The sequence below is a fragment of the Lathamus discolor genome, chromosome 4 (genome assembly GCF_037157495.1).
Source record: "Lathamus discolor isolate bLatDis1 chromosome 4, bLatDis1.hap1, whole genome shotgun sequence".
In the NCBI taxonomy this organism is placed as follows: Eukaryota; Metazoa; Chordata; class Aves; order Psittaciformes; family Psittacidae; genus Lathamus; species Lathamus discolor.
This window is the reverse complement of record NC_088887.1, coordinates 126,625,635-126,903,577: the sequence shown is the minus strand read 5'-3', so window position 1 is coordinate 126,903,577 and position 277,943 is coordinate 126,625,635. Positions and strand designations below refer to the sequence as shown.

Sequence of the window (277,943 nt, the reverse complement as noted above, 5' to 3'; positions counted from 1 at the left end):
GGACAAGACATGCGGCACAAAGGGTTCCCTTGTGCCTGGTTTGGAGGTGGTGGAGGTGTGATGCTGGCCTTGCACCCAGCAACATGGAAAAGGGCAGGGTCAGGACTGTGGGCTGCCCAGCTCTGAAATGTCACCAGGAGTCAACCCTTGGAGCCAAGGAGTCGCTTCTTCCTTGCTGGAGCTGCCGATACAAACAGGCACTGGCTGCTGTGTGACTGGAGACCCTTGAGCCCAGCGGGGAGAGGAGGCAGCATCTCCTGATGCAAAGGCACACAAAGAGAGCTTTGGGCCATCTGACTGTGGGTAAGGGTCACGTCTGGCTCTTGGTTACCTCTGGCTCTCCTCTGTCCGTGTTCCTCAGCTGCTTTAACCTCAACTTCCCAACAAGGAGCAGTGCCCAAGGTTTCCAGTCCCAAGTCTTTTGCCCTTGCAAAGACACTGGAGATGCTTCAGAGGAAGAGGACAAGAGTCTTTCCTCGGTGGTCTGAGGTCTCAGCCTGAGAGCCCATTCCCATACAGGATTCCTCTGTAAACCAGGGCCCTGTGATGCTACCTAGAGCCGCTCATTCCTTTTGGCTATGGCCAAGGGCGAGTGGCTTTCTTTGAGCTGTGCAACGGGGCTGTGCTGGGAGCAAGAACGTGAGGTTTAAGATTCAAACGTCACGTACAACACCTCTGTTTAACTGCAGGGGCTCCTCTTCCGTGGACTTCTCCTGTGAGCCATCTGCAAGGGAAAACATTGTCCTGTGAAACGCTGCGCGGCCGGGTGAGGATCTGCCCTCCTTGCCTGCCCGCAGCTCTCTTCACGGTGCTGTGAGTGCAGAGGAGCTTTGAATTCCCAACACCCAAAGCAAACGGGAACCAGACCCCCAAAACTCTTTTATCCCCACTGTTGACAACAGCTCAGCTCCAAGAAGGACGTGGCCTTGTGGCTTCTGAAGGAGGTGGCATGAAAACACCCCGGAGTTAAAGTATGAGGTGATGGAGATGGCATCACAGGATCCCAGACTGGTTTGGGTTGGAAAGGACCTCCAAGAACCACGCTGGGAGAGGTCTACCCACAACGGAGGCCATGGCCAGAGCAACTCATCAGTGCTCCTATAATCCTAGAATTGCCATTAAAATGGTATTTGGGGCCAAGAGGGGCCCTGTGTACCCCCTGACATGCAATTAATTGCACAATCAATGGCATTCCCAATGCTTTCCTTGGAAGCCACTTGGCTCTTTGTGCAGGACTTTGCAACCACCTATGGTAGGGCAAGATCATAGAATCATGGAACTGGGTTGGGATGAAGGGAGCTTAAAGCCCATCCAGCTCCAACCCCTGCCCCGAGCAGGGACCCCTTCCACTGGAGCAGCTTGCTCCAAGCCCCTGTGTCCAACCTGGCCTTGAGCACTGCCAGGGATGGGGCAGCCACAGCTTCTCTGGGCACCCTGTGCCAGCGCCTCAGCACCTTCACAGGGAAGAGCTTCTGCCTTATCTCCAACCTGAACTTCCCCGGTTTCAGTCTGAACCCATCACCCCTTGTCCTGTCACTACAGTCCCTGATGAAGAGCCCCTCTCCAGCATCCTTGTAGCCCCCCTCAGACACTGGGAGCTGCCCTGAGGTCTCTGATTAAAAAGAAAAGAAATCCAAACACATTTCCCACCAAGTCAAGGACAGGTCCCAGCTGCGCCAAAAACTAAGAGGTAGGAACGCAAACTGCACAGGAGGAGAGTTTGGAAGGAGCTCGTTCTATGTCCATGGCCAGGAGACCACCACGGCCTTCCAGCTTCGTAGTAAAGACTCCTTTTGTGCTGTGAGCTCGTTGCCAGCAAGGAGTGAACCTGCTCATTCGCTCCTGAGTCTGTCTAATTGAGACATGGAGCTTGATACCCTCCTCACTCCCCAGTGTCTGGGCTGCAGGGAGGCAGGACACAAGCAGATGCGGAGGGGAAGCCCTCATCTTCGGTTTCATGGTGCGACCAAGGCAGAGGAACTGCTCTGATTTACAGCACAGGCTTCCCAAATCCTGCCAAAGTGGCTTCAAATGGCTCCTGCCAGCTGGTGGCAACCACCTGGGGTCTCCCAGCCCTCACATAGGAGCAGCTCCTGCGCCCTTCATTACCTTTGCAGACCTGGCAGCAGGAATCTGGCACGGTGAGGGGAGAGGAACACAAGAGCTCCGGGCAGGTCACCAAGCCACAGTAGATCTGGCCTTCCTAGGAGAGCAGGAGGAACAAAAGCATCATCAGCATCATGAAGAGATGGACAGGGCTGTATGTGCCGTGTGTTGGGTGTCCGATCTGTCCTAAATCAAAAGCCACCCTGTAAGCCACCCTCAACTACCATCAATCACCTATCAGCTGATGAAAGATGAAGATCTGTCCGTGCAAGCTCCATCCTGTGGGGTGGAACATGGTCTGTGGTGTCCTCTCCTGGCATGCTCCTGGCCAAGAGCAAGAATGGGGGGTTATTCCCCAAGGAGGAGGCAGCGCCTTCCTCTCAAGCATCATCAGTGCTGCCACATGGAAATGGCCACCACACACTTGCAGAGGCTGCACAACAGCCACCAGCTCGAAGAGGGACAAGAGCCTTTCCTGTGCCATCTCCCAGGACAAGGACCTGGAGGAGGCAAGTGGAAAGGGGGAGAGTGATGGTGCTGAAGCCAGACCCAGCTCCACAGCTCTGCCCTTCCTCTTGGGTTATTCAATAGCTCCAGAGCCAAGCACACAAAGACATTGGATCAAGAGCTATGGATGGAGGTGCAGATGTAGACCTTCCATTGGCTTGCTGGGTAGTTCAGGAAACATCACTCCTGTAGTGATTCAAGCTGAAAACCACAGGTAAAAGCCAATCTTGACCTTAGTGCATCCCAAGCCCACCTCAGTCAGTGGATTTGCACTTGTTTGCCACAGGGACGACGTTTTGCTCCTTTACAGGAGGGTAAAAAAGGATGTTCAACAGTGCAGCAGCAGCCAGGCCCCAACAGCAAGGTCCTCTTCTCCATGAACCAGGTATCCACAAGCTCTCAGTCAACCAAAGCCAAGAGGTTAACCAATGATATCCATAGAAAACCAAGCCACAGCAGCTGCTTCTCCCACCAGGAAGCCAAACTGCTGTGAAAGGGATGTGAAGAGGAAGAAGGTTTGGTCAATGAGAGGATGTGGTGGAGGATGGAGCAACCCAAACCGTGCTTCTTCTTCAGGGCCCTCCGAGGGATCCAGACCTGCAGGGAGCAGGGTTTGGCCACGCGGCCTCTTCCTTCCTTCTGCTCCGGAGCAGCAGCTCATGGCAAAGACCTGCTCCAGGCGCAAAAGAGCAAGTGGGATAAAAAGCAGGATTTATCCCAGCGGATCTGGTCTCTGGGAGGTCTCGGGGAGGTTTAGACCAGCTGTTCCTGCAGCTGTTCCAGCAGCTGAGCGCATCAGACACAGCCTCTGCAACACTCCATCCCTGTATTTTCCTCTTCGTATCCAAGGCATTATCCTGCTGGATAAACAGAGCCTGAGGGAGGGCCAGTGCCTCTGACAAGGACACAGAGCTCCTGGGGACAGTGGTGAATGGGATGGGATGGGATGGGCGGGATGGGATGGGATGGGATGGGATGGGTGGGATGGGATGGGATGGGTGGGATGGGATGGGGTTGGGTGGGATGGGATGGGAAAGCAGGGCCAGGCCTGCGCATAGAGTTGGATTCAAGGGCTCCCTCCCCGTGTTTGTCCCTAGGTGATGGGCTGGCATCCAGCTGGGGTCCATATGAGAGGATGCAGCCTCAGAAGCTGTGTGATTCCTACACCTAAGCTATGCCTTTCGCCACCTTGCTCCAAGGTGTGCACAAGCACCAAGGGCTCAGACCAGCTTTACACGTACTTTGCTATCAAGTGATGGCAACCACAGCGTGCGTGCTCTTGGCATGAGAGAAGGAGGTGATTTGGGCTTTCTCACTCTTCTCTCTTTCCTGGCCAAGATTAGGCCAATTACTTGCTGGAAGCAAAGCGCAGACCCGTGGAGCCTGGTCCCATGCAAAGGCTCTGTATGACGGGTGGTGAAAGCCATGTCTGCAGCCCTCTGTTATGGCAGAGGCTTGCAGCCAGCATGAGCAGTTCCTCCCAGCATCCAAGCCCAGCATCGGCACTTCCAATCCCCCTTCCTTGCTCCCTCTCCAGGAGGAGGAGCTGCTCCATTCATCTGCTGACACTCAGCTCCTGGCAGCACTGCCCCGCGCTCCACACACCTTCCTCAGAGCTGCTGCCAGCTCCCAAGGCAGCCCTGTCAGGACTTGGTTTTGATGGGGTTTCACAGGATCCCAGCCTCTGGAAGAGCTCTGGGCAGAGCGCAGCCAGCTCCGGTCTCACGGCATTGCTGGAGGCTCATGGAGAAGGAGCATCCCTCCACCGCTGGCAACGGGCACTCCATGCGCGCTGAGGAGCACTCAGCATCCTGGCCACCGTCACAGCCCTCAGGCAGGGCAATCAGGACCATCGAGGACATGCAACGGTCCTGCAAAGTCACTGCAGTTGGGTGTAAAAGGCAGATGCTCCCTGTAGATGCCTTGTGTAGGCAGCCTGGAAAGCACATGCATGGCCCTTCTGCAGGGCATGGCTCTGCACACAATGGCCCAGAGGCTGGGGATGACGATGCTGCAGGGGATTCCAGAGGAGCCCAGCTCCTGATGCTCAAGCTCTTCTCAGCTCTGCGTTCAGCCTCCACTCAAATCCAAGCAAACAGGATGAAGATCAAGGCATGGCGAGCTCCATCCATGCAGGGCAGGAGCTGGCTGCTGGTGCCACCATGAGATCCAGGCACCCAGCAGTGGTTTGGAGCCACCAGGTCCTTTCTGGAGCTCACTCAATCTCGCCAGCTCCACATCCCAGGAACTTCCGAAGCCCAAGAGCTGGTACCTCCTGTTGGTGTTGCGTTCCAAGCACGCTGAGCTCTCCCAGCTACAAACTCCATCTATTCTGCAGCTAGAACACACGTGGAAAGGCTCCTGGGTGTCCTCTCTGCTGTCCATCTGCCATAGGATGCCTCAGTGGGGCAGGTGGGATAGCTGGATGCTGCATGGAGAGCCCCAGAGCCCTGGTCCTCACAGCAGGCAAAGAACCCCATTGTGCTCAGTGGGGACAGGGCTGTCCCCTGCCCACCCCAAGGACCCCCAGAACTGGCCTGTGGGATCTCTAGTGAATAACCCACTGTTGGAGCAGCTTGTCCATGCTGTTCCCATTGGGAAGGAGATGCAGTAGAGTGCTTTGTGCTCCAAACTCAGGGCCAAATGGACCCTGCTTGGGATCAAAGAGAGGGAAGCACCCATCTCTGTAGTGGTCCTTAGCCCCTGGGCAGGGAGAACCCAGCACCATTCCAGATGAAGCTCGACCTCCTGCACTGACAGCCCCATCCTGAGGACAAGCCATCCCACCAGGGATGCACCCAATGGTCCTCAATGAGGCTTGTGCCCTGGTGGGACACTGTTGGGGTGCAGGAGCAGACCCCGAGCCCCCCTCCTGCCTCCCCTGGGCTCGCTGGTCGCTTACGGAGCAGCTGCACTGCACACACTGGTTCGGCTGGCGGCTGGGGAACAGCTCGCTGGTGGTGAACATCTCCCCTTGCTGGTAGCTTGTCCCGTTGTACTGGCAGGACTTGAGGGGGGCCCGCAGGCCGGAGGGGGAATGTGGCTCTGCAAAAGATGAGGAAGCAACAGGATGAGAGCCAGGCGCCGGTGTCGCACGGATGCTCAGCAGCTTCCCCACCAACCCAAGCCACAAGGGTGAGGAGCTGTTGACACCCCATGAAGAAGTGGCCAGGGCATCGCATGGACATAAAGCTTTGGGAGAATGAGGTTGCCCTGAGCCCGCTGAGCTCAGCACAGAGGTGAAACCTGGAAGGGTTTGACAGGCTGAGAACATTGGGGCTGTTGAGCCTGGAGAAGAGAAGCTGCGTGGAGACCTCAGAGCAGCTTCCAGTGTCTGAAGGGGGCTGCAAGGATGCTGGAGAGGGGCTCTTCATCAGGGACTGGAGTGATAGGACAGGGGGTGATGGGTTCAACTGAAACAGGGGAGATTTAGGCTGGAGATAAGGCAGAAGTGCTGGTACAGGGTCCCCAGTGATTGCAGGACCATGGCCACCTTGTCACCCTCTCCCCATGGGATGTCCACCTACCAAGGCACCGTGGGCAGCACTGCTGGGGGTCCGTGACGGAGCTGGCACACTGCAGAGCCGGGCACTGGATCCGGTAGCACCTGATGTTGGCGTTCTGGGGAGAGACAGAGACAGAGAAGGTTCATTCTGCTCCATGTTCACCCCTGCAAGAGGGAGATGTTGGATGATGGCCATGTTATCACAACTGATTGTGCTGGTGTAGCTCGCCCAGCCACAGACGTCTCCATCCTCAGGTCAACCCAGCCAAGGAGGTCTCCATCCTCAGGTCAACCCAGCCAAGGAGGTCTCCATCCCCAGGTCAACCCAGCCAAGGAGGTCTCCATCCCCAGGTCAACCCAGCCAAGGAGGTCTCCATCCCCAGGTCAACCCAGCCAAGGAGGTCTCCATCCTCAGGTCAACCCAGCCAAGGAGGTCTCCATCCCCAGGTCAACCCAGCCAAGGAGGTCTCCATCCTCAGGTCAACCCAGCCAAGGAGGTCTCCATCCCCAGGTCAACCCAGCCAAGGAGGTCTCCATCCCCAGGTCAACCCAGCCAAGGAGGTCTCCATCCTCAGGTCAACCCATCCAAGGAGCTCTCCATCCCCAGGTCAACCCAGCCAAGGAGGTCTCCATCCCCAGGTCAACCCAGCCAAGGAGGTCTCCATCCCCAGGTCAAACCCTACCAGCTCATGGTCTCATCATCAAATACCACCCATGGTCCCATCACAGCCCTGACCCTGCAGCCCACCAGCACTACTGAGATAACTCCCTCATAAGGTGAATCCACCACCCTATGGTGACAAGGGGGTATTTTCAAAAGGAAAGAGATGAATCCAATGTCCATATGGGACTGGAAAGGGCTTTTCTGGTCAAATTAGACCTGCTTTAAACCTGATCTACTTTAAAGCTGCCAAGTCAGTGCCCATTGCAGCAGCATCCCCACCACCGCGCGTGGCACCTCGGCGGGACCTGCCTCGGAGCAGCTGCAGCGGATGCAGTACATCAGCCCCTGCGGCTCCAGGTAGGGGTGCCAGCTCTCACCCGGGCTGTACTTCTTGCCATTGAAGTCACAGAACACGTCCGGCCCTGAAAGACAACCAGAAGCTATGTAAGAGAATGGGACGGTCCTTGTGGGAGCTCTCCTCTGGGATGAGAAGAGCTGGGACAGTGTCTGAAAGGGGCTACAAGGATGCTGAGGGGGACTCTTCATCAGGGACTGCAGTGATAATCCCTTACAATGAGGGTGGTAAAACACTGGCACAGGTTGCCCAGGGAGGTGGTGGATGCCTCATCCTTGGAGATACGTGAGACCAGGCTGGATGTGGTTCTGGGCAACCTGATCTAGATGAAGATGTCCCTGCTCATTGCAGGATGAGCTTTGATGACTGGATGAGCTTTGGGGTCACTTCCGACCCAAACTATTCTATGGTTCTACAACTCTTTGGCAGGAGGAGGCCAGCCCGCAGCAGCACCTGTGGGACAAAACCATGCCCAAATCATGCCCATACTCCCCACAGGAAGCCCAACTCAGCCATGCCTAACGCTCACATCAAAAAGCATCACTGGTCCTGCAGGACCAAGCTCTGACCCCAGCGGAACGGGCAGGAACCCAGAGCCCACAACACCCACCACAGCCCAGCTCCTGCTCTCTTGTGATGTGTCCCCAGGCCCCGAGCAGCCAGGGGGGACATTCCAGGGCTTAAGCTCCTCCATGAATGTGTTATTGGTGCCGTCAGTGCCCAAAGCCCCACTAAAAGCTGGAGGTGATTTAAGGGTTATGTCATCGGGGGGATTTGAGGTAGTTTGGGCGATGACGTTGCTCAAGGTAGTGGAGATATTTACGCTCCCTGAAGCATTTATGGGTCTTTTAAAACCTTGTGGTGCCCTGGGGATGTGGGGAGAGGGGAAAGGGCTGGTTTTGAAGGCAAGGGCCCCAGCTCCTGCTGCCCACCCTGTGAATACAGGCAAGCTGGTGGGTGCTGAGCCTGCACTGCTGTGCTGCTGGAAGGACTCCTCAAAGGTGCCTAAAACGAGCTCAGTGGCCTTCACCACCCCAGTGATGCTAAAACCATCACAGGACCATTAGGGCTGGAAGGGACCTCTGGAGATCAACCCCATGCCAAGGCAGGGCCGCCCAGAGCAGGTTACACAGGAAGGTGTCCATGGTGGGGTTTGAATGCCTCCAGAGATGGAGACTCCACAACCCCCCCGGGCAGCCCCTGCCAGGGCTCTGATACCCCTCAACGTAAAGGAGTTGTTCCTCCTGTTGGGGTGAAACTTGTTCTGTTTCAGTTTATGGCCATCCCGTGCTCTGCTCTGGCACCAGGGGCGAAGCAGTGATTTAGAGAGCCTGGCCAGTGCTGTCCCACCTTGCCAAAGCTGCAGGTGCCACCTGCTTAAAGCATTTCTCCTACCACCGAGGCAAAACCCATAGCAAAAGGCTGCAGTGGGCAGACATCCCTCCTTCAGCTCCTGACCGTAGGATCCCAGAGTGGTTTGGGTTGGAAGGGACCTTAAAGCTCCTCCAGCTCCAACCCCTGCCCCGGGCAGGGACCCCTTCCACTGGAGCAGCTTGCTCCAAGCCCCTGTGTCCAACCTGGCCTTGAGCACTGCCAGGGATGGGGCAGCCACAGCTTCTCTGGGCACCCTGGGCCAGCGCCTCAGCACCCTCACAGGGAAGAGCTTCTGCCTAAGAGCTCAGCTCAGTCTCCCCTCGGGCAGGTTCAAGCCATTCCCCTTGGCCTGGCCCTACAGGCCCTTGTCCCAAGCCCCTCTCCAGGTTCCCTGCAGCCCCTTTAGGCACTGGAGCTGCTCTCAGGTCTCCCCTTCAGGAGCCTTCTCTTCTCCAAGCTGAACCAGCCCAACTCAGGATAGACCCAAGCAATGCTCTACCATGGCCAGACCCTGTGACCATAGGGAAAGGGCAGCCTTATGGGTCTATGATGCTCTTTATAAGTCCCTTCCAACTCAATCCCTATGAGCCTGCCTGCAGCCCTGAGCTCCTCATTGAGCTGATGGCTTCAAGCACTTGATTCTCCAAGTTATCCCTTCAGAGGAGGTGGCCATCACTCCCCACACCACCTAGCCCAAGCACAGCACTATGGGGCCACGTCGCATCTGCAGAGGTGGAGATGAGTTAGTTTTGGGGCGGATGCCACCAGAGGCACAGGCAGAAGCATTTTCTCTCCTTTCCCCTACATAGAAACACAGACTCATTAGGGTTGGAAGTGACCTCTGGATATTGCCTAGTCCATCCCCTCTGCCAAGGCAGGGCCATCGGGCCTTTACATTGACCCCATAGCTTGCTCCAAGCCTCTTCACAACTCAGCAAACCCATATTTCCAGCCATGCAGGACGTGTGCTTACAGCAAACCACACAAGAACGGGCACAGTGAGGCTGGGAACTGCAGAAACCCAGAAGAAAAAGAAATAAAACTCCACAAAACTCAAAAAAAAAAAAAAGAAGAAGCCATCATTTCTCATAGCCAAAGGGTGAGAAAACGACTTCATTCTTCCCTGCTTGCAGCATCCTCATGAATTACGCTGCGGGTGAAGAGATGAAGTTGCCTCCGTGCGCCACGGCCCTGCTCGGCTTGCAGGCTCCCGTGCCAGTTGGCTGCTTCCTCCAAGCATTTAATCACAAGCGGAGCCCTGGTTTGGGTCCAGCCCTCGCAAGCAGCTTGGTTCATGTGTGCAGAGGGCTGATGGTCACATGAAGGCTGCCTGGCAGCCACGGGCAGCAGTAGACACTTGTCCGTGTCTCAGTAGCATGACGCCGGGGCTTGGGCACGAGGCAGCAGCGTGTTTGGGGAGGGAGGGAGGGAGGGAGGGAGGGATGGATGGATGGATGGAGGGATGGATGGGTGGATGGATGGATGGAGGGATGGATGAAGGGAAGGATGGATGGAGGGATGGATGGAGGGAAGGATGGATGGATGGATGGAGGGATGGATGGGTGGATGGATGGGTGGATGGATGGATGGATGGATGGATGGATGGATGGATGGATGGATGGATGGATGGATGGATGGAGGGATGGATGAAGGGAAGGATGGATGGAGGGATGGATGGAGGGAAGGATGGATGGATGGATGAATGGAAGGACGGATGGATGGAGGGAGGGATGGAGGGATGGATGGATGGATGGATGGATGGATGGATGGATGGATGGATGGTTGGATGGATGGATGGATGGAGGGATGGATAGATGGAGGGAGGGATGGATGGACGGATGGAGGGAGGGATGGATGGATGGAGGGATGGATGGATGGATGGACGATGGATGGGTGGATGGATGGATGATGGATGGGTGGATGGATGGATGATGGATGGATGGATGGATGGATGGATGATGGATGGATGGATGGATGGATGGATGGATGGATGGATGGATGATGGATGGGTGGATGGATGGATGATGGATGGGTGGATGGATGGATGATGGATGGATGGATGGATGGATGGATGGATGGATGGATGGATGGATGGAGGGATGGATGGATGGAGGGAGGGGTGGGTGGGTGGATGCAGGAGGTTTGAAAGTTTGGATCTTTTTGTCCCGTGCCAGGTTTAATAATTTCAGTCTCTGAGGTCAAACCTTGGAGATCTTCCCCCTCCACCCGGAGTCCAAAGCCGTTTGTGGCAGTCAGTTGCTCCCGTGCCGCTCAGTCACCTTGTTTATTGCATCTTCAGCAGCCGCAGGCTCACAAAAGTCACCTTGTTCCACTTCTGCTTTGCCAGAGAGGGCTCTTGAGCTGCAGCAGGTTTGCAAAGCCGCAGGACCAAACAAGCCAGGTGAAGCCATCACCTTGATTTCCTTCCCTAGGTAAGGAGATGACAATGGGCCGGCCTGGTCCATGCCACCGTGGAGACACAACTTGAGCTTGCTGATTGCTCTGCTCTTGGAGGTGGCCCTAAGGGACCTGGAAGCAGGAGTAGAGGTGGAAAGGGGGGGGTTTCCCACTGTAAATGCCTCCAAGAACAGGTCCCATCTTCTCAAATACAAGAATCATAGAATCATGGGGACATAGAACCATAGAAGCACAGGATGCCTTGGGTTGAAGGGACCTTAAAGCTTCTCCAGCTCCAACCCCTGCCACGGGCAGGGACCCCTTCCACTGGAGCAGCTTGCTCCAAGACCCCTGGACATGCTACAGGACACACAAGAGTCCACAGAAGTGAGTCCCTACTGCAGGTAAAGCCTTGACCTGTGTCTAGAGAGGGACTAATGCACCTGCAAGACCCCAAAGCACAGAACATGAAGGCACAAACCGCTCCCAGTTTGCTCACCTACAGCAGGAAGCTTCCACCAGCCCCATGCCTCAGTTTCCCTGGCAGGGACTTTCACTCCAGGTACCAAAGTGCCTCCAACAAGGATGCTACTGCAATGCCCCACAAGTGTCACCCTGTTTCTTCCCTGTTTCATCGCTGGTGTAGGGAGGTGATCCTGCCCCTGTGCTCTGCTCTGGTGAGACCTCACCTGGAGCATTGTGTGCAGTTCTGGTGTCCTCAACATCAGAAGGACATGGAGCTGTTGGAGCAAGTCCAGAGGAGGCCGTGAGGATGAGCAGGGGCTGGAGCAGCTCCTGTATGGAGCCAGGCTGAGAACATTGGGGCTGTTGAGCCTGGAGCAGAGAAGCTGCGTGGAGACCTCAGAGCAGCTTCCAGTGTCTGAAGGGGGCTGCAAGGATGCTGGAGAGGGGCTCTTCATTAGGGACTGGAGCAATAGGACAAGGGGTGATGGGTTCAAACTGGAACAGGGCAAGTTCAGGCTGGAGATAAGGCAGAAGCTCTTCCCTGTGAGGGTGCTGAGGCGCTGGCCCAGGGTGCCCAGAGAAGCTGTGGCTGCCCCATCCCTGGCAGTGCTCAAGGCCAGGTTGGACACAGGGGCTTGGAGCAAGCTGCTCCAGTGGAAGGGGTCCCTGCCCGTGGCAGGGGTTGGAGCTGGATGGGCTTTAAGGTCCCTTGAACCCAAACCTTTCCATGTCTCTGCATCCCAGGCAGTCTCCCCACAGCTCTCCATGGAGTTGGACACTGTTGGAGCTGTGCTCATGGCCCCAGGAGCCTTTGTGGAGGTCCCACACCTGCCTGGCAGCCCCACGCCAGGCTCAGGGGCTGTGTTTATAGAATCATGGAATGGGTTGGGTTGCAAAGGACCTTAAGATCATCCAGTTCTGACCCCCCTGCCACGGGCAGGGACACCCCACACTAAACCATGGCACCCAAACTCCTCATTCTTTATCATTATATACATAATAAATAAATGCACATAAATAAAGCACAAACATTTTATGCTTTAGTTTATGCAACGCAGTCTGTAGGTTTTAAAAGCAGCCATAGCTAAGGTGTAAGAAGCAGTGTCTGGAACAGACAGTCCAGGCTCTCCCGTGACAGCCCTGTGTTTATGGAGGGCTTAAAGCGCAACCTCAGCTCAGAGGGGACTGCTTAAAACGCACCCAGCTCTTGGCATGTGGCATCCCAATGGCTCTGCTCACATCCAGATCACTTCCCACATCCTCGCCTCCCTCCGTCCTGGGCTGGCAATTCCTTCTTGGCACTGTGGGAGCCTGGAAAACTGCAGCTGAGCCGCATGAAGCATCCCTGAGCTCCCCAGGGTGGAGGAACCAAGTCCTGCATCCAGAGCATCCTCATGGCCTCTGTGAGCAGCAGGCAGGGTTCTGTTCCCCCTGCTCCTTCCCAAGGGGATTCTTGGGTGTCTAAAGTGGGATGTGCAGCCGTCACCTCTCCCTTACCCTGTCCACAGGTAGGGTTTGCTTTTCATCCCACTCCTTCCCCTCTTGGACCATCCACTCCCCCATCGCACCGGATCCAAACCCGTAGAACAGACCCCATGAACCCCCTTTTCTCCAGGAACCACATTAGAACTGACACCACTGCCCTGTGCTCTCCAGAGATGCTGGCTTTAAACGCCTCCAGCCACACCATCACTGCACTCAGAGGTTGCTGCTGCGTTGCTCACCCCCTGCGCATCCAGCCCAATAACCTGTGCCCCTGACAGCCTCTTAGCCCAGTGTAAATCCCCTAAAATAGCCTGTTTCTGTGGGCAAATTCCTCCTTTCTGACTTGCCTTCGAGCCCGAGTGTTTCTGCTCCTCACCTATTTTTAGCCGCGACACTGGAGGTCTCTTGGCTGATGAGGCTGCTCGGAGCTAATTTGCTCTTGTCCTCATCCTCCCTGAGTGCTCAGCGCGGAGATAAATGTGAGGCAATGAGTGGTAGAGGTGGATGGAGGAGGATGAGGGTCTCCTCACCAAGACCCCTTTACCTTCAGTCATGGGGCTCCTGCAGCCCCCAGCACCGGGGGATGTACCCTCAGCACGGCCAAAGTGATGCAGAGAGGTGATCCCGGACTTCTCTGCCCCTGTCCTGCAGTCTCCAGCCCTTTATCACCATTGTAAGTGATGCAAAAGGACCCCAACACTTCCTCCCGAAGCAGACAACCCCCCATTGCCCCCATTCATCACGGTTTATGCGCAATGTAGGGGCTCTCCTTCCATCAGCAAAGCAAAGACCTCACCTAGCACCTATTTCAACCTCCTGGTGTTGTCTCCATCCTCCTCCTAGCCTGGGTACCACAGATAATACAGCCCTGGCAGAGGCACGGAGTCAGCCCAAAATCCCTTGCACGAGGAATGATGCTGTGGGCTGAGCCCAGGGAAGGGGAAGTAGCCAAACTCACCCTAATTTTGCTCTCCAGGGCTCTGCAAAGCCCCATTCATCCTCCTGCCTTTCCCCCCCTGGACACTTCACTGCCGGGACAAGCAAATCCAGTGCTCACAGTTAGGGTCAGTGCTCCAGGAGGATGGTCATTTGCCGAGTGCCTAATGCACTGCTGGCAGCAGGCAGGTCATCAATCACCTTAATGCAGCCACCGACAGGCTCCGCTGGGATTAGAGAGGAGAACACATGGAGGGACCCAGCGGGCGCTGCTTTGGTTTGCTCAGGTGGCTTTGTGATGTTGTAGGGGTGCCCAGTAGGTCCCAGTCCCTTACCCAAGTCAAACCCAGCTCCCGGCTCCAGTTAACACCTCCAGCATCCTCCAAGCTGCTGAGCAGCCCTGGCCAAGTCCTTCAAGGCTTTTTGAACAAGGAAGCGCTGCACAAATCCCTTTCCCATCCCAAATCCTACCTGTCCCAGTTGCCTGCTGGGAGCAGGAGCAGGTGAGAGCAAGGGATGGGCAAGAGATGGACATGGAGATGGACAAGGGATGGACACGAAGAAAAGCCCCAAGCTTTGGTTTGGGGGGATCCTTTCCCCAAGTTGCCCATGTCCCTGCCCACCCTCAGCGGGGAGATGTGCTCTTGCTGAGTGGGAGCTACGCAGGGGAAGATCTGCATCTCAACCCCCTGCCCTGCACCATTTCTAGCCCATGGCAAGGTCCCAGACCTTCATCACATCCCTGTCAGCCCCTCCAGCCCCCAGCACCCTCACCAGCACCCAGCAGTGTGCTCAGGTAGTGGAGGACACCACTGTGTCCCCAGCGCTGCAGGCTGGGGGACCTGGCTTGCTGGGACATCCTGGCCATGGAGGACCAGCACCTGCACCCCCGTACCCGGGGCCATGCCCGCAAAGCATAGTCCCACCCTCATAGTCCCGGGGACCCCGGCGATGGGGAAACTGAGGCACGGAGGGACCGGTGGAGGGGAGCCGGGGGGGACTTACGAGCCCGGGCGCGGATTTCGGAGCCGAGGAGGAGCAGCAGGCACCGGAGGAGGAAGGCGAGGGGTCCTGCCCCGGGCAGCATCGCGGCGATCGGCGCCCGGCGGCTTCGTCCCGGTGCCCAGGAGCTTCTGTCCCGGGTGCCCGTGGGTGCCGCTGCCCGATGTCCCGGTGCTGGTCCCGGTGCGGTGCCCGGTGATGTCTCGGTCTCGGTGCCGGGGGACTTCGCTCCCGCTGTCGCTGCCCGGCAGTGCCGCGGTCTCGGTCCCGGTGTGGGGTGCCTGGTGCCGGTGGTGCCGGTGCCGAGGTGCCGGCGGTGCAGAGATGCCGGTTCGCAGGGGCGCCGGTGCCGGGGATGCTGTGCCCGGGGGTGCCGGTGCCCGGGGATGCAGAGATGCCGGTGCCGAGGTGCCGGGTCCCGGGGGTGCCGCGGTGCCGATGCCGGTGCCCGACGGGTCTCGTCTCGCTCCGATCAAAGGCGCCTCCTTTAGGGAGAGCCGAGGAGTTTGTTTGTTGGTATTAAAGGCGGAGATGGGGGTGGGGGCTGGGGGGGGGGGGAGGGGGGGGTGTTGGGTTTGGGGTTTTTTATTATTATTATTATTATTTTCCCACTTTTTTTTGGGTGTTTTAGGAAATTCCTCGCCGCCGGGAGGCGGGGGGAGGGCGGGCGCGGAGCCGGTGCGGGAGCCGCAGCTTTAACCCCGTCCTCCCTGTGGCCCGGCCGGGGAGGGGGGACCTGCGGTGCTGGACACGTCCTGGGGGGCTGCGAGCCGGAGGGGGCTCTAATGGGATAAATCAGCCCCCCCCCAAGGCCCGGCTGTGCCCCTTCTGCCTCTTAAACATCACCTGGAGCCGGCTCGGAGATGCTTGAACCCCCCCCCCCGGGAGAGGTTTAAACCCCCATGCCCATGCAGAGGCACTTACCGCATCCCTTGGCCTGGCCCAGCCCCGAGCATCCCCAGCTCCAAAGGGGGCAAAGCACAAATCAGGGCTTTAGCCTCCTCCAGGAGGGCTCTGCTCCACAGCTGAGGTCCCCCAGTGCCCTGACTCCCTGGCCAGTAAAGCCCAGTTGCCTTCCCATTGCCATGGCTGGGATCCTGCCCTCCCAGGGCAGTGGGGTGCAGCGAGCTGTCCCGTACGCACAGGGGTTCCAGTGGGACAAAGCAGTTGAATCCACTCTCCCCACCAGGTGCTTTACATCCCTCCAGCTGCACAAAGCCACCTTAGATGACCAGCGAAGTCCTTGCCTGCAGGACATCCAAGCCATGATCCCAAATCCTCCTCGAGCAGAGTGAAGAGCAGCACTCACACCTTGGCCATCCTTCATCTCCACAGCATGGAGCTGATGGGCATGAAGCGCCGTCAGCTGGAAAATCACCCCTGACGAAGTCACCTCCATGCTGCTCCCGTTCCTGCTGCTCCCCAGATCCTGCTGGAAGGGCTCCAGCTCTGGCTGCCAGCCCTGCTCTGCCTGTCCATGGGGCTCAGCTCTCCACCCTCCATGGAGAAGCTGGGCACCACTGGATCCTCGCTGAGCTGCCGTGTCCACTGCACAGCGCTGCTTCCCATGGCCAGGATAAGCCAGAGTCACCAGTTCATCATGGAGACGGGTTCCTGCAGCTTCCTTAGACCCCCAAAGCCAGTTTTAGGGTGGTTTTCGCCCGTCCCTCCTGCTCCACCTTCACAACTCACACTTCCAAGGGTACAAAGAACAAGACACTTCATCAGCAGAAGGCATGCGGGCTTTAACGCAGTGTTGGAACACCTTCATGCCCATGTTCCCACTTCAAACAGGCTTGGATGGAGGTTCCAGACCTTGCAGGCTTCTCCTTTGCAAATGGCTTAATCTCTGCACCACTGGGTCTCTCTTTTGTCCTCATCTCCTTCAGCTTCCTCACACCACGGGCTGTGGAGAAGCCGTCATCACTGCAATCCCTTTGGCACCAGATGACCAAGATCTCCCCCATCAGCCAAGGTATTTCTTTTCCTCCATTAGATCAAGCTTGGGATTGGGTTTTCCAGGGTTCGAGATCTTTATGCCTGATGCCAACCCACTTGGAGCGGCACCAAGCCCCCAGCCTGCCGACAGCTCCAAGGTGTCCCCAAGCCCCTAACCCTGGCCACAGCAGCCAAGTGCCCCATTTGGCTCAGAGAGGAAAGCATCCAAGGGGAAATTCTGCAGCAGAACCTCTTCCATCCATGAATCCCTTCTCTCTGCCCGTCTCTAGCCCTGCCCCAGGAGCCAAATGCATCCCCTCTACCAAACCACGTCTGCGAGTACCCATTCCTGGAGCTGGAAATGATGGAAACCTCTTCGATTCCTTGAAACCTGCCTGAATACCACTTTAAATCATCGGCTCTGCTGTTTTCTCTTGAAGCTGCTGAGCACGAGAAGCCAAGATGTGTTCCTGCACTCATCATTCGGGAAGAAGATGCCCACCGCCAAACCGCAGCCAGCAAACGGAGACAAGACCTCCTCCCACCTCGACTCTCCAAGAGGCAGCTCTGTGGTCCTCAAAGAGCACATCCCTACGTGCAGAGCAGGCGATGGAGCTGGGCTCGTCACAGCGCTGCTGTTTCTAAGCTCTAAAATGACTGCGCCACTCGGTGCCTCCGATGCAGACTGGGAGCATGGTTCTGCTGCGGGACAGGGCAACGGAGGAGAACGTAACCCGGAGCTGCTCCGCACAGCGTCTGCCACCGCCTGCCTGCAGCGAGCACAAGCAGTGCCCTCGCTGCTGCATGTCGGGGCTGACCAGAGCGGCCCTGAAGTGACCGCACAGCTGCAAAACACTCCGGAGAGGGGTGTGGAGACAGCAACAAACCCCCCCCCACCACCCCCCGGGTGCTGGGTGCACCCCCAGAGCGTGAGCAGCAGCTCAGGGCAAGGGGATCCTGCCCCTCTGCTGTGCTCTGGGGAGACCTGAGAGCAGCTCCAGTGCCTAAAGGGGCTGCAGGGAACCTGGAGAGGGGCTTGGGACAAGGGCCTGTAGGGACAGGACAGGGGGAATGGCTTGAACCTGCCCGAGGGGAGACTGAGCTGAGCTCTTAGGCAGAAGCTCTTCTCTGTGAGGGTGCTGAGGCGCTGGCACAGGGTGCCCAGAGAAGCTGTGGCTGCCCCATCCCTGGCAGTGCTCAAGGCCAGGTTGGACACAGGGGCTTGGAGCAAGCTGCTCCAGTGGAAGGGGTCCCTGCCCGTGGCAGGGGTTGGAGCTGGATCAGCTCTAAGCTCCCTTCAACCCAAACCATTCCATGATTCTGTGGTCAAACATCAGGGATGCTCAGCTACAGACTTCCAGGGAAAGGTATGGAAAGCAGCTCCTCCAGCTACACCGTGGCCAGGTCACGATCCTGCCACCAGGCCCTCATGGTGAGGGATGTTTTTGGAGCCCACGCTGTTTATTCAGGAGTTTGTTTGAGAATCTCAGTTTTCACCTGAAAAAAAAAAAAAAAAAAAAGCCCCAAACAACCCAAAAGGCATCGTCTTGTGCTCTCGATTGCCCAGCAAACACGAAGGGGTTTGACCCAAAGGCTCAGGAACCAGAAGGCAAATAAAAAGCACCCAAGTTTCCTTATTTCCAAGCCAATCCCATGGTTTTTTGGAGCCCGACGCATGGTGGCAGATGGATTGATGCTGGCGGTATGGAACTGTCAGACGGATTCCTTCGCAGATGAAGATAAAGAGCCCTGGTTTTGCCAAAGGGTGAATGTATTCTTTATGAGACCCACTAGAGATGTAACACAGCACCTTGCTCCTGACAAGACCGGTCTTTAACTCCTGGGTCTGCACTTAGCCCATGGCTGGGCTTTCCTATCAGTTTTAGCCCTGACGCGGGGCCAGGAGCTACAGTCCTGACTTCAGCTGATGCTGTTAGAGCAGGGACACAAAATACCCCCATTGACTGGGCTCCGTGGCCCCGGTTTTCCCAGCACTTGCATAACCTGCCCGCAGAGCTACGCTACAAATGGGCTTTTCAAGGCAGGGAAGAGCTGGGAGAGGAGGTGCCGGCTGCTCCCGGTGGGAGCTGTTTACTCAGCCCCCTTCCGTACCCTTATCGAGGCAGGAGGAGAAAACAGAGAGCACGGCTGGTAAAGGTGCAGGGAGCTGGGAGCGAGCGGAGCAGGGAGGCGAGGGAGGCTGGGTTACATGGGAGAAGCTGGGATCCAGCCTGGTTTGGGTTGAAGGGACCCTAAAGCTCCTCCAGCTCCAACCCCTGCTACGGGCAGGGACCCCTTCCACTGGAGCAGCTTGCTCCAAGCTCATTCTTATCCCTAAGAGGCCCTTGTCCCAAGCCCCTCTCCAGGTTCCCTGCAGCCCCTTCAGGCACTGGAGCTGCTCTCAGGTCTCCCCTTCAGGAGCCTTCTCTTGTCCAGGCTGCCCCAGCCCAGCTCTCTCAGCCTGGCTCCAGAGCAGAGCTGCTCCAGCCCTCGCAGCAGCTCCATGGCCTCCTCTGGCCTCGCTCCAACAGCTCCACGTCCCTCTCGTGCTGTTGCTGGATGCACCATTCCTCGTGGGGTTGGTCTTCTCCACCTCTCAAAGCCTTGAGCCCACACAAGCATTGGGCAGCAGCCTAAGGCTCCTGCTCCCAGCCCATCCCTCTCAGCATCCCTCCTCCCTGTAGGCACAGAAGCCACCAGGAGGTACAGAGGGACATTTGGGCAGTCAGGGCTGATGTCCTGCATGGCTCTGGTCCCTGCTGGTCCCGCAGGACACCATGCAGAGATGAGAGCTGGATGGGGAAGCAGAACACCCCTCTGAGATGCAGATTCAGTCTTCTTGCATGATGCCCCTGAGCTCCTCTCACCACTGGCCCTACAGCTCTGCTCAAGGAGGAAGAAGATAGATAGCAAGGATCCTTCAGGCTCAGCGCTGGCCCGGTTTTATGCTGTTCCTTCTCCTGCATTAACCAAGCATTGGAGTTACTGTAATTCACAGCAGCAGAACCATGGAAGAGGGGCTACCTCCCTCCCATGACTCATGGTGTAACCTTGAGCTCCTCACTGGGCACATTGGAGCCACGTCTGCACCCAGACTCCTGTCCCACTCCTATGCAGGGCCTGACTTTGGTTCAGCCATGGCAGGAGATGGGTCTCCAAGCTAGAAGTGAGCAGTGAACACCTCCTGGAGCTGCAAGGAGACCCCTTACCTGCAAGCATCAGCACCTCCTCATGGTGCAGCAGCTCAGGGAGCTGCCTCTGGCTGCAGTTCTAGCACAGACACCACTGTACCCAGCATCCCTGCTCCCATCCTGATGGGTGATTCAAGCCAAGGAGAGCTCCTCCTGAAGGCACTTGTGTTTGGGGGACGTCCAAGCAGAGAATTCACCATGGAGCAGGCCCGGAGGTTGCTCTGCCCAATGGAGCACGTAAAATTCAGCCTCACTCAGGAGTTTTACTGCATCTCACACCTTGAGGTACGGAGGCTGCCTGCAGAGGACATCACCCAACCTCTCCTGGGGACATCACCCAACCTCTCCTGAGGACACCATCCAAACTCTCCTGGGGACATCACACTACATCTCCTGAGGACATCACTCTGCATCTCCTGAGGACATCACTCTGCATCTCCTGAGGACATCACTCTGCATCTCCTGAGGACATCACTCTGCATCTCCTGGGGACATCACCCAACCTCTCCTGACTCCTGCTCCAGGAAAAGGAGGAGCAGCCTTTACACCCATCACCCTACAGCAGGACCTGGGGGGCAACACAATTTACTACAGCACCTTGAATGCAAAGGGTGCTCCCAAGGGCTTTGTGGAGCTACAATAAGATCCCTGTGGGAGCAAGTGTCAGCGTCTGAGGTCTGATCCCCATCCAGCCCTAACCCCTGCAGGCAGTGGTTGGGTTTGCATGAATCTGGGTGCCGGAGGACTTTCAAGAGCTCTAAAGCTGCATCTTTGGGGATTGAAGGCAGACAATGGCTGATAAAGCTTAAAAAGATCATTTACCAATGGAACCACGCAGCCCAGCCTGGGATGGGCAAACGGTGCTTTTAACATCTGAGGGTGATGCCAAGCACAAGAGCTGCCCCAGGGCAGGTTTAGATGGAGCTGAGGGACAATTCCTGCCCCAGATGGTGCTCAGGCATTGGAACAGGCTGCCCAGGGCAGGGCTGCAGGCATCGGCCCTGCGAGGGTTCACAGCCCGTGGAGACGAGGCCTCAGTGCCATGGGGCAGGGGTGGCCTTGGCAGTGCTGGGAACGGTTGGCCTGGATGAGCTTGAAGGGCTTTTCCAACCTGGCTGATTCTGTGATTCTAAGAGCAACAACGTGGTTAATGTATGTTATCTATTGCCTTTAATCAGGGCAAACCAGCAACAGAGAATAGCGAGGAAGAGATCCCCCTCCAGGGATGGAGATCAGCAACCAGATAAGAGATAGGGGTGAAGAGAGGCTGGGCAAAGGAAAGGGGGAGGCCAGAGAGGAGAACGGGGGAGCACAGCACCATTCCCTGTCCGTATCTCCTGTCTCCTCTGCAGCCCATCCCCACCTGCATCCATGCAAGTGTCTGGTACCAGAGCTCGTCCCATCGCTGGCAGGACCACAGAGAGAAACGCTGCTGCCAGAACCCTGCCGGCTCCTCGGGGGAGGTGAGGAGCAGGGGCACGATCCCTGCAGGCTGCGCAAGGCAGAGCATCCGGCCTGGGGCGGAGGGATGCGAGGCTGGAGCCTTGCGCAGGCTTAGGGTACCCTCTGCAGGCCGGCGCTGGGCTCCGCACGTCCTGAACTGTGGAATCGTGGAATGGATTTGGGCTGAAGGGACCTTAAAGCTCCTCCAGCCCCAACCCCTGCCCCGGGCAGGGACCCCTTCCACTGGAGCAGCTTGCTCCAAGCCCCTGTGTCCAACCTGGCCTTGAGCACTGCCAGGGATGGGGCAGCCACAGCTTCTCTGGGCACCCTGTGCCAGCGCCTCAGCACCCTCACAGGGAAGAGCTTCTGCCTAAGAGCTCATCTCAGTCTCCCCTCGGGCAGGTTCAAGCCGTTCCCCTTGGCCTGGCCCTACAGGCCCTTGCAGGGCTTTGGGCCAGAAGACGAACTGGAGCCACAGAAACCAAGTTCTGTCCAGGGGGGCTGGATGCTCAGGAGCTATTTGGGACAATATCTGCCAGAGATCCCTTTCTAAACCCCCTGTGGCAAGGACCCCTGCAGAGAGCTGAAGCTCTGCACCGTGTCTTGTCCCACGAGTGGTTCTGGTGGGCAACTGTCCCCTCTTCCCATGTTCTCTGCCCCACCCGGAGGGCTCTCCAGGCCCCATCTCCCAGGTCAGGCTGATCCCAGGGAGCAGGCAGTTTGGGGGTGCCAGGGTGTCCATAGGGACTGTAGTGACAGGACAAGGGGTGATGGGTTCAAACTGAAACAGGGGAAGTTTAGATTGGATCTAAGGCAGAAGTTCTTTACTGTGAGGGTGCTGAGGCACTGGAATGGGTTGCCCAGGAAGGTTGTGAGTGCTGCATCCCTGGCAGTGTTCAAGGCCAGGTTGGATGAAGCCTTGGGTGGGATGGTTTAGTGTGAGGTGTCCCTGCCCATGGCAGGGGGTTGGAACTGGATGATCTCAAGGTCCTTTCCAACCCAAACCATTCTGTGATTCTATGATGTGCCCCATCTGACTGTTTAGCAGCAGCATCTACAGGACACACACCTGAGCTGAAGGACCAAGTGCAGTCCCAGCACCAAATCACTGCCTCCTTCACATCATCATTCATCTCAATAGTCACTGCAACACACTTTAAAGTCACTACAATTGTTTGTTCCCTGGAAATCAGCTCTTCCATCAACTGTCACTTTGTGGATCCCCACAATGGTGCCGATCAATGCACTGACATCCTCCTATCCATTCAACAGCTAAACTGAAGATGGAAGTGTGGGTGAGACAGCAAGTAGGTGATAACCCCTAGATAGTGCCTGGCACCCATTTAGAGGCTGTTTCTTGGGCATGGATCTCCCCTTCCTCTCTCCAACCACAGCTCTTTCAAGGAGGCCCAAAGCTCTCCTTATATCCAGCCTAAACCTACCCTCTGGATATAGGGATAGAGGCTTCACCTCTGTCTCTGCAGCCACCCCGATGTGAGGGTGGTGGCTGAGATCCTTCATCAGAGAGGGGCCTGGCACTGGAATGCAGTGCAAAGACAGATGGGTTTAGTGCCCCAGTGAAGAGATGGGAAGCAGAAGAGAAGCACAAGAGATTTCCATAGCAACCAGTGCAGAGGCTCTGCCTCCACTGATGTTCTCTGGTTCCCCCTCCCTGCACACAGCTAATCCAGGGCTGCCGCTGTGGCCACGGACCCCGCTTTAGAGGAGGTCTGGTGAGTGTGTGATGGGGCCAAGCAGTCAGGAATGCCCTGCATGGCCACAGAAAGCACCAGGTTCCTCCGGAGGGAGATTCTGAACCTGAGGCTGCCTTAAAAATGCCCCCAAAATGGGTTCTTTGAGGCGATTCAAGCTCTCGAATGTAGAAACCTGCAGTGCCAAAGCCCGGGTACAAGGGCCATCAGGGTGACATCCAGCCCAAGCACTACTAAAACCCGTGTGCCAGGCAATGCACAGGAAGGAAGAGCAGTGCTTGACTTTGGGTAAAGCCAGCCACAGCCTTGATGCACCATTGGAGCTCCCAGGAGAAATGAATGAGACATGAAGTCACCCTGGCCAAGCTGAGGGCTAAGGAAGAAGCTCTTGGATGCCATGAACCTGTAGAAGACAGCATCCTGGGGGAGCTGCTGATGGAGAGCATGGGGAGCAGAGGGGCAATGGGAGGTATCAAAGCAGGACCATGCCTGGGGCAGCACTGTGAGAAGAAACCTGTCCTTTGAGCAGGGCTAGCATTTGAGGTTTCTTCCTTTACTTGCTATAGAGGTTTGTAATGGAAACATGGAATCATGGAATGGGTTGGGTTGGAAGGGAGCTTAAAGCTCATCCAGCTCCAACCCCTGCCACGGGCAGGGACCCCTTCCACTGGAGCAGCTTGCTCCAAGCCCCTGTGTCCAACCTGGCCTTGAGCACTGCCAGGGATGGGGCAGCCACAGCTTCTCTGGGCACCCTGTGCCAGCGCCTCAGCACCCTCACAGGGAAGAGCTTCTGCCTAAGAGCTCAGCTCAGTCTCCCCTCGGGCAGGTTCAAGCCATTCCCCTTGGCCTGGCCCTACAGGCCCTTGTCCCAAGCCCCTCTCCAGGTTCCCTGCAGCCCCTTTAGGCACTGGAGCTGCTCTCAGGTCTCCCCTTCAGGAGCCTTCTCTTGTCCAGGCTGCCCCAGCCCAGCTCTCTCAGCCTGGCTCCAGAGCAGAGCTGCTCCAGCCCTCGCAGCAGCTCCGTGGCCTCCTCTGGCCTCGCTCCAGCAGCTCCACGTCCCTCTTGTGCTGCTGCCCCCGAGCTGTTTCTGTCCATCAGCCCGGTTAAGAAGCCATTAGACCCACAAGTCCTCCTTAGCCCATGCTAAGAACCCAGGCTAAATATCTTCAGGAGCTGCACTTCCACCTCCGGTGCTGTGCGAGCCCTTGCAGCTGCAGAGACCTCGCTGCTGTCAGCGTTGGAAGCTTTAGAGATGCAAAGTTGGTTATTTGTCATTAACCGCATTGAACCCCTCCAAGGCTTCCCACAAGGCGCAGTCATTCCTGAGGGAAGCCTCCTTGGCCCGCAGCATTGAGCAATTAGCAAACAAGGAGCAGAGCTTGCGGAACGCACCCAGGGTTTAAGGAATAGCTTGTACTGAGAGGGAAAGGCTTTGGAGTCCTTCCCTCCCAAGAGGTGCCGCTTCGCATGGAGGAGCCTTGGAGGAAGGGATGGAAAATCCCATTTAAGCATCCTCTTTTGGGGGTAGGAAAGGGAGGGTGTGGAAAGAGGATGCAAAACGGAGCTGGTGTAGAGGGGCTGCGCATCCACAGCAGGGAAAAGGAGGCAGCAAAGAGCCAGGCTTTGGAGATGAGCCAGTGAGGCACGGGATGCTGGCGGTGGTGAGCTCAGTGCACAGTGAACCCCAGTGATCCCCGCGGAGCCACCGGCAGCCTCAGGAGCACATCCCTGGGATCTGTTTTGTGCTGCCTGCCCTTTTCCCCTTCCTCCTCCAGGCAGGGTTTGCAGAGGGCCACTCTTCCAGGAGGGAAGGGATGAGGAGAGGAGCTGTGGCATCCAAAGGCACGTGTTTTCCTTGGGAAAAAGGGGGTTTTCCTTCCCCCCCACCCTGGGAATGGGGTCCCCAAGGGACCCTGGTGCGAGGGAATGCCTAAAGGAGGCTGTGATCCCATGGGAAGCCTGTGCTGGAGCAGGCTCCTGTGGCCCCTTGGACAGAGGAGCCCGCACTGGAGCAGGTTTGCTGCAGGACTTGCAGGTCCACTGACCCCATGGTGGAGCCACGGCTCCTGATGGATGCACCCCATGGAAAGGACCGGCACTGGAGCAGGTCACAAAGAGCTGCAGCCACAGGAAAGACTCACGTTGGGGAAGCCCATGGAGGGAACCCCATGGCAGAGCAGAGGAAGAGTGCGAGGATCCTCACCTGAGGAGGATGGGGCAGCAGAGACAACATGGGGTGAACTGACCCTGCTGACACAGGGTGCCCAGAGAAGCTGTGGCTGCCCCATCCCTGGCAGTGCTCAAGGCCATGTTGGACACAGGGGCTTGGAGCAAGCTGCTCCAGTGGAAGGGGTCCCTGCCCGGGGCAGGGGTTGGATCTGAATGAGCTTTAAGGTCCCTTCAACCCACACCGCGAGCAGCGCCCTGCGGTAAACACCAACCCCGGCCAAAGCCCAGAACCACCCGCTACTGCGGGAGGGAAGAGGCGGGTCCTCCTTATATACTGATCTCATGAATATTAACTAGATGGGCGTGGTCACCGCGCAGCAGGGGCCGCGCTGCCCATGCCGCTCTCATTAATATAAACCAGGGGGCGCGTCCCCTCATGAATTATGCGCAGTAGGCGGGGCCTCTCCCCTTAGCGGTCTGTCCCTTCCAAGAGTGAGAAGATGGCGGCGGCGGCGGCGCCCGGCGGACGGGCCGCGGTAGCGGCGCGGCGGGGCCGGCGGCGGCGGGCCCAGCCTGGGCTGGTGCCGGGGGAAGAGGAGGAGGAGGAGGAGAAGAAGAAGGAGGAGGTGCTGCTGGCGGTGCCCGAGTGCCCGGTGTGCCGGCAGGCGCTGGTGGAGGCGGTGACGCCGCCCTGCCGCCACTCGTTGTGCCTCGCTTGCTTCCAGCGCTGCCTGCAGGGCCCGGGCCTGTGCTGCCCGCTCTGCCGCAGCCGCCTCTCCGCATGGGCCCGCGCCGAGCCCGCTGCCACGACGGCTGCCGGAGGAGGAGGAGGAGGCGGGGAGCAGCGGCAGGACCAAGGTGCGGGCTTCAGCCCCGACGGGGCGGGAGCTGCCTGGCGGGGGGCGCAGTGAGTTTGTGGGGCTCAGCCCCGTCCTGCGGTGGGGAATATGGGGGGGGGGGGTGTTTGGGGCCGCCCTCCTGTGCGATGGGGGAGATGGGCCCTGAGGGGCAGCCTGGGCTGTGCGGGCCGTGTTTGCCCTCTTCACCGTGCCCCACATCGACGCCTCCATGCGCCCGAAATGCTCTGCACCGCGGCAGCGATGGGGGCAGGATGGTGACCCCCTTCAGAGAGCACCGTGGTGGGCCGGGAGGTGTGAAGACTGGATGGGAGCAGGGTGCTGGCAGCGTCGTAACCCCGTGCTCACCCGTGGGGATGGTTCGGTCCCTCCAAGCGGCTGCTTGAACCCAGAAACGGCCAACTGATGGTTATTTGTGGAACAACAGGGACCAGAAAGTGAGTGCTTGCGAGGGTGCTGCCCGTTGGGAAGGGCTGCAGTTGGGCTGGGTTTGTGTCCGAGGAAGGCTCCTGCGCCCTGGGGAGTCCCGGTCCCTTGTTGACATAGCGATCCCATCGCTTCTGAGTTCAGGGCTTTCTGTCACGCGTTTCCTCCTCCGCTCCTTGTGTTTCCTTGGGAATAACTCCCTCCTTTCAGCCCGAGGCGCTGCTCCTTCCCGATGGGAGCCAAGGCGCTGCGGAAGATTCCCACCTTGCTGCTGTCAAAACTCCCGGCACGCCGGGAGCGTCTGCCCGTGCCTGTTGGTTGGAGAGGTGCCTGCGTGAGTGCTTCACGGTAGCAGCGCTGCTGGGAGCCCTGTGGAGCAGCCGAGGCTTTCAGCTATGGATAAACACCCTTTTGCCGTGCCCTAACGGGGCGCTTTCCACCGCGTTACCGGTCTCCTTGGTCATGCTTGTGTCTGCACCCTCTAATTTCCTGCGGGCAAAATGAGCAGGATGAGCCTCAAGGGCTTAAAGGGGTGGTTTGGGCTAAGCCCGTTCACCTGGAAGGGAACTGGGAAGCTTTTTCCGGAGGAGGGTTTGCTGCATCAATGAATGGATGGGGCTGAGCCCGGAGGCTGGGAGCAGCTCCTGCTTGGGAGCAGTTCCTCTTTGGGAGTATTTAGTTCCTCCTTGGGAGCGGTTCCTCCTTCCTGGCCCAGCCAGAGGAGGGACCACAGAAACTCCCTGAGTGCGTCTCTGCTCCGGGGCAGTGGTGTCGGTCATAGAACCATAGAATGGTTTGGGTTGGAAAGGACCTCAAGATCATCCAGTTCCAACCCCCCTGCCGTGGGCAGGGACACCTCACACTAAAATGTCGGTCATGCTTAAGGATTCCCAGCTTGGTCCGACCTCTCAGGGAGGGTCTATCCAGCTGTGCCATGGGGAGGCTTGTGCAGTGCCTTGGTTGTTACGAGGGAATAGCTTTAATTCTCTGCTTGAATGGATTCCCTGACATGGGACATTTTGCACATCTTAGGGTGCTGAGGCGCTGGCCCAGGGTGCCCAGAGAAGCTGTGGCTGCCCCATCCCTGGCAGTGCTCAAGGCCAGGTTGGACACAGGGGCTTGGAGCAAGCTGCTCCAGTGGAAGGGGTCCCTGCCTGTGGCAGGGGTTGGAGCTGGAGGAGCTTTAAGGTCCCTTCAAACCCAAACCAGGCTGGGATTCTATGCAGCAAGGCACATGGTCCTTGTGTTGATTGTCGTTTTCTGCCTGCTATGGGATGTCTTGGAGAGCATCGTGGAGGGTCTTAGTGCTGAGGATCATAGAGTCATAGAACCATAGAATGGTTTGGTTTGGAGAGGACCTTAAGATCATCCAGTTCCAACCCCCTGCCATGGGCAGGGACACCTCACACTAAACCACGGCACACAAGGCTCTGTCCAACCTGGCCTTGAGCACTGCCAGGGATGGAGCATTCACAACCTCCCTGGGCAACCCATTCCAGTGCCTCAGCACCCTCACAGTAAAGAACTTCTGCCTTAGATCCAATCTAAACTTCCCCTGTTTCAGTTTGAACCCATCGCCCCTTGTGTCACCTTGTACACCTTGAGTATCATGGGCTCTAAATTGGCCTGGAGTAACCCCTACTCGTGTGCTCCACGTTTCACGCCGTAGACCTTGCCAGCATAAAATTACGCTTCAAGCTGTGGAGCCATTGAGTTAATAGCTAATGAAGTGAGATAAAAGAAGCTCCAACAGCAGTTCTGGTGCATTTCTAGCCTGAGCTCAACCTTGTTCTTAGGTGGCATCAGGTGTCTGTGTCGGGCTAAAAGCTGTAAAGGTAACTGGTCGCTTATGATGTAAGTTGGGCCAATAGTGTGGAAATCAAAGGTAGTTGATGTGTTACAAATGGTAGGACCTACTACATGTAGAGAGTGAGCAGTGGATGTGGTTTAACTTGTTGTTAGGGATTGATATTATCAGATCGTGATGTTACTGAATCTCACCATGGCTGAGGTTGGCAGGGACCTCTGTTGACCCAGCCTCTGCTCAAAGCAGGGTCACCAGGAGCAGGTTACCCAGGACTGTGTCCAGCTGGGTTTTGATTGTCTCAAATCAAGGTTGGAGACTCTGTCTCTTCCTTGGGCAACCTGTACTGGTGTTTGACCACCCTGACAGTTAAAAAGTGGTTTCTGCTGCTAAATGGAACTCCTTGTATTTCAATTTGTGCCTGTTTCGTCTTGTCCTGTCACTGGGCACCACTGCTCCTCTGTAAGGGAGTAGGTGGCCCATAGTTCCCATGTCCTCTCTGCTTGCTCCATGGGCATCTCTATACCATATAGCACGTGGAAAGGCACCTTATGTGCTGGTGTAAAACCAGATCTTGAGTTCAAGATGTATCGCTTTGCTTAAGAAAGGTTTCTGATATTCAAAGAGTTGCCTGGTGGATGTCTTGGAAGGCAGATGAGTGCAGCAGATGGAGGCGTGGAGACCAGCTAGCCAAGAAGAAGGAACAGAATATGTTCACAGCGAGGCGCTCAGCCTGATTTGGAAGGGAATGAATACATGCACATTTCTCCCAAGGAAGATGGAATTCCGTGTGAATCAGGGCTAAAGAAGAGGATCTTGAGCAAAAGGACAAGCAGATGAGGTCTGTATCTTCTCAGCAGGCACAAAGCCTACCTTCAGTATCAAATCCTCACCACACTGATCGATTTCTGCCTATCAATCTTGCCATTGCCATCGCAGATTATAGATGACTTCAGGGAGGTTGGAAGATTCCTGTAGGACAAGCATTTCCTCTATAAGATAAGAAACAAATCCAGTTTTCCAAGGAAAAGGCTTGTTAAGTTGATCAAGAAATTTAAATTCCTAATAGGAAAGTGCTCCGGGAGGGAGGGAATAAAACTGGTCTATGGATAGACCCCCAGGTGTTTTGGAAAGGACCAGGGCATCTGTTCCCTTACACTAAGTTGGGATCAAGCGGACCTCAACCATTCCTCATAGACATCCAAATCCATTCATACAGACAGCAGAAGGGGATCTCACATCCGCCTTTGTTCCGGCCTCTGAATCCTTGGAAAATTTTGCTTAATATCAGAATATCCTCTGTTAAAAGGCAGCTGATTCCTTTTGTGTCTGTTGCCTGGTCATGATGCACAGTTAATAATTGATGCTGTTGTGGGAGGGATGGAGTTTAACACAACTTCCCCCTCCTTCCTCCGAGGCTTTTTTTGGCTGTGGTTTCCCTCTTTCCCCACTGGCCCAGACCAGTCCCAGTTACTGAGCATTTCCTGGGGATTCCTTTGTTTCCTCTCATTCCTGTTGCCCTGTCACCAATTCTCTTTGCCTCCAGATCACAGTGCTGTGGGGTTAGAAGCAGCAATCCCAACGAAGCCTTTCCCTGCTGTATGAAAAGCAGGGATTTACTTCCTGATTGAAGCCATCGCTGCCTCTCTTTTAGTTCCTTGCTGCAGCCTTGGTGGTGTAGAGCTGTTTGATGGGAAGGAAATAAGGTAGGGATGCTTCTTCAGGAGCCATGCCATAAGACTATCAGAGTCCTTTTACCTCCATCTTCTCCCTTTCCATCCTCTCTCCACTCATCCACAATACTTAAAAGTATTTCTCCTCTACCATTCAAGCCCTTAATGAAGAGAGAGATTAGGCCCAGACCCAGAACTAGCCCCAGTGGCCTCTCTGAGAGGCTGTCCTGGCATGGCACTGGATCATAAACTCTTGGAAGGTCATTCTCCAGCTAGTTGTGCATCCATTTGAATGGTGGTTATACCTAAACTAGCAATTTGTTTCTCACTGCTTCCAGGAATTGGTTCTTTTATGTGTTTCCAAATGGAAAAGACACAGTATTTTTTGCTTACTGTTATTCAGGATGCTGAAGAGGGGGTTATCCTGGAAAACAGGGATATATCCGGTCCTTTCCAACCCTAACTATTCTATGGTTCTATGATACGGGAGCTACAGAGTGAGGTGGGAATCAGCATGCAAGGAAACCTCATGTAATGAGCCTGCATCTGCTGGACTTTCAGCTCCATCTAGGACCAGCCCTGCTGTCCCAAGCTGACAGCTCTGCAGAGCTGCATGTGTGGCTCTAGCAGCTCCAGGAGAACCTTCCAGCTTCTGTGGTTGTGCAGTGCTGTACCTGAGCTCAAGTGGTCTCCATGGGCCCAAAGGTGTTGGCACTAAACCAAATCGAGCAGAATCTCATAACCTGTCCTCATGGGGTTAAGAGCTATTGCTCCTTACAGCCTCTCCATCTGGGACTCTGAGCTTCTTCCCTCCAGTGCCTTCGTACCACACTCTGCCTGCCCAGCCAGCACTTCTCCTTCTCCACACAGGCAGAAGGGCAGGATTTTGAGTTCACAGAATCCCAGACTGGTTTGGGATGAAGGGATCTTAAAGCTCATCCAGTTCCAACCCCCTGCCGTGGGCAGGGACACCTTCCACTAGAGCAGCTTGCTCCAAGCCCCATCCAGCCTGGCCTTGGACCCCATCCAGCCTGGCCTTGGCAGTGATTCCTTTAGAGTGGTTCCTACACTCTTCCTACTCTCATATTTTCTTGCTTTATTTCCTTACACATTTCTCTCCAGAGCAGGTTTTGGGCAGTGCAGAGCAGTTTCTGCATGAGCTACTTGCAGGTATATGTGTGACCCCTAACACAGCACATCCTGCTAGGCCTTATCTTTCTCTAATATGGATATCTTGGTCTCTACAGCAGGTAAAACACCTTCAAACCCCCAAGAGATGAACTCACATTGTTACTTGTTTCTCCCCCATCCCCTAATTTCCCCATCAAAGAGATTGGATTGAATTTGAGTTGTTCTTACAGAGTTGGTGTTTGTGCTTTGCCTGTTACCATCTAGGTACTTGCTAACGGACTAACACTGGTTGTAGTACCCATGCACATATTGAAACTAAGCCTGCTGTTTCAAGAAGCTGCTTCCCTCTCATTCCTCTACTTCTCCATGACCTTAAGGAAAACTCCTTTGCTCCAGGAAGCTTCAAAGATGACCACGAACAGTTCACAACTTACCAAGGGGGAGTTTCACCAGCTTTCTGAAGCCACCTCTTCTGTGTCACCCTCTTGCACCCCCGACAGCATCCCCATCTTCCATGTTCCTTTATTCAAAGCCTCTTCCCAGGAGTTACTAGCCATGGGAGCACACATCTTGTGGATTTAGACCCAATATGGCTCAAACAACTCCCATCTTTGCTGCGATTGGTGCTCAGGCACCGGACAGAGGCATCAGCCAGTTCTTGGACACATTCCTGGAGAGGTCTTTCCATTTACAATCTATTGTATTCATGAACTTGGTACATTCCTGCTGGCTTTAACGGCCTTTTATCTATTTATACCTCTGTAGGACTCACAGATAAATCCTATCATAAAACCTGTTTAACGTATGTGCATCTTGTGAAACCCACAGGCCTGTGTTCACTGTTAGCTGTCCATAGAAACCAGGCAGGACAGATCAGTCCTATGGATTAGAAGCAGGATTCAAGAGGTTCTTCCAGAGTACCTTCCCTTTTCCGGTTTTGAGCCATCTTGATTTGCCTCTTGTTCTCAAAGAACCTGATCACAGGTAATTTTTGGTAAACACTGACACGTCCCTCTTGTGAACACTCAGGCTTTTGCTGTGCAATTGTTTCTCTGCCCCTTCCCATTAACTGGTGGATTTCTTTGTTCTCTGTCTTGCTTTTAATGCATCCACTTTCTGGTGGCTTTTTGTGCCTTTTATCAGCTCTCCAAGGCAAACTTTTGAAAATGAAGAGGTGGAGCAAGAGGTGCAGGGAAAGCGATGATTTCTGTGCCCAGCCTCAGTGCTGGGGAGCTGGGTTGCTCCATTTGGAACGTAAATCAAGCAAAATGAGATAATTCTCCCCCTCTGCTGCGCTCTGCGGAGACCCCCCCTGCAGTCCTGATCCAGCGCTGGGGCAGCAGCACAAGAGGGACGTGGAGCTGCTGGAGCGAGGCCGGAGGAGGCCATGGAGCTGCTGCGAGGGCTGGAGCAGCTCTGCTCTGGAGCCAGGCTGAGAGAGCTGGGCTGGGGCAGCCTGGACAAGAGAAGGCTCCTGAAGGGGAGACCTGAGAGCAGCTCCAGTGCCTAAAGGGGCTGCAGGGAACCTGGAGAGGGGCTTGGGACAAGGGCCTGTAGGGCCAGGCCAAGGGGAATGGCTTGAACCTGCCCGAGGGGAGACTGAGCTGAGCTCTTAGGCAGAAGCTCTTCCCTGTGAGGGTGCTGAGGCGCTGGCACAGGGTGCCCAGAGAAGCTGTGGCTGCCCCATCCCTGGCAGTGTTCAAGGCCAGGTTGGACACAGGGGCTTGGAGCAAGCTGCTCCAGTGGAAGGTGCCCCTGCGCATGGCACGGGGTTGGGAATGGAGCTTTAAGGTCCATTCCAACCCGACCTGTTCCATGATTCTGTGAAAATCTGTTGGGAAGACTTGTCTTGGGGAGATCATTGCAGTCATTGGTACTAGTCTATTTAGGGTGAAGCACGTGGGGGAGAAATGACAGCATGTTGATAGCTATCTACCACATTAACATTTTTTTAGTGTCATCTTCTGCTTCAGCTGGAACTCCAGGCTCAAAACTCGATTCAGTCTATTTTCGTCCCATTTGTCTCTGCATGAGAAGTGGTCTGGAGCCTGTTACATTATGGGAGCTGTTTTGGGATGAAAAACCAAAACTTTTTGGAGGGTTGCGTTTATGTTTTCAGTAGATCGGTCCTAGCTTGGCTTAGGTCTCATCTCCTGTTTGCTGCACCACAGATGCCCACAGCAGGGCAGGGGAAGGGTTCTGGCCTCACTGTGTGTTCTCCTACAGCTCAGAGTCTTCCTGCAGCTTCTACCTTATTGATTCTTCCACTTATGATTTATGGCTGAATTATGCTTGTTTCCAAACATGCCCCAGTGGGCCACTGCCACATGTTCGTGTAATCTAATGTTCTTTTGAAACAGCTAGAGAAACTTGTTGGAAGACTGTTTCCAAACCTCTCCATAGACAGAAAACTTCCGACTCCTTGTTTTGTGCTTTGAAAACCTCAAGATCTCATCTTCAAGCATAAACATCAACTGCTGGAATTTAAAAGGCAAAGGCAGTGAAGACCTCAAGGTTTTGATTATCCCTGTCTGGAATAAAGGGGACAAGGAAGCTGCAAAGTCTACTGTAAGATTCCATGGAGCTGGGGGTGATGAGGATTCACTGCTGCAGGTGGCAGAGCTTTGACTTGCCCCGTGGCATTGGTTTGGCAAAGCCCAGGAGCCTCTGAACAGCAGACAGGGAACCAAAGGGTTTCTGAATCGAGTTCAACTTAGTTATTCATCCCGTGTTGCTGAATTCACCAGATGGATGTTCCTGAAGCTTTTGCCAGTATAAAATCTGCTGGTCAGGAGTGAGGATTAATGGTGACAGTGTGTAATGTACACACAGTGTGTAAAACATTTCTGTGTAACGTTGAAAGGATGGAGTCATTTGGGGGGTTGAAGCTACGAGTTGAATGCCTCTTGTAAAGAGAACCAACGTTAAGTAATCAGAAACTCTTTTGTCTTCTCAAATAGTGCAGAAATCAGTTGTTTTTTCCAAGATTGAACACAATGGGATGAAACTCTTGCCTGCCAGCACAAAGGAGCTGGATGCTGGGTTTGATCCTGCTGCTGTGACTGTTTGCGTGTTATCACCATGCTCAGAAGGAGCATCTCAGTGCCAGGCTTCCCAACAGCCCTTCAAAGTCAGTGTCATTCAGAAACCATTCCTTTTGACCCCCTGATCACTCAAGAGGAAGAATAAGCTGGAGTTTTGGTCAAAATCAAGTAAAAGCTTTTTTGTTCCATCTTCTTACCCATTTTGTTCTTGTCCTCAGCTGTAGCACACATTGGAACAGATGAGCTGCCTTGTCCTGGACCTGACCATCCAGAATTAGAGCAGAGAGGAATGTGTGTGGTGCTCTGATCATCTTGCCTTCCTCCCCAGCTGCGTCCCAGTGTGAGGATCAGTCTGGTTCCATTTGTGGTCCTTCTGTGCTGATGGAAGCATCCTTGGCTGGGGGCAGGCACTGTGCAGCATTGCCCTACCCCAGAAACCATGATGGGGTGTTGTAAACATAGATCTACAGTTACAGAGTCACAGACTGGTTTGGATTGAAGGGCACTTAAGACTCCTCCAGCCCCAACCCCTGCCACAGGCAGGGACCCCTTCCACTGGAGCAGCTTGCTCCAAGCCCCTGTGTCCAACCTGGCCTTGAGCACTGCCAGGGATGGGGCAGCCACAGCTTCTCTGGGCACCCTGTGCCAGCGCCTCAGCACCCTCACAGGGAAGAGCTTCTGCCTAAGAGCTCATCTCAGTCTCCCCTCGGGCAGGTTCAAGCCATTCCCCTTGGCCTGGCCCTACAGGCCCTTGTCCCAAACCCCTCTCCAGCTTTCCTGCAGCCCCTTTAGGCACTGGAGCTGCTCTGAGGTCTCCCCTTCAGGAGCCTTCTCTTTTCCAGGCTGCCCCAGCCCAGCTCTCTCAGCCTGGCTCCGTGGCCTCCTCTGGCCTTGCTCCAGCAGCTCCATGTCCCTCTTATGCTGCTGCCCCAGAACTGGATCAGGACTGTAGTGGGGGGTCTCCCCAGAGCACAGCAGAGGGGCAGAATCCCCTCCCTGAGCTGCTGCTCACGCTCTGGGGTGCAGCCTAGGTCTCATTCTTGGACCATTCATTCAATGCAGCAGTTGACCCCTCTGTAAAATTAAGTTGGTGCATGATGATGCTGTAAGCACCACTGCCTGTGCCTGGTGTTGGACCACATTGGCTAAACCAGCACGGCTTCATGGTTCCATTATTTAACATCTCTTCTGACTTGCTGAACCTATGTAAGCAATGAAACCGTTGATGTGGCTTGTCTTTGCCACTGCATGTTTCCCTAGGGTTAGTCAAAAATGCTTTTATTACCCTGGAGGGAAGAAATACACCTTTTTAGGCATGGAGGTAAGGTCTGAGACAAGCCTTAAATGTTCAGAAGTAACTGAAGTTGGCTGCAGGCACGTTACTCATTGCTGCTGCCCTTGGGACTGCCTCCCTGGACATTTGGCTTGATAAAATCCACCAAGAACTGGGAACTGCTCAAGGACACAAGGAAAACACCCTATGAAGAAGCTGGTGGAAGGTTTCCAGCATGAGCAGTTGCAGAAGCAGGAGGGAGGAATGCAGCCTGGCCTCCCCAGCATCGCCACCGCTCGGGATTTGTATCGCACATGTGGGGATATTTGGGATGTTTTCCTTCAAAAACAAGCTTAGCTCATGCAGGCGTGTGAGGGAGAGGGAATGGCAGCTCATTAGAACAAAGCCTTATCATCTATATGGCTCATATTTGATTACAAGAGTGGGTTTTCCCCTTTTAAAGCAAGTATGAAAGAAATACGCTGTGATTTGTTCAGCTCTGGCCTCGGCAGCATTCTCTCTCCATAATTCCTTTAGCAGGAAGCTCCAGAGTTTGCATTCACACTGGTGAGGAGGGACTCAAGTTGGGGGGCTTTCTTCTAGGAACCTTAAACCCAAACCTGTGGGAAGCAGGAGGTGTAAGGAGGGTTTAGTCAGTCTTTAAAGGGGCATGTTTGGGCATGTTTAGGCACCAGGGCTGGGACTGTCCCAAGGAGGAGGCAGATCACAGAATCAGCTAGGTTGGAACAGACCAGAAATGTGGCCAGGAGCCAGAGGATGCCCGTGGGGCAGCCACCAGCCATTGGGTGTTTGAATTTACTTATCCCACCATCAACCTTTCATTCTGGACCAGCGTTATTGAGGAATAAACCACTTCCTAAATAAAACATGGGGCAGAGTTGCTGGTTTATATCCTGTAACATATAGAGCTGGGAAAAGGAAATGCCACTGGTGTTTTGTCTTTGCTTGCACTCAGTGTGTTGGGATAATGCACCCTGTCTGGAGTACCGATGTGGGCTGAGTCAGGATGGTTGTTCAGTGGTTGTCTGTAGAGCCAGGCTGAGAGAGCTGGGCTGCGGCAGCCTGGACAGGAGAAGGCTCCTGAAGGGGAGACCTGAGAGCAGCTCCAGTGCCTAAAGGGGCTGCAGGGAACCTGGAGAGGGGCTTGGGACAAGGGCCTGTAGGGCCAGGCCAAGGGGAATGGCTTGAACCTGCCTGAGGGGAGACTGAGATGAGCTCTTAGGCAGAAGCTCTTCCCTGTGAGGGTGCTGAGGCGCTGGCACAGGGTGCCCAGAGAAGCTGTGGCTGCCCCATCCCTGGCAGTGCTCAAGGCCAGGTTGGACACAGGGGCTTGGAGCAAGCTGCTCCAGTGGAAGGGGTCCCTGCCCGTGGCAGGGGTTGGAACTGGATGAGCTTTAAGGTCCCTTCCAACCCAAACCAGGCTGGGGTTCTGTGATTCTGTTTCAGTTGTTCCCTTTTCCCTCCAAGTTCCTCTGACTGCAGTGCAACTTGCCCAGACTTGTACCGCACAGCAGCTTTGAGGCTGACATAAAGAAGGGAGTCATTTGGGGAGTAACAGACTCCAGGGATGGAGGTTAAACTATAACTGTGCCAGGATGCTTTTGCTTTCTCAGTTCCCGAGGGGGAAGGGAGGAAGCGGGAGCAGGATGGGGAATTCCTGCCGGATGGAGCAGCCTATTGCCTTCATATCACTGCCCTCGGGAGCAAATGAAAGCAGAATAAAAGCTGTGCTTGCTCTGGGACAGAACCCAAATGGCTGTGAAGGTGGAGTGAAAACACTATGTCCCTGCCCATAGCAAGGGGTTGGAACTGGATGATCTGAAGGTCCTTTCCAAGCCAAACCATTCCATGATTCTATGATTATATAGAAATTAGAGTTAATTCAAATGAGGGAAGAACATGGGTGTGTTGTGCTGCTGCTGTCAGCCTGTGTTCCATGGGTGTCTGGCTGGAGGAGGTGCTTTAAGCCTGGTTTCATTTCTGGGCCTTGGATTCTCTGTGGCCTCTTAGGGCTGTTACTTAACCTCTGTTTTTACACCTTCCTAATACTCCCCTGGTTGCTTGTCAGAGCCTCTTGAGAATCCCAAAAGACAGTGCAAAATGGTGTTACTTTGCCATCCTCCTCCTGATGTTCCTATGTTAAACTGAGCTCTGATAGCATGGTCATAATAAAGAAATATAAGGGTATGTGGTTGTGCAGGCCATGGAGAGCTTATCCTTTGGGAATGATGGACACTCCGAGTCACTGTGCACTAAAACCTGATTCCTTTTTGTCTCCCTTTTTTTTCCAGACTTTGTATTCAGAGCACCCATTAAGTTAAGCAAACCAGGGGAACTCCGAGAAGAATATGAAAGCCAGCTAAGGAAGGTACAGTATGCTGTGTAATTGTGGGGTTTCATCCAGAATACCTTGGGATTTCCTGCAGGAATGGCATCCTACCTGCAAGGAAACTTGAAGGGCTTTTTATGGACTTAGAGGAATGCCAGAGAGCGACTCTTCGTTAAGGACTGCAGTGATAGCACAAAAGGGAATGGGTTCAAACTTAAACAGGGAAGATTTAGGCTGGATGTAAGGAAGAAGTTCTCCATTATGAGGATGGTGAAGTGCTGGCACAGGGTGCCCAGAGGAGCTGTGGCTGCCCCATCCCTGGCAGTGCTCAAGGCCAGGTTGGACACAGGGGCTTGGAGCAAGCTGCTCCAGTGGAAGGGGTCCCTGCCTGTGCTTGGGGTTGGGACTGGACGGCCTTAAGGTCCTTTCCAACACAAACTATTCTGTGATTCTATTCCTGCTCCGTACAAAGGTCATTTATTCCCTTTATGCTGTTCAGCCAGTTCAGGAACATACTGGCTGTTATCCAGGATGGAGAAGCCAGATTTGCTGTCTTAGGCTGCCTTCCAAACTATGGAAATATCCCTTCCGTGGTGGACCTCAAGAGACTCTTCGGTTGTACAGGGTTTATAGAGGATCTTATTTGTGGATGCAATTCCACAAAAGCTTTTGCAGCATGAGGCATCTCCTGCAGTAACCTCCTTCTCAGAAACTCTCTATTGTAAGCTAGAGCTTTCTGTCTGCAGGAAAAGAAATGGCATTTCAAGACAGAAAACTGGGAAAGGAAGAAAAGTTTTTCAGCTGTTTTGGAGTTAAAATGTGGGGAAATATTTTCTGTATTTAAAAAGGGATTTTTATTGTTCGCTTTAAAGCCTAAATCATTGAAACCATCTCCAGTAACTTGTCATTGATGGAAACTGGCTGCTTTTCACGTGAAAAACATCACTGTGAAAGCAATTTCTGCTGCAGCCCAGCAGATAACGCATTCCAGTGCAGCCTGCCTTGTGAGAGTCACCTATAACTCCCTCCAGCATTCCTGTTTCCAGTTGTAGCTCCTGCTTCTGTCACCCCTTCCTCTGCCAGGACCTTTGCAGTGTCCTGCCAAAGCAAGGTGGACTCTGCCCTGATGCTGATGTCTCTGTCAATAGATTTGATCACTGTGTCAGGTCCTTGATCTCTGTGAGGGTGTTGCTGTAGGATGGGTTCAGCCACCTGCTGAACATTGTACCTGATGGGGAAAAGGAGATTTTCATCATCAGAGGGTTTTCTTTGGCGTTTCACTTGAAGATCTCAAGCATAGAAAGGGCTGGGAAGCTGATACGGAGTTAGAAAATAGCCATGCCCACTGAGGAGGAAAATGATGCTTAGATGATATTTAATGTAAATGATGAGTCTAGGAAATGCAGATTTCAGAGAGGGATTCTTCATCAGGGACTGTATTGATAGGACAAGGGGTGATGGGTTCAGACTGACACAGGGGAAGTTCAGGCTGGAGATAAGGCAGAAGCTCTTCCCTGTGAGGGTGCTGAGGCGCTGGCACAGGGTGCCCAGAGAAGCTGTGGCTGCCCCATCCCTGGCAGTGCTCAAGGCCAGGTTGGACACAGGGGCTTGGAGCAAGCTGCTCCAGTGGAAGGGGTCCCTGCTGTGGCAGGGGTTGGAGCTAGAGGAGCTTTACTGGAGGAGCTTTAAGGTCCTTTCCCAAACCAGTCTGTGATATGTGGGAAGACAATTAAAAGATGTGGAAGATTCTTCACTCCTGCTTCTTGTGTGGAATCAGTGATGCTGATGGGCAGTGTCACTTCAGGGTATTGGGAGAACTTTGGCAGATTATGACCTTCCATTAACTGATCTTAAGCAATGCAAACTCCTCTGTGGGCCAGGTGACGTTCACTAGGTAGGCAGAACGTTCTGTGCATAAAGTCTGGTGACTTGTGGTGTCTTTAGCTGTGGTGAGTTGCTTTGTTGAGAAACAGTTGGTTTAGGCAGCAGTGTAAAGCTTAAGGGCATAGAAATCTTATTCATATAAAAATCAAGTTTATTAATAAACATCCATCACTGTATTTGATAGAATCAGATCACAGAATGGTTAAAGCTTAAAGTTTCTTGGTGTCTCTGAACTCCTGAATTAGGAAGGAGGAGATGAGAGCTTAGGTTTGGGAATCAAAGCTTGCCTGTAACCAGGCTTCCCTCTGTGTATCAAGGCAGGGGGTTTCATCTCAGCTTCCCTGCCAGTTCCACAGGGATAACCCACACTGGCTCTCCTCCTGAGGAGGGGAGAGGAGCATTCAAAGCTTTTACATCTCCCAGATGTGAGTTGCTTTCTAAAGCCTCACTCTTGACCTGCTTCCCAGCCTTTTGCAGCTCAAAACAAAGCAGTTCCCATAATGATGCACTGGAGACTTTCTTATTTGAAGTGGATCATCTCCTAGTGTAATATTCTCATCTGGCTTTCAGCATAACATGAAATGTTTGCTGTCTGTGCGGGACAGTGAGATTTTCTCTTCCCCTCTTCTATACATCCCACTTGGTGCCCTTGTATTTCGTATTTTCCCAAAGGAGGAGCTCATTCCTGTGTCCTAAAACCCCAAACTCGCCCTCTTAAACTGTCTTTCTACCACAGGCAGTCTGTTTATTGCCTGTTATCATACATAATCAGGAGGGAAACTCCTACCTGAGGCATGTGCTGACATGCAGCTGCCAGCAGCATGGGTAGACGGAGCAGGCTGAGGGAGTGAGGAAGCAAACCCGGGCAGTTCATGGAGCAGAGAGAAGATACCAGACGTGAGTTTGCCAAGCTTTTGGGAATTACTGTTAGGATCAAGAGGGATGTTCCCTGAAATGGGCTTTTCTTGGGCAATTCTCAAGGTGAAAAAGGATTCATTGCTTGTACAGCTTTTTTCCTGCAGCTCCAGTAGCCAGAAGGGATACAGACAGCTTAAAATGCATTTTCTAATCACTGTACTGCTGATAGCAGCTGAGAGTCTTGCATCCAGTATTCCAAAGATGCTCCTTGGATAGCTTCTCTCAGGGTAGATGTTTCCCAGGGGTTTGTTCCAGCTTCTAGTCCTCATGTCCCATTGTTTGTAAGTAAATTCTCTGGGAGATAATTTACATGGAGCTGCTTCAAATTACTTTGTTTTAAATAGTGCAGATTTTATCCTTACATTTTGCTTTAGTTTGGAACCTGAATTCTGCACCTAAATTCCTTTGTTGTATCCCGTTAAGTAGGATTAAGATCCTGGTGTTGCTTTGTTCACCTTTGGCGCGGCTTATGCTCGAACCTCGCATGAACTGGGCCATTGCCCCCAGTCCTTAAATATTCCTGTATGTTGTTACCTATGTTTGTGGCTTTAGATTTGGGATTTAAGTATTATTGTAGAAGATAGATAAAATGGAAAGATTTCCATATAGTTTTCTTCCAGGTGGGAAGTATGGAGGGGACCTAAGTGCTGGGAGGTATCTTTGTTGTGATAAATCTTGATGTGAACTTGCTTTTCAGCCTTAAAAAGGGCTCTTTGAAGAGCTTGGCTTTCAGATACTTAAAAAAGGCTCCTTAAGGTGCAGAAATACTGTTCATGAGACATATAGCAGAGTATTCATCATACCTGCATCATGTGGCTCTAATCCCTATTAGTCAGACACCAGGTTGTAGTTATTGCCCGAGCTTATTAATAGATCAGGAATTTAAAGACACATCGTAAACCAGCTGGAAAGGAGAAGTCAAACCAGTCTTTGGAAACATCTTCAAACACCCAGCATCAGCCAAAGAGGGGCTTTGTTCCTGCTTTCTGCCTTCTTGCACCTCTCTCTTCCTTGTCTCTAGTAGGATTTGGGGCCTTCTCAGTCTGAAGATGACAATGTGCTTTTCATGTGTGCATCATGGACTCTGTTTTCTTTGTCATCCTCATGCCCATGCTTCGGGGTTTTCCTCCTTCTTCATCGGGGAATTAAAATACTGATTATTTTTGGGAGAATGAGGATTTATGGGATCAGTGTGAATGCCTTGAGCTTTACTGGAGAGCCCCAGATCCTGCAGCACTGCTCTCCTGCGAGGCAAGAGGGAAATTGTGGCAGTGTGAAAAGGTAGGGAACATAACAGAGCATCTGAGGTGCCCACACTCAAATGTGAGGAAGAAAGAGAAGTATTTGATTTCCTTGTGCTTCCCCATCACTGTGATTCATCAGCGTGATGGAGATCAGTCAATCAGAGGTCAGGCTTGTCTCACACTTACACACCACATTGGGTGGAGGAAGGAGGAAGGACCTGGTGTAGATACACATCTGTTATAGACTATTCATGGGCTCTGTGAGTCTGAAGTTGAGGATGAGGTGAGAGGCAAGCTGGGTGAATGGCTGGGTAATGAGTGAAGAGGGAGCTGGGTGATGTTATCCAGGGATGATGGGCTGGTGTTGGCTGAGGGATGTACCACAGAGCCTGTTCATCAGGAAAAGGTGGTGGGAAGGAGGAGAAGGGGGTTCTTGCTGGTCTTAAATCCTGGCAAGTCCTGGCAACTGGAGAGTTTGTCCCTGCTCGTGGCAGGGGTTGGAACTGGATGAGCTTTAAGGCCCCTTCAGTCCAAACCAATCTGGGATTCTATGAATTGCTGTATCTATCCAAGTTTAATGTAGGTGATGCTGTCTCTATGTCTGCCAAATTGTATCTTGTGTTACAGGCCGTTTGAGGACTAAAATTGAAAGGTCACAACTTGCATGAAATTCCTGTTGTGCACAGGTTGTTTTCTGATTGTCTACGAGTAGATAAAAGCTTTTGTCTCCATTTCAGAAAATACCATGGCAGAGCAGTCTTGGTCAAACCCTCGACCTAACAGTGCCTTTGCTCTTTTGCAAAGAAGATAATATCCATGGTACTTGTGTAGAGTACATGAACATGAAGGTGTTGTAGAAAGAAACTCATCTTCACGTTGGGAGAACTCGCATTCTCATATTGTGAGAGAGGCATTGACTCTACTCTGGAGCAGAGAAATAAAGACACAAAACCGAATGATGTGTGACCAAGCTCTTGGAAGAGCACTTGTTGGCAAGCAGGTGTAAGACTACAAACCTTTGAAATTCTCCATCTCTTTTGTTGTTCTTTCCAGCTGAGAGAAGAAAAACTACAAGAGGAGAAAGCTTCTGAGGATCTGATCCACAAGTTCGTTCTGGACGATGGGGATGTAGGAAAAAGAAAAATGGAAGAGCAGCAGAAGAAAGAGGAATCTCTAGTCCTTAAAGTGAACCAGGAGTGTGTAAGTAAGCTTGGGCTTCTCTTTCTACCCACATTAGACCCTGGCTGGTAGGTGAAATGCTGCTAAGGCTTAGTCCTGGAACAAGAACTAGGGTTTTTTTAGGACGTGGAGTAACTGAGTTTCTCCTGTTCTGCCGCTTGAAACTGGGAGCTTTCCAGGACTGACACCTTTATAGCCCCTGAAGACTATGAGCTAATAGATTATAGACACGATAGTGAGAACTGTCTTAGGTTTCTTATGACTCTAGATGTTCTTCTAGAGCTTTATACCCCTTTTACCCACTGTACTTGTGACTGGAGGAGCAGGTCTTCCAAACACAGCAGAGAAACCTGGAGAGAACCACTCTACATTGTGTATCCTCAGTCTTCAGGCGTATACATATTGCCACAAACATTCCTTCATGACTCTCCTACGTGTAGGTGTACAATACTGTAGTCCAGCAGATGCTTCGTGCTGAGTTTTGCCTATTTCCCATTTCAGTTGCGAGACTCAGCAGGAAATGCTCTTAACACTTAAAGACTGATGGGCTGAGATGGGGTTACTGGATAACGTCCTGTAGTACCTTTGTTGAAGGATTATCTCACCGTTCCTTGATCAATAAATTAAGTTCCTTCAGTAAGAGCTGTACGTAGGTGCTATGTGCTTATTTTGCATTATTTATGCTCTTGGGGCCAACCTTTGAGCTGTTTATCTCCAGAGCAGCATGAGCACACGTACGTGCTGACACACTGCACTCAGTTTACCTCCTGTTGGTGTAATCAGGCTTTTGGAATCTTGGATATCTTTGCAAGAGCTTTATTTTCCAAGTGATTCTTTCTGTTGTATGTGTCAGTTAACTCTTCCTTGGTTGACTCCAGTTTCCTGAACGTCTCTCGGATTCAGAGAATGAAGAACCATTCCAGGGCAGGCAGACACATCGATCAGCTTTTGTTTCCAAGACCAGTGCCTACTCCTTTGCTTTCCTTTCAGGGTAAGAGGCTAAGACTTAATTCAAGTTGATTAATGGTGAATTACAGATGTTTTGTGACTGTTGTTCTAAAGATACCTGAGATGCTTTAATTAAAATGGGTATTCCAATCCAAAGTAAGTAATGCTGTCTCTGGAACTGTAGAACAGACTAATTGGTAGACTGTGGAGTGAGTCTGATTGCCTCCTACCTGCTATAAAATCCTGGGGGTTAAAGAAGTTCATGTTCATTCCATGGAGCAGAAAAATCATTGTAGGTTTAAATGACAGAAATCATGGGATGGTTTGGATAGGAAGGGACCTCAAATCTCCTCCAGCTCCAACCCCTGCTACGGGCAGGGACCCCTTCCACTGGAGCAGCTTGCTCCAAGCCCCTGTGTCCAACCTGGCCTTGAGCACTGCCAGGGATGGGGCAGCCACAGCTTCTCTGGGCACCCTGTGCCAGCGCCTCAGCACCCTCACAGGGAAGAGCTTCTGCCTAAGAGCTCAGCTCAGTCTCCCCTCTGGCATCATTAAATCACTAAAGTAAAAAATCTTTAGGTTTTAAACCATTACATTAAAAAATCATTAAAGTGCACAGTTCTTGTGATGAACTCTGGCTCCTTCTCCAGCACGGAGGTTAAAAGATAACAGCAGCCCCAAACCCCTTACCCGTGAAAGCTGCTGCATGGTGCAGTGGCAGCAGCTGAGTAACTCTCTGTTTCTGCATGAGAAGCACAAGGGTTTCCATAGCATCCTCATTAGCTCCGACCTCAATTAGCTACAAGTAGGTGGAGGTGTCAGCGTGTTTAGTGAGGAGCCCTTCAACACAGCCGAGGATTCTGAGGCTGATCCAAGATTCCTGCATCCCTTTTCCCTGAGGGTGTAGGAGGCACCTCTGGCTGCCAAGGCTGATGCCTCCCCCACAGGCAGCTGTGCCAGGGCTGTCGGGCTGGATCTTCCTCAGGTCATGAACGATCTCCTGTTTTTCCCCATCTGCTTTTTAGGAACCTCACCACCAAGGTGGAAAGGAGTCGGAGCTGCAACGACACCGTTCAGGAGAGATCAAAGAGCAGGCAGAGATCAGCCCCAGCCAACAAAACAAAGGTAGGGGCTGCGTCTGCAAGCAAAGGCTTTGTAAAGTGTCAGTGTTCTTATCTGAGGTTACACAGCACCAGGAAGCTGGAGATATGAAACACGGTGTTGGTGGTGCTGCCCGTGCTGTGGGGCCAATCACTTCCGTGCAGCTCCCAATAAAACCCTGCTAGGTTAGAAATCACTGAGCAGGAAAGTAGCTTATGGAGTTGTTTGTCAGCACTGGAGGATAACTGGAAGATGGAAGGGTCCTCAGGGTGCTTTTGTTTTGTTATTCAGTTTCTTTTCAAGGCTGAATCCTGGCTGATTAAAGAGAAATCTTTTAGAAGTTTAGGAGTAAAATCCCTTTTTCCTCCCCTTCCTCTCCTGTTCTTTCCAATGGTGTTTAAAGGTTTAAACTTCCAGTCCTCCATCCCTGGCGCTGTTCAAGGCCAGGTTGGACACAGGGGCTTGGAGCAAGCTGCTCTGGTGGAAGGGGTCCCTGCCCATGGCAGGGGGTTGGGACTGGATGAGCTTTAAGGTCCCTTCATCCCAAACCAGTCTGGGATTTTATGAAACAGAGCAAAACTCATTTCTTTTCTACCGTTAGAATACTTCCTTTTGTACTTCCACACTATGGGAAGAGCTGGCCTGGTCTTGTTTCCCCTTGCATCCAGCAGCCCAAATGGATTAACCCTATCTGTTACCCTGTGCAGAGTGAGAGATGCTTTGCAGTGCACACAGTGCTTCACAGTGAGCAGTGATCACAAAGCACCGCTGCAGATCTGAACTGGGGGGCGTTGAGGCTCTTCCAGCAGTAGTCACTGGGTGCCTTCCACTCCTTGGAGATGCCCTTTGCAACCACCTTTCCTTGTGCTATGCCTGGCAGCACCACTGACCCCTCTGCCTCGACAGGAGAAGTAAATCCTTGCGCTAATCTCTGTATCTGGAGCTGTTCTCTGCCTCCTTTCAGTGTGCCTCTGGCCTATGGGGTCCTGGTGGGAGCCAGCAGCAGCTTCAGTCATGAGAGCTGTGAGTTCTCAGCCTGGAACAGCTCCAGGGCTGCCTGCTAGGATGTGATAGACCCATGGAATCACAGACTGGGTTGGGTTGGAAGGGACCTTAAAGTTCATCCAGTCCCACTTGCCCTTGTTGAACCTCATTAGGCTTCTCTCCGCCCAGTTCTCCAGCATGCCAAGGTCCTGCTGAATGGCAGCACAGCTTCAAGTGTATCATAGAGTCAGAGAATCCCAGACTGGTTTGGGTTGAAGGGACCTTAAAGCTCATCCAGCTCCAACCCCTGCCACGGGCAGGGTCCCCTTCCACTGGAGCAGCTTGCTCCAAGCCCCTGTGTCCAACCTGGCCTTGAGCACTGCCAGGGATGGGGCAGCCACAGCTTCTCTGGGCACCCTGTGCCAGCCCCTCAGCACCCTCACAGGGAAGAGCTTCTGCATTATCTCCAACCTAAAGTTCCCCCTGTTTCAGTTTGAACCCATCACCCCTTGTCCTATCACTGCAGTCCCTGATAAAGAGTCCCTCTCCAGCATCGTTGTAGCCCCCTTCAGACTCTGGAAGCTGCTCTGAGGTCTCCACGCAGCTTCTCTTCTCCAGGCTGACCCAGCCCTGCTCTCTCAGCCTGGTTGCATACAGGAGCTGCTCCAGCCCCTGATCATCCTCGTGGCCTGCTCTGGACTTGCTCCAGCAGCTCCATGTCCTTCTGATGTTGGCGACTCCAGAACTGCACCCAGTGCTGCAAGTGGGGGCTCACAAGAGCAGAGTAAAGGGGCAGGATCCCCTCCCTGAGCTGCTGCTCACGCGCTGGGGGTGCAGCCCAGCATACGGGGGGCTTCTGGGCTCAAGTGCACCCTGAAGTCAGGTCATGGGGAGCTGCTTCTCACCCAACACCCGAAGTCCTTCTCCTCAGCCTCCACCCAGCCTATAGCTGTGCCTGGGATTGCCCCAGCCCAGAGGCAGGATCTTGCACTTGGCCTTGTTGAACTCCATGAGGTTGGCATTGGCCACCTCTCAGGTGTATCAGCCACTCCCCCTGTTGTCCATATTGTCCTCAATGACAAACATTTGAGCTGTGGTGCTTTGCTTTGCAGGTGCCACCGGTCACTAGCACGTCCACGCCGCTGGTTGGGGTTCTGTCATCCACCCAGAACAACCGCTGTCTCTCAGCCCCAGACCTGACAGCAGAGAAGCGCCTGGTTCTCAACCCCGTTTCATCCCTCTCAGCCCTGCACAAGCCAGAGAGATCCATCAGCCCTGAGAGCAACGACAGCATCTCAGAGGAACTCAACCACTTCAAGCCCATCGTCTGCTCTCCGTGTACTCCACCAAAGAGGCTTCCTGACGGCCGGGTCCTGAGCCCCCTCATCATCAAATCCACCCCGAGGAACCTGAACAGGAGCCTGCAGAAGCCAACGACCTACGAGGCCAGTCCAAGAATCCTGAAGAAGTGGGAGCAGATCTTTCAGGAGCGCCAGATCAAAAAGACTCTCTCCAAAGCGACCCTCACGTCCTTGGCTTCAGAGCATGGGGAAGATGCTGCAGCTCCTGACGTCACCAACTCCAGCAGTTGCAATAAGGAGCAGCCACACGCGCAGGATGATCACCTTCCACCCGACACCGCAGGAGACCCTCGCCCCGAGCTGGATTTCTTCCCTTCCATCAGCGAAACGAAGCTGGGAAGAGGGAATGAGAAGAGCAGAGATGCCCAGGCCTTACCCATGGATGACAGCGCTGCTGATCCAGACGTGAGATCCAACATCACCTCCCTCAACCCACGAGTGTCCGAGGTCCCTGACCTAAAGGTGAACACCTTCATGGACAAATCCTGTCTGAGTCTCGGCTCAAAAGTGCTGGGCAGGAGACTGCTGGGTGTCAGCGCATCGCTTCCCGACAGCACCGCGCTGAAACCACCGGGGAAAAAGCAGCTGAAATACCTGAACAACAGCGAATTGATCAACGTCCAGAACAGCACCTGCAGCTCGGTGGAGAACCTCATCGGGGAGCAGCCCCCGGCGCTGCGACGGGGCCGCAAGAGACGCTGCAAAACGAAGCACTTGGAGCACAATGGCTCCGTCAAGAGACTGCGGCACCCGGCGGGAGAGGTGGGGTTGGTGCCCGAGGTGCGGGACATGGAGCAGAAGCTCCAGCAAGAGGAGGAGGACAGGAGGTTGGCCCTGCACCTCCAGAGGCTTTTCGACAGCGAGAACAGGACAGTGGAGAGGCGGAAAGTCAGAGTGGAGCGGTATCTGCTGCGCTCCAAGAGCACGCTGGGTGCCAAGTAGCACTGGTGGACGCTGTTGCCTTGCTAGAGGACGATGAGGTTTATCAGATTATCCTATAGGAAACCTATTTTTGGTCATACTTCCACCCGCACAGTTGGTTTTCTCATTTTTGGTGGTGAGATGTTGTAGGTCCAGTTCAGACCGAAGCCAGAGTCCTTTCAGCTGAACAAAACCAAGAGGGATTGAGGGAAAAGTTCCTCAAGTTTTCCTGGTCCATTGGTCTGAAAGATGTGTGCATTGTCCCCGTGAATACACTGCAATGTATATGCCATGAGTACCTCTGCATGCAGGTGGTGACATTTGGGTTCCCCAGCTAGGAGGGTTGTGTGAGCAGCAAGGCATGAGGAGCTCATCCATTCCTTGTCTTGCTGCTTCAATAGGCCAAGGGAAATCAGAGCTCTACTCACAGAAAGTAGGGTTTTCCCATCCTAGAAGGTCTTCTCTGCCTGTTCTCTTCCTTGTGTTGTGGTAGTCAGACTGTTACTGATGTCAGTGTGTTTGAGTGACCCAGCTTAAGGACTGGTAGGAGGGAGGTTGATCTGTATTTCTTCTAGGAAGTACTAAACAGATCCACCAACCAGATCCACCTGTAGTACTTACAAGTGAATGTATCTCCCTGTGCACCAGCAGCACAGCTCACAGGTTACTTTCTTCAAGTAGAAAGTAGTGAGGAAAGACTTAAGGATTTTACTGGAAAACCTTAGAGGTTGCTGTGGCTGCCCCATCCCTGGCAGTGTTCAAGGCCAGGTTGGACACAGGGGGTTGGAACTGGGTGAGCTTTAAGGTCCCTTCAACCCAGCCCAGTCTGGGATTCTATGAACGTGCACATTCGTGTTAGTGACCCAGCAGAGAGCTCAGGTAGAGCAGTTGGGACCATGCTGTGGGCACTGGGACCCAGGGAGCAAATGCAGCTTTTCTCCCATCCCTGCCTCTTCCAAGGCAAGAAGATTTTCCTGTTCTTCCCACTCAAATTGATACCTAGGAAGGGAAGCGCTGGCTGGGTGATTCCAGGAAGGATTCCTCCCTGTTGACACATACCTTGCTCAGTTCAGAGATCCCTCAGCACACCTCAGACCTGTCCTTACACGTCCAAAAGCAGCCCCAAGGAGGCATCGTGAGGTCTGTGATGCATCGCCCTCCTCTTCCAACACCGGATGAACTGGGATGGGAGAGCCGGGAAGGGAGCCCAGCCCTCCCAGCCCACAGGCACATGGATGTGGGTGCTCAGGGTGATGGGAGCCTGCCCTGCCCCTGCTCCCAGCTACGTGTCTTCAGGTTCAAACCACTAAGAGGGCTCAGGTGAGCAATGCACTAAAGATTTCCACTTCAAGGCATGAAGCTGGGCAGCCTGGACTGGAGGTAGCTCAGAGCTTGGAATTGATGGAGCATATGGTGGCCCATCCTTGGGTTCTTCATATTTCCATCACTCTTCCCCATCATCCATTATGATTCCATTGATTATTTTGGAATCAATGGAAATGACTTGATAATTAGACTCAACAACCATCAGCACAACTCAGTACTTGCAGAGTATTCACTGGGGACCTTTGGTGCCCACAGGGACCTTGTCCAGGGCAGAGGTTGCAGTGTTCACCATCTTGCTGACCCATGGGCTGGATGACAAGGGGTGTTCTGGGGATGGAGCTGAAGCACAGTGCTGGGGAAAACTCACCATGATCCCATGGTGTTAAGGGAGGAGAGCCAAGTGTGTTCCAGCAGATGGATCTGATCCAAGAGAACGGTCGTTGCCCAGTTCCCTTTAGCTAAAAATAATGGTTTAATATCTCCTTCCACCTTAAATGGTTAAAGAGAGCAAACAGGAACTGGTTGGCACTGGGACAGGATGCTCAAGGAAGTGAATGTCCCATCCCTTGCAGTGTTCAAGGCCAGGTTGGACACAGGGGCTTGGAGCAAGCTGCTCCAGTGGAAGGGGTCCCTGCCCGTGGCAGGGGTTGGAGCTGGAGGAGCTTTAAGGTCCTTTCCATCCCAACCCATTCCATGATTTTCTCTCCTGTGAGGACCCTGGCTCCTTTTTCCCTCCCAAAATTGAACTGGATTCCTTTTTTTATTTTAAAAAAAGAAATCTTATATTTTAATGGATAAAATTTATATATTTTAAATACTATATTTCAACAGATTGACACTTTGGTTTTGAGAAATCTTATAGCAATGATTCCGTAATATATATCTCTCTCTATATCTATCTCTGTATCTCCTTAACACACCAACTACTGGATGGTTTAAGTCACACCTAGGGCTTGCTAGGCCTGGCTTGGCTATGCCTGACCTGCTGCAGCTCATGGGTGATGGCTTTCCATGCCCTCTAACACACCACAGCCTCCATAGGTGCTGGTTGAAGCAGGCACTTTTGACCCAAACCGAATCCTGCTCCTGTATCCAGCTGTGAATTGGAAGGAATTTAAGTGATTGGAGCCTTGGACCTGATCTAAAAGAGCAGCACAGAGAGAAGAGGATGGAAAACACTGGCACAGGATGCCCAGGGAAGCTGGGGCTGCCCCATCCCTCATTCAAGGCCAGTGGATGTGGTTCTGGACAATCTGCTCTAGTTGAAGATGTCCCTGCTCATTGCAGGGGTTGGAACTGGATGAGCTTTGAAGGTCCCTTCCAACCCAAACCGTTCCGTGATTCTCAATAGCATTGGCCTGGATCTGCCCTTCACAGTGAAATAAGCCCAGAGGGAACCCCACGGATGTTCCTCAGGATTCATGCTGATTTTTCCTAACATTTTGAGCTAAACTTCCCAAGCGCATGTTGAGTTGTAATTACTTTTACAGGTCCTTTCCCCGTGGTTTAATCCCTTGAGCCCAAATAGACTTCCCTAAACAGCTTCCTCTGGTCTCGCAGTGATTGAGGGATTCATCCAGGCTTGAGCTGCTCTGAGCAAGCCCACACCACAAAACCCAGCTTTTCACGATGGAATGTGTCCTTTCTTGCCTCTCTTCACATGGATTTCACAGTGCAATTGTCTTAAATCCCTTCTTCAGATGACATCAGTGTTATGGGGGTTTGTGTCTTCATTCCCTCTATCTAAATCCAAGCTGGTGGAAGCACGGGAGGTGATGCCTGAGCTCGGAACCAAGAAAAGCATCATGGAACCCCTCGTGCCTCTGGTTTAACCTCACCTTCACTGGGCTCCAAAGCAAGACAGTGCTCCTTGGCTCCCCAGGCATCAAACGTTGCATCCACGTTGAAGACCTTTGGATGTGGCATCCCGATCCCATCATGGAAGCTTTCAGGAAAGCATCAGAGCAGGAGCCACCTTTTCTCATGAGGTTTTTAGCCTGATGAAGCTGCTGGCTGCGTTTCTACGTCCATTTTTCCATCTGGTTGCTGAAGGAGCGGGGAGAACATGGGATGTTCCCATCTGGATTACCTAAACCCTCTCCCCTTCTTCTGAGCTGTATCAGGAGCGTGACTGCCCTTGGCTGAAATCCACCCAAGGCAGTGTTGGGATCACGACCTGAGGTGGTTTGAAGTTAGGATGAATGTGTTACCAATCTAACATTCTGTTTAAGCTTGCACAAAACCAAGTTAATTGTATGTCATTCCACTTGAAAGAGCAGGAATTCCTTCTTCTATCCTGTAAAGGTCAGGTATGACACTGCCTTTGCCACAGGTGATGCCAGCTGAGGAGGAAAACACCTCTTCCTGAATGGTGGATGCAGCATAAGAGCTGCAAAGGTCCCGAGATGAAACCACATGTGTTCGAGGCCAGGTTGGACACAGGGGCTTGGAGCAAGCTGCTCCAGTGGAAGGGGTCCCTGCCCGTGGCAGGGGTTGGGGCTGGAGGAGCTTTAAGGTCCATTCCAACCCAAACCATTCCATGATGCTATGGAAGTCATTTCTAACCCTTCTCCTTTCTGCAGCCGCCTTCTCTCCGGGATGAGGGCAGTGGGACAGGGGGGAGCATCCTCCCGGAATGTGAAGCTGTCTTCTCCTGAGGGAAATAAGAAGCAGGTCAAGAGCTTGCCCTGCTGGGGTTGGTTTGGTGACAGAAGGACCGGATCTGCCAAAGATGCCACCAGCTCTGGAAGGTTTCTTCTGGAGCTCTTTGCCTGGGAAAAGCCGTAGGGAAAGGTCCATGTTTGGAGTCAGTGAGGTGAGAGAAATGAAGGAAAAGTGCCAAAAAAAGGGGGGATTGTACCAGCTGATTGTATCGTGGTGTTCTCTGGTGTCAGTATTTACTCAGATGCTGTTGTACGTGCAGTAGTCACGATGTGGAGCTTGACCAAGCGCTTCTTTCTGTGTTCTCAATGAAAGCAAAGGGTTGAAGCCTTAAAGACTATCACTGATTTAAACCCAAGCCTTTAGCAGTGCTCTACCTGGACCCTCCGACAGCCCCCCTGCTGTCTCCCAGGATCCAGGGAAAGGTTGACGAGGAGCTTGTCCTGGAAGTGTTGCATGAAAACCTGGTCCCCCTCAACCCATTGAAGGAGCGAAGGTGACAACCAACCACCGTTGGATGCGTGGTCCTGTGTGGCACCACCATGGAGCCCTGTGGGATGTCCCCATGGCTGGAACTGGGACCTGCCACCGGTGTGGAGCTGGGATGCTCCCAGTGTGCCGCATCCAACACAAACCTTCCTTGTGTCTAAACCCCCCCCTCCCCAAAGCATCAGCTCCGGAATTAGCTCTTCACTATGCAACAGGAAAGCCTTCAGCTGGTGATGGGGGGGTGTTTGCTTGGTATTTCCTGTAAAACTGCTCAAATCTGGATGTTTCTATTCCTTTTCCCCCCCCAGCGCTGCTTTCAATCGTCATGCTTTCGTGTCCTCCTCAGCACCGGGGCGGGCCAAGCCTTGGAGTGCTCATTTTGGCTTTCAGCTTCATGGGAATGTTTTCCAGAGGGAAGTTCCTGAGGGATTCTTGACTTGCATGTGTTAAATGTGGGGGGGGACAGTGACACGCGGGCGTCCGTCACGGCGTGGCTTCTGTCGTCGTCTGCCACGGAGTAAATCCTGCTCGCTTGTCACAAACCAGAACCGTGCCAACCGCGTGCAGCTACCGGGTGCATCTTCACAGCAGCGAGGACTTTGAACTGCAGGACAAAGGCCGAGGTTAAAACAGAATAAACCCAGGTTCTGACAGTGCCTCTGACCTGTTCCTCGTCGCGTTGCTGCTCTTGGGAGCAAGCAGGACCGGGGTGCCTGTCCCCGATGGGCGATGCTTGCCTCTGGCTGGATGAGGTTGTCAAGGAAGGAACAAGAAGGTGAAAGGGGAGTAGAATGATGTGGGTTTCATGTAGGTGAGCGGGCAGTGAGCATCCTTCATGGCTTGTCCCAGCCCCTCTGGTGCTGCTGGTTTAGGGGTCTGACACTGGGGGATGGATGTGGGGCTCAAGAAGGGGTTTGTGCCCAGCTCAGCTCCCTGGTGTGCTGTTGGGCACGTGCCCGCAGTGGGATTGGGGCTCCGTGCTCTCAGGTGCCACCAGCAGCCCTGCTGGGGCTGCCCCAGTGCAGAATGGGGTTTCCCCATAGGACAGATGGGTGCTGGGACAGTGGAAAAGAGGTGGGGAGAACCAGGGAGCTCCTATTAGCTCCATTCGTGGCAGCGGTGGGGCTCTTGGCCCACAGGTCCTTATAGAGCGCGTTAACCAGCACAGGCAGAGCCCCAGCAGGAGCTGTGCTCCTCCTGGAGCATCCCTGCTGGCCAGAACCCCATGGAATGCCCCGAGGGAGCTGTGGTTTTCCCTGAGGGATGGCCGAGGCCACACCTGGTTTCCCCGCGCAGCCCTGCGCAGATGCGGTTTCCAGGCGCTGTGTTAGCCCTGTTGGGGCCGAATCCATGCTTCCAAGGTGGAAGTCGCTGCCTGAACACCTGGGGTGCATCTTGGCACCGCGTTGGGTTTTCCAGCCTCAGGAGGGGAAAACTGGCTCCAGATACGATAGAAAAGAGCGGATTCATCCCAGAGGCCCGGGGTGCGGGAGGCTTTATTCAAGCCCTGCCTGCAGTGGCTCTGCCGAGCTCCGGGCACCCTCCAGCTGTGTGGGGCTGCTTGGGTGCAGCCTCTAAGGGAAGGGCTTTTGCCATGGGCGCCTCATCCGCTGGCTTGGCCAGCTCCCGGCCGAGCAGAGCCATCCCAAACACCTCCTGGAATTGCTCCATCAGGCTCCGAGCCTCCCGCTATTCCCTGCGCTTGGATTTCCTCCCCTGCAAAACGGTGGCTGGAAAAGGCCGGGGCTGTGAGCAGGGCGATGGGACAGCCCCTCGGCTGCAGGATCGCATCCGCCCAGCTCCCTGGCATCCCCAAGCAGGGGGAAGGTCACCCCGGCAGGGATACGAAGGTGGCCGCTGGGATCCTGGCCCTGGAAAGCGCAGGAGCCCCCGGAGCAAAGGCGCTGGAGGTCCTGAGCAAGCCGGATGCTGAGCTCAAGCCTGGGCAGTGCCCTGGGTTCTTGCCTCTTTCCTCCTCTCTTCCCCAGTAGGTGCGGGGCAAAGGGACAGCCCCAGGGAGCAGGCAGGCCCTGCTGGCAGCAGCAGTGCAGGATTGCACCACCGCAGGGAGGATGGGGATAGGACGTGGCCGGTGCTTGGGGATCCCAGTCCTGCCTGGAGAAGAGAAGCTGCGTGGGGACCTCATAGCAGCCTTCCAGTACCTGAAGGGGGCCTATAGGGATGCTGGGGAGGGACTCTTCGTCAGGGACTGTAGTGACAGGACAAGGGGTGATGGGTTCAAACTGAAACAGGGGAAGTTTAGGTTGGATCTAAGGAGGAAATTCTTTCCTGTGAGGGTGCTGAGGCACTGGAATGGGTTGCCCAGAGAGGCTGTGAGTGCTCCATCCCTGGCAGTGTTCAAGGCCAGGTTGGATGAAGCCTTGTGTGGGATGGTTTAGTGTGAGGTGTCCCTGCCCATGGCAGGGGGTTGGAACTGGGTGATCTTGAGGTCCTTTCCAACCCAAACCATTCTGTGATTCTATGATCTCGGGGGCAAACCCCACTTTAGCCCCAAGGCTGCTCTCCCGCCAGCTGGGTTTGGGATGGGGTTAATCCGGATCCAAGGGACCCCGGCAATGTCTGTGTTGCATTTACCCCCTGTTAAGCAGGAGCTGGAGCACTGGGGTCCGTACTTGCGGTGGGCTGAGAGGCTGCTACAACGGGGGAGCCTCCATTCCCATCCCAGCCACCCTCGGGGGGCTCAAGGACACCGCTGTGGTCCCGTCCTTCTCCTGCCTCTGTGGTGCCTCCGACGGGAGATCCTGGCAAGGCAGGAGCGTACCCAAGGGGAGCTCGGCGAAGCTCTGCGTGTTTCTCATGGCCAGCAGGATTCCTTCCAGGACCTCGGCTTTCGCGTTCCGGGCGGGAGGGCCGGGCATCCTCACGTGCTGCCGGGAAGACCAGGAGGCTGCAGCATCTCCCCTCCGCCTCCTTCTCCTGCGCCATCTCCAAACCAGCGCGGACCCACGCTGCGGCACAGGGCGGGGGACAGGGTCTCTGGGGGGCTCTTTTGGACCAGGGCGGTGTGGGTCAGACACCGACTTCAGCTTATTGAGGAGCACGGGATCAGCTTCCCACAGTGGATGCAGGGGCTGTAATTCCACTGCCCCCCACCCCACAGGCCCATCTTGGGGGGCTGTTTCCTCCACATCCCTTGGGACAGGGCTGGCTTCCCACACATGAGGGTGAAAGAACAGTGGGGAACACTGGGGAGTGGGGCCAAGCTCGTGCTCAGGCTCTCGGCATCCGTCCACACACGTGGGTTGATCCAGATCCAGGCAGAACCGGCTTCCCTTTGGAGCTCCAGCTCTTTACCTTCTTGCGGGGCACGCAGGGCTTCTGCACGCAGCCCGGCCGTGCTTTGGCATCCCGGTAACCGGGGGGGGTGGTTCAGGACCTGGTGCAGAGCCTGCGCCTTCCTCCGGGTCCCTGTGAACCGGAGGGAAAACGGGACAAGAGAAGGCTCTGCTGCTTCTGCCCTTGGAGCGAGGCCAGAGGAGGGCACGGAGCTGCTGCGAGGGCTGGAGCAGCTCTGCTCTGGAGCCAGGCTGAGAGAGCTGGGCTGGGGCAGCCTGGACAAGAGAAGGATCCTGAAGGGGAGACCTGAGAGCAGCTCCAGTGCCTAAAGGGGCTGCAGGAAAGCTGGAGAGGGGCTTGGGACAAGGGCCTGTAGGGCCAGGCCAAGGGGAATGGCTTGAACCTGCCCGAGGGGAGCCTGAGCTGAGCTCTTAGGCAGAAGCTCTTCCCTGTGAGGGTGCTGAGGCGCTGGCACAGGGTGCCCAGAGAAGCTGTGGCTGCCCCATCCCTGGCAGTGCTCGAGGCCAGGTTGGACACAGGGGCTTGGAGCAAGCTGCTCCAGTGGAAGGGGTCCCTGCCCGGGGCAGGGGTTGGGGCTGGAGGAGCTTTAAGCTTCTTTTAGCCCAAACCAGACTGTGGCTCCATGATTTGCTCCCACCCCAAATGAATTATTGCTTGAAGCCACTGATGCCACATTTAGCTTCTATGTTTTACCAGTTATAAACATTTCTTTTTTTCTTCTTCATATTAACTGAGCCCACGACACTGCCTTTGGATTCACCTCCCAGCTCTACCATTAACCTTCTGAGCCTGTGGGACAAGTCGTTTCATTATATTAAATGGAAGTTTTCCTTGTAAATAGCTTTGTTTTCTAAAGGACACCCCAGTGGCACAGTTATCGTTACAATAAAGGGAATTAGCAGAAGGATTTCAGCTCAGTAACTGGAAGGAAGCAATTCTGTGAAGAAGCATGCATCTTAGAATCATAGAATCACAGAATGGTTTGGGTTGGAAAGGACCTCAAGATCATCCAGTTCCAACCCCCCTGCCATGGGCAGGGACACCTCACACTAAACCATCCCACACAAGGCTTCATCCAACCTGGCCTTGAACACTGCCAGGGATGGAGCATTCACAGCCTACCTGGGCAACCCATTCCAGTGCATCAGCACCTTTAAACCTCTTTGTGAAGCTCTAGACCTTTCCTCAGACAATCCAAAGGAGCGTGACCAGCAGGGCGAAGGAGGTGATCCTGCCCCTCTGCTCTGCTCTGGTGAGACCTCACCTGGAGCATTGTGTGCAGTTCTGGGGTCCTCAACATAAAAAGGACATGGAACTGCTGGAACAAGTGCAGAGGAGGCCACGAGGATGAGCAGGGGCTGGAGCAGCTCCTGTATGGAGCCAGGCTGAGAACATTGGGGCTGTTGAGCCTGGAGCAGAGAAGCTGCGTGGAGACCTCAGAGCAGCTTCCAGTGTCTGAAGGGGGCCTATAGGGATGCTGGGGAGGGACTCTTCATCAGGGACTGCAGTGATAGGACAAGGGGTGATGGGTTCAGACTGAAACCGGGGAAGTTCAGGTTGGAGATAAGGCAGAAGCTCTTCCCTGTGAGGGTGCTGAGGCACTGGATTGGGTTGCCCAGGGAAGCTGTGAGTGCTCCATCCCTGGCAGTGTTCAAGACCAGGTTGGACAGAGCCTTGGGTGCCATGGTTTAGTGAGAGCTGTCCCTGCCCATGGCAGTGGGGTTGGAACTGGATGATCTTGAGGTCCTTTCCAACCCAAACTATTCTATGAGTCTATGACAAGTATAAGCTTCCTCAGGTTGAACAGCAGCATCTGCTTTCTCGTAGTGCTTTCCTTACCAAGTGTCAGCAGGTTCTCAGAAGCATTTATGAAAGTAACACAATCAAATTTCTCAAAATCGTCTTCTTTAGCCTGAAAAATACAGAGGGAAATAGTCATTCCACTCCAGCCCCACGCTCATCTATACCAATTGGAGGTCTCCTTCTCTCAGAGGGACGAAATCCCATCATTTCCCACCATTTGGTCTTCATTTGGTTTTGTGACGATGGAAATATCTGGTTAATGCACAGCTGCCTCAGTGACTGACATCCGGAAGACCTGGACCACCTGAACCCCGAAGCAAAGCCCCTTCTGTGTCCTCACTGCCAACATCTCACACCTATAGGTGACCCAGTAGAAGTAACCTATGGTTTAGCACATCTGACCTTCACAGCATCAGGAGGGAACCCTATAAAGACACTAAAACCCCAGCAGCAAGTTAGTCATGAACTCAGTCAATTCTCAAGCTGAGCTCCTACCATAGTTGAGATAAACTCCCAAGAACAGCATGCTCAGAGGGGATTTAAGTGGGGAAGGGTCTGCAAGCAGTCGAGACCAAGTTAATTTGGTTATGAAGACACAACCCAGACGTTTGTGGGATGAATCCTCCAACCCTCCAAATCTGCCTGCTTCCAACACGTGTCTTCTCTGATGTCTGGACACTAATGTGGTAGTTTTCAGCTCTTAAGGTAGTTCTCTAACACTTCCTGAGTCTCCAATACTCACTGAGACCAGATTTTGGCTGCTTATGTTCACAGAGCACAGGTCAGAGGGGTTCTTCAGACGGCGGTGCTTCATCTGCGGACACAACCCCACAAAGGGTTAGTCCTACAGCAAGTCCTCTCTGGCATGTCCTGGGACCTGAGCCCCAAAACCAGGCCTCAGCTGGTTCTTTGGGTAGTGGGAAGAGGGGAAAAGGTGACATGGGGATGGGAAGAGGGAGCTCCAGAGTCCATCCAGCAGCAGCATCTCCCCAGCTCCACCAAACATCAGCAGAAGGTTCAGGCAATAGAAACCTGCACTCACCAGAAAGGGCTCATCTAGGACATGGTGCTCATGGTTGTTCCCCATAAAGGTAGACTTTGGGGGCTTTCTCCTCTGCTGCGGTGTCTTCCTGGAGGTGCCCTTCTCAGTCCAAGCCCTTGGGGTAGCTCTGTGTGCCAGCACCCAGTGCCCAGCCCCTGGAATGATGATGGACCAAGGCAGAGGAGATGGCGAGGTGAGCACTCGACCCTCCAAATGTGCCCTTCTCAAAGTAACTGCACCCAGTCTGGCAGCAAAAGCCATCATTTCAAACCCCTCCTCTATGGGGAAATACTGAAGTATAAAATGTTCAGTGACTGCGAATTTAAGGTCAGAACATTAAAGGTACAGCCGGGGCCATGAAAGAGGAGAAACAGGGTACTTTATAGATGCTAATGGAGCCATAAGTTGCAGACATGGACGTGTGAGCTCAAAGAGCCTTCTGGAGACCTCCAATCCAACCTCACACCCAAAGCAGGACCATCAGCAATGTTCAGTTCATCAGTTGTGGCTTTGCCTAGCAATTCCACCACCTCCCAGGGTAACCTGGCCCAGAGCTGCACCTCCTCCAGTGAAAAAGTCCCTCCTAACACCCAACCTAACCCTCCCAAATGGAATTTTCATGCCATCTGCTGCTGTTAAGAGTTTGTAGCTGTCCTTCAGGTTGCATTTCACAGAGGGGGCCCTCAAGGCTCAGAGAAAAAGGATTCACTCTGGCTCTGGATGCTGGACCTGCCCATACAGACGCATTATAGAACCACAGAATCACAGAATGGTTTGGGTTGGAAAGGAACTTAAGATCATCCAGTTCCAAACCCCCTGCCATGGGCAGGGACACCTCACACTAAACCATCCCACCCAAGGCTCTGTCCAACCTGGCCTTGAACACCACCAGGGATGGAGCACTCACAGCTTCCCTGGGCAACCCATTCCAGTGCCTCAGCACCCTCACAGTAAAGAACTTCTTATTTCCAGCCTGAACTTCCCCCGTTTCAGTCTGAACCCATCACCCCTTGTCCTGTCACTGCAGTCCCTGATGAAGAGTCCCTCCCCAGCATCCCTACAGGCCCCCTTCAGGTACTGGAAGCTGCACTGAGGTCTCCACGCAGCTTCTCTTCTCCAGGCTCAACAGCCCCAACTTCCTCAGCCTGGCTCCATACAGGAGCTGCTCCAGCCCCTGCTCATCCCCGTGGCCTCCTCTGGACTTGTTCCAGCAGTTCCATGTCCTTTTTATGTTGAGGACACCAGAACTGCACACAATGCTCCAGGTGAGGTCTCACCAGAGCAGAGCAGAGGGGCAGGATCACCTCCTTCGCCCTGCTGGTCACGCTCCTTTGGATGCAGCCCAGGATACGGTTGCTTTCTGGGCTGCGAGCGCACACTGCAGTCACACATGAGGAGCATCACCTCCTAAACCCCGCTCCAGCCCCTCAATGTCTCTCTTGCAGTGAGGGGCCCAGAGCTGAGCACAGGATCCGAGGGGCGGCCTCACCAGTGCCCAGTGCAGGGGCACAATCCCTGCCCTGGCCCTGCTGCCGCACTGGTGCTGATCCAGGCCAGGATGCTGGGGGCTTCCTGGCTGCCTGGGCCCGCGCTGCTCACGCCCAGCTCCATCAATCGGCTCCATTCCCCCTCCTGCCCTCTCCGCCACCGCCCGGCCCCATCCCTCACCCAGCCCCGGTGCCGCCGGCGCTGCCCGCCCTCACCCCACTGCGGCCTGTCCGGGCTGCCCATGGCCTGACAGCGGCTTCCTCGCTGTGAGAAACCCGGCTGGGCGGCCAGGCCCAGAGGGTGCTGGTGAACGGGGGCGCATGGAGGCGGTGACCGCTGTGCGCCTGGGGTGCTGGGTGAGGAGCAGCTCCCCATGACCCGGCTTCAGTGAGTGCTTGAGCCCAGAACCCCACCGTGTGCTGGGCTGCACCCCCAGAGCGTGAGCAGCAGCTCAGGGAGGGGATCCTGCCCCTCTGCTGTGCTCTGGGGAGACCCCCCCTGCAGCCCTGATCCAGCTCTGGGGCAGCAGCACAAGAGGGACGTGGAGCTGCTGGAGCTTTAAGGTCCTTTCCAACTCAAACCATTCCATGATTCTATGATGTGGAAGAGGGGATCGAGTGTGCCCTCAGTGGGTTTGCAGATGACCCCATGTTGGGTGGGACCATTGATCTCCTGAAGGATAGGAGGGCTTTGCAGAGGGATCTGAACAGGATGGATCCATGGGCTGTGGACAGTGTTATCATGTTCAACAAGGCAAACTGTAGGGTCCTGCACTTGGGTCACAACAGCCCCGTGCAACGCTCCTGGCTTGGGGAATTGTGGCTGGAAACTGCCCATGGAACAGGAGCTGGGGGTGCTGAGTGATGGAGCTGAGCGTGAGCAGCTCGGGCCCAGGCAGCCGGGAAGCCCCCAGCATCCTGGCCTGGATCAGCACCAGTGCGGCAGCAGGGCCAGGGCAGGGATTGTGCCCCTGCACTGGGCACTGGTGAGGCCGCCCCTCGGATCCTGTGCTCAGCTCTGGGCCCCTCACTGCAAGAGAGACATTGAGGGGCTGGAGCGGGGCCAGAGAAGGGAATGGAGCTGGTGCAGGGCCTGGAGCCCAAGTGTGATGGGGAACGGCTGAGGGACCTGGGGGGTTCAGATGGAGAAGAGAAGGCTCAGGGGGGACCTGATGGCTCCCTACAAGTGCCTGGCAGGAGGATGGAGCCAGGAGGGGCTGGGCTCTGCTCCCAAGGAACAAGGGATGGGACAAGAGGAACCGGCCTCAAGCTGCCCCAGGGCAGGTTTAGATGGAGCTGAGGAACAATTCCTGCCCCAGAGGGTGCTCAGGCATTGGAACAGGCTGCCCAGGGCAGGGCTGCAGGCACCGGCCCTGCAAGGGTTCACACCCCGTGGAGACGAGGCCTCGGTGCCATGGGGCAGCGCATCCTTAGCGGCGGTGTGCGGTAACCCCGAAGCTCGCCCCCGTCCCGGCTCACCCCATGGCTCCGCGATGCCTCCTCCCGCGCGCTCCCGTCGCCCCCCGCGCGCAGCCAGTCAGGAGCGCGCACGTCGCGCCGTAAGGGCGGAGACAAGATGGCGGCCAAAGGCGGCAGGACCGGGCTGCTCGACAAGGTACCGCGCTGCGGGGCGGCCCCGGCCCTCCCGGTCCCTCCCGGTCCCACCGACAACTCTTACACCCCCCCCCGTTGTTATCCCGCCCTCGGTGTCATCCCCCCGGTCTCTGCTGTGCGCCCGGAGCCCACCCGGCGCAGCCGCCCCACTCTCGGGCCTCAGTGGGGCCACCCCTCACTGCTGAGGGGCATCCCCCGCCTCAGCCGCGGGGCTGCGGGGGGCTCCGCTCCTCGTAGGAGCCGGGCAGTGAACGGCAGAAGAGGCCCCCGGGGGAAATAGGGAGGAAGGAAGCGCTCTGCGGGCGAGCACGTCCGGCCTCGCAAGTGGCAGCCCCGGCCAGATCAGCTGGGGCTCGGTTTTGCCTTGCCCCCGTCAGCGTGGCTGGTCTGGGGCCTGCGAGCGTGCGGCTGCGGGTACAGCCGTGCTGTCCCGGGGGGTGGTTGCCGGCCCAGCGCTGATCGTGGCAGAGATGTCTGCCAGGCAGGACAGAGCCTGGTGCTGAGCCCAGGCTTGAGTCCGTGGTTTAAAGGGACGTGATTGTGGAGTGGGGTTGAGCGCGGCTGGGTTCGAAGTGGTCAGGTGTTTGTTGTAGCTCTTTGTGAGGTTTGGCAGTCTGATAGCTGAAACTAAGGACCTGGAGGCTGCTATGATGATGATGATGATGATGATGATGATGATGACAGGCTGAGAACATTGGGGCTGTTGAGCCTGGAGCAGAGAAGCTGCGTGGAGACCTCAGAGCAGCTTCCAGTGTCTGAAGGGGGCTACAAGGATGCTGGGGAGGGACTCTTCATCAGGGACTGCAGTGACAGGACAAGGGGTGATGGGTTCAGACTGAAACAGGGGAAGTTGAGGTTAGATACAAGGCAGAAGCTCTTCCCTGTGAGGGTGCTGAGGCGCTGGCCCAGGGTGCCCAGAGAAGCTGTGGCTGCCCCATCCCTGGCAGTGCTCAAGGCCAGGTTGGACACAGGGGCTTGGAGCAAGCTGCTCCAGTGGAAGGGGTCCCTGCCTGTGGCAGGGGTTGGGGCTGGATGGGCTTTAAGGTCTCTTCGAACCCAAACCAGTCTGGGATTCAGGGCAGTTTATTTGGCATCTTTCACTGAACTTCAAACCAGAGCTGCCTGCAATTGAAAACACTTTGCTTTTCATCAGTATGTGTATATTCATAATTTCTGAAGGCTACAGTTTTCTTGCCTCAGTTTAAGGTGACGTTATCCTTCCTGTCCCTAAGAGTTTGGTGCTTTTTCTTTAAAGCCGCAGATTAAGTTGTTGAGAGGATGCCTTAGGGGAAGATGTGCTTATGAAATATTTCTCTCTCTTCTGCAATGTGCTCAGCTTTCGGTTTTGAAATGACAAGTGCTTGGTGGTTCAACTTGAAGAACTCTAGAAGTATCGTGCAGTGGAGGCATCCTGCTGCCGTGTTCCGTGGATTCTCAGGTTATTTCAGGATGAGGGGGAGTTGTAGGTAAAGGAAACACAATTTTGGTGCAGGAATTGAACCCTTCAGTGAGAAACATGAACAGTTTCTGCAGGGCTTCTACCTGAAGTACATACACACACTCAGTAACGTTCTGACTTCTTTTCCCTCTGTCTCCATACCGATCTATGTGCCTTTATTTCCTCTCTCTGGATGACTTCAATGAACTCCTGTCATTTCTGTGAGCTGGTGTACATATTGCTGAGGTTTTATCTGGAGAACTGTGGCCTTAGGTCCAGAACTTGTTCAAGCTTTTCTCAGACAGAGAAATGATGGGTTATTGGCAAGGCTTTGAAGTCTATGGACAGGTTGCTTGTTTAGGGTATCTTTTTGTACTTCACTAGTAAGCTAAATCAGGGTGAGTTCAGGGAGATCTGTGGTTGAACTAACCTAATTTTTGTCCTTCTCATGTTCTTTAAGTGTTTGTGATAATCGGGTAGCTCCTCCTGACCTCTCATCACTGAACCAGGGCCACCTAAGATCACACACCCTCCGAATTCACAGTGCAGCAGTGGCCACAGTCCTCAGACACCTGGAGATTTCACCCATGTAGAATCATAGAATAGTTAGGGTTGGAAAGGACCTCAAGATCATCCAGTTCCAACCCCTGCCATGGGCAGGGACACCTCACACTAAACCATCCCACCCAAGGCTTCATCCAGCCTGGCCTTGAACACTGGCAGGGATGGAGCACTCACAACCTCCCTGGGCAACCCATTCCGGTGCCTCAGCACCCTCACAGTAAAGAACTTCCTCCTTAGATCCAATCTAAACTTCCCCTGTTTAAGTTTGAACCCGTTACCCCTTGTCCTGTCACTACAGTCCCTGACGAAGAGTCCCTCCCCAGCATCCCTATAGGCCCCCTTCAGGTACTGGAAGCTGCACTGAGGTCTCCACGCAGCTTCTCTTCTCCAGGCTGAACAGCCCCAATGCTCTCAGCCTGTCTTCATACAGGAGGTGCTCCAGTCCCCTGCTCATCCTCGTGGCCTCCTCTGGACTTGTTCCAGCAGTTCCATGTCCTTTTTATGTTGAGGACACCAGAACTGCACACAATGCTCCAGGTGAGGTCTCACCAGAGCAGAGTAGAGGGGCAGGATCACCTCCTTCGCCCTGCTGGTCATGCTCCTTTTGATGCAGCCCAGGATACGGTTGCTTTCTGGGCTGCGAGCGCACACTGCAGCCGGCTCATGTTCATTTTCTCATCGACCAGCACCCCCAAGTCCTTCTCCGCAGGGCCGCTCTGAATCTCTTCTCTGCCCAACCTGTAGCTGTGCCTGGGGTTGCTCCAACCCAGGTGTAGGACCTTGCACTTGTCATGATTGAAGTTCATAAGGTTGGCATCAGCCCACCTTACAAGCGTGTCGAGGTCCCTCTGGATGGCATCCCTTCCCTCCAGCGTATCAACCGGACCACACAGCTTGGTGTCATCGGCAAACTTGCTGAGGGCGCACTCAATCCCACTGTCCATGTCAGCGATGAAGATGTTAAACAAGACCGGCCCCAACACCGATCCCTGAGGGACACCACTCATTACTGCTGTTACTGTTACTGCAAGCTCCAGGACTAAAACCACTGCCACCTCTGTGACTTCCCTCTGCTCCTGTGCCGCAGAAGCTGCTCTCTAGTGCTGGAGGATGTTGCCTGTGAGTGCAGCCAGGCAGCAGTGGTAATCTGGGAAGAGTGAGGTCCAGAATTTCTTCCTCCAAGGCAGAGGCTGAGCCACCTGGCGCTGAGAACAGCCACACTGACTCACTGGAGTTTGCTACGGCTCTTCCTTCGGGAGGATGAGGAGGGAACTGACCTCCAGTGAGGTGTCACTCGCCTCTGCCACTTCCACATCTCATTTATGCCAGGCTCATGGTGTGCCATGTCACTGTTATCTTGGAATTTATCGGAGACCTGTGGGTTGGGACTCAGCTGGGAGCCTCGAGGGAGATGATGTGCATCATGTACTGAGGCTCTTTCATCCTCCGTCAGCCACAGCGTTGTGTGTCCTGGTTAGAATTGTTTCTGACTCTAAGTTTTAGGAAGGGAGGTTCCTTTTTTACCATCCTCATAATAAAAAGCACAGATTAGATGCAGAAACATTATTCCCCTTGAAGAGTTTATATAATTTGCATTGATGTTCCTCTTGCAGTAGCAACAAACCTTTTTTTACTGTATAACTTATTTATGATTGTAATCCCCAAAGTGCACCATAAACTTGAGAGCAGTGTTTGAAGAGACAAACTAGCTCCCCAGAAGATGTTGCAGGCTAAACTTGACGTAGGTGAGGCTGACAGCAGTGGTAGGAGGGGAAAATATAGTGAAGTTTGTGCTGCCTTTATGATGTGAACATCTTGGAATTTCTCCTGTAGGATTTTTCCCTCTTCCTGCTTATGAGGGAGCTTTGGAACGGGATTTAAATGAAGGTGATGGCTCCAGTCCTGGAGGGTCTGCTGCAAAAGCTGTTCTGCTCTCCCTGCTTTTGGAGATAAGAGGAGAATCTCGTCTGCTGCAGGCAGCTTCTGTACTCACACAATTACTTGTGGTGTCAGATTGGGTTTGTGGCTTTCTGAAATTACATTTCTGATTTCACTTTTAAGTAAGGTCACCACTGGCTGTACTTCAGCTTTTCCTTTAAAGCCGTGTTCTTACATGGATGCTAAATCCACTTTCTAGCTGTAGAACATCGTATTTGCTTCCCATCCAGTACAGGATATGCTCAGGACAAGTGTAATAACCTTCCCTGTGGTTTTTAAACTGAAGGAGTCCAAACACCCAAACTGAAAAGCTGTTTAGAGCTGGTTGTGGGGTTTTTCCCTCCATCAGGCTTGAATGAAAACTTGAGGTTTTGTTTTGAAGCCTTTGGAAGTGCTCAGAATGAACAACTGGTTGGAAAACACCACCCAGCAGCCAGAGGAGCAGATGTGTTTGCATCTGCCAGGCTCCATGGGACATGGGTGCAGCTTCACCTTCCCTCCACAGCCAGGCATGGCTGTTCTGCAGACCCAAGAGGTGATGAAGGCTGGACAGGGTCCCAGGAAGGGCCACAAAGATGGTCCAAGGGCTGGGCAGCACTGAGGAAAGGCTGCGAGAGCTGGGACTGTTCAGCTGGAGAAGGCGCAGGGAGACCTGATCGAATGTGCCAGGAGAAATAAGGGGGCTACAGAGAAGATGGAAGACTCCCTTTGGACAAGGAGTCCCATAGGAAAGCCAGGGGGTAACGGGCACAAGTTACTCGTGGGGAGATTCCAGTTGGACAAAAGAGGAAAACGTTTCCCAGTGAGAAAAACAAGCCATTGGAATAGTCTCCCTGGGGAAGTGGTGACTCCGCAGCGATGAACACTGTTAAGACTGGGCTGGACAGGGTGCTGGACATCTAATGTAGGTCATGCTGTGCCTGGGAAGGTTGAAGGAGACCTTGAGGTCCCTTCAACCTGGGATTCTGATTCCTCTGTCTGAGGGTGAGCACTTGGTGCTAGCAGCCAAATCTCTGCCAGTGCAGCATCCCAGCCTCTCCTAGCTCTTTGGTCCTGCAGATCAGCATGGAAGAGCCAGAGAAGCAGCAGCAGCCACCCTGCAGTGCTGCAGCGTGTAAGGAGGAGTAATCTCAGGGGAACATCTCAACCAAGGTAAAGGGAGAACTAAAGCTTCTGGTTGAAGTCCTAAACTGTGTCCCTGTTACAAGTTCCTTTGACATGAATCTCCTGGGATTATCGAGCTGTTTCTGTCTTGAACCAGCACAGCCTCAGTTACGAGGAACCTGAACAAGAACTGAAGAACTGCTGGTTCAGCTCGTTGTTTCAGATAGCCTAAGATTAGATTCTTTTTGTCTTCCAGTAACGGCTTTATCTCAAAACATGTGTCATGTGGGCTTTACATCTACCCTTAAAGGGCTGGTTCCCTGTTAGAGATCTGGGTCAGTTAAATATCACCGATGCTATCCGGCCATTCCAGTGTCAGGTGGTGTGGGACAGAGAGCAAGAAGCGAGAATCCAGCAAGAATTCCTGCTCTGGATCCACATAAAATACTTTGTAAGTTCCTGACCTGAGAGCTCTTTCTCAGTCTGTCTCCTGCCAGGGAATGGAAATGAACTCTTTTGGTAGTTAATAAATCCAACATGGGAGCTTCAGGAGCAGGAAATACCACGAGTGGAGTTGAGGATTGCTTCTAACAGCAGCTAAAATTCGAGCTCCAGTCACTCAACTGGTCGAAGTAACACACAGGGCTCAAACTCACGTGTCCAACTGTGGCTAAAAGGAATAATGCCACCAAAAATAATATCATTCCAGGGAAAAAGAGCCCTTTTGAGGAAATGAGCTGTTGCATCTGACTCATGATTGATAAAGGACCTGTTTCTGTGGAAAACCTGGATATAGAAAAGCAGCAGAGACTTTTGATTTCATTCTGGAGGATGGTTGGACTGAAACTTCATTTCTTGTGGTACATTTGGATTCTCCCCTTGTACCTGGATTGTTAAAGGGGCCTTGAAATTCTTCCTTCTGTCATCAACCCCCAAAGTGTTTGCCACAGCTTGGCTGGAAAGCAGGAATGCATTCAAAGGCAAGAGTTAAGTCCTAACGGATGCTTTCTGCAGCAACCACAGAACCTAAACTAGAGTAAAACTGATGTAAAAAGTCACTTTTTGGGTGTCTGTGACAAGGTTTAAAAGCTTAAATCCATAAAGGTAATGGGTAGCATGGTGCTGAGGTGGTGGTGGCTTCGACACAACTGTGTAATCCAATGGATCCTTCCCATCTCTAGTCTGGTTTTCGCAACCAGGCAGCTGTTGTCTGGGTTGTCTCCCATCTTTGTGCTCATGACACAATATTAAAATGAAAAGCCACTTCTGTTTTTAACTTCCTTTTGTTCCTGTTGCAGTGGAAGATAGATGACAAACCAGTGAAAATTGACAAATGGGACGGTTCAGCTGTGAAAAATTCCTTGGACGATTCTGCCAAAAAGGTAATGCCTGTAACCCCTGATCACTGAATTGTGGAATGGTTTGGGTTGGAAAGGACCTTAAGATCCTCCAGTTCCAACCACTGCCATGAGCAGCGACACCTTCCACTGGAGCAGCTTGCTCCAAGCCCCTGTGTCCAACCTGGCCTTGAACACTGCCAGGGGTGGGGCAGCCACAGCTTCTCTGGGCACCCTGTGCCGGCGCCTCAGCACCCTCACAGGGAAGAGCTTCTGCTTTAGATCTAACCTCAACTTCCCCTGTTTCAGTTTGAACCCATCACCCCTTGTCCTGTCACTGCAGTCCCTGATGAAGAGTCCCTCCCCAGCATCCTTGTAGCCCCCTTTAGACACTGGAAGCTGCTCTGAGGTCTCCACGCAGCTTCTCTGCTCCAGGCTCAACAGCCCCAGTGTTCTCAGCCTGGCTTCATACAGGAGGGGCTCCAGCCCCTGATCGTCCTCGTGGCCTCCTCTGGACTTGCTCCATCAGCTCCATCTCCTTCATTATGTTGAGGATCCCAGAACTGGACACAGTGCTGCAAATGAGGTCTCACCAAAGCAGAGCAGAGGGGCAGGATCACCTCCTTTGACCATTCTTGATGCTGATAATTAATTTTGCATCAAGCTGCTGCTCAGTTTATCCATGTAATTGAGTCTGGTTTATCTAAATCCATTCCAGAAGCAGTTTATCCCATTTATGAGAAGCACAAAACAATCTCAGCTCTGTGTTTTCTCCTTCAGGTTCTCCTCGAGAAGTACAAGTACGTCGAAAACTTCCGCCTGATCGACGGCCGCCTCATCATCTGCACAATCTCATGTCTCTTTGCCATTGTAGCTTTGATTTGGACTACCTGCACCCCTTTCCTGAATCCAAACCTGTCCTTGCCTTTTGTGTTGTATCATATCCTTTACAGATGTTTGCATTTATACCAAAAAGGGTTTATTTTCCCCACAAAGCACAAAACCCCTTTTTCTCTGTATTCCCAGTTTTCAGGCCTGGGGGGAATTTCACTTTTCATGGTGTGGAGATCAGCTGATAATCATATTGTTTCCATGTGATGGCAAAATTCCTGCCTGTCTGGGTGTGACCACAGTGAAATCTGGGAGATGTGTGTGTCCAGCCTTGCAGCATGGCTCACATCAGAGAGGTCACAGCTCCTGGGCAGCTGGTCAGCTCTCCGGACCTCAGACACAGACCATGTGGAGACTGCTCCACTTTGATGTATTAATCCCAAAATGAAGATCAGCTATTGAAAGCTTCAGGGGGTTGTTTTGGGTTGATTTTGTATTTATTCTGTCCATAATCTGATTCCAGGGGAGAAATCTGCTCTTTACCTATGCAACATATCAGGTACGAGCGTGCAAAGTGAAGCTTCTCTGGGCACCCTGTGCCAGCGCCTCAGCACCCTAACAGGGAGCAGTTTCTGCCTAAGAGCTCATCTCAGTCTCCCCTCGGGCAGGTTCAAGCCATTCCCCTTGGCCTGGCCCTACAGGCCCTTGTCCAAAGCCCCTCTCCAGGTTTCCTGCAGCCCCTTTAGGCACTGGAGCTGCTCTCAGGTCTCCCCTTCAGGAGCCTTCTCTTGTCCAGGCTGCCCCAGCCCAGCTCTCTCAGCCTGGCTCCAGAGCAGAGCTGCTCCAGCCCTCGCAGCATCTCCATGGCCTCCTCTGGCCTCGCTCCAGCAGCTCCACATCCCTCTTGTGTTGGGAGCAATGGCAAAGATTGATGAAAATCTCCCCAATGGGCCTGTTTGGAGCGGTGGTATCATGAGAGGTGGTTAAATGCTGGTGTGTGAGGGGATCCAACCGATTTCTCTGCCATATTTCTGCTTCCAAGTGCAGCTCCGTAGTTTCCTTAACTTACCTTTGCACATATTTTGTGATGATGGGAATCCTGACCATCTATACCTCATATAAAGAAAAGAGCATTTTCCTTGTAGCTCACAGAAAAGACCCCGCGGGGATGGACCCCGATGACGTTTGGCAGCTCTCCTCCAGTCTCAAACGGTATCTTGGGATTAGTGTGAATGTGGTACCAGCATGGCTTTGGGTTGCCTGTGCTACCATGGGCAGCAAAGCTGTGTTTTGGGAAGGAAATGAAGGGAAAATACTGGTGTTTGTGGAGTGGGAATATGCACTTTCTACAAAGGAATGGTGACCAAGTCATGATCTTGGTGGCTTTCCAGGCAGTTTCATAGAATCGTGGAATGGTTTGGGTTGGAAGGGACCTTAAACCTCATCCAGTTCCAACCCCTGCCATGGGCAGGGACCCCTTCCACTGGAGCAGCTTGCTCCAAGCCCCTGTGTCCAACCTGGCCTTGAGCACTGCCAGGGATGGGGCAGCTACAGCTTCTCTGTTCAATTCATTCCAGTGTCCCACCACCCTCACAGGGAAGAGCTTCTGCCTTATCTCCAACCTGAACTTGCCCTGTTTCAGTCTGAACCCATCACCCCTTGTCCTATCACTGCAGTCCCTGATGAAGAGCCCCTCTCCAGCATCCTTGTAGCCCCCTTCAGATACTGTAAGGCTGGATTTGTGATCAATATTCACCAGAGGGTATTATCACAGGGAAGCACCACATGTGCATGTGGAGAAGTTAATCATGAGGAGTATAAAACCTTTAATCGTGTTATAATTAACACCCACATGCCGCAGCTGTTAGTGCCCATGTGGGCACCTCCACCCTGGGGGCTTCCCCCTTAGCAAAGATGAGGATTTCTCCTCTCAGAATCATGGAATCAGGGAGGTTGGAAAAGACCTTCAGGATCATCCAGTCCAACCATTCCCAGCACTGCCAAGGCCACCCCTGCCCCATGGCACTGAGGCCTCGTCTCCACGGGGTGTGAACCCTTGCAGGGCCGGTGCCTGCAGCCCTGCCCTGGGCAGCCTGTTCCAATGCCTGAGCACCCTCTGGGGCAGGAATTGTTCCTCAGCTCCATCTAAACCTCATCTTCTTGCTGTTGTCTCAACTAAGCCAGGCTCAAGCTGTGCTTTCCCTGGCCCTGCAGGTTTGATGACAAATACACCCTGAAGGTGACGTTCATCAGCGGCAGAACCAAGCAGCAGAGGGAAGCTGAGTTCACCAAATCCATTGCCAAGTTCTTTGATACCAATGGCACGTTGGTGATGGAGGCCTACGAGCCCGAGGTATCCAAGCTTCACGACAGCTTGGCCATGGAGAGGAAAACCAAGTGACCGGGATGCTGCCGGGAATGTGCTCAGTGAACACCAATAAAGCAACATGAGAAGAGGGCATCATGTTTGTCCTGAACCCCTACACTGTTCTGCATGAGTTGGGAGGGTTTATATCGCATCCAAGATTACCTCTCTTGGATTAGAATCCATCATTATAATCTTGAAGCCAGGCTTTTTAAAATCAGATCCCAGATGGTTTTCATCCTGAATTTGGGATTTATATTCTCAAATCCAGGATTTTTCAGTCTCGACTCCTGGATTTTTCATCTCAAATGCCATAGTTTTTTAATCCTGAATCCAGGATTATCAATCTCAAATCTCATTCTTGTATCCACTATTTTTATTGTCAGATCCCAGATTTTTTTAATCTTAAACTCAGCATCTTTCATCCTGAATCTTGAATTTTTTCCATTTTAAAATCCAGGATTATTGATCTCAAATCCCAGACTTTTTAATATCAAATTCAGCATTTTTAATCTCAAATCCAGGGTAATCTTAAATCTCGTATTTTTCATCTCATATTCTTGATTTTTCAATCTAGAATCCCAAGATTTTTAATCTAATCCAAGGTTATCAATCTCAAGTCCCATACTTCTGAATCCCAAGGGTTTTAATCTCAAATCCAGGTTTATCCATCTCAAATCCTGGATTTTTAATCTCTTTTCAATCTTGAGTCCAGGATTTTTAACCTTGAATCCCAGACTATTCGGATGCCGATGTCAAAGCTGCCCCTGTACCCTCAACGTCCTTCAAACGGCCAGTGCATGAAGACTTCTCCAACAGGAGGCATCTCGCTTGTTCCCGTTTTACCTCTCCGTGTGCGGAATATTCAGCGTTCCCTTTCCCGTTAGGAATTCAGGACAAACCCTCCCGCATCACAAACACGTTTCCTTTATCCGGCTGGGGACAGGATGGGTTTGTATAAACCCCTTTCATGTGATGGGGGGGGTGATAAACCCGCTTCTTGTCTATGTTCCATCACGGAGCTTCCCGGTACAGCCCGTGTCCGCCCGCCCCTTTGCCCGTTTGTCCCAGCCCCTGCCCCGGCCCCGCCTCCTGGAAACGGGCCCTTGCCAACGGCCGGGGTTTTGGGGTGGGTTTGGGTGCTTTTAGTCAATGAACGGCACTAACGGGCGTTGAACGTGTCCAGGAGCACCCCCGGCGCGTTCCGTGGCTCAGGCCTGGGGGGGGGAGCCCCGTGAAACGGCTCCGAACCGAGCATCCCCCCCCCCGCACCTCCGCGGCACCGGGCAGGAAGGGGCGGGACGGGGCGGAGCGGCCCCGGCGGAGGGGAGGCTGTGGCTGGTGAGGAGCGGGTGGCATGGGGGGTACAGGGGATATGGGGGGGTATAGGGGGTACAGGGGATATGGAGGGGTATGGGGGTACAGGGGATATAGGGGGGTATAGGGGGTACAGGGGATATGGGGGGGTATAGGGGGTACAGGGGATATGGAGGGGTATAGGGGGTACAGGGGATATGGGGGGGTATAGAGGACATGGGAGGTACAGGGGATATGGGGGGGTATAGGGGACATGGGGGGTACAGGGGATATGGGGGGGTATAGGGGACATGGGGGGTATAGGGAGTACAGGGGATATGGGGGGGTATAGGGGACATGGGGGGGTATAGGGGACATGGGGAGTATAGGGGGTACAGGGGAGATGGGGGGGTATAGGGGACATATGGGGGGTTTAGGGAGTACAGGGGACATGGGGGGGTATAGGGGACATATGGGGGTATAGGGGACATATGGGGGTATAGGGGACATGGGGGGTATAGGGGGTACAGGGGACATAGGGGGGGTATAGGAGACCGGGGGGGGGGTATAGGGGGTACAAGGGACATGGGGGCGATCAGTGCACAGGGGGGTGTAGGGGAGCAGGGGGGAATCGGTGTGTGCTGGAGCTGGGTTATGAGGTGCACAGGGGAGAATGTACACGGGGGGGGTGTTGGGATATGGGGGTGCACGGGGGGTACCGGGAGGTTTGGGTCTGGAAGGGATTGGAGCATGAGGGATTTAGGGGTGCACGGGGGGTGCATGGAGAGTTGGGGTATGGGAGTGCATGGAGGGGTACAAAGGGGAAGGGGGCTCTGGGGGTGCAGGGGAGAGTTGGGCCGGGGGGTACAGGGGGGCCCGGGTGTTGGGGGGTAAGGGGGGATCAGCGCATGTGGGGAGTCGGGCTATGGGGGTGCATGGGGGGGTACATGGATAGATGGGGTATAGGGGTGCAGGGTGGTAAATGGGGGAGTCGGGCAGGGGAGGGGTGGAATAGGGGGGTACAGTGAAATGGGGAGGGATGATGGGGAGATTGGTGCATGTGGGGAGTTGGGCTGTAGGGGTGCCCGGTGGGGGTACATGGGAGTTAGGGGGGGTACATGGGGGAGTTGGGCTATGGGGGTACATTGGGGGGGTGGTTTGGGCATTGAGGATGGGGGGATCGGTGCATGCAGGGGTGTGGGAGGGAGAGAGGACAGGAGGGGTGCAGGGGGCTGCATGGGGGGGGGGGGGTGACCGGGTGACCCTCATGGGGTGATGCATGAAGGGGGGGGGGATTTGGGTTATGGAGGTGCAGGGGGGTTGCAGTGACAAGGTGGGGGGGGGGAGCCAGGAGGGAGGAGTGCATGAGGGGTCTGGGACATTGGGGGTGCATGGGGGGATTGGGACATTGGGGGTGCATGGGGGGATTGGGACACTGGGGCCACAGGAACTCCAGGCTGGGGACACCGAGGGATGCGGATGGGGATGCGGATGGGGGTTCCTGCAGGTGCAGGGCCCTTGGACCATGGGTGCTGGGGGGGCAGTAGGGGAGCCCCACAGGGACACAGAGGGACGGAGAGGACAGTGCTGTGTGACCCCACCGAGGAGCTTCATTCTTACCCCCCCTTCCACCCCGCACAGGGCCCAGGGAGGGCACGAGGGCATCACCATGTCCCAGCCCATCTCCTGCCCCAAGGTGAGCCCCATCCCTGCATCCCCGTCCTGGGGGACATCAGGGAGACACCCCCCCCCCCCCCTTTACCCTCATTTGACCCTTCACATCTGAGCTTCCCACACTGCAGGAGCAGGAGGATGGTGGGGAGACCCCCCCCAAGCCACCACCATTGGGATCCCCGCTTCTCTTCCCTTGGGAGACGCTGTTCCGGCAAGCGAGCGGGGTCACCTACCGCATCCCTGCGCTGCTCTACATCCCATCAGCAGCCACATTCCTGGCCTTCGCCGAGAAGCGTTCCTCACCCAGGGACGAGGATGCCAAGTACCTGGTGCTGCGGCGGGGCCGGCGGCACGGCCCCTCGGTGCAGGTAAAACCAACCTGGGCTGCAGGAGCAAGGGGTGCTCTCCATCCCCAGGAGTGATGGGGGGGGTTTGGGGTGCATCCCATGGCTTGTGTCCTGGGAATGCCCCATCCCTGGCAGTGCTCAAGGCCAGGTTGGACACAGGGGCTTGGAGCAAGCTGCTCCAGTGGAAGGGGTCCCTGCTGGGGCAGGGGTTGGAGCTGGAGGAGCTTTAAGCTCCCTTCCAAATCAACCATTCCAACCCCGTGCTCCAGGCTTGGGGAATTGTGGCTGGAACAGGAGCTGGGGGTGCTGAGTGATGGAGCTGAGCGTGAGCAGCTCGGGCCCAGGCAGCCGGGAAGCCCCCAGCATCCTGGCCTGGATCAGCACCAGTGCGGCAGCAGGGCCAGGGCAGGGATTGTGCCCCTGCACTGGGCACTGGTGAGGCCGCCCCTCGGATCCTGTGCTCAGCTCTGGGCCCCTCACTGCAAGAGAGACATTGAGGGACTGGAGCGGGGCCAGAGAAGGGAATGGAGCTGGGGCAGGGCCTGGAGCCCAAGTGTGATGGGGAACGGCTGAGGGACCTGGGGGGTTCAGATGGAGAAGAGAAGGCTCAGGGGGGACCTGATGGCTCCCTACAAGTGCCTGCCAGGAGGATGGAGCCAGGAGGGGCTGGGCTCTGCTCCCAAGGAACAAGGGATGGGACAAGAGGAAGCGGCCTCAAGCTGCCCCAGGGCAGGTTTAGATGGAGCTGAGGAACAATTCCTGCCCCAGAGGGTGCTCAGGCATTGGAACAGGCTGCCCAGGGCAGGGCTGCAGGCACCGGCCCTGCAAGGGTTCACACCCCGTGGAGACGAGGCCTCAGTGCCATGGGGCAGGGGTGGCCTGGGCACTGATGGGAACGGTTGGACTGGATGAGCTGAAAGGGCTTTTCCAACCCGGTTGATTCCATGATTCTCTGTCCCCTCCTTCCCGCAGTGGGGCCCAGTTCAGGACCTGTCAGCGCTGACCCTTCCCGGCCGCCGCACCATGAGCCCGTGTCCCCTTTACGACTCCACGAACGGCACCGTCTTCCTCTTCTGCATCTGCGTGGAGCAGGGCCGGTCAGAGCGGTGCCAGCTCTGGCGCGGCTGCAGCGCCGCGCGCCTCTGCTTCGCCACCAGCACCGACGGCGGCCGCACCTGGAGCCCGCTGCGGGACGTGACGGATGAGGCCATCGGCACTGACCTGTCCCGTTGGGCCACCTTCGCCGTGGGGCCGGGCCATGGCATCCAGCTGGATTCGGGGCGCTTGGTGGTGCCGGCGTACGCCTACTACATCCATAGGCGCCTGTGCGGGCTCCTGCCGCTGCCCTGCTCCACGCAGCAGCATTCCCTTGTGTTTTACAGCGATGACAACGGGCGCCGCTGGCACAAAGGCGCCCTGCTCGGTGGGCAGCGGACGGGCGAGTGCCAAGTCGCCCAAATCCCTGGGGATGATCCCGACGTTCCCATGCTCTATTGCAGCGCGCGGGCACCGCAGGGGTGCCGGGCTGTGGCGCTCAGCACCGACCTCGGCCTGCGCTTCCAGCCCCCGGTGCAGTGCCCGGTGCTGGGTGAGCCCCCGCAGGGGTGCCAGGGCAGCGTCGTGAGCTTCCCCGCTCCGCACCGCACCGGCACCGGCCCCGCGCCGGCCTGGCTGCTCTACTCGCATCCCATCGACCGGCACCGGCGCCGCGATCTGGGCCTCTACGTGAACCCCTCGCCGCTGGACCGGGACGGGTGGTGGCACCCATGGGTGCTGCGGGAGGGGCCGGCCGGGTACTCGGACCTGGCTGCGTGTCCCGGCGGGGTCTTTGGGTGCCTGTTTGAGTGCGGCGCTGACAGCGCCTGTGAGGAAATCGCCTTCTGCCTCTTCAGCCTGGGCACCTCCAGCCGCGGCGAGCAGAGCATCGGCGCCTCCTGAATGGAGCCGGCTTCGAGGGGGGAGCATTCCCGAGCGCTGGATCCTGGAGCGCGGCAGGGCCGGGGCCTCGCCGGACACTTGGGATGCGCAGCATCGCAGAGCTTTTATTTCGGTCAGAATGAACGTTTGGCTTTTTAATCACCCATCAAAGAGATGGGAGGGGGGGGGGGTGTGCTGTCAAGGGGATGCCTGGCTCCGGGAATGCTGCTGCTTCATCAGGAATCAGGAGTTTTCCCCCTTGGTGCCGCCACAAACAGGAGATTCCCTGGGGGAAGATACCCGCAAGTGGTGGCTTAGTTGGAAATATCTCAATTCCTGTGTCCTTCCCATGGGCAGAGGGAGAATTCCCGGTTTTTACCGTTTTTAATCCCGTTCTATTCACTTTCCTTGTTCAGGCTGAGCTTTGTCCTGTATTCCCATGGGAAAAGCACTCAGATCTCTCTGGGGTGGTTTAGTCTGCTCCATAGGGACAGGTTGTGGTATCCCAGTGGTAACAGCGACCTCATGCCTCTGTTGCTGCCAAATAAAATCCTTCCCAAAGGGGTGAATCCAGCCAATACTGGGAAAATCCTACGGGATTTGACCCTGCTGGGAAAAGATGGGGATGCCCCCAAGCATCACCACCTCCCGCTCCATCCCACCGCTGCCATTTGGACACACAGCACAGGGGACATGGAGGGGACCCATGGCAAGGCAGGGAAGGGGATCAAGGAAAGCTGTGGGATTTGGGGACTTTGGCTTCTTGGGATGGGGTTTGAGGGAGGTTTGAGGGGGGAGTGATGGAGGATGGAGGGACATGGATGAGTTCTGGGGGTGTGGGATATGGTGGAGTGATGGGGATATGGGATATGGAGTCCAAGCCGGGATGGGGACAGGCAGGAGGGGACAGATGAGAGAGGACAGGCAGGATGGAGGCAGGATGGGATGGGGACAGGAGCAGGCAAGACAGGGACAGGCAGAATGGGGACAGGTAAGATGAGGACCGGGTGAGATGGGGATGGGGACAGGAGCAGGCAAGACAGGGACAGGCAGAATGGGGACAGGTAAGATGAGGACCAGGTGAGATGGGGATGGGGACAGGGACAGGCAGGAGAAGTCCGAGGTAGGATGGGGAGAGGAAGGACTGGGACAGGCAGCAGAGGATGGGCAGAACAGGGACAACAGGAGAGTTCAGGCAGGATGGAGACAGAAGGGGATAGGGGGAACAGGGATGGGCAGAATGAGTCCAAGGCAGGATGGGGACAGATAAGAAGGGATGGGATGGGACCAGGGACAGGCAGAATGGAGACAAGCGGGACAGGGACAGGCAGCCAGAGTCCAAGGTGGGAGAGGCAAGAGGGGACAGGCAGAGATGGAGACAGGGATGGGCAGGATGGGGACAGTCAGGATGAGTTCGAGGCAGGAGGGGGCAGCATGGGGACAGTCAGGAGGGGGACAGGGTGGGATAGGGTCAGGGACACTCAGGATGGAGACAGGATGGGATGGGGACAGTTGGGATGGGGACAGGGATGAGGACAGTCAGGAGGGGTCAGGATGGGATGGGGAGTGGGATAGGCAGGATGGGTTAGGGTCAGGGACACTCAGAATGGAGACAGGATGGGATGGGGACAGTCGGGATGGGGACAGGGATGGGCAGGATGGGATGGGGACAGTCGGGATGGGGACAGGGATGGGCAGGATGAGGACAGTCAGGAGGAGTCAGGGTGGGATGGGGAGGGGGATAGGCAGGATGAATCCAAGGCGGGAGGGGGCAGGATGGGATAGGGTCAGGGACACTCGGGATGGAGGCAGGATGGGATGGGAGCAGTCAGGATGGGGACAGGGCCGGGCAGGATGGGATGGGGACAGTCGGGATGGGGACAGGGATGGGGACAGTGAGGAGGGGGCAGGATGCGATGGGGACCGGGCAGTCCGGATGGGAACCAGCAGCCCCCTCCCACCGCAGCCAGCGTGGCGGATCCGGGGCACCCCCCATTACCCTCCCCTTTACCCCCATTGCCCACCCCCGGGGCGGAGCCTCCCGCTCCCCCGAGCCGTGGCTGCGGGGCCGATGCGGGCGCTGGGGCTCGGGGTGCTGCTGGCGCTGCTGCCGCCGCCCGCCCCGGCAGAGACCTTCAGCGCCATGAGGAGCGTGCGGGCGGCCATGGGCGCCGAGGGCCGCCTGCTCCGCCGGCTCCGAGCCTACCTGCGGGAGGAGAGCGCCCGCCTGCGCCGCCTCACCAGGTACCGGCACCGCCGCCCGGGGCCGCGATGGGAGCATCCCCGGGTCCCCCAGCCCCGGGTGGGTGCGCGGGGAGCATCCCTGTATGGCCCCGATCCCGACTGGGTGCGATGGGAGCATCCCCGGGTCCTCCCCATCCCCACTGGGTGTGCTGCGAGCATCCCTGTAGCCCCCAACACAAGGGTGGGTGCGCGGGGAGCATCCCTGTACGGCCCCGATCCCCACTGGGTGCGATGGGAGCATCCCCGGGTCCCTCCCATCCCCACTGGGTGCGCTGGGACCGTCTCAGTATCCTCCTAACACAAGGGTGGGTGTGCTGGGAGCATCCCTGTATCCCCCCAGTCCCAAGGGTGGGTGCGCTGAGAGCATCCCTGTATCCTCCCAGCCTCGACTGGGTGTGCTGGGAGCGTCCCTGTATCCCCCCAGTCTCAAGGGTGGGTGCACGGGGAGCATCCCTGTACGGCCCCGATCCCCACTGGGTGCGATGGGAGCATCCCTGGGTCCCCCCCATCCCCACTGGGTGTGCTGGGAGCATCCCTGTAGCCCCCAACACAAGGGTGGGTGCACGGGGAGCATCCCTGTACGGCCCCGATCCCGACTGGGTGCGATGGGAGCATCCCTGGGTCCCCCAATCCCCACTGGGTGTGCTGGGAGCATCCCTGTAGCCCCCAACACAAGGGTGGGTGCACGGGGAGCATCCCTGTACGGCCCCGATCCCGACTGGGTGCGATGGGAGCATCTCTGGGTCCCCCGATCTCCACTGGGTGCGCTGGGACCATCTCAGTATCCTCCTAACACAAGGGTGGGTGTGCTGGGAGCATCCCGGTATCCTCCCAGCCTCGACTGGGTGTGCTGGGAGCATCCCTGTATCCCCCCAGTCCCAAGGGTGGGTGCACTCAAGCATCCCAGTATCTCCCTCAGTCTCTACTGGATGAGCTGAGAGCATCCCCATATCCCTCCAGTCCCAAGGGTGGGTGCTGCCTGGCAGGGAGGGGGTTTAACCCAGCTCAGATCCGTTCTACCCAGCACCCAGTTTTGGGAGGTGACCCTCAATAGGGGATGTGGGTGTCTGCGCATCCCAGCGTTGGGGGATGTGATCGCAGGGTCATGGGATGGTTTGGGTTTGGGTTGGATTGGGCAGGACCTTAAAGCTCCTCCAGTCCCAGCCCCTGCCACGGGCAGGGACCCCTTCCATAGAGCAGCTTGCTCCAAGCCTCTGTGTCCAGGTTGGCCTTGGCTGGGGTGACCCTAAATAGGGGTGTGGGTGGATGGGGAAAGCTGCCTGCGCACCCCCGGCTGTGTCCAAGTTGTGGGATGTGATCACCCCAAGCTTTGGCTGAGGAGCAGGGATGTGGCCATGGCCCAGGACATCCCAATGTCCCCATTAGGGATGGGGCTGACAAAGCGGATGGGGTCTCCTCACCTCCGGCATGGTCACAATGTGGATGCTGGGTGTCTCTGCCCATGGCAGGGGTTGGAACCAGATGGGCTCCAAAGGTCCCTTCCAATCCAAACCATCCCATGATTCCATGGAGTTTCCCAGCTGTGGTGGGGCTCAGACCCCAGATGCCACCCCCCGGAGCATCACTGGAAGCGTCACCCAGTGGGTGCCTTGTAGGTTCTATGAGAAGGTCCAGGCGCTGCACCAGGACCCCCAGGCCTCGGTGGACAACCCCTTGCTGGCCTTCGGCCTCATCAAGCGTCTCTACTCCGACTGGCCCAACGTCATCTACAGCGATGAGGCCACCGAGAACACCCAGGGTAGGGGGGGAGGCTTCAGTGTGTGTCCCCCCTGTCACCTGGGGAGAGGCAGGAGGAGATGGGGAGTGGTGGGGAGTGGGTGGAGGAGCAGGGGAACGGATGGAGGAGCAGGGCAATGGATGGAGGAGCAGGGGAACGGATGAAGGAGCAAGGGAATGGATGGAGGAGCAGGGCAATGGATGGAGGAACAGGGGAATGGATGGAAGGGAGCAAAAGAGGGAGGAGCAGGGGAATGGATGGAGGAACAGGGCAATGGATGGAAGGGAGCAAAAGAGGGAGGAACAGGGCAATGGATGGAGGAGCAGGGCAATGGATGGAGGAGCAGGGCAATGGATGGAGGAGCAGGGCAATGGATGGAGGAACAGGGGAATGGATGGAGGAGCAGGGGAATGGATGGAGGAACAGGGGAATGGATGGAGGAGCAGGGGAATGGATGGAGGAGCAGGGGAATGGATGGAGGAACAGGGCAATGGATGGAGGAGCAGGGGAATGGATGGAGGAGCAGGGGAATGGATGGAGGAGCAGGGGAATGGATGGAGGAGCAGGGCAATGGATGGAGGAGCAGGGCAGTGGGTGGAGCAGCAGGATGCGGACCCCCATGGCTGTAGAAGCGCCGCTAAGGGCAATCCCCCCCCAAACCCTCCCTCCTGCCCCCCTGCCCGGCTCCCTCCCCGCAGCGCTCCACGACGGCTTCCAGGAGGTGGAGCAGGAGCTGCCGGGCGCCGAGGACCTGGACGGGGCGGCGCGGGCGCTGATGCGGCTGCAGGACGTGTACGGGCTCAGCGTCAAGGGCTTGGCCAACGGCGTCTTCCAGCGCGCCGGGGCCGCCCGCCCGCCCCTCTACAGCCCCGGCCGGCGCGTGGCCCTCTCTGCCGACGACTGCTTCCATGTGGGAAAGGTGAGGGAGAGCTCCAGGGCCCCCCACAAAGGTTCTGCAGCCCGGAACGGTGCTTCCGTAGGGACGGGTGTTGGGGATGTGGAGGGGCCCCTCTGAGTCAGCCCAAAGGCATCCGCCCTCCGTAGCGTTATAGGATGGGGGAATAACGGGGCTTCTCCTTGCTTCATGGCTTGGGGAGGGAAGAGCTGAGCTGGTGGCCTCAGGGAGAGCTCCTGTCCCAGCGTCCTGGTTGGATCTGGGATCAGCCCCAACCCAGGGGTAAAAGTGGGTCCATGAATCCCAAGGATGGGATTTGGGTGATCTTGTTGAGGGCAGAGTCCTCTGAGTGTCACTGCGGAGCTGGGATCAGGGTCAGGGTGTGGGGTAGGATGGGATGGGAGAAGATGGAGATGGAGGCTGAGATGGGGATGGAAATGGGGATGGAAATGGGGATGGAGCATGGCTCCATGGGATGGGACAGGAAAGGAAGGGAATGGCATGGGAGGAATGCGGATGGGAATAGGAAAGTGACAGGGTGTGCTGGGACAAGATGAGTAGGAATTGCGATTGGACGGCAGGACATGGCATGGGGATGGGATTGAAAGGGATGGGACAGGATTAGACAGGGTAGGCACAGATGGGAAGGGAGTAGAGGTGGGACTGGGATGAAGATGGTGGCAGAGATTAGGTTAGGATGAAGTGATGGGATGAGGATGGGAGCGGGGATGTGGTGGGATAGGATGGTACAGGATGGGATGGGATAGGATGAGAACAGGACGGGATGGGAAGGGAAAGGATGAGATGGGATGGGATGGGATGAGGATGGTGCAGGAGAGGACAGGGTGGGATGGGTTGGGATGGGATGGGGACAGGCTGCAGGTGCTCTGCCTCGCAGGTGGCCTATGACACGGGTGACTATTACCACTCCATCGCGTGGCTGGAGGAGGCTGTCGGCCTCTTCCGCCTCTCCTATGGCAGCTGGAACCCGGAGGACCGGAGCAGCCTGGAGGATGCTCTGGACCATCTCGCCTTCTCCTACTTCATGGTACGGCCACAAGTCCCATCCCCATCCCCGTGGTGTCCAATAGAGCCAAACCATGGGATGCTGATGGGCTCTTCACACCCCAAATCCAGGCTGGAAACGTCTCCCATGCCTTGAGCCTCTCCAGGGAGTTTCTCCGTTATGGTACGTGGGGCAGCCTCGGATGCGGCAAGAGGAGGGCAGAGCTTTTGGGCTGTCCCCACCACCTCTGCATGGCACCAGTCTCCTGCACCCCATTTCTTGCCCCAGTATGGGATAACTCTCCCGGGATTGATGCCAGGGAAGGGAGGTGATGGGGACGCGGCCTTTGGGGTGACAGCTCCTCTCCAACAGACCCCAGTAACCGCAGGGTGTTGAGGAACGTGGTCAAGTACGAGGAGCTGCTGGCGAAGGGGACAGCGACGAGCGCTGAGCCCCTGCGACGTCCCAATGGCACCCATCTACAGAGCCGCGATGCCTACGAGGAGCTGTGCCAGCGCCCACGGGGGCAGGTGGGGATGGCAAAGGGGTCCCATGGTCCCCACCCCACCACTGGCCCCCCTCTCACGCCCTCCTCGGTCTCCTCTCTCCCCAGTCAGCCCCGGAGCATCTCCCACACCTCGTCTGCTCCTATGAGACCAATGGCAGCCCCTTCCTCCTGCTCCAGCCTGCCAAGAAGGAGACGGTCCAGACCCAGCCCTATGTGGCTTTGTACCACGATTTCATCAGTGATGCCGAGGCCGAGACCATCAAGGGGTTGGCCGGGCCCTGGGTGAGCTGTCCCCATCCCCAGGGATGGCCTTGTCCCCAAGGAGGGTGCCCCAGGAGCTGGTGGTGCAGGGTGGACCGACCTGAGCGTGCAGAGATAGGAGCTGGCTTAGCCAAAGCCTTCTGCAGCCAGACCAAGGGTGGGATGAGCCCAGTTTGGCTCCTTCTGAGCCTGCCCCAAAGGAGAAACCAGGTCCACGCATGCACCTAAACCATTTCCCAGCCAGGCTTGACTTGGTGGCATCCAACTGCATTGGATCTGACCACTGTCACCGCTTGCATCACCCTGGTGGGACACATCGGGGTGGGGATGTCCTGCTATAAACCCACCAGTTCGACCCCAACCGGGGTCCCTGCTTGGTGGTGGGGTCCCCACCTGCAGCTCCATCCCCTCCACCCTGTGTCCCCCAGCTGCAGAGGTCCGTGGTCGCCTCTGGGGAGAAGCAGCAGAAAGCTGAGTACCGGATAAGCAAGAGGTAGGAGCCACCGCATCCCCTTGTCCCATGGCCAATGGGACCATTGTGGCCCCATTGCCCCCCCACCAAGGTGACAGGGAAGCCACCCTAGGGAGACTCCTCCACACCCCCACGGTGAGGGTGACACCAGCCATGGGTGGGCTGGGTGCTCCCGCAGTGCCTGGCTGAAGGACACGGCCAACCCGGTGGTGCGGGCGCTGGAGCAGCGCATCGGGGCCGTCACCGGCCTGGACCTGAGGCCGCCCTATGCCGAGTACCTGCAGGTGGTCAATTATGGACTGGGAGGCCACTACGAGCCACACTTCGACCACGCCACGGTCAGGGAGATGCTTGGGGGCTGCGTGGGGTGGTCCATGGGGGTGATGCTCTGGGTGGTTGCTGTGGTGCTCTTGGGATGGTCCTTGGGGTACTCCTGGGATGGTTCCGTCTTTGGGGTGGTCCATACAGTGGTCCATGGGGTAGTTGCTGTGGTGCTCTTGGGATGGTCCATGGGATGTTCCTGGGGGTGGATCCATGGGGTGGTCCCTGGGGTGCTCTTGGCGTGGTCCTTGTGCTCCTGGGATGGTTCTTGGGATGATCCATGGGGTGGTCCATGGGATGTTCCTGGAGGTGGATCCTGGGGTGGTGCCCAAGGGAGGTCCCTGGGACTGAACATCCCGTAGTGATCCCTGGGATGTTCCCTGAGATATTGCTGGAAGTGGACCCTGGGGTGATCCTGGGAGGGGATGGGACAGAAGGGTTGCAGGATGGTGACCCTTGGGTTGGTGCCTGGGGTATTCCTGGGAAAGGAGGGAGGAAGGAGGGCAGGGAAGAGGGAAGGAAGGGAGAGAAAAGAAGGGAGGGGAGGGATTTCCATGGGTAGAGCCTGAGGTGCCTCCCGGCCAAGCCACATCCATACAGGACTGACCATTCCCATGGGAATGACCATGCCACATCCTCACTCCTGGGGCAGTCGAGGAAAAGCCCCCTTTACAGGATGAAGTCAGGCAACAGGATCGCCACGGTCATGATCTACGTGAGTTCTCCCTCCCTCACCCCAGGACCAGAGGCGCTGCCCTTGGTCATCAGTAGGGTTCAGAGTGAACAGGGTTTGACATGGGTGAGGACAGCCCTCGATCAGGGGATGGGCCTATAGGGATGCAGGGAGGGACTCTTCATTAGGGACTGCAGTGACAGGACAAGGGGTGATGGGTTCAAACTGAAACAGGGGAAGTTTAGATTGGATCTAAGGAGGAAATTCTTTCCTGTGAGGGTGCTGAGGCACTGGAATGGGTTGCCCAGGGAGGTTGTGAGTGCTCCATCCCTGGCAGTGTTCAAGGCCAGGTTGGATGAAGCCTTGGGTGCCATGGTTTAGTGTGAGGTGTCCCTGCCCATGGCAGGGGGTTGGAACTGGATGATCTTGAGGTCCTTTCCAACCCAAACCATTCCGTGATTCTATGATTCCATGGGCTCGTACGTGAGGTCTGCATCTTGTGCCGTGCCACGGTGGGGGGGGGAATGCGGCTGGGGACCAAGGGAGGGCTCGTGCCTCGGGCACCCATGGCACCGGCTAGGGCCATGCTCCTGTCTCCTTCTCCCCCAGCTGAGCGCAGTGGAAGCCGGCGGCTCCACCGCCTTCATCGCCGCTAACTTCAGCGTGCCCGTGGTCAAGGTGAGGGCGAGCCCCGCTGGGTTCCAGGGGCCCAAATGGCTTTGGGGCTCCCATTTGTGTTCCAGGAATCCTGTTTGGGCGATGCCGGCTCTGTTCTGGGTGGCAAACCCCAATTCCAGGGCTCCTGGTCATGGTGCGGGGGCTCAAACCCCCGATCCTAGGGCTCCCATCTGTGTTTTGGGAATGCCCAAATCCCGGTCTGGGGATCCCAGCTCTCTTTTAAGGTGGCCAAGCCTCAACCTCAGAGCTCCCAGCTCTCCCCAGCACTTCCGGTCCTGGCTCTAGTTTGGGTTCTAACCCCCAATTCTGGGGATCCTGGTGCTGTTTTAGGGGTTCCAACCCCCAGTTCTGGGCCTCCTGTCTCTGGTCTGGGGGGCAAATCCCCAATCGCAGCGCTCCCAGCTCTATTCTGGGGTTTCAACCCCAATTTTGAGCCTCGAGGGCTCTATTTTGTGGTTCCACCCCCAATTCCGGACCTTGCGGCTCTGTTTCGGGGGTTCCAAGCCCCAGTTCTGGAGCTCACAGTTCTATTTTAGGGGTACCAAACCCCAATCTTGGTACTCAAGGCTCTGTTTTGGGCCAGAAACCCTGAGTTTTGGGACTCCTGGCTCTATTTTAGGGGTACCAAACCCTAATCTTGGTACTCAAGGCTCTGTTTTGGGCCGGAAACCCTGAGTTTTGGGACTCCTGGCTCTATTTTAGGGGTACCAAACCCCAATCTTGGTACTCAAGGCTCTGTTTTGGGCCGGAAACCCTGAGTTTTGGGACTCCTGGCTCTATTTTAGGGGTACCAAACCCCAATCTTGGTACTCAAGGCTCTGTTTTGGGCCGGAAACCTTGAGTTTTGGGACTCCTGGCTCTATTTTAGGGGTACCAAACCCCAATCTTGGTACTCAAGGCTCTGTTTTGGGCCAGAAACCCTGAGTTTTGGGACTCCTGGCTCTATTTTAGGGGTACCAAACCCCAATCTTGGTACTCAAGGCTCTGTTTTGGGCCGGAAACCCTGAGTTTTGGGACTCCTGGCTCTATTTTAGGGGTACCAAACCCCAATCTTGGTACTCAAGGCTCTGTTTTGGGCCGGAAACCCTGAGTTTTGGGACTCCTGGCTCTATTTTAGGGGTACCAAACCCCAATCTTGGTACTCAAGGCTCTGTTTTGGGCCGGAAACCCTGAGTTTTGGGACTCCTGGCTCTATTTTAGGGGTACCAAACCCCAATCTTGGTACTCAAGGCTCTGTTTTGGGCCGGAAACCTTGAGTTTTGGGACTCCTAGCTCTGTTTTGGGGGGCAAAACCCCAATCCTGAGGCTCACGGCCCCATTCCGGGTCCATTCCCTCTGTATCCGGCAGAACGCGGCTCTCTTCTGGTGGAACCTGCATCGGAACGGGGCCGGGGCCGGGGCCACGCTGCACGCTGCCTGCCCCGTGCTGGCCGGGGACAAGTGGGGTGAGGCACCGGGATGACAGCGGGATGGACACGAGGGAAAAGCTGGATAATGGGGAAAACCAGGGGCAGACGAGGGTCCTTGTCCTTGTCCCTTCCAGTGGCCAATAAATGGATCCATGAGTACGGGCAGGAATTCCGGCGGCCGTGCAGCACGGACCCACAGGAATGAGGCCACCGTGGGCTCATGGATGTGGCACCCATGGGTGCAGCCGTGACCTGCACCCAAAGGGGTGGCAGTGGTGTTGGGTGCGGTGGCGCTGATGAGGTGTGGCTAAAACTGGTGAAAATAAAGACAAAAGACACTGAAATGGAGTCTGGAGGGAATATTCCGGTGGGGTATCCCATAGGATGATGGGGGTTATGTGTCTGTCTCCCCTCACCTGAACCCAGCCTGGATCCGAAATGTACCCTCAAGCTCTCTCATCCAGTCCTAGATGGAAACGGTCAACAGGGCTGGCAGTTCCAATGGCCATCAGTAGGCTTCAGAGTGAACACAGCGGCCATAGGGAACCAGAGCAAAGGGGATTCACTCTCCTTCCTCCACTAAACCCGCTGCAGCGCCTGGAGCTGAGTGCGCAGCTCCGCATTCCACATCCATCCCAACAGCAGCACGGGGGCCCCTTCCTCTGCATCCCAAAAGGGGTTTGGGATCTCTCCTTCACAAGGCAGCGGCTGTAAGAGGGGAGCTGGGCAGGGAGGAGGAAGCTGCTGCCTTCCAGCTGCCCTGGCCCGTGTCCAGACCACACTCATACGAGCACAGATCCCCTGGGATGCCCACCACAGGCTCCCTTTGTCCATCCCGACCGCAGCACCTGCGTGACTGGAAGGCCAAAAAGCAGGAGCAGGGATCGCCGGCAGCAGCTGGAGATCGGGTTGGGAGCTCCTGGCTTCCGATGCCGGACAGCAGGGATGAAGGGATCAGGGCGAAGGCGGAGGATGGCAGCAGCCCCTGCACAGAGGCTCTCTGTATCCATCCAGCCCCATCCGTGTGGGGTTTGGGGACTACAGTCCTCCTGGATGGAGGGACAAGGGGATAGAGCAGGCAGGGGGGAGCAGGCTGCCCCATCACTTCCGGAAGAAAAAGGGATAAAGATTGGGAAGGAGAGGGATAAAACTCCATGGATGGAAACTCCAGGGTCCTCCTGCTCGCTTTGGGTTCACAACTGCACCTTCATCACCCGTGGTTGTGTTCATCCAGCCCCACATTAACCCTTGCGCAGGCACAATGATGTGCTTGCGAGCAGCACTGGGAGCATGGTCCAGGAGCAATTTGCAGGCTCTGTTAAACCTGTTTGGATAGGAAAGTCAGCAAAACATCCCTGAATTCCTGCTTTTCCCATAGGAACATCCCCCCCCAGCATTCTGGTTGTTAGAGGGAACCCAGCACAGGTTAACTCCAGAGCCGGAGCAATGCTGGTTATTACTTCCAGATGTTTCTATGCATGTTGGATCCATTGGACACAGAGGGGAGGGGAAAAGCTGTAGCTAAAGCATCCCCCCCTCCTCCTCCTCCTCCTCCTGGATGGGTGAGGGGATATCTGGGATGCATTCACACTCTTCCTCCCCAGGGTGCCCTGAGGAGGCCGAGGGCTGGAGCTGAAGGAAGGGAAAGGAGGAATTCCCACTCCCGGCTTTTCACAAGTGCTTTATTTGTAGGACAGGGAACAAGACACGAGGGGATGAGGCGGACACGGAACACGGCGCTGACACACACACATCTTCCTTATGGAAACAGCAGCATGTGGACAGAGGGCACCCCAGCAGGCTGGGAAAGCTTGGTCAAAACCAGCCAAGCATCCGACAGGAAAGCTTGGAATGAAACCATCATCCCATCGGATCCGGATGCTGTACGGACACGGATGCATCAGAGCAGATGATAGAGCAGAGGGAGGCAGGTTTTGGGCAGGATTGGGTTGGGAGCAGAGCACCAGGCTCAGAGATGGGGTTAGAACGCACCAGGGCCACGTGGTTATGGGGAACCCCAACCCATCCACTGTGGTTTTGGCCTTACCTGGAGATCCAGGGCTAGGGTTGAAGCAGTGCTGAGCACCAGTTCAAACCAGTGAAGGGCTCGCAGCCAGAAACCTCCCCCCAGCTCCTTCTGCACCCAAACTCCAAAGCAACCGTGGAGGGGAGGAAGCAAATCAGTGCTAAAGCCTCCTGGTACCTGCCGGGTGCTGCTCCGTTCCTGAAGACCCTGTGGAATGGGGGACCTGCTGATTTCTGGAGCCCTGGCATGGTCCCTCTGAGCAAGAAGCTGAGCAGGGGCTTTGCCCTGTTGCCATCACTCAGGGGAGAGAGGCAGAGTGAGGTTTGCTCTGAACTGCCCCGGTCTGGTGTTTACCAGGTGCTGCCACTGAGATCCGCCGCAAAATCACCCCCGAGAGCTTCCTGACCATGGGCCTAGACCCTTGGGGTCAGGCAGGAGCAGTTTCACCATCACCAGTGCGGATCCGAGGGGGATTTTCCCATTTCTAGGACTTTCAGAAGTCCTCAAATCCCAGCCTGGGTTGGGTTGGAAGGGACCTTAAAGCTCCTCCAGCCCCAACCCCTGCCACGGGCAGGGACCCCTTCCACTGAAGCAGCTTGCTCCAAGCCCCTGTGTCCAACCTGGCCTTGAGCACTGCCAGGGATGGGGCAGCCACAGCTTCTCTGGGCACCCTGTGCCAGCGCCTCAGCACCCTCACAGGGAAGAGCTTCTGCCTAAGAGCTCAGCTCAGTCTCCCCTCGGGCAGGTTCAAGCCATTCCCCTTGGCCTGGCCCTACAGGCCCTTGTCCCAAGCCCCTCTCCAGGTTCCCTGCAGCCCCTTTAGGCACTGGAGCTGCTCTCAGGTCTCCCCTTCAGGAGCCTTCTCTTGTCCAGGCTGCCCCAGCCCAGCTCTCTCAGCCTGGCTCCAGAGCAGAGCTGCTCCAGCCCTCGCAGCAGCTCCATGGCCTCCTCTGGCCTCGCTCCAACAGCTCCACGTCCCTCTTGTGCTGCTGCCCCAGAGCTGGATCAGGGCTGCAGGGGGGCTCTCCCCAAAGCACAGCACAGGAGAATGACCTCCCTCCACCTGCTGTCATCTCCGCAATCACAAGTGAGTGGATATCAGGGCTGAAATGGGCTTTCCCAGGTCACCCAGTCCCTTCCTTGCCAAAATCAGGTGAAAAACAGATTCCCTATAGCTGCATCATGTCTGAAAGCCCACTGTCATAGTCACAGAGAAGAAACCTGGTTGTAACAGCCTGGGGATCTCTGCATTGTGACCACAGTCACCAGAAGCATCAGCATTCTTAACTGGCTTTGGTATCATGTCCCACCCACTTCACATCTGGCCCAGGGCAGGCTAAAGACAAAGATAAGGCTCAAAAGAGAAGTGAGCTCTGACAGCAACATGATTCAGCAACCAAACACTGGGCGGCTGCACCCGTATGAATCTATCTCCCCAGTCACCTCCAGTTCCAAACACCAGCACGGAGGAGCTGTGCTGGGTGAAATGTGTGCAGAGACAGGCAGTGAGCTCAGTGTGAGCAGGATCTGCAGTCAAAGCAGAACGATGTGCTTTGGCATACAGGAAATAGCTTTTCCAACAATCCCAGTGCTCCTGGGATCTCCGAGGCACCGCTGGTTTGGTCTGGTGCACATAAATCCAGGCACTGGGTTTGATGCGAGGGAGCCCTGTGACTAACCCAAACTGCATCCTCTGCTCCTGCCAAGCCTTGGGATTTTCCATTGTGAAAGTTTCCACTGCTCCTCCATCCAACAACTGCAACAGATCAAGAGAGATTGCACAGAATCAGAGAATCATGGAAGGGTTCGGGATGAAGGGACCTTAAAGCTCCTCCAGCTCCAACCCCTGCCCCGCGCAGGGACCCCTTCCACTGGAGCAGCTTGCTCCAAGCCCCTGTGTCCAACCTGGCCTTGAGCACTGCCAGGGATGGGGCAGCCACAGCTTCTCTGGGCACCCTGTGCCAGCGCCTCAGCACCCTCACAGGGAACAGCTTCTGCCTAAGAGCTCAGCTCAGTCTAGTGCCAGCTGAAACCCGGTGTCCTTTCATTCCAGCCACCCTCCTCCTCTTTATCTGCTCTTTAACACACAGTCCAGTGCTGCAGGCCATGGAAAAACGCAACAGAAGTTGGTAATTTGGGGGGGTTTCTATAGTGCCCCGTTTTTCATGAGTCAAAGAGAACGCTGCTTCTCCCTGCACTTGATTTCACCACGGTCTGCACCACCCTTCACCTAAACACCATTCATCTCCGCTTGTAGCTCCCTGAAACAGAAGAAACCACCACAGCAGCGTTAACACTCTCCAGACAGTCTCTAAATGCTTGTGGCTTGACACAGCCAAAACGAATTCCTCCTCCAACCCCCCCAGTGCTGCTGCTGCCCCTGCTGTCACCTCTTAGTGCAGCGAGGATATGGGAGCCCCTGCACCTCTTCTGTGTGAGTCAGGGCTGAGCTCGGCACGGAGCAATGTCACATTCAAGAGGCTGTTGAATTCTTTATTGTTTTCCACTCACTTCTCAAATGTTAACAACAAAATAGAATTCCAGGGAGCCCAGAGGATTCCGAAGCTGTCATTCACCTTCCAGTGGGGCTTCTACGGGATACAAAACGGATCTGCTTTTCCATGGAGGGTTCTGGTGGTTTAAGAGCTCACAAAGTGGAAAAGCCAATGAAAGGGGGGGGAGAGGCAAAGGCGAGGAGTTACCACAATGAATCCCTCAAAGCCAGCTGCTCCAGCGTTACTTCAGCACGGAGGAATGTGGCTTTACCAAGATCATTCATGAGTATGACAACAGGCACATGCTTAACCAGCCCATGAAGCGAGACTCTGGACATAGCACACTGCATTATTTCATCTCTAACAGTTTGAGCACAGGAATCATCCGGAAAGGACCGAGGATTTTGCCAATCTTCAGGATACAGCTTGGGAAAAGTGCTATTTTGCACCTCAACTCCATTTAACCCATCAGCAACTAAACCCGGGTGGACATTACATCAAGGTGATGGTAAAGTAATGCAGGAATTAACACAGTGACTTACAGAGGGAAGTGCTGGGAGCCAACACCTGAGTGCCGATGGGCGACGTGCCAGGAGAGAGGAGAACCCTCTGGGATGTGGCTTGTCTCTAATCCAGGCATCTCCCACCCTGATGGGTCAGGGAAGGGATGCAGAGCAAGGCCACCACCACTGTGTCCAGGGCCCACATGCGAATGAAGCAAAGGAGATGAGGGAGGTCTCCATCAGGGTGAACACCAAAGCCCAACCAGGCTTTGCCAGCTCTTCACACCATCTCCCTTCATCCCACCTGCACCTCTCAAAGGCCAAGAATTCATGACAGCTCTTGTCATAGGACGCAGACATCACAGCTCCCAAAATCAGGCCAACAACAGAACTCTGCCTCAGCAAAACAGCGTTAAACGCTGCTTCCATCATACAGCATCAAGGGGTACGGACACAAGGCAAAAGAAAAAGGGATTTCAGACATCCACTGGCAAAACACTGAGGAAAACTGCTCCAAAACGTGTCTGCTTGCTCTTCGAGTGATTGCTTTCAGCAACCTGGCAAACTGTCTGTGGATAATTGAACCCTGAAGCAAAGCTCTCCGTGCAACTACGGCATTTACATGGATATCTGGAAGGCAGGCAGCGAACTGGTCGAGGGTGACAGTGAAAACAAGGTCTTTCCTCCAATACTGGAGAGTATTGGAGCAATGCAGCAGCAGGACAGGCTCCAAACTCTTCCAGGGTTTTATTTCATGAGCATCTTCCATTTCTTTCATCCAAAAGGTGCTGATCTCCGCTCAGTTGTGTGCAACAGTGCGAAGCAGGGAAGCAGAAACACATTCCAGGCCTGCTGAGCTCTTGGGTCTTCCCCATAAACACAGCCCCAGAGGCTCCTGCCTGTTATCTTCTGCAGCAGATGGAGTTATCCAGGATGTTTTTCTCAGCAAGAACTTGAAATGAGTATTAAGAAAGCTGTAAGACTCCGGAATGGAGCTCAGGGTCCCCCCTCATCTTTTTGGTTTACAGTCCCATCCAGCCTTGCTCAGGGAACAGCATCTGGGCTCTTCCTGCAGCTTAACCCATAAGGTTGGCACTGGTGAGGCAAAACCTGAGCTCCCAGTGAAGCCAATACCTTGTTGCTTTAGGGGAAAGAGGTGTGTGTATAAAAACCAAACCTAAGGGGCACTTCAAAGACGATGAGACAATTCCACGGAGAAATCCTGAAGCCTTTGGCTACGCTGCAATGCCCTCGGTGGATCTGGACTGCCAACAGCCCCTTTGCAGTTGGGTCCAAGAAAGCCTGAGAATTGATGGAGTTATGATCAACTACTTGGGATTTCAGGAGGTCTTTCCTTGTGGCAGCAGAGGGGAGCCCATTTCTGAGGGCTTGAAGAGCTTCTCATGGCCTTCAGTTCAAGCTGCTTCCCAGCAAGGAAGTCCCTAAACATTTACACATTCTGAAGAACTAGTTCTAAGGGGATGGATCTCACACCAACTTCTCACTGCCGCTGAACTGGAGAGATGAAAGGATATGGGTACATCACAGTGGCCTCTGGTGCAGTTTATTTACAACAGGACTCAGTGCTGGAGAACACCAGGGTATTAACAAGCAGGAAACACACTAGGAGGGAAAAAGGAGAGTGGAAGAGAAGGCACACGTTAAAACCAAGGTATTCTCTGCAGATTGACTCTGCAACAGCCTAAATTCAGCTGATAAGCAAGGCCAAAAGAAGTCTATCATGCAGAATAGAACCAGCATTAATGTACTCAACGATAACTTGTAAGCTACATAAGCAGTGAGAAGCACAAAAGCTTGATACGTGGCTTAAAGCACACTCAAGCCACCTCCCTTCCTCTAAGCCTCTTGTTTTAAAGCTGGTTTTCCTAAAACCACAACAGCATGAGCAACAGTTTAGACCCTCAAGACAGCACAGGCTGTCAAACACCTGGTGGAGATTCAACATTACACTGCAGCCCCTTGGTCTTATCCCTCCCCTCACCATTTACACATCAACCTACACCATATTCTTGCACTGATTTAAAATATGCAGCCCAGAGTCCTGCATTTCCACTGTTTCATCCCCAAGGGCACAGGATAAAGGAGGATAAGAGATCATCCAGCAACACCTCTTTAGCGTTGCCAGTCCTACAGCATCACACATTTTGGGGCTTTTGGCTTTTGTTGAAGACTTCTTAGCTAAAAGCAGGAAGACTTTTCAGGAATGCTTAAGAAACTGCTTTAAAACCTGCTTATTTTACCATTCAGCTGAAAGATGATCCCAAAACAGACCTGCGCCTTCTGAGCTCGGTTTATTTATTAGTTTAGGGTGTGTAACTAAGACTTTGGGTGTTTTTCCAATCAACCTGATCAGCCACAACCTACTTTCACCATTGTGGCTGCTGGCAGAGACCTGGCTTCTCCAGTTCATTCTGATATGAAAACACATGAGGAAGTCTGCAAAGCGAAACACATCCTTTACTCGTCTAATCCCACCAGTATTTCTTGGCCAGTGTGGTGCAAGCTGTTTCCAAAACACAGGTCCTTGATTACTTAAGTAAAATATTATTTAAACCAAATACCAAAAAACTTACAATTCTGCCTTTTGGCAGGCTAATAATAAAGGTATCAGCTTGGGAGGATTTATTGGTCCCATCCAAGGAAGGAGGTTTCATTAAGACAAGTTAGTATGTGAGAAGTTTAGAGAGAATGTGATCTTCAAATCATATAGTCATAGAACGGTTTGGGTTGGACAGGGCCTTAAAGCTCATCCAGTTCCAACCCCCTGCCATGGGCAGGGACACCTTGGGCATCCAAAGCCCCTCTCCAGCTTTCCTGCAGCCCCTTTAGGCACTGGAGCTGCTCTCAGGTCTCCCCTTCAGGAGCCTTCTCTTGTCCAGGCTGCCCCAGCCCAGCTCTCTCAGCCGGGCTCCAGAGCAGAGCTGCTCCAGCCCTCGCAGCAGCTCCATGGCCTCCTCTGGCCTCGCTCCCACAGCTCCACGTCCCTCTTGTGCTGCTGCCCCAGAGCTGGATCAGGGCTGCAGGGGGGGTCTCCCCAGAGCTCAGCAGAGGGGCAGGATCCCCTCCCTGAGCTGCTGCTCACACTCTGGGGGTGCAGCCCAGCACATGGGGGGGTTCTGGGCTCAAGCGCACCCTGAAGCCGGGTCAGGGGGAGCTGCTCCTCACCCAACAGCCCAAGTCCTTCTCCTCAGGCTGCTCCGTCCAGTCTCCCCCAGGCTGTGTCTGTGCTGGGACTGCCCTCACCCATGTGCAGGACCCTGCATTAATGCCACTGCATTACTGGCTGTGACTCAAAGCTGTTTGGTTACATGCGCTTTTAGCATCATGCTAGAACTCCAGCCTCCCATACTGGGAGCCAAACACACAGGCAGTAAGAGCTCAGCTCTCCCCAAGGACTGCACAGCTCTAACACACACACGGAGCCTTACCACTGGAATCCACCGATGGGCTCTGTAAACCTGTGACGGATCAGGAACGTCGCAACAGCTTCAGCAACCTGAGGAAAGGGGAAAGATATGGGTCAGAATTTAGAGGGACATGAAGATGACAAGAAATCCAGGTGGTTTTCAAAGCCTGAAGCATTTCCAACAACAGATCATGTCCTCGGGGTCCTCTTGAATCAGTTTTGCCCATTAAAACTAACAGCTCTGTATAACATGCTTTTATAGAAGAAACCAAAAGGAACTACATGCTTCCAGCCTTACTTTGACACTGATATCCCAATCTGACCAAACTCTTTCTCCGCCTCTTTCAGTAATTCTTACAACAATGCCTAAGTTTAGCAGGGGAAAAAGGATGTGGTGAGATCATGGAGCAAGTTATTCCCATATAGGATAAATCCTGACAGCAATAACACTGCTTAGAATGTACATTAGAAAGAATAACAATCTAAGAACTTGGTATGTTTAGATAAAAATCCCCATTTCAGACTGGTGAAGCACACAAAGGCTGAGTTTTACCCTCACAGTGGTCAGTGTAGAACAAGATCTAAAACCAGATGTGTTTCCAACCACAGGTTCCATCAGCTGCACCACATTCCTGCTTCTGTCACAGAATCCCAGACTGGTTTGGGTTGGAAGAGACCTTAAAGCTCACCCAGTTCCAACCCCTGCCACAGGCAGGGACCCCTTCCACTGGAGCAGCTTGCTCCAAGCCCCTGTGTCCAACCTGGCCTTGAGCACTGCCAGGGATGGGGCAGCCACAGCTTCTCTGGGCACCCTGTGCCAGCACCTCTCACCACTCTCCAATAGCCAGTTGCCAACGGCCACTTATGTGCCAAAAAATGCCCCTGATGTAAAATCTCTGCATCACAATAAGGCACAGACCCCACTTGCATTTAAGCTGTGAAGACCATGACTCTTTCAGCTTCAACCCCACAGTGGTGTTGCTCACCTTGTCTGGAGCATCTTCATGGACTGCATGGCCACACTGTGGGAGGACCTGCATCTGAAACTTCCCTGCAGATCAAGAGAGTCGTCACTGGAGCTGCTGTTTAAATCACCTTGATTTCTGACAGCAACGGTTTAGACAAGCAGTTTGCGTGTACACAGGAAACATCACACACTACACCCTTAACAGCACTGTCAATTTAGGAACTCTTCTAAAACAGATTCTTTAGCCACAAGCCTCACTACATCTCACTATACCATGTGGTGAAGAGGGAGCAGGGAAGGCACAGAAGTCCAGAGCAAATCATATAGTACACACAGCAGTTTCCAAAGCCAGAATCAGCTGCTTAATTCACAGAATCATAGAATGGTTTGTGTTAGAAGGGACTTAAAAAGAAAGAAGCCCTCATGATCATTCTGATCCAAGAGAAGTGTGGCAGCTCCACATCTGGAGCTGAACACTAGACTCAACGAGAACCATGGCAACAGCCCTTCACAACTCCTGACACAACCTTTCCCTTCTCAACTTCCCCACTTTCCCTACAGCCACAGACACTTTGGGATGGATGAATCAATGCACATTTGTTTTGATACGGACTGCACCTGGTGAGAGGCTATTCCAGCTCTTCCTCCTGTGTGTACCCAGAGGAATAAGCTATCACCCAAAAAGAGCACTACCATAAGGATAGAGTAACAGTATTAAATATTTACCTTGCATCTGTCCAATTGTTAGATCTTTATCCAGCCTGTCAACACCTACAATCAAATAAAGAGATGTACTGGAAATATGACTGTCTAAGCAGGTCATTACTCCTTACTTTCATAGAGAGATTTAACAAAAGAAACATCCCTGACACCTACCATAAGGACATTTCCCTGCTGTACCTCAAGAGAGTAAAGTGACAGGGAAAAATCCCACTCCAAAATGCAAGAATACAACCCTCTTTACAATTTAAAAGGGTATTTGTCTTGGTTGCACACTGTATTTCCTATTAAGGAACAAAAAGGGGTCTATATCTGGCTGCAGAACATCAAAAACTTGGCTTTCAGTTGAAATGAAGTTCAAATCATGCCCAGATGATGTCCAGAGCTGAAGGGCAGCTTGGATCTGTCCTGTTTGCCCTTCTTCCACATCATAGAACAAAACCACCCCTCCAACAGCAGCAATACACAGTATGTTATTACATGCTAGTTTGATACTAGAGGTTTTGAACTAATTCCAGGTTGGCACGGATTAAATGGATGGTTTTACAGTTCAAGATACGTAGAGAAGCCAAGGTGGAACTGAGAGGTCTGGTGTTCTTGGAAAAAGACATAAGCCAAACCCTATTCCCTGAAATCCAAGCAGGACACCACTGAAGTCAACAGCCACTGAAGCTGAACAGGACTGGAAGAGCCACGTACCAGCTAAAAGCAAGAGCTTTGGCGATGGGCAGCTCAGGAAGAGGTTTGACAAGCCCCTGAACCAGCCATCCCAGTACTTCTCTGTTTTCGCCAGTTCGATTCGCCACGTGTATAAGTGCTCCTTCTTTGTCTGCAGGGAGGAAAAAGAGAGAGCTCTGCATTAGGCATCACTAAAGCAGCTGAGATAAAATGAACTTGAGGGCCACTTGGAAGTACATCTAGGAAATAACTGGCTCCCTCTGGTGGAGGTGATTCCAAGGGGATGAGCCTCCTTGCTCCTAAATTCCTCCCCAGATGAAGCCAAAGTACATGAGTAGGGAACAAGAAAGTCAGCAGGAGCTACACCTACAGATCAAGGGAAGGCTGCAGTATTCAAGGTGCTCAATTTGCTTGGTTTTACTGGCACAAATAGCTTGCAAATGGTCTGAACATTCACACTTGGCTCTCAGGTGACACAAATACAAGGGGCTAAGCTGGCGCCAGTGATTTTCCTCGAGGAATTTACATTCCTGGGTTGCAATCATCTGGATGAGCTCCTGAATGCTCCTGTGCCTTGGAAGTGAACAAAAATAGCACAAAGACTCAGAACAGAGCATTTCCCATTCAGGCCAGAAGCCTTATTTCAGGTGCCACACATTAAGTCTATGAGCAGCCCAGGAAAGGAAACCAAACCCAGGCTTTCAGGTAACAGCCCAGGATAGAACTGGTGGCACGAGATGAAGAAGGAAAACAACATTCCCAGTATACAGTTCTCAGTCCCTGGAGTTGCTCCCTTTTATATTAGGATCATCTAGATCACTCCTGGTGGCTGCTCTTCATGGGAGCATCGTGCAAGCACAGCTGAAAACACAGCAAGAAACTTCCTACCTCTGTGTCATCTTCTTTCTTCCTTTTGTTGACAGAGCCTCCCCCTTCCTCATTCTCTTCTTCCTCTTCCTCCTCTTCAATAATACCCTCCACTATGGCTTTAGGACATTCAGGGCTTGCAGCCCCTTCACACCTGGGAAATAAAACCAGAAAATGATTCCCTGCCAAACAGAGCAGGTTTTAACCTGAAGTGTTCAGCAATTTCTCAGATAGTGGCTGAAAAAGTGTTTTCAAGCTTAAAAGTAGCTTTGGATGAAAGAAACAGTCATGAGCAGCCATGGGACCAAGTGCCTGTGCAGCATGTGTATCCCAGAGCAAATATGAATGCAAACAGGCAGAAAGTGGTCAAACAATCAACAACAGCTTTACTTCATGGAGTATGAGGTATTTGTAAAGGCTTTGGATATATCAAGGATTAGAGTGGTACAACCAGGTTACTCTGATCCTCACAACCCACCCCAGATCACTCCCTAAATGCAACAGATAAACAAAGCATTACTAAAAGGGAGCAAAAGAGTCCATACCCAGATGGTCAGCTTGATTTAGGACATGATTTCTGAGGAGGCATCAGACTGACACTTGTTTCTTAATGTGTGCAGAAACCCAGACAAGCCAAGGAATGTACAACCAGCAGCAGTTATAACATGGTTCTTAGTGGATTTTTGCTGCTGTTGGCATCAGCTGCGATCAAATGGTAAGAAATCTGTATTTGCTAGAAGAAATCTCCCCTTTCAAGTGCATTTGTGGCATTGTAAACCAGAAAAGATGATTTTAAGAGCTTTAAAACCAAAAACCACCTACTGTTTCACTTGACCGACCATAGACACCCGGGCAGATTCAAGGTTTCTTATCTGTCCACTTTTTACACTAGGGAAGAAATAAAACTAAAATCAGAAGAAGGGCACAAATAATTACTAAATAGGCACTCTCAGGCTCAGAAACAGGAGTAAAACCCTTCTACAGCTCATTATTACCCCAAAAATCCCATTCTCAGACATTCAGAGTGGCTCATGCTACACACTGACCTACCTGAACCCCCACTGGCACTGTAACTGTGGATTTAAAAGCACTGGTGGGATAACACTGAAACAGGGCTGTACCCATTTCATTGCAGAGGACAGGGAGAAGTCAGAAACAATGTGGGTATTTGGGGGCAGACATGGGCTTGCTGTAGGCCAACTTACAAATGTAACCATAAAACCTCTCCCTTTCACACTCAGCTGCCAAATGTGAAAGTAATTCTTGCTGAATCCTGTTTTTACACATGGGAACGATGTCGCAAGCTTCTTCTGTAAGAGCTGGGGCACTTACGAGGAAGCTGCCATTCATATGAGGCTTTTCATTAGCTGAAACTCTTAGAGGATCCTTCTCCAATACCCAGCCAACTCTCTTGGGAAATTAATGACAGGCTGAGAGAGCTGGGCTGGGGCAGCCTGGACAAGAGAAGGCTCCTAAAGGGGAGACCTGAGAGCAGCTCCAGTGCCTAAAGGGGCTGCAGGAAAGCTGGAGAGGGGCCTGGGACAAGGGCCTGTAGGGACAGGCCAAGGGGAATGGCTTGAACCTGCCCGAGGGGAGACTGAGCTGAGCTCTTAGGCAGAAGCTCTTCCCTGGGAGGGTGCTGAGGCGCTGGCACAGGGTGCCCAGAGAAGCTGTGGCTGCCCCATCCCTGGCAGTGCTCAAGGCCAGGTTGGACACAGGGGCTTGGAGCAAGCTGCTCCAGTGGAAGGGGTCCCTGCCCGTGGCAGTGATTAGGGCTGGAGGAGCTTTAAGGTCCCTTCCAACACAAACCAGTCTGGGATTCCATGATTTTGGAGACTACGTAAGCTCATGCATTACCTCCACTCAATGGCATTCTCCAGTGACTTGAATGTCTTGGGACGACTCCTTAAGAAGTTCTGCATGCTGTTCAGTGCATCCATGGCTGTACCTAAAACCAAGTATTGTAACTTCATGACATCTGATGAAATTATTGCCACATCCCTTTACAGAGAACTGGCTCTCAGGGAACACCCTCAGAGATAGCTGGAACTCACTGGGGATTTAATGCTGTTAAGGAAAGCATAACTCAGTAATCCTAAGCCTAAAGTCATACCTGCTCCCACATTAGGAAATTAATATTTGAAGAGATAGGACATTCAGATAATAAGAGAAGGCAATAATCACTAACCATACACCATGCATCCTATAAAAAGCCACCCTCCTCCCCTCTAACAAGAAAGTATTGCAAAGAAATTACAGGGAAAACAGCGAACTGAGTCCGTCTGGGAAAAGCAAACGGAGGGGTGACAGCAGAAACACTTTTGTGTAGGGTGGAATCAGCATTGGATTAAAACTGGGCAAAACCTTCTGGATTTGGGCATAAAAGACCTACATGGAAGACAGAACCTCATCCAAAGGGGCAGAACCCCATCCCAGGGCACCGAACGCCATCCAATGGGACAGAACCCTATCCCAGGGGACACACACTCACCTTCCACCACATCAATCATGCAGAGCCCCAGTAAACTTGGCACCAGGTTTGCAACTGCCGTGTGCACCGCGATGGCCCCCCCCATGCTGTGCCCAATGAGCATGATGGGAGGCGGGAGGTCCCCATACAGAGCTTCCACCACGTTGCCAACATCTCTGCCAAATGAGACCACAGATTAGTTGGCATCTGTATCCTGAGGTATTCCTGAAGATTTGTATGGTAGGAGGAGACAGTACAGATCCAAGACCCGTTTTCCAGCTCTCAATCCTGTCTGTATGCAATAACCCACAGGTAACTGAGACAAATTTATTCTCTGATCACTAGATGAGCTTTAAAGTCCTTTCCAACCCCAACCGTTCCATGAGTCTATGATTTAATCTAGGTACCAGTACAGGAAATCATTCAAGCCAATACTGTCCTGAACAAGCACATCATTTCTGCTTTTACTAAAGGAAAATGCTCATTTAAGTGCCTTTTAATAAAAGAAAGAGCAAGATCCTGCCCCTGGGTTGGGGCAATCCCAGGCAGAGCTACAGGCTGGGCAGAGAAGTGATTTACAGAAGCCCTGAGGAGGAAGAACTGGGCCCAGAACCTCGCTATGTGCTGGGGTGCATCCCCAGCAGTATGAGCAGCAGGTCAAGGGAGGTGATCCTGCCCCTCTACTCTGCTCTCACGAGACCCCACTTGCAGCACTGTGTGAAGTTCTGGGGTCCTCAGCATCAGAAGGACATGGAGCTGTTGGAGCAAGTCCAGAGGAGGCTATGGGGATGAGCAGGGGCTGGAGCACCTCCTGTATGGAGCCAGGCTGAGAACATTGGGGCTGTTGAGCCTGGAGAAGAGAAGCTGCGTGGAGACCTCAGAGCAGCTTCCAGTGTCTGAAGGGGCTACAAGGATGCTGGGGAGGGACTCTTCATCAGGGACTGCAGTGATAGGACAAGGGGTGATGGGTTCAGACTGAAACAGGGGAAGTTCAGGTTGGAGATAAGGAAGAAGTTCTTTATTGTAAGGGTGGTGAAGCCCTGGAATCGGTTGCCCAGGGAAGCTGTGAATGCTCCATCCCTGGCGGTGTTCAAGGCCAGGTTGGACAGAGCCTTGGGTGCCATGGTTTAGTGTGAAGTATCCCTGTCCATGGCAAGGGGTTTGGAACTGGATGAGCTTAAGGTCCTTTCCAACCCTAACTATTCTATGATTCTGTGATTGACATTTACTGAAGAGCACTGTGGTTTAAGACACCCAAATTTGCTATCCTGCCTAAAAGCATTCAGAGACAGGAGAGCTGAGCAGTATTGGAACTGGAAAATGGGAAACGAGTCAAAAACCCAAGGATGACCAGTTTGTTTGCTTTGTCAGAGAAAATTCCTTGAGGATTTGAGAAGAAAAACAAAACCCAACTATAATTTAAGGCTCCTATTTAAAGTCAGAGATAACTCTCAAGATCATTGCTAAAAGGAGAGAATGGTTTAAAACCAAAAGGAACTTGTTCTCCCCCAAGTAGTTTTGCTTCAGATCTAAAAAATTCTCATCATTCCATGCAGTGTTTCCTTGGGACAACACCACATCAGGATCTGACAAGCCACAAGCAGTAGCAATAAGGTACACAATGGAAGTCAGAATTCATTTCACACATGGCCTCCCCTCAACAAACCAAGTGGATCTGCTCATAGGAAGGTTACAAAATCCTTCATGATTTAATTGTTTCTTAGCAAAGAGTCTCTTTGTACCAACTATGGACATAACGATGTGTTTAACAGTGGGGATTTGCTTTTCTTACAGCTTTGTCAAGAGGGAGATTTGCATCCCAAAGCAGGTCATGGCAGTCTGAAAGAGCAACTCCCTCCATGCTTTAAAGTCTCAGTCTGTGCCCCATACTTTGGGGGTGACACCAAACTGGTGATTTCAAGCTAAAATGCCCCAATTGGCTATGCCCAAGGAAAGAAATCCCCTTCTGCTGGTGTTACAGCATCTTGCAGGTTTAAAGTGTTCACTGCAATGAAGCCACTAATCTTTAAAGTGAGTTTAAAGGCTGAAGAACAACTCAGTTGGGAATCCGACTTAACTGGAAGAGATCTAATTCCAAACAGATTTAAACTGTCCCAAAATGGAAGGAGAAGGGATAACTACCAGGCTCATGTGAAATGAAACCACCTTCCAGCTCCCTGAACAGAGGCTGTGTGTCTCAAATAGTTTATTGCTCAGTAGACAAAGGTTTGTGAACAGAGAAGCACTAAAGAGAGCATCAGCATCCTTACTTTGACATAGTCTCTGCAGACAGATCTTCAGGATTCCTCACTTTGGTTTCTCCTGAAAGAACAAGCAAAAGCTCACACAAGCTGAAAACCTTCTGAACCCCTCAGGATTTAGAGCAGCAACTGCACAAAGCTTTTTGGCACAGTTATTAAGAGCAAGGCTACTACAGTTAACATGAATAATGAAGAACTCCAGAGTTAATAGGAACAGTTGGTACTTTATCATAGGAAACACTCCCCATAATGTTCCATATTTGCACAGTATCTTAAAACTAAAGAACAAAGCTTATTTCTGATGGTAAACACCAGCTATGGGTTATGAAACATGAAGGAAGGGCTTGGTAGCAGTATGTGAGAAGGAACAAGTCCATCACTGCCTCACACAAAGGCACAGGGAGCCTCAGCTTCTGGCACGCGAAGATGGATAGCTGGAGAGCTCTCTTTTCCATCCCTGCTTTGACATAAACATTGGGATGCCTTAAGGATGCCTTTATAGTCCTTTTAGCAGGGATTTGTTACATCTTCTTTAAAATATGAGAGTGTGGAACATGCTTTTTGTGATTTTGGTTTGATTTCTTTCACTTACCATGCCCTCGGAGATCTAAAGCCACAATCCTGCACTGAATCCTGTTAATGATTGCAGCCTGCAAGAGTGGACAAAGAGGATGTCATTTGCAAAGTGCCACCCCTCAGCTACAACAGGCTTAACAACAGCAAGCACAGCCTGAAACAGCACCAAAGGTGACAAAACCCCTTCTACTGTCCAGGTGGCTGAACCTGGATTGCACAAGGTGTCACAAGAAGCAAGCCAGAACATTCCGTATGAACTAGCCTTAATTAACCAAAGCTCCATCCTTTCTATCTGAGGACATTTATTCCATGGTGCATAAGACATTATGAGTGTTTCCTGGGGTAATGGATTCAAGTTCTGTGGCACCTCTGCAAACTGAAGTGCAGCAGTGGGATCAGACACCAAAGTAATGCCTCCCCTTCCCCACACCTGACAAAGCTAAGTCTTGGCTATACAGCAGGGATGAAGATGAAGCAGCGAAGATTCCATTTGCTCTCAAAGAACAGAATTTTACAGTGAGGTTGAAATGCACAAAAACTGATCGGTCCAAAGGGGCCAGGGGGGACAAGTGAGGGATCCTTTTAAAGTAAGGGAGGGCTGCAATCAGATTATGCTCTATTTGTCCCTGACAGCTCCAGTTCTGTAACTTATTACAGGCATCACAGTGATTAAGTGTTGAAAAGAAGGTTTCTGTGTTAAGGAATCATTGATTATTTAAATAACAGCCCTGCAGGAGTGGGGGAATTCCATAGAACAAACCAAGTTTGGGCTGGAAGGGACCTTAAAGCTCACCCAGCTCCAACACCTGCCACGGGCAGGGACCCCTTCCACTGGAGCAGCTTGCTCCAACCCCCTGTGTCCAACCTGGCCTTGAGCACTGCCAGGGATGGGGCAGCCACAGCTTCTCTGGGCACCCTGGGCCAGCGCCTCAGCACCCTCACAGGGAAGAGCTTCTGCCTAAGAGCTCAGCTCAGTCTCCCCTCGGGCAGGTTCAAGCCATTCCCCTTGGCCTGGCCCTACAGGCCCTTGGCCCAAGCCCCTCTCCAGGTTCCCTGCAGCCCCTTTAGGCACTGGAGCTGCTCTCAGGTCTCCCCTTCAGGAGCCTTCTCTTGTCCAGGCTGCCCCAGCCCAGCTCTCTCAGCCTGCCTCCAGAACAGGGCTGCTCCAGCCCTCGCAGCAGCTCTGTCACCTCCTCTGGACTCACTCCAACACCATGCAGGATGTTACCAGGCCAGTAAGCAAAAGCAGGAAGGAGCACATTGCTCCTGCAGGCTGTTATTTTATTTATCAATAGTTACAATATTCCCCAATTTGGATTTCTTCTTGGTTTTTTAGGGGAAAGGTTTGACTGGGGGGGGTTTAACATTTGGCTCATCCCAAACATTTAACACTTGATTGCTTGGGTCAAGCTTTCATTTCAAGATGCACAAAGGAAATAATTCTATAGCAGCCACGCAAAGGCATGAGTTCATTGTGGCAGCTTCCTCCTGCAGATGCAGTCTCAAGTGTGAGGTGTAAATCTATGTGAATCTTGTGAATCTCTGTTAATTGCTATAACAACATATAGGAACATATAAAGCCAATACAGTGTGATGACTGCAATCACTCTGCTAAATTCAATGCTAGGAGGTTTAAAATGCAAACGTAGTATTGGTGTTGCTATTGCAAATAGAGCTCTACAAAGGCTGGAAGTGACTTCTAAGAAGCCTCTTCTTTAACTAAGGAATATGTGATTTCATGCCTCTGCCTCTAAGAGCAATGACGTTCACTGCATAACAAAAGCACTGAAGTAGAAGAGTAAAATGCATCGAATCAACTAGTGAGCTACAAGCAAGTACCCACAGGCTTAAGCCTTAAATCTCCAGTTTACTAGAAGTCCAACAGTTTCAGGAGACACAGATCTGCACCAGTCTCCAGTTCAGGTAAAGTTAAAAATGAACTGTAATTTGGGTACTATTCAAGACCAGAATTACAGCCCAGTTCACAAAGGATTTTTCTAATGTGTCTTATATTATAAGGTGGTTTATGATTACACGAGGATTACTCAGGAATCACGTGGAGAAATCAAGAGCAGTCATTGGTGACCCTTGTGAAATGCTCATGCTTGTAACTCATTTGAATCTCTGCTTAAACACAAAGTCAGGTCCAGCCCAGTGGCCAAAGGGAACATATCTGACCCAGCTAAAAGCATGGGGTAGATGCAGAGACTTCAGCCTCTCCTCCATAGAAGTCACCCTAGAGCATCATGCTGTATGCTCAGAGTCCCTGTATTAATAAGGTCCCAAATAAAAATCATACCCTGCAAGTGCTTTTACTTTACTTGTCATCCTTTAGAGGTTTTCTTCCTTAACTCCCTTCATTTTCCAAAGGGAATGGGGTGAGACGGATGTTTGTTTGGCCAGTCCTCACATTCGCTCCCCTACTGACACCACCTCAGAGGTGCTTGAGCACCAAAGGACTCCTTGACATGCCAAACAGGGCTTCAACATGCAAAGATAATATTATGATGAGATAAAGCTGCTGGAATTTCACTGGCAGTCATGAAAAAGCAGCCTTCTGGAAAATAAATGGGTATAGTATGAAGAGAAATGCCTTGGCACTTCACAGGAGCTATTTAGAAGACCTGAATCAGGTGCAAAACAGATCATAAGACAGCTTCTGAACTGATTCTCCTGTGTTTAACATAGCTGAGAGGTGAGTTGCCTTCCACATTAACATGACTATATTCATGTAGATACATACTTGCATAAAGCAGCAGGTTACTTACAGTAAATACAGCCCAGGAAAGAGCAGAATGGCCTCCACCATGTAAAAGCAGCAGGACAGGCCCCTCCAATCCACTCTTGTAAATTCGAAAAGTGTATGAACAGTTAAGGACATTCCACAGAGTTACTTGAAGTTACTTGGCTGAGTCTATTTTAGAGTCCCCAGTACCCAACAGGGGTTTGTTTCCACCCTTGTGCACCCAAGGCCTGATATGACAAGAGGAAACAGCCTCAAGCTGCACCAGGGCAGGTTTAGATGGAGCTGAGGAACAATTCCTGCCCCAGAGGGTGCTCAGGCATTGGAACAGGCTGCCCAGGGCAGGGCTGCAGGCACCGGCCCTGCAAGTGTTCACACCCCATGGAGACGAGGCCTCAGTGCCATGGGGCAGGGGTGGCATGGGCAGTGCTGGGAACGGTTGGACTGGATGAGCTGAAAGGGCTTTTCCAACCCAGTTCATTCTATGTTTCTATGATTTTTCCTCTTATCAACAGGCATGTGCAAGCATAACCTGGACAAAATGTAACTTGATTTAAGCTTTAAGAGTTGTTTTCCTGCTGCCCAGGTCTCCTCTTCCATGTAATCCTCACTGAATGATCTTTAACGTCTCTTCCAAACCAAACCATTCTGTGCCTCCATGAAAAACTAAAAGAAAAAGCAAACCAGTATCAGAACTTTGGAGTATGTTTTGATTTGGTGTAATTCCTTATTACTCCCAGGGAAAACTGCCAGATAAGCCAGGAAATGAGATTTTTAAGGCAATATAATTACTCTCTGGAACACACACAGCAAAGATGCTTCACCAGAACAGCTAAAATCCTTTACAGTATATATTTAGATGGAGAAAAATCAGTTGAACCATCACTAAAACCAATGTCACCTAGGGAAAGGCGCAGAACTGGAAGTCATGAGATGTGTGTTCAGTGCCCAGGACTGTGACCAAGAGATCAGACAAGACACTTCACCTCCCTCCACTGTTCTCCTGTTCTTGGGGTGAACAAAAGCATTCTGCTGAACCCAACCCTGCTTGCTGCTGTTACTGATGAGCCTGTTCATTGGTTTTCTGCAGCTCCCTTTGGATCTGCTGTTGGCAAACACTTCATGCAGGTGCTCCCTATGGCATTTGAGTTACGCTGTGTCAGCTTAAGCAGTTTCGTCAGCTGGGGTCTGTCCATATGAGATCTGATGGAAGGGTAGCAGGTAGCTGGGGCAGACCAGTGGGCACCAGCTCCACTCATGAATTCAGTACACATCTGTCCACAACCTTTCATACAGGAGCTCAAGCTTCTGTTAAAGGGAGCTGAATAGATCCCAAACAACTAAGATTTGCTTAAACATAGGATGTTTATGGACATCACCTATGCAAATAGGTCCATTATCCTTTTCATTTTACTACTTATGAAGCCTCAGGCGTGTGCACAGCATTTACATCAAAAGCAGACATGGTGCAAAACATGGAGAATTAATGGGATTAACTGGAAAAATGCCTCTTGTTAACAGAAAATAATGACAAGCTGAGCAAAACAACATGGAGAGAGAATTGTCTCGTTTCAAATATGCTGCTGGCATTAGAGAATCAATTCTAAATGGGCTGGCATTTGGAGGAAAATAGCTTGGAAGTTTACTCTTCCTAATGGCCAAGCTAGAATATGCATGCTTAAAAAGGATGTAACTATTAAAACTACAAGGCTGTGTTATTTAAACACAGATTATAATGGTTTCATGTTGTAATTAGGTCAGAGACCTTGAAGTACCTCTCAAACCTGCTTTTGCCAGAGCTGTAGGCAAAGGTAAGACTGATGGGAAGCTTTGTCCCAGCACCTGCACACACTACGCTTGTTGGGAAGCTCCCAGGTAGCAAATGGGATGGACACAACAGCAATTTGAGCACCTAAAAGAGGATGACTGCTATTAACTGGATTAAACTACAACGGAAGAGTAGCGAAGAGTCAGTTTGAGAAGAAGTACAGAAGAAATATGAATGTTTGCAAAGGAAGCAGAGACCTTGGAGATGAAACCACTGCAGACATAATGGGTTTGATGCTGCCGGAAGACTCTATTATGGCATTAACTCCTCCACCTTGGTCAGAGCAAGAAGTTTCCCAGTCTGCACACAAGCCAGTGGACTGGTAATTTGAGGTGCAAGAAGGAGGGACCCACAGCTCCGGTGTGTATATATGGGAACTCACATCCTGCTTCCTCTGTGTCATTTGTGTTAGTGGGAGCAGCATGAGTGGTTCCCATACAATCAGATCATAGAATCACCATCGAATGGTTTGTGTTGGAAGGGACCTTAAAGCTCATCCAGCTCCAACCCCTGCCACAGGCAGGGACACCTTCCACTAGAGCAGCTTGCTCCAAGCCCCTGTGTCCAACCTGGCCTTGAACACTGTCAGGGATGGGGCAGCCACAACATCCTCACTGTCAGTTTAGAAGGGATAGCTCTAATTACTGATACTGATTGCTGCAAAAGAAGAAATGAAAGAAGAGTAGTGGTACATTAAAAAGTTGAAAAGAACCCCGATAAACTAAATAACACATAAAACTGCTCCAGTCACTCAGAGTAAGAACAATTCCATCTGGAAAAAAAGGATATATCCTTGCCAGTCTCGTTTTCTACCACGACATCCTCCATAGATTCAAAGTACTGGCTCCAAAGCACTGGTGAAAAGTCACGTTTCCTTCCAGGGCTGCAAGACAAAAGAACATCAGTAAGAAAGAGGTATTTTTAAAGTCACTCATCTAAATATAGGTGTCATTAGATTCACCGAAGAGAACACAGCAGATTTACACACCAGTTGACTAGAAGCGAATGATGTTACTGAAATTCCCATACAAAATCAGTGATTTTATTATCACTAAGGAAATCCTCCCTTTCTTTCCTGCCTGTTACGCCTACCAAGAAGATCGCAAAGATGCTCAGGGTAACTAGTGAAGACACAGAGGGAAGTGTATTTTTCTTGTAAACTAATACCAAGGAAGACTAGACCATGGTGTTTTAGACTACACAGACCTCACCCAAAGGAAAATAACAAGGCACATAGTGATGCTGTTCCTGTACAACGTCCCCATCTGCATCCACACATCAGGTGCTCCAAAAGAGAGCTAAAAGTCATTAAATCAGAGTCACAGACTGGTTTCGATCGAAGGGACCTTAAAGCTCATCCACAGTTCCAAACCCCTGCCATGGGCAGGGACCCCTTCCACTAGAGCAGCTTGCTCCAAGCCCCTGTGTCCAACCTGGCCTTGAGCACTGCCAGGGATGGGGCAGCCACAGCTTCTCTGGGCACCCTGTGCCAGCGCCTCAGCACCCTCACAGGGAAGAGCTTCTGCCTAAGAGCTCAGCTCAGTCTCCCCTTGGCCTGTCCCTACAGGCCCTTGTCCCAAGCCCCTCTCCAGGTTTCCTGCAGCCCCTTTAGGCACTGGAGCTGCTCTATGGTCTCCCCTTTAGGAGCCTTCGCTTCTCCAAGCTCAGATAAAGAAAATACCCTTCTATCTAATGGTCTTGCTCTAGCCTTACAGCAAGCCTGATACTGGCACGACTTGGGAGTGCTCAGGAACTCAGGAAACCATCCTAAATGTATGACTTACCCCATGAATCATAATTAAAGGAAAAAGAGTAAGTCTCACTCAGAAGTCACCTTGACACCACAGCACTGAAAAGCAGAGTGCCACCTATTTGCTGATTACTATTACCTTCCGTGTATTACTTGTTGTGAGATTACAGCTTTCCTAGAAATCTCCTCTTAGTTATAAAAGCAATATCACTCAACTGGAGAAGCAACCTGTTCCGAAGGCTGAGTGCCTGCAGAACAGCTATGGAGAGAACAGAGCAGTGTGTTATATAGAAGAAACTTAGGAACACCGGTGGGAGCAGAACACATGAAAGCCACCAGGTTGAAGGTAGCAGCAGCAGCATGTTCTAATCACAGCTCAGTATTCCTGGAATTTATTGCAATGGTTAAAACTACCATATTTGTAAGCAGATTTCTATTTTGATGTTGTATGCAGGGCAACATCAGGATTGTGAAGGAAAAGAACAGGGTTAAGTTAACTCAGGCTGCGCTCCTGGATCTATCCTTTAACTATAAGGACCATGAGAACAGCATCACAAAAAAAAAGACGCTTTGGGTCAAGAGAAAGGCACCGCAGCTGGTGCAGGGCCTGGAATGGCTGAGGGACCTGGGGGGTTCAGATGGAGAAGAGAAGGCTCAGGGGGGACCTGATGGCTCCCTACAAGTGCCTGACAGGAGGATGGAGCCAGGAGGGGCTGGGCTCTGCTCCCAAGGAAAAAGGGATGGGACAAGAGGAACCGGCCTCAAGCTGCCCCAGGGCAGGTTTAGATGGAGCTGAGGAACAATTCCTGCCCCAGAGGGTGCTCAGGCATTGGAACAGGCTGCCCAGGGCAGGGCTGCAGGCACCGGCCCTGCAAGGGTTCACAGCCCGTGGAGACGAGGCCTTAGTGCCATGGGGCAGGGGTGGCCTTGGCAGGGCTGGGAATGGTTGGACTGGATGAGCTGAAAGGGCTTTTCCAACCTGGCTGATTCTATGATTCTGTGTTCTTAGAGCTACATAGGCAACTGCCTGTGGCTCAGAAAATATACACTCATAGAACGGTTTGGACTGGAAAGCACATTAAGATCATCCAGTCCCAACCCCTGCCACAGGCAGGGACACCTTCCACTAGAGCAGCGTGCTCCAAGCCCGTGTCCCACCTGGTCTTGAACACTGCCAGGGATGCTCTTCCTGGATCTACAGCATTCCTTGAAAGGCTGAGGTTGGAATGTGATACTTTTGCTTTAATCTGAGAATGAGATTAGGCTGAGGCACTAACAGAGGTTAACGTTCTCTGGCTTGATGTAGGTGTGCGACATCTCTTTTAACTGCAATTCGACAGGAACAGCACTGAGGTCTGGAAACCCACAGAAGTGAATCTGGACCATTCAGGGGGCGGTTGGTTCATGTTTCATACTCTAGAAATATGAGGGGAAACAGGAGCTTTGTTTCTACACAACTGAAGAGCTTTGCCTGTTCTTTGCTACTTCTTTAGGAAGCCAGGAATTCAGGAGAAACTTCCTTCAACAGGGATTGTTCCTCTGTGAAGGTCTTTCACCCCCACGCCGAGGCTTGATTTCAATATTCTCTGCTGACTGCCTCCCCCAGAAGAGATGAAGTGCAAAAAGGCTGTTAAAACAGTGCTCTGTTACTCATCCTGTATCCTGGGCTCCAATGTAGCCTAATTATGTTACTGCCAAAATTAAGCACTACTCTTTTAGCCTCGCTGAGTGACTGCGAGCCTGAGAAACAGCTTCTGCAGCAACTGAGTCATCAGGAAAATTCTGATTGCAGAGCCTTTTGTTGGCAATGGGGATACAAGGAGAGGGCACAGCTGCACCTTTCAGAGAGTCACAGAATGGGTTGGGTTGGAAGGGACCTTAAAGCCCATCCAGTTCCAACCCCTGCCACGGGCAGGGACCCCTTCCACTGGAGCAGCTTGCTCCAAGCCCCTGTGTCCAGCCTGGCCTTGAGCACTGCCAGGGATGGGGCAGCCACAGCTTCTCTGGGCACCCTGTGCCAGCGCCTCAGCACCCTCACAGGGAAGAGCTTCTGCCTAAGAGCTCAGCTCAGTCTCCCCTCGGGCAGGTTCAAGCCATTCCCCTTGGCCTGGCCCTACAGGCCCTTGTCCCAAGCCCCTCTCCATGTTTCCTGCAGCCCCTTTAGGCACTGGAGCTGCTCTCAGGTCTCCCTTTCACACAGCAGAGGGGCAGGATCCCCTCCCTGAGCTGCTGCTCACGCTCTGGGGGTGCAGCTCAGCACACGGGGGGGTTCTGGGCTCAAGCGCTCACTGAAGCCGGGTCATGGGGAGCCTTTCAATTGCTTTGTCACATGGGCACCTTTGAGAGTGCTGGTTTATACAATGTCCACAGAACAGGTCTTCTGCATTCACCCAATAATTCACATTCCCTAGGGCACTGGATACAACCTGCCATTAGTACTACAGGAGCAGCTAATTTAAAGTGTAATTTGTTGCAGCACTTTGTGATGTGCCTGTCAACAAACTGCAGTAGAAATCAGCCTTATGATAGATAAAGAGGAGCTGAGCCTCACTGCTTGGGGAGGAACGATGTGATTCACATGTTGGAAATGTGCTACTGGGAAAACCAGGCTTAGTTTTTACTGCCTCTGTTCAGGGGTTATTCCCTGGGCGTGCAGAGCTCCGGCAGGAAGGTACCAGCTTGTACAAAAGGAAGAAACCTCTCCACGTAGAAATGCTCCATAGAACTATGGAATGGTTTGGGTTGGAAGGGACCTTAATGCCCATCCAGTCCCAACCCCTGCCACGGGCAGGGACCCCTTTCACTGGAGCAGCTTGCTCCAAGCCCCTGTGTCCAACCTGGCCTTGAGCACTGCCAGGGATGGGGCAGCCACAGCTTCTCTGGGCACCCTGTGCCAGCGCCTCAGCACCCTCCCAGGGAAGAGCTTCTGCCTAAGAGCTCAGCTCAGTCTCCCCTCGGGCAGGTTCAAGCCATTCCCCTTGGCCTGTCCCTACAGGCCCTTGTCCAAAGATGCCAGCACAGCAATGCTCTGGAAAGGGTTAAGCAGTGAACAGGTTACATCCTGCTTCCAAATTTTCACTATTAGAGGATTGGCATCTCTAGAGGCTGCATCCTCAGCACTGTTATATTCAGGACAGGCAGCTTCCACTAGCTCATCACATAGAACAGAAGCCACTTCCAGAGCTCCTTCCACAGCCTCTGTGACAACAGTGCCATGATTCAATTGGGCTTTGAGTACAAAGGATCAGTCCTGTTTGCTTTGAAGCCCACAGTAAGGTAACATTTGCCTGTTCTCTACAATATTCATGACTGTATAAACCCATCTTGCCTGGTCCATGTAGTTTTCAAGCTGAGATTCCTACTCTATCGATTGTCCCCTTGCCTGGAAGCCATCCCAGCACCGATCATGCGCTCCCTCCGTACCATTTCTGGTTCTTTCTGGAGATGGAGAGAGCTGCCCACAGCTTGGATCATTTCCCTTCTCCAGTTTGAATAGGCAGGATGTGCAGTTAGCAACAACAAATTTCATCACCATTACAGATGCGGTGTTTCACTGCAGGCAGACTTTGCTGCAGCATGTTACAGCTGGTTTAGGCTGGACTGTCCTGAGTAATTGCAGGTGATTAGGAAATATTGTCATCATCCTGGCTACAGCCCTTCCAACATGATCCATAAATCTGGTAAACATCAGGAGCTCCCTGGTAACCTGGGACTGTGAGACCAGGAAGTTTATAAGTGGACTCTCTTTAAGGGAGGCAGAACATGGGAAATCCTCAAGCAAGCTGCTGGGTAATTGTATCATGGGAGATGAAGAGTTGTGGTGGTGGGAGTGAGTCCAGAGGAGGCCATGGAGCGGCTGCGAGGGCTGGAGCAGCTCTGCTCTGGGGCCAGGCTGAGAGAGCTGGGCTGGGGCAGCCTGGACAAGAGAAGGCTCCTGAAGGGGAGACCTGAGAGCAGCTCCAGTGCCTAAAGGGGCTGGAGGAAAGCTGGAGAGGGGCTTGGGACAAGGGCCTGTAGGGCCAGGCCAAGGGGAATGGCTTGAACCTGCCCGAGGGGAGACTGAGCTGAGCTCTTAGGCAGAAGCTCTTCCCTGGGAGGGTGCTGAGGCGCTGGCACAGGGTGCCCAGAGAAGCTGTGGCTGCCCCATCCCTGGCAGTGCTCAAGGCCAGGTTGGACACAAGGGCTTGGAGCAAGCTGCTCCAGTGGAAGGGGTCCCTGCCCGTGGCAGGGGTTGGGACTGGATAGGCTTTAAGGTCCCTTCCAACCCAAACCAGGCTGGGATTCTACGAAGTCAATCACATTTGTGAAATGAGGTTAGTGCATGGACAGTCACTATTACACAAGTGAAGGGAACACAGAAGCCTGTCGACATTAAACCCATATTGTGTAGGAGAGGTACAAAATCACATGAATCACAAGTAGGCACAAGTCTGGGATATTTAGCATCAAAATTCCTCATAACAAAATGCAAGAACTGAATTTCTTGCAGTTGCACACCAATGCTACAAGCCCAAAGTGCAATAATGTGAAGCAGCTTCAGCTGTTCGTGATAATATTGGGCTTAGGATCTATCCCAAACAGCAAATTGCATGTTACAGTTTCTACCAGATTTTTAAGCATTCAGGACTTACAGAGGGAATATTAAGCACAACACTCACCAAAATCAGGTACCAATAGCCAAGCCACACAGAAAATATTCATCATCCTGCACAGGCAAGAGCAGGTATAGAAGGACTTGGAACTGTTCCTTTTCTGAGAGATGAACAGATCTCAGAGCTAACAAAGTGAAGTCACATACCCAGGATCAAGGCAAGAAACCACATTAATAGGACAGGACACGCGGTCCTGTGATGGACAGCAAGAGCATGGTGACCTTGGTTGTGGTGTGATTCTCAGGCATCAAAGGACAACCTCAGCCTGGAGCACAGACTGTACATCTGCTGCACAAGGCACCGGTGCCACCATGTCTGGAATACTGTACCTGCAGCTGCATCAATAATTGCAGGATAGAAGTGAAGAGGATTCAAAGAAGAGTAGAAATAATCAGGAGTGGAGAAGAGGATGTAGAGCAAGAAGCTTTACAGAGCCTCATCTGGTCAGATCTTGAGCAAGCTGCTCTAGTGGAAGGTGTCCCTGCCCGTGGCAGGGGGTTTGAACTGGATGAGCTTTAAGATCCCTTCCAACACAAACCAGGCTAGGATTCTAAGAAATACAACGCCAGGACTGTGTGGGACAGGGAGGCAGAGGAGAAGTAAAGGAGTAAGTTCAGTTGACTCCATCTCCATTGCTCAGAGTGAAGCTCTTTAGCTCATTTTCTCAAAGAGATGTTGTCATGAGCTCAGATAACCTGGAGCAGCTGGTATCAGTCTCAAGCCCTTAGGTTAACCTCTGGCAGCTCTTTCTCCTGGAACTGGCAAACAAACAGAAAACGTGACCCTGCAGTCATCAACAGCACTGACACACAGAATCATAAAATGGTTTGGGGTGGAAAGAGCTTGAAGAGTTCCACCCCATGGCAGCAACTAGATCTTCCACTGGACCAGGTTGTTCCAAACCCCATCCAACCTGGCCTTGAACACTGCCAAGGATGGGGCAGCCACAACTGCTCTGATCTTTCAGACCTATCCCCTACCTGACTAACTGCAAAGCCACTCAAGCACAGGACAATGGAGAAGATGAAGTAGCAGAACATTAGGAGACAGACTGCTCCTCTCAGTAGCAGCACAAACCCAGACAGGGCTGGCCTGATCACACTGCCGTAGTCTGTGAGGCAACTATTGAAAAGGGTAAACTTTGCTCGGTTCCACATTGCCATCCCTAATTCCTAAGAAGTGAATTAGATTGGTCAATGTTCCACATCTTTGGCTTGGGGAAAACATGAAGGGGAAATAAAACCAACAAATAAACCCAACAAGAGCACAATCAAAAGACTTATGAGCATTTCTGTATCCCATTCCAACACCATTCCTGACAGCAGAGGTCCAACACAAGGACCACAGCTAAACAGTTCACGCAAGAGGCAGGAAGATGCCAGTACCAAGACAGATCCATGAAGATTATCTCATGGATTGCAAGAGGAACCCATGACAACCTGGGAACTTGCCACTGCTTTATGTACCAATTGATTTAGCATCATCAGCCAATGCTTCAAATTCAGTTTAACAAGAGTTAACACCCCCAGAGAAGTTATTATTTGTGTGTTGTATGCGAATATCTGGGAATAATATACACCAGAACTCCAAGGTTCGCAGGGCAGTTAGAGCAGAAAGCAAAGAGGAGCTGGCAATTAAAAACCTTTGTCACCTCTGATGCAAATATCTGTAGATTCTAATTTAAAGCAAAATATCTTGAGGTCCTTTCCAACCCTAACTATTCTATGATTCTATGATTCCCCTCCAAATAATGCTGCGAAAAGTTAAAAATCTCTGATTTGACCCTGGATTTAAGGCAGAATAAATGTGTAGCTGCCCACAAATCACCTGGTGACAGCAGAAAGTCAGGCAGTAGCTGAATTCAGAGGAAAGAATTCTTCTTTTCTGAAGAAAAGAATTAATATCTTTGATTTGTTCCTTTTCTAGAGCTTCTTTTTTGTTAGTGATACAGCAACACACCCAAAATTAGAAGCAAACCCCATCAACAGCAGCTGTGATTTTGCACCTTCCTTTGCTGGAGCAATATTTTGCTGACCAGATATTTAAACGGAGAGGACTAATCACTGCTTTTGAAAGTCTCCATCAGACCAAGCCACGAATGGATCCAACATAAGCGCTTCTCTAGAATGCTCCTTATGCTCCAAGCCAGCCTAGGAAACTGGAATCACAAAGCAAATTCTGGGCACCATCTACAGCTCGTTTTACCCTATTGTGCTGTTTGTCGTCTTTGCCGTGTAGGGAATACGCGCACACAGAATCATAGAATAGTTTTGGTTGGAAAGGACCTTAAAATCATCCAGTTCCAGCCCCCTGCCATGAGTAGGGATGACTGACTCTAGATCATGTCACCCAAGGCTCTGTCCAACCTGGCCTTGAACACACACTGCAAGAGATCCTGGAGCAGTAGGAGCCCACATGGCTCAACAAACCTCAAACCTCTCATCAATCTGAACTGAAAAAAACTGAAGAGATTGCACCAAGCAGGGGAAGTATTTTTAGTAATCCCTTTTTCTTCTTGCTTACTGAAAGTCTGTATTTAAAGCTACTGAAGTGTTCAAGGCCAGGTTGGACACAGGGGCTTGGAGCAAGCTGCTCTAGTGGAAGGTGTCCCTGCCCATGGCAAGGGGTTGGAACCGGATGAGGTTTAAGGTCCTTTCCAACCTAAATCATTCTATGAGTCTATATTTGAACCTGACCAAAGCAAATCAAACATAATCTGTATGTAAGAAGTGCCATAGATATTTAGAAATATTAAGTTGACAAGGCCAATATTGTAAGTTCTGCCTTAAAGATGCCGATTACATAAAACTGTAGCATCCCAGACTGGTTTGGGTTGGAAAGGACTTAAAGATCAGCCAGTTCCAACCCCCTGCCACAGGCAGAGACACTAAGAAAGTTTCAGGGATAAAAATGGATTAAAAAGGGAGTAATCATTTGGAATTGTCATGATTGAATGGCACAGACTGATCCCATCAAGCCCTTCTAGATAATTAAAAGATCTTGGGAGATCCTAGAGGTCTGGCAGTGTTCAAGGCCAGGTTGGACACAGGGGCTCGGAGCAAGCTGCTCCAGTGGAAGGGGTCCCTACCCGTGCAGGGGGTTGGAACTGGAGGAGCTTTAAGGTCCCTTCCAACACAAACCAGGCTGGGATTCTATGATCATACATCATTTTTATTCACATATTGGAAGTGAACAGCAAACAGTCTTTCATATTCAAATCCCATCCAGATCCTTAACTCTCATTGCTGGTTCTGTAAGCAAACGTGCTAAACTCAAGACACAAAATCAGACAGCAAAAGCAGCAGCTGCTGCAGCCTTCAGGAGCTGCTGAGGGGAGGGTCTCAACTCTTTGGCTTCACCAGTGACTTTGCAAGCTCCTTTATTTGATTTCTCCACCAAACTCTGACCATAAAGTTCGATTTTATCTCCATTGCAACCAAGCGATTCAAACCAATCACTTTCAAGATGCTGACAATTTCAAACACAACCTCAGATGAATTTGCGCCTTAAAATAAATGAACATTGAAAAACGAAGCTCAAGTTCCTCTCGGTGTGATTTTCACGTCCTGCTCAAGTCAAAGAGAAGCATAACACATGATTCAGCTGGATAATTCTCTTGGAGAGCACTTAATACAGGCAGGAGAGTGCTGTAGCATCAAGGGAGGATATTGCTGGATGGTGCACACACACATGTAGCTGCAGGGAGCAGTGGGCTGCAGTTTAGGGGAAGCAAGGTAGCAGAAATCAATGTGACGTGCTATGAAGTATGATGGAATCCTAAGCACACATCTTGTGCTATCACAAAAAGCCAGTCCAAACACTTCTGCAACAGCCATTTTAACTAGACAGGGGTTTTACTTAGATATTAACATCAGTGTTTCACACAGTCAAGGATCCAACATCCTGCTGTTTGCGTTTTCATGTGTACCATTACTTTGGAAGTGTGGAAAGAACAGCAGCGGAAAGCAGAGCTAAGATGAAGATTGATGGATCAGAGCACTCAGCCTCGTGTTGCAGTCCCACAGGCACAGCAAAGTGGACAAAGCTCTTTGATGTGGCCACTTTGCTCAAATGAGATTCTCCAGTACAGACGCATGAAGAAGTGAGTCCAAAGGAGGCTATGGAGCTGCTGCGAGGGCTGGAGCAGCTCTGCTCTGGAGCCAGGCTGAGAGAGCTGGGCTGGGGCAGCCTGGACAAGAGAAGGCTCCTGAAGGGGAGACCTGAGAGCAGCTCCAGTGCCTAAAGGGGCTGCAGGGAACCTGGAGAGGGGCTTGGGACAAGGGCCTGTAGGGCCAGGCCAAGGGGAATGGCTTGAACCTGCCTGAGGGGAGACTGAGCTGAGCTCTTAGGCAGAAGCTCTTCCCTGTGAGGGTGCTGAGGCGCTGGCACAGGGTGCCCAGAGAAGCTGTGGCTGCCCCATCCCTGGCAGTGCTCAAGGCCAGGTTGGACACAGGGGCTTGGAGCAAGCTGCTCCAGTGGAAGGGGTCCTTGTCACAGGCATGGACACCTACAGAAGAACAGATAAGTCTCTTTTCACCCATTTCAACGCAGTAATAGGTGCCATTTTATTCCAAACTACTGAAACATGTGTTAGCCTTTTAGCAGTGAATTACCAAAAAGACTTAAGACTTTATTATGGCTGAGAATCCTCAGTATAAACGGCAAAAGGTCATTTTCAGAACGAATAATCTCAAGAGTAATCTCAAACAATGGTTTTAAAAGAGCATCCTGACCTGTAACTTGTCTTTCTGGTCGAGTATGACTGAAGCCTGAGAAATCTCAGCGCTGCAGTAAATGATTTTCCTATTTCCCTATAGCAATCTTATTTGCCCCACTCTCTGCTTCTTATGATCTGCTTTCAACCACAGCGCAGTCATGATAACATGATCTGCCTGGTTGATAAAGAAGGAAAGAATAAAAAGAGCGTCCAACATGGTACTCAGAGGTGCACTGCATTTAAATGCTTGCATTGCATTGCATGCAAAGCATTTAGCCATGGAAAAATCAGCTTGCCAGCACTGTTGGATATTAAGTTTAAACCCATTTGAATGGCCTTTCCTTCAATTCCAGAAATTCAAGGTGTAGAAATAAAACAGATTCATAAACATGAAATGCTCAACACAGCAAAATAAAGAGGATTTTTAAGTTTATAATTATTGCCTGTAAAAGTGTGAATTTTAAGGACTATTTCACTATAGGCTTTTGTATTTGTAACGCCATAAATCACACTCATTTTCCTCTGTACAACAAATCACTTGCTCTTGTGGTGGCCTGACTATGGAATCTTGCACTTGATTGTATTCAAGTGAATCTTAATAAGGCTAAACTTAACTAAGCCTAAGGTAAACCTAGGTAGAAGTAACTTGAATGCAGAGCACACACAAGCAGCCACACAGAACTCCAGCCCACAAGCTGAACAGAGGGTCAGAGCACCACCGCCAAAATACTACAGCCCTGCGGAGATGTATGAATGAAGTTCTCCTCTACAAACGTAGATGAAATAGTCTTTCCAGCTCACAGCTGTGTGAAAGCCTCTGTTGAAGCTGCACATCCAGGTTTGGGCACTGCTGTCCAACAATAAATCACAGCTTAGGATGAGATCAACAGCAGAGATCAGAGATGTTAGAGGGAGAATAAAAAGTAAAGGAACAAAGTACCGAGTCTGCAGGCTGGTTGGGTTCAGAAGCAAGGGTCTGGATGATGCTGACATCCAACCACAGGTGTCTCCTGTGAGACTCTTCACCAGAGAGAAGTAAATGAGGCAACTACACAAAGGCAGGTTGATGGTTCAGTCGCCTGCACTCCTGGCATACAACTGCATTGATTAAGTATCAGAGGCAAAGCTTCTGCCACACCGGCATCCATCACCCATGTTGATCTGCAGACAAATACTGGAGCTCTTCTACACACTACTCTACCCATTTGGGAGGGATGGTCAATACCATTTAAAAAGCCACCTCAGCACCCTGCAGAACTCTCTTCCATCCTTGCTTTGCAACAACAGCCACGAAACAGCAAAACTTCACCCATTATTTGCACTTTGCTGTTCCTGTATTCCATCCAGTCCCTGTCACCTTTTCACACAAGTCACAAAGCCAGGTTGGACACAGGGGCTTGGAGCAAGCTGCTCTAGTGGAAGGTGTCCCTGCCTGTGGCAGGGGCTGGAACTGGAGAAGCTTTAAGGTCCCTTCCATCACAAACCACTCTGTAGTGACAGGACAAGGGGTAATGCGTTAAAACTGAAACAGGGGAAGTTTAAATTGAATATAAGGAGGAAATTCTTTCCTGTTAGGGTGGTGAGACACTGGAATCGGTTGCCCAGGGAGGTTGTGAGTGCTCCATCACTGGCGGTGTTCAAGGCCAGGCTGGATGAAGCCTTGGGTGGGATGGTTTAGTGAGAGGTGTCCCTGTCCATGGGAGGGGGGTTGGAACTGGATGATCTTGAGGTCCTTTCCAACCCTAACTATTCTATGATTCTATGATTCCATGATAAGTCTCTCTGGATGCGGGTGTTCTCATGTCACACATGCAGTGCCTCACACAACTGCAACATCACCCATAAGGGAATTTACTAAATGTCAGAGCACTAAACCAAAAATACAACTGCACTACACGACTACAATGCGCTCACGAACCCTGCAGCTTTGAAGGGGAAGGACATGGGAATTCTTGTTCCTTCACCACAACACTGGATTTCATACCAATGCTTTCAAACGTACTGAAAGGAAGAAGAACTGTAGGAAACAAACCTATTTCATGATCATTTCTCTAACAGAAAGTCTTCAAAACCCCTCAAACATGGGCAAGATAGGAAGCTTTATATAAATTCCTGTATAGGATTAGCACTAACAAGCACTGCACGAGCAGAAATACCCTACAGGTGTACAATGACAGATGTCCATCATCAAACCCATCCTAAAATCCCTGGAAGTGCTCAATTAGAAGTTGTTTGTTTACCTGTGCTGAGTAAGTGAAGCAACAAATATCATGAGGGCTTTGCCAGCGCCTCATTCAGGCAGGAATTTAATAGCCTTTACTTTTGTCTTATTTCATATAAGAATTAGCACCAGGATGGATTTTCACTACTGACAAAACTGACATGAAAACACAGCCCGCAGCAGGGCAGCACTTGGCAGGGACACAGCCAATTAGAGGCACATGAAAAACCCATCACCTCCTTCAACTTTCCTGACTCTTGAGGTCTTGCAGCATAGCATGGATCCCCCTGCACCACAGGCCCTTGTCCCAAGCCCCTCTCCAGGTTCCCTGCAGCCCCTTTAGGCACTGGAGCTGCTCTCAGGTCTCCCCTTCAGGAGCCTTCTCTTCTCCAGGCTGCCCCAGCCCAGCTCTCTCAGCCTGGCTCCAGAGCAGAGCTGCTCCAGCCCTCGCAGCAGCTCCATGGCCTCCTCTGGCCTCGCTCCAACAGCTCCACGTCCCTCTTGTGCTGCTGCCACAGAGCTGGATCAGGGCTGCAGGGGGGGGTCTCCTCTTCACACAGCAGAGGGGCAGGATCCCCTCCCTGAGCTGCTGCTCACGCTCTGGGGGTGCAGCCCAGCACACAGGGGGGTTCTGGGCTCAAGCGCTCACTGAAGCTGGGTCATGGGGAGCTTCCCCTCACCCAACAGCCCAAGTCCTTCTCCTCAGGGCTGCAACAAGATTTTCATCCTGTTTAAGGCCACCTTAGCACCAGTGTTGAATGGGTTTATATTTATTATTATTTAGGAATATTTCACTCAACAAGCCACGTGTCACGGTGTGCATTTATGGTGCCACAGGTGTACGCACGCTGTATGGAAAGAATTAGATGGGTGCTGACATAGTTTACAGTGGATGGAACTAGTAAAAAGTACATTCAAAACTGAACAAAATAACCACAAGGAATGAGACTCTAAAGTTAAATGGGATGAAACGAGAGGAAGAAACAAGAACTTTATTTCTTCCCTTAGAAATACCGTGGGTTTGCTGACTGTGCACAGCATAAGGGGTTGGTTTGGTTAACTCTGAACAGAGCCAGCAGAATTAAATACTGTATTGAACATTAAATCTAGCCTTGTACGCACCATGTAACTTTCAGCGCAGTCCTGTGAAACCCAAGACTCTCCACAACACAAATGGGTGAATGAGTGGTTTAGTGGCTTGGTTTTAACCCCTTGGTTTGATACAACATCAGGAAATGGAGCCCTCAGGTCCCAGCTCTCAGTTTCAGACAACCAAGAGGTACAGGAGAGGACACAGCAGCCCTGAGAGGGGAAACCCTTCCAAAAGCCATCCAAAACCCTCTTCTTCCTACTCTCTATGCCTATTTCTCTACTAACAGTACATATTAATCCTTAAATACAACCTTATTGCTCAGCCTCAAAGCCATGTCATTAACCCCATGAAGCTTAGCTATAAAATAATTCATATTAAAAGGAGTATTTGATGAATGTGTTAGTATTAGCTCATATACCTAGTACATCAATTGCATTACATCTCTCCAAGTATCATGCAAGCAATAAGGTGTGAAATAAAGGTTTTAAAGCTATGTTTTAAGGAGAGGAGAAACAGTCCTCTCCCATCCATAAATACTAAACAGCTTATTTCAGTCCCAGCCCTGTAGCTGCCTTTTCCATCAGTTCTTTCAGTTATCTGATTTCATGCACCAAGGCAAAGGAGATTTCCTGTAGGAATTGGAGGGTATTTTTATCCTCCAAATGGAGCACTTTGTGTCGTGCAGCTCACGCACGGACCTCACAGAGGGTAGCACTCAGGCTGCTGCTCCTCCAGATCAACCCCTGGTCTTCGGGACAATCCAGACCTCAGATTCCGTGCTGTAACAATGAGCCTTGATCAAAAAGTCACCCAGTCCTGAAAACACCTTTTCTTTAGGTGTAATAAAACCTCCACGTCTCTGCCATTTTGCTTAAATCTACACTTTGGCACAGGGCCCTCAATGTGTTCTGTCACAGCTCTCCTGAGCTCAGCTCCCCACGATTACTACCAGCTTCCTTCACTTTGAAACCGCAACTTCCATCTCTGCAACCAAGCCATAACCCTGCTGCAAGGAATTCTTTACTATAAGGGTGCTGAGGCGCTGGCCCAGGGTGCCCAGAGAAGCTGTGGCTGCCCCATCCCTGGCAGTGCTCAAGGCCAGGTTGGACACAGGGGCTTGGAGCAAGCTGCTCCAGTGGAAGGGGTCCCTGCCCGTGGCAGGGGTTGGAACTGGATGAGCTTTAAGGTCCCTTCAACCCAAACCATTCAATGATTATCCTGCTCTCCTTCTACCACAACCAGGCACCTGCTTGGAAGACAAGGCTCTCCTCACACCTTTGGAAGTGAAGTCACTACATTCCTTCAAAGCCATCCCATTTCCAACCCCTCTGACTCAGTGTTAAAGCTGTTCTTCTCCAGTCAGCCCTTTCTAGGACTAGACACTGGTCAATCTGCTCTCAGAGTTTCCAAAACATATTCTCTTGCTTAAAGCATTTGACAGCTGTATTGGAGTATCCCAGATTTCCCATCATTGGAAGCAGGGACTTAAGTCACTTGGCAGAGTTCACCTCCTGTACAGCTTCATGGAAGTGTATGCTGCTGAGGAGTAACACTTAAATACACCCCTCTCCCTCAGCCCTGCTTTCAGCAACTCTTCAGGTACCACCCAGCCAATTCACAACACGTTGGACCCTTCCTTCAAATACAGATGGTAAAAGGACTCGGGGAAAAGAGCTGCTGAAGAGCAACCAAAGCACACACCCCCCCCCCCCCCCCAGCACTCTTCATGCAGTGACACCTTTGCCTGCTCCATCACCAAGGAGAAGGGGCTGGAGAAGCCGGGTCCTGGTGCCATTCTGGGGGTGCAGGGTCAGACTGGTCTTTCCCATCATGTCAGCATCCAGGGACACCCACCATGCTGCCACTCTAACCCCCCCCCCCCGCCCCCCAGGCAATCAGCACCACAGCCCCTGATCCTTCCCAGCAATGTGTAACCCACCCCCCTAAAGCACCCCATAGCTCTGCTAAGAACCCCCCAACCTGCCCACACAAGGAGGACCCTCTCCCCTCAGCTGCCACCCTCCACCAAAGAGGATCCCCTGCTCCTAAAGCATCCCCAACAATGAGCACCCTCCTCTTCAGACCCTCCCCCAAAATGACCTCCCGTCTCTCCAGACCCCCCAATAACAAGCACACACCCCTCCAGACAGCCAGGAATGAGCACCATTCCCTCCAGATCCTATAAGATGGGCAACCCCTCCCTCCAAACCCCCCCAAAACTACCTCCCCTCCCTCCGGACACCCCAATAACCAGCACCCCCCTCTCCAGACCCCCAATAACGAGCACCCCTCTCTCCAGACCCTCCACAGCCCCTAATAACAAGCACCATTCCCACCAGAACCCCCAATAAAGAGTAGCCCCCCCCCGAGACCCCCCAAAACGAGCACCCCTCCCTCCAGACCCCCCAAAACGACCTCCCCTCTCTCCAGACTCCCCGGTAACGAGCCCCCAGCCCCAACTGCCAGCGAGCCCACAGGCCCACAGTACCGAGCATCCCTCCCCCGTTGCTACCCGCCTCTGTCCCGTCCCCCCCCCCATCCCCTCAGCCGCCGCCTCCCTTCCCCCACCTACCCCATGCGCATCTTGGAGCCGGACTGACCGCCGCCACCGGGCAGCGGGGGCCGCGGCGGGAGGCGGCCGAGGTGCAGCTGCTTCTCCAGAGCCGACATGAGGGCGCAGGAGGCGGTACGAGACACAAGGACACACCGCGGACCCCCCCCAGGAGCTCGGCGGCCGCCGCCAGCCCCCGCTCCAGCACCACCGGAAACGGGCTCCCCCCACAGCGCCGCCGCGCGGCACCACGGGGCGCGCAGGCCGCCCCCGCCGGCTCCCGTAGCGCTCTCCCTGGGCATTGTGGGAAATGTAGTCCGCCCCTCCATAAAGTCCTGCGGGGCGCGGTGCATGACGGGAGTTGTAGTTCAGGAAGTGCTGCTCTGAGGAGGCGCGTCCCGCTCCCGCCCGAGCGGCGGTTGCCGGGCGGCCTGAGGCGAGCCGGGATGCGGCAGAAGAGGCCGAGGGCGATCGGCCCGGCGGCGGGGGGCGGCCGGCGGAGGGGAGGTGGGACGGGCCCCGGGGGGTGGAAGGGCAGTGGCGTGGGCCGGGGGGCGGCGGGGGGCAGCAGGGGGGCAGCAGGGGGGCAGCGCGGAGTCGTGCGGGGCTGTAGTCGAGAAGCGAGGGGCTCGAAGCGTGGCTGTCAGAGGTGTTGGTACGAGCGGCTTTAACATGGTTCATAATGAGTCATAGAATCAGCTGGGTTGGAAAAGCCCTTTAAGCTCATCCAGGCCAACCGTTCCCAGCACTGCCCAGGCCACCCCTGCCCCATGGCACTGAGGCCTCGTCTCCACGGGCTGTGAACCCTTGCAGGGCCGGTGCCTGCAGCCCTGCCCTGGGCAGCCTGTTCCAATGCCTGAGCACCCTCTGGGGCAGGAATTGTTCCTCAGCTCCATCTAAACCTGCCCTGGGGCAGCTTGAGGCCGCTTCCTCTTGTCCCATCCCTTGTTCCTTGGGAGCAGAGCCCAGCCCCTCCTGGCTCCATCCTCCTGGCAGGCACTTGTAGGGAGCCATCAGGTCCCCCCTGAGCCTTCTCTTCTCCATCTGAACCCCCCCAGGTCCCTCAGCCGTTCCCCATCACACTTGGGCTCCAGGCCCTGCACCAGCTCCATTCCCTTCTCTGGCCCCGCTCCAGCCCCTCAATGTCTCTCTTGCAGTGAGGGGAGATACTGCATTAAAGGCACAACTTAACGGGATTCGATAGCAAGGTTCGCTCTCTTACTTATTACATGGATGAAGCATAGAAAGGGGACTCAAGGTAAAACCGAGCTAAAATTTATTGATACAGAAATCAAAGGCACAAAGGGAGACTGTCCTGTTGAGTCACAGGGTTCGCTTTCTTAAGCCCTGTTGGTTCATTGTTGCAGCCAGGTTTAGTCCGAGTCTCAGACTTGATCAGTGCTTTTCATCTAAAGGGTTACAAGTGTCATTTAGCAGCAGTTTGCAGTTTTAAAGTGGATCTTGTAAACTGAGTCAATAGAATTTACTATACAATTGTTATAATGATCTATACACACATGCACATGCAGGCATGAAGTCATGTCTATCATGGAGACTGGTTTGGGTTGAAGGGACCTTAAAGCTCATTGAGTTCCAACCTCTTGCCATGGGCAGGGACACCTTCCACTAGAGCAGGTTGCTTCAAGCTTCATCCAACCTGGCCTTCAACTCCCAAGATAATGGAGCAGCCCAGAGGATAGGGGTGGATTCACCACCGCAGCCACTGACCACTTGGTCCCTTGTCTCCACAGGTCTTGATGACATCCCTGCTTCTACCAGTCTGCCACCGCTCGTGGAGGGACCCCTGCGCTGCTTCCTCCGCTGCACCGTGGCCCGAGCCCTCTGGACGATCCCAAAGCCACCCTCTGCTGCCACTCTTGTGCGCCTGAGGTGGTGGGGAGAGACCTCTGATGGCACCGTCTTCCAGCCCACCTCCCGACCAGGGCAGCCAGGAGGGAGAACCACCGCTCGCTACCCAGTCCGCTGCGGGCCCAGGCAGTTCACTGCCTACCTGACAGGTAAAGATGCTCCACCCTGGTCAGGGCCAGAGCTACATGGAGCCCTGAAAGAGCCAAGCAGTCATTTACCCACCAAGTAACCCTTGTCCTGGTCTCACTTATGGCTTTTTAGGTTGGTTTCCTGATTTGGAAGGCTTTTAGTCTCAGCTTGAAATTGCTGGCATCAATCTCTGTAGTGTCAGCTTTAGCACTTTAGATCTGCAAACTATTGAAAGCTCCTGTAGTCCCCTAGTGTCAAGATTTGGTGATTTTTATTGTTATCCATATCATATTAAATAGGCATTTAAGTTTTTGAAGGTGTGAAGAAGGTTGTAAAGAATAAGAAGATATCCAGAAGAGCTTCTGAGGTTGTTAATGTACTTAATTTAGTGAAAGCTCTGCAGGACATTAATGCAAGCCTCATAGAGCCTGTCTAGAATATGTCTGAGAGATTGAGATGAGATTTTACGCAGAAGTTTTTCCCTGTGAGGGTGCTGAGGCGCTGGCACAGGGTGCCCAGAGAAGCTGTGGCTGCCCCATCCCTGGCAGTGCTCAAGGCCAGGTTGGACACAGGGACTTGGAGCAGCCTGCTCTGGTGGAAGGTGTCCATGCCCATGGCAGGGGTTGGAACTGAATCAGCATTAAGGTCCCTTCCAAGCCAAACCATTCCATGATTCTATGATTCTTTGTTAACTGCTCATATCTCTGTCATCTTAACAAAAAGTTTTGTGTTTAATTGTGATCGCATTGTGGGAGACTGAATTGAAGCTGTTCCTAATTTCACAGATATGGGTGTGCTTGTCCTGGAGGTAATGACCAAACTGGACCATCTTCCCATTGGCAGAACACAAATCACCAGCCTGTCCCAGCTTTCTCCCAGTCATCCCATCAGTGGGGTTTTCCCCATCATTTCACCAACATCTGATAAACTTGGAGAGCTGCAGGTACTCCTTATGGCTTTGCTCTTTGTAATTATAAGTTGTACTGCTGTAACATCTATATAATCAGGTGCCTGGATCAAGCTGTAGTAGGTGCACTCTAGAGCTGGTCCCTATCCAAGGCATTCATGAACTCAGGTAGCAAAAGGAATATGAATACTGAACAGCGTTGACTTTGTTTTCATTAGGATTGTGTAGTTCCAACTTTACAAAGTTGAGTGAGTTTTAACAGCAGATTTCAAACCAGATACTCAGTTCTAACGGTTCCCCAGAGCCTCACTGGGCTGAAGTTACAGAAGGTTTTGAAATCTGGGATTAAGAAGGTGGAGTTGTCCTTTACAGCCCCAAATCTGGGCAGTTTATGCTGTAAGATGCCTGTGGTTTGAAAACAGGGAATATAAAATAAGTAGTTATTAGTTAAAATATGTCAGTTTTCTGATGTTACATCACTGCTTGACATAAATACTACTTTGCATAGAACAGCAACAGTTTTCCATGGCATGGCAAGTAAAGTTGAATGCAATGTGTGTAGGGCTTAAGGAAGAAAAGAACAAAATACTATTTCATATTCTGTCCCTTAGGTCTCACTGGTTCTAGAACCTTTGCCAGGACGGTACGACACCAGCAGCTCTATCCCAACCACAGATGGGAGTTTGGATACTGCTTCTGGAAGCAGCAAACCTCAAATCCTTGCTCCATCACAGCAGTCCAGGCAAACACGAGTGACTGTTGCTGACCAGGAGGCTGTTAACAATGGCAGAGCCTCAACTTGCAGGTACCTTTTTGTTCCAAAATGCTGCTTTATTTTGCCGTTCACACATTTTTTAAGGCTATACACTTGTGAGTTATAGAATACTTCATCTTTCTGAATGTGCATTTCAGATAAAATCCAGAACACCCAGTGTTTCACAGCTTGCAGGGACAGTTTCTCATCTGATACAAATCTACATCTTGTGTTGACTTAGTTTGAGCAATGGTAGTTGACACAAGAGGTGCCACAAATCTTTTATGGGCAGCTTGAGTCGGTTTCTCTGATGGTATAAGTGGAAATAATGGGTATAAGTTTAGGCTGAGAAAGTTGGGGCTGTTCAGCCTGGAGAAGAGAAGCTGCATGGAGACCTCATAGCAGCCTTCCAGTATCTGAAGGGGGCCTATAGGGATGCTGGAGAGGGACTCTTCATTAGGGACTGTAGTGATAGGACAAGGGGTCATGGCTTCAGACTTAAACAGGGGAAGTTTAGATTGGATATAAGAAAAAAGTTCTTTACTGTGAGGGTGTGAGGCACTGAAATAGGTTGCTCAAGGAAGCTGTGAGTGCTCCATCCCTGGCAGTGTTCAAGGCCAGGTTGGATGGAGTCTTGGGTGACATGGTCTAGTGCGAGGTGTCCCTGTCCATGGGAGGGGGGTTGGAACTGAATGATCTTGAGGTCCTTTCCAACCCAAACTATTCTATGATTCTAAGATTCTAAATTAAAATAGTGCATCATGTTTCTTTTTGTAGCATATACTGAAGGGGGGCAGCTGCAGAACTGGGGAGAATTCAAAGAGGTTTGAGTCAGAGGTTGTTCAGCCTGCAGAAGAAAAGGCTCTTTAAGGGGAGACCTTAGAACAGCTCCCAGTGCCTAAAGGGGCCACAGGGAACCTTGAAAGGTGCTTTGGACAAGGGCCTGTAGGGACAGGAGAAGGGGAATGGCTTGAACCTGCCCGAGGGGAGACTGAGATGAGCTCTTAGGCAGAAGCTTTTCCCTGTGAGGGTGCTGAGGCGCTGGTACAGGGTGCCCAGAGAAGCTGTGGCTGCCCCATCCCTGGCAGTGTTCAAGGCCAGGTTGGACACAGGGGCTTGGAGCAAGCTGCTCCAGTGGAAGGTGTCCCTGCCTGTGGCAGGGGTTGGAGCTGGGTGAGCTTTAAGGTCCCTTCCAAGCCAAACCATTTCATAATCCTGTGATGATTCCATGCATCCCTTTCACCGATCCACTTGACTGAAATAACGTTTTTCTATTTCAGCAGAGGAAAGGACCATTTTCTTTTTCAAGAGAACTCTGAAAACATAAAGGACGCTTTTCCTGTTTCTCGTCACCCTCTGATTTTACCAGATGAATGTTTGAAAGTGAATCCTTCAAATGAAGAAGCGTCATTTCCCACCAGTGCTGATCCTGAAGGACCTGCCAGAACAAACACTCGGGTGCTCTCTTTACATAACCCAGCTACAAAAGACCTGCTTTCAGGTTACTATATAGTCAGCATCATCTTTTAGATTTCACTACCAATAGCTCTTGATATTTCGGGTGCCTATTTGGAGATAAAGTCTTAAGGAAAAGTGATTCTTTTCATGCTCTCACCACATTATTTCAAACAGTTAATTATAACACAAATGTCTTTACTTAGGAAATACTGATTTAGTCTTGTTGGAAGATGGTTTGGGTATTCAGCTGAGGCAGAATGTGCTGTCCTGGCAGTATGCTGCTCTGACCAGGAGGGGTAAAAGAAAAGGAAGCTCAGCTTCACAGGCTGTTTATTCATGGACCCATCTGCTGAGATGGCCATTGAAGGTGCCACTCGTGAAAAAAAGAAAAACAAAACATGGAAGGGTTTCTGTGCCTGTAACTTTTTCGAATGGAAAATGTTCTCTTTTCCATCACCTGTCAGTTGGAATCACAGAATCATGGAATGCTTTGGCTTGGAAGAGACATTAAAGCTCATCCAGCTCCAACCCCCTGCCATGGTTAGAGACACCTTCCACTAGAGCAGCTTGCTCCAAGCCCCTGTGTCCAACCTGGCTTTGAACACTGCCAGGGATGGGGCAGCCACAGCTTCTCTGGGCACCCTGTGCCAGCGCCTCAGCACCCTCCCAGGGAAGAGCTTCTGCCTAAGAGCTCATCTCAGTCTCCCCTCAGGCAGGTTCAAGCCATTCCCCTTGGCCTGGCCCTACAGGCCCTTGTCCAAAACCCCTCTCCAGGTTCCCTGTAGCCCCTTTAGCCACTGGAGCTGCTCTAAGGTCTCCCCTTCAGGAGCCTTCTCTTCTCCAGGCCCTTCCTACCTAAACAATTCTGTGATTCTATGATATATTGTGTTTATTGATATTGCTTTTAAATTGCATTTGAATACTAAGATTTAATCCTTCTGTTCATCTCTCAGCTCTTTTGGATCAAGGCAATAAACTCCGTGATGCCATGGTTGTGTCTGCAATGAAGTCAAGCCCAGACATGGAGATTGAACTGACTGAAGTGTCTCCTTTTATAGAGAGAGATGATTTCAAAGTACCAGCCAAGTGAGTTTGGAAAGGGGGAAGTGAGATTAAGTTCCAAACCATAAATTTTGATGCCTTATCAGGAAAACTTTTGGTGATGTATTTTAGGATTCTCATTCAAATGTTCATTTAATTTCTACTTGTGAATAAAAGCCTGATTTTGTGAATTGATTTTAATCATCATGTAGTAAAGCCTTGATTTAACTCATTGATTTGAATTTCGCTTCCCAGTATATTTGTATTTAGTACAGAATTATTTGATAAGGAAATATTAGATGTTGATAAGAAAATATTAGATGTTGATAAGGAATAAGAGCATTGGAAGGGACATAGCAAATGAAACGGTACTTTAGCAGAGAGGTTTTCAAAGACACTAGTGGCATAAATTGAGTACTTCTGTGTATTCTGGTTTGCATCTCTTGGTGCCAAAGTGCACATGAGAAGTTGAATCTCTGTATTCTCAGAATTACATTATCCTCTTTACAACATTTCTCAGCTGATTGCTAAAGTGTTTGTGCCTTTTCAACCCTAAATACACCTTTGTTTAGTACCGGGCTTAGTAAAAGTTCTCAATCCAGTGGAATTTAGAAGCATTAAGACAAATGCCTGGGTTCTACAGGAGAAACTTCATTATTTTTGGGAAAAACAGGAATATCGGCTTTTGTTCCTCTATAAACCGGAAAATCATGTCATTGCCTTAAGAGTCACTGATGCTGTTGCAAACACAGTTTGAATTATTTCTGCTCTAGCTACTCCAGTTTGTTTGAAAATAGAGGATTTTGGTCTTTCCAGGAAAAATGGATAGATCATCATTTAGAAACATTTCACTTGTCTTTCTCCTGCTCTTTGTCTTCTTGGTTGCAGGAGCTCTGCTTGTGGTTGGACTCAATGATTTCCAAGCTAGATTCCATGGTTCTATGAGACATTGCAAAGTATAAGATTTGGATGTCACTTGCAGCAGACTGCAGGGCCACAGAAGCGTTTTGTGTATCTAGAGATTTAGATACAAACTGGGGAAGGTTGTCCATAACCTTTCGTTTTTATCCTGGATGGATTAATCTTGAACATGCCTTAATATCTTTATTTGTCCTTTTACTCTCTGCTGCAATCACTGTTAACCAGGAGCTCCAAAGGCTTGAACTTAAGTTTTCTGCCCACTCCAGAAGATCCCCATCCCCTTCCTTCTGAAGTTTCTGGTCAGCAACTTGATCTTAACTCTGAAGAGACAGCAATCGAGCTACTCTTGGGCAGGTGAGTGGGATGCACTGAAGGTTACTCCAAAATGGGCCTTATTTGATCACTTTGTACTGAAACATGTCTCTTGACTCTTCAAATTCTCCACATTCGTGGAAACGAAGCAGTGATGTAAACATGTGCAAGTGGTGGGGTGTTTTATACCTTGGCTTGCACTAAACTCGATAACCTCGAAACCTCGAAGTCCCTTGATATAAAAGTAATGCTAGAAAGATTAACCATGATATTTGATAAAATTTAGTTATTTGATGGTTGAAACTGTTGTGTCCTAAAATGTTTAAAAGTGCATAAAACAAATACAGTGTTTCTTTGAAGAACCTGCAGTCTTTAAATTAAAAATTGAGAGAGCCAATAGTTATCTTTAATCTTTCTCCAAATACAAAATTGACCTTTTCTTCTCATTTTGTGTAGCAGGAGCATAAAAGATGCTTGTACTGTGTCCCAGTCAGGGATATGAAAGAAGCACTACAGGGTTTGTGTTGGAAGGGACCTTAAAGCTCATCCCGTTCCAAACCCTGCCACGGGCAGGGACACCTTCCACTAGAGCAGCTTGCTCCAAGCCCCTGAGTCCAACCTGGCCTTGAACACTGCCAGGGATGGGGCAGCCACAGCTTCTCTGGGCCAATATAGCACGAATCCCATCTAAAATACATCAGGATTGTCAGTATTCATGAAATACTGACTGCAGAGTTTGCAACACTAAGTTGTGTTTCTTGTCTCCACAGTGCTGATTTCTCCACTGTGCCTTTCTGGGATCGGACGGGTTCCCTTTGGGATTCTCTGTCTCTTGGCAGTGAGGTGTATGACAGTGAACTCAATGATCCCCATTACGACCAGAGTCTGCTGGAGAGTCTTTTTTACACAGCTCATGTAAGTAGAGATCTAAAGGCAGGTGCTTGATATGGAGTCCCTAAGGGGAAGAAAACCAGAAATCTTCATAAAACCAATGAAAAATCAATATTATAAGGCTTAATAAGCATTAAATATCATGCAGAAGCTTGTGAGAACATTGCTTAAAATTACTATTATTAAAGGAATACTATTTAAGGCTACAAAATCAAACATGGAGTGTGGAAGTTGCTGGGATTGAGGCTGTCCGTGAAGGCTTTTTTCTTTTAAACCTCTAAAAACTTTTGATCCAATTTTAATTGTTTCAACTGATTCAGTCCACAGGTTGGTTTTATTTTATGTGTCATGACCATTATGTACCTTTCTTGACAACCAGCGTTGACTTCTTACTTTATGTGCATTATTTCTGTTGCAGAAATCTGATTCCAGTTTAAGTGATTTGCTCAGTGATGATGATGATGTAAACTCCTCCAAGAAAGTGACCAAGGCACAAACTGGCAAGAACACTGATCCAAGGAATCCTCAGAAGGATTGTAATGCCTTTGATCAGGATCAGAAAGTGACAGAAATTGTACCCAGGTAATTTAGTGACTTGTTTTGCAGCATTTTGCTCCTTGTAAGTTAGTATTTACGATAATCACATGATGTTATCATGCTCTGTCGTGGTCACACAATTCATTGAATAACCTTTTTGGCTTGGAATGTTTCTTAGCATCACTGGGAATGCTGGAGCATCAGCATCACCCAGGAATTGCTGTTTGTTAAAGAAGCAACTGAGATGCAGTTACTTAAAATCATGAGTTTACAAAAAAATGTAATCGTAGAATGGTTTGGGTTGGAAGGGACCTTAAAGCTCATCCAGTTCCAGCCCTTGCCACGGACAGGGACACCTTCCACTGGAGCAGCTTGCTCCAAGCCCCCGTGTCCAACCTGGCCTTGAGCACTGCCAGGGATGGGGCAGCCACAGCTTCTCTGGGCACCCTGTGCCAGCGCCTCAGCACCCTCACAGGGAAAAGCTTCTGCCTAAGAGCTCAGCTCAGTCTCCCCTCGGGCAGGTTAAAGCCATTCCCCTTCTCCTGTCCCTACAGGCCCTTGTCCAAATCCCCTCTCCAGGTTTCCTGGATTCCCTTTAGGCACTTGGAGCTGCTCTTTTCTTTCTCCTGAAATAATACTGTGTGACCATGATAAATTAATCCCTGTGCTGAAAAACACAAAACTCCAGACCAGCTTTGTGTATTTCTCTGGCCTTGTGTAGGTACCAGATACAAAATAACTCCCATCCTGTTATCTGCCTTTGCACAAGGTCTCTCTGCGTATAAAATCTGTATCTGCTTTCCATCGACAGAATTTGCATCAGCAGTCTTTTTCTCTGCTGATTTGTGTTCTCTCCTATAGCTGTCGTAAATAAGCCTCTCTTCTGACCTGATCTAAATTATATTCACTTTTCTCTATGACAGAACCAATAAACATGTCCCTATAACTCCAGTTATTGAGCTTTACTGATTCAATAACATGTAGTATTAAGGTTTTATGACTTTTTTTTTTTTCCTAATTCAGCTCCAGACATTTTTTTCTGCAACTTTTCTTACAACTACTCCTATTTTTACAGATAAAGTTCCTCTCTCCAGAAGTACCAACACAAACCCATTTACAAGTCAAATCTTATAAATAATTGCAAGTGAATTGCTCTTCCTCTGCAGCAGTAACTTGCCTCTGTGTGTCACTTTATCATCTTCTTTTCTTTGTATTTGACATTAAATGAGGCTTTTCTTTTTGAAGAGTTCGACTGCTTAAGATTTATCCAAAACTTCAACAGTGCGGAACATGGGCTTTTTATTTCTTCTTTTCTCACTTATGTACCTCAGCTATTGTATAATGTAAGATTTCTGTTACAGACACCACCAGATTTGTTGTAAAACCCATTTAAAACCGTTCATTTTACTGAACCATGAGCAGTATTTAACTAATATCCCACCAAGCTACAATATTCCTTTCAGGTGGTCGTTCCTGTAGTGCTGATTCTCTGTTTTTTCTCTTCAGCCACTCTGCTATCAGACCACTTGCTCCTCCAGAAGATCTCACAGAAGCTGCTCACATCACATCCTTGAGTGCAGACAGGTTGGCATTGCTGGAGCGAATCCACCTGGCCAGAGTGATCATTGAAAGCTTGAAAATCCTTCCTGAGAGCATCCAGGTCTCACCAAGAAAGAAAGGTGTTATGGGGAAGCCTCCAAGGCCTGCATCAGTTAACAAGTGGTAAGGAAGATTGTTTCTCACCAGCTGGATACTTGTGCCTTCAAGATAGATTCCTCTGAGAATCTATCTCAGAGATATATATGTATGTAGTGTATATGTATATGTGTGTAGTCCAGTACTCCAGGGTTCTCAGGTCTTCCCATTTCTCTGCTCTGCCTTTGAGTACCTAAAGTGGCTGACAAGAAAGCTGGAAAGGGGTGTTCAACAAGGGCTTGTAGGCACAGGACAAGGGGGAATGGCTTTAAACTGCCAGAGGGGAGACTGAGATGAGCTCTTAGGCAGAAGCTCTTCTCTTTGTAGTGACAGGACAAGGGGTTGTAGTGACAGGACAAGGGGTTGTAGTGACAGGACAAGGGGTAACGGGTTAAAACTTAAACAGGGGAAGTTTAAATTGGATATAAGGAGGAAATTCTTTCCTGTTAGGGTGGTGAAACACTGGAATGGGCTGCCCAGGGAGGTTGTGAGTGCTCCATCCCTGGCGGTGTTCAAGGCCAGGTTGGATGAAGCCTTGTGTGGGATAGTTTAGTGTGAGGTGTCCCTGTCCATGGCAGGGAGGTTGGAACTGGATGATCTTGAGGTCCTTTCCAACCCTAACTATTCTATGATTCTATGATTCTCTGTGAGGGTGCTGAGGCGCTGGCACAGGGTGCCCAGAGAAGCTGTGGCTGCCCCATCCCTGGCAGTGCTCAAGGCCAGGTTGGACACCGGGGCTTGGAGCAAGCTGCTCCAGTGGAAGGGGTCCCTGCCCGTGGCAGGGGTTGGGACTGGATGAGCTCAAGGTCCCATCCAACCCAAACCATTCCATGATTCTGTGGTTCTCTCAGAACATAGCATACCATAGGCTTTGGAAAATTAGAGATGTGGATAATTTATCCTGTCATGGGTTCACCTCAGGTTGTGCTTTATTAGGGATTTTGGGGAGGTACGAACATGGTTTGTGCATGACAAATCATTGAAACAAAAGGGGTATTTTTTTGAGCAGAATCTAACATTTACGCAATCTATGGAAGTAATTAATGAAATAGGTGCTTCAGTTATTCTAAAGAATAATAGTAGATTGTGAGTATGCCTCTTGCCTCTGTGCTCACTTCAGTTATGTCCAGTAGGTTTCTGATGGATTCTGATCATCCATTCCCTTTTTAACTTACAGTACTTTCTTTGTTGAGTACCACTTTCCAGTGGGAGCCTCCAGGGATGAAAAAGGACAGATCTCTATAACAACAGAAGTAACTCGAGTAGCTTCAAGTAAAATCACGGGTGATGGTAAGAACATTCTTTTCCCCCTTTAGATTAGTTTTGTTGAATCTTTCATCTCTTACAAATTGTCTAGTAGCTTTTTCTATGTCTTCTCTTTGCTGCTGTATGATTCGTGGCACCTCTGCCAACAGAGTGCAGGTCAATGAGCCCATTCCTTCATGTCAATAGAAACCAAATATCCTTTCTGCTGTAGTATGAGGATGATAAAGTACTTTCAGAAATATCAGAGATACTTATATCTCAAATAAATCATTTTTCCAGATGTTTTGGTATGTGATGTAACATCTGCAAGAGCTCACAGTGCTGGCTCTGAGAGATCTGAAGTGCTCAATCAATGTTAATCTCTCTCCTTTGAGTCACCAGTGTTTCTGTCTCTGAGAACAACTGACATTATGTTTCCTCAGTGAGCAGAGAATGCTGGATGAACAAGATCCTTTTTTCCCTGTCTTCCAAGCAACTGGAATTCTGGGGTTACTTTCTAATGCCTCTCCCATAGGGTCATTCATTGGCTTTGTATCTTTGTAGGTGGCTCTGAGAGATCTGGGGGGAATTCTGACTCCTCTATTTGTGTCCAGCCAAAGCATCTAATACTTCTGAACCTCAGCTCTTTGTACTAAAGAAATAGCACAGCCTCCTGCACTAGATTCCAGCTTTTTGGAACCCTGAAAAACAGATATGGCTGAAAGTAACTTGAAGAAGCCATTAAGTCCATCCACTGTGATACTCTCTTTTCTGATTGCTCTCTATCTCAGTTATTAAGATGCCCAATGGGAAAGATTCCATAGCTGTTCCAGGCAAGGTGTAAAAGTGCTGTGCTTCCTGTTGGTGAAGTTTCCTCATGTCTAACCGGAGATTTTTGACATCAAAGGAATACTTTATCCATCTGAACAAGGAAAAATTGTTCTTGTACTTCTTGCTCTTCTATTTTCTAGGCTAAACACCAATTCATTGAGTCTTTTCTTGTAAATATTACTTTTCTCCTGAACCTCTGAGGATTCTTATAACTCAGCTTTGACTATCTCAAGATAGGTCTTGGAATATATTGCTTAAAATAAGACAGGGCTCTCCAGGCGAAGAAGGAAATGTTTTGCTGTGTGCTGGGATGACAGAAACTTGGTATCAACTTCACACTTCAGATGCTGCTATAATACTAATTTTGTTGTGCTGCTCAGCAGAGGGGCTGACAAGAACCTGGAGAGGGGCTTGGGACAAGAGCCTGTAGGGACAGACCAAGGGGAATGGCTTTAACGTGCCCGAGGGAAGACTGAGCTGAGCTCTTAGGCAGAAGCTCTTCCCTGTGAGGGTGCTGAGGCGCTGGCACAGGGTGCCCAGAGAAGCTGTGGCTGCCCCATCCCTGGCAGTGTTGAAGGCCAGGTTGGACACAGGGGCTTGGAGCAAGCTGCTCCAGTGGAAGGTGTCCCTGCCCGTCGCAGGGGTTGAAACTGGATGAGCTTTAAGGTCCCTTCCAACCCAAACCAGTCTGGGATTCTATGATTCTATAATTTAATAGGTTGAAACCTTACGAGATTCACATTGAGGGTTTCAGCTCTTCCTCCTTCAGCTCCTAGCCTTGCTTAATCTCTGTGCACATGCTCACTGTGTGTTTGACAGTCCTCAGACGTGCCATTGCTTTCCTTTACGCCTTCTGATCCTCGTGTCTCTCTTCTCGCCCTGCATTCCCTCTGCAGAGACTGAAGTTTTATCTGTTGCTGATCCAGCTCAACAGACAGGTTAGCTCCAAACCCAGCTGGGAGCTCACACAACTCTCTCTTCCTTGCAGTGGTGACATTCCAGCAGCGGTTTGTGTTCCCTGTCCGCTTTGGTGGAGTGATGATAGAGCACTGGTGGAGCTCTGCTCTTGCTTTTAAAATCTACATGAGAAAAAGCACACAGAAAAAGGTACTTAATAAAAGTTATGTCTGTTTTCTGTTATGAAAAACAAAGAAATTCTTCACATTTCTATTTCCTCCAAACACTTACACAGGCAGCAGTGGCTTTTCTAAGTCTTCTGCAATGCTTCATTGTAATTGCTGACAGCTTGACTGTCAGAGACAAAACTATGTGGTGTCGCTTGACCAAGCCACTTCTTAATCAACCATCGCTAGGTATTATGAAGGGAAATGACATAATGTGCAGATCCTGTAAGTTGGACTGATTGCTGCTCAGTCTTGTCACCCATCTAAAGGGTTGTCCGAGTTTGAGACAGACAGGCAAAAAGAAATTGTCCTTCATCTTTATCCTTCATCTTTCAGCCTTCTAGTAGCTAAAGGGGTTGTAAGGAAACTGGAGAGGGGCTTTGGACAAGGGCCTGTAGGGACAGACCAAGGGGAATGGCTTTAACCTGCCAGAGGGGGAGATTGCGATGAGCTCTTAGGCAGAAGCTTTTCCTTGTGAGGGTGCTGATGCACTGGCACAGGGTGCCCAGAGAAGCTGTGGCTGCCCCATCCCTGGCAGTGTTCAAGGCCAGGTTGGACACAGGGGCTTGGAGCAACCTGCTCTAGTGGAAGACTGGGACTGGATTAGCTTTAAGATCCCTTCCAACCCAAACCAGCCTGGGATTCTATAATTCCGTGATTTAAAACTTATCTCCTGCTTTTTAAGCATAGTGAATCAATTATAATCATTAGTCCAAATCAAATACAGCTCATTCAGCAATGTAGAATGATGATATAGAATCATATGATACAGAATAATGTGGATGCAGCTGATACCATTACTCTGCCCAGAGTAAGTACCATGAGATGTGGGATCCTGTGTAGCTTGTCCATTTAGGGGGAAAAAGAAATACCTTCCTTTTCTCTAAAAATATTTGCTTGATCATCTGCATGTGGTGAAGACAGTGAGAGGTGTTAACTCATGTTTTGTTGTAACCAACACCAAGGATATCTACCCATCTGTTACAGGAACTTTTCTTTTAATGGGTGAATAAATCACCTCTAAGTATGGATATTTGGCTCAGTGTTAGGATTTGGGATGTTCATTTTTGCATTTGTCTGGAACTGTTTGCAGTAGGTAATGGAAGAATTTTCCTTCCTGTTGTCCTGATGAGGCTTGAAAATGGAACTAAGGGAAACTTTCCTGCAAATCCTTGTTGGAACAACTAATGGTAGAGTAGTGGGGAGGGTGAGTGGCTGAGCATGACTTCTCAGAAGACTTTCCTTTCACAGTGTGCCCTTAGTTCTTTAAACCTGACAGAGAGCTTACAAAGTGGATTCTTTTTCTGCCCTCAGCCAGTGGCCATTGGCTCAGCTGCGCTTCAGTTGCGCCAGGTTGTTCAGTCAGAGCTGCTCACTGTCAGCTGTGAAATACCTGTGGACAAAGAGGGAGATCAGACACAAGTTGGGCCACTAAAGGTATGTGTTTTACCAGGTAGAGTTGGAGTTAAGCACCAATTTTGGCTGCATATTTTCTCTTTTTTTAATGTTTCCCTCTTTCTTTCATCTCTTTGTTTTAATTTGGAGATCTCAGGGATGAAGGTTCATAAGACCAATACAGGATATCATGAACCTTTTCTTTTCCTTAGGTTTTTGGAGAGATACTGTGAACCTCCTGCGTGTCTAATGCTGCTGCTGTGTGATGTTCCCCTGGCTGCAGGCTAAACCAAGTTTCAGTATCTAGGGCTTGGATACAGAAACCACTCTACAGGCAGATTTTGAGCAGCACATCCTCAGCGCTGGGAGATTTGGCTCCTGCTCCACATATGACATGAGCTGAGGTCTGTCCTGGTGCAGAGACCTGATGCTCCCTGTCATTGGTACCACCTTGTCACTTCAGGAGTTGCCTTCTCCAGCCCCAGTTTCTACCAGTTTACTCAGTTTAGGATTAGGAGTAACAGTCCTGCACAGCACAGTGTGAGAGGCCTGCTGGATCTGAGGAGATTTTATGATTAGAAATGAAGGGTTAAGAGAGTATTAGGGGCTATGAAACTTCTTCCAGAGAAGCCATTCAGCAGAGTTGCCAGTAGAGGGGTTGCAGGAGGATGAAATATGAAATGCAGAGGTTGGATGTGGGAGGAGTAAAGTGAAAGCAGGAGGAGAAATTTGTATTGTACCGGAGAAGATGGAATGGGACAAGTTGTGAGAGGAGAAAAGTGGTAGGAAGTGGTGTGGGGAATTAATGAAATGAAGTTCGATGCAAGGACTTGAGAAAGGGGAAACTGATACTTAGGACCGGGGATGTCAGCCACTGGATCCACTTTGTGTTTCTTGGGTTCTTTCCAACAGATGGCCTTGAACTTCTCATCTTTGGATGTGTTCTCTGTACCTGTTAGGAGTACCTTTGGGATCTCTTGCTGCAGTATCTTGTCTCATCCCTCCTAAATCCTCCTAAGTCCTTGTGGACCTCCTGGAGCAAGTCCAGAGGAGGCCATGGAGCTGCTGCAAGGGCTGGAGCAGCTCTGCTCTGGAGCCAGTCTGAGAGAGCTGGGCTGGGGCAGCCTGGAGAAGAGAAGGCTCCTTAAGGGGAGACCTTAGAGCAGCTCCAGTGCCTAAAGGGGCTGCAGGAAACCTGAAGAGGAGCTTTGGGCAAGGGCCTGTAGAGACAGGCCAAGGGGAATGGCTTTAACCTGCCAGAGGGAAGATGGAGTTGAGATCTTAGGCAGAAGTTCTTCTCTGTGAGGTTACTCCCCAGGAGTAACTTGTGCCCATCACCCCTCATCTTCTCCATGGGATTCCTTGTGAAAACAGAGTCTCCATCTTCTTTGTAGCCACCCTTTAACTACTGGCACATAGGGTTAAGGTCTCCTTGAGCATTCTCTTCTCCAGGCTGAACAGTCCCAGCTCTCTGTCTTTCCTCACTGCTGCCCAGTCCTTGGATCATCTTTGTGGCCCTCTCTGGACCCTCTCCAGTCTGTCCAGATCTTTTTTGTCACAGTACTTTTCACCATGGCTGGGTAGGTGTTCAGTTTTCAGTCAGCTTTGTGATTGCTTTTCATTTTTGCCTTTATTCAGCTGTAACTGTGGGTTTGTACTTCAGGTATGGCTTTATTTGATAAAACCATGTGTAACTTATTTTGCAGTGACAGTTGTAGCTTGTAACCAGCACGTGGCTGAAGCTAAAGCCTTCTGGGTGATATCTAATACAGTTCTTGAGCAAAACATGCAATGCCTATTCCTGATTTTGATTCTTGCACAATGCAGGTGTCCCTAGAGCTCGCAGCCAACAACAAAGACTTCACCCTCACCACTGCCCGGTCACCTATGGCTGCGCAGCAAGCCCCAGTGCATGCTGTGAGAAGTCCTGGGCGGCAAGTCCAGGAGCCCAACAGGAAGAGTTTAAGTCCAGGAAGCCCTCACTGCTTGAAACTTAGCCATATTGACTCACAGAAGACAGGAGCAGCCACCATGAACATGGTGCAGCCACCACAGGCTGCACCAACCTCTGTAGCCCATCATCTGCTGACACAAATAGCCACGTCTGAAGAAGATGGGTTACTGCTGCATGTGCTGCTGATGGTGCCTGATGGAAAGGATTTTGTTGCTGAAGACCAAGGGTTCCCCAGCTCTTGTAATGTGTATTTAAACTGCAAGCTGCTCAGCACTGACGAGGCAACGAGATCTGCTGTTGTATGGGGCACAACTCAACCTGCCTTCAATTTTTCTCAGGCAAGTCACATGTTTGCTATTTAACACTGATTGAAGTGAGTTATTCCACACGGACAAACATGTCAAAGATAAGTTCCTCTTATACATGGAGGAACTTCTCTTCTTGGCTCTATCCAGAGTATTAAAACTATTCACTATCGTTTTGGCTAGATGGCACAGTGTGAAATGAAGCTCCTTGAGTCATCTAAGTAATAAGTAAGATATTTGAAGAATGAAAGAAATAGTTAAGTTTAGGTTGGAACTGCTGACTGTTCTGACATTTTGGCAAGAAAATATGTTGTTGATGTCATCCTAATAGATTTTTTGTTCCATTGAATCATAGAATCCCAGACTAGTTTGGGTTGGAAGGAACCTTAAAGCTCATCCAGTTCCAACCCCTGCCACGGGCAGGGACCCCTTCCACTGGAGCAGCTTGCTCCAAGCCCCTGTGTCCAACTTGGCCTTGAGCACTGCCAGGGATGGGGCAGCCACAGCTTCTCTGGGCACCCTGTGCCAGCGCCTCAGCATCCTCACAGGGAAGAGCTTCTGCCTAAGAGCTCATCTCAGTCTCCCCTCGGGCAGGTTCAAGCCATTCCCCTTGGCCTGGCCCTACAGGCCCTTGGCCAAAGCCCCTCTCCAGCTTTCCTGCAGCCCCTTTAGGCACTGGAGCTGCTCTCAGGTCTCCCCTTCAGGAGCCTTCTCTTGTCCAGGCTGCCCCAGCCCAGCTCTCTCAGCCTTGCTCCAGAGCAGAGCTGCTCCAGCCCTTGCAGCAGCTCCATGGCCTCCTCTGGCCTCGCTCCAACAGCTCCACGTCCCTCTTGTGCTGCTGCCCCAGAGCTGGATCAGGGCTGCAGGGGGGGTCTCCCCAGAGCACAGCAGAGAGGCAGGATCCCCTCCCTGAGCTGCTGCTCACACTCTAGGGGTGCAGCCCAGCACACAGGGGGGTTCTGGGCTCAAGCGCTCACTGAGGCCGGGTCATGGGGAGCTTCTCCTCACCCAACAGCCCAAGTCCTTCTCCTCAGGCTGCTCCATCCAGTCTCTCCCAGCCTGGGTTTGTGCTGGAATTGCCCCAACTGAGGGGCAGGACCTTGCACTTGGCCTTGTTGAACTTCATGAGATTCACACAGGCTCATATTGTGTTTGTTTTAACAATACTTGGGGATTTGTGAGACTTGTTAGTCTTCAGCTGAAAGAGTGAAACATGAAAGGGTAGCAGAAGACATCTGGCTCAGCTGTGTGAAATGATTTATCTGTTTTTCACTAAGCAGACATTTAAAGATAAAGCAATATTTTATGATAGTTTAGGATCTTATTTTATATTTATACAAATCACATAGATTTTCCTGGCTAGCTGTTTCCCAAGCTTACCAGTTCTCTGAAACTCCTTTGACAAGTGTGCATTTAATTCTTAATTTCAGTTTCTATGGAGCACAATTCTGTAGACTGGAATAATGAAGAGTTACCAGAATGCTCTGTACTTAACAAATAGCTTCCAGTGTAGTCTGTGTACTAATTCTGCATTAAACCTTTACAGGTGATGCCTTTTTCCTTGACTTCCAAACACTTGGAGCGTCTGAAAAACAATGTCATGATTATTGAAGCATGGAACAAGATGGGAAGCCCTGGCTGTGACAGGCTGCTGGGATTAGTGAAACTGCCTCTGCATCAGTTCTACATCTCATTCAGGTAAACATCCTTGTTCTGTAGTTTAGTGAGTTGGGAAATAGCCTGACATGCTCAGGGAAATAAGCTCTTCTGTCTTCTCCTTTCTCCTCTCTTCTCCCTTCTCTCCTCCTCTCCTCTCCTCTCCTCTCCTCTCCTCTCCTCTCCTCTCCTCTCCTCTCCTCTCCTCTCCTCTCCTCTCCTCTCCTCTCCTCTCCTCTCCTCTTCTCTTCTCTCTTTTCTCTTCCCTTCTCTTCCCTTCCCTTCTCTCTTTTCTCTTCCCTTCTCTTCCCTTCCCTTCTCTCCTTTCTCTTCTCTTCTTTCTCTTCCCTTCTCTTCTTTCTCTTCCCTTCTCTTCTTTCCCTTCCCTTCCCCTCCACTCCCCTTCTCTCTTCTTCCTTCACCTCTCCTCTCTCTTCTCCTCTCTTCTCTCTTCTCCTCTCTTCTCTCTTCCCCCTCTTCTCTCCTCTCTTCTCCTCTCTTCTTTCTTCTCCTCTCTTCTCCTCTCTTCTCCTCTCTTCTCCTCTCTTCTCCTCTCTTCTCCTCTCTTCTCCTCTCTTCTCCTCTCTTCTCCTCTCTTCTCCTCTCTTCTCCTCTCTCCTCCTCTCTTCTCCTCTCTTCTCCTCTCTTCTCCTCTCTTCTCCTCTCTTCTCCTCTCTTCTCTCCTCTCTTCTCTCTCCTCCTCTCTTCTCTCTCCTCCTCTCTTCTCTCTCCTCCTCTCTTCTTCTCTCTTCTTCTCTCTTCTCTCTTCTTCTCTCTTCTTCCTTTTCCTCTCCTCTCCTCTCCTCTCCCACTGTGAGTGTGAGTCACACTGTCCTCATACAGAAATACAAGTACTCTGAGAAATAAAGACACTACTGCATGAGGTTTGGTGCCAGTTTAACTTGTGGCCCTATGACGCATAATGACTGTCAGAGATAAAAGTGAAAATGAAGCATGGCATTCCATTGGTGATTTTCCAAGCTTGTGACTGACAGAGTGATTTTCTTCCTGGTTATGCTCTGCAATGGATCCCATTGCTAGGGATGCTGTCAGTGTGCACAGTACAGGATAATGCTTGTACTGAAAAGGGCGTAAATACTTCATGTTTTAATTGTCTTCTTATCCAGTGAGTCTCTTCAGAGCTCTCTGACCTTTTTGATTCAGTATTTTGGCTTCTTGTTCACTCAAGTAATATAACTGCTTAAAACTATGTAAATTAAAGGAAACACTGGACAGGACTGATTCTTTCTAATGCAAAGCCAGCATGGCTTCACTAAGGGGAAATCCTGCCTAATCAATTCGGTGACCTTCTATGATGGGGCTACAGAACTGATGGACAGGGGTAGAGCAGTTGATGTCATCTACCTGGACTTGTGCAAAGTGTTTGACACTCCCACACAACATCCTTGTCTCTAAATTGGAGAGATACCAATTTGATGGATGGACCACTCGGTGGATAAAGAACTGGCTGGATGGCCGCACACAAAGAGTTGTGGTCAATGGCTCTATGTCCTGCTGGAGACCAGTAACGAGTGGTGTCCCTCAGGGGTCGGTGTTGGGACCGGTCTTGTTTAACATCTTCATCGCTGACATGGACAGCGGGATTGAGTGCGCCCTCAGCAAGTTTGCCGATGACAGCAAGCTGTGTGGTCCGGTTGATACGCTGGAGGGAAGGGATGCCATCCAGAGGGACCTTGACACGCTTGCAAGGTGGGCTGATGCCAGCCTCATGAAGTTCAACCATGCCAAGTGCAAGGTCCTACACCTGGGTCGGAGCAATCCCAGGCACAGCTACAGGTTGGGCAGAGAAGAGATTCAGAGCGGCCCTGCGGAGAAGGACTTGGGGGTGCTGGTCGATGAGAAAATGAGCATGAGCCGGCTGCAGTGTGCGCTCGCAGCCCAGAAAGCAACCGTATCCTGGGCTGCATCCAAAGGAGCGTGACCAGCAGGGCAAAGGAGGTGATCCTGCCCCTCTGCTCTGCTCTGGTGAGACCTCACCTGGAGCATTGTGTGCAGTTCTGGTGTCCTCAACATAAAAAGGACATGGAACTGCTGGAACAAGTCCAGAGGAGGCCACGAGGATGATCAGGGGACTGGAACACCTCCTGTATGAAGATAGGCTGAGGAAGTTGGGGCTGTTGAGCCTGGAGAAGAGAAGGCTGCATGCAGACCTCAGAGCAGCCTTCCAGTACCTGAAGGGGGCCTATAGGAATGCTGGGAAGGGACTCTTCATCAGGGACTGTAGTGACAGGACAAGGGGTAACGGGTTCAAACTGAAACAGGGGAAGTTTAGATTGAATCTAAGGAGGAAATTCTTTACTGTGAGGGTGGTGAGGCACTGGAATGGGTTGCCCAGGGAGGTTGTGAATGCTCCATCCCTGGCAGTGCTCAAGGCCAGGTTGGATGAAGCCTTGTGTGGGATGGTTTAGTGTGATGTGTCCCTGCCCATGGCAGGGGGGTTGGAACTAGATGATCTTAAGGTCCTTTCCAGCCCTAACTATTCTATTCTACGATTCTATTCTATGATTCTATGATTCTAAAAGATTAATTCATAGACTCATAGAATCCCAGCCTGGTTTGTGTTGGAAGGGACCTTAAAGCTCATCCAGTTCCAGCCCCTGCCTTGGACAGGGACACCTTCCACTAGAGCAGCTTGCTTAAAGCCCCTGTGTCCAAGCTGGCCTTGAACACTGCCAGGGATGGGGTATATTTTGGTATCACTAATGATGGGTGCAAATCAGATGGTGCTGGGGCTCACTTGCCACTACTTTGCTATTTAATAATTTATAATAGTTTGTATAATTTTTCAGTAATCCACTGTATTTTACTTGGGATTAACTTCAGTTATTAAAAGTTTTCGCATTTCTCTGGGATACTGTTCCTTTTCTTCCTGCCCAAATCCATCCCCAAAAGTGTGTAACAGCCTCATAAAAGTATAATATGGCTACAGGATATTAATAGGAGTCTTGTTCCAGTTCATCCCCTTGCTCACGGATCTCTAGACTGACTTATAACTATGTTAGCTTTTGGAAAGCTGTATTTTGTCAGTGCTGAAAATAGCCTTTTCCATTTGGCAGCTCATGGATCCGGGCTGTGTGAAGACTTCATGCACTTGAGCCAAGTTTTGGAGGAATTGAGACAGATTTATCTCTAACTGCACTGAAAGTCCCACCTCAAATGAGCTTTGTATGATCGTGTTCATGTTCCAATGGCTCATCCTCACTTACTTGTTTGTTGTGCGTTTCTTGTTTTAATCTATTCTAGAGATCCAAAGATTTCCCACCTGCTGCTTCAAGCTCAGTATCCCGTGGTGGCTGTGGACAGCTACATGCCTGTGGTGGATATTTTCACTGGCAGCAGAAGTGGAAGCCTGAGGGTCATTCTGGCAATGGGATCAGCGGATCAAATCGTGGCACTGCAAAGGCTAAAAACGGAAGAAGGGATGGTACCTCCCATCACACAGCGACCTTCCCACTCTCTGGATCCTCCTCCTACAAAGCCTGTCATGGTATTGTTCAGTAAATTCCCATTCTTGCTGTTACGGATAAGTGAAAAGGATTTTACCAGTGGGCTCCTTAATGGAGCAGTGATCCCCAGTCTCTTCTGATGCCCATTTTATTCTATATCATAGAATCCCAGACTGGTTTGAGTTGAGGAGACCTTAAAGCTCCTCCAGTTCCAACCCCTGCCACAGGCAGGGACACCTTCCACTGGAGCAGCTTGCTCCAAGCCCCTGTGTCCAACCTGGCCTTGAGCACTGCCAGGGATTCTCTGGGCACCCTGTGCCAGCGCCTCAGCACCCTCACAGGGAAGAGCTTCTGCCTAAGAGCTCATCTCAGTCTCCCCTCGGGCAGGTTCAAGCCATTCCCCTTGTCCTGTCCCTACAGGCTCTTGTTCAAAGCCCCTCTCCAGGTTTCTTATCAGCCCCCTAACATCCTCTTGTATGCTGTTTCCTAGAATCATCCTTTCCATGTGGATTCCCTTTGTTTTATTAGCAGTTAGACCAAGAAGGGGAAGACCTGCTGGAGCATGTGTTTGAGATCCACGTGGAGAGTGTGAAAGGACTCACACCATTACAGTCCACTGTCTGGGGAGAGGCCGACTGCTACATACAGTACTACTTCCCAGTTCAAGAGGCTGGTTATGGTGCACTTCAAGGAGCTGAATTGCAGGAGGATGGTAAGTTTCTCTTACAATCCTAATTTAGAGCATTGCTTCAGTTAAATCTTGTTTTACATATGATACTTCTACTTAAAAGGGTGTGCGATTTCAGAGCTTTCATGCAGCCAGAGCTTGCTGTCCTCAGATCTGCACACAGCTGTACTTGGGATGCATCAGTAAATGAAAAGCCTGCTTTGATTGAGGCAGGTGATGAAGTTCCCAACAAAAAAGGATTCCTGGTTTTGAGTCTCTTCACATGGCATCTTTTTGTTAAAGATCCCAGAGGGCTTCCCCAATTCATCCTACAAAGAACAGATATACAGGGAGTACTGACACTGTGTAAAGCTAAATTCAATGAAGGCTTTCCATACAAAGCCTCTCAAAATGCACATTTTCGTGGATACACCAAGAGAAGACGTGCTGGTTTAGATGGTTAGGACTACAAAGGAGTATTTAAATAACTGAATTGGAGAAAAGGACTTAGTGTTGATCTGGAGGGCTTTGAATCACTAACATGTATTTCCTGTGGAAAATACAGTCAGTAACATGGTTCTATAGCAGCTCTTCTGGACTGTGTCAACTTCAAGCCACATTGAACTGTGGTTTTCCACCTGTGGCTCACAGGCTCATGGGATTGCTTGTAAAAACTCAGAATAGCAAAGGTTACAAACAGAAAAAGGTTGAAACCCCCAAATACAACCATTTTTAACCACCTCCGCTTGACTTGTAGGCATCAAGTTGAAGCCGTTCCGCACAGCAACCACTTTGTGTGTCCCTGATCCTGTCTTTAATGATGAGCATCATCATTCTTTGTTGGTTCCTGCTGATGTCCCAGTCCAGAGGCTTCTGGTCAATGCATTTACAGCACCAGGAGTGACTGTAGGAGGAATCCAGTTTGAAGTCTGGTGCAGGTACAGAATAGCATCCCATTCTTTCAGCCATACAGAGAGAGACATATATGATATCGAAAAATCTCTAGTTTTGGGGTGGATATGCAATAATATGTGAAGAAATGGTGAGCTCATCAACATTTAGTGATGGGTATCTGCATTTAAGATTGCATTAAAGACATGCGAGCCTTTTTCCCTGCCCCTGAGAGTGCTAATTGCTCTTCTTACAGCTTCTTTAAGGGATGTGTGCTCTTAGTTTGCTTTCTTCCACTTTGTTATCAGGATAGGGACCTAGAAGTCATCTTTCAATGCTTGGCACATCTAAACTTCACTTAATAGCACCCTGGCAGTATAATTTCATTGTTTTGGGTTGGGGTTTTATTCCCTAATACAAGTTACTGATTACAAAAAAGAAACACTATGAATTTGGAATCATAGAATAGAATCAAATAAAATAGGAAATCAAATCAAATAGAATAGAATCAAATAAAATAGAATCCCAGACTGGTTTGGGTTGGAAGGAACCTTAAAGCCCATCCAGCTCCAACCCCTGCCAGGGCAGGGACCCCTTCCACTGGAGCAGCTTGCTCCAAGCCCCTGTATCCAACCTGGCCTTGAGCACTGCCAGGGATGGGGCAGCCACAGCTTCTCTGGGCACCCTGTGCCAGCGCCTCAGCACCCTCCCAGGGAAGAGCTTCTGCCTAAGAGCTCAGCTCAATCTCCCCTCTGGCAGGTTAAAGCCATTCCCCCTAATTTGTTGTTTCATTTTGTGTAAGTGCATTTACTTGAGCTATCCCTTAGCCATCAGGAGCCCAGCTAGTGTCTGAAGACACTCAAAGGTGACTTGTATGCAGTTGTGACAGAAATTATGATAATTTTGTCATCATCAGAACACCATGATTGATGCTGCTTTTTTTATGTTTTACCAGGTATTATTACCCAAATGTCAGAGACCAGGTGGTTGCCAAAGGAACCTTGCCTTTGTCACGGCTCTGTGCCATGGTCACTATGCAGCATAGAGAAGAAATAGGGATACAGACTTTTAATCTTCCATTGGTCCCCCGGACTGATTCCTCAGAGGAATTTCATCTGAGGTCTTCAGGTAAGGAAGACTTTTGGGTTTTCACCCTATATAATAAAACCAGGCTCACTAGGGCCAAGCCTGGGGTTGGCATCCCAATGTTTGAGCAACAGTGTGATAGAGAGGTCCCTCAGTCTGCTCTCTTGGTGGAGGTAAAGGAAGGTGATCAGCAGCAAAGACACAAAGGTTGTTGATGTATTAGAAACTAGAAAAGCATCTGAATCTGCCCTCTTCTTGTTTAAAGCACATCCCAAAAAAACCTGTGCCAGGGTCTCACCACTCCCACAGTAAAGACCTTTATCCTTATATCCAACCTAAATTTCCCGTTTCAGTTTGAACCCATCACTCCTTTTCCTATCACTGCAGTCCCTGACGAAGAGTCCCTCTCCAGCATCCTCGTAGCCCCCTTCACACACTGGAAGCTGCTCTGAGGTCTCCACGCAGCTTCTCTTCTCCAGGCTGAACAGCCCCAGTGTTCTCAGCCTGGCTCCATGCAGGAGCTGCACCAGTCCCTGCTCGTCCTTGTGGCCTCCTGTAGAATTGCTCCAACAGCTCCACACAGAATCATAGAATCATAGAATGGTTAGGGTTGGAAAGGACCTCAAGATCATCTAGTTCTAACCCCCCTGCCATGGACAGGGACACCTCTCACTAAACCGTCCAACACAAGGCTTCATCCAACCTGGCCTTGAACACTGCCAGTGATGGAGCACTCACAACCTCCCTGGGCACCCTAACAGGAAAGAATTTCCTCCTTATATCCAATCTAAACTTCCCCTGTTTAAGTTTTAACCCATCCTTCTTATGTCCACCAGAACTGCACACAGTGCTGCAAGTGGGGTCTCCCCAAAGAGCTGCTGCTCACATTCTGGGGATGCAGCCCAGGACATAGTTGGCTTTCTTTTTTTGTGTTAATAGAGTAAGTTCTGTGTTAGGAGATACAAAATAAGCCTTGATTATATAGGGTGTAACTGTCAAAAGCTGACCATTTCCTTTCTTTCTTTCATTTCATCCAGGCTTGCTGGATGTGAGTGTGCGATACCAGCGATCCATGAGGACAGTAGCAGGAGGAGCTGCCCGAGCTGTTTCTCTTGCTGTACAGATACACAGAGCAGCTGGTTTGCAAGCAGCAGCGAGGTAAAGCCTGAGTCAAAAAGGAAGGGTTTTTTCTCTTAAAATAGCTTTATCAGGAGGCAGCAGGCTGAGACATAAGAACAAATTGGAATTGGCCAACTTCCCCTCTGCAGAGTCAGGGACTCAAACTGGCTTCTCATCAGAAGTGAAAATAGCTTTATAAAGATCATCAGTGGTTATTTTTGTCCCTGAAGCTGCAGTACAGTGTGATAGCACTTGTTCTGCAGAAGGATGGAGATTGGAAGGGCACATTTTCCTATACCAAAGGCTGATGTAAAAACTGACAGATACAAAGTGGTACCTGTTTGGGCACTGAATCTGGGTGTTACTGATGTAAGAGCTAGCTGAGATTGGTTTCCTTGAATTTCACTGTGGAAACATCAATAAATTATCTAGTAAATGAAACATGTTCCATTTCACCAGAAGGCTGCTGCTCTAAGTGCATGGTATGACCTGAATTGAGTTCCAATAGGTGATTTTCAAGAATTAAGAAAGGGCTAGAAGAGAGGGAGTCAATTCCATAAGAGATGAGTGGCTCCTGTCATTCTAGAGTAGTGCTCACTGACCCTTTCTCCATGTTGCTGAGCTCCTGATCCATCTTAATTCCAGTAGGCTGGTTGAGAATCACTGCCATATGGTGCTTGGAGCAGTAAAGAAAGTGGAAGATGCTGCAAGGGCTGGAGCAGCTCTGCTCTGGAGCCAGGCTGAGAGAGCTGGGCTAGGGCAGCCTGGACAAGAGAAGGCTCCTGAAGGGGAGACCTTAGAGCAGCTCCAGTGCCTAAAGGGGCTGCAGGAAAGCTGGAGAGGGGCTTGGGACAAGGGCCTGTAGGGACAGGCCAAGGGGAATGGCTTTAACCTGCCCGAGGGGAGACTGAGATGAGCTCTTAGGCAGAAGCTCTTCCCTGGGAGGGTGCTGAGGCGCTGGCCCAGGGTGCCCAGAGAAGCTGTGGCTGCCCCATCCCTGGCAGTGCTCAAGGCCAGGTTGGACACAGGGGCTTGGAGCAAGCTGCTCCAGTGGAAGGTGTCCCTGCCTGTGGCAGGGGTTGGAACTGGATGAGCTTTAAGGTCGCTTCCAACACAAACCAGGCTGGGATTCTGTGACCTGAGAAATACCTGTGTCTGTGTTACTTGTAAATAATTCCATCTGCTGATTTCGCCTCCTTTTGCTTGGCAGTACTGGTCTCTAAAAATAATTTGGCTTTGCCTTTGCCTCCTTCTAAAGCAGATTCTCCTACAGTTACCCTACAGCTTTTTCTGCAGAGAGAGTATGTTTTAAGATGCTGACTACTTTCTCAACCACTTTGGTCTCATATCCTGACAGTGATAAGAGCTCAGCCACCAGTGATAAACCTTGTGATCGTTACTCTCACCATTTAATATCTGTTTCTAGGATGTTCAGATGACAAAAAAAATGGTAAAATATAATATACAGTGAGAACCCACATCTGTTTTGACTTAAAATATTCACTGGTTTGTTCCATGTCTTCACCATAAAGACTTGCAACTTTTGCTTTAATTCTGTTGGTTCCTAGATTCCTTGTACATAATATTAATTCCCTTTCTTCTTTCCTCTTTATATCCTAAATGAAGAGCTGTGGCACAAAAGAACCCTTCCCTCCAGCACTATGCAGGTGTGGGAGTCAATGCTTATGTCTCTGTGCACCTCTCCTTCCTGCCTGAGGCAGAGAGGCGCCACACACGAGCTGTGGCTTGTTCCTTCTGCCCTGCGTTTGAGCATCGCATGGAGATTCCCTGTAACCTCATCATTCAGAAGAGCAGTGGAGAAGCCTCTTGTCTGGGGGAACTCTTGCAGTCTGCTGATATCACCTTCTCTATCTATCATCAGAGCACCAGGTCAGGTAAGGAGAACCTTACTTTGATTGCAAGGACTGAATATTGTTGCAGAATCAAAGAACCATAGAATGGTTTGGGTTGGAAGGGACCTTAAAGCTCATCCAGTTCCAGCCGCCTGCCAGGATCTTTAAGGTCCTTTCCAACACAAATCATTCTGTTTCTATAGATAGTCTCTATTCCAAACTAAAATGAAGGAGACTGGATCACACCTTCCAATACCTAAAGGGGTCTTACAAGAAATTTTTATAAGATCCTGTAGGGACAGGCCAAGGGGAATGGCTTGAACCTGCCCGAGGGGAGACTGAGCTGAGCTCTTAGGCAGAAGCTCTTCCCTGTGAGGGTGCTGAGGCGCTGGCACAGGGTGCCCAGAGAAGCTGTGGCTGCCCCATCCCTGGCAGTGCTCAAGGCCTGGTTGGACACAGGGGCTTGGAGCAAGCTGCTCCAGTGGAAGGGGTCCCTGCCTGTGGCAGGGGCTGGGACTGGATGAGCTGTAAGGTCCCTTCCAACCCAAACCACTCTGGGATTCTATGATGGAAATATTCCTTTAAAGTTTCTCCATTTTCAGTGGCGCTGCAGCATGTCCTGAATGTCCACTGACAGTGCCAACAGGCAAGTTTTGTTCATACCCCTGTTTCTTACTGATTTTAGTCTGATATGTTCTGAGCAATTTGTGTTGGCTTTTGTCCTTTTCTCATGGGTTAAAAGTGTTTCCAGAATGGCAGCTGAGGTTTTGCTGTTAAGGCAGTACTTCAGAATCTTGTCTTCCAGTTTGATGCATTTGCATAACTATTTCTTTTCCAGCCACTGACAGATTGGCACCTCGGACATCAAGAGATTGTCTTCTTGGAACAGTCACAATTCCAACCAGGGGCCTGCTGAGGAGAAGATCAGGTAACACAGCAGTATTACCCTGCTGACACTGCATAAATGCTACTATAACTCCTTAAAACAATTTTCATTCCCATTTCAGGTTTTCTGTGGGTTTGTTTGGTTTTTAGAGTTCTTTCAGACATTGCACGTATATTCTTTTAAAACCCTGTGTTAGAAGTTTTACATAAAGGTTGTTGCTTGAAGATCTGGTTTTAGGGTATATGATGTATAGTAGCTGAATCACAGAATCCCAGACTGCTTTATGTTGGAAAGGACCTTAAAGCTCATCCAGTTCCAACCCCTGCTACGGGCAGGGACACCTTCCACTGGAGCAGCTTGCTCCAAGCCCCTGTGTCCAACCTGGCCTTGAGCACTGCCAGGGATGGGGCAGCCACAGCTTCTCTGGGCACCCTGGGCCAGCGCCTCAGCACCCTCCCAGGGAAGAGCTTCTGCCTAAGAGCTCATCTCAGTCTCCCCTCGGGCAGGTTCAAGCCATTCCCCTTGGCCTGTCCCTACAGGCCCTTGTCCAAAGCCCCTCTCCAGGTTTCCTGCAGCCCCTTTAGGCACTGGAGCTGCTCTCAGGTCTCCCCTTCAGGAGCCTTCTCTTGTCCAGGCTGACCCAGCCCAGCTCTCTCAGCCTTGCTCTATAGGAGAATGAATATTCTGAAGCTGCCATGAAGAAATTTAACTCCATCCCAGCTAAACCCAGCCCAACACCTTATTTCTTTATTCAGTGCTGTTTATTTTCTACCTTAAGATGAGCAGTCCAAGAGTTGTAGTGTTCAATGGAGGACTTGTAATTGCTTTTCCGATGTCCAAGCTGGAAACAGAGAATTAGATCAGTTAGGAAGCAGCAGGATTAATATTTTTAAACTAAATTTAAAATAGCTTCTCTGTGTAGTGTTAGTTTGTGATGATTATGTCTTGTAATAATGATGTTTTCGTTACCACCTTGGTTATTTCTGCTTTAATTTCAGCGTAGTCATTGTTTTCTTCAACATGAAATTTGGGGTTTATTTTTAGTGGTAAGTAGAGGAGGAAAGCAATGAAAATGTCTAATTTTATAGCTGGAGATTCATGGGATATAGTTTCATTACAAACTGAGTATCATTACTGAAGTGGAGAGGAAAATGCCTTTGGGATCACAACTACTGCTGAGGTTTTCTGAGGTCTGTGTGCTGCTGTTTCAGGTTAGAATTTGCTGGCCAAAATCCGTATTTCACAAGAAATATGCAGCTCAAGGACTGGTCCTTGACCAATGAGCAGAGAGTGGAAAAATCTTTACTGATACTTTCCAAAAGGATGGATAAGTCTAATTCTGATCTCTTTTTCCTGAAGGTATTTCAGGCTGGTACCCAGTTACCCTGCCAGAAGATGTCATGCCTCCTCACTGCACAAGCATCATGCAGGCCATTGTGGGAGGACTGGAACTCTCTGTCACCTTTGCTCATCAGGATGACAGGGAGCGTGTTTTGGAAGCTGCTAAGCTCTTGGGATGGAACAGTGAGGAGATCCATAAGGATAGCACGGATGACAGTGATGAGTGGGAGCAGAGTGCCCAGCCAGTGACTGTGACCATCTCAACCCCAAGAGTATGGCTGCCCATCCATTGCTTGCTGCTTGCAGGCCAGACACACCTAAACAAAAGCACTTATTGCTACCTCAGGTATAAACTGTATAACCAAGAAGCCACTTGGACTGTGCTTAAAAGGCCAAAACTGAGTGATGACACCAAGAATGTTACAGTAAACTTCAAGAAACCAAACAAAGTGATGCTCAGAAGGAGCCATGGGCTGCATTGGTTCCTCAGAGAGGAGAAATTAGAAATCCAGGTGTGGTGGGCATATGGGAAAGAAAATGATGTGGAAAGACCACTTGATACAGATCGTCTCATTGGATCTGCCTATGTTGACCTTGCAGCATTAGCAGAAAGGTCAAGGAAAACTATAAGTGTCGGTGGTAAGTTCTAAAGAACATTGTCATGTTTCATCCCTCTTTATTGATGTTTTAGTTCAGTTACTTCTCTAAGCGCTTCAAGAAAAACATGTTCAGTTTTGTTTTGTCCTGTATGCACCATAGAATGATAGAATGGTTTGGGTTGGAAGGGACCTTAAAGCTCATCCAGTTCCAACCCCTGCCACGGGCAGGGTCCCCTTCCACTGGAGCAGGTTACTCCAAGCCCCATCCAGCCTGGCCTTGAGCACTGCTAGGGATGGGGTCTCTCCTGTAATGAACTCTAGCAAGTTTGCCAAGATCTTCTTTGTCCTTTGGCTTGCTTAGCTGATTCTTTGTGTATTCACTTGCAGGGGTTTATCCATTGTTCAGATGCAACGCTGCAAACCTAGCAGGAGCTGCTCTACGTGTTCACATCATCCTTTCTACCACTTCTGCTCTGCCCAGCAGACTTCACTATGCTGAGGAATACAGCAGCAGTGAAGACGAAGGCACAGAGAAGGCACCTGCTCTGAGCCAACAGGTCTCTGAAGATCAGAATCACAAACTGGATGTTGTAAGTTCAGAAACCACCAATGGCAAACCACAAGAAGAAGAAGATGACGTGATGTTACTGGAAAACACAGTTGCTGTGAATATCCTTGTGGAAAGAGCAATGCATCTGAGTTTAAAAGGTAATGTCACCACTTACGAAGGCGTATTTCCCTTTTTTCTTCCTGGGATCTGTTCAGAACAGGTACAGCTGCATGGACCAAGTTAAAAACTAATCCTCAAACTTACTCCAGCTCACTGAAGGGATGTGATTGGTTTGAACTTGGATTCATAGTGCTGCAACCCCAAGAGCATTGTTTGCATCGTGTGAAGTATAGGAGAAGCAGGAGGTTAAACTGTTCAGCCTCTATTAATAAAATGATGCTGTGAGGGCTGGAGCAGCTCTGCTCTGGAGCCAGGCTGAGAGAGCTGGGCTGGGGCAGCCTGGACAAGAGAAGGCTCCTGAAGGGGAGACCTGAGAGCAGCTCCAGTGCCTAAAGGGGCTGCAGGAAAGCTGGAGAGGGGCTTGGGACAAGGGCCTGTAGGGCCAGGCCAAGGGGAATGGCTTGAACCTGCCCGAGGGGAGACTGAGCTGAGCTCTTAGGCAGAAGCTCTTCCCTGTGAGGATGCTGAGGCGCTGGCACAGGGTGCCCAGAGAAGCTGTGGCTGCCCCATCCCTGGCAGTGCTCAAGGCCAGATTGGACACAGGGGCTTGGAGCAAGCTGCTGTAGTGGAAGGTGTCCCTGCCCGTGGCAGGGGTTGGAGATGGAGGAGCTTTAAGGTCCCTTCCAAGCCAAACTATTCTATGGTCCTAAGAAAATCCAAATTATAAATAATGCAGTGCTCACTGTTGCAGATGACGGCTGACTTCTGAAATGGGGCTTTGTGTGGATAACTTCACCCGCAGACACTCATATCTCCAAGGCTCTTCCCAATTTGCATTCCTAGCATGTAATCAGTGTGTAAAGCTGCATTGCTTGTGCTATCTGGAGACTGTCAGACAAGGCAGTGAGGAAAGGCAGCGTAAGTGCAGAGCAGTCTGAGCTCAGCCAGGCTTGACACACTGCTTCCTGCTCTGCAGAGCAGGAGTTACAGTTGGGAGGCTCATCACTTTGCTGAGGGGCACCAAAAAATTGGTTTCTGCTTTTAAGTTATGCTAAATGTATTAAAATATTCCATCCTAGGAGGATGTTTGGTTCTGGATGTGCAGTGATGTGACACACTTGGTGAATTTGCAGGGGTTTGAAGCCCTTTGGTTTTCCCCTCAATTTGCTCTCTGGGGATTAATCTCTTTGTTTAAGATGAGTTGAAGCCTTTAATATATCAGGGGCTCTCTCCTTCACCTTGAGCACCTCCAGCACTGCATTTTAGGTCTGCTCAGCAGTTGGAGTGATCTGATCTTGTTTGGGCCATTGCACACTGCCTAAATGCCAACAGGAAAAAGGAACTGACCGGAGGTAAGATTACTGGAAATATCTCTTGAGATTAATTGTTTCACAGTCCAGGTGATACACAGGAAAGGAACACTCAGCAGCTTATGGTGTGAGAGGGTCATAGAATCACAGAGTGGTTTGTGTTGGAAGGGATCTTAAAGCTCCTCCAGCTCCAACCCCTGCCACGGGCAGGGACACCTTCCACTGGAGCAGCTTGCTCCAAGCCCCTGTGTCCAACCTGGCCTTGAACACTGCCAGGGATGGGGCAGCCACAGCTTCTCTGGGCACCCTGTGCCAGCGCCTCAGCACCCTCACAGAGAAGAGCTTCTGCCTAAGAGCTCAGCTCAGTCTCCCCTCAGGCAGGTTCAAGCCATTCCCCTTGGCCTGGCCCTACAGGCCCTTGTCCCAAGCCCCTCTCCAGCTTTCCTGCAGCCCCTTTAGGCACTGGAGCTGCTCTCAGGTCTCCCCTTCAGGAGCCTTCTCTTGTCCAGGCTGCCCCAGCCCAGCTCTCTCAGCCTGGCTCCAGAGCAGAGCTGCTCCAGCCCTCGCAGCAGCTCCATGGCCTCCTCTGTCGGAGCCTTACCAGCTCCATGTCCTTCTTATGTTGGGATTAGGTCAACTATTAAGTCAAAATGCTTTTTGTCACACTGGGTATTTTCTGGTTTTGCAGCTAGGATTGCCAAATTCTATGGCTCACCATGAAGGTTAGATCAAGCACTGGAACAAGGTCTTGTGGACTGGGGTTTTATTCCTTAGCCTTGCTTCTGACTCCTCATATGATCAAATGGTTTTCCTGTTTTTCCCTCTAATATTCCAGTTTCTGCTCTGTAAAAGGTTCGTGCAATGTTTGCTCCCATTGTAAATACAAAGTATTTTCAGCTCTATCAATGAAAAGCAGTGTTTTCTATATGGTGGATTTCTTCGTTAATTGTGTCCTTTTAATTTCTGAACTTAGGTATTTATTTTAAATATTACTAACAAATTTGTGTGTAATTCTGTATGATTTTAGGGAGTCCTTTGACAGAACGTGAAGTGACAGCCCCCAGTAGCTGTGTCTCATTTGCTGTTGCTGATGCAGATGCTCCAGTAACCACTTCAATAATAGAAAATACAGACTCACCAGTCTGGGACTTTCAGCAAGAAGCAAGGTAAGTGCTTTGTGCTCCCACAGGCACGTTTTGGATGTGACAGCCAGGCTAGGTGTGAAAAGGACATAGCCATTAGGAGTGCCTTCTACTTAGTGGCTTGTATTCTCAGCTAAAAATGCTTGTTCCCATGTTTTGCAGTCACCACATTTCCATATTGGGCAAAAAGTTGTTTGAGAATGTTTGGTCTTCAAGTTAACAGGAGGAAGGACAGAGCTTCCAGAGCAGAGCTGCTCCAGCCCTCGCAGAATCTCCTCCCCCAACACCTCCAAATCTTTCCCCTCAGGTTGCTCCATCCTGTCTTCCCCCTGTGTTTTTGCTGATGATTACCTCAACTCAGAGGCAGGACCTTGCCCTTGGCCTTGTTGAGCTCCATGAGGTTCACATGGTCCCACCTCTCCAGCCTGTCCAGGTCCCTCTGGATCCCAACCCTTCCCTCCAGTGTCACTGCACCACACAGCTCGGTGTCATGAGCAAATGTGCTGAGGGTGCTCGAACCCACTGTCCACGTCACCAACAAAGATGTTGAACAGTGCTTGTCCCAATGACTGTTGTATTTTGGTTTAACCCTTTGGGTGTCTCAGTGTATTTCCACCCATCTGCAGTTTCCCTGTCTAGAGCAAGATACTGCTAATTGCTGCAGAGCTCATGGGAAGGTTAAGTTAGACCTGATCCAATTTCTTAGCTTTTTCTGTATGTTTTACTCTGTTTCATACTTAGAAATTATGCCCTGGTTTGGGAGCAGAGGTCTAAGTTTGGATTCACCTACTGAAACTTTATATATTGGGAAGTTAGGTTTCTGATTCAGCCTCCTCTGCAGGCACCTCCACATGGTGAGTGACTTGACCTGTATTAGAGACCCAGCTCTGGACAAAATTCTTTAAGGATACCTGCTTCTTGCCAGTGACTGCCAAAATAGTGTAGGAATCGTAGCTCAGACTTAGATATCTGAGCCTAAATTAGAGCAGATGAATTCACCTTTCTAGGGAGCCTCATCAGATCAAGTCATACATGGTATACTCAGTACTGACCCTGTGTTTGTGATCTTGTGCCTTCTCCTGTGTTCCTACACCAGATTTTAAACTAATTCCAAAGCAGTAGGCAAAGGCATTTCCTAAACAAGGTGGAACAAGTCTGTAGGCAGCAAGAAGCACAGTGAATTCATTTTGACAGCCACAAATGTGTAGCAGTGCCTGCAGAGGAGTGGGATATTCTACCAGAGTGCTGAGCTGGATTTTGGCTTTAGGGAATTTATACTATAATGATTAAACCATGAAAGCCACTGAGAGCTGAAGTTTAAGTGCTTTGTTTCAGAGTCTGCTTATGCTCAGAGCCAATTCTGAATTGCTTCAGGCAACTTAAAAGCTGTTCTATGTTTGACACTGCATTTTCAGTTGGTTTCTTTCCACAAATCAACTTCAAACATTGCAGCTTTGCTGTCACCCTATGATTGAGTCATGAGATAAACTGATTTTCCATTTCGCCATAGGTTTATTGTCCTATCTTTTAAATGTACAAGAGTGAGAAGAGGGAAATACTTCCTGAATAAGCAAAAGCCCAAGCCGTGTAAAGATGGTTACGCTTTTGAGGGCTCAATAGTTTGGGGGTTTGTTGTATTCCATCCTCCTCCATCAGCCCAGAAAGAAACTGGTTTCTCTGGATAGGTACAATGGCATTGAAACTTCAGAGGCATTTTACTGGGCTTGTCCTTTTCCCTGCTTTGTGTAAAATGAGTTTTGTGCTTAACAGGTTATCCAAAGAGCTTCTGCTGGATCCACAGCAAACCTTGGTCTTCAAAGTGTGGCATAAAGCAGGTACAGTTTGTAGTGCAGTATCGAGAGGAGTGTCCTTTCTGTGCCCCTGACTTGTATTTCATGGAATCATGGAATGGTTTCCCCTCCCTGAGCTGCTGCTCACGCTCTGGGGGTGCAGCCCAGCACATGGCGGGGTTCTGGGCTCAAGCACTCACTGAAGCTGGGTCATGGGGAGCTTCTCCTCACCCAGCACCCCAAGTCCTTCTCCTCAGGCTGCTCCATCCAGGCTCCCCCAGCCTGTGTCTGTGCTGGGGATTGCCCTGATCCAGAGGCAGGACCTTGCCCTTGGCCTTGTTGAGCTCCATGGGGTTTACACTGTCCCTTCTCTCTGTCCCTCTGGATCCCATCCCTTCCCTCCAGCATGTTGACACCTGTACAGTGTCTTTCCCTGTGAAGTCTAGACATATTTCAGGGGCTGTACAACTGATGTTTAGCATTCCTGAAGATGTTTTGTTTGCATGCAGTTCGAATTAATACATGGTTTATGTTGTTCTTCCCCAGAGACTGAGCGAATGATAGGGTTTGCATCAGTGGACCTGTCTCCTCTCCTTTCTGGCTTCCAGCTCGTGTGCGGGTGGTACAATATCACAGACTTCAGTGGACAATGCCGAGGGCAGATCAAAGTAGCAGTGTCCCCTCTTCAAAAGCTAACTCATCTCAAAGAAGAAAGGCAGGCAAGGATCTGGAGCCAGCCGCCGAGTTCTACAGTATGTGCTTCACTTTCATCCTAGTGCATATCTGATCAGATTCCTCATAATCAGCACTGACTTGGACTGTAGTGATGGGACAAAGGATAATGGGCTAAAACTTAAGCAGAGGAAGTTTAGATTGGATATAAGGAGGAAATTCTTTACTGTAAGGGTGGTGAGGCACTGGAATGAGTTGCCCAAGGAAGGCTATGAATGCTCCATCCCTGGCAGTGTTCAAGGCCAGGTTGGACAGAGCCTTGGGTGCCATGGTTTAGTGTGAGGTGTCCCTGCCCATGGCAGGGGGGTTGGAACTGATGATCCTAAGGTCCTTTCCGACCTGAACTATTCTGTGATTCTATGATTCTGTGATTCTATGACTTTGTGCTGATGAGCAAACAGCAAAAGCACTGTCATCAGACATCAGCCTGTGTAAACCTTAGGAAACACTTAGTTCATTAAGGATTCTGCTGTATGTTGCCATAGTCGCTGCAGACCAGCACTAGTTAGAGCACTCATTCAACCCTAGGTCATGAACATCTCCAAAGGCTTCATTCCCTTGTCATTTCATGGGTATTTGTGGTGTTCTTTTTATTGTTAGGGGAATATTCTGTGGGTTTGGATGTCTGGGAGCCTGGCATTGTTCTGTTTGCTGCTTTGGGTTGCAGCTGAAGCCCCAAACACTATAAATTCATCCTTTCATTGGTTAGGAAATGTCTAATTTGGTAAAAATCTTTGGTTTTGGGAAGATTTGCCATTTCTTATGGGATTGTCTTACTCTCTAGCCTTTCCAGTTGCACTGGGGAGTGATGCACACATGTAGTGGAGCATCTACATCCTATTTACCATCAGTTTACTCCTCAGTGGTGTGGATGGAATTAACAATGTTTCTGAAATGAGAGTGTTGTGAAATGGTGCTTTGGCTCAGTGCTGGAAAATCCTTTGGAATTTTAAAGCTATTTAGAAACCTTCAGGTTTTGTTTCTTACCTCAAGAAGATACTGCTTTTTTTCCCTATTTTCTTGCTGTGGAAGACTCATGCACAATGTTCCTCTTTATTCTAGGTGAAGGCCAACATTCCAAAGTTCCCCACTAATGCTACAAGCATTTCCAAGCAGATGACTACCTTGTCAAAGGAAGTCAGTGCTCCGACTCGAGAGCGGTAAGTGCACTGGCTATCCAACGGTTTGATTACTTGAAGAGCTCAATAATCAACCTATCTGAAGCCTGTTGGCTCTAGTGAAAAAGCACCAAACCCTGCCAAAGGTCTTTCCTTGTGTTTAGGCTTAAAGATTATACCAAATTCCCTTTACCAGTGTGAGGGTGGCTCAGGAGATTACCTGAGAGAGGTTCCTGTGGACTAAACCCAGATGTGCGTTTTACTTCTCATTACTATTTCCCAGTTTCTTTCATTTAGACCCTTCTACATACGGATTCACACTGTGCCACTGCTGAAACTGTCAGGTGCTTCCTCCAGGCCTTTAGCATTAAATCACAGAATCACAGAATGGTTTGGGTTTGAAAAGGAAAATGCACAATAACTGATTAAGAGCCGTCAGTGTGGTTTATAGCAGGATGAGGTTCCAGGCTTAAGTCAGGTATATATTTAGGAGAATAATATTTATTATCTCCAGAAATATAGGACTGAAAGAGACTTTCTGAGTCATTCTATCCCTTTCCCCGCTGTCAAAGTCAACCATAAATGGAATGGCAGGGACACCTTCCACTAGACCAAGTTGCTTCAAACTCATTCCTGTCCCTACAGGCCCTTGTCCCAAGCCCCTCTCCAGCTTTCCTGCAGCCCCTTTAGGCACTGGAGCTGCTCTCAGGTCTCCCCTTCAGGAGCCTTCTCTTGTCCAGGCTGCCCCAGCCCAGCTCTCTCAGCCTGGCTCCAGAGCAGAGCTGCTCCAGCCCTCGCAGCAGCTCCATGGCCTCCTCTGGCCTCACTCCAACAGCTCCACATCCCTCTTGTGCTGCTGCCCCAGAGCTGGATCAAGACTGCAGGGGCGGTCTCCCCAGAGCACAGCAGAGGGGCAGAATTCCCTCCCTTTACCCTGCTGCTCATGCTCTGGGGATGCATTGCACTGATGTTGGATATCCAGAGCTGTCAGACTTCTCACAGTTAGAGATTTCACCCTGTTTTCTGTTGTTACACATAGGCCTGTTTTTCACAGAACCATTCCCTCTGGGACACGCACACCTCGACACAAAGAGCACATGCGGAACGTGCGCAGGTTCCATGAATCCCTGCAGCAAGCAGAAGGGAATGCACATCGGGCAGCGAAGATGGATTCATTGTCACTGTCCTCACGTGCTTCTCTTCTGACTGCTCTCAGGTAAAGCAGATCTGCAAACAACATGGTGATCAAAGCAGTAGGTTTGCAAAGCCGCTCTCCAGGTTTCCTGTAGCCCCTTTAAGCACTGAGAGCTGCTCTAATATCTCTCCAGAGCCTTTTCTTCTCCAGGCTGAACAAGCCCAAATATCATTAAGTATATGCCAAATCGATCAGAAAATCAGTAATGTCCTTAGATCTTAATAAAGTAGAAATCTTCTGTCAATTAATATTCTTGTCTTTATGATTTCAGTTGGAAAATCATCTCAAATGCAACTCCTTTGACTAAGTTTAAAAGAAGCTCTTTTTTGTGTCTTCCAGCCTAAGTTTCATAGCTAATTGGGCATTTGCTCTTGCGTGTTATCCTGTCAACCTCAGCACTTGCCTGCTGATCTCTTTTTCAGTAATAACCTTTAATCTCATATTTACATGCTGTTTTTTAGAATGATACAAACAGAACCACTCTGCCACAAGCTTTTTTTTTTGCCTCTTACCCAATTTCTTCCCTCTGCTTACAGAAAAAACTTGAGTGAGCTGGATGAGGTGCAAAGATACTTCAATCAGAAGCTGACCAAGTCTTTTCCTGACTTTGGTTATGGGAACACATCCAGACCAAGTCATGAAGAGCAGGAGAGTGATCATCGGGGTTCAATGAGCAGAGAAGTGGATCCCAATGGATGCCATCTTTTGGAAAGATCTAGTCAGTTGGTGTCTCAGGTCAGCAGCCTCATCAGTGGTAAGTTGTCATCTGGTTTAGAATTTGTTGTCAGAAGCTGCCTCAAAAGATCTGCAAATATTCTGTGTATTCAGGACCAGTTGTTGGTGTTGGTGATCAGTGTGTGTTGGTCCAGTGGGAGAAAGGTTTGTAGAGACTTCCAAACCCCTCTCACAAATGACAATGTTGAACTGAAGCATTGAGAAAGAAGATTCAGTGGGAGTTAAGGCCCTCTCCATAGAGCCAGAACGCTATCAGAACAGATATCAGAATATCTGTTCAGTGGGAAAAGTGAGATCTATGGAAAAATGATCATCACAGAGATGCTGCAAGGACTGGAGTGGCTCTGCTCGGGAGCCAGGCTGAGAGAGCTGGGCTGGGGCAGCCTGGACAAGAGAAGGCTCCTGAAGGGGAGACCTGAGAGCAGCTCCAGTGCCTAAAGGGGCTGCAGGGAACCTGGAGAGGGGCTTGGGACAAGGGCCTGTAGGGCCAGGCCAAGGGGAATGGCTTGAACCTGCCCGAGGGGAGACTGAGCTGAGCTCTTAGGCAGAAGCTCTTCCCTGTGAGGGTGCTGAGGCGCTGGCCCAGGGTGCCCAGAGAAGCTGTGGCTGCCCCATCCCTGGCAGTGCTCAAGGCCAGGTTGGACACAGGGGCTTGGAGCAAGCTGCTCCAGTGGAAGGGGTCCCTGCCCGGGGCAGGGGTTGGAGCTGGAGGAGCTTTAAGGTCCCTTCCAACCCAAACCAGTCTGCATTATCTAAGAAATTACTAAGATCTGCTAACTAGGAACCAATAATAGGTGATTGTGGCTTTTTAAGGAATGTCAAATCCCCAGAGATTTCCAGGATTGCATAGATTTTTTTTAATGTTTAGGCTACTGTTCCATTCACATTTTTCCAGAACTCGTGTTAGGAGCACAGGCAGCTCCTTCTTCTCAGACATTTACAATTTTACCACCACATCTGATCATCAGTCATAGAATCATAGAATGGTAGAGTGGTTTGTATTGGAAGGGACCTTAGAGCTCATCCAGTCCCAACCCCTGCCACAGGCAGAGACCCCTTCCACTAGAGCAGCTTGCTCCAAGCCCCTGTGTCCAACCTGGCCTTGAACAATTAACAGTTGTCTGTAGTTTGTTTCAAGTTGTTAAATGGAGCATAAAGAATATCAGTAGCAACTGTTTCTTCTGGGCATAAAACTAGGGAAGCTGTGAGAGGAAAAGCTGGTAAGATTATCCATCTTTCCTGCGTAGATTGTTCCTCTCCTCTTCCTATGTGGTCTGAACTGTCCAGTCTGGTTTCAGCCACTCCAAGCAATAGGTGTTTTTTCCATTGGCTTTTTCCATTGGCTTTCCATCCACTCTGATACTCAGTATCAGAGTATTTTCACTGTCCAGTTTTTTCCTGTACATGGATGTGGGTATTTCCAGTTATTTCCCAGTAATTTAATCCTGAACATTTCCTTTTCCCTTCAGATTTCTGCCCTTCTCTGGGCCTTGTCAGTGATAGAGAGCAGAATGTGATCACATCAGCAGAGTGTCTGACAAAGCAGTGCATATTTAACTCAAACCCATTCTTACATACGTGATTTTCTGCAGAAAGCCCAAATAAATCAGATAAAAGGTGAATCATGGCTCTGTGCATTTACTGATGCTGTTTTCTGTTCATCAGACTTACAGACCATAACTAAAACCAGTAAAGAATCATCTCATGTGCATCAAGACAGCAGCAGAAAGCTGGGTGTTACACGTGTACCGAGCCAGAAGGATGACGAAGCTGGACCTGAAGTGTGTCAAGGCCAACTTGAGTTGGACTCCTCCAGCATTTGCAGTGATACACAACAGCCGTGCTCTTTTGGGAGACCTGTGTTTGATAGACACATGTTGCATGAGCTTCTAGACCAAGCTGTCCCTGACGAGGAGCATCCTTTGCCAAGGGGCTCTATCCAAGAACATGAAGGTGCTTTCACTGTCCAACCACACAGTGAAGAAGAGTATGAAGAAGATGTTATAGAACCACGAACTCTCAATGAAATAACAACCATGACAGACAAAACCAGTCCCTGGTCCAGTGTGCTGTCTGATGGGGAGCAGGGGGCTGACCTGCAATCCATAGACTTGAGGCCTGAAGACCAATGCTCAGTGGACACTGATTGTTTCCGAAGAGGAAACAGCAGATGGAGCAGTACCTTCTCCAATATGCTCCAAGGTGACAACCACAGCTTGCTCACCACCTTTAGCTCGTGTATTAGCCCCCATGCAGATGGGAGCAGTACTTGGGCAGCAGCAGAAGGAATTCAAAACTTGAATAGAGGCACGGAAGCAACTGAGAAGGAGCAGTTTCAGGCTGCTCACTTATCAGAGCTGCATCAAACAGCCAGTGGGCCTGGAGAAGATGGAAACTGTAACTGGGATAAAGCATTTAATGCTAAACCTCCAGATCAAACTGTAGAGTTTCCAGCAGCCTCCAAAGAGCAACTGGCATTTCCAGGAGATGTTGACTTGACCAACCCAAAAAGCACAGAAAGAAAGGAAGAGGAGGAAAAGGGTGAGGTTGTAAATGAAGATCGTCAAGACAAGGAAGAAAGTGGTTCTGGTGAGAGCTATATTAAGAGTGTGTCAGCCCAAGCAGGCTCGGAAGGACACAGTGAAAGCTTTTCTGATGACAGTAGTGAAGACCCACTGGAAGAGTCAGAAAAGACTGTCAAACCCAAGATTGTTTTGTATCCTTTTCTTACACACACATTGCATTCAAGGAGAAATACGCTATAGGGAGCTCTTCCCTGGGAAGTGAGAATTGGTGACCTGGGAAGGTATCAGAAGACCCTGTTACGTTGCGTTTCACTCCCTGTAGTGATGGCAGTGTTCAAGGCCAGGTTGGACGGTGCTTGGAGCAACCTGCTATAGTGGAAGGTGTCCCTGTACAAAGCAGGGGGTGGGAACTGGATGAGCTTTAAGGTCCTTTCCAATCCAAACCGTTCCATGATACTGTGGCTTCCTTGCAATTTGTCACCAATATCCATGAGAGTTATTTCATTTTGGGTAGCGTCAACCTGTCTTCTTGCATTTCTTCCCCATGTTGTTTTTCTCCATGGATTACAGCTCTTGTGTTTCTTCTGTATTCATGTAGTTTGTTTTGCTCTTTCCCACATTTCTTGCACAGATCCCAGATCTCACGTTCCGTTTCACTAAGTTGTGTTGGAATTTCTGCAGGGTGAAGCACTCTACACGTATGTGAGGTATTACTGTAAAGCAGGTTGGTGGCCCATGCTCTGTGAGGCCAGGTGAGAGAACTAGATGTTGAGAATTACAGAATATGGATTAAAATGAATGAGATTCAACATCTGGAGGCCATTAACAGCTTTTACAGCGGGGTTTATTCCACATCTGTAGCTCCAGTGAGGCTCTGTGCAGCTACACCATGCTGGAGGTTGTACCTTAACAGTTCTGTTCAGATCTGATCCTGTTGTTCCTAACTTCTTCCTCCCGCCCCAGCAGATGGAAGCCACCATGAGGCTGCTCAGCATTTCTTCTCGTCCCTCCACAGCTCCAGAAGTAAGTATGGGACGTCCTTTCCTTTCTTGTCCTGGTTCAGCAGAGTCCATTCATTAAAGCAGGAGCAAAAGTACCTGTCAGCACTCAGGGTCACAAATCATGTCAAGGAGAATCTTTCTGATACCTTTTCTCTCTGTGAGAATCATTTTTCAGTGCTCATGGCTGCGGCATCTGTGATACTTAAGGGTTTACATAAACCACTTTGTCTAAATACTCAGTGGACATTGCTCCTCTGCAGTGGGGTCAGTGAAAGGGACTGGAGCTCACCCTGCACTTCTGCAGGCTTTAATGCGAGGTAAGAACTTTGGTAAGAGCCTGTAGGGCCAGGCCAAGGGGAATGGCTTGAACCTGCCCGAGGGGAGACTGAGATGAGCTCTTAGGCAGAAGCTGTTCCCTGTGAGGGTGCTGAGGCGCTGGCACAGGGTGCCCAGAGAAGCTGTGGCTGCCCCATCCCTGGCAGTGCTCAAGGCCAGGTTGGACACAGGGGCTTGGAGCAAGCTGCTCCAGTGGAAGGGGTCCCTGCCCGTGGCAGGGGTTGGAGCTGGAGGAGCTTTAAGGTCCCTCCAACCCAAACCATTCCATGATTCTATCATTTCAAGGACACAGTCTGTAACTTGTAACAACAACTCCAATTTGTGTCTTTTAGATCAGGATGAAATGAGGGAGTTTGTGGCAAAAGCCTCTCCGGGAGGGGCATCAAGTAACATTTCTTCAACAGAGGGGGTGGTAGAATACTTGGAGTGAGTGTTTCTCATACAGGAAAGTTGTTGATTGCTTTTCCTGTTTTGTTGTTGGCTTGCTGTGCATCAACATGTATTTAGTGCAAGGGGGTTGTGCTCACTTGTTTTGGGGTCTACGTAATACTCATTTCCAGCCCCAGCTTTGTGATGGGTGTTGGTGCAGGTCTGGCTGCTGCAGCAGTTGGGCTGTTTACTACTCCCAGAATACATAATGTGTTGGTTCCCCTCTTCATGACCTATGAAGCACGTGCCTTAAGGAACATTTATGTCACTGGGAACAGCCTGCTTGATTAAAGAGCACAGAAACGGACAGGATCTAATAGCTCTGTAGTAATGGAAACTATTTTAGATCAATAAACATGTTTACAGCTCAGGTGAAATACCTCACTTGTTGCTGATTGGTGGTGTAACAATGCTTTTTTTCCTGATTTACCCTATATTACGTTTTCCTAAAGCTCTTGGAACTAGTTCCTTATGGAAGTAGAAACCTTTGTCAGAGGAGACTTGGGTACAGTATGCTTCAAGGATCCTCAGATGTATCTTGATGCTAACACCTAGTCTGCAGCGTGTCTTAGCGCATGCTTTTCGTGCTGTGCCTAAATATTCTGGATGAAATCAGCAGCAGAACCTCAGCTGTGTTTCTCCTTTGGAATGTCCTTCAAATTCTCTGTGTTTGCCTCTATCCATCACCGATTCTCCCTTTCCTCTGCCTTGTTGTCATCTCCCTGCTTCTGAGTTTTGCTTTCTTCACAGACTTAGCTCCAGTTCTTCCAGGTCTTCCTGAGCATCTGCAAATCATCACTCAGATTAATATTAACACCATCATTACTTTGAATTCCCTCTCTCTGCAGTGCTAAGCTTAATGGCTGAAACACCCTCCTGAAAGTGAGTAATAATGAGGGAGAATATTATTGGCACTATTTGGATTCAGCTGACCTTAATCCAGCTTCATTCCAGGTTTGGCTACACCTAATCCTTCACTGTGGCAGTTGTAGGGGTCTGCTGAGACAGGACTCAGTTGTGCCTTGTGTTGCGCACAGCACATCACATCAAACATCAAACACCCTGGATGAAGAATGAGTTTGTGTCCTATGCTGACAGTAAAACAGAGTGCAGGAAAACTGCTTTCTCATAGTTTTGTCCTGATTTAGCTCTAAGAACCTCAGTTTCTAAATCTGGGCTGGTTTCTGCACAGGTCAGCAAACATGAGCATGACAGCAAGGCTGAAATAGGAGCTGTTGTTGTCTGAAGGGCTGCAGTCCCCTCTTGCTCACGTGGCAGCTGGCAAACTTCTCTCCTGGCCTCCCCAGTGTTCCTGCCAGCTCCCCCTGTCTTGTCTGACTCCCTGCTTTCCCTGTCTTCCTCCTCAGAAGGACAAAGAAATGGTGAGAAGGGGAAGCCTTCATGTCAAAGGAGCTGGCTGCAAGGACATGAGGTTCTGAGAAGGTGCCACAGCAGCTCCAGCCTCAGCCTGGATGCTGTGGTCACCTGGGCACCTCACTTTTGCAGAGCCTCATGAAATCTTTCCTTTTGAGACCTTTTATCTCCATTATATCAGACTCAGGCTTCCGGTTCTTTAGCTCCTTCCCAGCTGTTCTCTTCCACGCTGGACACCAACTGTCCTGCCTGATCCACCTGCCCTGGGGTGACTCCTGCTTGCTGTTCAGGTTCAGCAGCAGGTCTGCACTTTTCCAAGCCCTGGATGGGGCCTGGAGCAAGCTGCTCTAGTGGAAGGAGTCCCTGCCCATGGCAGGGGTTGGAACTGGAGGAGCTTTAAGCTCCCTTCAATCCAAACCATTCCATGCTTACTCTCCAAATCTTATCTCTGACTGTTGCTCCAGCCTCCATTCTCCCTCTTCATCTTTACTGCATTCATATGTTCCATATTATTTTATATAGTATGGCTGATCTTTCAGGACCAACATTTACTCTTTCTGGGTGTGTTATTTCCCTCAGAGAGCACCACAGCATTGGTTCTGGGAAGGTTCAGGACAATCACATTCTAGAGGGAAAACATTTCAATGTAATTCCAGTGAATCACATTGAAATCACATTGAAACCATACATATGGGTATGGGGATACCCATAGCCAGGCTGCTGCCTTTCAGAGTCAGCCCAGTCTAATGGTCATGGAGCTGGTTTGGGGGAGCAGGAGGAAGTATTTAAAGAACTAGAGAGTTAATAGAATATTCATTAAAATGTCTTGATTCCCCCCACCTCTATGAATATTCCAGAAGGATAAGAAATATGGAAAACAGTTTTACATAGAATAATTCGTATTTATATATACATAGATTTACCTTCAATGTAAATTAGAACCAACACTTTTCTAACACAGATCCTGACAGATTCAGAAGAAAAGGGCTTTTTCTGTTCTATAAATGGCCACCAACTGTCCAAACAGCCTTTACTGGTTGGAATGTTTCCTCTTGACCTGCTCCCACTTCAGCCATAGCCACTAAAGCTCTTCCCTTTCCTCCCTCAGCTTACCCAGGGAGCAGAGTTAAGGTTTTTAGTCTCTAAAGTCACCCTCCTGTCCCCTGGAACAGAAATGCTGACGTTCTCTTTCATTTTCACAAGCAGTAAAGCAAACAGCAGGGCTGAATTCCTGACGTCCCTTTTGGAGTCGCTGGCTCTGGTCCATGCTTTGATAGGAACCTTTTCCTGTCCAGAAAGCAGAAGTAGGTACAAGGTCATGGCAGAGGGAGGCTGTAGCCTATTAACACAGATCTGTTTTCACTCCTTCAGCCCTGTGCCCAAACAAATCCAGACGTTCGACTTGCTGAGCCCCAGGGCTGAAACCTTCCCCAGCTCCGGTACCAGGATTCTTTGACCTTGAAATAACTCACCCCCCAAAACCTGAGCAATGCTTATAAATCTCTTTGCTTTCCTCCAGCCTCTGGCACTCAGCAATTCGATAATCCAGAGTCTCTTTCCTCTTGGATCTTCCTGATTAATGTGTGCAACCGTGGCTGAGTGTTGGGTATATGGAGGCTTTGACAGTGTTGGCTTAGAGACAGAGGAGGAGAAACCCAAGAGGGTTAAAGCTCTGAAATAGCCCCTTTGATCTATCAAAGAAGCATCTTAAAGATGCAGCATAGAAGGTCTTGATAAATGTTTTTTGTGTGAGGAGTGTGCATATTTCAGAGTAGCTTTATATGGAGGTAGGTATGGATTGTAGCTCTTCTGCATGGAGACTAGTGATGAGCGGTGTCCTCAGGGTTGGTGTTGGGACTGATCCTGTTCAACATCTTTGTTGGTGCCATGGACAGTGGGATCGAGCACCCTCAGCAGGTTTGCTGATGACACCGAGCTGTGTGGTGCAGTGACGCTGGAGGGAAGGGATGGGATCCAGAGGGACCTGGACAGGCTGGAGAAGTGTGAACCTCATGGAGTCCAACAAGGCTCACGTGTGAGCTCAAGTGTTAACTGCCCCTTTAAACTTCTCCCATTGCTTTTCACACCTTTGCACATAGAAGAGCAGCAGGAAGAGCTGCTAAACCTTTCCTAGAGCTGGAAATTCATCTGTAGGAAGGTCCTTGGGGTAGTTACACACATCTTAATACCTCTGCGTGCTGCAACCAGACCCAGTGGTAAGAGGAGGAGGATTTCAGCCACTTCTATCTGAAACAGGCTGGACGTGCTGTGTTTTCCAGGCACACCTCATTTACTGGCAGTCAGGAGCACACAAGCTGCAATCCATCCCCTTGGTGTCATCTAACAGCAGCAGACACCTGCTCCTGTGTCATGTTTTCAGTGTTCTTTTGGGGTATGTTATTGCACGGGAGGCAAAACGGGAGCGAGGGGCAGGTTCCTGCAGCAGCCTCTCGGACCATAACAGCTCCACTTCGATGTGCCTCTGGCTTCCCCTCAGGGAGGAAAAGTCCTGTGACACCTCTGGAGTGTCCACTGTAAGGACAAAGGAGGAAAGCTCATTTAATGTCTACAGATGTGAGTTGCTGTTTCTCTGGTCCCATGCTGCACAAGGACGTGTATAGCACGAGTACATTGGAGAGGACAGCGGTGAGAGATAGGAAATGCAGTTCCACGGCCCTTTGAAATAGTATTAATTGGATGATTTGAGGGATTTAATAGAGAACCATTGCTATGGGGGAGACCAGGAGCCCTGAGGAGAAGGACTTGGGGTGCTGGGTGAGGAGAAGCTCCCCATGACCTGGCTTCAGTGAGCGCTTGAGCCCAGAACCCCCCCGTGTGCTGGGCTGCACCCCCAGAGCGTGAGCAGCAGCTCAGGGAGGGGATCCTGCCCCTCTGCTGTGCTCTGGGGAGACCCCCCCTGCAGCCCTGATCCAGCTCTGGGGCAGCAGCACAAGAGGGACGTGGAGCTGCTGGAGCGAGGCCAGAGGAGGCCATGGAGCTGCTGCGAGGGCTGGAGCAGCTCTGCTCTGGAGCCAGGCTGAGAGAGCTGGGCTGGGGCAGCCTGGACAGGAGAAGGCTCCTGAAGGGGAGACCTGAGAGCAGCTCCAGTGCCTGAAGGGGCTGCAGGAAACCTGGAGAGGGGCTTGGAACAAGGGCCTGTAGGGCCAGGCCTAGGCGAATGGCTTGAACCGGCCCGAGGGGAGACTGAGATGAGAGAGGAAAGATCTGACCTCAGCTGCCCTCAGGGGGTTAAAGAAGCGGAGCTACTTCAGGCCATGCTGCTCACTGGGTCTCCTGGCGCCCAGGGCTGATTTGAAAGCCAATACCTTGCTCCAGCCTTTCGCCTGCATTGCTGGGCTGCTGCTCCATCCAGCCTTGCTCAGCCTCACTGGGAGCAGTGGAAAGGTCTCCTGAGGTGATCGGCTCCCTCCTGTGAGATGCAGCTCCAGGATCCTGTTTCTGCTCTGACCTCACCCTTTGGGGTGGGAAATGGGGGGGGTTTGGTCAGGAATAAGTGTTTTTGGAGATGTTTGTGTTTGGTTTCCTGTGTTCCACAGGCTCAGATGTGTATTAACCGCTGACAACAGCGCTGGGGATGACCCTTAGGGGAAGCACTGCAGATAAAAAGAAACACACCCTGATGTCTACATAGAATCACAGGATCACCCAGGTTGGAAAAGAGCTTTAAGTCCAAGTGTTCTCCAGCACTGCCCAATCCACCCCTGCCCCATGGCACTGAGGCCTCGTCTCCACGGGGTGTGAACCCTTGCAGGGCCGGTGCCTGCAGCCCTGCCCTGGGCAGCCTGTTCCAATGCCTGAGCACCCTCTGGGGCAGGAATTGTTCCTCAGCTCCATCTAAACCTGCCCTGGGGCAGCTTGAGGCCGCTTCCTCTTGTCCCATCCCTTGTTCCTTGGGAGCAGAGCCCAGCCCCTCCTGGCTCCATCCTCCTGGCAGGCACTTGTAGGGAGCCATCAGGTCCCCCCTGAGCCTTCTCTTCTCCATCTGAACCCCCCAGGTCCCTCAGCCGTTCCCCAGCACACTTGGGCTCCAGGCCCTGCCCCAGCTCCATTCCCTTCTCTGGCCCCGCTCCAGCCCCTCAAGGTCTCTCTTGCAGTGAGGGGCCCAGAGCTGAGCACAGGATCCGAGGGGCGGCCTCACCAGTGCCCAGCACATCCTGGCTGCCCTTGTGTTTGCTGCAGCCACAGCACAGGACATTAACCGAAAGCTGATTTAACAGCAGTTACAGTTTCTGCAAACAGAGAAAACCAGGAGAGGCCAAGTTTTCCTCCAGGATGGTTTTCCAGTGCCTGCTCCTGTGTGGCTTCCTGTGGTCAGCATGTTTGGATGTGTTGTGTTGCAGACTGGCCTCTCCGTGGCGAGCACCTCCCGTATGAAGACAGGCTGAGGAAGTTGGGGCTGTTCAACCTGGAGAAGAGAAGCTGCGTGGGGACCTCAAAGCAGCTTCCAGTGTCTGAAGGGGGCCTATAGGGATGCTCGGGAGGGACTCTTCATCGGGGACTGCAGTGACAGGACAAGGGGTAACGGGTTCAAACTGAAACAGGGGAAGTTTAGATTGGATCTAAGGAGGAAGTTCTTTACCATGAGGGTGCTGAGGCACTGGAATGGGTTGCCCAGGGAGGTTGTGAATGCTCCATCCCTGGCAGTGTTCAAGGCCAGGTTGGACAGAGCCTTGGGTGCCATGGTTTAGTGTGAGGTGTCCCTGCCCATGGCAGGGGGGTTGGAACTGGATGATCTTGAGGTCCTTTCCAACCCGAACTATTCTTTGATTCTATGTGCCAAAGACCTTTCTAATACAGGTCTGTACCTTTTGCTTTCTGCGGTGGTGAGAAAAGCCAGCACTGCAGCAGCTGATACTGTGTTAGGCAGGAGAATACTTCACCATGGTGAATACGACTCTTTCCAAACACTTGGAACAAAGAAGGGTTTTTATCCAAACACCTGGAACAAACATGGGTTTATCCAAGCCGTTGCTTTTCAGTGTGAGGAGCAAGAGAAACCACCTCAAGGAGAACAGTTGAGCAGCAGGAACCACTTCCCAAGGGCTTTTCCCTGTGTATCCTTTGCTGCAGGACCCCGAACGGGTGTCCCATGGACACTGGCTCCTAACTCCTGTCCCTTGTCCCCGCAGAGCACAGCCCTGCTGCAGGGTATCCCCTACCGACGGCCCCAGCGGCCCCGGCCCGCGGCTGAGATCTCAGAAGAGGAGACTCAGAGAATCGCCAGGATCTTCTCTGCTCGGCTTTCCAAGAAGGAATAACGCTGGAGAGAGCCCGTCCAGAGCCGCTGCTTCCAGAGCCACGGCCTGATGCACCACCTCCACCAGGGCAGAGCGCATGGAATCCGTCTTGGTATCCCCTTGATGCCCGGGAGGAGCTGAGAGCATGTGTCTCGCAAGGGCAGGTCCCCAGTGAGGTACCCTCTCAGGCAAGGAGCTGTCCTCTGGTCTCCAGTTATTCCATTTCTGGGATTTAATCGTATGGAATTTCTCTAATTAACCTTTTATTTTAATGAGTAAACGCATTGAGACAGCTCCTTCAACCGTCCATCAGTGGATGCTCCATGCATCCATCAATGCTCCATCATGCATCCATCAATGCTCCATCAAGCATCCATCAAAGGAGGATGAAATGAGGATGGAGAACTTCGATGCCAATCAGCAAGCAGAGACCTGGTGCTGTGGAAGGAGTGGGAAGATGAGCTCCCTCCCCAGGGACCTTCCAGAAATACGTGCTGGGAAGCACATTCTTGGAGCAATGGATGTGCCCAAGGGGGGTATGGAAGCCCAGGCCAAGGATACTGTAAAATACTGGGATGTGTACAGGAGGATTTTACTAGAAATATGGAATTTTATATCCTAAATTATTTTTGTACGTTTTTAGGCGAGGAACCTTTTGGATAATGGGTTTGGGTATAAACTGAGCCGAGTTCTTTCCATGCTGTTTGTGTGTCAATAAAATTCCCAAGGTTTCTTGTTGTCCAGTGCGAAGTGTCCCGCTGGGTCTGGAGCTCGTCACTGGCAGGTGGATGGGATTCCTTCCGCCAGGAGCCTCCAGTGCCAGAGGGGAGAGGATGTCATGGAATGTTTCCCACAGGGGCACATGGAAAGGTCACTGCAGAGTAACTGGAAATCAGCTTGGAGTGAGTGGGCCTCGAGGGAATGCTCCAAGTGAGGTGCTGAATTGAAACCACTCTTTGTATTCAGGATGTAAGGAACCAAAGCATCAGCATCGCTTTTCCTCCCGTCTCTGAAGTCACCATGGAATGATGGAATGGTTTGGGTTGAAGGGACCTTAAAGCTCCTCCAGCTCCAATCCCTGCCACAGGCAGGGACCCCTTCTGCTGGAGCAGCTTGCTCCAAGCCCCTGTGTCCAACCTGGCCTTGAGCACTGCCAGGGATGGGGCAGCCACAGCTTCTCTGGGCACCCTGTGCCAGCGCCTCAGCACCCTCACAGGGAAGAGCTTCTGCCTAAGAGCTCAGCTCAGTCTCCCCTTGGGCAGGTTCAGCTGATCCCAGTTAAAGCTGATCCCAGCACAGCCCGGGCTGGATGCCAGCTGGGTTGGGAACACAGCAGAGGAGGTGCCAACTTTGACTCCTGGGTTATAGCTCAGGCAGGAGGTAAACAACTTCTCCCTCTTGCATTTAGGTCAGTGGTGGAGAGAGGCTCAGCCAGATGGGACAACAAGGCCATGGACACTGGAGACTGGTGACGAGCTTCCGCCTGGAGCCCATCGCTGGAGCAAAGGTGGCTTCTGGGGCTGAACCCGCTCCAAATCCCTGCTCCGTACTCACACACAGGGTGAGCTCAGGCGGCCCTTTGGGCTTTGTGGGTGTAGGGCTCAATAGCACCCAGGGTTAAACACGGAGTCCTAAGGAACTGGAGGAAAAGGGGCATTCCTTGATCCTTCATCCCCCCTTGGCCTCCAGCCTCATCCCTCCCCGTGGCGCCTTCCCCTCAGCCACACTCTAAAGGTCATCCTGGTTTACATCATGGCTTCATCTCGGAGCCTCTTTGCTGCTCCACGTGAGCTCGGGGGACACGTTACACCAAGCCGCGGAAATCCAGCTCTCTGGAATGGGTTCCAGCTCCGTGGTCCGTGCCAGGGGCAGAGGTGATCAACCTGACCCTGAGCCGGTCGCTTTTTAACCCTTCAGGTGCTTGCTGCATCTCGGCCTTCCCAAAGCACATTTAGGGTTAATCCCAAATTATTCCCCATCTGAGATCCCAGCAGCCACCAAAGGGGCAGGATCCTGTTGTGGGGTGCTCTGCTCTGATGGGTGCTGGGGGTCTGGGCAGGACCCAAGGGTTGGACCTCAGCCACGGGTGGCCCCACTCTGCTCAGTTCAAATGCCAGCGAGGGAACTGGGTTTCGCTGTCACCCGATCCCGGTGGCTGGAATGCTGTCCTGGTGCTATATAAGGGGGAGCCAAGGACCCAGGCAATGCCCGTGTGAGGAGCCGGGCTGCCAACGGTGAGGCTATGGAGGGGGTCACCCTGGGGGAGATGGTCCCATAGAGCACCCCTGTTGTGGCTGGGATGGGGTGGGTGCATCCAGTGCCATCCCTGGGCTGAGCGTGGAGCCCCTGCCTCAGTTTCCCCAGGGATACAGGCGAGGGATCAGGGCAGGGTTTGGCTTTTGGGGTGTCTGAAGGCAGCGAGAGGCCATGTTGTCACCCCTGCCCCCAAACTGGACCCCGGCTTGAAGCCCCTTTTCCTTTCCAGCCACCATGGTGGGTCTGAAGCCCCCCGAGGTGCCCCCAACAGCCGGCGTCAAGTTCGTGAGCGCGGGGCTGGCCGGGTGCATCGCCGACCTCTGCACCTTCCCCTTGGACACTGCCAAAGTGCGGCTGCAGGTAGGACCCGCTGCACCCCACATCCCTGCGAGCACCCACCATGGGTGCCCCCGGTGTCCCCCTCGGAGCTGGGGGTGCTTGGGGTGACGCGGGTATCCCTCAGATCCAGGGCGAGGTGCGCATCCCGCGGACCATGGGCGCTGTGGAATACCGGGGGGTGTTTGGGACGCTGAGCACCATGGTGCGGATGGAGGGGCCCCGCAGCCTGTACAGCGGGCTGGCGGCCGGGCTCCAGCGCCAGATGAGCTTCGCCTCCATCCGCATCGGCCTCTACGACTCCGTCAAGCAGCTCTACACCCCCAAGGGTGCTGAGAGTGAGTGGCCAGGAGCACCCCATCCCTGCACCCCCCTTGGCCCTGTGTGCGCCCGGGGCGAGCACCCACCCTCCATGCAGCTCCCCCGCGCCCCAGGGCACTCAATGGGGTCCCCGTGTGGTGGGGCACCCGCAGAGCCGGGGGTCCCAGTGCTTGTGCTCTGCAGGCACCGGGCTGGCCCCGCGGGTGCTGGCGGGCTGCACCACGGGCGCGGTGGCCGTGGCCTGTGCCCAGCCCACCGACGTGGTCAAGGTGCGGTTCCAGGCCAATGGGGCGCTGCTGGATGGTGCCCGGAGGTACAGCGGCACCGTGGATGCCTATCGGACCATCGCCAGGGAGGAGGGAGTCCGCGGGCTATGGAGAGGTAGGAAGGGGATGGGGATGGAGACTGGGATGGGAATGGAGGCAGGGGCTGGGTGAGAATGGGGATGAGGAAGGGGACAATGAGGACTGTGTGCAGTTACGGTGTCCCTGACACACGAGGGACGTGGAGCTGCTGGAGCGGGGCCAGGGGAGGCCACGGAGCTGCTGCGAGGGCTGGAGCAGCTCTGCTCTGGAGCCAGGCTGAGAGAGCTGGGCTGGGGCAGCCTGGACAAGAGAAGGCTCCTGAAGGGGAGACCTGAGAGCAGCTCCAGTGCCTAAAGGGGCTGCAGGAAAGCTGGAGAGGGGCTTGGGACAAGGGGCTGTAGGGCCAGGCCAAGGGGAATGGCTTGGAAGGGGCTTGGAGCAAGCTGCTCCAGTGGAAGGGGTCCCTGCCCGTGGCAGGGGTTGGAGCTGGATGAGCTTTAAGGTCCCTTCAACCCAAACCATTCCATGATTAACAATGGGCTGGGGGACGCAGACGGGGATGGATGAAACAGGGATGGGGACAGCAGGGCCGGGGCACCCACGCAGGGTGCTCCATTCAGGGCTGTGACACTTCCCCATTGCCACCCCTGTCCCGCACAGGGACGCTGCCCAACATCGCCCGTAACGCCATCATCAACTGCGGGGAGCTCGTCACTTACGACCTCATTAAGGACGCGCTGCTGCGGGCGCAGCTGATGACAGGTCAGGATGGTGCTGAGCTGGGGGGGCACATGCAGTGGGTGCCATCCCCGTGGCCCTCACCCCATGCTGTGCCCCACAGACAACGTCCCCTGTCACTTCGTGGCCGCCTTCGGGGCCGGGTTCTGCGCCACGGTGGTGGCATCGCCGGTGGACGTGGTGAAGACGCGGTACATGAACGCGGGGCCCGGGCAGTACCGCAACGCGCTGAGCTGCCTGCTGGCGCTGCTCATGCAGGACGGGCTCGCTGGCTTCTACAAGGGGTGAGGCTGGGGGTGATGGTGCTGAGCACCAGCAAATCGGTGCTTGTGAGCAAGCCTTTGGCACCGGAGCCACCGCGTCCTTCCCTCTAAACTGGAGAGGGACGAATGGGTTGATGAGTGGGTGAGGAGCTGCCTGGATGGTGGCATCAGGGGGTTTGGTCAATGGCTCAGTGTCTGGATGGGCACCAGTGACAAGTGGTGTCCCTCAGGGGTCTGTACTGGGACCGGCACTGATACGGGACCAGGATTTAATGACATGGAGTGATTGAGGGTGCTGTGAGCAGGTTTGCTAACAGCACTGAGCTGTGGCACACCGGAGGGAAGGGATGGGATCCAGAGGGACCTGGCCAGGCTGGAGAGGTGGGACCATGGGGAACCTCATGGAGCTCAGCAAGGCCCTGGGTCAGGGCAATCCCAGCACAAACCCAGGCTGAGAGAGCTGGGCTGGGGCAGCCTGGACAAGAGAAGGCTCCTGAAGGGGAGCCCTGAGAGCAGCTCCAGTGCCTAAAGGGGCTGCAGGAAACCTGGAGAGGGGCTTGGGACAAGGGCCTGTAGGGATAAGAATGAGCTTGGAGCAAGCTGCTCCAGTGGAAGGGGTCCCTGCCCGTGGCAGGGGTTGGAGCTGGATGGGCTTTAAGGTCCCTTCAACCGGAACGAGTGTGGCTCTGTGATGCACGCACCCCCAGCACCGGGCAGGGCACCCCTGGGATGCCCTCCCCATGTCCCACTTCTCCCGCTGCAGGTTTGTCCCATCCTTCCTGCGCCTGGGCTCCTGGAACGTGGTGATGTTCGTCTCCTACGAGCAGCTGCAGCGCGCGGCGGTGCTGGCCCGCTCCTGACCCGGCCCCGCTCGCCCCTCGGCGAGGACCTGCACTCAATTACATTAATTGCCGTTAATTGAAGCCATGGGGAGCAGCGATGCCAATGGGCGCCCGGCCCAAAGGGACCCCTGAGAGGAACTGCATGGATGGAGGGAAGGACAAACAATGGGATTGCAGGAGGAACGTGGGAGAACGGAAGCTTCCAGAGTGGAGTTTCGGGAGGAAGAAAGAAGTGGTGATGGTTTTCCAGCTGGGAAGAGCATCACTTCCTGATGGTGGTGAGGAGCAGGTGAGCAGCAGAAGCAAAGGTGGCTTCAGGGTGTGAAACCAGCTTGAAATCCCTCTTGTGCTCCACAAGACCCGGAGATGGGGCATTCCTGTTATTCCTTATGGACACTCCCAATAAACCGCCCCTATGGGGTCTGATCCATCACTCTGGGGGGAGGTTTATGATTGTTCTCAGCCCCAGGATGCTGCTGGAAAAGGAGAAGCTCATCCAAGTGTCAGGGGGCAGCTTGAGCAGAGATTTCCATGATAAGGGAAAAACAAGCACGGGAGCGGGGTAGGCTCATGGCCATGGGTGCACCCGTGGGTGCAAAGAGCTGCTGCACCCCCAGCGCCAAGGGGGCCTCATCCACTCATGCTCAGCCCCTAGAGCTGCACGATCACATCACGGATTTGGTGCTCACATCCCTACAGGGATCCAGGCTCCCAGATCCCAGCACAGCAACGACCTCCCCTGGTCCTCACCTCTGCCTCGGGGCTGCCTTCCGGGCTGTGTCTGCTGCCTCTGCCCCAGGGACGAGGTGAGAACCTCATGGAGCGAACCCAGGGCAAGGTCCTGCCCCTGGGTCGGGGCAATCCCAGCACAGACACAGGCTGGGGGAGAGGGGAGGGAGCCTGAGGAGGACTTGGGTCCAGAGGAGCTGCTGTGAGGGCTGGAGCAGCTCTGCTCTGGAGCCAGGCTGAGAGAGCTGGGCTGGGGCAGCCTGGACAAGAGAAGGCTCCTGAAGGGGAGACCTGAGAGCAGCTCCAGTGCCTAAAGGGGCTGCAGGGAACCTGGAGAGGGGCTTGGGACAAGGGCCTGTAGGGCCAGGAATGAGCTTGGAGCAAGCTGCTCCAGTGGAAGGGGTCCCTGCCCGTGGCAGGGGTTGGGACTGGAGGAGCTTTTAGGTCCCTTCCAACCCAAACCACTTTGGGATTCCAAGATGTGATTCACACACAAGGTCCAGGACCGCTGATCCGGGACGCTCCATACGGGATGTGCTGATCCCGACTGTTCCAGCACCTCAGTCCTGGGGCTCCTCTCCTGGATCATCACAAGCAGCTGAAATGGGACCTGGGGGCCACTTGCAGGAGGTCCCTGAGCCCGGGGCTGTCTCTGCCATAGGGAAGGGGATCACCCCTGCCCAGCAAGGAGAAAGCTGCACTGAGCACTGAGGCTCTGAGCACATCCTGGGGTCTTTTCCTCCTTGGTTTTGGTCCTTCCTGCACTGCCCCGTGCAGTCACCCCCAAAGCAGGAGCTGGGAGGACTCCAACCCCCCCAGAGCCTCCATCACTCCCTGGATGGCTGCAGGGTGGCAGCCAAGGGGTAGAGTCCCTAAAGCAAAGCTGAGTGAGGGCAGCAGGAACAGCCTCGGGGCTGTGGTTCGGGGATGATCCTTGTGTTTCAGTGTGCCCAGTACATGGAACCACCTCTACCCCATCCCATTATGGGCTCCAGAGGTTTATTGGTGGGAGGAGAAGGAGAAGGGCATCGTCCCCTAGGACAGGAGGGCGCTTCTTAAGAGCATCTTCTTGTTAGGTGAGAGCTTCTTGGGAAAGCAGATGTTGAAGTAGATGAGGAGGTCACCCTTGCGCTGGGTGTCCCCAGGCAGAGGCATCCCCTCCCCTGGCACCACTTTGCAGTACGTGGGGCTGCAGAGCAAAGGAAGGGGCTGAGGAGCTGCAGGATGATCCCAGCACAGGCTCCAAGCCCCAGCGTGCCCATGCGAAGCCCCTTCCTTTGCTTCCCTGCGGGACCTCCCTGCCCTCTTCAGCCTCGTGGCTGCAGGTTCCCTGCGGGCAGCCTGAGCACCCAAACCCTCCTCTCACCCGTGTCTCCCACCCTAAACCCTGCAAGCAACGGCTTGAACCTGCCCGAGGGGAGACTGAGCTGAGCTCTTAGGCAGAAGCTCTTCCCTGTGAGGGTGCTGAGGCGCTGGCACAGGGTGCCCAGAGAAGCTGTGGCTGCCCCATCCCTGGCAGTGCTCAAGGCCAGGTTGGACACAGGGGCTTGGAGCAAGCTGCTCCAGTGGAAGGGGTCCCTGCCCGGGGCAGGGGTTGGAGCCGGAGGAGCTTTAAGCTCCCTTCAACCCAAACCAGGGATTCCCTGATTCTCCATTACCAGCAGCACAGCCCCGGACGATGATGGGAGCCCACTGTGGGCACCCTCCTGCAGGCAGGATCCCCCCAACCCTCCTGGAAAGCTGCTGAAGCACCCCAGTAATCCAGGCAGCAGGAATGTGCCGATGCCGAGGCTCCTCCCAGGTGCCCGTTCACCTCCTTGGCCACCGAACTGAGCAGGAAGGCCCCTGACCCCCTTGGCACTTACTCCACGATGTCATTGATGGGGATGTTCAGCAGCCTCCCATCCAGCGTCCTCACATCCACCGTGCAGCCAACCAGTGCCTGCAGGGCACGGAGCAGGAGCTGGAGCTGCCTCGGCTGCCCCAGCAGAGCCTGGTTCCGTGGCCTTGCTCAGCTCTTTACCTTTCCCAGGGGAATGGTGGCGACAAAGATGAGGTTGTCATTGGTTCGTTTGAACCGCGGGTGGATTTTCTCCTGGACAACAAAGGTGATGTCAGCCGGAATGACGTTTGGGCCCTAAAAATGAGGGAGAGGGGAAGGAAAAAGGAGTCTTCTATCAAAGCCTCAGCAGGGGAAAGCAGGCATCAGGCAGAAATCACAGAATCACAGAATGGTTTGGGTTGGAAAGGACCTCAAGATCATCCAGTTCCAACCCCCCTGCCATGGGCAGGGACACCTCACACTAAACCATCCCACCCAAGGCTTCATCCAACCTGGCCTTGAACACTGCCAGGGATGGAGCACTCACAACCTCCCTGGGCAACCCATTCCAGTGCCTCAGCACCCTCACAGGAAAGAATTTCCTCCTTAGATCCAATCTAAACTTCCCCTGTTTCAGTCTGAACCCATCACCCCTTGTCCTATCCCTGCAGTCCCTGATGAAGAGTCCATCCCCAGCATCCTTGTAGCCCCCTTCAGACACTGGAAGCTGCTCTGAGGTCTCCACGCAGCTTCTCTGCTCCAGGCTCAACAGCCCCAATGTTCTCAGCCTGGCTCCATACAGGAGCTGCTCCAGCCCCTGAGCATCCTCGTGGCCTCCTCTGGACTTGCTCCAACAGCTCCATGTCCTTCTTATGCTGAGGACACCAGAACTGCACCCAGTGCTGCAAGTGGGGGCTCACAAGAGCAGAGAATCCACCCCTTTTCAGTGATGATTTATCCATCCTAAGCATAACCCAGGCAGGAAGGGCTCCTTGGAGTGCAATGGAACACAGTGACCCTGCGTGGCTGCATTAACCCTGCTCCCAACTGCCCGTGGCACCAGGAGACCTGCAAAGCACACACAAGGAAACCTGGCCCGGAGCTCCACACCGCAGGCATTACCTGGTCGCCTTCCTTCTCAAAGGTGATCCTGGTGCCCTGCTTCCAGCCCGGCTGCACGTCGATGGTCAGGATCTTGTCCTTGATGGAGCTGGTTTGACCATCCTCGTTCATCACCTGGGGGGGGGACGACACGAGGGGATCAGCGTTTGTGAACGGGTACGGGCTCTGCTCAGCCACCCGAGCAGCCAGCACCAAGCACTGGGTCCGCCCGTGCTGGATCGTGACCCTGCAGTGCGGACACGGCCCTGCAGATGGAGCAGGGATCTCTGAGCGGCCACCGGCTCTGACAGAGTCAGCCCGGGTTGTGTTGAAGGGCCCTTAAAGCTCCTCCAGCCCCAACCCCTGCCCCGGGCAGGGACCCCTTCCACTGGAGCAGCTTGCTCCAAGCCCCTGTGTCCAACCTGGCCTTGAGCACTGCCAGGGATGGGGCAGCCACAGCTTCTCTGGGCACCCTGTGCCAGCGCCTCAGCACCCTCACAGGGAAGAGCTTCTGCCTAAGAGCTCAGCTCAGTCTCCCCTCGGGCAGGTTCAAGCCATTCCCCTTGGCCTGGCCCTACAGGCCCTTGTCCCAAGCCCCTCTCCAGCTTTCCTGCAGCCCCTTTAGGCACTGGAGCTGCTCTCAGGTCTCCCCAGAGCACAGCAGAGGGGCAGGATCCCCTCCCTGAGCTGCTGCTCACGCTCTGGGGGTGCAGCCCAGCACACGGGGGGGTTCTGGGCTCAAGCGCTCGCTGAAGCCGGCTCATGGGGAGCTGCTCCTCACCCAGCACCCCAAGCCCTGCTCCTCCAAAGGACAGCGCAGCTCCAGTTTCAGCCCTGCCTCCCCACCGGCTTTCACAGCACCTCCTGTGCCAAGCTCCCTCCCCAAGAGGGGACGGTTCCAGCCTCCCCCTTGACGCCGCGCTCACTGCCCTGCGGGAGATCTTGATCTTCTTGGTGCAGCCATGGAACAGGTCTTCAAGGGACAGGTACAGATCCCTCACAACCGGCGGGTCCTGCTTCATGGCCCCTCGGCCTCGCAGCCCCCCGAAGGGCAGGATCAACTCTGAGCCATCCTCAGCAAAGAACTCTGTGTGAACAAGCAGAGGGGGTCACCGCACTTGGATCAGGGGGTGGGCAGCCCCTGGGGTCTCCTATGGAAGATGAACCCCCCCACATACACCTCGAGAAGCAGAAACCTCCCCTCTGCTTCTGCCTGTGGCCACCGTCCCGCTCCAGCTGAAGTGGTTTCATCCTGCTCCCGTGCTTATGGCATCTCAGCAACCCCAGCCCTCTTTGGGGTTGGGTTTGGGGATGGAAACCATGCCAAGTGCAAGGTCCTACACCTGGGTCGGAGCAACCCCAGGCACAGCTACAGGTTGGGCAGAGAAGAGATTCAGAGCGGCCCTGCAGAGAAGGACTTGGGGGTGCTGGTCGATGAGAAAATGAACATGAGCCGGCTGCAGTGTGCGCTCGCAGCCCAGAAAGCAACCGTATCCTGGGCTGCATCCAAAGGAGCGTGACCAGCAGGGCGAAGGAGGTGATCCTGCCCCTCTGCTCTGCTCTTGTGAGACCTCACCTGGAGCATTGTGTGCAGTTCTGGTGTCCTCAACATAAAAAGGACATGGAACTGCTGGAACAAGTCCAGAGGAGGCCACGAGGATGAGCAGGGGCTGGAGCAGCTCCTGTATGGAGCCAGGCTGAGAACATTGGGGCTGTTGAGCCTGGAGCAGAGAAGCTGCGTGGAGACCTCAGAGCAGTTTCCAGTGTCTGAAGGGGGCCTATAGGGATGCTGGGGAGGGACTCTTCATCAGGGACTGCAGTGACAGGACAAGGGGTGATGGGTTCAGACTGAAACAGGGGAAGTTTAGATTGGATCTAAGGAGGAAATTCTTTCCTGTGAGGGTGCTGAGGCACTGGAATGGGTTGCCCAGGGAGGTTGTGAGTGCTCCATCCCTGGCGGTGTTCAAGGCCAGGTTGGACAGAGCCTTGGGTGGGATGGTTTAGTGTGAGGTGTCCCTGCCCATGGCAGGGGGTTGGAACTGGATGATCTTGAGGTCCTTTCCAACCCAAACCATTCTGTGATTCTATGATTCTAAATCCTCCAGGACAAGGCTCACAACAGCCTATGGGGAGAGCAGGGAGCCTGAACTCACACCCTCGGGGCTTTCACCCACCTGCGAGCGAGGCCGATCAGGATCTAACCCCCAGGAACCAGCAGCACCAGAGTCACTGGGCAGGGAACCGGCCCCACAGAGCATCGAGCTCTCATGGTGGCCATGGCATGGGGGCAGCCACAGATGGGTCCTGGACCACCCCAGACCCTTCCATGTACCTGCAAAGGGGTTGTCTCCACCAAAGAACTCCTTGAAGACTCTGTGCGGGTCGTTGTGGAACACGTATCCGTCGCTCCAGGCGTTGCCATCACCGAGCTCCAGGGGGATGCCACCTTTGAGCCCCTCTTCTCCAAACTTGTCGTAGATGCCTTTCTTCATAGCTTCGGGAACAAGGAGGAGTTGGGAATCTCAGGCCAGAGATCCAGGTTTTACTTGGATAGAGACTGGGGGAAGAAGGGGGGTCCCCACCACTCTGTGCCCAGCAAGAGACCCCATTGCAGCACTGGGCGCAGTGCTGGGGTCCCCAAGGTAAGGACATGGAGCTGTTGGAGCGAGGCCAGAGGAGGCCATGAGGATGCTCAGGGGCTGGAGCAGCTCCTGTATGGAGCCAGGCTGAGAGCACTGGGGCTGTTGAGCCTGGAGCAGAGAAGCTGCGTGGGGACCTCAGAGCAGCTTCCAGTGTCTGAAGGGGGCTGCAAGGATGCTGGAGAGGGGCTCTTCATCAGGGACTGCAGTGATAGGACAAGGGGTGATGGGTTCAGACTGAAACAGGGGAAGTTCAGGTTGGAGATGAGGCAGAAGCTCTTCCCTGTGAGGGTGCTGAGGCACTGGCACCACCAGACCCCCCCCCCCAGCCCCTCTTACGGTCGCTGAGCACATCGTAGGCCTCCGCCAGCTGCCGGAACCTCTCTGGGGCCCGGGGCTCCCTGCATCTCCCGGGGTGGTTCTTCAAGGCCAACTTCCGATACCTGTAATGGGACAGCGAGCGGGGCACGCACCCTCCCGGCCGGCCCTGGCCACCACAGCACCCCAGGGGCGCCGGTGGGGAGCAAAGCGCTGGGGCGCACACAGGGCTCCCCATCCCATCCATCCCCATCCCCATCCCATCCCCATTCCCATCCCATCCCCATCCATCCCCATCCCCATCCCATCCCCATCCCCATCCCATCCCCATCCCATCCCCATCCCCATCCCATCCCCATCCCATCCCCATCCCCATCCCCATCCCCATCCCATCCCCATCCCCATCCCATCCCCATCCCCATCCCATCCCCATCCCCATCCCCATCCCCATCCCATCCCCATCCCCATCCCATCCCCATCCCCATCCCATCCCCATCCCATCCCCATCCCCATCCCCATCCCCATCCCCATCCCATCCCCATCCCCATCCCCATTCCCATCCCATCCCCATCCCCATCCCATCCCCATTCCCATCCCATCCCCATCCCCATTCCCATCCCCATTCCCATCCCATCCCCATCCCCATCCCCCTCCCCATCCCATCCCCATTCCCATCCCATTCCCATCCCCATCCCCCTCCCCATCCCATCCCCATTCCCATCCCATCCCCATCCCATCCCCATCCCATCCCCATCCCCATCCCATCCCCATCCCCATCCCCATCCCATCCCCATCCCCATCCCCATCCCATCCCCATCCCCATCCCCCTCCCCATCCCATCCCCATCCCATCCCCATTCCCATCCCATCCCCATCCCCATTCCCATCCCCATCCCCATCCCATCCCATCCCCATCCCCATCCCCATCCCATCCCCACCCCATCCCCATCCCCATCCCAATCCCATCCCCATCCCCATCCCATCCCCATCCCCATCCCCATCCCCATCCCATCCCCACCCAATCCCCATCCCATCCCCATCCCCATCCCATCCCCATCCCTATCCCCATCCCCATCCCATCCCCATCCCCATCCCCATCCCCATCCCCATCCCCATCCCCATCCCCATCCCATCCCCACCCCATCCCCATCCCCACCCCATCCCCATCCCCATCCCCATCCCCATCCCATCCCCACCCAATCCCCATCCCATCCCCATCCCCATCCCCATTCCCATCCCATCCCCATCCATCCCCCCGAGCCCCCCTCACGCCTTCTTGATGTCGGCGTCGCTGGCGCCGCGGCCCAGCTCCAGCACCGCGTAGTAGTCCTGCCCCATGGCGGCGCGTTGCTATGGAGACAGCGCGGCCAGCCGGCGCTTCCGCTCCGCGCGGGGCACGATGGGACTTGTAGTTCTCCACGGTCCCCGCAACCCCGCCGCTGTTCTCCCATTGAAATCCCAAGTTTTCATGGAAAACCCCTTTCCCGCACGGCTGTTCCGAAGGCAGCTGCTTTATTTCCGTGCACACGGTGAGACGTCGCCCTCCCAACCCCCATTCGGTTTTACCTTTTTCCCTGGAAACCGCGATTCCCAGCACTGAAAAAGGAATCGCTGCCACGCAAAACCCTCCCCGGCGCCGCGGAGCTGCTCCCCCACTACAAACGATCAACGTTGTGCCGCCATAGGAAACAGACGTGTCCCAAAGCCCTCCCTCCGCAGCCTGGCTATGCCGTGGCCTCAGAAACTCCTACATCCCATCACACGCTGCGCAGGAAAACCAGCTCGGAAGAGCTCTTTTGACTCTTCCCTCTGCTACGCGGTCGATCCAAACACTTAAAGGTCGGAAAGTTGGTATCTCCTCACTATCCCGTCTCTGCAGCACGTGTAAATCTGCTTCTCCCAGGAAGCTACCTGGAAAAGAGGGGGGAAAGGCAGTATTGAAGCACAGCGCTTCCCAAGTCACAGCTGAAACTCGCAGGGATCAGTTTTCCTTTCGGACCTCTGTAGAGGGAAGAGGTGAGTGACTTCTGGAACAGCATTTAAAGGCCAGTTCAAGGTTTCACCAGGACATTAGGGATGAGGTGAGTGCTCACACAGTGTTCTTCTGTTAGATTCCAAAGGGAAAATGACTTTTTCCATGCTTTTCTCATGCCAATGAGTTGCACAGATCAAATCTCAGCCGCTATGTGAGGCACAGTGTTAATCTTGGGGGGGGGGGTGCTGGCTAGGAGTGGGAGAGCTGCACTGTGGAGCTGGAATGGGTTAAAACAAGAGCTAATTAGAATCATAGAATCACAGAATGGTTTGGGTTGGAAAGGACCTCAAGATCATCCAGTTCCAACCCCCCTGCCATGGGCAGGGACACCTCACACTAAACCATGGCACCCAAGGCTTCATCCAACCTGGCCTTGAACACTGCCAGAGATGGAGCATTCACAGCTTCCCTGGGCGATAAGACCTCATTTCTGGTCTCAAATCACCAGGGGACAAGAAAGGACAGGCAGCATCACGCTGCTGCTTTCACCCTCATGATCTTCTGAGTATAACTAATTCACATCCTTTATAGAAACACCATTGTACAAGAGTACGCCAACAACCAGGCTCCTCCACTGCTTCAGTCTGGCTCCTGCACGATGGAGATAACACCAGCGGAGTTGTTTATGCAGAATATAGAGATTAATCATGCAGGAAGAAACCACTAAGCTTAAAAGTGGATTTTATGAAGGAATGCGTTGTGAGGGCTGCCAAATTCCAAGATAAAGGCAGCTCATGGTACCTGGCATCACCCTTCCCTACAGCTGGGGTAACACACTGTAGTCCTTACCTTGTACACAGGGTCGCAGTCAGCTTCTGTGAGATCCAGGACGTAATCGAGGTCTTGCTGAATGATAAAGCAGGTTCCATCACCTACACAAGCAGAACACACCAAGCATGAGGAACACTGGGCAATCAGTGCAATAAGCCATGCTCTTGGTTACAAACAGGTCCATCAAACACCTGATCACAGGGTATGAAGCCCATAGCAAGAGGAAAACGTTGTGAGGATAGGAGAAGGCTCCGAGAGTTGAGATGCACCTTGGAAGCCCTATTTTGGAGGAACGCAAGGGAGGTGGAGGGTGGAAATCACAAGGCAAAAAGCAACCATGTAACATAGCTCCTACAACATCACCTTTTTGCCATGGGCACTGTCCATCCCTCTCCTACCACTACTTGCATGCCAGAGGGCAATACTCAGAGAGCACAAAGCTCCTCCATTCCATTATACCACCCAGCACTGGAGTTACCTTGGCTGGCAATAAATCCATCTCGGTACGGGAGCAGTGAGAGCACTGGTGCTCCTGAGCGATGGATGACCTGGATGGGAGCACTGCAAAACAGAGCAGAAACAAGGGATGAGTACTATAGGTTATAGGCAAGAGCCCATTCCAGTGTGTGAACACAAAGAAAGCAAGCTCATGGTCAGAGGATACACAGAATCCCAGAGTGGTTTGGGTTGAAGGGACCTTAGAGCTTATCCAGTCCCAACCCCTGCCACGGGCAGGGACCCCTTCCACTGGAGCAGCTTGCTCCGAGACCAGGTCCAAAGCCCCTCTCCAGCTTTCCTGCAGCCCCTTTAGGCACTGGAGCTGCTCTCAGGTCTCCCCTTCAGGAGCCTTCTCTTCTCCAGGCTGCCCCAGCCCAGCTCTCTCAGCCTGGCTCCAGAGCTCTTAGGAGGCATTTGCCAGAGAACATCCCATGAGCTCACCAACCTGAGCTGATGTGTCCTCCCCAAGAGCCAGAAACGGCTGTGAAGTGACTCAAAAGCTCATGGTGCCGTGGCCTGGGCCACATGCACCCTTTACAAGGTGGATGACCCTCAGTCTGGCTCTTTCCCAAACAAATGGGAAAGAGACGTAGTTAAATACTTGCAGCCCCAGGCCCTCACTCACTCACTTTGTGTTCCTCACATCCAGCTGGTAAATGTTCCCATCCTGAGTCCCTGCCAGGATATAGGTACTTGAGAGGAACGTGCAGCAGTTGAATGCATCAGATCCCACGAAGAGGAACACCTGAGAACACATGCAAGCGTCAGACACGCAGAGAAGGACACAGGACACCCAGGAGGAAGCCATCATTTATTTAGAAGCCTATAGAGCTGCTTCCACGAGTCATGGCACGAAGTGGCAAACCCAGAGGTAGGTAAATAACCCCTCAAGATGAGAACAGTGCTCCAGGATCAGGTTTGATGCATCAGTAGAGACACTGCAATCAGTGAATGCTCCTGGGCCTCCTTTGGAGCAGGGATGTGGCACACAGTGACAGGGCACTGATCCTCAGACACTGCCATCTCACTGACCACAGAGAGCTCATCTGGTCCACCCAGCTTTTACTCTCCACAACCACCACGAGCAGTTTGATCTGCCACACAGACCTACAGAATGGTGTGGGTTGGAAAGGACCTGAAGAACATCTAATTCCAACCCCTGCCCAGGATGGTCCGGGGAAGATCCTCAGTACCTGACATCTACCAGCTCTGTTTCCCTTTGCTAAGAGAAGGGAGAAGTTCTGGTGACCACCTGAGGTCCCACCTGCAGAATAAACAGCAAGTTTACACCTTGGCTGCATGAGACAGCCTCAGGTTCCTGCTTCACAATGACATCTACTGGCCTCTGTTTTAAGGAGGGTCCTCCCCACACCCGGGTTAAATGAGGAGTAATTCTCACTCAAAACCTCCACAGAAGAATCTGGCAGTAGGAAGGAGAGAACACATCCCTTTACTGCACCAGGTTTTAGCTTCTCCTCTAGGGAATACGCAGAGGGGAGAACAGGGCAGGGTAAGACCAAAGGGATGATCAGCTCTTCCCTGCCTCCAGCCTGGATCTGTCGCCTTCTGTGCCACATGGGGAATGGAGCAGGGATTACGCTAACCACTTTCTTTATCTAGGTAAGGAGCCAGATAAACCATCTAGGTTTAATGTGGTTTCATTCCTCATCCCAGAGCTCTGCACAGCCTCGTGAACAGCACTTACAAACAAGAGCACAATAGAAACAAAAGGGACAGGCCCTGGAGGTGGTTTTGGAGCAGCACCACAGAGCACCCTCCCAGGCAGGTACTTGTGACAGCCCCACTCCTCACCGGCTGCCTGCTCTGCAGACCCACTCCTTGAAGCTTCTTGTCCTCTCGAGCCAGCAGCAGGATTTTCCCTTCTGTCCCAATTTCACGTTCACCTGATGAAAGGACAATGGTGAATTCCAGCAGTGGCCACGAAACAAATCGTCATGGTACCAAAACCTGTCGGTTTGGAGCATCCCTGCTGAATCTAAAGCAACATTCCTGCAGAGCCTTAGATACCAGCAAGGTGACTCCAGTCGTAATCATTCCAACTGCCTGATAAGGCTCAATACCTTTTCAGCACCAGAGTGTTCTTACTGGAGTGACCCCATTCTGGTCCCTCACTGGTACAAGGGAACACAACAGCACGCCATACGATTAGTGGTGACAAACCTAAGCAGTCTGGGACACGGGACTTAGAATCCAGCCTGGTTTGGGTTGGAATGGACCTTAAAGCTCCTCCACCTCCAACCCCTGCCACGGGCAGGGACCCCTTCCACTGGAGCAGCTTGCTCCAAGCCCCTGTGTCCAACCTGGCCTTGAGCACTGCCAGGGATGGGGCAGCCACAGCTTCTCTGGGCACCCTGGGCCAGCGCCTCAGCACCCTCACAGGGAAGAGCTTCTGCCTAAGAGCTCAGCTCAGTCTCCTCTCGGGCAGGTTCAAGCCATTCCCCTTGGCCTGGCCCTACAGGCCCTTGTCCCAAGCCCCTCTCCAGCTTTCCTGCAGCCCCTTTAGGCACTGGAGCTGCTCTCAGGTCTCCCCTTCAGGAGCCTTCTCTTGTCCAGGCTGCCCCAGCCCAGCTCTCTCAGCCTGGCTCCAGAGCAGAGCTGCTCCAGCCCTCGCAGCAGCTCCATGGCCTCCTCTGGCCTCGCTCCAGCAGCTCCACGTCCCTCTTGTGCTGCTGCCCCAGAGCTGGATCAGGGCTGCAGGGGGGGTCTCCCCAGAGCACAGCAGAGGGGCAGGATCCCCTCCCTGAGCTCCTGCTCACGCTCTGGGGGTGCAGCCCAGCACACGGGGGGGTTCTGGGCTCAAGCGCTCACTGAAGCCGGGTCATGGGGAGCTGCTCCTCACCCAACAGCCCAAGTCCTTCTCCTCAGGGCTGCTCTCAAAGATGAATGGTAAGGAAAGGATTCTCACTCGGAGCAGTTTCAGGCGTGCCCAGGTTGAGGGAGCTCTCAGCAGTGCCCACAGCAATGCCATTGACGGGAGAGCCGCAGTCTGCAATGACCCCCAGGCAGGCGGACTTCCCGCAGTCCCAGAGCCGGGCAGTGCCGTCCCTGGAGCAGGACAGGACGTTCCTTCCCCGATCCACAATGGCTGTGTCCAAAATACCTGCAGCAAAGCAAAGCCACGTGTTCAGAGAGCATGGAATGCACACAGACAAAGCATCTCAGCTCCCAAGGCACTGTCCCCAGTGTGCCACCAGTCATCAGAGCCAAATCGGGTGGGGTGCAATATAGGGTAGGGACCCACAGTGTCTAGAAAGACGTGTATGTGGAAGGCGGCAGCTCCCAGAGAACCATATAGAGCTGGAGCCATCATCTGGCACAAAGGCAAGATATTGCCAATAAAATGATCAGCTTCAGAATGAGCCAATTCTACATTTTCTACCTCCAGAATTAACCTTAAGGAGAAAATAGCCTGGCCCAGCACTTCAAATATACCAAGTCCAGCTCTAGGTAATCCCAAAAGTTGTGAGGAGCAAGCAGCATCCCCTTATCTGGCTACAGCAACATCACAAGAGCGGTTTTTGCAGGTGCTGATGTCCCGTCACTACTTTATTTCAGTGTGGGCTGTCAAGTCTAGCTCTGAAAAACAACTCCACGCATTTTGGAAGGGAACAGTCAGATGGTTTGAAGGTTTAATTGACACTTTCCCTACAGAAGCAGTCATTAAACATGACAAGCTCAAATGACAGGACAAGCCAAGCACACAGCCTGCAGCAGCTTGGGCTGGAGTTATAAGCAGGGAATAGAGGCAACATCAGAGCTGTCAGGAGCCAGGCGGTGGTGTTGTGACCAAAGCTGTGTTATGCTGTCTGCTGCCTTTGGTTTGATGGACATTAAGAGCAAAGTATTTTGAATCCACACAAAGAAATCACATGAGAACAGCAGCAGGCTCAGTAGAAGATGAGCTTTTGAGTTAAGTTTTGGGCAGCCACGTGGACCTTTCCAATAACACCAACACTTGGGAGACAGGGAGAACTGTACAGAGCAGTTAGTTGCTCAGGGAGAAGGTAATGTGGGGCAGGGTTTGGGGCATCTAATGCCACATCCACAACTCACTTGGAAGCAACCACCTGCCATGAGAAGACAGCATCACTGGCCACTGTGCTCTGGGCCTGGTGTAAACAAAGAGTGAAAGAGCAGCATGCTTAAGCAGTATGCAGGAATCCACATTGCTTCTGAACAAAGGGTCCTGGAAACCCAAATCTGTTTTCTAAGGATTAACAGAGGCTCTGTAAAGAAACTCGTCTGATCACAGCTCCAGGAGCCTTTCTGGGTAGCCCATTTTCCATGCCTTGCAAGCTCTTCCCTAGGACTAAGTGTCAATTGGAGCAGTTTCTAGTGCAGACCCTCCTGCAAGGAACAGCACTAAACTCACCATGTAAGGTGGTCAGTGCATCCTCAACACAAGGACACAAGGAGGGTGAAGAATTTACTCTCATTTGCAGCAGCAAGACCATCAGCAGGTGCAGAGCTGAATGTGTGCCCTCAGTACAGGGGTGAACAAGCTTATTCCAGCTCTTCTTAAGTAATAATCACTTAAGTGTCCTTGCAGCACCTCTTGTTCTGCATTACTCACTTTAAACAGCACGCGTCCTCGAGGCAGGTAACTGCCTGAGTTCTGCAAGTCCATAATAAGCTCCTACTTGCTTTTCTGGGCAAGGAGAATGAAAAACAAACAACAAAACTAAAAGAAAGAGGCTCTGGAGCAGCTGAAGCTGAACAAGGTGTTCTGGTGCAAGCAGAGGCATTCCCAGCACAGGCATCAAGGCTACTGAATGCAGGCTGGAGCTCTGGAGGAGCAGAATGCCCTCTGCTTTCACCTCGGGCACTCACCACAGGCTAATGGACTGCATCCTCCCTCTTCTAATCTTAATTCATGAAGAAAATGCAAGAAAATGGTGAGATAAATGGTTTCATCTGTCTAATACAGCTACTAATCTTATTTATGTTCTCAGAGCTTGCAAAAGCTACTGTGGGCATCTAATACAAATGCAGAGCACAAAGTGCAGCAGGCTGGTGACTGAACATCAGCCCTCAGGTCCAAAGCAATTACACACATGGCAGATGAAGCACTGGAAAGGCTAAGTACCTCCTTTGTGACCTTTAAAGGTTACCACACAGCTGGCATCTTCTGCTGACCAGATCTTTAGCTGGGCATCCATTCCCCCACTCAGAACCACGAGGCCAGATGGGAAAAACCTGCAACAATTCACATCATACACATGGCCTTCCAATAGTCTCTGGAAAAACAAAGAACTAGGTGCTAGTTCCATTGTTATCATCCTTATGCCAAGCAGTTTTTGAGCTATGACACTGGAAAACTTGGTGCTCCCATGTGGGCAGAGAATTAAACTCAAATCCTCTGAGTGTGTATTCCTGGAATGGACTTGTCTGCACTTGAGGCAGTCCAACAGGCAGCGGGTACACTTTGGGTCTCCCTCTACCATTTGAGTAGCTGATTGTACAGTAAAGGATACTACATTTGTTTCTAGCCAGAGGTTAAATGTCTTTATCCTCTATCAAACAAGCAGCTGATAGGTCAAGCTCCACATGAAACATTAATTGGGAAGGCAACAAGCCATGATGTGGTTAATCCACCAGAGCCAGGAGTCTTCTCCTCACCTTTTTTCTACTGCAGAAGACATTCAGTGCTTGTAGCACACAGGTTAGGAGCTGCCAGTTATCTTCCACATTCTAGCTGTCATCCCTAAGGACCCATCCTTATTTTCATGCTGAGACTCCTCTCCGGATTGCTGAGCATCATTTCCCTTGGGAGAAGCCATGCTTTCCAGAGATTTGATTAAAACCTCTGAGATGTCAAATTTGAATTAGCTTTTCATTCAAAGGCCAGACTGTAGATTTAAATGAGATCTCAGTGCTCAAGGCCAGGCTGGACACAGGGGCTTGGAGCAACCAAATCTAGTGGAAGATCATCTGGAAGCTGGATGAGCTTTAAGGTCCCTTCCAACACAAACCGTTCCATGATTCTTGCCTGCCCTAGACCTCAACACGTGAACAGCCTGACCAAAGTCAAGGCCAAATGACTTTAATAATGTCACAGACCACTCAGAACAAAGCTAGATGCTCTTACTCTTATTTCTCCATTTGCAGCCTGCCAAATTTTCATGGTCCCATCTGTGCTGGTAGACACACCAAGCCCTCCGCCACTGGAGATATCAAGACAGGTGATCTGCAGGAAGGTAAAAAACACCAAACATTAGCTTTGTATCACTCTGTACAAAGATATTTCTGCTCCAGAGTCTAACTCTGTACTGGAGGAGTCTTGCTAAGTAATTCAGTGCCATTATATCCCCAAAACATACAGCTGAACTCATTTAGAACACCCTAAAGAGATTCCATACCCCCAGCTAAACAGTTTTAGCCTGGACATGGAGCCATTGAGCAAGTCCAGAGGAGGCCAGAGAGATGCTGCGAGGGCTGGAGCAGCTCTGCTCTGGAGCCAGGCTGAGAGAGCTGGGCTGGGGCAGCCTGGACAAGAGAAGGCTCCTGAAGGGGAGACCTGAGAGCAGCTCCAGTGCCTAAAGGGGCTGCAGGGAACCTGGAGAGGGGCTTGGGGCAAGGGCCTGTAGGGCCAGGCCAAGGGGAATGGCTTGAACCTGCCCGAGGGGAGACTGAGCTGAGCTCTTAGGCAGAAGTTGTTCCCTGGGAGGGTGCTGAGGCGCTGGCACAGGGTGCCCAGAGAAGCTGTGGCTGCCCCATCCCTGGCAGTGCTCAAGGCCAGATTGGACACAGGGGCTTGGAGCAAGCTGCTCCAGTGGAAGGGGTCCCTGCCCATGGCAGGGGTTGGAGCTGGAAGAGCTTTAAGGTCCCTTCAACCCAAACCAGTCTGGGATTCTGTGATGTAATTAAGAGCGCAAGGTAATGGTTAATCCATTACAACAGCCATTAAGTACATTGGTAACACAAGTGGCAGTTGATGTAACAAACCAATCTGTGGTCACTGACTCTCTGGTTGAAAAAGCCAAAAAGCCTGAGCAAGTCTTTGAAGCAGAAATTAAAACCCCCTCTGATGTTTGCCACATGCCCAGAGTTTCAGGAGGGACCTGGAATATGGAATCAGGCAAAGCAGGCGTGCTCAGAAGGGGCAGCAGGTATAAAGGACTGGAGCGCAGTCCACACCGGCTTTAAACTCATCTCCATATTAACAGCTCTTGTTTCAGCTGCTTTCCAGAGATCTCTGCAGTGCAGCTGGAACCCATCACCCCCCCTTGACAGCAGACTGAACACTTCCACCTGCATTTCCATTTTGCTGTGCTCTGAATGCTGATTCCATTTCTCACACAAAAGGGCAGCTGGGGACTCTCAAGCAGCACAAAGCTCAGGGAAGTGATTCACCTTTTAGTGCCAAGCTCCATCTCTCAGCAGAGCTCTGCTTCGTCTTAAAACAGCTGTAGAGTTGCCTTTATGTCAAAGGCACCTGATTTATACTGCTTTTGAGCTAATTCAGACTGACTGTGCAGCTTTCCAGCATTTTAGGCTGGGTTTATCACAACCATTTACTCCATAAACCAGGAGGTAAGTGTCCTGTAACACCTCCAGTGGCTTCAGGGACTCCCTGAAGGGCAGCTGCTGTACCTGCAGGATACACACTCCGCCGTTTCTTGGATCATTTCCACACAGGATTAAGCATTCAGCAGAAGCACAAACTACAAAGTCAAGTCATGAGCTTTTCTTCAGTGAAGAAATGAAGTTTCAGGTCAGTCAGCCTTTGTGTGTCACTGCTCAGCACGTGGCTGTGCTTATGGCACCCCCAGCTTGATGGGGGCATGATAAGGAGATTATTCAGCCAAAGGAGCAAGGCTGCTTTTAAATAAATGAGAAGTTTATGCAATTTATTGAGTTTTAAATACAAGCTGAGCCTTTCTTGTCTCTGAATTCCCACCAGGTCAACTTGAGTTTATGCAACATGCAATTCCCAGCCCCACAAACACAAATTCATACAGCAAAGATGGAAAACTTTATTAATGGGAGCAAAGAGCTGCTGCAAACAGGGATTGAGCTGAACCAGTCAGATGAAGAGCTCAGCACCTGGAACCTCTCATTATCTTGGTTTCTGACAGACTCACTCACATATCCCTTTACAGGGGGGTCTGTCAAGGGCCTGAAGTGAGCAGAAATCAAATTACTTAGGGGAAAAAACAGTCCAAAGGATATAAGAGATTATTTTTAGGGATTAAACTCAACTATGATCAAGTTTCCCAAGTTTCTATGATCTGCTATGTTCTATTTCCTGCTCCACACACAAAATCAGGCCGCAGACCAGCCCTCAAAAGGAGCATCCACCATTCAGAGACACACTGTGAAAGGTCAAGGTCACTTACAGCTATTTCTCACCCACTTGGCAAAGTTACTCACACTTTTCTGATGGATTCTACCAAAAGTTGTGTACGGGGCCAGGAACTTGGTGGACACATTTTCATGAGGACAAGAAATGAGAATGCTCTTCTAGAGGAGGAAAAAGAGGGGAAGAAGCGTTAGAAGTGCTGTTAGTCCTACTGAAACACAGACACTGACAAGGCAGAACTACAGTTTGGACCCAGCTGTGGTCTCTCACAGCCTGGAGACCAATGGGAGATGCAGCACTGGGCTCATCTCTTCATGCCTCCTAAAGATGCAAGCCCTGGGTGGCATGGAATGGTCAAAGCACCCCAAACCAAGTCTAGGATGCCCCAGACCAGCTCCAGGGCACAGCACAAGCAGGAGGCCTGGGATAGCACCATACAGGGAACTGGGCAACAGCTCCAGGCTGCTATTTATATATATATATATATATATATATATATATACATATATATAAGCACAGGTATAGGTTGAGTGGAGAAGTGATTAGAGCAGCCCTGAGAAGGACCTGGAGTGTTGGGTGAGGAGAAGCTCCCCATGACCCGGCTTCAGTGAGCGCTTGAGCCCAGAATCCCCGCTGTGTGCTGCACCTCCAGAGCGTGAGCACAGCTCAGGGAAGGGATCCTGCCCCTCTGCTGTGTGAAGGGGAGACCCCCCCCTGCAGTCTTGATCCAGCTCTGGGGCAGCAGCACAAGAGGGACATGGAGCTGCTGGAGCGAGGCCAGAGGAGGCCATGGAGCTGCTGCGAGGGCTGGAGCAGCTCTGCTCTGGAGCCAGGCTGAGAGAGCTGGGCTGGGGCAGCCTGGACAAGAGAAGGCTCCTGAAGGGGAGACCTTAGAGCAGCTCCAGTGCCTAAAGGGGCTGCAGGGAACCTGGAGAGGGGCTTGGGACAAGGGCCTGTAGGGACAGGACAGGGGGAATGGCTTTAACCTGCCCGAGGGCAGACTGCCTTGGGTGGAATGGTTTAGTGTGACGTGTCCCTGCCTATGGCAGGGGGGTTGGAACTAGATGATCTTGAGGTCCTTTCCAACCCAAACTATTCTATGATTCTATGAGATGAGCTCTTAGGCAGAAGCTCTTCCCTGGGAGGGTGCTGAGGCGCTGGCACAGGGTGCCCAGAGAAGCTGTGGCTGTCCCATCCCTGGCAGTGCTCAAGGCCAGGTTGGACACAGGGGCTTGGAGCAAGCTGCTCCAGTGGAAGGGGTCCCTGCCCGTGGCAGGGGTTGGAACTGGATGAGCTTTAATGTCCCTTACAACCCAAACCAGTCTGGGATCCTATGATTCCACTGCCCCTTTGTGCACAGGGGCCAGTTATTGACCCGCCCAGCCCAGCCCAGCCCTGGCACCTTGGTGACTTCCCCAACCACGAAGCCCTCGGAGGCAGTGATGTCAGGAACACCGTCGGTGCTGAGCCCCCGGCGGGTCACGCTGCCGTACAGGGTCGGCTTCCCTGCGGGGAGAGCAGCCATCAGCCTGAGCACCCCTCAGCTTTCCTTCCCCTCACCCCCTCCTAACACCCAGGGCACCCCAAAACTGCGCTGAGCCCCCCTCGTAGCACAAACCACAGCCACTCTCAGACCCTCACAGTGCACCCCAAAACCACCCTCACCCCCCTCATAACCCACAGGGTACCCCCCAATCACCTTCACCCTTCTCTTAAGCCAAAGGGCACCCCCCAACCTCCGTCACACCCTTGCCAACCACCCTCACTCCCACATAAACCAATGGGCACCCCCCAACCTCCTTCACCCCCCTTCCTAACTCACAGTGCACCCCACAACAGCCCTCACCCACCTCCCAGCCTACAGAGCACCTCATAACTGCCCTCGCCCCACTCACAGGACACCCCCAACTGCTCTCCCTCCCTCCCCACAGGGCTCCCTCCAGCCCCACCGCCCCCCGAGGCCTCCTCCGGCCGCTCACCAGGGCTCCGGCAGCTCAGCCAGGCCTCGCCCTCGTCCCTCCTGCGCACAGAAAGAGCAGCAATGAGTGCGGAGCCGGTAAAAGGCACCGGGACATGGGAAGGGACACGGGGCCCACGCTCACCTCAGCGCCAAGCTCCAGTCGCTCTGGATGCGCAGCGTCGCCGCCATCTTACCGAGCGCCAGCTTCCGCCTCCTTCCTTCCCAACAGCCACCCGGGGCGGAAGCGGAAGGCGCTGTCCAATGAGCGGGCACTCTCGCCGCTACGTCACACCGCGCCCCGGCAGTGCCTTCGCCGACACCAGCCTTAAAGGAGCCGCGCCGCGCTGCTGAGAGGGTACGGGGGGAGCCGAGACCATGGGGGTGCTGGGCACCCATGGGTGGGGGTAGGGTGTATGGGGGACAGGCTCTGAGCACCTACGGTGTGGGTGCTGTGGGTGCTCTGAGCACCCATGGTGGGGTATGGGGGTGGACAGCCATGGGTTGAAGAGGGTGCTGGGCATCCGTGGGTGTGGGTAAGGTGCATGGGGGAGGCGCTGAGCACCCATGGAGGTGGGGGTATGGACTGGGGAGGGTCCTGGACACCCATGGGTGGGGGTAGGGTACATGGAGGACATGTTTTGAGCACCCGTAGTAGAGTGCATGGGGGTAATGTGTGTGCTCTGAGCACCCATGGAGGGATGGGGGAGTGGACAGGTATGGGCTGGGAAGGGTGCTGTGTGGCAGTAGGGTGCATGGAGAGTGCTAGGCACCCATGGGTGCTGGGTGGGTGCATGGACGGTGATGGCCACCCATGGGTGGAGGCAGGATGCATGGGGGAGGTACTGATCTCCTGTGAGGGGGTGCATGAGGGTGATGTAGATGCCCTGAGCACCCATGGAGGGGTGTGGGGCAGACAGCTATGGGTTGGGGAAGGTGCTGGGCACCCACGGGTGGAGGTAAGGTGCATGGGGGTGCTGGTCACCTATGGAGGAGGCACAAGGGGTACCCATAGAGGTGTAAGTGCTGCATGAAGGGGTGCTGAGCTCTTCACAGAGAGGGGAACAGACCCTTTTGGGGCACCATGTGAGCACAGAGCGTGCTGAGCACCATAGGGGTGTGGGACAGAGGTGCAGAGGGTGCTGGGCACCGTGGGGTGTCCCCCCTATTGACAGGAAGGCAGAACCCAACTCCCGGCACCTCCCTCCCTGCAGCGATGGTGAGGCCGGGACATGGCAGGAGCCATGCGTCACCGGAGGAAGAGGAGGATGAGGAGGACCCCGTGGACGCCATGGTCTCCAGGACGGGCTGCATGGCCCAGCACCGGGCGCTGCAGCACTGCATGGCGGAGCAGCAGGACTGGCGGCACTGCCAGCCCCAGGTCAGGGCGTTCAGAGACTGCATGGCCCAGAGGAAGCAGGACAGGGAAGTACAGAGGGCACCCAGCTCGAGCCAAGGCCACCCAGCTCCTACTGGAGAGTGAAATGCCCCTGGGAGCCTGATCCCAGACTGGGAATACTGCCAGGAATGGGGTGGCTGTGCCATGTCACCCCTTTTATTGTGGTGGTTTTTGGTCCACTGGGTGGCTGCTAAATCCACACTGTGCTGTAGGGAGATTAAATCCGATGGTATCCATCACCCTGCCTGAAGCACTTTGTCTCCTCTCTCTATCACTGGGGTAACTGGAAGCTCAAGGGGATGGATGTGGGGCGAGAGGGGGATTTCCACCCCAAAATCTTGGAATCACAGAGTAACCTGGGTTGGAAGGGACCTCAAAGCTCCTCCAGCTCCAACCCCTGCCATGGGCAGGGACCCCTTCCACTGGAGCAGCTTGCTCCAAGCCCCTGTGTCCAACCTGGCCTTGAGCACTGCCAGGGATGGGGCAGCCACAGCTTCTCTGGGCACCCTGGGCCAGCGCCTCAGCACCCTCACAGGGAAGAGCTTCTGCCTAAGAGCTCAGCTCAGTCTCCCCTCGGGCAGGTTCAAGCCATTCCCCTTGGCCTGGCCCTACAGGCCCTTGTCCCAAGCCCCTCTCCAGCTTTCCTGCAGCCCCTTTAGGCACTGGAGCTGCTCTCAGGTCTCCCCTTCAGGAGCCTTCTCTTGTCCAGGCTGCCCCAGCCCAGCTCTCTCAGCCTGGCTCCGGAGCAGAGCTGCTCCAGCCCTTGCAGCAGCTCCGTGACCACATTCTAATGGGTCAGTTAAACACATGTATTTATTAAGACAGGCTCTTTAACAGGGAATTTTCTTCCCATTCACCACATTATTGCTACAATGCTCATGAAATCACCTTCTGGAGGCCTAACAACCACGTGGAGAAGGTCACTTCCCTGGGGGTGGCTCCAGAGTGGATGGAGAGTTCATCTTCATCTCAGTTCATCTGTGCCTTCAGCTCTTCAAGTTCTGGTCGAGCCTTCAATCGGCTCTTGAAGTCAGCTTCTGTGTGCTGTAGAGGATAGAACAACCCAAGCAAATCAGAACCACCTTGAGAACTGCCTGAAATGGAAGAAGATGTACCCTCTCCCAGAAAGAATCACTTAGAAATAGAAAAACAAAGAACTTAATTGTCTACTGAACCTAAGGAGCCCAAGCAGAAAGTCCCCACTGACTAGGATCTTGTAGGCAGCTCCATGTGGAAGCTGGCTGCAGCGCTCTTAAGACTCCTCTCTTACATCAAGCTTCCCTCAGGAGCAGGTTCTGGGGGAAAGCAGCGGCCAAAATGATTCTGAACACTTGGTGCTGGTGTGGGCTGCTCTGAAATTCGTCTTTGTAAGCTCTTCCTCTCCTGGCTAACTGCTTTTGTCAGTGTGAGTGATGGCATTGGGCTCAAGAAGTCAACTGAACGTCTCCATCTTTGCCACTGCCCATCACCGTAGCATCTATGTTCCTCAGGAGATCTGGACTTTCTTCAGATCTTTGCAGGAGCATCCCAAAGCTGTCATCTCTTGTACCACCAGTGGCATGGAGCCACATGGGTCTCTCCCCTGGGCTTCCTGCAGTGGACTGCAATGACTTTGCAAGTGGCTCAATGTCATCGTTGTCCCTCCAGGGCCAAAGCCATCAGGCAAAATTAAACCCAGAAATGGGACCATGACCAAAGCAGAGATTACTGGGCTCAAGAGACCTTCTCCCATCTGCCTTCTGGTTTTGCAGAGCTGGAGATAAGTAAATACTCTTCAAAGGCCACTTAAGAAGCCAACTGTGCTTTCGTGTTTAAATTTAGTTGTGCTGCATTCCCTTGCCAGCCACCAGAGCCTTAGTCCCTGAAGAAAAAGGGCTTCCTGGGAATATTTTGTCTGAATGTAAAATGAGTTTAAGTATCTCCTTAGGCCCGGTCCACCAGTGGGTGGAGTTCTGCCCTGAAGTCCTGAGCCCTGGCCTGAAGTCCTGAGGTCTTTCGGCCAGCACCTCAGCACCCTCACAGGGAAGAGCTTCTGCCTAAGAGCTCATCTCAGTCTCCCCTCGGGCAGGTTAAAGCCATTCCCTGTGGCCTGTCCCTACAGGCCCTTGTCCAAAGCCCCTCTCCAGCTTTCCTGGAGCCCCTTTAGGCACTGGAGCTGCTCCAAGGTCTCCCCTTCAGGAACCTTCTCTTCTCCAGGCTGAACCAGCCCAGCTCTTTTAGCCTGTGTTTGTGCTGGGATTGCCCCGACCCAGGGGCAGGACCTTGCCCTTGGCCTTGTTGAACTCCATGAGGTTCACATGGTCCCACCCTCCAGCCTGTCCAGGTCCCTCTGGATCCCATCCCTTCCCTCCAGTGTGTCACTGCACCACGCAGCTCTATGGGTAGGGACGCATCCAGAGGATGCTAAATGAAGTATGGAACACTCATCAAGAATTAGAGGTAATGGCTTTCCATAGACCAAGTGAGGGGCTGGTTCTGGCTGATCCTGGGTATCCATAAGTCCAGAGCAGACAGCAGCCTCAGGACCATGTCTGTCTTTTCCAAGCAAATTCATGTCACATCCTACTTGCTTCCTGAGTGCCCGCCACTGGTAAAATCAAACGTACCTCTTTCACTAACAGATGGACCCCTTCAGGCTGGTTACTCTGAATGATTTCCAAGAGGATTGGAGCAAACGTTGAGCTCAAATGGCTGATCTGAAAGATGAAATAAAAGTGCTGCAGGAGCAGAACCCCACATCCCAAATGGACTCATTATACTAATGGCATAGAAAGAAAGAGTGTCCCTTTCAGTATGAGCCTGTGGCAGTCAGGCACTTCAGAGAAGCACTCTCTGCTTTGTGCTCACACCTTTTGCATACAGCACAGACCAAAGCTCTCATTTTGGCTCTTCTCTATGAACACTGTGCTTCCTGACTGCTCTCCTGTGCTTCCTGACTGTTCTGCATGGAAAGAGATTCAGCCATGCATGCGGATCTTCATTTAGATGAGAGTCTAATACAAAGGCTGCCACTGCAAACCTACAAGCCCCAGTGTTAATCACACATCAGCTATCTCCAGGTAATAAAGTCCACCCTTGGGTTTAAAATGTAATTCAGCAGAGGTTTAGCAGGGAAAAATCACTGAGGAGAAAGCACTATTTACCTCAGCCAGTTGCACATGTTTGAAACTGGCCCTGATAGTAACAGGATTATTGGATTTCACTGAGTTTGCCCAGTCATCCTTTATAGAATGACAGATTGGTTTGGTTTGGAAGGGACCTTAAAGCCCATCCAGTTCCAACCCCCGCCACAGGCAGGGACCCCTTCCACTGGAGCAGCTTGCTCCAAGCCCCTGTGTCCAACCTGGCCTTGAGCACTGCCAGGGATGGGGCAGCCACAGCTTCTCTGGGCACCCTGTGCCAGCGCCTCAGCACCCTCACAGGGAAGAATTTCTGCCTTAGATCCAACCTGAACTTCCCCTGTTTCAGTGTGAACCCATCACCCCTTGTCCTATCACTACAGTCCCTGATGAAGAGCCCCTTTCCAGCACCCTTATAGTCCAAATGTGACTTTTTTACCCCTTGCCTTAAGTATTCTGCACAAAACACTTGATAAATCTTCAGTCTGAAATATATAATCCAGGAACCCCTCTTCTGCTTTGTGAGAAACCTTTAGCAAGAAATCCAATTAGACTGCTCGCTCCATGCTTCAATTTACACACAGATTACACCTTTCATTTGTTCCAGGGACTTAACTCCAGGAGTTAAGGGGTTTTGAGGAGCAGCCTGTGATAGGAAGCACTGCACAAGAGCCACAACATGATGAGCAAACTCCTACCTGGATAACCCTCTTATGGGTTGTAAGGACAGCATCCAGCTGCGGTTTGGAACCTTTCTCTTCCAGGAACAGCACTTCCTCTGTTTTGGTGGGCATCGCGTAGCTGCAGGAACCACAGGTCAGTGCTTTGGCCAGGGAGGGAGATTCCTGCTTTACAGGAAGGAATCAACCTCCAGCAGCAGAGAATGTGGAAGGAGATTAACTTTTCATGAGGAATTAATTATGCAAACTATGTATCAAACAACTCAAGCACTGGCAGAAGCTGGGTGCTTTACTGGGAAGAGATAAGGAGAAGCTTGCAGCTCTGCTGCCAGCAGAAAGCTGTTACAGCTACAAACACCAGCCTGGGAAGAGAACTTGAAACTTTTAGAGTTAAAAGAAAGCTCTAAAGCCACAGTTCTGATTTATTCTGTAATCTGTTCATCAGGAACAGAGGCAAAAGCTGCCAGGCACCACTCCAAAGACCTTATTTCCACCTCTGAATTCAATGGGAGTACGATGAAGCACTGGATCAGATCCCATTCTGCAGTTAGCATTCCCCCAGAGACATCAGCTCCCCCTCTCCACTTGCACAGCATCAGTAACAACAGGCTACATCCTACTGCCCATGTTTTACCCTACAAGCTTTGCTCTCTAAGGGGAAATTTCTTTCTGTACATACTGAACTCTGCACACCAAGTCCAACCTCAGAGGGCCCAAATATGATAAAAGGTAATAAAGCTTTAAGGTAAGTTAAGCTTTCAGAGAAGCACCACTAAGTGGTTTTACCTACAGCAATGCAGTGCTTCTCCATGTGACTCCAGCTCCTTGGGTGCACTGCAGGTACCAAGGACCTGTCTCACATCCCTCAGAGTCATTAAAAGTAGCAAAGCTGCTGTCAGGATACATCTGCTTTGAGTGTGCAGCTGAAGCATCCCCTACTACTAAAGTAGTGGGTAGCTCTCCCACAGCCTTCAGAGGTTTCCTAAGTTCATTCCAGTTTGTATAATCACTTGCAATGAGCACAATATATGCACAGAGCCTATAAAAACCAGCAGCATAAGTCAGCAATACTTGAGCCCACATTCCCAGGCTCAGCACCCACAGGCTTAAGCCTTTCCCATAGAATCCCAGAGTGGTTTGGGTTGAAGGGAGCTTAAAGCTCATCCCGTAAAGTTGGACTCTCAAGCCCTGTCCAGCCTGGCCTTGAACACTGCCAGGGATGGGGCAGCCACAGCTTCTCTGGGTACCCTGTGCCAGCGCCTCAGCACCCTCACAGGGAAGAGCTTCTGCCTAAGAGCTCATCTCAGTCTCCCCTCTGGCAGGTTCAAGCCATTCCCCTTTGGCCTGTCAAGGACGTTCCTCTTTCTCAAAGGAATGAGAAGTATCAGCTCTTTTTCCCTTGGAATCAGTGCCTGAACAACTCCATTTCAGCCTTCCTTATACGAATAGAGCTTGGAGCAACCTGGTCTAGAGAGAGGTGTCCAGACAGGTGGGAAGGTATCCAGACAGGTTGGAACTGGATGAGCTTTAAGGTCCCTTCCAACCCAAACCCTTCTGTGATTCTATGAATAAAGCATCCCAAATAGTACAGATACACATAAAGAGAATGTCAGGCAGATGGCAGAAGATTTAGATGTCGGAATCTATCAGAGATTGTGCCCTTATCTCAAGGTGTCATCATGTAGGAGCCTGACCTGGCCTAACACAATGAGATGGTGAGGAATGACAGCACAGCTTCTCGTACCTTTCATTGACTCTAATGGAGAGTCTGTTGCAGAGCTTATGCACGTACTGAGCAAAATGCTCCACAAGACACATATCATAGGAAGTCATCTGGATGTTGATATCTCCATACTCATAATCTGTCCCAGCATTTATCTCTTTCATCTGTACTTTGTCCTTTTTCTTCTTTGGAACCTGTATTTAATAAAGAGAACACAGAAAGCAGATCTGTTTGGAACAAAGCTGGAAATAAACCCATTACCTCTTGCCCACACAGGAGACCATCTACAGCTCTCTCTTCTGACAAAGGTTTGCTGAGCTGTGTTGAGTATCTCACAGCCCATCTGTGCTCACTCTCCCTGACTATGAAACTGGGATGACATTCTGTGAACAGATGTTCTCAAGTTGAACAGTTCAGTTTTTGGATGGCAGAGCTACAGAAGTCACACAGAAAATAACATGCACACCATGATTCATTTCTTCCAGAAGAAGACAAAAAGGGAGGAGAAAAGCTGCTTTTTATTTCAGCTCCTGCCTTCAAGGCAGCTGTTTTAGAGGAGTTGTTGGTTCCTCCTTCCATAAAAACTGTCATCCTTCCAAATTCGAGGGAATGTAGAAAGTTTAAATGCAAATAAAACCTGCTGACAACGTTCTGCAATGATCTGAACTTGGAGGGGGGGAGTTTAAAATCAGCAACAGGAAGAGATTCCTCCCTCCCAAAACTACTCATTAACTTAAGTAAGAATGTACTGGACAAGGTATTTATGTACTTGGAAGGATTTATGCAGTGTTGTGAGTGGGTGTGACATAACACTCTTTACCAAGAAGCAGTAAACAATTACATTATTCCTTTTCCATATAATTCATCAGCCATGGAATTAATAATCCCAACACTTAAACCAGACTCTATCAAGATGCCTCAGCTGGAATCAAGCACAGCTGGGAAGTTTTATACCTACCTCTTTTGGGAGCAGGTATTTGAACCTCCCAATGCCATGGGTAGGACGGGACCTGTAGTGTCTCTGGCAACTCAGGAGTGCATCACCTTAAATCCAAAGCAGAACAAACATGTTTCCAGCTCTTCTTTTAACGTATACAAGTGCTTTGAGAGCCCCAAATCCTCACTGGGGGCAAGAATTCATCCTCAGTTCTTTGATAAAGGCAAAGCCAAGCTAAAGCTTCAGGTGATCTCTGCCCCACACAAGCCTGTTACAATTCACAGCTGGTTACAGTGAGAAACAAATAAGGAAGAGATTAAAAGTGATTCATTTCCCAGGTGAATTCTCAGGCAAATAAAAGACAAGACTTGTCAGCACCAGTGGATGGGGAGGATGCTGATGAAATGTTACATCTGTCTCCTCATCCATGACAGCAGTGCTGCCACCACGATGGATCTGAGCCCCACTTCATTTTCAATCCAGTCCTGTTCAAATATACATGTGCTAGGAAGCCAAATCAGAACTGCATCAGCTTTTATTTATCCTTCCTTCTCCAGGGTAAAATGAGACCCTCAATAACCCTCATTTTAATAAAAGCAGCTCAGAACAGCAAAGAGAAACCGAACACCAAGGATTTAAGCCACGCAGTTACTCTTTGCCTCCGCATTAAAAACAAATTCTACTTTAAATTGTGACAGCAGACTCCACCAGCTCAATAAATGTTACAGTCACGAGGGTCTAAGTCCGTTCCTGTGTAGTAATATAGTGAATAGCATCTGCCTGGTGTCACTCTACAGTGTAACACCATGACTAGGACCCTGCCTAGCCAAGAACAGGGAAACAGAAAGTTAGGAAAACAGGTATGGAAGTGGAAGAGCAGCTGCTCAGTGCAAAATTAGCTTAAAAATATCAAAAGGGGACACAAACTCTCTAATGTGTCATAATTATTTTGGGTAAATGAGGCTTTTCCTTGTGTTGGATTAATAAAGAGGCCTTACCTGCAGCACACAGATGGCTTTCGCTGGGTGTTGCTGCTCTGTAGGAAAAAAAGATAATGATTAAAAGCTCTGCTTTCACCTACCCCATGTGGAAACAAAACACATCTGGCCAATCCTTGAACAAAGGCTTCCTCCACACCTAGTCCTCCCTCAGACACAGAAAGATCCCATTAGCAACAAGAGTTTCTCTTCTGCACATCCTACAGCCCTTTGAGCTCCCAGACATCAGCTCAAAGTCCCCCCTCCATAACTAAAAGATTTTCCTTGGCAAAAAAGTACTTTTCTTGTCATGTGTGTTTTCTGGCAATGCCAGTGAAAGTGACTGTTTTAATGCCTTACACTGTTTTACTTGATAGGTTTCATTTCAGATCACTCACCTGCTGAGTGCAAACACTTGCTTTAGCAACGCTCCCTTCTTCAAGCACAGTACCTGCAATGAGCCCCATGGTTAAAATCATAGAATCCCAGACTGGTTTGGGTTGAAGGGACCTAAAGCTCCTCCAGCTCCAATCCCCTGCCACGGGCAGGGACCCCTTCCACTGGAGCAGCTTGCTCCAAGCCCCTGTGTCCAACCTGGCCTTGAACACTGCCAGGGATGGGGCAGCCACAGTTTCCTTGGGCAGCCTGTTAGAATGCAAACAGTACCGCAGATACCCAGCGAGTTTTCACCAACACTTCCCAGAACACACCCATTGAAATGGCACTGGAGACCCTCTGAACGTACCAATAACCCTCCCAATCTCTCCAAAGACTCCAGCTACTACTGCTCCCAAGAACACAGCTGTAACACAGAGATGATGGCATCCTGGCCTGGATCAGGACCAGCGCAGCAGCAGGGCCAGGGCAGGGATTGTGCCCCTGCACTGGGCACTGGTGAGGCCGCCCCTCGGATCCTGTGCTCAGCTCTGGGCCCCTCACTGCAAGAGAGACATTGAGGGGCTGGAGCGGGGCCAGAGAAGGGAATGGAGCTGGTGCAGGGCCTGGAGCCCAAGTGTGATGGGGAACGGCTGAGGGACCTGGGGGGTTCAGATGGAGAAGAGAAGGCTCAGGGGGGACCTGATGGCTCCCTCCAAGTGCCTGCCAGGAGGATGGAGCCAGGAGGGGCTGGGCTCTGCTCCCAAGGAACAAGGGATGGGACACTTGTCTTTTCCAACCTGTTCTAGTTCATTCCATGACTCTATGACTGTGTTAACCTTCTCAGGCACCCCCTTCACTTTAGTTTGGGATCCAACATGTTGGCGAGGGAGGCTCTCCTCCCCTTGCTTACAGACCACATTCATCCCTCACGCCATCCCACCACCGCCAGGTTACAACAGCCACATGAATAACCCTCAGGCTCGTTCCAGCTCCGCATGGATGGAAGGAAACAGCTCATCCATCACCAAGGCAGAGCCCTGCTGTCACCACAACCCTGGCAGGCAGAGCTGCACCCAGCCAGCCAGGCTGGGGGGATTACTGCCAATGTGAGCAGAGGGACAGGCAGGACCAGGGATGGTCCCTGGGTAGCTGAGGAGGAAAGAGGGGTGCTGAGGGGGAATCTCTGCCCCTGGCCCAGGTACACCAGGGTAAACAACAAGGGCACTAACTCAGGGGCAGGAATGTGTCCTCCCAGGGGACACAACACCCCAATTCCCTTCACATGAGCAATGGGGCTTGGAGTTCCCCTCTTTTCACTTCTTAAAAGGGGCTGATAACAAAGATGGGGAAAGACTGTAGCAGGGCTTGTGCAATAGGACAAGGGGTGATGGTTTCAAACTAAAAGAGGGGAGATTCAAGCTGGAGGTGAGTTAAAAATCACCCAGTAAGAGGGTGCTGAGGCGCTGGCACAGGGTGCCCAGAGAAGCTGTGGCTGCCCCATCCCTGGCAGTGCTCAAGGCCAGGCTGGACACAGGGGCTTGGAGCAAGCTGCTCAAGTGGAAGGGGTCCCTGCCCGGGGCAGGGGCTGGGGCTGGAGGAGCTTTAAGCTCCCCTCAACCCAAACCAGTCCATGACTCTGTAACCCAGCCCCAGGGCCGGGCCTTTCTCCCCTCAGCGGCAAGGGCTCGGTCTGACCCTCCTGTCCCCTCCCGTCCTGCCCCGGTATCGGACCGCTGTCCCCCACAGCCGGTCGCAGCCCACAGGTACCTTCGGCAGCGCCGCGCTCATCCCTGCGCCCGGGACGAGGCCCTCAAGGTCCCCGCGGCTCCCTCCCCTCGTTCCCCCCGGCGGGAGCGACAACCCCGGGACACCCGCGGTAGCGGCAGCTCCCGGTGTCCTGAAGGAACGGGCGGGGAGCGCCTGAGGAGACCGGTAATGGCGGACACCCAGCGCCCCCCTCACACCGGGGCCGCGCACCGCCCGCTCCTCGCACGCTGATTGGCTCTCAGCGGCGGCCATGTTGAGTGTGGCCTGGCCAGCGTGGCGCGGCGGCCATGTTGAGTGTGGCAGCGAGGCCGCCATGTTAGGGCTGTGAGGGGCAGCGGGCATGGAGGCGCCTCAGGGCTGTCAGGGCGGGCGGGCCGGGGCTGACCAGGCTGCAGCGCTCGGTGTCTGCGTTCAGGAGCCCTCAGCCAGCTCACGGTGGCCCTGTTGGCTGTGGGGTTCAGGCAGGGGCTGATGCGGGCTCCGCAGGACCCTGCTTCAGCGTGGTGACAGCCGCAGGGCTGGGCTGGGTGTGCTGGTCCGAAGCGGGGACGGAGGATTTGGTGCTAAACCGGCCTGATTTGGCTCTGGTATGGGCTCCGCAAAGGGAGGATGGGGTCTTTTTTCCCTGGAAGGGGAAGGGCTGGACCTTACCAACAGCGATGCCATGGTCCGGGGTCGGTTGTGTGCATGACAATGGAGGTGTGAGCATGAGGAGCTCGGTGCCCATGCAGCCACGCTTTTGGCTTGGGAGGGAAGGAGAATCTCCTCTGTCGCCCGCAGTCTGCTCCCTCTGAGGGCAGAGTGAATCCCTCCTTAGAGCCACTGCTGTGAGCCCAGCCGCTGTCTGCGGGTGCTTCCTGGGGTTTGAAGTGGGAAGGCTGCCGGAAGAACGGGGACATCGCTGATCTGCAGGGTGCATTTCCTAGTGAAGAGGAGGGAGAAAGGGTAGCGCAGGGGGTCAGGGATGGGTGATGTGTGGCTGCATACACCCCAAAGCTGGCAGTCTGGAGCTAGCTTCAAAAATCCCATTGCAAACTGGTTCCTTCTATGCCAGCCACACTCCTTCACCTGAATCATGGAATCAGGGAGGTTGGAAAAGACCTTCAGGATCATCCAGTCCAACCATTCCCAGCACTGCCAAGGCCCCCCTACCCCATGGCACTGAGGCCTCGTCTCCACGGGGTGTGAACCCTTGCAGGGCCAGTGCCTGCAGCCCTGCCCTGGGCAGCCTGTTCCAATGCCTGAGCACCCTCTGGGGCAGGAATTGTTCCTCAGCTCCATCTAAACCTGCCCTGGGGCAGCTTGAGGCCGGTTCCTCTTGTGCCATCCCTTGTTCCTTGGGAGCAGAGCCCAGCCCCTCCTGGCTCCATCCTCCTGGCAGGCACTTGTAGGGAGCCATCAGGTCCCCCCTGAGCCTTCTCTTCTCCATCTGAACCCCCCAGGTCCCTCAGCCGTTCCCCATCACACTTGGGCTCCAGGCCCTGCCCCAGCTCCATTCCCTTCTCTGGCCCCGCTCCAGCCCCTCAATGTCTCTCTTGCAGTGAGGGGCCCAGAGCTGAGCACAGGATTCGAGGGGCAGCCTCAACAGTGCCCAGTGCTCTTCCCCACTCCCTTCTCTCCTGGCTGGCCCTGATTTCCCCTTTCTTGCCAGCAGAGCCTCCTGCCTGCTTCCCTGCAGAAGATAGAAGGCAGACAGCAACATCTTAGTGCTCTCCATCCCATGCAGCAGCTGCCTGGCAGCTTGATTTCAGGTCAGGATTTAGCTCTGCTGACTGATCACTGCCCCGATTGCTTTTGGCTGGAGCTGTCGGGGTCTGTCATAGACTTTCTGCCTTTATCTCCAGTTCATCTGCGTTCATTGATGTGGCAAGAGTCTGCTGCAAACCAGGCCCATGCAGCTGATTCCAGCTCCACTCTGCCAGGCCTTGTCCTGCTCTGACACACACCTGGTAGCCCAGATATTCATCTTCATGGTGATCTGGTGCATGGAGGGGTGAGAAGGAACAAGGGAGGACAAGGTTTGCCCTAGTGAAGAGCAGAGTGGACTCAGTGCCGTGCACAGCATTGTGTTGTCTCTTCCACCCACTCAGGCATGGAGGGAGCAGAGAGGATCTACCCCACCTTTGCTCTCTCCTCCACCCTTATCAAGGCCATGGGCTCCCAGCTGTGTTCTTGTGGAGCTCCCTGGACATGACAAAACTGCCTATGTGGAAGGGACGTTGTCCTGCCCTTTGAGCCCCAGCCAGGGCCACCCTGGCAGTGACGCTGGGTTGGTGACTCCAGGCTCTTCAAGCAAGGAGCTCTGTGGGAGTCTGAGCTGGATTGAGGCCAGCATTGCTGGATCAATAAAGCTGGGCTTCTCCTCCCATGAATGTTGAATTCCTGAAGGAAATGCCAAGCTTGAGAGGCTGCTGTGACTGGAGGGGGATTGGTTGGTGCTGGGTTTGTGGGAGGAGACCGTGATGGGCACAGCAATTAAGAGCGAGTCACGCTCATGATGACCTCTTGTTCCACAACCACACCTCGGATCCTGTGCTCAGCTCTGGGCCCCTCACTGCAAGAGAGACATTGAGGGGCTGGAGCGGGGCCAGAGAAGGGAATGGAGCTGGGGCAGGGCCTGGAGCCCAAGTGTGATGGGGAACGGCTGAGGGACCTGGGGGGTTCAGATGGAGAAGAGAAGGCTCAGGGGGGACCTGATGGCTCCCTACAAGTGCCTGCCAGGAGGATGGAGCCAGGAGGGGCTGGGCTCTGCTCCCAAGGAACAAGGGATGGGACAAGAGGAAGCGGCCTCAAGCTGCCCCAGGGCAGGTTTAGATGGAGCTGAGGAACAATTCCTGCCCCAGAGGGTGCTCAGGCATTGGAACAGGCTGCCCAGGGCAGGGCTGCAGGCACCGGCCCTGCAAGGGTTCACAGCCCGTGGAGACGAGGCCTCAGTGCCATGGGGCAGGGGTGGCCTTGGCAATGCTGGGAATGGTTGGACTGGATGAGCTTAAAGCTCTTTTCCAACCTGGTTGATTCAATGATTCTATGACCTCAAACTCTCTGTGCTCATGGATGGGGCTGTGCCCCCTAATTCCGTCTGCCCCCACACAGGGACTCATCACACAAAATGTGGCTGAGAAGGGAGCATTGCCTGAGGCTGAGTTTGGGGTAGAGCAGTATCCCTCTCCCAGTGACCATCATTGTCCTACCTATCTCGGTGAGAAACGAGTCTGTCTCTTCCCTGCAGAGTTTCTCCATCATCTATCATAGATGGACACATTTTAAGGCCAAAAGGGACTGTTAAATCATGTAATTCCATCTCCTGTACACCTCAGCTATAGATTTCCGCTGCACGGAAGCAGATCACTCCTGCTTTGATGAAAGCAGCTTTCTCATAAAGGCTCCTTCTCTTGATTTTCCCTGGATACAAAGATAGCGCTGCTCTTGGCAGCTTGTTCTGGTGGCTGAACACCTTCTCCGTTAAAAACCATGGACCTCATTTCCAGTCTGAATGTGCCTCAGCTCCCGGATCTGCCTTTCTTTGATTAATGAATCACTTCACAGCCAGGTAACCGCGTCCCTGTTTGCAGGAGCACAACCTCCTTCTTTGTGACATTTAAGAAAGCAAAGGTGTTGCTTTGTTGCTTCCCCCCTCAGCTGCAGAAACCTGAAGCACCCCTTTTCTGTACTCTAATTATAACTGAAATAGAACCATGGAGCTCTTCTTCCTTCTCAAGGCTCCTGCAGCCTGGTCTCACTGGAGGGATTGTTTCATCCATCCTCTTCTGCTTCGCTGCAGATCTCTCGCTGTCACGTAGCTGGATGTGCCTGTACAGCACAAGTGCTGGCAGAGGTGACGCTCGAGTGGTTTGTGACTGATGCAGAGGGTGTTGGAGGCTTCTTGCCTCTTCTTAATCCTCTTTCTGTTGCACTGGAGGAGCAAAGATGTCCTAGGAGACTTGAGATCCAGCACCTGAAAGTCTCTCCTTCTTTATGGACTGGTTTAACCAGTCAAAAAGTGTTTAACCAGTAAAAAACATACAAAACCAGTCAAAAAGTGTTTAAAACCACTTTGGAAGGAAACCTCTGATGTTTGTCTCCTTTTCTACCTTCTGCAGAGCTTCTTAGGACCATGCCAAAGGCCACCAGGAGTCAGCAGGATGATATCCTCTGCCTGCAGCAAGCAGAGCCAGGTCCCTCAATTGCTTTATCTTGAAAGCCACATCCATTTTCCCTGCCAGCCCCTTGGGCTGAAACCTCTTTGGCAGGCAATGCAGAAGTGTTTGCTTCGCCCCGTGTGAAGAGATGCTGAGCCTCAGCAGAGCTTTTGTGATAAGAATAATTGTTACAGCCAAGACTTCTCCCTGGTAGAGAGCCCATATTTTCCCTGGGATCAGCAGGAAAGATCCCTCAAATTCATACTGACATGACATGGACAAGGTGATTCTGCCCCTCTGCTGTGCTCTGGGGAGACCCCCCCTGCAACCCTGATCCAGCTCTGGGGCAGCAGCACAAGAGGGACGTGGAGCTGTTAGAGCGAGCTCAGAGGAGGCCATGGAGCTGCTGCGAGGGCTGGAGCAGCTCTGCTCTGGAGCCAGGCTGAGAGAGCTGGGCTGGGGCAGCCTGGAGAAGAGAAGGCTCCTGAAGGGGAGACCTGAGAGCAGCTCCAGTGCCTAAAGGGGCTGCAGGGAACCTGGAGAGGAGCTTGGGACAAGGGCCTGTAGGGACAGGCCAAGGGGAATGGCTTGAACCTGCCCGAGGGGAGACTGAGCTGAGCTCTTAGGCAGAAGCTCTTCCCTGGGAGGGTGCTGAGGCGCTGGCACAGGGTGCCCAGAGAAGCTGTGGCTGCCCCATCCCTGGCAGTGCTCAAGGCCAGGCTGGACACAGGGGCTTGGAGCAAGCTGCTCCAGTGGAAGGGGTCCCTGCCTGTGGCAGGGGTTGGGAATGGAGGAGCTTTAAGGTCTCTTCCAACCCTACAGACTCTGATGAAAAGTCTCTACCCAGCATCTTTGTAGCCCCCTTCAGACACTGGAAGCTGCTCTGAGGTCTCCATTCAGCTTCTCTTCTCCAGGCTCAACAGCCCCAATTTTATGTCTTCATACAGGAGGTGCTCCAGCCCCATGGGAACTGCACATACTGCGGGCAGAGCGTGTGCATCTGCCTTTCCCCACAGACATCCGCGCTGCCCTCCCGCAGCTCAGCGGTTTCAGCGAGCAGGATTTCACCCCAGCACCCATCAAACCCGTGCAGCCATCGTTAGGCTCCAGAGTGATCGCACCCTCGGCTCAAACGCAGCGGGCGGCAAACCCCGCCCGTTCTCCCCCGTAGCCCCTCCCCTTTCGCTCTGATTGGTCCGCTGAGCTGCGGTAGGCGTGGCTCAGGGGCACGCAGCGCTACGTGCCTGGCGAGGGGCGGGGCTGCGGCGTGCGCGGGCGCGGTGTGAGGCGCGGGTGGAAGGAGCTCGGCCCTGAGGGGAGCGGCGGAGACCGCGGTGGTTCACCCCCGGCCTCTGCTCACCGCGCCGGGGCTTCGCGCCCCGTTAACAGCCCTGCCCCGCGGCCTTCACCGAGGAACGGGGTGAGGCGGCGGAAAGCAAGCGACTGAGAGCGGTTCGCGGGTCCCGCCGCGGGGAGCGGAGCGAGCGCGGGGCGGCGGTGGAGGCTCCTCCATCATGTCGGCGGGCGGGGACTTCGGCAACCCGCTGCGGAAATTCAAGCTGGTGTTCCTGGGCGAGCAGAGCGGTGAGTCAGCGCCCGGCACGGCTCGGGCCGGGTCTCTGCACACCTCCGGTCCACCCCCTCGGCCGCCGCGGCGGACCCACCCTGGAGGGGCTGAGGTAGCGCCTAAGCCCCCCCCCCTTTATCCTCCAGAGGGGGTGGCTCTGCCGTAACCCCACTTCATGAGGGGGAAAGGGGGTGGCTGTGTCGTTTATGAGGGAAAAGGGGGGCTCCCGGCCGCTCCCCGCCGCTTTCCGTGTGGTGGTGGGGCTGCCTTGGGGCGTTACCTCTTGCAGGGCTGCGCTGCCCTGTGGTCAGTGCCCCTTTGGTGGCAGGGAGAGATGGAGCTGTGGTTTAAAGTAAAACCAACCCGAAACCCACGGCCACATCTCCAGAAACAGCTGCTGATTCATTTAATCCCAGCTCCTCTGGGTTTAGTTTGGGGGGTAGGAGTCTCAATTCCGGCTTTTTTTTTCCGTCTGAATACAGCATTTTTCGTACGTGAAGTTATGGCTTGGCAAAGCACCGCGTGAAATACTGAATTCAGCCGAGGAGATTTTCTTCATCCTGGCTTTTCAATTAGAAATAACAACAAAACCCAAGCGGTTTCTCCTCCTCCCTCGGCGCAAGGCCTCTCTCTTCGATTCTGCATTTCAAACTATTCACCCTGGAGAGTTTCCTGAGGAAAGAATAGCTCGTTTGTCAGATGCTTTGTGTAATCCTGCCCAGATCCTGAGCGATCTTTGACATAATGAGTAGGTGCAGAACACTGTCTGTCTCAGGGTGGGGTATTTGCTCCCTCAGCCACCTTTGGTCTCTGTGTGGTAGGAGATGATGAAATCCTAGTCTATTTATTCCTTCTCCCCTAAATGATTTCTTTCTTGGTGTCTCTGTACTCACCTAGAGATGAACTTAGTGATAAGGCTGCTATTAAAATTATTTACCTATCTATTGGTTATTCCTTTCATTGGTTTTGTTTGATTTCGATTTATTTCTGCGGTTGGAACAGCTCCTTTTCATATTATGGATTCAGAGAACACAAGTTCATCTTGGATATCTTGGAGATATATATATATATTCCTTGGCTACGTCACCTTATCTGCTTGGTGAGGTGCTGTTTGGCCAGCCATTTTATGAGGGTTTTGGAAGAAGGGCATATGTAGAAGATGCTGCTGGGTTCTATTTTATCCCGAAGGTATTCAATAATAAGTATTACCAATGCATTTGCAAAATGCTTGGCTTGTTTTACTCCATTCCTGAGCTTTGATTTCATGAAGTTTTTCAGATACCCCCATGGAAGGTTGTAGCACTTGGTGCAGATATTAAACCTCAGCAGCTCATAGTTTACACGTGTCTATCTGTTCTAGCAGACATAACATCAGATATCAGCTTCCTCCAAGTCTTTGTGTTTGGGTTTTTTTTGCCCTCTTGGCTAAACATCTGTGTTTATACTGGAAGGTTTGAAGTAATTCTGTTCATAGCATCAAATCTGGAGTGAGGAGAAGGGGTTTTACTGCTATAGCAGAGCAAAATGCTTCTAACTAAACACATGTAATGCTGCAACTGCTGTCTTGAGCATGGCTTGTGGATGGGTTTGAGCTGATTTGAATGTGGCTGGTTAGGGCCCTGCTGGCAGCTGCGGTGTGAGCTTCAGCCCTGCCTTTGTCTCAAACCCTGGGCGATGACTCCGTGACTGAGCTGTGCTCAATGTGGTGATGCCGATGGCAGTGTCCATGCAGCCCATGGGTGCTGCAGCACGAGCGGGCTCTGATTCCTGTCTCTGGTGGAGAAACAGCTTTCTTCCCCCCCCGAATTTGGCTCAAATTTCTTCAGGTCTTGCTGTCATGATGTCATTCTCTGGGATTTTTTTACTGTCCAAAGGGTGAATAGCTCCCGTTACAAATGGCTCCTGGAAGAATAAATGCCCTAATAATGTTCTTCTGTATGATGGGGCTAATTCTCTGCTGCTGCAAAGGGAGTTTGAGTGATCTTTGCTTACACACAGCTCCCTTTGGCACTCTTTGTTTGGAAGGTTAAGGGAAATGTAGAAATAAGAGCTTTCAGAAAGGAGAAGATCTCTTTGTACAACTGTTGCACTGGATTGCTGCATTCGCTTCCTGTTTGGCTATAAGGTTGCCTGCCCTGTTGGAAGGCCCTAATTAAAGATGCCCTAGTGCTGCTGGTGGGGAGGCTGCTGCTTCATTTCCATTCAGGGACTTCACAATGACAAATGAAACGTTATGAAGGGCTCCGATGTTGATTTAGCTGCCTCAGCAACCAGAGCTGCCTAATCCCAGACCTTCTCTGCTGTTTCTTCAATAACTATGCATGTGATGGCTAACAAATTCTTAACTGGAGTTGGTTACTGTGCAGGCTCTTCCATGCAGTTGTGTGAGTGTCATTCCCTGGGAGATCTGGAAGCATCTCTAGGTGGTTTATTCCTGCAGGAAAGGGGGATTGCACAGAGGCTGCAGTGTCTGATTTTTTTCTGGTATCCTCAGCCATATTGTGGGAGTTCAGTGCTGTATATACCGAGGCGTTTGTGCGGACTGCAGTGATCCTTCCTCATCACCAGCTGCAGATTCTCTTTCCTAAGCTAAGATGCTGATTATTTTTATTTAAAGCTCCTTCTTTCCTTGCTCCCTCATCCCCAAAATCCTGTCTCCTGTGGCTGTTACCTTGTTTGCCTGTTCTTTATTGCACCAACTCCTCGAGCGCTCTGTGCTGCAGCTCTGTCTGTGCATCCTGCCCATGCTGGTCCATCGGTCCCAGTGGTGGGGTGTGTTGCCAAAATGACATCCCATCACTCAGGGCTCCTTTCAGGATTTACTGCAAGTCATTGTCTCTCCATAGCAGTCCAGTGGTTGTGTCCCCCATGACCCTCCCCACCCTAGCCTGGGTACTTGCCGCATGCACTGTGGATTCATCACGAGCCTGCAACATAATCTGTGTCCAGCTGGAAGAAGCAGCTTCTCTTTCTTTCTCCTATTCCTTTCCTTGTAGTACAAGGATATAGCATTGGGTGGCTAGAAAGAAGGCAACTTCACTAGTGCTTACCTTAATTGAATTACTTTTCTCAATGATTGAAGATTATACAGACTTTAGCAGTTTTTAATATGCTAATCTTTACTGAAAAGAGAGAGCTCTGTGCTGAGGGATTACATAGAGCTATTGGGGGAGAAGTATGCTTCTTGCTGCCTTTGATCTTGTTTTAGCAAGTGATTTTCATCACAGCTAATGCCCCAAGTTGAAGAAATTCTGATTTCTGGGTCACATTAGTTAGTGGCCACATGCCCTGTGTTGGGGTAGCTTGCAGTGCTAATGGTATATATTCAAATCTTAATGACATTCTCAAATCTGTTTTGCATAGGAACACCCCTACTTCTTAATACATTGATATTTTAGATGGAGTGAGCAGAACTGAATGCTGGGGCACTGCAACAGAAATATTCTTTCATCACGTGGGTTTATGCTGCAGCTTTTATTGGTGAGCGAGTCTGAAGGGCATTAATATGTACAGAAAGCAAAATAAGTCCCTGTTGTCTCTTTCTGGTGGCATTTCTGCATTGCATAAGATTTTAAAATTAGAATGAGTTTAACATTTGGGGTTTTTTTTTAATCAGGAACTGAGATTTTCTTTTTAATATTGAAACCACTGATAAGCTCCATGTAATAACTTGGGAAATGTAACTGTTTGGAAACCACTAATGAACTTTACTGTTGTGTAATGATGTTGGTGCATGTGCTGCTGAACAGTGTGATGTGTCTTATTAGATAACTGGAGGGCTGCAGGTGGTTTGTAGGTAACACGAGGCTGGTGTGACACTGGTCACAGTCACATCCCTGTGCAACTTAAAGCTCCCTTCTTAAGGAATTCTTGGCTTTATGAGCTCCAGAGAGCTATTGACCTGTCCTAGTGGTGGTTTAAAATCTTATCCCCTTATCTCCTGTTAATTTCCTAATGTCTTGGTTTCACTGTGGCTGAGTCTTCAGATATTTGGGTTTATATTGGCCTGTGTGCATTTGCCACGAGTCACTGAACTTAATATTCTTGGGTACATCTGGAGGCTTGAATATGAGGGATGCATCCTGACAAAGAGGAAGTCGGGCAAGAAAGCCAGGAGGCCTGTGTGAAGGAATGGGGAGCTCCTGGACAACCTCCAGTGCCAAAAGGAAGCCTGCAGAGGAAGACAGGACAGGTAGCCTGGAAGGAACACAGAGAAGTATTGTCTGAGCAGACAGGGATCAGGTTAGCAAAGCTGAATCCCATTGCTCCAATGACATTACCCATGTCACAGAAGGCAAAGGCAGGGACTGGGAGAATAAAGAACCTTTTGCTGTAGAAGATCTGGTTCAAGACCATCAAAGGAACCTGCAGATACACAAGATGATGGGACCTGATGAGATGCATTCATGGGTTCTGAGGGAAGTGGCAGATGAAGTGGCCAAGCCAATATCCATCATATTTGAGAAGTTGTGGCAGTCTGGAGAAGTTTCCACTATCTGGAAGAGGGGAAATGTGACCCCCATGTTTAAAAAGGGAGAAAGGAAGATCCAGGAACTCCAGGCCAGTCAGTCTCACTTCAGTACCCAGCAAGATCATGGAGCATGAGGAGCAGGTCAAGGGAGGGGATTCTCCCCCTCTGCTGTGCTCTGGGGGACCCCCCTTCGCCCCCTCCCCCAGTCCTGATCCAGCTCTGGGGCAACAGCACAAGAGGGACATGGTCTAGTGGAAGGTGTCCCTGCCCGTGGCAGGGTGTTGGATCTGGATGAGCTTTAAGGTCCCTTCCAACCCAAACCAGTCTGGGATTCTTCTTTTCTCCATCCCTGAAACAGCCCTTTCTATAGTCATACATATCAAGCTTGGAGGAAAAAAGAGGTAAATGTCTTGTGGTGACTGTTCTAATGGTGCCTTTTCATCCCTTTCTAATTGTGGAAGCTTCTGAAGGAGTTAGATCTGTTCTTCAAAGGAAGAATAGCTGTGTCTTTCTGTACTTTTATGTGTTTCTCTGTATGTATGTGAGAAATAACTTGTGAACTTGGAAGGAAAGGGTCTTCTTACCCCTGGATTTAAAGGAATGGATTTTATATCTCCAGCTATGGGGGTGTTTGATGGTACTTGGCACATGATCCAGGTTCTATGAACCTGATGTCTAAGGCTTTTCCTGTAGCTATAAGTGGGACTAACAGGTGATAAGGTGAGGAACCTTATCTAGACCAGAAGGTGTAGCATTTGGAAACTATTAGAGCCAACAGTTGTCAGCCATTCTTCTTGACCTCACTGATGGCTAAAACTTGTATTCATCAGTTTGTGAGGAAGTAGCTCCCTTCCTGTCTACCTGATAATTTAATTTGGGTGTTTAAAAGCGTTTCTTGTGTTCATGCATGTGCAAATACCTGTTTGTATCCACTGCTGGTTAAAAACTGCGCACCAACAGACCAAACCAAGCAAACAAATACCTTCAGTGCCCTGAAACATGCCTCAATAAATGGAATTTTGCTGTCTCCATATAAACGCCATCAGATTTTTCAAGACAAGCTGTTAAACTCGCCTGTAACCTGTGAGAGCAGTTACCCTGTGAGAGATGAAGGTGTCTGATGTGCTGTGGGAGCTCTGATCCATCTCTCCTGGTGTGCTGGGCTGCATCAAAAGGAGCATGAGCAGCAGGTTGAAGGAGGTGATCCTGCCCCTCTGCTCTGCTGAGACCCCACTTGCAGCACTGTGTGCAGTTCTGGTGTCCCCAGCATAAGAAGGACATGGAGCTGTTGGAGCAAGTCCAGAGGAGGCCACGAGGACGATCAGGGGCTGGAGCAGCTCCTGTAGGGAGCCAGGCTGAGAACATTGAGGCTGTTGAGCCTGGAGAAGGGAAGCTGTGTGGAGACCTCAGAGCAGCTTCCAGTGTCTGAAGGGGGGGCTACAAGGATGCTGGGGAGGGACTCTTCATCAGGGACTGCAGTGATAGGACAAGGGCTGATGGGTTCAACTGAAACAGGGGAGATTTGGGTTAGGTATAAGGAAGAAGTTCTTCTCTGTGAGGGTGCTGAAGTGCTGGCACAGGGTGCCCAGAGAAGCTGTGGCTGCCCCATCCCTTGCAGTATTCAAGGCCAGGTTGGACACGGGCTTGGAGTGACCTGCTCTAGTAGAAGGTGCTGGGAAGGCAGTTGGAACTGGATGAGCTTTAAGGTGCTTTTCAACCCAAACCATTCTAAGAAGCATGAAGTAGGACAGGACTAAAAGCTGTGTATGAAAATTAACTGCTATAATCACAATGATGACAAGTTTGATGTATTAGTGTAAATAATTTATGGCTGTAGTCTAAATGAACAATATCTCAGGAAGCAAACACCGAAGTACAGACTGGGAAGGAAAGTAGAATATTCCAGGTCTGTTTTCTTGATTTATTTACTGAGCTTACAAGAAGTTGAAAAGCCAAATGGGTTCTTTGTTCTCCTTCAACATAAAACAAATCCTTCTGGCTCTAATATATTGAAGGGCCCAGGGACAGCAAACAACTGACTCAATTACTTTGTATCTGCTGTTTTCTTTTTATGTTCAAAACATGGTAGGTTTTGAAATATTTGAGTACTAATAACTGTGAAAAAAAAACCTTCTAATGTGTTTCGGTGGTATTTAACTCTTACCCAGACGCAGCCCAGTGCATCACCAAAAATGCTGATCTGGGAAGGAGATATTGGATGAAACTAGATATAAATTCTTTTCATTGAAGAGTGATGTATTTAATGGTTCAGTAAATTTGTGTGTTTACATACAAGTAGATAATATTAGACTTGGTGTAATGGCCATAGTAAGTGGCTGAGATCCTCTTGAGCTGGAAATGGCTTCTTATTGATAGTCAATGAGTAAAAATACCAACTTAAGGAACTAACCAACTGGAAATGGAAAGCAGCATCAAAATTGGAGCCTCTAGTGGAGAGACTTCTCTGATGTTACACACAGCTCAGTGTGATTGTAAAATGCTACTAAAGCTTCCCCCTGTTGGGTCCATGGAGCTGTTTTTAGTGTGTCACCAAGTTCCTGAGTCCTTTGCTTGCTTCTGGCTGCCTCCTCTGGAGTCTGCCAAGCAGAACCCAATCTTCACGTTGGGAAGGAAGTCCCTATTCAATTCTGCAGCACAATAGTGCCATTTATTTAATCTGACTTTTCAGAACAAGGGTGTAACTTTCCTTTCTTGTTCCCTATGAGCACGTTCGTTCTGCTGGAATGCTGTAAATAGTGATGAGCCAGTGCTGCCTGAACCATGGAATTCCAGACTGGTTTCAGCTGAAGGGACCTTAATACTCCTCCAGCTCCAACCCCCTGCTACGGGCAGGGACACCTTCCACTAGAGCAGCTTGCTCCGAGCTCATTCTTATCCCTAACAGGCCCTTGTCCAAAGCCCCTCTCCAGGTTTCCTGCAGCCCCTTTAGGCACTAGAGCTGTTCTAAGGTCTCCCCTTAAGGACCCTTCTCTTCTCCAGTCTGAACTAACCCAGCTCTTCCAGGGCATACTTCCCAGTTCACTCTATGGTTTGAAAAGACTTCTTGGACTCCTGGCATACCCCGTTTGAGGTGAACTGGTTTGGTTTGTCGTGTGTGCAAGGGAAGCTGAGGAATAGACTGTGATGTCCCGAAGTTTTACTTTTAAAATATTTTTACAAAGCCAAGCACAAAATCCTTGAGACTTCATAGTGATGAGAGCCAGTTAAAGACAGTATGTGCTCCAAAGTCGCTTGCCTTAGGGCATTTTTCTCCAGGTTGTAGCTTCCTCCTTTAATCCCATCACAGAGACTGGAGCTGGACATGCCTCATTCTGCATCACTGGAGTCAAACTGGGGATTCTGCAAGTGGATCCTGCTTGACCGTGGCCACTTTCACAAGTGTAGGTGCACACCAGTGTCACCAGTGGTAGTTGCTTCCATTTTAATACAGGGAGTTGGGACATGCTTTTAAGAGCTTCCATGACTTGACTTGCTGCCAGTATCCCCTGGAGATGCCACAGAGCTATTCTGAGACTTGCAGGCTCGTAGTGTTCTCTCATCCAGACGTGTGTAGGTGTCATCAACACACAGGATTAAGGCTTTGCTTGAAATCTGAAGCGTATTTGCTCAGAAGTGAAAGAACTGGGGAAGAAATACTGGAGCAGTGCTGGTGAGGAGGTGGCTGCTTGTGTTCAGGCATGGCCAGAGCCAGTGGAAAGGGCAGGTAAACCTGCTAATGGATGTTCTTAACTATCACTTGGTCTCTTCTGTCTCTTGAATTGTGACCACTTAAACCTTTGTGCTATTACAAATGAATGTCATTTTTCCTGCTAAGTGCTGTTTTGCAGTGATTTGCTTCCAGGAGAGCAATCTGCAATTGCTGCAGTAAGAAAAACCTCCACTCCAGCCTTTCTGTAATGAATGCAGAGGCCAGTTTAGCCCATTCCTCTAAATGCTTCCTACTCTGCTTCCTGTCCTTGCCTCTATCTGCATTTGAGTTACAGCCAGTTCATTTTCTTAATGTTCTTGATCTGTGCAACACAAAGGGAAGGGAAATTAAACCTGGAATAGATGTGTAGCTATGAGAGGGGACTTGGAGGGTGAAGTCTCTCTGGCAAAGCTCCAAGCAGGGGCTGATGGAAGATTGTCAAGGTTCCCATCAGTCTGATCTAGTGCAAGTTGACCCCCAACACAAGCGGATGTGAAGCTGTTGGAGTGAGTCCAGAGGAGGCCACGGAGCTGCTGCGAGGGCTGGAGCAGCTCTGCTCTGGAGCCAGGCTGAGAGAGCTGGGCTGGGGCAGCCTGGACAAGAGAAGGCTCCTGAAGGGGAGACCTGAGAGCAGCTCCAGTGCCTAAAGGGGCTGCAGGGAACCTGGAGAGGGGCTTGGGGCAAGGGCTTGTAGGGCCAGGCCAAGGGGAATGGCTTTAACCTGCCAGAGGGGAGACTGAGCTGAGCTCTTAGGCAGAAGCTCTTCCCTGTGAGGGTGCTGAGGCGCTGGCCCAGGGTGCCCAGAGAAGCTGTGGCTGCTCCATCCCTGGCAGTGCTCAAGGCCAGGTTGGACACAGGGGCTTGGAGCAAGCTGCTCCAGTGGACTGAGGGGTAACCTCATCAATGTTTACAAATATGTAAAGGGTAGGTGTCAGGATGATGGAGCTAGGCTTTTTTCAGTGATATCCAGTGATAGGACAAGGGGCAATGGGTGTAAACTGGAGCATAGGAAGTTCCACGTTAACATCAGGAAGAACTTCTTTACTGTAAGAGTGACAGAGCACTGGAACAGGTTGCCCAGGGGGGTTGTGGAGTCTCCTACACTGGAGATATTCAAGGCCCGCCTGGACAAGTTCCTGTGTGATGTACTGTAGGTTACCCTGCTCTTGCAGGGGGGTTGGACTAGATGATCTTTTGAGGTCCCTTCCAACCCTTGGGATTCTGTGATTCTGTGATTCTGTGTTCCTGCCCATGGCAGGGGTTGGAGCTGGAGGAGCTTTAAGCTCCCTTCCAACACAAACCATTCCATGATTCCATTTCAACCTGAGGGTCTAAACAGCTGGTGCTATAGTCGGGACAAGTGAATTCCTGCTAGGAGGTTGGGAGCTCAGCTCTGCAGAGACTCTGAAGCTGCCTGCGCAGACACGGACAGGCAGTGTTTTGTCAGTCTGAGCTCAGATGCGTTTCTCTGCAGCGTGTGGGGTTGGGCACTTCATTTGTTTTAATGAAGATGTTGCCTTCTCTGGGGGTAGGAAATACTCATTACTGACTGTCCTCTTCTGCTGGCACTGAGATGGCTGTGAGCAGCCTACTTGTCAGTGCTGGGAGGGGATTTTTAATAGCCTGAGCAGAGGAATCTGAGCTCAGTGGGTGATTGAATCATCAGTGGACGTCTGAGGTGGTGGGGAGATGGAGAGAACACAGTTTATTGTGAGTGCTGGGAGCAAAAGCACAGTGTGCACACAGAGGTCAGTGAATCTTGGAAGAGAGCAGCATGAGCTCAGGACCAGAGGAGAGGGCATCCCGTTGGAAATGCAGGTAAGTGGAGAATGCTTCCTTTTGGAATAGCAGCTGAATCTGCAGGTAATGTTTCCTGCTGGATGCAGCAGGTATTGTGAGCGCCTATGAACAGGGCTCTGCTGTAGAACAGAATAATTGGCTGTGCTGCAGTGGCTTCTCTTTCAGAGAAGGTTCTAACCCTTCTTGCCTTCCCCAGGCAGCAGAGCTTTGCTGCTTTATTTTTCATGGCTAGATTACACGATTTTAGTGTGTTCTCCTAATTTCAGCCTAATACATTGGCTGCTGAAGCAGTTTCTTGTGTTGTGTCCTTGTCTCACTCAAAATGGCTGAAGAATCACTTGTGTCTGCATGAAAATCAGGCTAGCTTTAGTAAAGCTGAGCTGCTGCTGCTTCTTTGGGTAAAGCTGGGAGTGAAGGTTTCAGCACAGCGGCTGACCACAGCTGGAGGAGGCTCAGAATGGCTGGAGAAAGTTTGGGTTTGGTGTCATCTCCTGGAAATCCAAAGATTCCTTTTACCTCCCTGACCTTGGAATGTCTCACACAAAAGTTTTTACAGGGGGAGCCTCTTCCAGCCCTTCATTTCCACGCATCCAGTGCATTAGGTTCTTGTAATTCCTTCTTGGCTTTCCAAGCTGCTGCTTAATATCAGTCTTTTATATAGAATCATAGAATCCCAGACTGATTTGAGTTGGAAAGGACCTTAATGCTCCTCCAGTTCTAATCACTGCCACAGGCAGAGACACCTTCCAGTGGAGCAGCTTGCTCCAAGCCCCTGTGTCCAACCTGGCCTTGAGCACTGCCAGGGATGGGGCAGCCACAGCTTCTCTGGGCACCCTGTGCCAGCGCCTCAGCACCTTCACAGGGAAGAGCTTCTGCCTTAGATCTAACCCGAATCTCCTCTGTTTCAGTTTAAACCCATTCTCCCCTGTCCTGTGATTATGCTCCCTGATGAAGAGTCCCTTTCCAGCCTCCTTGTAGGCCTCCTTCAGATATTGGAAGGCTGCTTTAGAGGTGCCCATGCAGCCTTATATATATATATGCAAGCTATAATTTTGTCCCTGTTCTTTCTCTTCTCCTGGTTTTCCCATTTCCTTTCCCTATTTGTCTTTTGCCCTTTTCTTTATCCACCATCATGCCCTTAAGTTTTGGGACCACAGTTCTTTTGTACTTTATTTTTAGTTCCTCTGAAACCTCAGTGTTACTTGGAGAAGGGGATGGGTTGTCCCTAAAACTGCCATAAACAGCAGCAGATCAAAAGCTTGTGTCCCATAAAACTCAACCTCTGCCTGGCTGCTGCAATGTAATAGCAGACTGGAATAAAGCTTTTCCAATGAAAAGTTGCAGACTTTTAATATCATGATTCCAAAATTCCCTCCCTCCCCCCCACATTCAAGAGTCAAGGGGCTGATCTGTTGCCTCTGTATTTGTAGGCTTGCTGGATTGTCACAGCAATTGATTCACAGTTAAATACAGTCTTGGCCTTAGGAATTACACAATTCCATTAAAACATACAAGAGGGATATGTTGTTTTCTCTGGAAGACAGATGGATTTGCTCCTTTACCCCCCAAAAAACCCATTAAACTCCAGAATATGTTGAAGTAAAGCTTCCTCTTGTCCAGGCTGCCCCAGCCCAGCTCTCTCAGCCTGGCTCCAGAGCAGAGCTGCTCCAGCCCTCGCAGCAGCTCCATGGCCTCCTCTGGCCTCGCTCCAACAGCTCCACGTCCCTCTTGTGCTGCTGCCCCAGAGCTGGATCAGGGCTGCAGGGGGGTTCTCCCCAGAGTGCAGCAGAGGGGCAGGGTCCCCTCCCTGAGCTGCTGCTCACACTCTGGGGGTTGGGAATGTAGTGGAGGGGGTGTCCTACATGGACCATTCTGAAGTTTGGAAACAGCTCAGTGCTTTTCTCCCTATTTGATGCTTCTTAAATCCTTGCCTAAAATGCCTGGCTTGAGAATCTGCTTTTACACTGCATCCCTGTGCTGCTTTCATTTCACCAGGTAATTCCCCACTGCCGCCATCAGCTGCACAGTGGAAGATGACAGTAACCAGGTGTCATGTAGTGTTTACTTGACTTGGTGGCAGCTCTTTTATGCATCTTAATGGCAAACAAATGTGACCTTCTGTGTCTGGTAGTTGTCTTCGAGGTCCTTGGAGAACCCTGTGGTGCACTTAATGCTGCTCTGTAGGTGTGTGACAGCCTGAAGAGCCCAAATTACCTTCTGCGCACATTTATACAAGGAGTTGCTCAAGTTAGAACCAAGTCATTTCTGTGTGTCTTGGAAAGTAAATATTATAGTTAAATAGGAACTTCACTCATGTATGCCTGCAGAGCCCTTGTATGATGGGAGTGTTCTTCTGGAATAGACTGCTGGAGGAGAATATTTATTTCAAGATACTGCATCCCAGCCAGAGTGTTGGTGATTGTCTTGTAAAGCATTTGGAACCAGATTCCTATCTTCCAAAGGCTTTTTCTGCATTTAAATTCCTCTGGATGAGTATTAAAGCTTGGTCTGCAGACCCCTCAGGTTCCGTGGCCTCTCTCTAAGGCATTTGTGAAATGCAGCTGGGAAAGAACAAGTTTGTGTTGTCAGTTGACCTCAGCTCCTTCCCGAGAGCTCTGTGCCTCAGATAGGAAGCGCTTAGAGGTCTGCATGTTGAAAGGCTGAAAGTTGTTGCACTGGATTAACATCACTTGTGGAGGAAATTCTTTCCTGTTAGGGTGGTGAGACACTGGAATCGGTTGCCCAGGGAGGTTGTGAGTGCTCCATCCCTGGCGGTGTTCAAGGCCAGGTTGGATGAAGCCTTGTGTTGGATGGTTTAGTGAGAGGTGTCCCTGTCCATGGCAGGGGGGTTGGAACTGGATGATCTTGAGGTCCTTTCCGACCCAAACCATTCCGTGATTCTATGATTCTATGATTCTAAGTTCTTAATGTACAGTGCAAGTGGAGCAGGAGCATCAAGCGTCTATACTGGGGGTCTCTGTTCTGTTTCCCAGGAGGAAAGCTGGAGCAGCTCAGGAATCATAGAACCTCAGCTTGGGATGGACCTCAAGGATCATCTGGTCCAATCTTTCTAGGCAAGGCATGACCCACACTGGATGCTCAGCACCCTGTGCAGCCCCATCTTAGCAGTGTCCAACACTGGGGAGTCACCACTTCCGCAGGGAGATTATTCCAGTGTCTGGTTGTTCTCACTGGGAAACATTTCCCTCTTGTGTCCAGTGGGAATCTCCACAGCAATAACTTGTGCCCATCACCCCTCATCTTTCCCATGGGACTCCTTGTCCAAAGGGAGTCTTCCATCTTCTCTGTAGCCACCTTTTAAACACTGGCACACAGGGATAAGGTCTCCCTGAGCCTTCCCTTCTCCAGCTGAACAGTCCCAGCTCTCTCAGCCTTTCCTCACTGCTGCCCAGCCCTTGGATCATCTTTGTGGCCCTCCTCTGGACCCTCTCCACCCTGTCCACATCCTCTTTGTAGAGGAGCAGTTGGAAGGAGAAGCATTTAGTGTGGTATTGGGACATACTGCTTGTAAATCCTTAACGTAAGGTATTTGTAGCCATGTGGTGCCTGGACTCATACAAGTGTCTGAGGAGACCAGAGTGTGCAGCTTCTCAAATCATGCTTAAGTTCTGCATGGTTTTGGTTTCATGGTTGGTGGTTGGGTTTCAGTAACAGGATTCTATGATTCTAACACACATAGTTAGACATGTCCTCCTCTATTTTGATACCAGCTCTTTTCCTCCAAAGTTGCTGTGGAGTTGCATCATACACTCTAACCCAAGTGTATTGTGCAGAGGATTGTGTGCACCTCTGGTTATTTCTGCACCAGTCCCCAGGTATTCTCCTTGTCAACTTGGATCAGCAAATGCTGCCTTAAGTCACGTTGTGCTGTGTGGAAAGGTGAGCTTAATGCAAGTGCACGCAATGTACTCTTACAAGCTGCCCCCTCAGAAGCCAGACCTTAAATCAGGACTATTTTAAGACCTTTGTTCTGAAAAGGTACCTGTATGTCATCGTGAAGAATGAGTTTAAGAGAAAAGAGCTCTTGTGGAAGCTTGCTCTGCACCTCTCATGTGGAAAGATTAAAGGTCAAGTCTTAGTCCTTCCAGAGCTGCCTTGAAGATGGGAATAAGGTGGAGGCACTGTGGAGGAAGCTGTGTGGAGCTCTCTTCTTTCTTCAGGCAGGACCAAAGTTACTACAGTGTGAGAGGACAGGATGGGGCAGGTAGGTAGTAACACCAGGAGGGAGCAGGAGGAAGCATTTCCTTATGGATGATGTGTTGGGAAAACATGAGGCAAAACTAAGCCCGTGAAGGATGGAGGGGTGGGAAGCTAGTGGAAACCTCAAGCATTTGAAGAGGTCTCCTAAAACTTCCCTGATTTGATGCTTGAAAAGGCTGACACAGCAGTGCTGCTCATGCTGTCAAGGGCAAGGCAGCTTTAGGAAGCAAGTGATGGCCTGTTTCAAGGACATACATTTAGCCTGTGGCACAGGGAGACGACACCTGGATTCGCTGAGCTAGGTAATGGCATATGCTGATCTGCTTGCATTGGAATAACATTTATTGCTCCAAAGAGTAGAATTCCTGAATATTTAGCTCCAGAAATACATACTCTGGTGGCTGCCCATTTTCTCTCCTCCCTTCCATAGCTGTTCTCTGCCTGAGGATATCACCAGCTCAACGTTATCCATAGCTATAGAATCTTGCATGTTGCGTACAATGTCCTAGGAAGGAGGGATGTCTCCCGTGAGACAGATTCCATCTACAGTATGAAGAGGGCTGGAGCAGCTCTGCTCTGCAGAGAGGCTGTGAGCTTGGATGGGGCTTAGAGCAACCTGCTTGAGTGGAAGGTGTCCCTGCCCGTAGCAGGGGTTGGGACTGGGTGAGCTTTAAGGTCCCTTCAACCCAAACCAGTCTGGGATTTTATGATTCTAACCCTGTGCTCTGTGGTGCTGGGGGCAGCTCTGGGCTCCTTCCCCTTTTGCAGGAGGAGCTCAGTGCACAGCTCTGCTCGCACTTCACAGAACCACTCCATAAAGAGAGGATCCACACTTCCAATGGGATGTCTGTGGCTTGATTACTTCTGCTCTGGGTATGTAGCATTTTACATCTCCCAAGTCTTTTACAAGCAGATAATTGGGTATTTTAAACTAAAATACTGGGATGTATAACCTGGATTTATGAATGATGAATTACTGAGGGTCTCTGGGTGGATTCTTGCTTGATGCTGCACTTGTTTTTAATGGGGCATCTGGATGATGTAGCTTGTATGTAGTGTGTGCTTCAAAAGGTGAATTAATCCCCATAGGCTTTAACTGCCATCATATATAAAGTGAATATTAAGCTATCCTTGCATGACATTAATAAAGCTTAAATATTGGGCTTTAAAACTTGATAGCTTCAAATTTTTTGTGTAAGAAGCAAGTGCACCATTAAAGCAGTTGAAATTGTAAGAACAAGCTCAACCTAGCCAGCACCAGTTAATATATAAACATGAAGTTAAAATTAAAGGCAGAGTAAATATTTAAGAGAGCAAATTTACCTTCTTTTGACTTTATTCTGTGATTCTACATTAGAAACCATTGATTAGGCTGGAAGTGACTTGGTATTCAGTATGTGTTATGTGTCTCCATAGTAAAGCTACTGTTTCACCAAAATGCTTCACAGTGTAACATTACAAGGAAGGGACCCAAAGCTCCTCCAGCTCCAACCCCTGCCATGGGCAGGGACCCCTTCCACTGGAGCAGCTTGCTCCAAGCCCCTGTGTCCAACCTGGCCTTGAGCACTGCCAGGGATGGGGCAGCCACAGCTTCTCTGGGCACCCTGTGCCAGCGCGTCAGCACCCTCACAGAGAAGAGCTTCTGCCTAAGAGCTCATCTCAGTCTCCCCCTGGGCAGGTTCAAGCCATTCCCCTTGGCCTGGCCCTACAGGCCCTTGTCCCAAGCCCCTCTCCAGGTTCCCTGCAGCCCCTTTTAGGCACTGGAGCTGCTCTCAGGTCTCCCCTTCAGGAGCCTTCTCTTGTCCAGGCTGCCCCAGCCCAGCTCTCTCAGCCTGGCTCCAGAGCAGAGCTGCTCCAGCCCTCGCAGCAGCTCCATGGCCTCCTCTGGCCTCGCTCCAACAGCTCCACATCCCTCTTGTGCTGCTGCCCCAGAGCTGGATCAGGGCTGCAGGAGGGGTCTCCCCAGAGCACAGCAGAGGGGCAGGATCCCCTCCCTGAGCTGCTGCTCACTCCTTTGGCTTGGGTAAAATTCCTGAGCCTCCTAGTTCTTTTGCTTTCCTTATCTGGGTCGTACCCAGTTCTTGGTCTTGTTACCTTGTCTTGGGTTTATTCTTCCTCCTTTTGCTGCATTGTCATTTGAGTGAAAGAAACCACATTTACCGCAGTGGTTTAGCACATGCAGTTCCATTACTCCTCCTCCTGCTCTTGCCTGTTGCAGGTTTCTACGCACATATTTTGGTTTTACTATCTTTATTTTTTTGCTACAAGTCTTTACAAGATTCTAATGCCCCTGTCCCCAGGCAGATGCTCCTACCTTGGTCAGAGATTAGAAGACCATTTCTGGATTCCATACCAGTTTAAAGGGTGTCTGTCAATTAGAAATAGACTGGGTTCTGTTGCTTCACATCTCGGTTGCTTTATTCCATAAGCAGAACATTTCTGCCCTCCGTAGAAAGTTATGGAAGATTGAGCTCTGAATGTGAGGAACGCCAGATGTTCTCCTAGACAGAAAACTGAAGTCCTCCTGCAGTGGCATTGTGCAACTTCCCAGATGTTTGGTGTTACACCAGATGAGGAAAACCAAACTTGCCTGCAGGTCCTTCTCTTGTGACATGAGTTGTGGCTCTGCTGTCTTTAGAAACCCTTAAAACAGTGAAAACAGCTCTGCTTGTGTTATGTGGTTCACTTGGACCTCCTCTGCAGACAAGTGGCATCATCTGCAGAACACAAGGCCTGTATATTGAAGTGAATTTTTATAGCTGTGCTTAAGAGGTAACATTTCCCTGCTCTTATTTTACTGTCTCCACAGAGTAATCTAACTGTCATAGTTTATTTCCCTTAATTTTAATAGACTTGATCCTCCCTCCTCAGTTGTGAGTGGCTGACTCTTGTTCATTCTTGTCTCCAGGTTAGGGAATGTGGTGGAAAACCCCCAGCTTTTATATGAAAGCTTTGCAGTGTGCAGCCTAATTCTTTACACATTTTACAGCTGTGAGAGCTATGAAACTCGCTGGTTGTGGAATGGAACCGGAGGAGTGACCTATTCAGTGTTCTATTTCTTCATGGCAGTGATGAGCAAATAGAACAAGGTATTTGCATTGCGCTCTTACATTTCCCATTTTGGGAAGGAAAAGTGAAGCAAATCACTGACAAACCCCACAAGAGTTAACAAAGCTGTTTATCAGCATGTGTATTTGTCACTGTTACAAGGCTTGGTGTGTGTATCAAGGGAGATCTTAGCCATGCAGTCATAATCAGTCATATTCCAAAGGAGAGGATCCTGCCCCTCTGCTGCACTCTGGGGAGGACCCCCCTGCAGTTCTAATGCAGCTCTGGGTCAGCAGCGCAAGAGGGACGTGGAGCTGTTGGAGTGAGGCCAGAGGAGGCCATGGAGCTGCTGCGAGGGCTGGAGCAGCTGTGCTCTGGAGCCAGGCTGAGAGAGCTGGGCTGGGGCAGCCTGGACAAGAGAAGGCTCCTGAAGGGGAGACCTGAGAGCAGCTCCAGTGCCTAAAGGGGCTGCAGGAAAGCTGGAAAGGGGCTTTGGACAAGGGCCTGTAGGGCCAGGCCAAGGGGAATGGCTTGAACCTGCCTGAGGGGAAATTGAGATGAGCTCTTAGGCAGAAGCTCTTCTCTATGAGGGTGCTGAGGCTCTGGCACAGGGTGCCCAGAGAAGCTGTTGCTGCCCTATCCCTGGCAGTGCCCAAGGCCAGGTTGGTCACAGGGGCTTGGGGCAAGCTGCTCCAGTGGAAGCTATCTCTGCCTGTGGCAGGGTTTGGGACTGGATGAGCTTTAAGGTCCCTTCAGCCCAAACCAGGCTGGGATTCGATGGTGCTCTTCTACTTTTTCAACTATGCCAGTGCTTATTAGGCTTTACTGAGTGGAGGGTTCCTGAATTTAAATCACTTTTGTTGTGATTTGTCTCTACAAGTTTTTATTGGCCGGAGTGAACCTTTCATGTAACAAACACCAAGGGCAGCCTTGTCCAGCTCATGTGTAGGCTTCTCTGAACTGCTACAGGCACTTAATGCTCAGTTTCATTATGAGGTTTAGTTTATTACTTGTAAATAGAGATGCCAAATTCCACATAGAACTTACTGCATCTCCCTCATGTAGTAGAAAGCGTAGTACTAAATAAATGAGGATTGTAATGTGTCTAAAGAAAGCAAATAGACTAACATTGACTTTAAACAAAAGACTGAGACTAGAAAATACCTTTTTCTGCCTCTTTCTTTTCCCTTTAACTACTGCCAGATTTCATATACCAGTGACAATTCTTTGCTTCTCTTGCTGGTCTTAAAATGCCTGGAGACAGCACAAAATACATGTGTATGGAGCTGAATGCTGAGATCAGTGGCACAGCAAGGCTTTTATCCATCATCCCTCAATATCTTGCTGTCATCAGGGAAACTAAATTACATATTTTCTCATACTGTGCCATTTGGATCTGAGTAGAATGGCTGCATGAAAGGTAGATCCTTTGGGAGAATTGTTCCTCTCCTTGTTAGAGGCAATTTCATGTCCATTTTCTGTCCCTAGGGAATGCACATGTGAGGTTGAACAGAGGCTTCACGTTCCTTCTGAGTGCAGCACGTGATACTGGGTAGCACAGGCAGGTGCTGCGGTGTCATGGAGGCTGAGGTGAGCTGAAGCAACATTTGGGGTGTGCTGCTTGAAAGAGACAGTGAGGATTATAATGAAGATCACGATGAGGATGTTCTGGCAGGTGTTGCATGGAAGGACACCAGGAGACCAGCCTTTGGTGTTCAGGACAGCCAGGCAGGCTCTCCTCTGACCTTGATAATGGAAGCTGTTAGCTTTTATACAATTCAGTTGTGCTCTTGATATTTCAGGCTATGCCTTGTAATGCTGAGGAGGTTCTCTCAAATGTGTCCCTTTGGCTGAGAGTTGTCTGTTCCCTCCCTGCTGTAGAAATGTCTGTGAACAAGTGCTTGCAGGGGTCTGTGTCCCATTTCTGCAGCCTGAAGTCAAGAGAGGAGCTCAACAGCCAGTTGTGAGGGCAGTAGTTTCCATAGAATCCCAGACTGGTTTGGGTTGAAGGGACCCAAAGCTCCTCCAGCTCCAACCCCTGCCATGGGCAGGGACCCCTTCCACTGGAGCAGCTTGCTCCAAGCCCCTGTGTCCAACCTGGCCTTGAGCACTGCCAGGGATGGGGCAGCCACAGCTTCTCTGGGCACCCTGGGCCAGCGCCTCAGCACCCTCACAGGGAAGAGCTTCTGCCTAAGAGCTCAGCTCAGTCTCCCCTCGGGCAGGTTCAAGCCATTCCCCTTGGCCTGTCCCTACAGGCCCTTGTCCCAAGCCCCTCTCCAGGTTCCCTGCAGCCCCTTTAGGCACTGGAGCTGCTCTCAGGTCTCCCCTTCAGGAGCCTTCTCTTGTCCAGGCTGCCCCAGCCCAGCTCTCTCAGCCTGGCTCCAGAGCAGAGCTGCTCCAGCCCTCGCAGCAGCTCCGTGGCCTCCTCTGGCCTTGCTCCAACAGCTCCACGTCCCTCTTGTGCTGCTGCCCCAGCACTGGATCAGGACTGCAGGGGGGGAGGTGTCTGTTGTCTGAAGATTCTTCACTGAGACTTAAGGGGCTGCAAATTCCCTTGATTTCCTGGGGCTGTAACAAGTAGAAATATGGGAGATGTTTTTTGGTGTAACTATTTCGAATCCCTTAGGAAAATCATAATAGCGCATCACAATCACATCACTCATTTACAGCTCTTCACCATAGATTTGCAACTGCTTATGTGTAGAGGGGAAAAGCTTGGTTCTTGTTACGTGGATGTTACAGAGTTTTTCACAGCAGGAGGTAAAGGTATAAAAGGGAAACCCATAATAATTCTTGCCTCCTTGTCATGCCCTGCACACAAATGCAAAGATCATGTAGGACGGGGAGACTGAGATGAGCTCTTGGGCAGAAGCTCTTCCCTGTGAGGGTGCTGAGGCGCGGGCACAGGGTGCCCGGAGAAGCTGTGGCTGCCCCATCCCTGGCAGTGCTCAAGGCCAGGTTGGACACAGGGGCTTGGAGCAAGCTGTTCCAGTGGAAGGTATCTCTGCCTGTGGCAGGGGTTGGAACTGGATGGGCTTTAAGGTCCCTTTGAACCCAAACCACTCTGGCTTTATGCCCCCTCTTTCTGAGAGGTAAAGCACTGAGTGAGCAGCAAAACCAGTGAAATGCAGGCTTGTTGCATCATTTTTCCATATCCTTACTATTTAAAATGGTGCTCCTGTAAAAATGGACTTCTTTCCTTTGTGTCCCTGTTGTCGTGGCATGTGAAAAGAAGCTGCAGATGATATCAGCGCTCCACATAATAGCTTTATGCGTGCTCATCTGCTGGGTAGGTGTCATTCCTTGTTATATCACTCTAGTTCACTCGACTCTGTTGCTTCCCTTCCTGCTGTTCTGCACCAGACAGTCATAAATATTCATGTGCACTCCCTCCCATCCATTTAGGCTTGTAGACCCAGCTTATGGTCTGTTCTAGTTTGTTAAATGCAGGCTTTTTTTACCACTAGAGTGCTGAAGGCTGTCTAGTGAGCTAAAGGGCTGATGTCACCCATTCTGGTTTGGGAAGTGGCTGGAAACTGCTGAGGTATTGAGCCTTGCCACCGTTCTGCTTGGAAATTCAGCTGTTACAGACTTGATGGAAGTTCAAGGCACTTGATTTGTTACATAGGAAAATGAAATGGAAATTTCCTCGGCAGCGAAATTCTAGCTGTGCTGTTTCTTAACTGTGAGAATGAGGAAAACTTGTCTTTGTGCCTTAAGCAAATGCTCAGCTGCAGTGAAATAGACTCAGCTTGACTGTAAAAGGCCAATTTGGATGGAACCTCTAGGGATGGGGCAGCCACAGCTTCTCTGGGCACCCTGTGCCAGCACCTCAGCACCCTCACAGGGAACAGCTTCTGCCTAAGAGCTCAGCTCAGTCTCCCCTCGGGCAGGTTCAAGCCATTCCCCTTGGCCTGGCCCTGCAGGCCCTTGTCCCAAGCCCCTCTTCGGGTTTCCTGCAGCCCCTTTAGGCACTGGAGCTGCTCTCAGGTCTCCCCTTCAGGAGCCTTCTCTTCTCCAGGCTGAACAAACCTATCTCATTACCTTGCTGTGTTTCAGCCCTTGCCTTCAGTTCTCTTAACTGGGACAGTGATGTTACTGTTCATCTGGAAAGGTGCTAAAAGGGCCCACAAAGGCAGATGTGTAAGGGTGAGACCTCCAGCTGGGAAGGGTGATGCATCTTCTCAAACATGAGGAAGGAAGAGGTGGTAGAGTTAGAGAAAATCCTGCCTGCCCTTATACTGGTCACTTTGAGTGTGTGTTTGCCCGTGTTTTTCTGCTCTGATCAGTCCCTCTGCTTTAATTTGGGCAGGAAAAGGAAGAATGGAGATGGGTGTCAGTGCAGGGTGTCATTGATGGCAGCTTGAGCTTGCTTCGTCTCCAGTTGTAAGAAACTACTGAATGGAGATATTATTTGGCATGAAATAACACTGTAAGGGGATAATTATTCCTTAGGCTTCTGCTTCCTTTCAGTGTGAATCAGGATGAATCCGTTGCTCTATACATATAACCTTGTCGACGTCATAGTGCTGGTTTCATGGCTTTTGCATGGTTATAATTGCTGATTTTGATAACCCTGGAACTATGGAACAGCAGGATACAAACATCACAGTGTGTTTCCCAGATGTGTGCACTGATACAGCTGTGGTACAATGTGCGAGGTGTAGGATGTGTAACCCAGCAGCAGTGAGCGACCGTACCTACTCTGCTTTGTGGTACAAGCTGATTCCCAAATGGAGAGCTGTAGGCTGCCAGAAATCCCTGAGGCCAAACTGATTGATCCAGGACAGCAGCAAACAGTTTTCAATAGTGCTTTTAATTAAAGGAGGGAAAAAAAACTTTGCTGTGGGTGGTGGCCTAAAAAGTAATCTGGGATTGGCAGGGATACATAGGCCTCAAAAGGTCAACTGCAGTTGTATGACATTGGTATTGATTGTGTCTGCCTTTCTAGAGTTACTGTTTGGATAGGATGCCATAAAATAAACCCAGGCTGGGGGAGACTGGATGGAGCAGCCTGAGCAGAAGGGCTTGGGGGTGTTGGGTGAGGAGAAGCTCCCCATGACCTGGCTTCAGTGAGCGCTTGAGCCCAGAACCCCCCCGTGTGCTGGGCTGCACCCCCAGAGCGTGAGCAGCAGCTCAGGGAGGGGATCCTGCCCCTCTGCTGTGCTCTGGAGAGACCCCCCCCTGCAGTCCTGATGCAGCTCTGGGGCAACAACACAAGAGGGACATACAACACAGGGGATAAATCATGTTAAAAGAGGATATTTGAAACCTTTTGTTTGCTCGGAAAGGAGCTATTGCTGCTTTGGTGGGATGCAGAGCTGCTGCAGTAGCACCGAAGCCTCTTGTATAGGTTTGATAGTTTTAACAGCACAAAATGTTCTTGTTCCCTGGGACCAATGGGGGCAGTGGTTCCCTTTCAGGCTGGGAGGACATCCCTTAGCCTGCTTAGTTGTGGGTGGCTAAAACCTGCTGGAAAAGGCCTGATCTGTGTGCATTTAATTGCCCTTTACCATTCAACGTGACTTCTTAATTTTAAATACTCCATAATTGTAGCTGTCAGTAACACTGTTTGCAGAAGGTTTGGCTGTGGATGGGTCTTGTGAAGGTTTATTCTTTGTAGGTTTTCTTCTGATTTTCCCCTCAACCTGGAGTTCTTTTCCTGATTTATTGAGGATTTAGGGATGCAAAGAATCCGCTCAGGTGGTCCTTTGGGCTGATCTCATCAGGAAAGAAATGGCAGAATTAAAGAGGTTCGGCAGCAGAGCAGAAGTGGGACCAATGGGGAGAAGATGACCAGGGTAAACCAGTTCTTCAGAGGAAGGTGGTGAGACCTCATGAACTCTGCCTCTCACCTCTGCTCTCTATGACCAGACTTGATGCTCTCTGCAGAGTTCCTCAGCTCTGACTGTGGATAAACTTCATGTTCCTGAGGGTTTGGGTGCTGAATGCAGTCTGCTGGTGCTGTCAGTGCTGTGGGGTAATGAATGAATCCTGTTTCCTGCTTTGGGGGAACCGGGTGAAACTTCCATCACTTGACAGCGAAGAGCAGAGGAGGAATTTTTTCCTTACAGAAGCTGCTTTAATCACTTTAATACAACATTTCTGTTTTAAGAGCTCAGACTGATGTACCTAAAAATACTCTTCTTGGTGACTGGCTCATACAGAGCGTTTTGAGTCAAGTAGGAGCATCCTCCTTTTAGGGCTTCTTTTTAAATCAATGTCTAAAAATGGGTTTCAGGCATTCATAATTCAGTTTATTGTTCTTAAGAGAGCTTTCTCCTCTTGTTGCCTTGGGTTGGTACTTTCCAGTTTTCACTAGCGAGTTTACTGCTTCTGAGCATTAAATGGCTGAGTTTTAGTGACTCTTTTAGTGACTCTTCAGTGAGTTTTAGTGACTTTAGATGCACTCTTGAAGCTGTGGATCAGAAGCACCAACAAATCTGAATGTGAAAGGTGATGAGAAGGTGGTTGTTGGAAGATCTTGGAGCTGTAGTTTTCACCAGGACTCCTCAAGTGATATTGGGGCATCTGGTTTGAGATGATTGGAAGGGACCTCAAAGCTCATCCAGCTCCAACCTCTGCCATGGGCAGGGACCCCTTCCACTGGAGCAGCTTGCTCCAAGCCCCTGTGTCCAACCTGGCCTTGAGCACTGCCAGGGATGGGGCAGCCACAGCTTCTCTGGGCACCCTGTGCCAGCACCTCAGCACCCTCCCAGGGAAGAGCTTCTGCCTAAGAGCTCATCTTAGTCTCCCCTCTGTCAGGTTAAAGCCATTCCCTCTTGTCCTATTTTGCCCAATGACAGAACTTTTGGAGCAAGCTGCTCTAGTGGAAGGTGTCCTTGCCTGTGGCAGGGGGTTGAAACTGGATGAGCTTTAAGGTCCCTTCCATCCCAAGCCATTCTGTGATTCTAACGTGTGAGTTTCTGGTGTAGAAGAGGCAACCACATGCCCAAGAAGAGGAAGCGGGGCTGTAAGCCCTGCTCCTCGTGCATCATCCAGCAGCAATGGCACAATCCCAATTACTTTCCCTTTGTAGGTCACTGTTGACTGTTTCCTGAGCCCTTTGCAGACACCGCCTGGCAACAACTGCCCTTCTAATCCCGTCTGGCAGGGGGATGATTTGTGTTGTCTAATGGGGCTCTTCCCTCCCTGGCTCTCCTCTGAGGCTCCCCAGTGACTCATTACAGCACACAGCACAGAGTGCTGCTTGCTGGGCTGCCAGCACCAGCCACTAGCACTTATCCTGCATGTGCTGGCACGGAGGAGATGCTGGTACCCACCATTAATCAATGCCATGAGTGGTATTTGGCACTGGATATACAAATCTCCAGCACACGAGGCTCCAGAAGCAGGACAAGGCAGTGTTCAAGAATCAGCCGAATGACCTTGAAATCTCTCCAGTGGCTGTTGTCAGATCAGAGCTGCTGGAACCAGAAGATGTGTGCATTGATTTCAGCTTGTGAAATCAGTGCTGGGCAGTGGCTCAAGGCTTCCAGACAAAGAGGATCGATCAGCTTCACTCAATTAGCTCTTGAAGGGTTTGAAATGGGGCTTTCAGAGTTAATGGCAATTTCCCTGATAGGAACTTCACAAGTTCCCATCTTTTAACTCAATTATGTCTGTTGGGTGCTTTGCTCTTTGCTGCTGCTGCTGATTCAGTTGCCGGTTTAGGAGGATGTTAATCATTGGGCATCTGCTTGTGCTCAGACCTTGCCTTTTAGGAGTTTCCTGGGTTTATGTATGAGAACAGCCTGTTCCATAGAGTCATTGAATCATGGGAAGGATTGGGTTGAAGGGGTCTTAAAGCTCATCCAGCTCCAACCCCTGCCACGGGCAGGGACCCCTTCCACTGGAGCAGCTTGCTCCAAGCCCCTGTGTCCAACCTGGCCTTGAGCACTGCCAGGGATGGGGCAGCCACAGCTTCTCTGGGCACCCTGTGCCAGCGCCTCAGCACGCTCCCAGGGAAGAGCTTCTGCCTAAGAGCTCATCTCAGTCTCCCCTCGGGCAGGTTCAAGCCATTCCCCTTGGCCTGGCCCTACAGGCCCTTGTCCCAAGCCCCTCTCCAGGTTCCCTGCAGCCCCTTTAGGCACTGGAGCTGCTTTCAGGTCTCCCCTTCAGGAACCTTCTCTTGTCCAGGCTGCCCCAGCCCAGCTCTCTCAGCCTGGCTCCAGAGCAGAGCTGCTCCAGCCCTCGCAGCAGCTCTGTGGCGTCCTCTGCCCCCGCTCCAACAGCTCCACGTCCCTCTTGTGCTGCTGCTCTGGAGCTGGACACTGAACTTCATCCTGTCCCATAATGTATTAGAACATCATTCCTTATCACAGCTAATGTGCGTGAATGCTTCCACCTCTTATCTTGTACAGCAAAACCCTTCTCTCCCTGCTGTTCCTCCAGAAAGCTCTCCAGAAGAGAGCACCAGGCAGGCTCTGCAGTGTGTATTAATGGGAGCTGGTCAGGTTTGGTGGTTCCTTGTGGGAGCCACCAGTGATCTCTATGTCCAGAAGGACTTCTAACCCTGATGTTCAGGTGCAGCCCTGGAACAAATGGTGGGTTTGGTTAATCACTTCTTCACTTCCTTCTGCTTCAGAAAACTCTTGGATGCCTTTGCATGTAAATTCCAGCAATGGAATGACATTTGACAGCTCTGCATTCCAAGGGAGGGAGGAGGATCCACTGCCCAGCTGAATAGGTTGTTCCAGAGTTTAATTACCCCAGTGCTAAGGTTGCATGCCTTTTCTGCTAGGGCTTTGTTTGGACTTGGGAGTTTATCTGATAGATCTTGAGCTACAGAAAGGCTGAGACCGCTTTTCCTTATCGCAAAGTCACTTCTCTGCTGTCCATCACCTTTCAGTAGTTCTGGGTGGATGCTGCAAACTGCCTTTCTCTTGCCAAAAAGCTCCTAAATTGGTTGAAGTTTTTCTTCTTCTGCTATTGCCCTGGTCAGGGCTGGATAAAACCCCATCCACAGCATTTCCTCCCCCACTTTTAGTCTCTAAGGATAATACTGACTTTTTCTGTTTTTTTCCCAGTGGAATACCGGAAATATTTTGGGCTAAAGGATGCTGTTTAGATTCACAGGATCAACTGGGTTGGAAAAGCCCTTTAAGCTCATCCTGTCCAACCATTCCCAGCACTGCCAAGGCCACCCCTGCCCCATGGCACTGAGGCCTCGTCTCCACGGGGTGTGAACCCTTGCAGGGCCGGTGCCTGCAGCCCTGCCCTGGGCAGCCTGTTCCAATGCCTGAGCACCCTCTGGGGCAGGAATTGTTCCTCAGCTCCATCTAAACCTGCCCTGGGGCAGCTTGAGGCCGCTTCCTCTTGTCCCATCCCTTGTTCCTTGGGAGCAGAGCCCAGCCCCTCCTGGCTCCATCCTCCTGGCAGGCACTTGTAGGGAGCCATCAGGTCCCCCCTGAGCCTTCTCTGCTCCGTCTGAACCCCCCAGGTCCCTCAGCCGTTCCCCATCACACTTGGGCTCCAGGCCCTGCCCCAGCTCCATTCCCTTCTCTGGCCCCGCTCCAGCCCCTCAATGTCCCTCTTGTAGTGATGGGCCCAGAGCTGAGCACAGGATTCGAGGAGTGGCCTCACCAGTGCCCAGTACATAGGGAGAATGCTGCTGCCGCACTGACTAGTGCTGCCCTGGACACATTTGTGTGGGGAAATTTTTCTAAGAGATTGGATTAATTCACTGGATTAAAACCTAGCACCTGCTTAACGAAACAAGGCTGAAATCTCAACTTGATCTGCTTCCTTTGGTTGTAACCCCCAAATTGCTCACCCACTTGTGTGCAGTCTGTATTATAAGCAGCCAGTTGTTCTCGCCTTTGTATTACCTTGTGCTGCTGTTCCCTGCAGAGCTTCATTTTCCTCTTGAGGTCACTAATGCATTTCTTAAGATTAGTTTAAATTCTGATAGTGTCTTCTATGCTGTTTGAAATCACTCATAAAATAATATATTATTTGGATTCAATAGAAATACAGCCAAAAACTGTGGGGATAGATCACGTGTGACAGATTGGGATACAAACTCTTCTGCAGAACCATGGTTAATAAGTTGGTCCTTTTATTGGCAGTGTTCTTTATTCTTTTTTTTATGGGCCCCAACACAAGAGGGACGTGGAGCTGCTGGAGCGAGACCAGAGGAGGCCACGGAGCTGCTGTGAGGGCTGGAGCAGCTCTGCTCTGGAGCCAGGCTGAGAGAGCTGGGCTGGGGCAGCCTGGACAAGAGAAGGCTCCTGAAGGGGAGACCTGAGAGCAGCTCCAGTGCCTAAAGGGGCTGCAGGGAACCTGGAGAGGGGCTTGGGACAAGGGCCTGTAGGGCCAGGCCAAGGGGAATGGCTTGAACCTGCTAGAGGGGAGATGGAGATGAGCTCTTAGGCACAAGTTAGCTTTAAGGTCCATTCCAACCCAAACCAGGCTGAGATTCTATAATTTTATTCATTTTTAAAGCCATGCACCTGGGGTATTAGTACTTGTTTAGGGTGTTCTGAATAAAATCCAATGGAAAATAAAACTCTCAGGGGTTTATGGGCTGAACTCTAAAGGCAAGTGGTGATTTGTGGCTCACTGGCTGTTCCTTGTGGCTCTGCTAAGGGAGGGGGAAAGGAGTAGCCGTTTCCTTCTGCAGATTGCTATGTTCCAGCTCCATGATGTGGTTTCCCTTCCTAAGGGATTATGCTTACTGGGAATTCAGTTTGTTACTGCTAGGTCTGTTGCAGAATCATAATCCCAGACTCATTTGGGTTGGAAGGGACCGTAAAGCTTTTCCAGTCCCAACCCCTGCCCCGGGCAGGGACCCCTTCCACTGGAGCAGCTTGCTCCAAGCCCCTGTGTTCAACCTGGCCTTGAGCACTGCCAGGGATGGGGCAGCCACAGCTTCTCTGGGCACCCTGTGCCAGCGCCTCAGCACCCTCACAGGGAAGAGCTTCTGCCTAAGAGCTCATAATAATGTCATAGGTACAGTTACCCTGTGTCAGTACTCGGTGTGCTCACACAGTGATGTGTGGCAGCCCTTCAGCTGTGACCAGCCCAGGGGCTTGTTCTGTGCTGCTCTATGGGTGAAATGTGATCAATTCATCATCCATAGATGACTTTGTGTGATTTCATTCCCAAGTGAAGCTCCAACCAGGGCTTACAGCAGCAATGCTTCCACAGGAGAGCAGGCATCTGCATTCCCATCACTTCAGTGTGCAACAGATGGTACATGAATCCTAAGGTGATTCATCCAGCTATTTTTTGTATGGATGGGGATCATTGCTGCCATTGCAGGCTGGGTGGTGTGTGCGTGGAGGCTGGGAGAGGTGAGATGGTGTAAGCTCTTAAGAATGGCTCTTTTAAAGAGGGGACTATTTAAAGCCTGGAACCCACTGGCCAAGGTGTCTTTTTATGTAATCTCAACCTGTGAATGTTTGAAGGGAAGATTCTTTGTCTTTTCCTTTGAATTATTTCCTTAGTGGGAATTGTGGTTTTCACTTCTGCCAGGGTTTATAAAGCAAGGGGTGTTTTAAAGGAGAAATGGTGATGCTTCAGTAGCTATGGTGGAATTAAACCTGTATGTAGTTGGTATTAATGCAGACTTGAGCTGCTGCCTGTTGACAAATGATGTAAAGAAAACCTTGGTCTTTTTGGAGAAGAAATGTCATAGAGCTGAAGCACATTGAGGCACTCTCCAAATGGTGTTTAAAGCAGGTATTTAAATACAAGCAAGCCAAGTAGCACCTTATTTTCTCCCTCTTCTTGTGAAGTGGGTGCAGGTTGGGCAGGGAAGCTGCAGGTGCATGAAATAAATTAACTGAAGGGGCTGCAGGAAAGCTGGAGAGGGGCTTGGGACCAGGGCCTGTAGGGCCAGGCCAAGGGGAATGGCTTGAACCTGCCTGAGGGGAGACTGAGATGAGCTCTTAGGCAGAAGCTCTTCCCTGTGAGGGTGCTGAGGCGCTGGCACAGGGTGCCCAGAGAAGCTGTGGCTGCCCCATCCCTGGCAGTGCTCAAGGCCAGGTTGGACACAGGGGCTTGGAGCAAGCTGCTCCAGTGGAAGGGGTCTCTGCCCGTGGCAGGGGTTGGAACTGGAGGGGCTTTATCATGTCCTTTCCAACCCACATCCTTCTGTGATGCATTCAGTTTATGTAGATATCAATTGTGAAATGAGGGTTTTGACACAGTTCAAGGTAGTTTGGGATTCAAGCTGCCCACCCAGCTGCATCACAGCTACACAGGAGCTGCAGCATCACAAATGGCTGCAGGAAAAAGGCTTCTCTGGTGTCTCAGTGACTGTCAGCTTTGCCTTCACATGCTGCAGTGACATCTTCTGATTGCAGCACAAGTGACTCCCTAATGCTGAGCAGTCACTGAATGTACAGCCACAAGCTGCAGCCAGCACCAGGGTGGATAAGGGTGTTTTTGACAGCATATGAACCAGCTTGTAGGTCCATATAAGTTCCAGTGAATTCCTTATCAAAGGAAAGGTGAAGTTAATGGAGTGATGGGGGCCAGAGGAATGATGGGCAGATGGTAAACAAGCCTCTTCACAACGATGCTCTTCAATCTTGTGACACTACAGCAGGGACTGCCACTTATGTGACAGATACAGACAGTGTGACATTGAGGAGATGCACAGAGGTGTATTTTAAAGCTGCCTTGGTTTAGGAGCCAGAGCTGTCTTGTTGTAGGGCTTCTCAGACCTATTGCATCCATTAATTGATGGAATTAACTGAAAATGTCAAATAACTTATTTGAAACTGGAACTATGAAATTATTTCAATTTTCAACATGAATCATGAATGTTTGAGGGTAAAACTGATGCTCAGGAATGATGCAGGAGCCAACCTTCAGATAAAAATACGCTTAACAGGTTCTTCACATCTGTGAAGTTCAGTAACTGCTATTTTGCTTGTAGGAAGTTACGTTTCACAGTGTGCATCTGATGGACACAAAGTAAAACTCCTCCTGAAACTGTTTTTAAATCCCTTGCTTCAAACTTGCATTGAAATTGTTCCTTGAATCTGTGTCTTTTCTTTCTTCTTTCAGTGGGGAAGACTTCCTTGATCACCAGGTTCATGTATGACAGCTTCGACAACACCTACCAGGTAAATTGATCTGTGTTATTGCCTTCTCTAAGGCCCTTCTGTTGCCACGTCTTCCATTGAAGGAAGAATCCATTTGGTTGAAGTGGGTAAGAGTTGGTACACTGACCAAATTCTTCACTGTAAAAGTCTTTAAACTTCGTATTTTAACCTGTCAGAACAGGATCTTGCTGTTGGATGCTGCTCACCTGCTGTGGTCTGAAAGCGTAGGCTCTTAGTTACAGCCAGATAATAGGAGCTGTTAAGTCTTTCAGTGGTGTTTCCTTTCACCATTTGCCACCAGACAATCACAGATCTAATGTCTCTGTGGGGAAGATGTAGCAGGTACCCAGCTCCTTTGAAAGCAGAAGCAGGCTGAGCTGCAAGAGGTTCTGCAGTGGGTGAACAAGGACTTGCGGAGCAGAAAGCAGTTGGATAGAGCTTTGGGTGAGATGGTTTAGTATGAGGTGTCCCTGCCCATGGCAGGGGGCTTGGAACTAGATGACCTTAAGGTCCTTTCCAACCCTAACTATTCTGTGATTCTATGATTGTGAGCCTGGGTGTGCTTTAGGAGAATATTTTATGCTGGCTGATGGAACAAAGACCACAAACGTGGTGGTTGTGCACGTCCCCAGCTTATGACTGCTTATTTATTATTGAAACCAGACTGGGTTGACAATAATGGGGCTGAAGCTCTGGTTGTCTTTTATTCCAGTTGGACCTCTAGTCCCCTCACTGCTTTGTGTTTGGTGACAAGTCATAGAATCATAGAATCCCAGACTGGTTTGGGTTGGAAGGGGCCTTAAAGCTCATCCGGTTTCAACCCCTGCCACGTGCAGGGTCACCTTCCACTGGAGCAGCTTGCTCCAAGCCCCTGTGTCCAACCTGGCCTTGAGCACTGCCAGGGATGGGGCAGCCACAGCTTCTCTGGGCACCCTGTGCCAGTGCCTCAGCACCCTCACAGGGAAGAGCTTCTGCCTAAGAGCTCATCTCAGTCTCCCCTCGGGCAGGTTCAAGCTTGTCCCTACAGGCCCTTGTCCAAAGCCCCTCCCCAGGTTTCTTGTTTCCAACAGCTCCATGTCGCTCTTGTGCTGTTGCCCAGAGCTGGACACAGGACTGCAGGGAGGGTCTCACGATTCCATGGCGAGGGATCCCTCCTGGTCAGTGACACACCACCAAGGGCACAGCTTTATTCCAGGTGTTTGGTTTCTTTGGCCCAGTACAGAGAGTCCTTGTTTGATTCACAAATGCCTCTTTCATAAAAAGAGCTTATTGATAAGCTACAGGGGTAAGAGCCAGATTCCTTTTAATGTGGCAGCAGCAAAAGAAAACAAATGCACAGCAGAGGTTTTAATAAACTGCAGCTTGTGATTTATACACCCAGAACCCAAATAACCTGGTGCAAGTTTGAGCTTGGGGCAGCTTTCAGAAAACAGACATTCAAAATCCATCAAAAGTGTCTAGAAAGAGCAAATCACCCATGGGCTAACCTACAGCTACAGCTGACACATCCATGGTTTGATGGACATTGGCAATCAAGCACTTGGCTTTGAGGGGTCCCTAAATGATGCTGAATGTGGAGAAATCTGTGTTCTGTTTGACACTAACAGCTGCTCTGGTTTGGAGCTTTTGGGCTCATCCTTTCTACCAGCTACAGCAAACAGGACCAGCTCAGTAATGACATCAGTCAAATAGAGGTCTTTGGGTGAGTGACGCTATCAGCACTACATTAGCACCCAAACTAGGCTTGCATCAGTGACAGTTAAATTGGAGCTATCTTACAAGCCCTTAAGACTTCTTTCTGATTCACACATTCATTTTGGAATCATTACGTATATTATGTCAGACCAGCTTCCCATGGAGGTAACTGAATTATCATCAAGTACAGAGGGTCAGACCTTTTCAAGAAAGAACTAGGATGTAGATCCATAGAGAAAAGGAGCAGACCTGAAATTAAAATACTGATGGGGAAAAAAAAACCCAGATGAAATAAAAGAGCTGCTTCTCTGTCCATGTAATTACAGTGGGAAGGATTTGAAAGGATGTTTGCTCCCTTGGGAGCAATGATGTGTTCTTCAGCCCTCTTACACCACAGCAGCTTTGCTTCTCCTGTTGTTGAGTGAAAACTGCGTCTCATTGTACCCAACTCACCTGGCAGAGCAGTGAGGAGGTACTGAAGAGACAGTAACTCATGAAGGGGTGAAGAGATTCAAATGAGATACCTGCACCGCAAGTAACAGAGCAGTCACAGTGTTATTCTTCCCTTTTCCCATTCCCTCCTCCTCCCGCCTCCCTAAAAAGCCCTTCACATTCATCAGGGAACAGATTTTTCTCCGCTTGGTGGATTCAGAACGTTACCAACTGTAACCAAGTCATGAAATGTGTTCTGCTTGGAGCAGACACACTTGATGAAACCCAAGTACTTTTATAGCTTGGCACCTTTTCCAGCTCAACCTGAATTCTGGGAGTGGGCAGGGATTGATCTCCTAGGATGTAGGAAAGTTACCTTGGCCCAGCTTGAACTGAGGTCAAGGGAGGGGATCCTGCCCCTCTGCTGCTCTCTGTTGAGACCCCCCCTGCAGTCCGGATCCAGCTCTGGGGCAGCAGCACAAGAGGGACGTGGAGCTGTTGGAGCGAGGCCAGAGGAGGCCATGGCGCTGCTGCAAGGGCTGGAGCAGCTCTACTCTGGAGCCAGGCTGAGAGAGCTGGGCTGGGGCAGCCTGGACAAGAGAAGGCTCCTGAAGGGGAGACCTGAGAGCAGCTCCAGTGCCTAAAGTGGCTGCAGGAAAGCTGGAGAGGCGCTTGGGACAAGGGCCTTCAGCCCAAGCCAGTCTGTGATACAGTGAAAACAGGGTAGCAACAGCTCCTTAGCAGCTTTGTGAGGACAGGTGGATTAAGAAGTCTTCTCATACATGGCCCCATCCACAGTGTTGTCTTCTGAAGGTTTTCTTCCTTCTTGTCCTCTTTAAGCTTGTGATTGGGACTCAGTGCCTCACATCAGTTTCAGAGTGTGCTGAGTTCCTGCTTGTTGCATATGGTGCACAGCATTCCACAAGCAGGTTAAACCTGCCTCCATCTCAGTCATGGTAATTATCTTAGCCTAATGTCCATGTGTTTTCCTCATCAGTGAGTAGACTTTTCCACTGCTCATACCTTGCACAGCTCTTCACAACTGATGTGTAAAGATCCCCCAAGCTTTTTTGCTCCTTCTGTCAGCATTGTTATAAAATGTCTCTTTAAGTTGGTTCTCAGTCAATGTCTGGGATATATCAAGTGCTTGAATCCACTCCTTGATAGTGCATTTCCTCTGTATTGTGGGCAGAACGATAAACATGAACAAACATATTTGGCTCTAAGTTGTTCCATGTACATCTTAAAGCTTGTGAGGGTTTAGGTGAAGAGCCATTTCACAGCTTGAATGTAACCAACCTGCTCTATGTTCTTCTCAGTGCAGCTAGCACAAATATTTTCTATTCCCAGACCTAAAATAAGGTTTGTACTTGGCCTTTCTGTTGCATTTCCCATGCTGTGAGCATTCCCAAGTGCAGGAATCTGGCTGACTTGACACCTTTCTGCATGGCATTTACATGTCCTCCAGGCACACAGAGACTTCAGAGCTACTGCTGCTGTGCAGCTGTGTGGGAGGGATGGCACAAAGTACAGGCTGAGGCAGGTTTTGGGCTCTGCAGCTGATGTTCCAGCTCCTGTTGAGAGCAGAGGAAGTCTGAGCTCCAGCAGTTTGTCAGCCAGAATGAGATCCTGACATGTGTCTGTGGTATGGGATCCTGGGGGTTTTGTAGGCTTTCTTCTGTGAACTGAAATCAGAGAGACACAAGGGAGGATAGAAGTGTTTCTGAGGCAATCTTCCGAGGAGAATTCACTGCCAAAACAATGTAAAACAAAAGCAGAAGGGAAGCATGTTGTTGGATTGGTCTTTTGAGGGTTCTCATATCTGCCTTGCAGTTTCAGAGTTGTAGAGACATGGAATAGTTTGTGATGGGGGGACCTTAAAGCTTCTCCAGCTCCAAGGCCTGCCACAGGCAGGGACCCCTTCCACTGGAGCAGCTTGCTCCAAGCCCCTGTGTCCAACCTGGCCTTGAGCACTGCCAGGGATGGGGCAGCCACAGCTTCTCTGGGCACCCTGTGCCAGCGCCTCAGCACCCTCACAGGGAAGAGCTTCTGCCTAAGAGCTCAGCTCAGTCTCCCCTCAGGCAGGTTCAAGCCATTCCCCTTGGCCTGGCCCTACAGGCCCTTGTCCCAAGCCCCTCTCCAGGTTCCCTGCAGCCCCTTTAGGCACTGGAGCTGCTCTCAGGTCTCCCCTTCAGGAGCCTTCTCTTGTCCAGGCTGCCCCAGCCCAGCTCTCTCAGCCTGGCTCCAGAGCAGAGCTGCTCCAGCCCTCGCAGCAGCTCCATGGCCTCCTCTGGCCTCGCTCCAGCAGCTCCACGTCCCTCTTGTGCTGCTGCCCCAGAGCTGGATCAGGGCTGCAGGGGGGGTCTCCCCTTCACACAGCAGAGGGGCAGGATCCCCTCCCTGAGCTGCTGCTCACACTCTGGGGGTGCAGCCCAGCACACGGGGGGGGGGTTCTGGGCTCAAGCGCTCACTGAAGCCGGGTCATGGGGAGCTGCTCCTCACCCAACAGCCCAAGTCCTTCTCACACTGCTCCATCCACTCTCCCCCAGCCTGTATCTCTGCTGTATCATCTCTCTGAACCGATAATGTCAAAATTCTTGATGATAAATGGAAAGTCACTGGATCTTGGGGAATAAAGTACTGTTTGTTTTCCCTCTGTGCATCTCTGGTCCAAATCTGCTATCCTGATCCCGCCAGGAGGGTTTGTTTTCTGATATATTATATGTAGTTAAAGGGAAATTAGCTTTGGATCGTTCAGGTTTGTTTTTTTCCTTGTTGTTCATTTGCAGCTGGTTCTCATGCAGTGCTCACGAGCTGCTTGGCTTTAGTCTTTATTCCTACCATGTAAGATATCTGGCAGAATGCAAGGAATTAGTTATGGGGATCTATAGTGAAGGCATGACAGCAGCTGACAATATGGAGTATATACATTAGAGTTTCCATTAGAAAAGATCTCCAGTGTGGGAGAGCTGGGAGGAGGTTCCATCAAGCCTCTTTGTTCTAGCTTAGACTTTCCTCTTACCCCTTGGTTTGCTTTATTTTCCTTTTTAAATCCATTTGGAATGTTTTCCAGGCTCTGTTGACATTGCTGAGCAGTGGAACTCTTTGAACTGCTCAGTGTCCTGTTGAAGCCAGGGCAGCAATAGAGCCCCTGCAGGTCACCTTGTCCTATCCCTGCTACAGATGAAACCTGGAGGTTCATCCTGCAGGTTCACCCTCACTGCAGCCTGGAGAACTGGAGTGAAGATCATGTATTTAAGAGGCAGCTCTTGATAAGGTTTAGTTGTGCTTTGATGCTTCTCTTAAACACATCCAAGGATGCTCTACGTGAAGCTCCCCTACTAGTGTCCAGAAACTTGGATGCAGTTGTGCTGCAGTGAGCTTTAGTTTAACTGAGCTTTAGTTATATAGCTGGTGACCTTGTGTGTGCACAAACCTTTGTGCTGCAGCATATGTGAAGATGTCCGCTTTAGCTTTAACAAATCATAGAATCATAGAAGGGTTTGTGTCGGAATGAACCTCAAAGCTCATCCAGTTCCAACCCCTGCCACGGGCAGGGACCCCTTCCACTGGAGCAGCTTGCTCCAAGCCCCTGTGTCCAACCTGGCCTTGAGCACTGCCAGGGATGGGGCAGCCACAGCTTCTCTGGGCACCCTGTGCCAGTGCCTCAGCACCCTCACAGGGAAGAGCTTCTGCCTAAGAGCTCAGCTCAGTCTCCTCTCTGTCAGGTTAAAGCCATTCCCCTTGTTCTGTCACCCCATAACATTATAATAGATGAATATATTGTGCAGTCAGGAAGAATATGGTGTGCTTTGATACCCTGGTTCAGCTGAGGGATGTTGCCTTAGGTCATCTGCATAAAGATCCTTGCTGATACCCATCTGTATGGATTCAACTGTCAATGTGCAGAAGCTGAAGTTACTATTGACACCTTTTTGTGCTTTGAGATGTTGTTCTGGTTATGGATATTGAGGAAACTGGTTATTGAATCTTTCTTACAGGTTGAGTTTTATCTTGAAAGGAAGAAAACCAGTGTATGTTTCTTGCAGAGGTGCTGCACTCCGAGGTGGCAGGAATGTTTCTGCCCTGGGGATCATCACCACTGTTCTGACATTTAATCTAAGAGCTTTTTCCTTTTCTTACAGGCAACAATTGGCATTGACTTCTTATCGAAAACCATGTATCTGGAGGATCGAACAGTGAGTAAGAGTTTTGTGCCCTTCTCTGTGTACAGTAGGAATGAGGATCAGCATCTGTTGTAATTGTGCAGCCCACAGTTGTGAGATCACTTGGAAGCACAGACTGAGCAGCATCTACCAGCTGCTTCCAGACTGACAAGGGCTGTGGAGATAGCTCCCTCTCTGTTTGGGGCAATGGGAAATCACCTCTTGGTTCACAAGTGTCAATGACACGTGGCAGAAGGTGCTGCAGTGTCATCCTCCTTGGAAAAAGAGATACGGATGGTTTGAGGGGTGCATAATGATGGGAATGTGGAGGAGGGGACCATGCTTATCCCCTTCAGGTTTTGATGTCAAAAGACAGAAGGATAAAATACAAATGTTTCTAGTTAATAGCTCAATATTAATGTTACTGGTTTAAAAAGAAGGTTGCCTTTAATAATGATCCACAAACGCTGCTTGTTTCTCAGCTTAGTGCAGTTCTAGCTCCCCAATGAAATGACTCCTGTGTGGAAGCAAGCCTGTGGTTTCAATGAGCTCAGATTCTTAATGAAGGCATTCAGAGTTGTGCTATTTGCAGAAGCAAATTGTGCAGAGCTGCAGAAGCTCTTGGGCTTGTAGAAACCCCCAATCAATGTGATTGCATTGAAAGTGCTTGAACAACGAGATGTTCTTTCCTTGCCCATCTTGCCATATGTGTTGCTTTCAGTATATGCTGCCTTTTCTTTCAGAACCTTCATGATAAAAGACAGCCTGATTTAGGTGCATGTTACTTTGCAGTGTGGCTAAGGCGTAAATAGAGAGTGATAACATTTTATCCTCCTCGATAAAAAAACACATTAGAAGCTTTTCCAGTGCTTTGACAGCAGTGAAAGGCTCTTCCATTAGAAATGGATGATGGATGTGGTCTGATTTTTCCACCACCAACTATCCTCCAAGTTGCTGGAGGTTCCCTGGGTGAGGACGACAGCAGAGCTGGAAAACCTTGAGTAGGCAGAACCACAGGTGAATGTGAAGTTTTCCTGTTGGTGCTCTCAGTTTCAAAGCTGAGCAAGTTTATTCCTCCCCTCTGGAAGTCTTTTTTACGTAGCAGAAACCCGAGATAGCTGCACATCCACCCCTTTGGCTCCTGCTGGCGCTCAGGCGCGCTCCTCTGGAAGCTCCCAATCACCTCCTGCATGATTATCATTTTTATTTAGCTTTTTTTTTTGTTTGTTTCTTTTTTCTTTTTTTTTTTTGTTCTTTTCAGAAGTGAAATTTCTTTCTTCTCCTTTCATTTTTTGTGGCAGTTTGGCTTTTTTTCATTTTCTCCCACCCACAGATCAGGTTGCAGCTGTGGGATACTGCGGGTCAGGAACGTTTCCGTAGCCTCATTCCCAGTTACATCCGTGACTCTGCTGCTGCTGTAGTAGTTTACGATATCACAAGTAGGTATTTTGGCACTGGCTTTGACCTTTGTTCTTATTTTTCTTGCTTGTTTGACTGATTTTGTTAGGTACGGTTGCAATTATGGGACACAGCAGGTCAAGAACGGTTCAGGAGCTTGATTCCTAGCTACATTCGTGACTCCACTGTTGCAGTTGTTGTTTATGATATCACAAGTGAGTGGGGGGAATTCTGCATTTCTAATCCTCTGCCCCTTTTCATCCTTTAGCTTAGCTTTGCATGTCCTGTCACAGCCATCTGCTTGTCCTTCATTCTGGCATGACAAACCCAGGTGTTTTCTTTCACTCGAGTCCAATTTTAAGCTGGCCACCTGATTGCTGCTGTTGTAATGTATAAACTGTCTTTCAAACATCAGTTTGTAACCTTTTCTTATCACATTCTTGAATCCTGGCTGGTCTTGTTGCACTCTCCCCTCTTTCATCTGCTTTTTGATCGTAATATCACTATGACTTTTGATCTCAACCACCTGAATCATGTTCATAGATAACTGGATTCTGAAATAAGAGACTTTGCACTGATAGCTGTAGCTTGCTTCACTCCATTTACCCTCTCCACCCCCCCCCAACAATCTGGGCATGGGCTTGGGGGGGAAATGCATTAACATCACATTTCCATTTTGAATCAGTCACTTTCCCATTCTGCAGTATGGAAAACTTCACCACTAAGCCCTTATCTTTTAACAATTGCTCTTTCATTTCTTACTAAGGTATGTACATTTTTGTGAACTAAAATATTAGTGCTTTTTTCAAGCCTTCTCTTTCTGTCCCTCCCCTCAGTCCAGAGCCCCCCTAACTTACCAGCCTCCTGCATTCACAAACACTGATTTAGGAGAATTAAACCTGCAGCCACTCTGATTCTAAGCCAGAATCGACCACGAACAATGGCCTGATTCTATCTGAATGCAAAATGCTTGTCCTTTGATTTATAGATACTGGAAGGTTACAGCAGGAATATGGGTTTTACCTATTAAAGCTTTAATTGTTAAAAATAGTACTTTTATTGGCGCTCGAAGCGCAGGTTAGCTGTGAACTTGGAAATATTTTTACTGACCTGGCAAATTGGGTATTGCCAAGTAGTAAAAAGAAGAATTCAGACACTGGGAAGTGATCACATCTTGGCTGTCGAGCACACAATATATTGCTATGCAGTAGAAGCCATTAAACCAATCAATACTCCTCAGGAATTGCTGCAGAGCCTCCCTTTTTTAAGTACTGAGAACTACTTTGGCAGTTCAACTGTATTTTGTGTCACTCCCTGGCAGATGCTGAGCTCCGCGTGGCTTCTATACAACTGGTTTTTCCTCATGGGATGCAACATTTCCAACAATAAACTGTCTCATTGGGTCATTTTGGCTTCCTAAAATTCTTATGTTGCAGCTTTTAAGGAGAAATCGTAGAATCCCAGAATGGTTTGAGTTGAAGGGAGCTTAAAGCTGATCCAGACCCAACCGGTGCCACAGGCAGGGACCCCTTCCACTGGAGCAGCTTGCTCCAAGCCCCTGTGTCCAACCTGGCCTTGAGCACTGCCAGGGATGGGGCAGCCACAGCTTCTCTGGGCACCCTGTGCCAGCACCTCAGCACCCTCACAGGGAAGAGCTTCTGCCTAAGAGCTCATCTCAGTCTCCCCTCGGGCAGGTTCAAGCCATTCCCCTTGGCCTGGCCCTACAGGCCCTTGTAAATCATGAAGAAAGAGTGTCTGTGCATAGGTTAAATTTGTATTTCTGGTTCTGTACAAATGATTTTGGAACTATTTTGAGCATTCAGTGGTACAGGAGCTGTTAGTGTGTTGTATAACCCTGATACACCCTAGAGAGCATCCTGAACCGTGCAAGGTAAAAGTGATTAATCTGTAGAAAACTTGTAGCTGGTATTAGGTACTCTTTAGAAGCCATGAACCTGTAGGAACCCTTTGCTGTAGCTGCACAAGTCATAAGCAGTGTAGAAGGCACTCTCACCTCAACCCCCTTTATAAGCTATTTTATGTTGAACTAAAAAAGAGGGGAACTGCTCATCTCAGTTTAGACAGTGGCAAAACCAAGCTCTATCTCGACTCAACTCCCTGGCTTTGAATTCACCTGTAGTGAGGTGAATTTGAAGCCCATTTGAAATGAACACCAAAGCTTTTGTATCATTCAGTGTGGGAGACTTAGGGTTTCACTTGCTGATTCTTCATCACCCTGTTACGCCAATTCCAGAGACTATGAAGCTTTCACTTGGGCTTTAGAGATGTATTTACGAGGGGTCTGTGAGGAATTCCTGCAGTGACAAGTCCTCTCCGTGTTCTCTTTTAGATGTAAACTCGTTCCAGCAAACAACAAAATGGATTGATGATGTGAGAACGGAAAGGGGCAGCGATGTCATCATCATGCTGGTGGGAAATAAAACAGATCTAGCAGATAAGAGGTATGGAGGCATCCCTCATCTTCCAACTGCTGTTGTGAAGCTGCTGCTCTTTACTCCTAGACAGCTATTGTAAAAGGAACCTTGGTGTTTGTATTAGTTCCCAAATGCTGAAGCTTGTTTTCATTGTGCTAGAGATGGCTGTGACGAGAGACATCTTAATTGTGAATCTTTCATTTGGTTAAGCACAAGTTGCCAGTGAAAGAGCTGAGTGACTGTCACCAGCTTGTTCAGGTGACAGAACGGAATGTCAGCTACAACCTGGGTCAGTGCATGAATAAACTGAAATCATCATGGAATTATGCTCCATCCCTGGCCGTGTTCAAGGGCAGGTTGGAAGGAGCCTTGGGTGCCATGGTTTAGTGTGAGGTGTCCCTGCCCATGGCAGGGGGGTTGGAACTGGATGATCTTAAGGTCCTTTCCAACCCAAACCATTCTATGATTCTATTCTGTGATTACAGATATTCCCACTTAATACATTTGCTCAGCTATCAATGATAGGTGCAACTGGTCCTCCCTTTTGAAACCCTTCAAGGGTTTTCATAAGTTGGAAAACAAGCATTTTCTTAGAAGTTGGGCACCTTCAGCTTTTGCTGCTGTTGCTGCTGCTTTTGGGTTTGTGGTATTCATAAAATCATAGAATAATTTGGGGTTGGAGGGAAGCTTAAAGCTTATCCAGTTCCAATCCCTGCTATGGGCAGGGACACCTTCCACTTGGGCAGCTTGCTCCAAGCCTCATCCAACCTGGCCTTGAACACTGGTAGGGATGGGGCAGCCACAGCTTCTCTGGGCACGCTGTGCCGCTGTCCAGCTGAACTTGAGCTTAGAACCATGAAATGCTTTCAGAACTGCACTGATGCAGTCACCTTTTTGGGTTGAAGACAAGAATCTGAGTTTTCAAGGTGTTTGTCTGTGGGTTTTATTCCTAATTCTGTGTTATCTTCCCCAGACAAGTGTCCATTGAGGAAGGAGAAAGAAAAGCCAAAGAGCTGAATGTAATGTTCATCGAAACTAGTGCAAAAGCAGGATACAACGTAAAACAGGTGAGTAACCACAGCAGGCAAAAGACTACTTCTGTTAATGCACCATTGTGGAAACAGAACTTCTCTGGGCATTGGAAAGCCTTTGCAGAGGGTCTCAGGGGAACATTTGTAGTCCACATACCACAGGCAACATCTCAGAGTTGAATTGTTGGCTGAGGTTCAGAAGGGGATGCCTGACGTTGCAGCAAAGGGCTTGGAATCTCTTTCCCCTTAGAAGAGAGGAGCTGCAGAAGGGAAATCCTCCCTGGATTTCTGATAATTCAGATTTGGTGTTTAGATTGACGGGATTAAGGCATAAGCCAAAAAGTTGAGGAAATAGAGGTCCTGGCATTGTTTCTGGTGCCAGTTCAGTGAATGAACATGGGCACACCAGTCAAGGAGGAATGCGATGGCTTAATGTACAGTGGTGCTTCCACTGTACAGTGAGACAGCGTAAACTGGTGTTTCCACTCTGGAAGGCCCTGAAAGTGTGAGTCAGTGTTCTTGGAGAGCCAAAGCTATTTACTTCTGGTAGGTGATGAGTTGCTTTTGAATTGGGGAAAGCATGGAGAGGTCTTTCGAGCTGATGCAACTGCAACAAAATTAGGTTTCATGTTGTGGGATGAGCTGAGACCTTTTGCATTGTGACATGGTAAATGAGGTTTTAGCACTTGTGTTAATGAAGATAAATCACTTGGCAAACAGTGAATGGGTGAAAGTAGTAAACACTGAGGACCTGATCTGGTGGTGACAGGGAAGAAATGTTGTGTTCACAAGCAGGCTTCCCAGAATCACAGTTGCTGCTTTGAATTGGTAGGGACTAGAGCAGAGTTGCTCCAGCCCTCGCAGCAGCTCCATGGCCTCCTCTGGCCTCGCTCCAACAGCTCCATGTCCCTCCTGTGCTGCTGCCCCAGAGCTGGATCAGGGCTGCAGGGGGGGTCTCCCCAAAGCACAGCAGAGGGGCAGGATCCCCTCCCTGAGCTGCTGCTCACGCTCTGGGGGTGCAGCCCAGCTCACAGGGGGGTTCTGGGCTCAAGCGCTCACTGAAGCTGGGTCAGGAGGAGCTTCTCCTCACCCAACAGCCCAAGTCCTTCTCCTCAGGCTCCATCCAGGTTCCCCCAGCCTGGGTTTGTGCTGGGATTGCCCCAACTCAGGGGCAGGACCTTGCCCTTGGCCTGGTTGAGCTTCATGAGGTCCACATGCCACCACTCTCCAGCCTGTCCAGATCCCTGTGGATCCCATCCCTTCCCTCCGGTGTCACTGCACCACACAGCTCGGTGACATCAGCAAATCACAGAATCACAGAATCCCAAGGGTTGGAAGGGACCTCAAAAGATCATCTGGTCCAACCCCCCCGCAAGAGCAGGGTAACCTACAGTACATCACACAGGAACTTGTCCAGGCGGGCCTTGAATATCTCCAGTGTAGGAGACTCCACAACCCCCCTGGGCAACCTGTTCCAGTGCTCTGTCACTCTTACAGTAAAGAAGTTCTTCCTGATGTTAACGTGGAACTTCCTATGCTCCAGTTTACACCCATTGCCCCTTGTCCTATCACTGGATATCACTGAAAAAAGCCTAGCTCCATCATCCTGACACCTACCCTTCACATATTTGTAAACATTGATGAGGTCACCCCTCAGTCTCCTCTTCTCCAAGCTAAAGAGACCCAGCTCCCTCAGCCTCTCCTCATAAGGGAGATGTTCCACTCCCTTAATCATCTTTGTGGCTCTGCGCTGGACTCCTTCAAGCAATTCCCTGTCCTTCTTGAATTGAGGGGCCCAGAACTGGACACAATATTCCAGATGCGGCCTCACCAAGGCTGAGTAGAGGGGGAGGAGAACCTCTCTTGACCTACTAAATGTGCTGAGGGTGCTCGATACCACTGTCCATGGCACCAACAAAGATGTTGAACAGTGCTGGTCCCAACACTGAACCTTGAGGAACACCACTCATCACTGGTCTTCACTTGGACATCGAGCTGTTGACCACAACTCTCTCAGAGCAATCATCCACCCAATTCTTTATCCACACCGTGGTCCATCCATCAAATCCTTGTCTCTCCCAGTTTAGAGCCAAGCATTCCTAACAAGAGGCAAGAGAGCTAGAGGCAAGATTCTAGCAGATCATGAGTTGAGAGTGAGTGGTGTCCATCCCTGCTGACTCAGTGCACAGTGGGATACTGCTGCTTCCTTGAGGTAGTAATTTCTCACATGGAGTCATGGCCCTTAAAGTATTTGCTCCTTATGGCAGGAGGAAATGCAGCAGTGTGAGGGGTAGAAGACATTTGTTCCTGGGCATCCTGACACAGCAAACACATGCACTCACATGTGTATGTACATAATCCCACGTGGTTTTTGCCTATGTAGTTACACAAACAGTTTGTGCGCACAATTGTATCAGTTGCTAAAACAGGCTTAGAAATGAGTTTGCACGTTGTAGCCAGGACTAAAAGGTCTGTTATTAAAATGTCTCTTGACTTTGTATATTAAGAGCAACATTATTCCCTACATAATGGAATAATGAGAAGTGTTAACTCAGTGCTGTGTTTCGGTGCATTAGTGAGCATGAAAGTGTTTGGTCCCAGGGTCCCCAATTATCCTGCCACAACAGAGAGGCTGGTTTGTAATTAAGGCTTGGATCCCAAGCTGGAATTCCTAATGTCTACTGAGACTGCAGGGAGTGAACTTGAGAGCAGTGGCCTGGCTGAGGGGAATGATTTACAGATCCCAGCCTGGTTTGGGTTGAAGGGACCTTAAAGCTCCTCCAGCTCCAACCCCTGCCACAGGCAGGGACCCCTTCCACTGGAGCAGCTTGCTCCAAGCCCCTGTGTCCAACCTGGCCTTGAGCACTGCCAGGGATGGGGCAGCCACAGCTTCTCTGGGCACCCTGTGCCAGCGCCTCAGCACCCTCCCAGGGAAGAGCTTCTGCCTAAGAGCTCAGCTCAGTCTCCCCTCGGGCAGGTTCAAGGCATTCCCCTTGGCCTGGCCCTACAGGCCCTTGTCCCAAGCCCCTCTCCAGGTTTCCTGCAGCCCCTTTAGGCACTGGAGGTGCTCTCAGGTCTCCCCTTCAGGAGCCTTCTCTTGTCCAGGCTGCCCCAGCCCAGCTCTCTCAGCCTGGCTCCAGAGCAAAGGGGAAGAGAGGACAGATCTTGTATTCCTGTGCCTGTGGCCCATTGTGGCAGAAGATGCTGTTATTTACGGGCTTTGGAAAGCCACCACAGCCTCCATCAAGAGGGATGAGAGCTCCATTTAATCCATGATGAAGGAACAAACTTTGCCTTTCTATGTTTTATGCTGAAGCCATTGGGGGATTTTCCTAATGAGATTGTGAAAGCATAAAGCCATTTCTGTAGCTGTATCCTCACTTGTACACTCTCTAGAGACAACTCTTGGTTGGGTAATGGAGGTCTAGACAAATCATGCCTCTGAATTTAATTGCCAGGTTACATGCTGCAAGACTTGCTGCTGTGAGAAAATAGGGTAGGTAATGCAGCTCCAAGCGAAACAGGGTGGTGGTGGGAAGCTGGATGCTAATTCCTGCTATTAAATGGAAGGTTTGGTGTTGAGAGACATAAAGCTTGTTCTTTGTTAACATTAAGAAATAGGAGTATCTAAACCCTGTATCATATTTCAAGTGGGTACTTGATATAATGTGAAATCTTGTCAGAATGGGACGAGGACAGGTTTTAAGTGACCTCATTCTCTGTGAACAATATTGAACCACAAAGACACGGGGGGTGATTGAATAAGAGCTAAAAATGGATTTTTCTGCTCAGTCTTGATCCCGTGTTGCAGGCAGGGATTGGGATTTGCAGGAACTTCAAAGCTCTCCTGTGCTGCAGAGCATTTGGAACTCTCGCTTCCAATTAGTTTCATAAGCAACTGTTGAAACAGGTCCCAAAGGAGATGACTTTTAATACCATTATTTCCTAGTTCTGTTTCTTTGCAGCTTCTCTATTTGGTCTGAGTTTATGTTACTAACTTGTCATGAATTCTTCCCTAGTGAAATGGGAACAACTCCATCACTCTGCTGTGGTGAGACCCCACTTGCAGCACTGGGTGCATTTCTGGTGTCCTCAGCATTAGAAGGACATGGAGCTGTTGGAGCAAGTCCAGAGGAGGCCATGAGCACGATCAGGGGCTGGAGCAGCTCCTGTATGGAGCCAGGCTGAGAACATTGGGGCTGTTGAGCCTGGAGCAGAGAAGCGGCGTGGAGACCTCAGAGCAGCTTCCAGTGTGTGAAGGGGGCTACAAGGATGCTGGGGAGGGACTCTTCATCAGGGACTGCAGTGATAGGACGAGGGGTGATGGGTTCAGACTGAAACAGGGGAAGTTTAGATTGGAGATAAGGCAGAAGCTCTTCCCTGTGAGGGTGCTGAGGCGCTGGCCCAGGGTGCCCAGAGAAGCTGTGGCTGCCCCATCCCTGGCAGTGCTCAAGGCCAGGCTGGACACAGGGGCTTGGAGCAAGCTGCTCCAGTGGAAGGGGTCCCTGCCCGTGGCAGGGGTTGGAGCTGGATGAGCTTTAAGGTCCCTTCAGCCCAAACCAGTCTGGGATTCTATACATAACCTTCCCATAACCTGTATAAAATTTCTCTTTAATAAGCTGAAGGCAAATTTGACCTTCCCCATACTGATATCTTCTATCCACATTGATTCTGAGGCTGCAGGGCAATTACCATCTGAGTTAATTTTCACACAGGAGTTTGAATTCAAAATGAAAACTCCTGTGTTTAATTCATCAAATTATTATAATCAAGTTTAAAATGATCAGATTATTTTAGATACCAATTCCAGCTTTTGACTACATCTAATGGAGCACACTGATGTAAAAATTAACATTACCTTATGCCAGATAGGGAATACTAATGTCAAGGTGAGTCTTAGACTGGTTGTCAAGTCATTGACTTGTCCATCAGGGGATAGGTTGAGATTTAGCATTGACTTTAGCAGCTTTGATACTGAGTCCAAAACTGCTGATGCAACGCTGTTCCCAGCACAAAATCCTTCTGCTGGATCTAAATCCCATGCTCTGGGTTAATGGTAGGGAATGACACAAGCTAACACAGAAAGAGACTTGGGATGAAGCTGAGCCCTCCATCCTCCATTGTTGGCTTCTTTGCATTTCCACCCCCTTCTCATTGAGGTTTTGGTTTCTGTGCAGTGTCTGCTGTAGACTTTGATGTTACCAATGCCAGAGTGAGCTCTGCTTTAACTAATCATTAGAATCATAGAATAGTTAGGGTTGGAAAGGACCTCAAGATCATCCAGGGACATGCCTCACGTCTGGCCCACCAGACTTCCTGGCTTTCTTTCCATGTTATCTTTCAGCTCAGAGATGTGAATTCCAGCCTCACTTGTGTGCAGGCAAGATCTGGAGATGCCACTGGGAGCACACTTGCCTTCACAGCCCTAGGGCGGCTGCCAGGCAGGGTTAGCAGGAGCAGAGGCAGCCCAGGGATGCCATGGGACACCAGGCAGTCCCGTGGCCTCAGTCCAGTTGTGGTGAGACGTGGTGGAATGATGTCATCTCATAGTTTTCATGTAAGCATGGAATGGTTTGGGATGAAGGGACCTTAAAGCTCCTCCAGCTCCACCTCCCTGCCACGGGCAGGGACCCCTTCCACTGGAGCAGCTTGCTCCAAGCCCCTGTGTCCAACCTGGCCTTGAGCATTGCCAGGGAGGGATCAGTTCTTCCCTGTGAGGGTGCTGAGGCGCTGGCACAGGGTGCCCAGAGAAGCTGTGGCTGCCCCATCCCTGGCAGTGTCAAGGCCAGGTTGGACTCCAGCCCCAGTGTTCTCAGCCTGGCTCCATACAGGAGCTGCTCCAGCCCCTGCTCATCCTTGTGGCCTCCTCTGGACTTGCTCCAGCATCTCCATGACCTTATTTTGAGGACCCCAGAACTGCACGCAGTGCTGCAAGTGGGGTCTCACCAGAGCAAAGGGGCAGTTTAGGTGCTGCTGAAACCTGGTCATGGCAGGCTCTCAGTTTATGCCTTCTCTGGCATTTCTTTACCCCAACAACTGAGCTGAGGCGCTGCTGGGATGAGCTTCATCTCTTGGAGTTGCCCACTCTCAGAGCAGGTTGTAGCATACAGCTGCTGGGTACTGCTGGACCTCTTACCGAGTCCTACACACTCCCTGTTCTTCCTTGCTTTGCGGGGAGGGGATGTTGAAGGAAAAATGAGTGGATGATATTCCAGAGGACAAATGCTGCTGAAAGTGTTATTCTGGGGTTAAACTGATGCAGTAGAGGGGAAGAACACTGGCTTTTGGATCCTGCACTTTCCAGCAGACTGATTGCCAGGGGAGCCCTAAGACTGAGAAGTAGATAACTTGCTTCATTTAATGCAGAGACTCCTAGACTGATTCATTTCATTTGTCAGCCCTGAATAAGCTTTACAGGCCCTTAAGATTCATGCCTTCGCTCAGCAGTCTGTATTGCAGGGAATCTCATTGTTAGGCTCTGCACTGCATGCCCAGAATGTGTCAGCCTTCATTTTGCTGTCCTGGAGAGAGGAGGGAGAGCCCTGAAGACCTCCTTAGAGCAGTACCAGGCACACTCCACGCTGGCTCTCCAAGAGCCACAGGCTGAATATGGGATTTGGCAGCCAGACTTTCTCACGGCAGTAGCTAAAGGCCTCTGGAGTAACCCTGTTCTTACAGAGCTGGCTGCATCCCCCTGCTTGGCTCCTTCTCCTCTTGTGCTTTGATTCCTGTCTATCTGATGGGCAGGAATTGCTCCGAGTTGCACTGCTCCCCTCGGAGAATAGGAATTAGGGGAAGGGTTTTGTTTGCTTTGCAATAGGGAGCAGGTTCCTTGCCTGGCTTTTCCACGTGGACAGTGATCCTCCTGTCCTTTCCCTATTGCTGCAGGAGTGGTACAGTGAGGACTGGGTTATGCCTCCGATTGTTTGTGACACTGATCTGGTGGGGATTTAGTAGCTGGAGGAGGAGGAAAGGCACAGGCTGCAAATGAGTGAAATCCAGTGGTGAGGGATGAGGGTTTGTCTTTGTTTATCAGGGTTTCATCAGGAAGGAGATTCAGGATTCAGTGCTGAAAGAGACTTTGTGTGGCTCTTATTCACTCACACGGCTGCGTTTTGTCCCTGCCTGTGTCAGGGGGTTGATCTTTAAGGTCGCTTCCAAACTGGTCTGGGATTCTGGGATTTAACAGCTGCCTTGGGAAATGCAAGTCCTGAATGCTCAGCAGTACACATGTTTTTAGACATACACACACACATGCACTCAGACATGGAATCCTGGAATGTTTTGTGTTGGAAGAGACCTTAAAGCTCGTCCTGTTCCAACTGGATCCTGAATCTCCTTCCTGATCAAACAGGGCAGGGACCCCTTCCACTGGAGCAGCTTGCTCCAAGCCCCTGTGTCCAACCTGGCCTTGAGCACTGCCAGGGATGGGGCAGCCACAGCTGCTCTGGGCACCCTGTGCCAGCACCTCAGCACCCTCCCAGGGAAGAGCTTCTGCCTAAGAGCTCAGCTCAGTCTCCCCTTGGGCAGGTTCAAGCCATTCCCCTTGGCCTGTCCCTGCAGGCTCCTGTCCAAAGCCCCTCTCCAGGTTCCCTGCAGCCCCTTTAGGCACTGGAGCTGCTCTCAGGTCTCCCCTTCAGGAGCCTTCTTTTCCCCAGGCTGCCCCAGCCCAGCTCTCTCAGCCTGGCTCCAGAGCAGAGCTGCTCCAGCCCTCGCAGCAGCTCCATGGCCTCCTCTGGCCTCTCTCCAGCAGCTCCACGTCCCTCTTGTGCTGCTTGCCCCGGAGCTGGATCAGAGCTGCAGGGGGCGTCTCCCCAGAGCTCAGCAGAGGGGCAGGATCCCCTCCCTGAGCTGCTGCTCACGCTCTGGGGGGGGCCTCCCCAGAGCGCAGCAGAAGGTGAGAAGACACCTTTTTAAGGCACCTATATATATGTATATACATTATATTAGTGATGTGTATATATATCTGCAACCTCCTGCCACATTTGTGGTGAGCTAAGCCTGCTGGCTGGGGTGCTGCAGGCACTGCGCAGCACTGAGTCCCTGTGTTGAAGGCTCCTTTCTAAGCATCATGAAGTTTCCCTAATTGGATTTGTGCACATATGTTGTGACTGATAAGCAGAAGGTTAATAAGGAAGAAAGTTGATTTTCTTAGTAGCTAAATTCCTTTTTTTAGTCAAATCATTTAGAGGAGAAATACTGCTAAAAGCATTGAGGAGAGATACTGCTAAAAGCAGGATTTTATGCCTGGGCTTACTGAAAAGGAAGGATTATGGTATTTTCAACACTTAGCCTTTCTGTCAGCAGCTTGGTTTAAATGCAGTAATTCCAGTGGGCTCCCAGCAGCTGATGTTTTTAAGGCTCCCCACCCCTCCCCTCTATAAACTGCATCCCTCACTTTCTACTATTATGCAAGGGGGAAATGCATGGTTAAACTGTCCACAGTTGAAAACCATTTGGTTTTTTTAATGCTTATTCCATGTAGGATCTCCAAATGCATGATGCTAGCAAAGAGCTGTATGAATTGATACTTTTCCATCTTTCTATCAGAGCAAAGATGGCAACCAGCCTAATTTAGGCAAGATCTGGTAGGATTATGCCAAACTGTTGCACATCTAGCCTTAAAAGCGTTTGGGAGGGATTTTTTTTCTCCCCCAAACCTTTTGTGTCACTAACTGGGTCAAAATGATTCTATAAAAGGGTAGTGTATGAGCAGAAAATGCCATGTATTGAAAGGGCAGGGAAGCAAATTTACTCCATCCTCTAACTTATTATTTCTCTATCAGCAGGAAAATGTGTGTTGGAGAGATGAGAGGTTGAACAGATCTTCCCCCCAGAGCTAATAGGGATCGATGTAGTGATGCACCAGAGAGGAGCAGGGTTTACCATACCACCTGTGTATGCGCTGACAATGTATCAGGCCTTCTGAAAGCCTAACTGGTGATGGTATTTGTATATTCTCCAGTGCAGCCTGGTTCTCTGATCCCTTTTTCCTATGTTTTTTTGCCTCCCAGAAGTCACAAAGTTGTTTTTCTTTCATAAAATTGAAATTGAGATCCTGAAATCATCCTGGGAGAGCTCACTGGATACTGAACACTGGGAGAGCAAAAGTAGTTCTAGGGACAAAGCTCAGTAAAGAAGGAGAGTCAGAACCTTCTGTTCCCAGATGTGATCGAGTCAGGATTTATATTGAAGACTGTTAAAGGCAATGAAAACATCAAGACTGCAAAGACCTTGTGGATTCAAATCACAGAATTCCAGAGTGGTTTGGGTTGGAAGGGACCTTAAAGCTCACCCAGTTCCAATCTTCTGCCTAAGAGCTCAGCTCAGTCTCCCCTCGGGCAGGTTCAAGCCATTCCCCTTGGCCTGGCCCTACAGGCCTTTGTCCAAAGCCCATCTCCAGGTTTCTCGTACCCGCTTTAGGCACTGGAACACTGGATGAAGATGCTGAATGCATGGAAACATCTAGTGTTCTGGATTACATGCAGACAGGAAATACATGGTAGTGACAATGTCTGTGATGGTGTAAAAATATGAATGCAGTGTATGTCAGATGTTCATGTCTGGGTGTGGATCAAACTCTACTAGGGTTGTTCTTCAAAGGTAAGGAACAATTAGGTGGTCAGTTGAATACCCTGGTGAATAGTAAAGGCACAATGCGTCTTTCCATCTGTCGCATCCATTCAGTCCTTCCATTTTTGCTGAGACACGTGAAAAGGAGAAGAAATCTGTGTGGTTCTTAGCAAGTAGCATGGCAGGGTGTCAGAGAAGTCACTCAGCTGAAGGACATCCCTTAACTGGGCTGTTCTGTGCAGGAGGAGGCAGGCCCTTGTGGGCTCAGGAGAGCCAAGTGAATGCTCACACATTCACAGTGGGTACATCTGTAGGCTGTCACCCAGAGAGCTGGGGAAAAGCCACATGATGGGAACCAGGAGTCTGAGCCTTGGGGCTAAGGTAGGAAATGCAGTCTGTGAAGAGATGTTGGAGCTGAGGTCTTGCTGGGAAACTGGAGACAGTGTTCGAGTGAGAGGTGGAACAACTGCTTTGGGATTGCAGGCTCCTGTTCTGAGCAGGATCATGATGATGGAGCAGGTACCAAAAGTCAAGGACACTCAGAAAAGGACTGGGAGCTTCCTGAAAGGAAGATCCTTTCTCTGGTTCACAGGGAGCCTGAGCCGTAGATATGTGAAGCCTGGAAGAAGATGCTTGGGGGATGTCATTACACACATCCCCTTTTCTAAAGGGTAGGTGTCAGGATGATGGAGCTAGGCTTTTTTCAGTGATATCCAGTGATAGGACAAGGGGCAATGGGTGTAAACTGGAACATAGGAAGTTCCACGTTAACATCAGGAAGAACTTCTTTACTGTAAGAGTGACAGAGCACTGGAACAGGTTGCCCAGGGGGGTTGTGGAGTCTCCTACACTGGAGATAACCAAGGCCCGCCTGGACAAGTTCCTGTGTGATGTACTGTAGGTTACCCTGCTCTTGCAGGGGGGTTGGACTAGATGATCTTTTTAGGTCCCTTCCAACCCTTGGGATTCTGTGATTCTGTGTGATTCTGTGTTGCTCAGTAACCAAGAGTCGAGCATCCCCCACCTGGATGAACAGTGGTGCATAATCGGTTGAGGATATTTTCAGTATCTATCACTTATTGAGCAGACTAGGAGGGATTTTAGCCCTACTTGGTATTTATTCAAGGCTCATGTCCCAACTCTGCTACAGGTGGTGATCCAGCTCATCTTCATAGGTTCACCTTCCTCTGTTCTCAGGGTGAAAATAAAGCTATCAGGTAAAGGAGACATTACTGCTGTTAAGAAAAAGCTGCTTCCCTGCCTGCACCTTCATCTCTGGAGAAGCATTAAGGTGTACAGAGCAGACTTGAGTGCTCCATCCCTGGCAGTGTTCAAGACCAGGTTGGATGAAGCCTTGGGTGGGATGGTTTAGTGTGAGGTGTCCCTGCCCATGGCAAGGGGGTTGGAACTAGATGATCTTGAGGTCCTTTCCAACCCTAACTATTCTATGATTCTATGATTCTATGTGCCGCCTGGGTCAATGCTGGTCTTAACACAGCTCCTGGGTGCTGTGTTTGATTTGGTGTGTCCATGCTCCTGTGTAACTAATACCCTATGGAGGTGTGAAGGTCGAGTTCCCACCTGATACTGGGGAGGTTTTGGGGTCTGTGCACATATGTGAGGTGGAAATGCTGCATTCCAAACAGAGGATATTAGCAGAGAAGGTGGTAGAAGGTTTGCTGCTCGTATCCAGGCACATTTGATCTCTTCGCTCCCAACAAAACCATGGTTTGCCATTTCCTGAGAATAAAGGTTATATTTGGTGTCAGGCTTTTGGTGTCAATAGTCCCGGAGGATGTATTGAATCATTGTTTGAACTGTATCAACTGGGTGCACTCTTTCAAGTGGGATTGTTTTGATCTGTTCCCTGTTTCCTTGCAGCTTTTCCGACGTGTGGCAGCTGCCTTGCCTGGAATGGAAAGCACACAAGACAAAAGTAGAGAAGACAGTATCCTTTACGTGTCTGAGCTGAGCCTCGGTGGTGGCAAAGTGCTGCCAGGCATTACCTGGGCGAGGAAAATGCAGGCTCTGAATAACAAGGATGAAGAAAGAAGGAGTAATATCTCTCCTGCAGCTCTTGGTCAGCTTCTGGGCATCCCAAAATGAGTCTTGAGAGGGGGAAATAGGGACAAGTAACCTTCAAGCTTGAAGTACTGAGGAGGAAAGCTTGGGGCAATAGAAGGCTGGGACTAGGAGTGGTAAGGAGGGAGGGCTCTACTGTGAAGTAGGGATGCTCGGGGCTATGAACTGAGGCCATAAACATAAAGACAACTGAATGAAAGCTGAAGGAGAACAACAGGAAGGTGCAGAAAGATGCAGTCAAACACATCCAGAAGGATTCTTTGTGTGGTGTTGGAGCTAGTTGGATGCAGAGAGGGAGGGGGAGACTGGGGTGGGAGAAAACAGTGGCAAAGATGCCTGGAAAAAACCCACTGTGGCTCTTGCAGATCTGCGTTGCAGAATCCTGCAATGAGCCAGGTTGGAAGGGACCTCTGTAGTTCCCTTCTCCAACCCTCCTAGACCTGCTCTAGTGGAAGGTGTCCCTGCCTGTGGCAGGGATTGAAACTGGATGAGCTTCAAGGTCCCTTCAGCCCAAACCAGTCTGGGATTCTATGATTCTGTGCTAGAGCTGGGTGAGCTTTTTTTAGACACTGAACTTCTTCAGGGCTCTCAGTTTATTTGCAGCAGGGATCACGTAGCTGCCAGCTGGGAAAGGGAGGAGAAATGGTGCTTTGGAGAACGGCTGCAGCAGGAGCTGTAGGAGGAGGACGAGCCTGGTGCTAGAACTACATCTCCTGTAGAGCATCTGACCACACAGAGGAAAGGAGCATTTGGGAAGCTGTGGATTGCAACTAAAGCACAAGCTTTGTGCATTATGGACTTGATTGAGCCAAAACGTTCCCTTATGCAGGTCACCAAAAGGTTAATGAACAACAATCTTTATTAATGAGGATGGTGTCAGAATGCACCAGCACTGGGCCATGCAGTTTACATATCAGGGCCTTTGATCACCGGTCTCTAAATGGGACTGCAACAAGGGCACTTTGTGTTTGACTCCCTGCAGACTGCAGATAGCAGGAATTCAATAGGATTGTCTCCCAGGCAGCTGTGCAGGATTAATGGGGGGGATTTTCCATAGGCTTCTTTGCACAACACTGAGGGTTCAAGGATCTTGAACTGTTCGTGCACAGTGATGAAGCTGGTGAGGCTCATTTTGAGCATCTCTTGACTTAAATAATAGATTGAGGTTTAGATCAGCAAACGGGCCAAATATTCGAGATGAATTATTGGTCTTTTGTTTCCCTTTTTGTGTTTATTCCCTCCTAACTTCCATAGAAGCACCTTCAACCCCTAAAGACATAATTTGGAAGTATCAGCTGCATGATACTTTTGCCTCTGTGTTAATTGATAAGAGAAAGGCTTGAGGCTTGTGCTAAAACCATGAGTCAGGTTTGGGGATTAGAGTTCCAAGCTCCTCCTATGAAAGGCTATGGAAGTCCTGGAACTGTAGGGCATGCACTGGGAATTCGAGTGCCAAAGGGAGCTTATCAGCAGCCTTGCATTAAAGCTGCTTGTGGACATGGAGTGAGAGGGATGTGCTTGCCAGTTGGATGTGAAGTAGAGAGGAGCAGGAGTTTGTCCTTCCCTGGGTTCCTCTGGGCTCCTGCTGTCTCCAGGGCTTCCATTGTTCTTCATTGTTCAGGTAGATCCCTTCATGGGTGCCTTCCAGCTGTGGGTGCTGCTGGCTGTGCTGGCAGGCTGAATGGAGCATTGATGTGAAACTGGGGGCTCCCAAGCTGTTACTGGTTCCCTCTGAAAATGGTGATTAGACACCTGTATGGAACAAGAGGAGATCACTGGTGGTCACTGGGGAAGAGCAGACTCTGGTTAGAGACAGAATCCCAGACTGGTTTGGGTTGAAGGGACCTTAAAGCTCCTCCAGCCCCAACCCCTGCCACGGGCAGGGACCCCTTCCACTGGCGCAGCTTGCTCCAAGCCCCTGTGTCCAACCTGGCCTTGAGCACTGCCAGGGATGGGGCAGCCACAGCTTCTCTGGGCACCCTGTGCCAGCGCCTCAGCACCCTCACAGGGAAGAGCTTCTGCCTAAGAGCTCAGCTCAGTCTCCCCTCGGGCAGGTTCAAGCCATTCCCCTTGGCCTGGCCCTACAGGCCCTTGTCCCAAGCCCCTCTCCAGATCTCCCCTCCACATTTGGGGTCTGACATTGTTTCTGCTTCTTACTTAAGAACATGTCAAGGCAAAAGGGGCATCTGAGCCACCTGTACCTTTACTTCAGCTCGAAGCTGGTCTTTTTAAGAGCCTCTTAAAACCCTGTGCAGGTATATGAATGCTTGCAAAGTGTTTTCACAAAGAAGTGATGAATGCCCCATCCCTGGCAGTGCTCGAGGCCAGGTTGGACACAGGGGCTTGGAGCAAGCTGCTCCAGTGGAAGGGGTCCCTGCCCATGGCAGGGGTTGGAGCTGGAGGAGCTTTAAGCTTCGTTCAACCCAAACCAGTCTGTGACTGATTTCAGTGGGAAATACAAACTGAACATTCCCATCCTATAGGGATGCTGGGGAGGGACTCTTCATCAGGAACTGTAGTGACAGGACAAGGGGTAATGGGTTAAAACTTAAACAGGGGCAGTTTAGATTGGAGATAAGGAGGAAATTCTTTCCTGTAAGGGTGCTGAGGCACTGGAATGGGTTGCCCAGGGAGGCTGTGAGTGCCCCATCCCTGGTAGTGTTCAGGGCCAGGTTGGACAGAGCCTTGGGTGGGATGGTTTAGTGTGAGGTGTCCGTGCCCATGGCAGGGGGTTGGAACTGGGTGATCTTTAGGTCCTTTCCAACCCAAACTATTCTATGATTCACATCCTGCTCCACCCGAGCTTGGTCAGGAAGTTGTTGGGAATCTGTTTTCCTTAACTTACTTCCTCCAGTGATTGACATAAAACTGGAAAAGCCTCAAGAGCAGCCTGTCAGTGAAGGAGGCTGTTCCTGCTAATACCATGTGGCTTCTTCCTTGCTCCAGAACATCACTGCTTTCCCTCCCTTTACTCTTCATTGACTGCAGTGTGAATATTGGCTTGAACCTTCCCCTTTCAGTAATAACGTATTGCAGTTCATCGTCGCTGGCTGTCTCGTGGAGATGATCTATTAGCTTCACAAGCACACACACACACACACAGAGGAAAATGTCAGTGTCTTCATTATTTATAAGAAAAAAACAAAAAAAGCCAAAATATTCCAGCATATTCTAGTTATAACTTTAAAAAACCCCACAAAAAATAGGTACAATTTCTTAATATTTGTTCCTTTTTTTAATATGTTATGATATTGCACTTTGAAATGATGGCAACTGAGGAAGTTTGGCATTGGACTTAGAGGAGATGTGCGTGCAGAAGAATGTGTGGGAATCTCAAACCCGTTTGGTTTCTCTTTGATAACCTGGCAATGACTTTAGAGAGCAGTCAGGAATGCAAGAGGAGGGTTAAATCCTTATCCTTATAATAATAATAATAATAATAAAAGAATTAAACCCAAGCTCTTAAATCTTTTAAGCGGAGATTGGTTTTCAAACCCCCTCCCAATTGGGAACCAACCTTAAAGGGGGGTTTCAACACCACCAAAGGATTTTTGAGCTCTCGCAGAGGCAACGTTGAACGCAGCTCCAAGAGAGCATCTGCAGAACACACAAAGCATCTTTGGGAACGGGCTCAATGGCTTCTGGAGGTCCTGGGTTGGGTGGGGGGGGAAGGAAAGGGTGGAATGTGCATTAGGAAAACACTTGCAGGAAACAGGGAAATCGTATTTGGAGTGCAGGATGAGTTTAAAGAGCAGTGTGGTTTGCCTTTTGATGTAGGACACCGATGACTTAGTGCTGCCCGAGAGACGGGAACGGAACGGTTCAGGCTGCAGGAGAAAGCGTTGGAGTTCTTTATGCTTTTTCGTTTTAGGGGAAATAGGAAGTGAATTCAGGACTGGCGCTGCCGGGATGGGTGAAACCTTTTCCATTTAGCAGGAATGAGGAAGGAGCAGGCGGATCACCCAGCAGAGAGGCTGCAGTGATAGACCGGTCCCCAGCCGGGACAGAGGGGAGGCAGAAGGGGGGATTACTGCCCCCCTTTCCCATAGGATTATGATAGGTTGGCAGGGGAAGTGGCATTTCCTACAGCTGTGTAGTGGAGAGCTCTTAGATGGAAGGGAAAGGAGTCGAATAGGATGGGAACCAACTGATTATCCAGATTTATGCCTTTAATTTTTTAGCTCTTTTTTTTTTTTACGTTCAGTCTTCCAAGTTTGCTTTAGTTTGGTTCATTAGAGCTGTATAGTTTGGTTCAATACTTCCCCGCTATCATCTTCTATTTCCTTAGGCTTCCAAATAACCCTTTTTGTATCCCTGGGATATTTATTTCTTCGCTTCATTTTATACTCTGGGTTTTTTTTCTGCCTCGTTCCGCCGAGGAATCCGTCTTAGAGCTTTGCTGATGTTTGCGAGATGTAGCTACCCCAGAAACACGGAGTCCAACACACACTAGAAGTGCACCCTTGTAATCTTTCCTAGTCATTGTGAAGTTGCTGTGTAAGTTACTAAACCCACAACTGTAAATACATTTGTTCGCCGGGGCCAATCTGGCTGAGTTACAAGTGCAGGATAGGAATTGGTGAGCCTGTGTTGCGATGGAGGCCGGCAATTGCAAGTGAATATTCAGGCTCCTTCTTTGTTCTCTTCTACCCCTTTAACCAGCTTAAAGATAACCAAGTGGGGAAAGAGAGAAGGGAATCGTCCTCACCACCACTGTCACCAGGACACGGGGTAGGAAACGTGGAATTCTTCATTCCTGACGGGAATGTTAGGCTCGTGCCCTGCCCTGGGTTTCTAGCAGCTCTGCACAACAATAACTTAAAAGGCAGAATTGAGATGTAAAGTGCTTTTATAATGCAATATTAAAGGCGAGGTTTCTTTTTTGACGTGGCATGTCTTGAAATAAACATCAATGATCTGTGACAAAGGAGCATTCTTTCTTTGCCAAGAGAACTCCTGGGGGGAAGGAAACCCGGCTGCTTTTCCTGTACTGTGCTGGTCTCAACGGTGCCAAACTGGTTCCTTTCGCTGCTTTTCCACTTTGGTTTCCTTTGGGGGGTTATTTTTCCTTTGGTTCTTCATGCAGCTTCCATTGTTTGGTCCTCATTCCCCACGAGCACATCCTTGGGTTTGGTTCTGATACAACCAAACCCCTCCGTTCGCCATCCTTCCAAGCTTTAAGCACTGGATTTGCAAGGAGCTGGCTTAGCACGTCCCAGTGATGCGCTAAGCTCATGGAGCTGCTTGAGGACTCTGCTGCCTGCGTGGCCAGGAGCAGGTTTGTCCAATGGGCCCGTTCCATCTTCCTCTAAATCAAAAGGCCTCTTGATTCCATGATTCCATGAAGGAGCCGTGGCCACGAGCCCGTGTCCAGCCCAGGAACAAGGACGAGCTGCCGTTGGTCGGCACTTCTCCCCCAGGAGACCCGCAGGTACGTCCACCACCATCCTTGCTGGCAGTGCTTAACGTGACAACAGGCCTCCATCCTCTCCCAATTCCACTTTTCCATTCCAGAGGGAAACCCACCTCCAACGCGAGCACAGGAACAACTCAGCCTGGTTGGTTTTCTCTTGCGCCGTCCGTGTGTCAGGGCTTAGGTTTGGAGTTTGGCTCCATGGACATGGTAGAACCCCGGGAACAGACTTTCCTTGCTGCTGCCTTTGTGAACAGTGAAGGTTTCTGCTCCGTTTCTTTTCTCCTCCCCACGCTGCCTTGCTCCTTGTACAGTCCATGGCGCGGCTATTCCATTCCTCACTCTTTGTCTTGGTAACAAGTAGTTGAAGACATTGTGTAAGGGGAAAACAAGGTTCCTTTTGTTCATGGTGGGATGTCACTGGTACCTCAGCTCTGTTTGATAACTGAAACGACGACACCAACCGAGTTCCTTAGCGCTTGAACTAAATAAATACCTGTCTCGTTGGAAAGCTCTGCCTCTCTTCTCTAAGTCCATCCAAGCTTGGTGGTGGGGCACAGGGCATCAGCTTCCTGCTGCTTGCTCTGCTTTGGGGCTCCGAGTGCTGCAGGAGGTGGCTTTAAGGACAAAGGGAGGGATTTGATGGGGTTGTGTGCTTATTCCAACAGTTCCATGCAGCATCTCTGCCGTTGCTTCTGGCGCCTGATGAGCGGTATCGAGGATGAGGATGGAGAGCTCGCTCCTGAAATCCAGCTGTTTTCCTCCCTTCCCTTTTGCAAAGGTGATGCGGGTGTGCGGTGCAGCCTCACCACTGCCTTGGCTTCTGGAGCAACCCCATCTGCCTTGAGGAGCATCCTCCTTAAGCCTCCATCCCGGTGGAGATGGCAGGGACAGGGAGGTGAGTACCAGGAACAGATACTCTTTGGTGGACTTCTCCAGTGTTTCCTTAAGGGAATGAACTGGGTTTGGTTTGGTGACACCCGCAACTTAACGTCTGTCACTTGCTGAAGCTCTTCTCCTCTTGCAAGGACCATCAAGGCCATGGAGAAGAGAAGGCTCAGGGGGGACCTGATGGCTCCCTACAAGTGCCTGCCAGGAGGATGGAGCCAGGAGGGGCTGGGCTCTGCTCCCAAGGAACAAGGGATGGGACAACAGGGACTGGCCTCAAGCTGCCCCAGGGCAGGTTTAGATGGAGCTGAGGAACAATTCCTGCCCCAGAGGGTGCTCAGGCATTGGAACAGGCTGCCCAGGGCAGGGCTGCAGGCACCGGCCCTGC

General features: G+C 51.3%; 12 protein-coding genes across 18 annotated transcripts in view; 7 read left to right on the top strand and 5 right to left on the bottom strand.

The window, feature by feature from the left end:
- The window catches only part of CHRDL2 (chordin like 2), a 27,750-nt gene extending 11,555 nt beyond the window's left edge, over positions 1-16,195 (bottom strand). The window contains exons 1-8 of the mRNA XM_065677170.1: positions 16,108-16,195; positions 14,800-15,340; positions 14,569-14,675; positions 7,092-7,204; positions 6,141-6,234; positions 5,516-5,658; positions 2,110-2,203; positions 669-724 (exon numbers count right to left, since the gene is read on the bottom strand). Of these exons, the coding sequence (XP_065533242.1) occupies positions 669-724; positions 2,110-2,203; positions 5,516-5,658; positions 6,141-6,234; positions 7,092-7,204; positions 14,569-14,675; positions 14,800-15,340; positions 16,108-16,195 (1,236 nt within the window). The remainder of the gene's footprint in view (positions 1-668; positions 725-2,109; positions 2,204-5,515; positions 5,659-6,140; positions 6,235-7,091; positions 7,205-14,568; positions 14,676-14,799; positions 15,341-16,107) is intronic.
- A 1,033-nt stretch (positions 16,196-17,228) lies between these two features.
- RNF169 (ring finger protein 169) lies at positions 17,229-53,479 on the top strand. The gene is made up of 9 exons (XM_065677169.1): positions 17,229-17,663; positions 21,278-21,388; positions 23,051-23,101; positions 25,741-26,107; positions 37,770-37,846; positions 42,907-43,053; positions 43,911-44,023; positions 45,006-45,105; positions 47,178-53,479. The coding sequence occupies exons 1-9, from the start codon at positions 17,229-17,231 to the stop codon at positions 48,366-48,368; spliced, it is 2,592 nt and encodes an 863-aa protein (XP_065533241.1). The 3' UTR covers positions 48,369-53,479.
- Positions 53,480-61,980: 8,501 nt separating this feature from the next.
- SPCS2 (signal peptidase complex subunit 2) lies at positions 61,981-71,700 on the top strand. The gene is given in 5 exon segments (XM_065677168.1): positions 61,981-62,088; positions 68,430-68,513; positions 69,249-69,351; positions 69,354-69,423; positions 71,514-71,700. Coding segments are annotated over 5 exon segments (483 nt in total). The 5' UTR covers positions 61,981-62,049.
- A 37-nt stretch (positions 71,701-71,737) lies between these two features.
- On the top strand, positions 71,738-77,471 carry NEU3 (neuraminidase 3). The gene is made up of 4 exons (XM_065678950.1): positions 71,738-73,005; positions 74,602-74,656; positions 74,763-75,002; positions 75,954-77,471. Exons 2-4 carry the CDS (start codon positions 74,630-74,632, stop codon positions 76,917-76,919), a joined length of 1,233 nt encoding a protein of 410 aa, XP_065535022.1. The 5' UTR covers positions 71,738-73,005; positions 74,602-74,629; the 3' UTR covers positions 76,920-77,471.
- A 1,356-nt stretch (positions 77,472-78,827) lies between these two features.
- On the top strand, positions 78,828-87,436 carry P4HA3 (prolyl 4-hydroxylase subunit alpha 3). Of its 3 annotated transcripts, XM_065678948.1 has the most exons (13): positions 78,828-79,142; positions 80,759-80,901; positions 81,579-81,799; positions 82,674-82,823; positions 82,913-82,964; positions 83,154-83,311; positions 83,395-83,571; positions 83,979-84,043; positions 84,201-84,360; positions 84,996-85,058; positions 85,626-85,694; positions 87,043-87,139; positions 87,238-87,436. In XM_065678948.1, exons 1-13 carry the CDS (start codon positions 78,835-78,837, stop codon positions 87,306-87,308), a joined length of 1,734 nt encoding a protein of 577 aa, XP_065535020.1. In that variant the 5' UTR covers positions 78,828-78,834; the 3' UTR covers positions 87,309-87,436. The 3 variants fall into 3 exon arrangements, with proteins under 3 accessions (XP_065535020.1, XP_065535021.1, XP_065535019.1); XM_065678949.1 differs by lacking the exons at positions 85,626-85,694; positions 87,043-87,139; positions 87,238-87,436 and having other exon boundaries at positions 84,944-85,026; XM_065678947.1 differs by lacking the exons at positions 84,996-85,058; positions 85,626-85,694; positions 87,043-87,139; positions 87,238-87,436 and having other exon boundaries at positions 84,201-84,995.
- Positions 87,437-91,608: 4,172 nt separating this feature from the next.
- On the bottom strand, positions 91,609-125,895 carry PPME1 (protein phosphatase methylesterase 1). Its single transcript, XM_065678941.1, has 14 exons — positions 125,670-125,895; positions 109,454-109,547; positions 106,862-106,954; positions 104,110-104,167; positions 103,527-103,578; positions 101,278-101,432; positions 100,644-100,734; positions 99,609-99,674; positions 98,808-98,940; positions 97,941-98,070; positions 97,248-97,292; positions 96,541-96,605; positions 95,577-95,644; positions 91,609-93,750 (listed from the first exon to the last, which is right to left on the bottom strand). The coding sequence occupies exons 1-14, from the start codon at positions 125,765-125,767 to the stop codon at positions 93,732-93,734; spliced, it is 1,167 nt and encodes a 388-aa protein (XP_065535013.1). The 5' UTR covers positions 125,768-125,895; the 3' UTR covers positions 91,609-93,731.
- Positions 125,896-127,327: 1,432 nt separating this feature from the next.
- C2CD3 (C2 domain containing 3 centriole elongation regulator) lies at positions 127,328-181,690 on the top strand. Its single transcript, XM_065678944.1, is given in 40 exon segments — positions 127,328-127,343; positions 127,346-127,666; positions 128,432-128,589; positions 129,165-129,358; positions 130,591-130,808; positions 131,719-131,851; positions 132,953-133,081; positions 133,810-133,954; positions 134,349-134,512; positions 135,974-136,189; positions 137,340-137,452; positions 139,227-139,345; positions 140,677-140,799; positions 142,585-143,049; positions 144,563-144,714; positions 147,937-148,180; positions 148,668-148,851; positions 149,564-149,744; positions 150,653-150,825; positions 151,821-151,941; positions 153,529-153,797; positions 154,594-154,683; positions 156,001-156,621; positions 156,969-157,289; positions 159,589-159,727; positions 161,474-161,538; positions 162,040-162,245; positions 163,288-163,385; positions 164,383-164,559; positions 165,075-165,292; positions 166,939-167,989; positions 168,722-168,821; positions 177,605-177,686; positions 177,689-177,703; positions 178,682-178,812; positions 178,916-179,126; positions 179,293-179,490; positions 180,075-180,176; positions 180,256-180,436; positions 181,179-181,690. Coding segments are annotated over 40 exon segments (7,941 nt in total). The 3' UTR covers positions 181,276-181,690.
- A 1,278-nt stretch (positions 181,691-182,968) lies between these two features.
- On the bottom strand, positions 182,969-189,225 carry DNAJB13 (DnaJ heat shock protein family (Hsp40) member B13). 2 transcript variants are annotated; one of them, XM_065678943.1, is made up of 8 exons: positions 189,136-189,225; positions 187,888-187,991; positions 187,242-187,403; positions 185,839-185,996; positions 184,931-185,044; positions 184,010-184,123; positions 183,852-183,928; positions 182,969-183,175 (listed from the first exon to the last, which is right to left on the bottom strand). In XM_065678943.1, exons 1-8 carry the CDS (start codon positions 189,201-189,203, stop codon positions 183,022-183,024), a joined length of 951 nt encoding a protein of 316 aa, XP_065535015.1. In that variant the 5' UTR covers positions 189,204-189,225; the 3' UTR covers positions 182,969-183,021. The 2 variants fall into 2 exon arrangements, with proteins under 2 accessions (XP_065535015.1, XP_065535014.1); XM_065678942.1 differs by lacking the exon at positions 189,136-189,225 and having other exon boundaries at positions 187,888-188,105.
- A 131-nt stretch (positions 189,226-189,356) lies between these two features.
- Positions 189,357-201,678, bottom strand: PAAF1 (proteasomal ATPase associated factor 1). 3 transcript variants are annotated; one of them, XM_065678938.1, is made up of 12 exons: positions 201,595-201,678; positions 201,472-201,512; positions 200,895-200,998; positions 199,564-199,653; positions 197,279-197,377; positions 196,277-196,427; positions 194,096-194,290; positions 192,982-193,073; positions 191,799-191,914; positions 191,150-191,232; positions 190,690-190,772; positions 189,357-189,776 (listed from the first exon to the last, which is right to left on the bottom strand). In XM_065678938.1, exons 1-12 carry the CDS (start codon positions 201,639-201,641, stop codon positions 189,699-189,701), a joined length of 1,179 nt encoding a protein of 392 aa, XP_065535010.1. In that variant the 5' UTR covers positions 201,642-201,678; the 3' UTR covers positions 189,357-189,698. The 3 variants fall into 3 exon arrangements, with proteins under 3 accessions (XP_065535010.1, XP_065535012.1, XP_065535011.1); XM_065678939.1 differs by lacking the exon at positions 189,357-189,776 and adding an exon at positions 190,863-190,950 and having other exon boundaries at positions 190,687-190,772; XM_065678940.1 differs by lacking the exons at positions 200,895-200,998; positions 201,472-201,512; positions 201,595-201,678 and having other exon boundaries at positions 199,547-199,611.
- On the top strand, positions 201,677-203,098 carry LOC136014130 (cytochrome c oxidase assembly factor 4 homolog, mitochondrial). Its single transcript, XM_065678946.1, is given in 2 exon segments — positions 201,677-201,807; positions 202,664-203,098. Coding segments are annotated over 2 exon segments (363 nt in total). The 5' UTR covers positions 201,677-201,713; the 3' UTR covers positions 202,933-203,098.
- Positions 203,099-203,643: 545 nt separating this feature from the next.
- Positions 203,644-212,640, bottom strand: MRPL48 (mitochondrial ribosomal protein L48). The gene is made up of 8 exons (XM_065678937.1): positions 212,430-212,640; positions 210,683-210,735; positions 210,306-210,343; positions 209,329-209,414; positions 208,392-208,564; positions 206,666-206,768; positions 205,455-205,544; positions 203,644-203,892 (listed from the first exon to the last, which is right to left on the bottom strand). The coding sequence occupies exons 1-8, from the start codon at positions 212,448-212,450 to the stop codon at positions 203,818-203,820; spliced, it is 639 nt and encodes a 212-aa protein (XP_065535009.1). The 5' UTR covers positions 212,451-212,640; the 3' UTR covers positions 203,644-203,817.
- A 5,173-nt stretch (positions 212,641-217,813) lies between these two features.
- RAB6A (RAB6A, member RAS oncogene family) lies at positions 217,814-276,181 on the top strand. Of its 2 annotated transcripts, none has more exons than XM_065678936.1 (8): positions 217,814-218,152; positions 248,405-248,463; positions 254,715-254,768; positions 256,243-256,348; positions 258,484-258,595; positions 259,542-259,635; positions 271,054-271,120; positions 274,109-276,181. In XM_065678936.1, the coding sequence occupies exons 1-8, from the start codon at positions 218,083-218,085 to the stop codon at positions 274,171-274,173; spliced, it is 627 nt and encodes a 208-aa protein (XP_065535008.1). In that variant the 5' UTR covers positions 217,814-218,082; the 3' UTR covers positions 274,174-276,181. The 2 variants fall into 2 exon arrangements, with proteins under 2 accessions (XP_065535008.1, XP_065535007.1); XM_065678935.1 differs by lacking the exon at positions 256,243-256,348 and adding an exon at positions 256,069-256,174.
- The last annotated feature ends 1,762 nt before the right edge of the window (positions 276,182-277,943 follow it).

Bases quoted from the DNA above. Each gene is read 5' to 3' on its own strand.
- P4HA3 (XM_065678947.1), top strand. From the start codon at position 78,835: ATGGGAACCAGCAGCCCCCTCCCACCGCAGCCAGCGTGGCGGATCCGG. The intron at 79,143-80,758 runs GTACCGGCACCG...GGTGCCTTGTAG, and splicing joins CGCCTGCGCCGCCTCACCAG to GTTCTATGAGAAGGTCCAGG. The intron at 82,965-83,153 runs GTACGTGGGGCA...CCTCTCCAACAG, and splicing joins CAGGGAGTTTCTCCGTTATG to ACCCCAGTAACCGCAGGGTG.
- PAAF1 (XM_065678938.1), bottom strand. From the start codon at position 201,641: ATGGCGGCGACGCTGCGCATCCAGAGCGACTGGAGCTTGGCGCTGAG. The intron at 190,773-191,149 runs GTAACTCCAGTG...CTGCTTGTGTAG, and splicing joins TGGATTTATTGCCAGCCAAG to GTGATGGAACCTGCTTTATC. The intron at 189,777-190,689 runs GTAAGGACTACA...CCTCTTTTCCAG, and splicing joins ACTGCGACCCTGTGTACAAG to GTAGCTTCCTGGGAGAAGCA.
- MRPL48 (XM_065678937.1), bottom strand. From the start codon at position 212,450: ATGAGCGCGGCGCTGCCGAAG. The intron at 209,415-210,305 runs GTAAGGCCTCTT...TTTGGATTTAAG, and splicing joins AAGCCATCTGTGTGCTGCAG to GTGATGCACTCCTGAGTTGC. The intron at 206,769-208,391 runs GTACGAGAAGCT...TGGTTCCTGCAG, and splicing joins TCCATTAGAGTCAATGAAAG to CTACGCGATGCCCACCAAAA.
- NEU3 (XM_065678950.1), top strand. From the start codon at position 74,630: ATGTCCCAGCCCATCTCCTGCCCCAAG. The intron at 74,657-74,762 runs GTGAGCCCCATC...CCCACACTGCAG, and splicing joins AGCCCATCTCCTGCCCCAAG to GAGCAGGAGGATGGTGGGGA. The intron at 75,003-75,953 runs GTAAAACCAACC...TCCTTCCCGCAG, and splicing joins GGCACGGCCCCTCGGTGCAG to TGGGGCCCAGTTCAGGACCT.
- PPME1 (XM_065678941.1), bottom strand. From the start codon at position 125,767: ATGTCGGCTCTGGAGAAGCAGCTGCACCTCGGCCGCCTCCCGCCGCGG. The intron at 100,735-101,277 runs GTGAGTGTGTGT...ACTTGGTTTTAG, and splicing joins CATGATTGATGTGGTGGAAG to GTACAGCCATGGATGCACTG. The intron at 98,071-98,807 runs GTAGGAAGTTTC...TCCTCCCTGCAG, and splicing joins AGAAAGAAGATGACACAGAG to ACAAAGAAGGAGCACTTATA.
- RNF169 (XM_065677169.1), top strand. From the start codon at position 17,229: ATGCCCACCGCCAAACCGCAGCCAGCAAACGGAGACAAGACCTCCTCC. The intron at 37,847-42,906 runs GTACAGTATGCT...TGTTCTTTCCAG, and splicing joins ATGAAAGCCAGCTAAGGAAG to CTGAGAGAAGAAAAACTACA. The intron at 43,054-43,910 runs GTAAGTAAGCTT...GGTTGACTCCAG, and splicing joins TTAAAGTGAACCAGGAGTGT to TTTCCTGAACGTCTCTCGGA.
- RAB6A (XM_065678936.1), top strand. From the start codon at position 218,083: ATGTCGGCGGGCGGGGACTTCGGCAACCCGCTGCGGAAATTCAAGCTG. The intron at 218,153-248,404 runs GTGAGTCAGCGC...TTCTTCTTTCAG, and splicing joins GTTCCTGGGCGAGCAGAGCG to TGGGGAAGACTTCCTTGATC. The intron at 271,121-274,108 runs GTATCCTTTACG...TACTTCCTCCAG, and splicing joins AGACAAAAGTAGAGAAGACA to TGATTGACATAAAACTGGAA.
- DNAJB13 (XM_065678942.1), bottom strand. From the start codon at position 188,104: ATGGGGAGCCCTGTGTGCGCCCCAGCGCTTTGCTCCCCACCGGCGCCC. The intron at 187,404-187,887 runs GTAAGAGGGGCT...TTGTTCCCGAAG, and splicing joins CTACGATGTGCTCAGCGACC to CTATGAAGAAAGGCATCTAC. The intron at 185,045-185,838 runs GCAGTGAGCGCG...TCCCCCCCCCAG, and splicing joins AGATCAAGATCTCCCGCAGG to GTGATGAACGAGGATGGTCA.